We start from the raw sequence: 243,793 nt of genomic DNA, 5'->3' as shown, positions 1-243,793 counted from the left end.
TGCAAATAAAAAGAAAGCAAATCAAATCTTTGGCACTTGAGATTTCCTGTTTTGAACCAACCTGGGTCTTTTTCAAACATCACTATGTCCAAATTGCCAAGTAAAGAGGGTAACCCATGTTACAAGCAGTAGTGTGGCATCTAAGGGGGCATTGGCAAGGACACCAGGCAGGAGGATACGGTGTAAAGCGCAGTTTGCACTATCAGCAATGATAACATTTTTGGTGAATTACTATTTCCTATTGAAATAAAACAAGCATCATGTGAAATGTTCTGTGAGTGTGGCAGATTATCCTCTATTTGACTCTTTGGAGTCCTGCCGGCCCCATCACATTAACACTCAGTGAGCGGGTTACAACTTTGTTCTTTTTCATTTTCACACTATTCGAAATCTTCCATTTTCTCCCAGTTTAAAGGGAAGCAGCCCAGTCACAATGCGCTGAATGAGCCCTAATGCTGCCGATAATAGTCAATGAATTAATAACATTTAATATTTTTTAACAAATAAGAACTATTATGAATTAATACATTGAATTTTTAAACTAATAACAATGAATAATGAATTATTAATATTAATCATAGGAGGCCAATGTAATTTCCTACCCTTTAGTATAGTTTAGTGGAACATAAAGCCCAGTGGGTTGTACTGTCTCCCAATACTAGTGAAATTTCGCAGTAGTTAAATTATATATTCACATATATGGTGTGTATATACAGTGGGTACAGAAAGTATTCAGATCCCTTTAAAATGTTAACTCTTTGTTTCATTGCAGCCATTTGGTAAGTTCAAAAAAATTATTTTTTTCTCATTAATGTACACTCTTCACCCCCATCTTGACTGAAAAAAAACAAATGTAGAAATTTTTGCATATTTATTACAAAAAGAAAAACTGAAATATCACATGGTGATAAGTATTCAGACCCTTTGCTCAGACACTCATATTTATGTCACATGCTGTCCATTTCCTTGTGATCCTCCTTGAGATGGTTCTACTCCTTCATTGGAGGCCAGCTGTGTTTAATTAAACTGATAGGACTTGATTTGGAAAAGCACACACCTGTCTATATAAGACCTCACAGCTCACAGTGCATGTCAGACCAAATGAGAATCGTCAAAGGAACTGACCAAGGAGCTCAGAGACAGAATTGTGGCAAGGCACAGATCTAGTAAAGATTGCAACAGAATTTCTGCAGTACTCAAGGTTCCTAAGAGCACAGTGGCCTCCATAACACTGGTCAACACACAAAAATCATCAGCAAAGGTCGGGCTTTTATGGCAGAGTGGCCCGACGGAAGCCTCTCAGTGCAAGACATATGAAAGCTCGCATAGAGTTTGCTAAATAACACATGAAGGACTCCCAGACTATGAGAAATAAGATTCTCTGGTCTGATGAAACTAAGACAAACTTTTTTTGTGATAATTCTAAATGGTATTTGTGGAGAAAACCAGGCACTGCTCATCACCTGCCCAATACAATCCCAACAGTTAAACATGGAGGTGGCAGCATCATGCTATGGGGGTGCTTTTCAGCTGCAGGGACAGGACGACTGGTTGCCATTGAAGGAAACATGAATGCGGCCAAATACAGAAATATTCTGGATGAAAACCTCTTCCAGAGTGCCCTGGACCTCAGACTTGGCAGAAGGTTCACCTTCCAACAAGACAATGACCCTAAGCACACAGCTAAAATAACAAAGGAGTGGCTTCAGAACATCTCTGTGACCATTCTTGACTGGCCCAGCCAGAGCCCTGACCTAAACCCAATTGAGCATCTCTGGAGAGACCTGAAAATGGCTGTCCACCAATGTTCACCATCCAACCTGACGGAACTGGAGAGGATGTGCAAGGAAGAATGGCAGAGGATCCCCAAATCCAGGTGTGAAAAACTTGTTGCATCTTTCCCAAGAAGACTCATGTCTGTACTAGCTCAAAAGTGTGCTTCTACTCAATGCTGAGCAAAGGGTCTGAAAACTTCTGACCATGTGATATTTCAGTTTTTCTTTTTTAATAAATTTGCAAAAATTTCTAAATTTCTGTTTTTTTTAGTCAAGATCGGGTGCAGAGTGTACATTAATGAGAAAAAAGTGAACTTTTTTGAATTTACCAAATGGTGGCAATGGAACAGAGTGGAAATTTTAAAGGGGTCTGAATACTTTCCGTACCCACTGTATATATATATATATATATATATATATATATATATATATTTTATTTTTTTTTTTGTACCTTGACTTTAGAGTAAATATGATTCAAATAGATTGTCTTTGACATCTAATATCTAATTTTGTGGTCAATTCTGCATGTCTGCCAAAGGAAGTCTCACCTGACTTTTTCTATGAACATGATATCGTGTTCTACTATACCTTGCCAAGATTCTCAATACAATATATATATATATATATATATATATATATATATATATATATATATATATTTTATTTAATTTTTTTTTACTTTTAAAGGTATGAAAAATAGGATAGAGGCACCTTACTTGATTTTAGCATTGATGGCTTATCCCACCAATCAGCTCATAGTTCCCTTAATTTTTAATTAGGTGCATAGCTGTACTTTTTGTAGTTGTTATGTCTAGTACAACCCCTGGCAAAAATTATGGAATCACCGGCCTTGGAGGATGTTCATTCAGTTGTTTAATTTTGTAGAAAAAAAAGCAGATCACAGACATGGCACAAAACTAAAGTCATTTCAAATGGCAACTTTCTTGCTTTAAGAAACACTAAAAGAAATCAGGAACAAAAAATGGTTAATTTTTTTAAGACAAAAGAAAAAATCCAGCTCACCATAGTTGTAGTCCCTGGAGGCTCGGAGCACGGAAACACTGTGTCAAGGCGTGAGGAATGCAGGAAATAGAAAAAAATCCAGCTCAACGAGGTGGTGAAAAAGCAAAGTCTTGGTACTTTATTCACTTCATATAAAAAAAATAGAGGATAAGACAACAGCACAATATAATTAAAAACACTATCTACGCGTTTCTGGTGACATAGCACCCTTAGTCATGATTACTTTTTTTAACCAAGCATAGGAAAAAAATTATGGAATCGCTCAATTCTGAGGAAAAAATTAAATCACCCTGTAAATTTTCATACCCAAAAATAACACCTGCATCAAATTAGATCTGCTTGTTAGTCTGCATCTAAAAAGGAGTGATCATCACAACTTACAGAGATGTTGCACCAAGTGGACGGACATGAATCATGGCTCCAACATGAGAGATGTCAATTGAAACAAAGGAGAGGATCATCAAACTCTTAAAAGAGGGTAAATCATCACGCAATGTTGCAAAAGATGTTGGTTGTTCACAGTCAGCTGTGTCTAAAATCTGGACCAAATACAAACAACATGGGAAGATTGTTAAAGGCAAACATACTGGTAGACCAAGGAAGACATCAAAGCATCAAGACCAGAAACTTAAAGCAATATGTCTCCAAAACAGGAAATGCACAACAAAACAAATGAGGAACGAATGGGTGGAAACTGGAGTCAATGTCTGTGACCCAACTGTAAGAAACCACCTAAAGGAAATAGGATTTACATACAGAAAAGCTAAACGAAAGCCATCATTAACACCTAAACAGAAAAAAACAAGGTTACAATGGGCTAAGGAAAAGCAATTGTGGACTGTGGACTGTGGATGAAAGTCATATTCAGTGATGAATCGCGAATTTGCATTGGGCAAGGTGATGATGCTGGAACTTTTGTTTTGTGCCGTTCCAATGAGATTTATAAAGATGACTGCCTGAAGAGAACATGCACATTTCCAGTCATTGATGATATGGGTCTGCATGTCAGGTAAAGGCACTGGGGAGATGGCTGTCATTACATCTTCAATAAATGCACAAGTTTATGTTGATATTTTGGACACTTTTCTTATCCCATCAATTGAAAGGATGTTTGGGGATGATGAAATCATTTTTCAAGATGATAATGCATCCTGCCATAGAGCAAAAACTGTGAAAACATTCCTTGAAAAAAGACACATAAGGTCAATGTCATGGCCTGCAAATAGTCCGGATCTCTATCCAATTGAAAATCTTTGGTGGAAGCTGAAGAAAATGGTCCATGACAAGGCTCCAACCTGCAAAGCTGATCTGGCAACAGCAATCAGAGAAAGTTGGAGCCAGATTGATGAAGAGTACTGTTTGACACTCATTAAGTCCATGCCTCAGAGACTGCAAGCTGTTATAAAAGCCTAAGGTGGTGCAACAAAATACTAGTGATGTTTTGGAGTGTTTTTTTGTTTGTTTGTTTTTCATTATTCCATAATTTTTTCCTCAGAATTGAGTGATTCCATGAGTTTTCCCTATGCTTGGTTAAAAACAAGTAACCATTACTGACTACCACATTTTGTGTTCTTGATTTCTTTTAGTGTTTACGTGTTTAGTGTTTTAGTGAGTGTTTAGTGTTAAAGCCAGAAAGTTGGCATTTGAAATGACTTTAGTTTTTTGCCATGTCTGTGATCTGCTTTTTTTCTGCAAAATTAAACAACTGAATGAACATCCGCCAAGACCGGTGATTCCATAATTTTTGCCAGGGGTTTTATTATAGTTTTTTGCAGCTCCATTTCATTCAAGTAAATGGGACTGAACCAGGTACAGCTGTTACTCTATTTATCTATAGGACTGCCATGACTTTCTCCAGACGTCCTGTAGACATTGAATGGAGCACAGGTCGGGCATGTACATCTTTGCTTCATTCAAAACAAGTCTCTGCACAGCCAGATTCCTGGTTCCAGAGCCCTGTTGTCAGGATTGCTGAAAATCCCAGCAGTCAAACCCCCAGTGATCCTTTGGATTGGTAATAATTACCCTTTAACATGATATACAGTGGATATGAAAAGTATACACACCTTTGTTAAAATGCCAGGTTTCTGTCATGTTACACAGTCATACCAGGAAGAATGATTTCAGAAGCTTTTCCACTTTTATTGTCACCTACTGTATAATTTGTACAAAACCATTGAGAAACAACCTAAAATCATTTTGAAAGGAAAAATAAAAATTCCAAAACTAATACAATGTGGTTTCATAAATGTCAACACCCTCTTATAATTCGGTATGTGGTGGTATTCACAATTAGCCAAGCATATTTAAACTCATGTCAAATAGTAGTCAGTATACAGCTGCCATTATTTATAGTTAATCTGATTAACCCTATAAAAAGTTTAGCTGCTCTAGTAGGATTTTCCTGATATTTCCTTGTTCAAATTTCACAACAAAGCCATGGACTGTATATAGCTTACAATGCAGCAAAGGGATCTTATTGTTTATTAGATTTACCATGGAATACTGTGAAGATGGTCATCAAGAAGTGGATTAAATTTGGCACAACAGTGATATTACCTAGAAATGGACATCCTTCAAAGGACAAGTAGAGACCTATAGCAATATTAATGCTGCTGCAGGAATTTCTGTTAAGAGCTGGTTATGTAGTGCATGTGACAACAATCTTCTGTATTATTCATATGTCTGGCCTGTGGGGTAGGGTGGGAATGCAAAAGCATTTTCTTATGAAGAAAAACATCAAAGTCCAACTATGTTTTGACAAAAGCTAAATCATGTCTGCCAAAAGCATGTGGGAAAACATATTATGGTCTGATAACACCAAGGTTGGACTTTTTGGCCATAATTCCAAAAGGTACTGTATGCCTGGCGTAAAGTCAACATTGCACATTAGCAAAAGATCTCCATACCCACAGTGAAGCATGGTGGAGGTAACATTATCCATCAGGGCTGTTTTCAGCAGCTGGAACTGCTGCTTTAGTCAATCTGGAGGGAATTAGGAACAGTTTCAAATATTAGTTAATTTTGCATCAAAGACTAAAGGTCTCTGCTAAAAAGCAAAAGATAAAGAGGAATTCCACCTTTCAGCACAACAACAACCCTAAGCATACCTAAAAATCAACAAAAGAATGGATTTGCCAGAAGAAGATCAAAGTTTTGGAATTACCCTACCAGAGAGCCAATCCTGAATCCAAGGACTACAAGGAAGGCTCCAAGGAAGAATGAGCAAAGATTGCCAGTTGTAGATGTGCTATGCTGATAGACCCCAACCCAAAAAGATTGAATGCTGTCAAGAATATAAAGGGTACTTCAACAAAATTTTAATTTAAGCATGTTCAGATTTATGCAACTACGTTATTTTAATTCTTTATTTTCCTTCCGAAAAGATTTCAGGTTTTTTTTTTATTGAATTGTGCATATACTATATACAGGTGACATTAAAGGTGGAAAATGTTCTGAAATGATTATTCTCGGTATGCTTTTTTTTACATTATACAAACCTGGCAAAGCAGGGGTGTGTAGGCTTTTTACATCCACTGCATACTATGTGGAACATAAAAGTCAAGGTTGTATATTACAGTTAACATTTCTTGATGCTAAGTGAACTGCAACTGATAAAAGTAAACATAATGTCAGGTGAATAGAAAATGCCATCTGTGATACCCAAGCCAAGACTGAGCTTGCCAACCAGACAACTGTTAGTGGAATCACTCAGCGTGCACATCAAAAAGGGTAGAAACATAATAAGTGATTGAAAAAGGACATTAACACAATAAGCCCAATGTGTCATCATAATGTAGATTTTATATAATTTTATATAATTTTAAAAAGCATTTGCAAAGGAAGGACAAATCATGAATTTATTTTATACTATTTGCGGAAAAATGCATTGGAGAGATTTACTGATCCTGTGTTATAGTGTAAACCAATGGAGGCAGATCATGCAGCTGCCATGATTCCCATGAGCTGGGAAAATGGGAGGCCCAAAGCTAAATTACCCTGCCTCCCAGGCCAATATTTGACCTTTCAGTTGGTGATGAGGTCAGGGTTTATTTTTTTTGCGATGCTTGCAAACTTGAGGGTTAAAGCACCGCTGTAATTGTAGGAGCAGCAGAACACTCAGCAGTCAGAGTCCTTGCACCACTGAGGACCATGAAAGGCAGCAGTGATGCCCTCCTCCAGTGCCGTAGCTTCACCTCTACAACAATTCAAACTTAGTGACAGTAACATACTGACACCAGTGCCACCACCTCCATGCCATCACGAATAGTGATGTGTTCCAGTGCCCTGGGTGGTTGTCTAAGTTGGGATTTTTCATGAGGCCCCATTATTTCTATGTATGCAGTGGCTAATGCTGGGTGTATTTGAAGCATCATTAGACTCTAGTTTAGTTTTTCACCACTTGTTTTTAATCAAGTTTTTAAGTTATTCCTCATCAATAGGGTAGAGGATAACTTACTGATTTCTTGGAGTCTCACCAGTTGGGACACCCACCGATCCTGAGAATAGGGTTCTGCAGCCTCCCATCTGCATGGAGATGAGGTGAAGATGGTGCACCATCGCTCTCTTCATCCTGTATGAGACTGCTGAAGATGTCAGAGTACAGCACTTTGCTATCTCCAGCAATCTCAGAGACAATGAATGGAGCAGAGGTGCACATGCCCGAGCTCTGCTCTGTTCAGATGGGACTCTGTAGAGCCACATGTTGAGGATCCCTGGGAATCCCTGTTCCCTGTTCCGGGAAACATGAAGAATTTTAATGAATTTTAAAAACTAATGATAACCGGCATAACTAATTACATAAAAACTAATTAATGCAATGTCTTTTATTATGTAGTGAATAGTGCAGACCACCCAATCAGGACCTCAGGCAATAACGGGTAACCTGCTTACATTCAGTCTGATTTGTGTACATGTGAATAGATGTGCGTACGTTTGTACAAATAACATTCAATACATACTGGATCCAATTCCACAAGGCAAGAACAAGTTCCAAAAAATTATAAGCAAAAAGTGAAAAATATGTTAGTGTGCCAGGTATATGCGTATATGATGACAACTAACCTGATCTCTTTAATAGATTCATTATTTAGACTTCAGATTTGCTTAAACTTTGTCATATCTTGCCAACTTTCTGCTGGTGATTTACTTTGTACCTCTTGGGATCCATAAGACATGGTATAAAAATACTGGCCATATAAGCTTTTCCCAGAAAATGCACCCTCTATTTCCTTGACATTAGGCAGTACAGTATATGTCTTACTATATGGAAAGCTCTAATGCACTTTGTTAGGTCCTTTTTGGCAGTTACAGAATATTCACAGTTATGTCGTTGCTCCTGTTATTGGCACTATGGCAATGAAATTAAACAAGTCTTTGCATTTGTCCAATTAGCTGGTGAATATTTTGCAAAGTGACATAAAAAGAAAAAAAAAGACCCATTGGTGAATTGTAAAGTGATTGCAGTGATGTCCAGGAGATCAGTCCAGGGCAAGCAGTGGCTGAGTGTTCTCACTGTCTCTGTGGTCCTCGTGCATCAGGGTGCCAGGTTCTACCACTGATTGGGACCTGAAGGAAATAGAGAAACAACGTATTCATTGTGTGAACCATTGGCGGACACAGACAGAAAAGGGCCCCTGTGCAAGAACACTATATGGGCCCTTTTAAGCTCAAGAGCTCCTAAAAATGCAAAATTTCACCTGCTTTGGAGGTATAAATGGGCCCCCTTACCACTTAGGCCCCTGTGTAGTCGCAGAGGCTGCACCAATGATATGTCCGCCGCTGGTGTGGACTATGTATGCATTTAACTGTATAACCACGTTTGTCAGATCTTTTTTTGCTTGTTTTTCTAATAAATGTTATAAATTCTATACCAAACTAGTGAAAATCAGAGACCTAGCTATAGGGTGTGAGATAACAATGACATATGGGCCCTGGGCCCAAATGAAGTACATTGTCCTCTTCTAACATATGAATAAAAATGGTATCAGGCATGTTGATGGCACTGTTACAGATTATGTGTTGGTGCACAAGAATTTCACATTTAGTGCCAAATTAATCATTTTGGTGAGAGTGCTGTGCACAACCATCCGTAGTGTGACAGATGGAAGTCAATGTGGTTGTGCACATGAGAAGCATGTACTAGTGTTGTCCACTTTGTGGATTAGATCTTGCTAGTTTCAGTGGCTTGTAAGTATGTCTGCATTGTAAATGAGAGTACGATGCTGCCTATGTGTGTGTTACAAGGTGGCACAGGGTGACAGCCATGGGCGAGTCCACTAAGCAGCAGTCAGTGAGCACCCTGGCACCTTGCTCATGAAAAGTCACATAACGTTCTTTGTACTGCATGTGTAACATGCACCACAACACACTCTCAGGCTCTATTAAATTCCTTTCGGCTGCTGTCACGTAGGCTCTGCAAATCACTTCAGAGAAGAGGTTCTTTTCCAACAGTTGAAATTTAATAAGCAGCAAAGCATCCATCGAGCATGAGAAAATATTCTCAAAAATTCCCACGCTCGAGTTCATATGAGGTTATGCCAGCAGGGGGCACAGCACCGCAAGTCTAGGTAGCTACGTTCCCCTGCTTTCCATTCATTCCCCAGTTTTTACAGCCAGGAGCAACAGCTGCATTAGCAGGCTTCTGGTTGTAAAATTATTTAACCTCTTCTGATGGATTTACAGCGTGGAACATGACTATACCGGCGGAGAGGTATGGGATATTGTTGTTTGTTTTTTTTACCTTTTTTACAGAAGACAAGGGTCGTCATTTGGATTGAGCGTATAATAAACATATTACAACATCCTGTGTCTTTATTTCATTAAAGTACTTTTTTCCTAATGTGTGCGTGTGTTTTTTTTAACCCTTTATTAATAGTGGATTAATAATGGATAGGTGTCTTATTGACACCTCTCCATTATGAACCTGGCTTAATGTCACCATATATTAGCAAGGTGACATTAACCCTTTATTACTCCATATCCCACCGCTACTCGGGAGTGGGAAGAGAGAGGCTAAGTGCCAGAATAGGCGCATCTTACAGATGCGCTTTTTCTGGGGTGGCTGGGGGCAGATGTTTTTAGCCAGGGGGGGTCAATAACCATGGACCCTCTCTAGGCTATTAATATCTGCCCTCAGTCACTGGCTTTACCACTCTGGTGGAGAAAATTGTGCGGGAGCCCACGCCAGTGTTTTCCGTGAATTAACCCTTTATTTTAACAGCTACAGCGCCCAAATTTTACACACAGACACTTGTAACGTTATTAGTGCGGAATATTTAAAAAATAAGGGATATGAAATGGTTTACTATATGTAAACCATGTCTCATATCCTGTCGGGTTTGGGAAGGAGATAGCAAAAGCCGGCAATTTAATTACAGGCTTTTCTGCTATCTAGCTCTGTATTAAATATAAATATATATATATACATATACTATGTGTATATATGTATTCTATTCTAACATGTCAGTGTGATTTTACTGTACACCGCTCTGAATTGCCGGCTTTTCAAAGAACACCGATGCGTAAAAATTGGACAGCACTCGCATGGTTCGAGTGCTGTGCGATTTTTTTCTCGCACTCATTGACTTGCATTGGCAAGTCTCGTCCGAGACTCGCAGCATGCTCGCAAATGAGATGTCACCTATTGACTAACATTGGTCCGAGTGCAATCTGATTTTTTATCGAATTGCAACCATCCGTTTTGCTCGCAAGTGAGTATGAGCCCTAAGTAATAATGCAGTGCCTCCATATTATATTAAATCATTGTGGTACTGTCATGGAGATACTGTGACAGAGAGGGGCCGGAAGATTGCGGTGTCTGGTTAGAAGTACTTCACCATCGTATTAAACAGTGTAGGCTTTTTCCTTGCTAGCAGTGAAAGAGTTAATCTATTCAGTTAAAGCTCCTGGAGCTCTCCTACCTGCATTGTTTCTGCTGTTCAGTGTTGGCCACTCCCCTCTGCCATTTATGCTCGCCTCTGACACTTAGGGATTTCCATTGTTAGTTCTTGCTGCCTGGTTTGGAGTTGGAGGTATCATATTTGTGTCTCCATCGTTAGGAGAAATCTAGGGGTGCCCCTAGTTCTAGGGACCCTATGTCATTTTTGGGGGGGATCCCCCATTTTAATAGCCAGTAAAGGCTAAAGTATACATACAACTGTGAGCTGATATTAATGGCCTGGGTAGCTCCATGGGTATTACCCCCTTCCCAGGCTATAAACATCAGACCTCAGCCACTGGCTTCCCCTCTGCTGGTTAAGACAATTACGCAGGAGCCCACACCATCTTTTTCAGAAAAATAATCTTTTAATCAGACTGCATTCATCCAATTCCATCGTAAGTGGGAATGAGCTCTTAGGGTTCAGTGATACTATTAGTTCTGTTAATCTGATGGGATCAAGTGGCCCATTGTATTTTTGCTGCTTTTTTTAATGAAAATTTTAAGTTGCGTTTTACAGTACCAGCAAAGACTATGAGATTTCAGAAATCAACATTGGTTTTATTTTCCTGACAGATTTGGAAAACTGCAGCGTTTTTTAAAATTGCAGCATGTCCCTTCTTTCAGCGTTTTTTTCTGCGAATGTGCAGCGTTTTTTCATTCATAGGAAACAATGGGTGAGTGCAAAAATGCTGCAAAAAACACAGGTATCAATTTGTGCTGTGTTTTTAGAGGAAGGAAGTTAAATCAAAATTAATATTTGGGGGTAGGGGGCACTAAACTTTATCAACAGCAAAAACAGCAGCAAAAACACACAGCAAAATCTCAGCAAAACCTGCCTTTTGTAAGCAGCATTTTTACAGCCAAGAGATCAGGTTTTTCCTGTGGGAACAGAAATCTAATTCACAGGAAAGTCAATATTTACCAACACCGCAAATGTGACTACTTTATTGTAGGAATAAGAAAGTTACTATACAATGAACTGCAATTTATTTAGTCTCTTTCTAAATGTTGAAGTTTTTGGATTATATACATACCGTGCATAGTCCATATTAAAGGTGTTGTCCACATTTCCCCTCTTTACAGAAACAAAGGAATTTTTTTTCTAAATACATTTACTTATTTACTGTGAAGTAATGGTCACGTTATCCCACCTGTCTTCTACCCTTTTACCTGTGATGATTTCTCCTTCCTGCCTCCAACCACAGAGGAACATCAGTGACGTCACTCTAGAAGCTCTCGGCAGCAAAATCACAGAAGGATTGCAAATGAGACACATAGCACATGTGACTTACATTCAAATCTATAGACTATAGTTGCCGCTTGTCACCAAACATAAAACGGTGTTGACATTTTTTGTGATGGTTGTGAATGGAGTAAGTTGCTGCACCGCTTAAACTGCAGCCTAAAACAGCACCCAAAAATGAGTAATCCAAACGTCACACTATCTCTACACTATACCAGCCACTGATGTTTAAAGAGAATCTGTCACCAGGTTTTTGTTACCCCATCTGCAAAGAGCATGATATAGGGGCAGAAACCCTGACTCTAGAGATGTAGTATCACTTACTGGGCTTTCTGCAGTTTAACTTAAAAACTATTTTATCTGCTGCAGATCTATCAGTTTTCTAAATACTGAGCTATGTATAATCCAGCCCACACCACTGATTGACAGCTTTCTGCCTATGCACAGTGTGCACAGAAAGCTGACAATCAGTGGTAGGATGGGATTGGAGAACATGGTAGTAATCCAAGTTATCCCCCAGTGATAATCTCCTGCTGATAAAACTATGATTGTATAAAAACTGCATCAAGAAGCCCAGTAAGTGACACATCACTGGAATCAGGGTCTCTGCTCCTAAATTATGCTGCTTTCAGATTAGGTGGCAAAAAACTGATGGATTTTCTTTAACTGATGCATGGCATAACAGATATTGCCTAACAGCATTATTCCAGCCAAGTTTTTCACATTGAAATATGTCCACTATGATCCCAATGTAGCTAAACCCAAAACCTTTAGGCAGAATTTCTGACAGTCACACCGCTTAGCCCTATTGTTTTTTTAGAATGTTAGAAAAAAAATACTTGTATATGGGCCATGCATCCTTTTATAGATCAATAAGAAGGGGCAATAATGTCTCCCTCCTGTACTATCACTTGTGTTCACTTATGTTTGCCCTAATCTATGTAAATGATCTCTATATTTCCTACAATTATGAAAACTCTACATAACAATCACATGAAAAACCCCACAGACTTATGAAACAAGGAAGAATTCGTATCCCAGTATTATTCAGAGTGTAAACCGTATGGAGGAATATTAAATTGCTATTTTAATTGACAACATGTCCTTGGTGTAGGTCAGTGCCATTAATCTGATTGCGAGTCACAGCTGCGACGGCAGAGCCACACTTGTGCTGCAGGGCAGGCAGCTATACCACTGGGGATAGATAGATGGCTGCCTTCTTCCATTCCTGTCATGTTATTTAGATATATAAACCTTGAAAATTATGCACCATGTTTGTGTTAGCCGCAGCACTGTTTTACAGCATTGATATATCTGGTATATTGGTTGGTAGAAGACGGGTGAAGCAGTTTTGTATGTGACCAGTGTAGCAATGGCTGATTACATTGTATCAGACCTAAACTTTGCAATGCGTTATATATACCTTGTCCCAGTAAAGACATATGGTGTGTGGGAGGGGTGCGAGAAGGGTAGACATTTAAAAATGACCTTGCATCAGTTTTATGTCACAGTCACAGATTTTTGTGCAAGATGTACCCATGCAAAAGTGTGTGACATCTTTGTCTCCTTTCTGCCAGGTTCTCCACAGTTCTAACACAGAGTTGGATATAGTGGTAATGGACAGGACTGACCATGGCCCAACAATAGTTATTATACCCGAAATGTGCTAATTGTCAGCAGAGATCTCAATTTGTGGCACTTGAGCGGCCCCACATACATAAACTACTAACAGATTTTTTTTCTTTAAAATTTAGGGGTATCTTACTCCAGAGGACCTCTCGCTAAATTTTTCATATTATTCGGAACACAGAATGTAATAGTGGCTGCAACGAGGAATAAATTATTATTATTTGTAATACTGCCTCTCCATTGTGGAAATATCAGCATTCAAAGTATTTTTCCCCTAATAAGTTAATTCTTTTTAAGTCCAAGTGGGTGATATCAGAGTTTTCACTGGGGGCGTGTACTTCTTCTCCCTATATGATGCTGACCAATAATATGCAGGCATCAACACTCAAGGAAAAGAACACGCCCCCTGCCACAGTTTAGGTTTCTGAGTTTATGAGATGTATTGATAAAGCCCAGATCTGGTCTAACCTCCTTGTCCTCTTTAAGACTGGGATATGAATGCTGGTATTAAATAAATGTTTACAATGGTCTTTTGTGGTGTGAAAATAGTTTTAGAGTTCCAATAAACCAAAGGAAATTGGGATAAAGATAAGAGAAACAGGGTTATTCTACAGAGTGTAGAAAATCGAATTCGATGACATTTATAGAAAATGGATGGTTAGGGATCCTTCACACATATGCATGCATACACACAGATTTTCTCACCTTTTTAAACAATTGATTTTGGCTTTTTTTTCATTTTCTAGCATTATATACATCAGTCCCTTAAGGGTCCTGTCAAGTGATTCTTCTTGCCCAAACCATAGGCAGCATTAATCAGAGCCTGGCTGCACCATTTCAACCAGGTAAAGTCCGACCCCACTCCGAGCTCTAGGAGATTGAAGGTCTCCCACTGTGGAAGGAACTGTCCAGGAGCATTGCAGATTTAATCTTGTTTCTCCCTATAGTCCCCATCCGACTTTAACAGTTTTTTTCTCAATTGTGCAGTCAGGCTCCGATTCATATGGCCTGTTGTTCATCATTTCTTGGATCTCCTTAATTATTATCCCTTTCCCATTTTATGTGTCTTCTCACCATTGATTTACTTAATAGTGAATATGGCTCACAAAGTGCAAAAAGATTGACATTTCTGACTTGCAGCCTAGGAACTGCGAGACACTGTTGTGTATTCTGATGTATATTCTCATTTTTATGTTTTGTAAAGTATTGCTTAGAGTAAAGGACTAACGTGTTGGCACTGGTTTTACATTGAGAGCAGAGCTTACCTTTTCATGTATTTCGGAGAGCAGTCTCTGTCCACATTGCTAGGTGCGTACTTCACATGGATAGCATTGTAAGACGTGTGAGTATACTCGTTTTCATCGTTGTAATCAGGACCAAGAAGAGTCCTGGCCCAGGTCCCCATGTCATAAGGAGGAAGTGTACCCCCAAATTCAGAGGGCAAACATTCTGGATGGATCAGCTGGTGAAGACTGTTGAGATTGTTACCATGGAGGAAAATCTGCAAATAAAAACAAATCATGTCAATGTTACAGGGAAATTGTAACTACTGGAACAAATTTTCCCTTCATCCATAATTATGCCTCATACTGTGTGTTGTACTTGCTATCCTGCTATTTCTAATGATTGTACTTCTTTGTATTTCTTTACTCTTTCACGTTTCTTTCTGTCCAGGACTCCAGAATTAATGAGCTAACCCTAGTACACCGCTGATATCTGGCCAACGACGAAGCAGGTTTCAGACATCCACCGATCTATGGGTAGGGAATCAATGGTTGAGTCCTAGACATTCCCGATAAGATCACAACTGTCATGTTGCCAGCTGCAATGCAAGATGCAACTAATGATAGTGAATGTGCCTGCTCAGAAGTCCTAAAACTTAGATTTCTATTGACTGTTGGGTCAGCGTTACAGAAACCTTCAGACCTCAGCTTGTCTACACCACTGTTGGTTGTGATGTTGTAACTAATAGCATATGGACCTTATGGGGTCTCTCCAACATGGTCCCCAGCTATCATTGGTCTTCTCATATGGGCCAAAGGGATCATTTGGATCCCCCACCATCCCAGGCTCCCCAGCAATTGCAGCCCCTGCACCCACTAACGTTATGCCCCTGATGTTGTAGAGCCATCCTGTGATCCTGTGTTGCGAGTGTAGTGTTAGCCTAACAGCTATTTGGGCAGGTTACAGATGAGATTCTTGTACAGCAATGACACCATGACATCACAAATAATTACTTAGGCCACATGATCATTTAACCCTCTCACTGATTTATAGCGTACGACTCCTATTACTAAACTCTTGATGACAGAGGTACCTTTGAATTCGTTCTCTCCTCTTGTGATTTATTACTCTGTGCTGAGTTGGTGTATACGTCTACAGCTTCACATCGGCCATGAGGAAGGCAGATCAGGTCACTTGTGCTGTACCTTAATCCCGAATCAACATTTGAGCTGAATACACTGCCACTATACTCTTACAAGATCTCCGCTCTCAGTTTAAGGATCCGTTCACACCATATTTTCAGTCCAAGTGAAAAACGAAGTCACAGCACTCGGAAAAAAATTTATTTCACAGAGCTGTTCAGACGTCCGCGTTCACAAATCACGGCAAGCACTTGTCTCTTCTGTATTTGGGATGAGATTTGCCTATTCAAGTTTATGAGTGTGCAAAAAAATTGATCCTATATGAATCATTCATAGCATCCGATTTTTACTGATACATTGCAATTTTTTCCAATACGAAACTGTTTATGGTCTTGTAAATTTTAATGACTACTGATATATAAAGGTAATCCATATGGATGGCCATACAGATGAAAAAATGTCCTTTTTTTTAATGAAAATTGAATGATTTTTGATTCAGTTGTGTGAATTTAGCCTAGAGAAAATGGTTGGAATTGACCCATGGAGTCTAAGATTTATTATCCTCTGTCAACCATTAATGCACATTGGAATATTTTTCTAATATGGGTCTTATCGAAAATATCTTACTTCCACCTCTATCTAAGTATGATTTATTATGTCAAAGCTGAACAAATACGGCTGCAGGAATATAATGAAATTATAAAATAGAGCGCCTTATGGTGTAGATAGAGATGCTCGATTCTGTATGGCAGCTGGACCTTTATGCGATTGTCTGTAATTACAGCTTCTGGTGCTGCCAGTAGTTTTAATATGTTCCCCCTTCATATCACAAATGAGTTTCTGACTGGTTAGATCCTGTTCTTTCTAGAGATCAAAGATGCTCTCATCCCAAAGACTCAGACTGAATGTAATCCATTGCTATAGCTTTATTGATTAGACGCAGGCAATCTGCAATTCACAGCTGCGACCACAACATGCCATATGCCTTCATCTCAGAGGTCAACAGGAAAAAACTGAGTCAAAGAGGTCTCTGGAGATTTGGAGAAAGTCCAGGAAGCAGCCTTCCACCAGTTTTTATGTCTTACCCTTTTTCGTGTCTTGTCTTTTAGGAAAGGTTTAATGATCGTATACAGAGCATGGATGTACCAAGGTTGATTGACGAAGTGGACACCTCCAAAGCGAGCTGGAAAACTGTCCTAGGAGTGAGAGGAAAACAGACGCTCATTACCGGATATAAAAGGGTGGCCAGCTGGACAGAACGACAATCCGTTACACAAGTGACATGCGTTTACTACAATTTTATCATTCAGCCTAGTTATATATCTGTGCGGATTGACTAAAACATACAAGTTGGTCAGCAAAAAGGATCATGTTCTGACTCCTATGGAACATAACTCTTAAGGTACCTTCACACGAAGCGACGCTGCAGCGATAGCGACAACGATGCCGATCGCTGCAGCGTCGCTGTTTGATCGCTGGAGAGCTGTCACACAGACCGCTCTCCAGCGACCAACGATGCCGAGTCCCCCGGGTAACCAGGGTAAACATCGGGTTGCTAAGCGCAGGGCCGCGCTTAGTAACCCGATGTTTACCCTGGTTACCAGCGTAAAAGTAAAAAAAACAAACAGTACATACTCACCTGCGCGTCCCCCAGCCTCTGCTTCCTGACACTGACTGAGCTCCAGCCCTAACAGCACAGCGGTGACGTCACCGCTGTGCTTTCACTTTCACTTTAGGGCCGGCGCTCAGTCAGTGTCAGGAAGTAGAGGCTGGGGGACGCGCAGGTGAGCATGTACTGTTTGTTTTTTTTACTTTTACGCTGGTAACCAGGGTAAACATCGGGTTACTAAGCGCGGCCCTGCGCTTGGTAACCCGATGTTTACCCTGGTTACCAGTGTAAAACATCGCTGGTATCGTTGCTTTTGCTTTCAAACACAACGATACACAGCGATCGGACGACCAAATAAAGTTCTGGACTTTATTCAGCGACCAGCGACATCACAGCAGGATCCTGATCGCTGCTGCGTGTCAAACGAAACGATATCGCTAGCCAGGACGCTGCAACGTCACGGATCGCTAGCGATGTCGTTTCGTGTGAAGGTACCTTTAGCATAGGCTAATCCTCGGTGAATTTACAGCATACCCAATGTTATTAAGGACTACAAATAAGGGTAGGGGGAAAGAAAGGAAAGAATGCATGGTTCTGACTAAAAATACATTTTATTCAAAAGTTTGTAATATTTTATTACATTTTTCAGAATAGTATTACAGGAAGGAAGACGAAAATATAGAACATTTGGCAATATATTTAAGATAGCAACAATAGACAATTTTTTGCATTATGCATTTCAGAGTTGATCCCCTGACCTTTAAAAGAGTTAGTAATGATGTTACAATTATCATCACACATGATAAACAACAATAAGTCCATTTAATAGAAGATAGTTATATATATATAAACAAAATAAGAAAACAAAATCAGGAAACTTTAAAAAAACAAGAAAAAAAATAATGAAAAGAGTTTGTTAGACTTCACATTAGGGAAATTGAATCATCAAATCTTGTATGTTCGATACTCTCATTCTGCCAAAGTTGCAAGTTTGAATATCCAAAAGGCTTCCCTGTGTATTAATCTTTGGAATCGATTTGGAATATTCTCAGGTATTTGTTCAAATATTCTTAATTTTAAATGGCTATTATCTTTGTGATGTTCGATTCAATAATGCTTACATAGGCTGTGATTAATGACTCGAGTCTGAATATTGTGCCTATGTTTATTAATTTGGTTGTGAACAGGTTGGATTGTCCTATTGACATACTGGTGATTGCAACTACATTCCAATAGGTAGATGACATAGGACTGTTGCAATTCAAAAACTAGGAAACAATATAATTCTGTCCTGAGACAACTGATCTGAATTACTCACAGCCATGTGAAATGATACAACAATGCTGACATCTTCCTCTGCCGCATCGGAAAGATCCACTCAGACTAGGAAAAGAGGACAGTGTTTTCTGTCTGCAAAGCCACTGTGACGACACAGCATTTTATTTTAATTAACCAGATGTCTATTTTCAGTAAACCAGGAGGAATAGACTTTTATCTATATGTAGACTTTTGAATTGATGTTTTTTTCTTTAGTTGGTCAAGAGTCTGAAATGTTGACTCTTCTTGTAGGTTAAATTAATATTTGTAAATTGATGAATGGTTGTTATTTACCTCTTATATCAGCTCCTACAGTTTATTGTACTGTTATCTTAACAGGGATGCAGGGTCACTGAACAATGATATGTTGATTACACATTATACCAGGCTATGCAGTTTGTTGACTTGCAAACATTGAAGGATAAACTAAATAATCAAATAATACGAGTTAATCTCATCACCCCTTCCCGCTGACCTATGAATAATGGCTTGAAGAACAGTTGTGAACTACAGGGTGAGCCATTTATGTGGATACACCTAATAAAATGGGAATGGTTGGTGATAGCAACTTCCTGTTTGTGACATATTAGTATATGGGAGGGGAAACTTTTCAAGATGGGTGGCGACCATGGCGGCCATATTGAAGTCGGCCATTTTGGATCCAACTTTATTTTTTCTAATGGGAAGAGGGTCATGTGACACATAATAATAATAATAATCTTTATTTTTATATAACGCTAACATATTCCGCAGCGCTTTACAGTTTGCACACATTATCGTCGCTGTCCCCGTTGGGGCTCACAATCTAAATACCCTATCAGTATGTCTTTGGAATGTGGGAGGAAACTGGAGTACCGGGAGGCAACCCACGCAAACATGGTGAGAACATACAAACTCTTTGCAGATGTTGTCCTTAGTGGGGCTTGAACCCAGGACTCCAGTGCTGCAAGGCTGCTGTGCTATCCACTGAGCCACCATGCTGTCAAAATTATTGAGAATTTCACAAGAAAAACAATGGTGTGCTTGGTTTTAACATAACTTTATTCTTTCATGAGTTATTTACAAGTTTCTAACCATTTCTAAAATGTGTTCAAAGTGCTGCCCATTGTGCTGGATTGTCAATGCAACCCTCTTCTCCAACTCTTGACACACTGATAGCAATGCCGCAGAAGAAATGTTTGCACAGGCTTCCAGTATCCCTTGTTTCAGATGCTGTGGTCATCTGAAGGCAATTGTCTATGCTGTGAAGATACGAGATGTGCAGCACCTGAAAAAATGGATACTGGAAACCTGTGCTAGCATTTCTTCTGCGGTGTTGCTATCAGTGTGTCATGAGTGGGAGAAGAGGGTTGCATTGACAATCCATCACAATGGGCAGCACTTTGAATACATTTTATAAGTGGTCATAAACTTGTAAATAACTCATGAAGGAATAAATGTATGTTAAGACCAAGCACACCATTGTTTTTATTGTGAAATTCTCAATAAGTTTAACCCCTTCACCCCGAAGCCTGTTTTCACCTAACTGACACGGCCAATTTTTACAATTCTGACCACTGTCACTTTATGAGGTCATAACTCTGAAACGCTTCAACGGATCTTGGTGATTCTGAGATTGTTTTCTCGTGACATATTGTACTTTATGATAGTGGTAAAACTTCTTCGATATGACTTGCATTTATTTGTGAAAAAAACAGAAATTTGTCGAAAATTATGAAAATTTCGCAATTTTCAAATTTTTCGTTTTTATGCCCTTAAATTAGAGAGTTATATCACATAATATAGTTAATAAACAACATTTCCCACATGTCTGCTTTACATCAGCACAATTTTGGAAACATAATTTTTTTTTGTTAGGGAGTTATAAGGGTTAAAAGTTGAAAAGCGATTTCTCATTTTTGCAACAAAATTTGCAAAACCATTTTTTTTACGGACCACCTCACACTTGAAGTGACTTTGAGGGGTCTATATGACAGAAAATGCCCAAAAGTGACACCATTCTAAAAACTGCACCCCTCAAGGTACTCAAAACCACATTAAAAAAAGTTTATTAACCCTTCAGGTGCTTCACAGGAATTTTTGGAATGTTTAAAAAAAATTGAACATTTAACTTTTTTTTCACAAAATTTTTACTTCAGATCCAATTTGTTTTATTTTACCAAGGGTAACAGGAGAAATTGGACCAAAAAAGTCGTTGTACAATTTGTCCTGAATACGCTGATACCCCACATGTTGGGGTAAACCACTGATTGGGCACATGGCAGAGCTCGGAAGGGAAGGAGCGCCATTTGACTTTTCAATGCAAAATTGTCTGGAATTGAGATCGGAACCCATGTCGTGTTTGGAGAGCCCCTGACGTGCCTAAACAGTGGAAACCCTCACAAGTGACACCATTTTGGAAAGTAGACCCTCTAAGGAACTAATCTAGATGTGTGGTGAGCACTTTGAACCTCCAAGTGCTTCACAGAAGTTTATAATGTAGAGCCGTAAAAAAAAATTAATATTAATTTTCACAAAAAATGATCTTTTTGCCCCAAATTTTTTATTTTCCCAAGGGTAGCAGGATAAATTGGACCCCAAAAGTTGTTGTGCAATTTGTCCTGAGTACGCTGATACCCCATATGTGGGGGTAAACCACTGTTTGGGCGCATGGCAGAGCTCGGAAGGGAAGGAGCGCCATTTGACTTTTCAATGCAAAATTGTCTGGAATTGAGATCGGAACCCATGTCGTGTTTGGAGAGCCCCTGACTTGCCTAAACAGTGGAAACCCCCACAAGTGACACCATTTTGGAAAGAAGACCCCCTAAGGAACTTATCTAGATGTGTGGTGAGCACTTTGAACCTCCAAGTGCTTCACAGAAGTTTATAATGTAGAGCCGTAAAAAAAAAATTAATATTAATTTTCACAAAAATGATCTTTTTGCCCCAATTTTTTTATTTTCCCAAGGGTAGCAGGATAAATTGGACCCCAAAAGTTGTTGTGCAATTTGTCCTGAGTACGCTGATACTTCATATATGGGGATAAACCACTGTTTGGGCGCATGGCAGAGCTCGGAAGGGAAGGAGCGCCATTTGACTTTTCAATGCAAAATTGTCTGGAATTGAGATCGGAACCCATGTCGTGTTTGGAGAGCCCCTGACGTGCCTAAACAGTGGAAACCCCCACAAGTGACACCATTTTGGAAAGTAGAGCCTCTAAGGAACTAATCTAGATGTGTGGTGAGCACTTTGAACCTCCAAGTGCTTCACAGAAGTTTATAATGTAGAGCTGTAAAAAAAAATTAATATTAATTTTCACAAAAAATGATCTTTTTGCCCCAAATTTTTTATTTTCCCAAGGGTAGCAGGATAAATTGGACGCCAAAAGTTGTTGTGCAATTTGTCCTGAGTACGCTGATACTTCATATATGGGGATAAACCACTGTTTGGGCGCATGGCAGAGCTCGGAATGGAAGGAGCGCCATTTGACTTTTCAATGCAAAATTGGCTGGAATTGAGATCGGAACCCATGTCGTGTTTGGAGAGCCCCTGACGTGCCTAAACAGTGGAAACCCCCACAAGTGACACCATTTTGGAAAGAAGACCCCCTAAGGAACTTATCTAGATGTGTGGTGAGCACTTGTAACCCCCAATTGTTTCACTAAAGTTTAGAATGTAGCGCTATGAAAATTAAAAAATATTTTTTTCTTTCCACTAAATGATGTTTTAGCCCGCAATTTTTTTTCCCCAAGGGTAACAGGAGAAATTGGACCACAAAAGTTATTGTCCAATTTGTCCTGAGTACGCTGATACCCCATATGTGGGGGGGAACCACTGTTTGTGCGCACGGCAGAGCTCGGAAGGGAAGGAGCGCCGTTTGAAATGCAGACTTAGATGGATTGGTCTGCAGGTGTCTTGTTGCATTTGCAGAGCCCGTGATGTACCTAAACAGTAGAAACCCCCCACAAGTGACCCCATATTGGAAACTAGACCCCCCACGGAACTTATCTAGATGTGTTGTGAGAACTTTGAACCCCCAAGTGTTTCACTACAGTTTATAACGCAAAGCCGCGAAAATAAAAAATATATTTTTTTCCACGAAAATTATATTTTAGCCCCCACGTTTTTATTTTCCCAAGGGTAAGGCTGGTTTCACACTTGCGTTTTTATCTAAATGCGTTTTTTTTAAAAACGCATGTGTGAAAAAACGCATGTAAACGCGGTAAAACGCATGCGTTTTTATAGAAAAACACAAGAAAACGAGAAAAAACCAAAAAACCCTAACCCTACCCCTAACCCTAACCTGAAATACGTGGCACTGAAATACGTGGCACTGAAATACGTTTATATACGTATATAAGTGCCACGATATTTCAGTGGCCACGTATATAAGTGCCACGTATATAAGTGCCACGTATATAAGTGCCACGTATATAAGTGCCACGTATATAAGTGCCACGTATTTCACGTAAATGCCACGATATTTCAGTGCCACGTATTTCACTGAAATATCATGGCACTTAAATACGTGGCACTGAAATATCGTGGCACTGAAAGACGTGGCACTGAAATATCGTGGCACTGAAATATCGTGGCACTGAAATACGTGGCACTGAAATATCGTGGCACTGAAATACGTGGCACTGAAATATCGTGGCACTGAAATATCGTGGCACTGAAATATCGTGGCACTGAAATACGTGGCACTGAAATACGTGGCACTGAAATACGTGGCACTATGACTGTCAGAAAATGTTCATTAAACGGTTAGGGGTGAGTTTAGGGGTAGGGTTAGGGTTAGGGTTTGGATCCCTTTATCACCTTGATGGTGGTGGGTGACTTTTCAGTGTGTGTTCTGGTTTTTTTCTATAAAAACGCATGCGTTTTTAACGCAAACAAACGCGTTGAGATCGGACGCCATGTCGCGTTTGGAGAGCCCCTGATGTGCCTAAACACTGAAAACTCCCCAATTCTAACTGAAACCCCAACCCTAACCCCAGCCCTAACCCTAACCCTAACCCTAGCCCTAACCCTAGTCCTAACCCTAGCGCTACTTTCACACTAGCGTTTATTTGCATACGTCGCAATGCGTCGTTTTGGCGAAAAAACGCATCCTGCAAAGTCATCTGCAGGATGCGTTTTTTCCCCATAGACTAACATTAGCGACATATTGACACACGTCGCAAGCGTCGTGCGACGGTTGCGTCGTGTTGTGGCGGACCGCCGGCAGCAACAAACGTTACATGTAACTTTTTTTGTGCCGACGGTCCACCATTTCCGACTGCGCATGCGCGGCTGGAACTCCGCCCCCACCTCCCCGCACCTCACAATGGGGCAGCGGATGCGTGGAAAAACAGCATCCGCTGCCCCCGTTGTGCGGCGCTTGCACAGTATGCGTCGGTATGTCGGGCCGACGCAGCGCGACGGCCCCGTACTGACGCTAGTGTGAAAGTAGCCTAACGGGAAAATGGAAATAAATATATTTTTTTAAATTGTATTATTTTTCCCTAACTAAGGGGGTGATGAAGGGGGATTTGATTTACTTTTATAGCGGGTTTATTAGCGGATTTTTATGATTGGCAGCCGTCACACACTAAAAGACGCTTTTTATTGCAAAAAATAGTTTTTGCATCACCACATTTTGAGAGCTATAATTTTTCCAGATTTTGGTCCACAGAGTCATGTGATATCTTGTTTTTTGCGGGACGAGTTGACGTTTTTATTGGTACCATTTTCGGGTACATGACATTTTTTGATCGCTTTTTATTCCGATTTTTGGGAGGCTGAATGAACAAAAATCAGCAATTCCTGAAATTCTTTTAGGGGGGGCGTTTATACCGTTCCGCGTTTGGTAAAAAGGATAAAGCAGTTTTATTCTTCGGGTCAGTACGATTACAGCGATATCTCATTTATGTAATTTTTTTATGTTTTGGCGCTTTTACACAATAAAAACTATTTTATATAAAAAAAAATTGTTTTTGCATCGCTTTATTCGGAGAGCTATAACTTTTTTATTTTTCTGCTGATGATGCTGTATGGCGGCTTTTTTTTTGCGGGACAAGATGACGTTTTCAGCGGTACCATGCTTATTTATATCCGTCTTTTTGATCGCGTGTTATTCCACTTTTTGTTTGGCGGTATGAGAATAAAGCGTTGTTTTTTGCCTCGTTTTTTTTTTTTTTTTTACGGTGTTCACTGAAGGGGTTAACTAGTGATATAGTTTTATAGGTGGGGTCGTTACGGACGCGGCGATACCAAATATGTGTACTTTTATTGTGTGATTTTTTTTTTATTTAGATAAAGAAATGTATTTATGGGAATTTTTTTTTTTTTTTTCTTTATTTAGGAATTTTTTTTTATTTTTTTTTTACACATGTGGAAAGTTTTTTTTTTTACTTTTTTACTTTGTCCCAGGAGGGGACATCACAGATCGGTGATCAGACAGTGTGCACAGCACTCTGCCTGATCATCGATCTGACAGGCACATTGCAGAGGCTTGCCGGCGCCTGCTATGAGGATTCTCAGCAGACGCCGGCAAGCAGGGTCATCTCATGACCCGGAAGGAGTCCCGCGGCCATCTTGGATCCGGGGACTCCTTCCAGGTCACCGGAGCAGCGCGATCTCATCACTATTGACAGCGGCATCAGAGGGGTTAAATGCCCGCGATCGGCGACAGCGCCGATCGTGGGCATTGCTGCGGGGTGTCAGCTGTCATATACAGCTGACACCCGCACCCGATCACCGCGGCGCTCAGCGCGAGACCGCGGTGATCGAGCCGCCGTACTAGTACTGCGGCTGTCAGTAATGCAGTGCCGGCAGCGCAGTACTAGTACGGCGCATGTCGGGAAGGGGTTAATGTGTCACATGACCCTCTTCCCATTGGAAAAAATAAAGTTGGATCCAAAATGACCAACTTCAAAATTATGGTCACCACCCATCTTGAAATGTTTTCCCCCTCCCATATACTAATGTGCCACAAACAGGAAGTTGATATCACCAACCATTCCCATTTTATTTAGGTGTATCCATATAAATGGCCCACCCTGTATAAAAAGGGGATATTCCCTATGTAACAATATACATTCAGATATGCAAGAGATCCAAAGAACCAGAGACTCTTTACAAAACCACAGTCAGGAACACGGTACAGGATAGCTGCCAGATCATGGCTGTCACGAGAGGCACAGATTTGACATTCTACAGGATACTTCAACTATCATCATTGTCTTTGTTCCTACCTCATGTTGCTGCCAGATTACATAGAGACACCTATATAGTTACTATCAGAAGATGTATATACAACCAAAAAATACGACCTTGAAAAAGGTAACAAAGCAGACAAGCTTTATTCCCCATAATCACGTTAAAAATATTTTAAAAACAGTAAAACACCACAGATAGAAAAAGGTGGGTGACCCTGGAAACCAACATCATGTTTTAGAGTATAGCAGGAATATTACAATGTAATACTTCAGCAGAATGTATGGAAGAAAACAATAATAAATAAAACACAATGTATGTTAATATATATATATATATATTCTTATCTGTACTGCCCATACTACATAAACCAAATGGTTATCAATGAACATATGTAGACAGCAAGTGCAGTAAGTATACATAATGTTAAATAAAAAGTTCAAAGAATAAATAACCTTAGTAGGTAACTGCATAAGTATCAAACCACATGGTAAAACTAAGTAATATTACCTGATAGGAGGAGGTTATCCAGGCACCCACCACATCCAAAGTGTGTTTCGCTTCGTCCTTGACCCCAGGGTCACCCACCTTTTTCTATCTGTGATGTTTTACTGTTTTTAAAACATTTTAACATGTGAATTGTGTGAATAAAGCTGGTCTACTTTGTTACCTTTTCAATGTCTTTTTTATCGTGTTATATGTCAGATTACCTTGCAAAAACCTGCTGAGAGGACCTTGCACTAGTTTTAACATGTTAAACTGGCCACTTAAAATAGCAGCTGAAGCGCTGAATACAACATAATTTTATTTTTCATATCTCATCTTCTGTGCTTAGATATAACCTTGCAAAGTTCATATGCTAATTTCTTTTTTAACCAAGGGAGCATTAGCATAGATTCATTTCTGCGGGCGTTTACTTTTTCTGTTGCAATGCGATGACCAATCTGAAGCAGAAAGCATCATGCAGGGAAAAAACGATAATGACCCCAGAGAATGTTAGACTTGGCTTTTTCTGAGTGAGACTTATAGAGTGAGGAAAGTAAGTTTTTGATACACTGCCGATTTTGCGAGTTTTCCCACCTACAAAGAATGGAGAGGTCTGGAATTTTTATTGTAGGTACACTTCAACTGTAGGAGACAGAATCTTTAAAAAAAATCCATAAAACCACATTGTATGATTTTTACATAATTAATTTGCATTTAATTGCATGAAATAAGTATTTGACACAATAGAAAACAGAGCTTAATATTTGGTACAGAAACCTTTTTTTGCAATTATTAGGTCTGACGTTTCCTGTAGTTCTCAACCAAGTTTGCACACATTGCAGCAGGGATATTGGCCCACTCCTCCATACAGATCTTTCAGGTTTCGGAACTGTCGCTGAGCAACATTGAGTATCAGCTCCCTCCAAAGATTTTCTATTGGGTTCAGCAGAGCTGCCACTGGGAATTTCAGGGCCCCATACTGGCAACATTTTCAGGCACCTTTGAGACTCCGCTCAGGCTCCACCCCTGCTCTGCCTCCACCCAGCTTCTCCTTCACCCCTTGAACCTTCCACAGTCCCACCGTCCACTTTTAGAAAAACTCCACTTCTGCCCCATATCCTCACCAATCACACATTAACAGTTCCCAGTGAACACAATATCACATACATAGCCAACAGCTTTTGTTTTAGCCAAAATATTTTTTTAAGCCACCACCATGACAAGGTAGACTCTTTTGGCTGGGCCATACTCTACTCTAACCTATTAAACATTTTTTTAAATATCCAAAATCTCGCAATACATGACCATATCCATCCTCCCTTCAATAAGATGCACTTGGCCTGTCCCCTTTACAGAAAACCACCCCCAAAGTATGATGTTTCACCCACCCTGCTTCACGGTTCTGACGGTGTTCTTGGGGTTGTACGCCTCCTTCTTCCTTCTCCAAACATGGCGAGTGGAAATGATACCAAAAATTTCTACTTTGGTCTCATCTGACCACATGACCTTCTTCAATGCCTCCTCTGGATCATCCAGAAGGTCATTGGCGAACTTCATGCGGTCCTGGACATTTTCTGCTGTGTGCAGGGGGGACTTTATGTGACCTACAGGATTTTAATCCATGACAGCATAGTGTGTTACTAATGAGTTACCTGACTTTCTTCAGGTCATTGACCAGGTCCTCCTGGGTAGTTCTGGGCTGATTCCAGCTCTTTTTCAGAATCATGCTTACCCCATGAGGCGAGATCTTGCATGGAGTCTCAGACCAAGGAAGATTGACAGTCATCTTGTGTTTCTTCCATTTTCTAATAATGGTGCCAACAGTTTTTGTCATCTCACCAAGCTGCTTGTCTATTGTCCTGTAGCCCATCCAAGCCTTATGGAGGTCTACAATTTTGTCCCTGGTGTCCTTAGACAGCTCTCTGGTCTTGGCCACGGTGGAAAGGTTGGAGTGTGATTAATTAAAGGTAACCTGTCAGCATGTTTGACCGATATAAGATATGGCCACAGCCTTTCAGGGCTTATCTACAGCATTCTATACTTATTTTATGCAATAAAATGCAATTTAATTATGTAAAAATCATACAATGCGAATTTCTGTTTTTTTTATTTTTCAATTCTGTCTCTCACAATTGAAGTTTACCTACGATAAAAATTGCAGACCTCTCCATTCTTTGTAGGTGGGTATTTGTAATGACACACAGCTTTGCACAACTACCATCCCCTCCTTTTAATCACAGTAGATACAGCAAGCAAGATCAGTGAGGAGAGCAGGACTGTGTATCCCAGCATGTCTCTCACAGAGAGAGTCAGGTGTCACCTTCCCTGGGGAAATGTTCTTTTTTAACCCTTGCATGATGCCTCTTGCTTATCATTGGTCAACTTCATGGAGGGGAGAAAGGCAATGCCCCCAAAAATGAATCTCTGCTATTGTTCGCTTGGTTGAAGGTGAAAAAAGCACATAAGTTAATATCTCTAGGATGGGAAATTAATAAATAAAAACCATGTAATACTGAGCTTTACAGCCACTATTTCATGATGTGGCCAGTTTAACCTTGTATAACTGGTGAAAGGTCATCTTTAAAGTTGCATTGAAATGTTTAGATTGTTGATGCTGAATATATAACCTGTAGATATCACATTTAACTGCTATCAACAAATGTTTAGAAGTAAATTGACAATTTGTCAGACTCATTTCTTTAATCAAACACTTGCTATGCAGTATGAGTACAACGCAGCAGTCGATCCAATGGCTTTTGTGTTGCTTCCTCACCCACACAATCCCTTAGGTCCCCAGTGAAGCCACCTGAATAAAACTATCCAGAAAATAAACAATGCCTGTGCATAATTCAGAGGCCTAATTTCCAGTGAATCTCCTAACATGCAAAATAGGAACAATTAAAACATTGAGCTGGAACCACATATCAGTATTCAGCAAGCATTTTTATAGGGAATCACATGCATATACTGTATATTACTATAGACTTCTCTCCACTGCAACTTTCTGCAGCATGGCTTCATACACACAGCTGTGTAAAATGTCATATGCTGTCTGTTTTTTGGTCAGACAGCACACAGACCCACAGAATTTCATAGATCCATACAGACATAAGTTTTTTAAAAACAAATCTGTATTTTCACAGAAAATTCTCACGATCGGAGCGGTTATGTCCGTAAGACAACTGGGGTTCAGCGGCTATGAACTTCGGTGACCTTAAGGTACCGTCACACTTAGCGACGCTGCAGCGATATAGACAACGAGCCGATCGCTGCAGCGTCGCTGTTTAGGTCGCTGTAGAGACGTCAAACACAGCAGCTCCAGAACGATGCAGGAGCGATCCTGTGACGTAACGGTGACTCACTTATCGTTCTCACAGGTCGTTAGCTCCATGTAAAACATTGCTGGCATCGTTGCTTTTGCTGTCAAACACGACGATACACGCCGATCTGACGACCAAATAAAGTTCTGGACTTCTAGCTCCGACCAGCGATATCACAGCGGGATCCAGATCGCTGCTGCGTGTCAAACACAACGAGATCGCTATCCAGGACGCTGCAACGTCACGGATCGTTGTCGTTCTCATTGTAAAGTTGCTGAGTGTGAAGGTACCTTTACTCACATCAGACTCAGACACTGCAGGAGAGCAATCATGCTCCTGTTCAGTGTGTTCCAGCTGGCTTGCTCAGTGGTTGCATCATGCTACCGTTCAGCCAAACCATCCAAATGTAGAAGAGCTGGAGTTCTTCGTTGGCCAGCATCACATAGGGATTATCTGTGGACAGGTGAGGAATATGGGGTTTATTATTTTTATTTTTACAGTAATAAATGGCTAAACGTGGGTCGGGGAGTTTTTTTTAAAATAAAGGACTTTGCGTGTTTCTTTCAAATAAAGGACTTTACTCGATCTGTGTCTTTATTACATTTGACTATGGGCTTAGTAATGGGGGCGTCTTCTAGATGCCTCTCCATTACTAACCGCTGGACTTGATGTCAGCTGACATTACAAAGCTGACATCAACCCCACAACTACAAGTGCTTCTCACTAAATTATATCATCAAAAAGTTAAATTTATTTCAGTTCTTCAATACAAAATGTGAAACTCATATATCATATAGAGTCATTACAAACAGAGTGATCTATTTCAAGTGTTTATTTCTGTTTGTATTGATGATTATGGCTTACAGCCAAAGAAAACCCAAAAGTCATTATCTCAATAAATTAGAATAACAAAAAACACCTGCAGAGGCTTCCTAAGTGTTTAAAAAGGTCCCTTAGGCCTGAGTCACACTACCGTAGAATACAGCCGAGTGCTATGTGAGAAAACATTGCATAGCACTCAGCCCAGTGTTAATCTATGGGGCAGCTCCCATCAGCGTTTATTTTCTCAGCCGTATTAGGAGTGCGTGTAAAATCGCAGCATCCTGCAATTGTCACAGTTACGAAAATTATGCAGGAACCCATGCCATTTTTTTTCAGAATAATTATATTTTACTAGATGGTGGCCCAATTCTAATGCATCGGGTATTCTAGAATATGTATGTCCACGTAGTATATTGCCCAGCCACGCAGTATATTGCCCAGCCACGTAGTATATTGCCCAGTTACGTAGTATATTGCCCAGTTACATTGTATATTGCCCAGTGACATAGTATATTGCCCAGTTACATTGTATATTGCCCAGTGACGTAGTATACAGCACAGAGCCACATAGTATATTGCCCAGTTACGTAGTATATTGCCCAGTGATGTAGTATACAGCACAGAGCCACGTAGTATATTGCCCAGCCACGTAGTATATTGCCCAGTGACATAGTATACAACACAGAGCCACGTAGTATATTGCACAGCCCATGTAGTATATTGCCCAGCTACGTAGTATATTGCCCAGCCACGTAGTATATTGCCCAGCCATGTAGTATATTGCCCAGTGACGTAGTATACAGCACAGAGCCACGTAGTATATTGCCCAGCCACGTAGTATATTGCCCAGTGACGTAGTATACAGCACAGAGCCACGTAGTATATTGCACAGCCCATGTAGTATATTGCCCAGCTACGTAGTATATTGCCCAGCCACGTATGACACAGGTTAAAAAAATAAAAAATAAACACATACTCACCTTCTGCAGGAGTGTTGTAGCTCTGTGGCCTGTGTGGGGTGCAGGCGGCAGCTTCCGGTCCCAGGGTGTGATGACGTTGCGGTCACGTGACCGTGTCGCGGTCACGTGACCGTGACGTCACGGCAGGTCCTTGTCGCGCAGGACCTGTGATGATGTCGTGGTCACATGACCGTGTAGCGGTCACATGACCGTGACGTCACGGCAGGTCCTTTCCGCACAGGCGCGCAGGACTTGTGATGACGGCGCGGTCACATGACTGTGACGTCATGGCAGGTCCTTCTGCCAGACCATCCTTGCCACCGGAAAGTGCCGCTTGCATCGCGAGGAGCGGGAAAGGCGGCGTAGGTGAGTATATAATCATTTTTTTTTTATTATTATTTTTAACATTAGATGTTTTTACTATTGGCGCTGCATAGGCTGCGTCAATAGTAAAAAACTTGGTCACACAGGGTTAATAGCAGCGGTAACGGAGTGCATTACCCCCGGCATAACGCGGTCCATTACCGCCGGCATTAACCCTGTGTGAGCGGTGACCGGAGGGGTGTATGCGGGCGCCGGGCAGTGAGTGCGGGGAGTAAGGAGTGGACATTTTCTTCCGGACTGTGTGCATCGCTGATTGTTCGTGGCAATGGTCATGGGCGTTTTGCCACGACCAATCAGCAACTTGGATTCTATGACAGACAGAGGCCGCGACCAATGAATATCCATGACAGACAGAAGGACAGACAGACAGAAAGACGGAAGTGACCCTTAGACAATTATATAGTAGATTAATTAAATACATGTACTGTAAGCTGCACACACTGTACTAATTGTATTTGTCACAGACATCTGTATATCTACCTATTCTATGTGTATTTACTGTATGTAATCCATCTATTCTATCCTTATCTATCTAATATATATAAATATATATATATATATATATATATATACACACACACAAATATATGTATATATGTGTGTGTCACTGACATCTATATATCTACCTATCCTATGTGTATATATCTATTCTAACCTGTCACTCTGTGATTTTACTGTATGTGGCACATGAATTGCTGGCTTTTATTCTATCTATTATATATCTATATATATCATTGTCTAAGGGTTTTTCTGTCTGTCTGTCTGTCCTGGAAATCCCGTGTCTCTGATTGGTCGAGGCCGCCTGGGCCTCGACCAATCAGCGACGGGCACAGTATCGACGTAGATGTCTGTCATGGATCCCAATGGCTGGGGATCGCACTGGACAAGCAAAATAACATAAATAACAGACGAGCTCTAGGGTGATGGAACCTGGGCTGACCGCTGCCCTACTCCTGACAAACACAACTAGAAATAGCCAGGGAGCGTGCCTACGTTGATTCTAGACGCCACGCGCCAGCCTAAGAGCTAACTAGCACTGCAGAGGAAATAAAGACCTAGCTTGCCTCCAGAGGAATGAACCCCAAAAGGTATAGTTGCCCCCCACATGTATTGACGGTGAAATGAGAGGAAGGCACGCACATAGAGATGAAAATAGATTTAGCAAAATGAGGCCCGCTATAACTAGAAAGCAGAATGATACAAAAGGGGTCTGAGCGGTCAGCAAAAAACCCTAATCAAAAACCATCCTGAGATTACAAGAACCCATGTGCCAACTCATGGCACATGGGGAGAACCTCAGCCCACTAGAGCTACCAGCTAGCATAGAGTCATAATTAGCAAGCTGGACAAAAAACCAAACAACTAAAAAACAGAACTTAGCTTATCCTGAGAGATCTGGGAGCAGGTAGTCAGGAACCAAACTGAGCACATCTGAGTACATTGATACCCGGCAAGGGAATGACAGAAAAGCCAGGTTAAATAGGAAACACCCAGCCTCTGATGGACAGGTGGAAAGCAGAGACCGCAACCCACCAAAGTCACCCAGTACCAGCCGTAACCACCAGAGGGAGCCCAAAAACAGAATCCACAACAGTACCCCCCCCTTGAGGAGGGGTCACCGAACCCTCACGAGAACCCCCAGGGCGATCAGGATGAGCTCTATGGAAGGCGCGGACCAAATCAGTCGCATGAACATCAGAGGCGACCACCCAGGAATTATCCTCCTGACCATAACCCTTCCACTTAACCAAATACTGGAGTTTACGTCTGGAAACACGAGAATCCAAGATCTTCTCAACAACATACTCCAATTCTCCCTCCACCAGCACAGGAGCAGGAGGCTCAACCGAAGGAACAACGGGCACCTCATACCTCCGCAATAACGACCGATGGAACACATTATGAATAGCAAATGATGCTGGGAGATCCAAACGAAAAGATACAGGGTTAAGAATCTCCAAGATCTTATAAGGACCGATGAACCGAGGCTTGAACTTAGGAGAAGAGACCTTCATAGGGACAAAACGAGAAGACAACCACACCAAGTCCCCAACAAGAAGTCGGGGACCCACGCGGCGACGGCGATTAGCAAACTGCTGAGTCTTCTCCTGAGACAACTTCAAATTGTCCACCACCTGATTCCAAATCTGATGTAGCCTGTCCACCACCACGTCCACTCCAGGACAATCCGAAGGCTCCACCTGACCAGAGGAAAAACGAGGATGAAACCCCAAATTACAAAAGAAAGGAGAGACCAAAGTAGCAGAACTAGCCCGATTATTAAGGGCAAATTCGGCCAGTGGCAAAAAGGCAACCCAGTCATCTTGATCAGCAGAAACAAAACACCTTAAATAAGTTTCCAAGGTCTGATTAGTTCGCTCCGTCTGGCCATTCGTCTGAGGATGGAATGCAGACGAGAAAGACAAATCAATGCCCATCTTAGCACAAAACGTCCGCCAAAATCTAGACACAAACTTGGATCCCCTGTCAGAAACGATATTCTCCGGAATCCCATGCAAACGAACCACGTTCTGAAAAAATAAAGGGACCAACTCAGAAGAGGAAGGCAACTTAGGCAAAGGTACCAAATGAACCATCTTAGAAAAGCGGTCACACACAACCCAGATAACGGACATTTTCTGTGAGACAGGGAGATCTGAAATAAAATCCATGGAAATGTGTGTCCAAGGCCTCTTCGGGATAGGCAAGGATAACAACAACCCACTGGCCCGAGAACAGCAAGGCTTAGCCCGAGCACACACTTCACAAGACTGCACAAAGGTGCGCACATCCCTTGACAAGGAAGGCCACCAAAAAGACCTGGCCACCAAGTCTCTAGTACCAAATATTCCAGGATGACCAGCCAACACAGAAGAATGGACCTCGGAGATGACTCTACTGGTCCAATCATCTGGAACAAACAGTCTTTCTGGTGGACAACGATCAGGTTTTCCGCCTGAAACTCCTGCAATGCACGTCGCAAGTCTGGGGAGACGGCGGACAATATTACCCCATCCCTAAGGATACCAGTAGGCCCAGAGTCTCCAGGAGAGTCAGGCACAAAACTCCTGGAAAGAGCATCTGCCTTCACATTCTTTGAACCTGGCAGGTATGAAACCACAAAATTGAAACGAGAAAAAAACAACGACCAACGAGCCTGTCTAGGATTCAGACGCCTGGCAGACTCAAGGTAAATCAGATTTTTGTGATCAGTCAAGACCACCACACGATGTCTAGCACCCTCAAGCCAATGACGCCACTCCTCAAATGCCCACTTCATGGCCAAAAGCTCCCGATTACCCACATCATAATTGCGCTCGGCGGGCGAGAATTTTCTAGAAAAGAACGCACATGGCTTCATCACCGAGCCATTGGAACTTCTCTGTGACAAAACCGCCCCCGCTCCAATCTCGGAAGCATCAACCTCAACCTGAAAAGGAAGTGAAACATCTGGTTGACATAACACAGGAGCAGAAGAAAACCGGCGCTTAAGTTCCTGAAAGGCCTCCACAGCCGTAGGAGACCAATTAGCAACATCAGCACCCTTTTTAGTCAAATCAGTCAAAGGTTTAACAACACTGGAAAAATTAGTAATGAACCGACGATAAAAATTAGCAAAACCCAAGAACTTCTGAAGACTCTTAACAGATGTAGGTTGTGTCCAGTCACAAATCGCCTGAACCTTGACGGGATCCATCTCAATAGTAGAAGGAGAAAAAATGTACCCCAAAAAAGAAATTTTCTGGACTCCGAAGAGACATTTTGAGCCCTTCACAAACAGAGAATTGGCCCGCAGGACTTGAAACACCTTCCTGACCTGTAGAACATGAGACTCCCAGTCATCAGAAAACACCAAAATATCATCCAAATACACAATCATAAACTTATCCAGATATTCACGGAAAATATTGTGCATAAAGGACTGAAAGACTGAAGGAGCATTAGAAAGTCCAAAAGGCATTACCAAATACTCAAAATGGCCCTCAGGCGTATTAAATGCAGTTTTCCACTCATCACCCTGTTTTATCCGCACAAGATTATACGCACCGCGAAGATCTATCTTAGTGAACCACCTAGCCCCCTTAATGCGAGCAAACAAATCAGTCAATAATGGCAATGGATACTGATATTTGACTGTAATCTTATTCAGAAGGCGATAATCTATACAAGGCCTCAGGGAACCATCTTTTTTTGCCACGAAAAAAAAACCTGCTCCCAGAGGGGATGAAGATGGACGAATATGTCCCTTTTCCAAGGACTCCTTAATATAATTCCGCATAGCAGTATGCTCTGGCACTGACAGATTAAATAAACGACCCTTAGGGAACTTACTGCCAGGAATTAATTCTATAGCACAGTCACAATCCCTATGAGGAGAGAGCGAATTGAGCTTAGGCTCCTCAAAAACATCCCGATAGTCAGACAAAAACGCGGGGACCTCAGAAGGAGTAGATGAAGCGATTGAAATCAGAGGTGCATCATCATGAACCCCCTGACATCCCCAGCTTAACACAGACATTGTTTTCCAATCCAGGACAGGATTATGAGTTTGTAACCATGGCAGACCAAGCACTAGTACATCATGTAAATTATACAGTACAAGGAAGCGAATCACCTCCTGATGAATGGGAGTCATGCGCATGGTCACTTGTGTCCAGTACTGCGGTTTATTCATAGCCAATGGTGTAGAGTCAATTCCCTTCAAAGGAATAGGAACTTCCAGAGGCTCCAGACTAAAACCGCAGCGTTTGGCAAATGACCAATCCATAAGACTCAGGGCAGCGCCCGAATCCACATAGGCATCGACGGAAATGGATGACAGTGAACAAATCAGAGTTACAGACAAAATGAACTTAGACTGCAGAGTACTAATGGCAAAAGATTTATCAACCTTTTTTGTGCGTTTAGAGCATGCTGATATAACATGAGCTGAATCACCACAATAAAAACACAATCCATTTTTCCGCCTATAATTTTGCCGTTCACTTCTGGACTGAATTCTATCACATTGCATAGTCTCAGGTGCCTGTTCAGAAGACACCGCCAACTGGTGCACAGGTTTGCGCTCCCGTAAACGCCGATCAATCTGAATGGCCATAGTCATAGACTCATTCAGACCTGTAGGCGCAGGGAACCCCACCATAATATCCTTAATGGCCTCAGAAAGACCATCTCTGAAGTTTGCAGCCAGGGCGCACTCATTCCACTGAGTAAGCACCGACCATTTCCGAAATTTTTGACAATATACTTCCGCTTCATCATGCCCCTGAGAGAGGGCTAATAAAGCCTTTTCAGCCTGAATCTCCAGGTTAGGTTCCTCATAGAGCAATCCCAGTGCCAGAAAAAACGCATCCACACTGAGCAATGCAGGATCCCCTGGTGCCAATGCAAATGCCCAATTCTGAGGGTCGCCCCGCAGGAAAGATATTACAATCTTAACCTGCTAAGCAGGGTCTCCAGAGGAGCGAGATTTCAAAGAAAGAAACAATTTGCAATTGTTCCTGAAATTCAGGAAGGTAGATCTATCTCCAGAAAAAAACTCTGGAATAGGAATTCTAGGTTCAGACATGGGAGTGTGAACAACAAAATCCTGTATGTTTTGAACTTTTGCAGCAAGATTACTCAGGCTGGAAGCCAAACTCTGGACATCCATGTTAAACAGCTAAGGTCAGAGCCATTCAAGGGTTAAGAGGAGGTAAGAAGCAGCTAGACAGCAATTAAGGGCTAGGCAGCAAAACTCTGAGGGGAAAAAAAAAAAAAATTTCCCTTAAACACTTCTTTTTCTCCTGCTTCAGCCCAAACAATTAACACTTTGAAGGCCGGCTATACTGTCATGGATCCCAATGGCTGGGGATCGCACTGGACAAGCAAAATAACATAAATAACGGACGAGCTCTAGGGTGATGGAACCTGGGCTGACCGCTGCCCTACTCCTGACAAACACAACTAGAAATAGCCAGGGAGCGTGCCTACGTTGATTCTAGACGCCACGCGCCAGCCTAAGAGCTAACTAGCACTGCAGAGGAAATAAAGACCTAGCTTGCCTCCAGAGGAATGAACCCCAAAAGGTATAGTTGCCCCCCACATGTATTGACGGTGAAATGAGAGGAAGGCACGCACATAGAGATGAAAATAGATTTAGCAAAATGAGGCCCGCTATAACTAGAAAGCAGAATGATACAAAAGGGGTCTGAGCGGTCAGCAAAAAACCCTAATCAAAAACCATCCTGAGATTACAAGAACCCATGTGCCAACTCATGGCACATGGGGAGAACCTCAGCCCACTAGAGCTACCAGCTAGCATAGAGTCATAATTAGCAAGCTGGACAAAAAACCAAACAACTAAAAAACAGAACTTAGCTTATCCTGAGAGATCTGGGAGCAGGTAGTCAGGAACCAAACTGAGCACATCTGAGTACATTGATACCCGGCAAGGGAATGACAGAAAAGCCAGGTTAAATAGGAAACACCCAGCCTCTGATGGACAGGTGGAAAGCAGAGACCGCAACCCACCAAAGTCACCCAGTACCAGCCGTAACCACCAGAGGGAGCCCAAAAACAGAATCCACAACAGTACCCCCCCCTTGAGGAGGGGTCACCGAACCCTCACGAGAACCCCCAGGGCGATCAGGATGAGCTCTATGGAAGGCGCGGACCAAATCAGTCGCATGAACATCAGAGGCGACCACCCAGGAATTATCCTCCTGACCATAACCCTTCCACTTAACCAAATACTGGAGTTTACATCTGGAAACACGAGAATCCAAGATCTTCTCAACAACATACTCCAATTCTCCCTCCACCAGCACAGGAGCAGGAGGCTCAACCGAAGGAACAACGGGCACCTCATACCTCCGCAATAACGACCGATGGAACACATTATGAATAGCAAATGATGCTGGGAGATCCAAACGAAAAGATACGGGGTTAAGAATCTCCAAGATCTTATAAGGACCGATGAACCGAGGCTTGAACTTAGGAGAAGAGACCTTCATAGGGACAAAACGAGAAATAACATAAATAACAGACGAGCTCTAGGGTGATGGAACCTGGGCTGACCGCTGCCCTACTCCTGACAAACACAACTAGAAATAGCCAGGGAGCGTGCCTACGTTGATTCTAGACGCCACGCGCCAGCCTAAGAGCTAACTAGCACTGCAGAGGAAATAAAGACCTAGCTTGCCTCCAGAGGAATGAACCCCAAAAGGTATAGTTGCCCCCCACATGTATTGACGGTGAAATGAGAGGAAGGCACGCACATAGAGATGAAAATAGATTTAGCAAAATGAGGCCCGCTATAACTAGAAAGCAGAATGATACAAAAGGGGTCTGAGCGGTCAGCAAAAAACCCTAATCAAAAACCATCCTGAGATTACAAGAACCCATGTGCCAACTCATGGCACATGGGGAGAACCTCAGCCCACTAGAGCTACCAGCTAGCATAGAGTCATAATTAGCAAGCTGGACAAAAAACCAAACAACTAAAAAACAGAACTTAGCTTATCCTGAGAGATCTGGGAGCAGGTAGTCAGGAACCAAACTGAGCACATCTGAGTACATTGATACCCGGCAAGGGAATGACAGAAAAGCCAGGTTAAATAGGAAACACCCAGCCTCTGATGGACAGGTGGAAAGCAGAGACCGCAACCCACCAAAGTCACCCAGTACCAGCCGTAACCACCAGAGGGAGCCCAAAAACAGAATCCACAACAGATGTCATAATGGTTGCCATGGCGACGATGATGTCATAAAGGTTGCCTCGACCAATCAGCGATGGGCACAGTCTGCCGCGAATTCTGGAATCATCATTGTCCATATACTACGGGGACATGCATATTCTAGAATACCCGATGCGTTAGAATCGGGCCACAACCTAGTATATATATATATATATACACTCACCGGCCACTTTATTAGGTACACCATGCTAGTAACGGGTTGGACCCCCTTTTGCCTTCAGAACTGCCTCAATTCTTCGTGGCATAGATTCAACAAGGTGCTGGAAGCATTCCTCAGAGATTTTGGTCCATATTGACATGATGGCATCACCCAGTTGCCGCAGATTTGTCGGCTGCACATCCCAAAGATGCTCCATACAAGGCAGGATGGATCCATGCTTTCATGTTGTTTACACCAAATTCTGACCCTACCATCCGAATGTCGCAGCAGAAATCGAGACTCATCAGACCAAGCAACGTTTTTCCAATCTTCTACTGTCCAATTTCGATGAGCTTGTACAAATTGTAGCCTCAGTTTCCTGTTCTTAGCTGAAAGGAGTGGTACCCGGTGTGGTCTTCTGCTGCTGTAGCCCATCTGCCTCAAAGTTCGACGCACTGTGCGTTCAGAGATGCTCTTAGGCCTACCTTGGTTGTAACGGGTGGCGATTTGAGTCACTGTTGCCTTTCTATCAGCTCGAACCAGTCTGCCCATTCTCCTCTGACCTCTGGCATCAACAAGGCATTTCCGCCCACAGAACTGCCGCTCACTGGATTTTTTTTCTTTTTCGGACCATTCTCTGTAAACCCTAGAGATGGTTGTGCGTGAAAATCCCAGTAGATCAGCAGTTTCTGAAATACTCAGACCAGCCCTTCTGGCACCAACAACCATGCCACGTTCAAAGGCACTCAAATCACCTTTCTTCCCCATACTGATGCTCGGTTTGAACTGCAGGAGATTGTCTTGACCATGTCTACATGCCTAAATGCACTGAGTTGCCGCCATGTGATTGGCTGATTAGAAATTAAGTGTTAACAAGAAGTTGGACAGGTGTACCTAATAAAGTGGCCGGTGAGTGTATATATATATGTATGTCCGTGAGACATATATATATATATATATATATATATATATATATATATATATATATACTGTATATATGTACACTGCTCAAAAAATAAATGGAACACTTAAACAACTGAATATAACTCCAAGTGCATCAAACTTCTGTGAAATCAAACTGTCCACTTAGGAAGCAACACTGTTTGACAATCAATTTCACATGCTGTTGTGCAAATGGAATAGACAACAGATAGAAATTGTTGGCAATTATCAAGACACACTCAATAAAGGAGTGGTTCTGCAGGTGGGGACCACAGACCACATCTCAGTACCAATGTTGGTTGTGCTATCACACTCGTGGTAGCATGAGAAGGACTCTACAACCCACACAAGTGGCTCAGATAGTGCAGCTCATCCAGGATGGCACATCAATGCGAGCTGTGGCAAGAAGGTTTGCTGTGTCTGTCAGCGTAGTGTCCAGAGGCTGGAGGCGCTACCAGGAGACAGGCCAGTACACCAGGAGATGTGGAGGGGGCCGTAGGAGGGCAACAACCCACCGAGCAGCACCGCTACCTCAGCCTTTGTGCAAGGAGGAACAGGAGGAGCACTGCCAGAGCTCTGCAAAATGACCTCCAGCAGGCCACAAACGTGCCTGAGCCAAGGAAAAAGAACTAGACTATTGCTCAGTGGTCCAAGTTGTTGTTTTTAGATGAAAGTAAATTTTGTATTTTATTTGGAAATCAAGGGCTCAGAGTCTGGATGAAGAGTGGAGAGGCCACAATCCAAGCTGTTTGAGGTCTAGTGTGAAGTTTCCACAATCATTCATCCACTGTGTTTTATCAAGACCAAAGTCAGCGCAGCCATCTACCAGAAAATTTTAGACGATACCTCCAGTGTGTGAGACGATAATATGATTTCCCCACTTCCTTCCTGCACAGTCATCGCTAGGAACCATGTGTACTGTTGTGTATCCGCTTTTTGGGCTCCCCTGGTGGTTGCTGGTGGTATTGGTGACTTGTTTGCACTTTGCTGCTTCTGTTCACCTGCTTCCATCAGTGTTTGGGAGTTTCCTATTTAGCCTTGCTCTCCAGTCATTTCCTTGCCGGTCATCATTGTAACCAGAGCCTTCGGTTGCATGTTCCTGCTACTAGTCTGCTGATCAGCTAAGTGGACTTTGTCCTTTTTGTTTTGTACCTTTTGTCCAGTTTGCAGTTTTTGTAATTCTCTGTAGCTGGAAGCTCTTGCGGGCTGAAATTGCCACTCCTGTGTCTAGAGTTGACACAGGAGTCTTAAAGTAATTTCACGATGGTTTTTGAAAGGGTTTTCAGTTGACCGTGAAGTCCTCTTTTGTATCTTTCTGCTATCTAGTAAGTGGACCTCTCTTTGCTAAATCTACTTTCATACTGTGTATGTCTTTTCCTCTTAATTCACCGTTATTACATGTGGGGGGCTGCTATCATCTTTTGGGGTATTTCCCTAGAGGTAAGCCAGGTCTGTTTCTTCCTCTACCAGGCGTAGTTAGTCCTCCGGCTGGCGCGTGGCATATAGGAAGCCGTAGGTATGCTCCCTGGCTACTATTAGTTGTGTGGTAGATTTAGCTCACGGTCAACTCGAGTTTCCATCACCCGAGAGCTCGTTCGTTATTTATATGTTTCTTACGTTCCCTTGCCATTGGGAACCATGACAGTATGACCGGCCCGAGTTAAAACTTATTGGCAGAAGAAAGGAGAGAAAAAAGAAGTCTGTAAAATTTTTTTTTTTTTTTCTTCTTTTTCCCTATGCTTGCTCCATAGTTGGATCAGTTGTATTTCAGCTCTAATTACTGCCTTTGCCTTTCTCTCCTTATAATCCTTGAATGGCTCTGAGCTCACCTGTTTAAAGATGGATCCTCAGAGTTTGGCTGCAGGTTTAAATAATCTTGCTACGAAGGTTCAAAATTTACAAGATTTTGTTATGCATACTCCTATTTCTGAACCTAAAATCCCTACACCAGAGGTGTTTTCCGGAGATAGATCTCGGTTTCTGAATTTCAAATATAATTGTAAATTGTTCCTTTCTCTCAGACCTCACTCCTCAGGAGATCCTGTCCAGCAGGTTAAGATTGTAATTTCTTTGCTGCGAGGTGACCCTCAAAATTGGGCATTTTCATTGGCACCAGGGGATCCTGCGTTGCTCAATGTGGATGCGTTTTTCCTGGCTTTAGGGTTGCTTTATGAGGAACCTAATTTGGAGATTCAAGCTGAAAAAGCTTTGATAGCCCTATCTCAAGGGCAAGACGAAGCTGAGATATACTGCCAAAAATTTCGTAAATGGTCTGTGCTTACTCAGTGGAGTGGAATGAGTGCGCCTTAGCGGCAAATTTCAGAGAGGGCCTTTCTGATGCCGTTAAAGATGTTATGGTCGGGTTCCCTGCGCCTACAGGTCTGAATGAGTCCATGACATTGGCAATTCAGGTTGATCGGCGTTTGCGGGAGCGCAAACCCGTGCACCATTTGGCGGTATCTTCTGAAGAGACGCCAGAGAAAATGCAATGTGACAGAATTATGTCCAGAAGCGAGCGGCAGAATTATAGGCGTAAAAATGGGTTATGCTTTTATTGTGGTGATTCTGCTCATGTTATATCGGCATGCTCTAAACGTACTAGGAAGGTTGACAAGTCTATTTCAATTGGCACTTTACAGTCCAAATTTATTTTGTCTGTAACCTTGATTTGTTCATTATCAGTTATTACCGTGGATGCCTATGTGGACTCTGGCGCCGCTCTGAGTCTTATGGACTGGTCCTTTGCCAGGCACTGTGGGTTTGATTTAGAGCCTCTGGAAGTCCCTATACCTCTGAAGGGTATTGATTCTACACCTTTGGCTTGTAATAAACCACAGTTCTGGACGCAAGTGACTATGCGTATGACTCCAGACCATCAGGAGGTGATTCGCTTCCTTGTGTTGTACAATTTACATGATGTTTTGGTGCTTGGATTACCATGGTTACAGTCTCATAACCCAGTCCTTGACTGGAAAGCTATGTCTGTGTTAAGCTGGGGATGTCGGGGGGCTCATGGGGACACTCCTTTGGTGTCCATTTCGTCATCTATTCCATCTGAGATTCCGGCATTTTTGTCTGATTATCGTGATATTTTTGAAGAGCCTAAAATTGGTTCACTCCCTCCTCACAGGGATTGTGATTGCGCCATAGATCTGATTCCTGGCAGTAAATTTCCAAAGGGTCGTTTGTTTAACCTATCTGTACCTGAACATGCTGCTATGCGCGAGTATATTAAGGAGTCCCTGGAAAAGGGACATATTCGTCCTTCTTCATCACCTTTAGGAGCCGGTTTTTTCTTTGTCTCTAAAAAGGATGGCTCTCTGAGGCCTTGTATTGATTATCGACTCCTGAATAAAATTACAGTCAAATATCAGTATCCATTGCCTTTGCTGACTGATTTGTTTGCTCGCATAAGGGGGGCTAAGTGGTTCTCTAAGATTGATCTTCGTGGGGCGTATAATTTGGTGCGAATTAAGCAGGGGGATGAGTGGAAAACCGCATTTAATACGCCCGAGGGCCATTTTGAGTATTTGGTAATGCCTTTCGGCCTTTCTAATGCACCTTCTGTCTTTCAGTCCTTAATGCATGATATTTTCCGTGAATATTTGGATAAATTTATGATAGTGTACTTGGATAATTTGGAATTGTCCCAGGAGAGGACTCAGCAGTTTGCTAACCGCCGTCGTCGTGTTGGCCCCCACCTTCGTGTTGGGGACTTGGTGTGGTTGTCTTCCCGTTTTGTCCCTATGAGGGTTTCTTCTCCTAAATTTAAGCCTCGGTTCATCGGTCCTTATAGGATTTTGGAGATTCTTAACCCTGTCTCCTTTCGTTTGGACCTCCCGGCATCTTTCGCTATCCATAATGTGTTCCATCGGTCGCTGTTGCGGAGATATGAGGTACCGGTGGTTCCTTCTACTGAACCTCCTGCTCCTGTGCTGGTGGAGGGTGAATTGGAGTACGTGGTAGAAAAGATCTTGGACTCCCGTATTTCCAGACGGAGACTTCAATATCTGGTTAAATGGAAGGGCTATGGTCAGGAAGATAATTCTTGGATAACTGCCTCTGATGTTCATGCCTCGGATTTGGTTCGTGTCTTTCATAGGGCTCATCCAGATCGCCCTGGCGGTTCTTGTGAGGGTTCGGTGCCCCCTCCTTAAGGGGAGGGTACTGTTGTGTATCCGCTTTTTGGGCTCCCCTGGTGGTTGCTGGTGGTATTGGTGACTTGTTTGCACTTTGCTGCTTCTGTTCACCTGCTTCCATCAGTGTTTGGGAGTTTCCTATTTAGCCTTGCTCTCCAGTCATTTCCTTGCCGGTCATCATTGTAACCAGAGCCTTCGGTTGCATGTTCCTGCTACTAGTCTGCTGATCAGCTAAGTGGACTTTGTCCTTTTTGTTTTGTACCTTTTGTCCAGTTTGCAGTTTTTGTAATTCTCTGTAGCTGGAAGCTCTTGCGGGCTGAAATTGCCACTCCTGTGTCTAGAGTTGACACAGGAGTCTTAAAGTAATTTCACGATGGTTTTTGAAAGGGTTTTCAGTTGACCGTGAAGTCCTCTTTTGTATCTTTCTGCTATCTAGTAAGTGGACCTCTCTTTGCTAAATCTACTTTCATACTGTGTATGTCTTTTCCTCTTAATTCACCGTTATTACATGTGGGGGGCTGCTATCATCTTTTGGGGTATTTCCCTAGAGGTAAGCCAGGTCTGTTTCTTCCTCTACCAGGCGTAGTTAGTCCTCCGGCTGGCGCGTGGCATATAGGAAGCCGTAGGTATGCTCCCTGGCTACTATTAGTTGTGTGGTAGATTTAGCTCACGGTCAACTCGAGTTTCCATCACCCGAGAGCTCGTTCGTTATTTATATGTTTCTTACGTTCCCTTGCCATTGGGAACCATGACAGTGTACATAGCGATGAATATGAAGGGAGAAAGTGGGGAGAGCATGTTATATGCAAACACAACAGAGTGATTCTCCCGCACCTGCACAGAAGATCCCTAAATGCAGTGCCCATAGAAGGGAGGATAAGGTATGTATTTCTGAGGGAGTGCAGGTCGCAGGCACGGGATTCTGGGGCCGTAACTGATGCTGATGGGAGAGGGGTAATTATTATATTATGGTAGAAATCATTAGCATAAAGAAAGAATATAACATTTCTCAGCAAAAAGACCGTTAGTATGATGCATACAGGTAGGACTAGTCTAGTGTAACATTTCCATTACCTGTATGCCCATATTAATAGGTCATATATGCCCCTGGGGTGACAGATTCTCTTTAATGTATATTATACGTTACAGTTGTGTTTAACTGTGGGAGGTAAGGGAATAATGAGAATTATTAATTATGTAGGCTCACAACAGCCACAATACTGGCAGCAACAGTGCCAGGCTATGAATTCCCAGCAGGGAAATACACAACGTAAAATCAGCATAAATAAGGCATTTGCATAATATTAAAGCCACTAAGATAACTAGGTAGTATCTCCGCCACAACAAGGTCACACAAGGAAAGGAATGTGTAAATCCTTGACAGTTCAGAACATTAGGCCGGGGTCACACTTGTGAGTGCAATGTGAGAAACTTGCGCGAGTCTCTCGCATCAATACCCGGCACTGCCGCCGGCACTCGGGACCGCAATGTGTGACTGCATGTATTTCTATGCAGCTGAACACTCCATTCCCGACAGCCAGCAGCAGTGCCGGGTATTGATACGAGAGACTCGCGCAAGTTTCTCACATTGCACTCACAAGTGTGACCCCGGCCTTGGAGTTTAAGGAGCACAAGTCCTTAATTTTTTTACGACAGTGGTGGCCATTGTCATTCATTTTGATTTTGGGCTAATTGAATACAATTCTGTACATGTAAAGACATTCCTGATAATGGTAATATCAAGAGGTATCCTGCAAAACTGAAATTGTCATGTCCCACGACTTGGGAAATCATTCAATGTTTGCATTGTTTGTGTTTTATCCTTCTTTCTAGGCAGAAGTTTGCTTTTCCCTGTATTTTGTCCCAACTCTCTCACTGTAGTCCTGTGATGTATGTTTGTTCACGCCCTTATTCTCCATTTTGTCATCATCACCATATCTGTATGCATCTTCTACATGTCCTCTGTTGAATATTCCTTTTTACCTGCTACTTTCATCATAATACAAGAATTTCGGTTAAAGCAATCCTCTTTTCCTGGAGTCTTCTTACATGAGATCGTGGCTGAGTTAAGCTATCTGATAAATCGGTATGAACGTGAGTACAGGTCAATACGGAAGCGCCCAAAAGAATAGGTCTATCCAGGCACCACTGCGTTCTACATACCCATGAGTCAGAATAGTAAAAAGGAATAGCCTGCCTTCAGAGACAGTAACTCAAGGTCTGTGCTGAACCTCAGTGGAAAAGGACATTTCCCAGATACACAGTAACCCAGTTCCCAGCCAGACCCCAGTGTGCATAGAAGCACACACTGCAGATAAACAGTGAGAAGTATAACCCTCATCATCCACTCTTCCTGCCTGCAAGGAAATCATGTCTGAAGCAAGGAATACAATGTCCCTACCAGACTTACAAACACAGGACAGAGACCCAGATCCCCATCCACCAGCTAGTGAAAGAGGAAAACGTACAGTTAAACCTACATGGAAAGTCATGGAGAATTTAGAGACTGAAAAAGGTGTTGTATATCGTGATGTGTCTTCACTATGGGAGAAAGTGCTGAGTCACATAGACACTGTATCAAGGCCTGCTTCTCATGAGTTACCACTAGAGGGAGTCCTAGAACAATTATGCACAGCATACCAAAGGTATATGGAGAAGACTGACCAATACATTACTCTCCTGAAAAAACTGAATCTGCCAGAGACTTTAAAAGAATTGCAAAGTTTCCAGCAACTTAATTCTGAAAGGGACTACACCGTACGCGACATTAAGACAAAGATAGAGGCTAAAATTGCACGGACACCAGATGCATCATCTCGCTCATCCAAATCGTCTAAGCACTCAAAACGCTCATCTAGGTCAAGTTCATCAAAATATTCCACTCTCAGCCAGCAGCTTATAAGGGCACGTGCTAAGGCAGAAACGTCTAAGATACAAGCAGCCTTTGCGCAAAGGAGAGCAGATATGGACGCAGCCACAGCACAAAAGAGAGCAGAAATGGATGCAGCACAAAAGAGAGCAGAAATGGATGCAGCACAAAGGAGAGCAGACATGGATGCGGATGCAGCACGCAAGGAAGCTCTGGAGAAGGAATGTGAGCACGCAACAGCCATGGCGGAGTTAAGGATCCTGGAGCGAGCTATCAGTGGGAGTCAAAGAGACAGCATCAGTTTGTGTGAAGTGGAGGCAGAGGACCCTATTGAACGCACAAGAGACTACGTGCTAAGCCAAAATGGCGAACCGCAGATCATCACTAACACTCCTGATGGCGTTCATGCTTCTCCAGGGCACCAGGATGCCTATCCACTTACAGAACCCTACACTCAAGGTCAGTACAATGCTCCCGAACTTGAACTTCCTTCGTATTCCGGTATGCGCCAAGACCCTGCATCTCATCAAACTCCACAGGCTATTATCTACACGCAACCCAATATACCGGCAGGTCATTATACTCTCGACAACCGCATAGTGCCAGCTCCGCATGTAGCAGAGACTATACCCACCAAACCGGTTGCTGGACTAAATGCATATGCCACTCCATACTTACCCACGTTTCAAGGCCAAGACGTCTCCACTCCTATGTACAACACCGCTCAGCCCACATTCGTGCATCCTAAGTCAGAAAGAACAGACATGTCTGACTTCGCAAGGTACATGATTCGCCGCGAACTTACTAAAACCGGTCTCACAAGGTTTGACGACCAACCTGAAAATTACAGAGGTTGGAAAAATGCCTTTAGAACCGTAACTAGTGACCTCGGCATCACTGCTGCCGAAGAGCTGGACCTGCTAATCAGATGGCTAGGACCACAATCCACAGAGCGTGTCAAGAGACTCAGGTCTGTACATATCAGTAATCCAATGGCTGGTCTCATGGCTGCATGGGAAAGACTAGAGAAAAACTTTGGCAGTCCAGAAGCCATAGAGGATGCACTGTTCAAGTGTCTACAGAGTTTTCCAAAGATAGCAAGCAAAGACAGTTCAAAGTTCCTGGAGCTCAGTGACTTGCTGTTAGAGCTCCATCTGGCCAAGGCAGACACCCACCTACCTGGCCTCAGCTATCTGGACACTGCTCGTGGAGTAAATCCCATTATCTCCAAGCTACCGTACAACGTGCAAGAAAGGTGGACTACACTAGGGTCAAAATACAAGAAAGACCATCAAGTGTCATTTCCTCCATTCTCCTACTTCTGTGAGTTTATAAAAGATGTGGCAGAACGCAAGAACGACCCAAGCTTTTCCTACCAAGAATCCAGTGGCCCAGCTTCACCTCCTTCTAAATACGTCAGCGCACGCTCGAACGACAGAAACCGCAGGGGTCCAGTGTCAGTGAAGAAGACGGATATTCTTCCCATACCAACATCAGCCCCAGGCAAGAGTAACAAAAGTGAAAAGATAGAGAACCCAAATCGTGAGTGTCCCATCCACAAGAAGCCACATCCCTTAAAAAAGTGCATCGGCTTCAGGAAGAAACCGCTCCTAGAACGCAAGGAGCTTCTAAAGAAGTTCGGGGTATGCTACAGATGTTGTGCTTCTACTGAACACCTTGCTAAAGACTGTAAAACTACAATTAAGTGCATGGAGTGTGACAGTGAGGACCACGTACAAGCACTCCACCCATTCCGTCCTGACTCTACACTTACTCCTTCCCCCACCACGAGCCATGGCGGGGAGGACGCAGCTCAAACTGCAAGCCATACCACAATATCTTCTTAATGCACAGAAGTCTGCGGAGAAGACCTCTGGGACAAGTCCTGTGCGAAGATTTGCCTGGTGAACGTATATCCCAATGGTCACCCAGAGAAAGCCGTGAAGGTGTACGTCCTTCTGGATGATCAGAGCAACCGATCACTTGCAAGGTCAGAACTCTTTGATATGTTTAACTTAAAGGGAAATGCCTACCCTTACACCTTAGGTACCTGCAGTGGTGTTACAGAGGTTTATGGGAGAAGGGCCAGTGGTCTTACAGCGACATCTCTCGAGAACACCGTCGAGATACCGTTACCTACACTGGTCGAGTGCAACCAGATTCCATCTAATCGAGAAGAGATCCCAACGCCAGAGGCTGCTCTTCATCACCAACATCTCAAGGGGATAGCAAACAAGATACCAGCCCTCAACAACAGTGCAGATATCCTGATTCTGCTTGGCAGAGACATTCTCCGGCTGCACAAGGTGCGTCAGCAAATTAATGGACCACACGATGCACCATTTGCCCAACGCTTAGATCTAGGCTGGGTAATCATAGGCAATGTTTGCATACACAAGATGAAGAGACCCAACAACATCTCCTCTTACAAGACACACATCTTGTCAAATGGTCGCAGCACCCATTTCCAACCATGCCCACATCACTACTGGGTGAAAGAGAAAGTGAGCAACACCAAGTGGCAACAGGAATCCTTCAACAACATGAACACACTCCAGTCCTGGGAAGAAAACCTCGGGTCATCAGTGTTCGATTCCACAAGTAATGACAACAAGTTGGCACCCACAAGGGAAGATAAAGAATTTATAAAGGTTATGGATAAAGAATTTGTTCAAGACGACTCCAACAGTTGGGTAGCTCCTTTACCCTTTCGTTTCCCAAGAGTGAGGTTGCCGAACAACCTGCAGCAAGCAACTGCAAGGTTCTCATCCTTAAAGCGTACCCTAAAGAGGAAACCAGAGATGGAGAAGCATTTCATTGACTTTATGCAGAACATCTTTGACAGAAATCATGCTGAACCTGCGCCACCACTGAGGGAGGGAGAAGAATGTTGGTATCTTCCATCCTTTGGTGTCTATCACCCTCGCAAGCCTAATCAGATCAGAGTGGTGTTTGACTCCAGTGCTCAGTTTGAAGGCCTCTCTCTCAATAACCTGCTCCTAACTGGGCCCAACCTGAACAACAGCCTCCTTGGAGTATTGATCCGCTTCAGACAAGAACCTGTTGCCATAATGGCCGACATTCAGCAGATGTTTCATTGCTTCATTGTGAAAGAAGACAACAGAAACTATCTTAGGTTCCTATGGCACAAGGACAACAACGTCAACAATCAGGTCATAGACTACCGGATGAAGGTCCATGTCTTCGGCAACAGTCCCTCACCTGCTGTGGCGATCTATGGACTGAGACGGACAGCCCAGGAAGGTGAGAGAGAGTACGGTTCCGATGCTCGGCAATTTGTAGAGAAGAACTTCTACGTGGACGATGGGCTCAAGTCCTTGCCCACAAGCGAAGATGCAATTGACCTACTCTCCAGGACACAGGAAATGCTATCCACATCAAACCTCAGACTCCACAAGATTATCTCTAACAGTCAAGAGGTAATGAACGCGTTTCCATCTGAGGACCGTGCCTCAAACCTAAAGGACCTCAACTTGGGTTCCGATGTTCCTCCAACACAGCGCAGCCTTGGTCTACTGTGGGATATCAAACGGGACACCTTCACTTTCCAAGTGTCACCCTATGACAAACCCTTTACCAAACAAGGAGTCCTATCTGTCATAAATAGCATCTATGATCCTCTCGGGTTTGTAGCACCCATCACTATTCAAGGCAAGATACTGTTAAGACAGCTTACGGCCGAGAACACGGATTGGGACACCCCGCTCCCAACTCAGAAACAGCAAAGGTGGGAGGCGTGGAAGAAGTCTCTGAAGTTCTTAGAGCAACTCCAAGTCCCACGTTGTTATTCTCCAAGATCACCTTTGACTGCAATCAGAAGAGAAGTCCATATTTTCTCTGACGCATCTACAGAAGCCATAGCCGCAGTAGCTTATCTGATGACCTTAGGAGCTAACAAGGTACACTGTGGTTTCATCCTGGGTAAAGCCAAATTAACTCCAAAGCCTGCACACTCTGTACCCAGACTCGAGCTTTGCGCTGCGGTATTGGCAGTAGAAATTGCTGAAGTTGTACAAGACGTAATGAACGCGTTTCCATCTGAGGACCACGCCACAAACCTAAAGGACCTCAACTTGGGTTCTGATATTTCTCCAGCCACACTTCTCACACAGAAGATTGGAGCTGCTACAGTTCCACCTGGGAACTTCGATAACAAGGACATTTACAGACGTCAGTGGAGGCAAGTACAACACCTGGCTAACGTGTTTTGGCATCGATGGAAGACCAAATATTTACACTTGCTTCAAAACCGTCACAAATGGCAGACGCCCAGTCCCAATATCCAAGAAGAAGACCTTGTTCTCTTAAAGGACAAAGAGGCTCATCGTAATGACTGGCCAATGGGACTTATCACCAAGGTCCTACCCGGTGAGGACGGAAAGACTCGTAAGGTAGAAGTTAAGGTGACAAAAGGGGGCTCTACCCGAACCTTCTTCCGCCCGGTCACTGAACTCGTGTTGCTTCTACGAAAGGAGGACACCACATGAACTGAACATGCTCCTGGATGTTGACGGCGGGGAGCGTTCCTCCTCATTCCCCAGTTTATTGAATGTTGACATTTTCCATTGGATTGAACCCTTAACATTCCCATTGGATTCTGGGTTGGTGGAAGAGTTTGCATGTTTGCGGCTTCCCCAATCTGAAGATGGGTTTTATATACTTTAACTTATCTTTCGGTGTGATCTACGGGTCAACAACAACGAGTTGGACTTAAAAATCTTTTATGTTTTATTATTGCATGCACATTTTCTTCCTCTTGTTTTTTCAGGTTCAAACGACTTCGAAGAATTACGGACATCGTGAAATCCAAGGATTTCAGACGGGGAGTGTCATGTCCCACGACTTGGGAAATCATTCAATGTTTGCATTGTTTGTGTTTTATCCTTCTTTCTAGGCAGAAGTTTGCTTTTCCCTGTATTTTGTCCCAACTCTCTCACTGTAGTCCTGTGATGTATGTTTGTTCACGCCCTTATTCTCCATTTTGTCATCATCACCATATCTGTATGCATCTTCTACATGTCCTCTGTTGAATATTCCTTTTTACCTGCTACTTTCATCATAATACAAGAATTTCGGTTAAAGCAATCCTCTTTTCCTGGAGTCTTCTTACATGAGATCGTGGCTGAGTTAAGCTATCTGATAAATCGGTATGAACGTGAGTACAGGTCAATACGGAAGCGCCCAAAAGAATAGGTCTATCCAGGCACCACTGCGTTCTACATACCCATGAGTCAGAATAGAAATGAATTATGTTTTAGGCTTGGATATGCTGTACATATTTAATCAGTAGGTTGTACTATAGTACATTATAACTTTTTCTTATTTGCTTCTGATGGCTGCAACCATAGACTTAAATCCAAATGATTTTCCATTTTTGGACATGACAGCAATGAAAAAGATACATCTGCCATAAAAAGTGACAGAGCTGGTGTGCCAAATCATAATGTGTGTGGCTAAGTAGAGGATCAATTGAGTGAAACTACTGCATTAAAGACAGTCCTGAATGCAGTAAAGAGAATCACTGTGTGTGAAATGTTAGCAATGTTCTAGCAAGAAGACATCTGATTAACAGATTGAAAAATCGGTAACCGTGAAATGCGTGTTTTATAGCCTATAAATAACTGGTAAAAGAATTGCTGATAATTTCTATTTGCTAAAGACTGAAAAGCTGCATCTAGAAATCGGTAAATGGATGATGCTTCACATGTGAATAGCGTCCTCCTTTAAATCTTACATTTTAGTAGGACACCCATATGGCAATAGATTCTTTACCTAAGGGTATGTGCACGTCATGTTTTTTCTGTGTTTTTTTTTCAGCAAAAAAAAAAGCATTTTACTGTCCCAGCAATGTGAATTAGATTTCTGTAGTCTCATGCACATGTTGCTTAGTTTTTTTCTTACAGATTTGAATCAGTTTCATATCTGCAGCATTTCAATACTTTCAGCGTTTTTGCAGCATTTTTCACAAATTCTAATGAATGTGAGAAAATGCATTAAAAAAGCACTCAAAATGCATGTTTTTATATTGCGTTATTCCTGCCAAGAGACACTTTTCCGATGCAGAAAAGTCTGCAGGAAATACTTAATGTGTGCACATATACTAAGTATTAGCTTCTCAAATGATATTAATGACATAATAGTGATCCACAAAGAAATAGTGCCCCCTTTAGCCACTCAGTACAAGAACTTCAGTTAATCCCCCTCTTTCAAAATAGAAGTTACCCTAACCCTAGTCCTACAATGTACAGCGTATCTCAAGCTGCAGGCTCCTGATGGTGTGGTGTCATTGTATTCCTCCAACCCACACAGGGGTTTCAGCATCTCCTAGGTTGTATGCTCAACCATATTCCTTGCTGTATACAATAAGTAGACCATTTCACAAAATCCTCATTTCAAAGTGCAACACCCATCTCATATCTATAAATGTCATAATTTACCCCAATCTTAACAATATGTTTGATTGCTTTATTAAAGGAGGATTTTCAAGTTGTTAAATTGCTTTAGTTAGTTATACAGCATTAAAATAAGCAAGTTTGCAGCTGACTTGCTTTTTCTATCTGCTATCATACTCCTATAATGGGAGCTTTTATCTTTCATAGTGTACAGCTGATTACTATGGAGCTCAGCCACTACTACCTGGCCAGACCCTGGGTGAGTGTGTGCAGTAGTTAAATTCTAGGAGAGGGGATAAATCCAAATATCCCAGCCACCACCTCTTTATAGCCTATTCATTTCTATGCAGCAGTTTTCTGCTCATCCCTATCCCCTTCCTTCTCAGCTGCTGACTAGCTGCTGTTATAAATCTTGCAAAATCACCAGCCTATCTGTCAGGACTCCTATAGCCACAGTTCAGATCGCTTTTGCTATCTTGAACTTTGTGCTTATTAAAATGCCCTGTAATCTCTATGTGTAAATACACTGATAACAGTGATAACTCCAGAACAAACCACTGATATTTTAATGTGTTATAGCAGAACTTGTGCTGAGCTTTATAGTTCTACTAATATTACAGCTCTGCTACTCACCCATCCTGTCACTCAATGAGGAGAGCTCCACCCTGCCAGGAAGTGAGGAGATTGCAAGAAGACTGCATAGCACTGAGCTTCACAAAAGACAGCTTGGAAATACCCCTTTAACAATGTTTGCCTCCCAATGAACAAAATACTTTTTCACCCACCCCAAAAAATAAAAAATATTCGGGAGTAAAGCCACTCCTCTATTCTTTCTATGCTGAAAACAGGAGATACTATTTTAAGACTTCTTTTCCTGTGAACAATATATTTAGTGGTGATACAACCGGATTAATCTAATATATAATTGCCTAGAATACTACTTCCTGCAATTTGTGCCAACTTCCGTGGCTTTGTCCGGAGCTAATGTCCTGAGATAATGTCCGGAGCTAATGTCCGGAGCTAATGTCCGGAGCTAATGTCTGGAGCTAATGTCCGGAGATAAGTGACGTCACCAGTGTCCTACACCCAGGCAGAGCACAGGGGCCCCAGGCAGCATATGGGGCCCCAGGCAGAGCACAGTGGCCCCAGGCAGAGCACAGGGGCCCCAGGCAGCATATGGGGCCCCAGGAAGAGCACAGTGGTCTCAGGCAGAGCACAGGGGCCCCAGGCAGCCTATGGGGCCCCAGGCAGAGCACAGTGGCCCCAGGCAGAGCACAGGGGCCCCAGGCAGCATATGGGGCCCCAGGCAGAGCACAGGGCCCCAGGCAGCATATGGGGCCCCAGGCAGAGCACAGTGGCCCCAGGCAGAGCACAGGGGCCCCAGGCAGAACATGGGGCCCCAGGCAGAGCACAGGGGCCCCAGGCAGAGCACAGGGGCCCCAGGCAGCATATGGGGCCCCAGGCAGAGCACAGGGGCCCCAGGCAGCATATGGGGCCCCAGGCAGAGCACAGTGGCCCCAGGCAGCATATGGGGCCCCAGGCAGAGCACAGGGGCCCCAGGCAGCATATGGGGCCCCCGGCAGAGCACAGGGGTCCCAGGCAGAGCACAGGGGCCCCAGGCAGCTTATGGGGCCCCAGGCAGAGCACAGTGGCCCCAGGCAGAACATGGGGCCCCAGGCAGAGCACAGTGGCCCCAGGCAGAGCACAGGGGCCCCAGGCAGAGCACAGGGGCCCCAGGCAGCATATGGGGCCCCAGGCAGAGCACAGGGGCCCCAGGCAGCATATGGGGCCCCAGGCAGAGCACAGTGGCCCCAGGCAGAGCACACACCAAATCGGAGGCCGAGGGTCCCCGCCCACCAAATCGGAGGCCGAGGGGCCCCGCCAACCAAATCGGAGGCCGAGGGGCCCCGCCCACCAAATCGGAGGCCGAGGGTCCCCGCCCACCAAATCGGAGGCCGAGAGTCCCCGCCCACCAAATTGGAGGATAAGGGGCCCCGCCAACCAAATCGGAGTCCGAGGGGCCCCGCCAACCAAATCGGAGGCCGAGGAGCCCCGCCCAACAAATTGAAGGCCGAGCGGCCCCGCCCACCAAAGCGGAGGCCGAGGGGCCCCGACCACCACATCGGAGGCCGAGGGGCCCCACCCACCAAATCGTAGGCCGAGGGGCCCCGCCCACCAAATCGGAGGCCGAGGGGCCCCGCCCAACAAATCGGAGGCCGAGGGTCCTCGCCCACCAAATTGGAGGCCGAGGGTCCCCGCCCACCAAATCGGAGGCCGAGGGGCCCCGCCTACCAAATCGGAGGCCGAGGGTCCCCGCCCACCAAATCGGAGGCCGAGGGGCCCCGCCCACCACATCGGAGGCCGATGGGCCCCACCCACCAAATCAGAGGCCAAGGGTCCCCGCCCACCAAATCGGAGGCCGAGGGTCCCCGCCCACCAAATCGGAGGCCGAGGGTCCCCGCCCACCAAATCGGAGGCCGAGGGTCCCCGCCCACCAAATCGGAGGCCGAGGGTCCCCGCCCACCAAATTGGAGGATAAGGGGCCCCGCCCACCAAATCGGAGGCCGAGGGGCCCCGCCAACCAAATCGGAGGCTGAGGAGCCCCGCCCAACAAATCGAAGGCCGAGCGGCCCCGCCCACCAAAGCGGAGGCCGAGGGGCCCGGCCCCGCCCACCAAAGCAGAGGCCGAGGGGCCCGGCCCCGCCCACCAAAGCGGAGGCCGAGGGGCCCGACCACCACATCGGAGGCCAAGGGGCCCCGCCCACCAAATCGGAGGCCGAGGGTCCCCGCCCACCAAATCGGAGGCCGAGGGTCCCCGCCTACCAAATTGGAGGCCGAGGGTCCCCGCCCACCAAATCAGAGGCCGAGGGTCCCCGCCCACCAAATCGGAGGTCGAGGGTCCCCGCCCACCAAATTGGAGGCCGAGGGTCCCCGCCCACCAAATCGGAGGCCGAGGGTCCCCGCCCACCAAATCGGAGGCCGAGGGGCCCCGCCCACCAAAGCGGAGGCAGAGGGACCCCGCCCACCAAATCGGAGGCCGTGGGGCCCCGCCAACCAAAGCGGAGGCCAAGGGTCCCCGCCCACCAAATCGGAGGCAGAGGGACCCCGCCCACCAAATCGGAGGCCGAGGGGCCCCGCCCACCAAAGCGGAGGCCGAGGGTCCCCACCCACCAAATCGGAGGTCGAGGGTCCCCGCCCACCAAATCGGAGGCCGGTCCCCGCCCACCAAATCGGAGGCCGAGGGTCCCCACCCACCAAATCGGAGGACGAGGGGCCCCACCAACCAAATCGGAGGCCGAGGAGCCCCGCCCACCAAAAGTAAGTGCGGCCCCAAAAGTAAGTGCGCCCCCGGGTGCAAAAGTAAGTGCGCCCCCGGGTGCAAAAGTAAGTGCGCCCCCGGGTGCAAAAGTAAGTGCGCCCCCGGGTGCAAAAGTAAGTGCGCCCCCGGGTGCAAAAGTAAGTGCGCCTCCAGGTGCAAAAGTAAGTGCGCCCCCGGGTGCAAAAGTAAGCGCGCCCCCGGCCCCGGGTGCAAAAGTAAGCGCGCCCCCCAGTCCCGTGTGTGAAAAGTGCTGCTGTAAAGCTGGTAGCGCTGTTCAAGCACCATGTATTTCCTTCAGGAAATGCCCATCTAATATATAATTGCCTAGAATACTACTTCCTGCAATTTGTGCCAAGAAAGAACATACCAATATACATAGTTATTGATACATATTATTTATTATTTACATTATTGTTCTTAAGCAAAGAACCGTTGTTGTGGCATTTGCCACAACATGCAAAGTTGTTGTCTGATGTCTTTCCTCACTCCCCTCATAAGCATGTTCATGGATCCTGTGTAACTGTACCTTAAATAACAAGAATTGTCAAGAGCTGGTGAGTGCAGCCATTTTTTGTTCTTTCTTACTATTATTTATTAATTGTATTATTCTTACATTTGAATAAATAAAGTATATATGGATTCTAGACTCCCGATTCTTTAGAATCGGGCTGCCATCTAGTATTCTATAAAACCTTTCATGCATTTATGTTCCATTTCATTTTAACAGATAAACAAACATTTTAATTTCCAAACCTATGCCAGTACTAAGGAAATACATTAAAAATCTCTAAATGGTACACAATTTCCGCCGTCTGGCACTAGACAGCGGTAGTCATTTTATGTTCACACACCTGCAAGCCTTCGATGGCTAGTCTGAGGATTGATGGGGTAAGCTTGGAGGCTTGCTTGAAGGAAAAATTGCTCCAGTCTATGATTAAAATGAAGCCATTGATTTGAAGCTCTTGGTCTTCTATTAGAACTTCTAGCGAAAGGAGAATGGCACGCATGATGTCCACAAAGGAGTTCCTTAAAGAAAATAAATTATAATTAAGCAATGACTCATGTAAGGCTTATCTTGAGGAAATGTATGATATAAACTGAAATTGCATGCAATAATTACATGTCAGTTTTATCCAAGAGGGAAACTTTGTTGGAAAGAAGCTTTAAGGAATATGTGCGCACAAAGTCTTATTCAAGCTGCCAAAAATGTCCGTTTTTCAAACAGGCAATCCCTGCATGTGTGGCGGCTGTCGAACAGCCGCGAGACATGCAGGTGAGGCGACTCAAGTCGCACACATATTTTTTGGAACTATATATTTTAGATACCTCTGTTGCTGAGAATAATAATGGACTTTAAGGATTATACAAAAACCTTCCAGAAAGCACTAAATACAATAACTGATGTATAGCTGAATTCTTTTGTCTATAGTGACTTCACCACAAGGGCGGACACAGAAAGAAGAGGGCCCCTGTGTAAAAACAATGTAGGCGTCCTCTGCAATGTTACACAATTACGCATGTTTGTTGCACAATTCCACTTGCTTTGGAGGTTGGATAGGGCCACCTTACCTCTTGGGCCCCTGTGCAGCTGAACAGGTTGCACCAATGGTATATCCACACCTGCGACACCATATACAATATACCATTTTCTCAGAATGGCAGAACTTGAGTGGTAAGGGTTAACGAAGCCCGGTAGCCAGAGTACAGTTTCAGATAAAATACTCCAAATTTTATTTAGATTCGGGTAGCTTTAGGGTTGGATTTTCTTATTGTACACTTTTTTTTAGGTTGTATGATTTTTTATCCAAATACTTTAAGCATCAAAACTAAGTTATAGCTTAAACTTTTGTACCATCTGAGAGGGCATAACAAATAAAAAAAACAAAAAAACCTGTAGAATACTGAGAAAAACATTAATCTTTGGAATGCCTAATTTCAAAACCTAACATTTTGCTCTGGACTTAGAGACAAGAATGAGGAATGGCCAAGAAGTGGTTCAATATTTAGAAATGATATAACATTTTCTGTCGACATCTTGTTATACTTTGAAGTGTCTCATCTTCCACTTGTATGGCAATTCTGAGCTATTACAACAGACATTGTGTCTGAGGCCGAATATATCCAACTAGTTCTTACTGAAATATCCAATAATTGATTTTTCAATCAGGTACACAATATTGCAAATAAGAGAAACGACAATACACATCCGCTCTTTTCTTGGTCAATAAAATATCACACTGAACTTATAGATCTACTCTATGTCATGTTAAGCAAAATAAAACATCAGGTGAAATACAAAAATAAGAAGATTGTGAAAAATATAGGACTGAAGATATGGTTCTACACCACAAGATAGAAATCATATAAAGGGAAGGTGTGAATAGCCAAAGGACAAGAAATAATGACTAAACAGTAATCTTTTATTTATAACTCATAAAAGGCAGTGTAAATAGCATAAGTATCATAGTTAGCCGTAAGATGGCGCCACCAGTGGCTTACAGGTAAAGTAAATAGTCATAAATAATGAATGCAGTTAAACATAAATTAAACCCACAATTGAAATGTGACAAAGGACAAATGGTAAGAAACAAAGAAACAAGGGTGTAAGGTACAAGTAAAGTAATCAAGAACCATGTGGTGTGTCACAAAACAGAGGTGGGCAAATGTAAAGGGTAGATGGTAGTAGAATATTTACCAGAAATACACTGTGGCGCCTGGAGTCCCTACGTACGTTTCGGCACAAGGGGGGGTTTATTTACATACAGTAAATCACAAACGTTTCGGTCGATACTGGACCTTCATCAGTGTGCTAAAATTAGTAGTATGCTTGTTGGAGCCCCAAAGTAGTTAGTTTAGTTTGCATCCATATAGTGCCTGGAAATATAGGCCAGAAAAAAAACAGTGGAGGCTGTCAAACCACTGAGACAGGATATACGCGGTATCCACCGCAAGTATATCCTGTAATATAATGTAAGTTATATCATTACACTTGCGGTGGATACCGTGTATATCCTGTCTCAGTGGTTTGACAGCCTCCACTGTTTTTTTTCTGGCCTATATTTCCAGGCACTATATGGATGCAAACTAAACTAACTACTTTGGGGCTCCAACAAGCATACTACTAATTTTAGCACACTGATGAAGGTTCAGTATCGACCGAAACGTTTGTGATTTACTGTATGTAAATGACCCCCCCCATTTTGCATCACAACACTTTGGAGTGTGCTAGTCACTTATAAACCTCCCCCTTTAATGTGGGCTCTGGCACTGAGCCCACATCCATTCTGGCACAAGTCAGCTGTTTTGAAAAGCTGACATGTACTCCTAACAACCGTGGGTGGAATCGCGATCCACTCGCAGGCTGTTAACCTGTTAAATGCTGCTGTCAAACTCTGACTGGAATATAATGTGCTCGCGCCGAAAGCGCTTCACTAATCTCTCCCATCGGTACCCGTGTCACATGACCGAGGTCGCAGGTGGGTTGGCATGACAACCCGGGGTCTGCAGCAGACCCCTGTGGTTATCATAGCCAAATAGCTATGAGCGCCGCTCAGCGGTTGGCCCTCACAGAAAGTGAGTAACAGCTCAGGCTAAGAGCAGAGAATCATAAGTAGATTATGTTTAAAGGTGATATTATTAGAAGGAATTTGATGGGCATTTGTTGAATACAGTGGTCCCATATTTATCTATATTTTATCTGCACATTACATCGGTTATAGTGTTTTTAAATAATTATATTAAAGATTATTGTTTTTAGAGGGTTTACATGTTCACACCCCTTAGCAATTCACAAATAACACGTTAGAAAATATCACATCTCTTTTCATCAATGACTGAGGTATGACTGCCTCAAACTCTGAATATAGCCGAGAAGCAAAAATAGCCATTAGGCATATAATCTGCTTTTCTTCGGAAGCTATCTTGTATAAAATAAAAGTTAGATTAATGATTGAAAACTTTTCGTTTATTTTCAAAAACAGAAGATGGAGTTTTGTGTAAGAGAAGAATGAGTTACGTGTAAGAGAAGATAGAGTTGCGTGTGCTTTGTACCTTTTGGTGGTGACTGGCTGCCTTTCAGATGCCCAAAAGAAACAGATTCCAGATGACAATCAGTAATAGCCTCCATTACAATTCTAATTTTTTTTTCCAGAGCCTCTAAATGGAGTAAAAATCTGCATTGACATGTAAATTTACATCTCTCCATAATCCCTCTCACCTTGTGCAAGTGTCACAGAAGCTTTGCCAGTTTTGTAATTTTGGTGATCAATCATGTGATGCAGGACACAAACAACAGTATATGTAGTGTTGAGTAGGGTTGAGCGAAACGGGTCGATCATTTTCAAAAGTCGCCGACTTTTGGCTAAGTCGGCGTCTCATGAAACCCGATCCGACCCCTGTGCTTGTCGGCCATGCGGTACGCGACTTTCGCGCCAAAGTCGCGTTTCAATGACGCGAAAAGCGCCATTTCTCAGCCAATGAAGGTGAACGCAGAGTGTGGGCAGCGTGATGACATAGATCCTGGTCCCCACCATCTTAGAGAAGGGCATTGCAGTGATTGGCTTGCTGTCTGCGGCGTCACAGGGGCTATAAAGGGGCGTTCCCGCCGACCGCCATCTTACTGCTGCTGATCTGAGCTTAGGGACAGGTTGCTGCCGCTTCATCAGAAGCAGGGAGAGCGTTAGGCAGGGTCCACTAACCACCAAACCGCTTGTGCTGCAGCGATTTCCACTGTCCAACACCACCTTCGGTGTGCAGGAACAGTGGAAGCTATTTTTTTTTTTTTTTCCCCTCAGCGCTGTAGCTCATTGGGCTGCCCTAGAAGGCTCCGTGATAGCTGTATTGCTGTGTGTACGCCACTGTGGAAACCAACTGCTTTTTTCAAAGCACATATCCTCTTGTTCCTTCCTTTCTGCACAGCTATCTTTTTTGTTTGTCCACACTTTTTATTTAATTTGTGCATCAGTCCACTCCTATTGCTGCCTGCCATACCTGGCTTACATTACTGCAGGGAGATAGTAATTGTAGGACAGTTTTTTTTTTTTTTTTGTTTTTTTTTTGTGGGAGATTAAGATTGGCATTTCTGCTACAGTGCCATCCCTGTGTGTGCCATCTCTCACTGAGTGGGCCATAGAAAGCCTATTTATTTTTTCCGTGATTTGTGTTCTAAAATCTACCTCAACACAGAAACACTACATCAATCAGTGGGAGAAAAATATTGGCCTCAGTCAGGGCTTGTGTGCCACTGCTGTGTGTGCGCTATCTCTCATTCAGTGGGCTATAGCAAGCCTATATTTTTTTTTTTTTTTTTTTTTTTTAATATTATTTGGTTTCAAAAGTCTCCCTGAAAAAAAAAAAAAACCTAAAAAAACAGTGGGAGAGTAATATTGCCCTTTCAGCTTGTGTGCCAGTCTTGACTCCTGGGTGTGCCACCTCTCTCCCTCTCATTCAGTGGGCCATAGAAAGCCTATTTATTTTTTTTTTAAAATATTATTGGGTTTCTAAAGTCTCCCTGAAAAAAACAAAAAATACATAAAAAAACAGTGGGAGAGTAATATTGCCCTTTCAGCTTGTGTGCCAGTCTTGACTCCTGGGTGTGCCACCTCTCTCCCTTTCATTCAGTGGGCCATAGAAAGCCTATTTTTTTTTTTTTAATATTATTTGGTTTCTAATTCTCCCTGAAAAAAAAAAAAAAACCTAAAAAAACAGTGGGAGAGTAATATTGCCCTTTCAGCTTGTGTGCCAGTCTTGACTCCTGGGTGTGCCACCTCTCTCCCTCTCATTCAGTGGGCCATAGAAAGCCTATTTATTTTTTTTTTTAAATATTATTGGGTTTCTAAAGTCTCCCTGAAAAAACAAAAAATACATAAAAAAACAGTGGGAGAGTAATATTGCCCTTTCAGCTTGTGTGCCAGTCTTGACTCCTGGGTGTGCCACCTCTCTCCCTTTCATTCAGTGGGCCATAGAAAGCCTATTTATTTTTTCCGTGATTTGTGTTCTAAATTCTACCTCAACACAAAAACACTACATCAATCAGTGGGAGAAAAATATTGGCCTCAGTAAGGGCTTGTGTGCCACTGCTGTGTGTGCTATCTCTCATTCAGTGGGCTATAGCAAGCCTATTTTTTTTTTTTTTTTTTTTTTTTTTAATATTATTTGGTTTCTAAAGTCTCCCTGAAAAAAAAAAAAAACCTAAAAAAACAGTGGGAGAGTAATATTGCCCTTTCAGCTTGTGTGCCAGTCTTGACTCCTGGGTGTGCCACCTCTCTCCCTCTCATTCAGTGGGCCATAGAAAGCCTATTTATTTTTTTTTTTAAATATTATTGGGTTTCTAAAGTCTCCCTGAAAAAACAAAAAATACATAAAAAACAGTGGGAGAGTAATATTGCCCTTTCAGCTTGTGTGCCAGTCTTGACTCCTGGGTGTGCCACCTCTCTCCCTTTCATTCAGTGGGCCATAGAAAGCCTATTTTTTTTTTTTTAATATTATTTGGTTTCTAATTCTCCCTGAAAAAAAAAAAAAAACCTAAAAAAACAGTGGGAGAGTAATATTGCCCTTTCAGCTTGTGTGCCAGTCTTGACTCCTGGGTGTGCCACCTCTCTCCCTCTCATTCAGTGGGCCATAGAAAGCCTATTTATTTTTTTTTTTAAATATTATTGGGTTTCTAAAGTCTCCCTGAAAAAACAAAAAATACATAAAAAAACAGTGGGAGAGTAATATTGCCCTTTCAGCTTGTGTGCCAGTCTTGACTCCTGGGTGTGCCACCTCTCTCCCTTTCATTCAGTGGGCCATAGAAAGCCTATTTATTTTTTCCGTGATTTGTGTTCTAAATTCTACCTCAACACAAAAACACTACATCAATCAGTGGGAGAAAAATATTGGCCTCAGTAAGGGCTTGTGTGCCACTGCTGTGTGTGCTATCTCTCATTCAGTGGGCTATAGCAAGCCTATTTTTTTTTTTTTTTTTTTTTTTTTTAATATTATTTGGTTTCTAAAGTCTCCCTGAAAAAAAAAAAAAACCTAAAAAAACAGTGGGAGAGTAATATTGCCCTTTCAGCTTGTGTGCCAGTCTTGACTCCTGGGTGTGCCACCTCTCTCCCTCTCATTCAGTGGGCCATAGAAAGCCTATTTATTTTTTTTTTTAAATATTATTGGGTTTCTAAAGTCTCCCTGAAAAAACAAAAAATACATAAAAAAACAGTGGGAGAGTAATATTGCCCTTTCAGCTTGTGTGCCAGTCTTGACTCCTGGGTGTGCCACCTCTCTCCCTTTCATTCAGTGGGCCATAGAAAGCCTATTTTTTTTTTTTTTAATATTATTTGGTTTCTAATTCTCCCTGAAAAAAAAAAAAAAAACTAAAAAAACAGTGGGAGAGTAATATTGCCCTTTCAGCTTGTGTGCCAGTCTTGACTCCTGGGTGTGCCACCTCTCTCCCTCTCATTCAGTGGGCCATAGAAAGCCTATTTATTTATTTTTTTAAATATTATTGGGTTTCTAAAGTCTCCCTGAAAAAACAAAAAATACATAAAAAAACAGTGGGAGAGTAATATTGCCCTTTCAGCTTGTGTGCCAGTCTTGACTCCTGGGTGTGCCACCTCTCTCCCTTTCATTCAGTGGGCCATAGAAAGCCTATTTATTTTTTCCGTGATTTGTGTTCTAAATTCTACCTCAACACAAAAACACTACATCAATCAGTGGGAGAAAAATATTGGCCTCAGTAAGGGCTTGTGTGCCACTGCTGTGTGTGCTATCTCTCATTCAGTGGGCTATAGCAAGCCTATTTTTTTTTTTTTTTTTTTTTTTTTAATATTATTTGGTTTCTAAAGTCTCCCTGAAAAAAAAAAAAAACCTAAAAAAACAGTGGGAGAGTAATATTGCCCTTTCAGCTTGTGTGCCAGTCTTGACTCCTGGGTGTGCCACCTCTCTCCCTCTCATTCAGTGGGCCATAGAAAGCCTATTTATTTTTTTTTTTAAATATTATTGGGTTTCTAAAGTCTCCCTGAAAAAACAAAAAATACATAAAAAAACAGTGGGAGAGTAATATTGCCCTTTCAGCTTGTGTGCCAGTCTTGACTCCTGGGTGTGCCACCTCTCTCCCTCTCATTCAGTGGGCCATAGAAAGCCTTTTTTTTTTTTGGTTTTTTTAATATTATTTGGTTTCTAAAGTCTCCCTGAAAAAAACAAAAAAAACATAAAAAACAGTGGGAGAGTAATATTGCCCTTTCAGCTTGTGCGCCAGTCTTGACTCCTGGTTGTGCCACCTCTCTCTCTCTAATTGTGGGCCATAGAAAGCCTTTTTTTTTTTTTTTTTTAATATTATTTGGTTTCTAAAGTCTCCCTGAGAAAAAAAAATAAATAAATTAGGTGGGAGATTAATATTGACATTAGTGCTTGAGTGACAGTCCTGCGTGTGTGTCATCTCTGTGATTTTGTGCCACAGAAAACAGAGTGTGTAACATTGTGCCTGATTTTCCTTGTGGTCTCACCAACCTGTTAAGGGATATTGAAATCATACTGAAGTTATAGCTCACCGTGTAAGTTGTTTGATAGCAACAAATAAAGTTACTTTGGTTAAGATTTTAAAACAATGAGGAAGTCTGGTGCAAGAGGTCGTCGTGGGCGTTCATTGTCAGCTGGTAATGATGGTAGTGGTAGTGGAGCATCAGGTGGTCGTGGGGATAAAAATATTCCACCTAAGTCTGGAGCTGTGGAGCCAGTTTCGTCGTCAGGCTACACAAGGCCTCGAACGCTCTCTTTTCTGGGAGTAGGAAAACCGCTTTTAAAGGCGGAGCAGCAACAGCAAGTTTTGGCTTACATTGCAGACTCAGCCTCTAGCTCTTTTGCCTCCTCTTCCGAAACTGGTAAATGTAAAAGCAGCGCGTCGCTTGTGGATGTTCACGGTCAGGGACAAGTCGCTTCCTTGTCCTCCTCAGCAAAAACTACAACAAGAGAGAAGGATGCAGCAGGCGACACAACGGGTCACTCCATGGAGCTCTTTACACATACCGTCCCTGGCTTAGAAAGTGAAACATTTAACAGGCCATGCCCATTACAAGTATATTCTGACATGGAGTGCACTGATGCACAGCCACAGCCAGAGTACTATGCTGCTCCTTTGACTCAGACCACCACATTGCCCTCTCAGGGTACAGATCCACAATCAGACCCTGATGAGACTATGTTGCCCCGCCACGAACGCTATACCACCGACCGACACAGTGACACAGACGAAGTTGCACACGAGCTCGAAGAGGAGGTAATAGATGACCCAGTTATTGACCCCGATTGGCAGCCATTGGGGGAACAGGGTGCAGGCGGCAGTAGTTCAGAAGCGGAGGTGGAGGAGGGGCCGCAGCAGGCATCAACATCGCAACAGGTTCCATCTGCCGGGCCCGTATCTGGACCAAAACGCGTGTCAAAGCCAAAACCTGTTGGAGCACAGCGTTGCCATCCGGTTAAAGCTCAGTCTGCAATCCCTGAAAAGGGATCAGAGTCTAGGAAGAGTGCAGTCTGGCATTTTTTTAAACAACATCCAACTGATCAGCGCAAAGTCATCTGTCAAAAATGTTCAACTAGCTTAAGCAGAGGTCAGAATCTGAAAAGTCTAAATACTAGTTGCATGCATAGACACTTAACCACCATGCATTCTCAAGCCTGGACTAACTACCAAACGTCCCTCAAGGTTGTAGCACCCTCGGCCAATGAAGCTAGTCAGCAACGCAACATCCCTTCCGTCACTGTAAGGCCACCATTTTCCGCACCACCGGCAGTATCTGTGCAGGTTTCTTTGCCAGCCAAAAGCAGTCAGGGTCAGGGAATCACCAGTTTTGTAGGAGGAAATATTGCATGTAGGGCACCGGCGGAAACAATACCGTCTCCAACCGTCTCTCAGTCTGCCATGTCCACCGGCACACCCGAAAGTTCCACGATCTACAGCTCTCCAGTCCAGCTCACCCTACATGAGACTCTGGTTAGAAAAAGGAAGTACTTATCCTCGCATCCGCGTACACAGGGTTTTAACGCCCACATAGCTAGACTAATCTCGTTAGAGATGATGCCCTACCGGTTAGTTGAAAGCGAAGCTTTCAAAGCCCTGATGGAGTACGCTGAACCACGATACGAGCTACCCAGTCGACACTTTTTTTCCAGAAAAGCCATCCCAGCCCTGCACCAGCATGTTAAACAGCGCATCGTCCATGCACTCAGGCAATCTGTGAGTACAAAGGTGCACCTGACTACAGATGCATGGACCAGTAGGCATGGCCAGGGACGTTATGTGTCCATCACGGCACACTGGGTGAATGTGGTGGATGCAGGGTCCACAGGCGACATCAATTTAGGGACAGTTGTGCCTAGCCCACGGTCTAGGAAACAGTTGGCTGTAGGCGTTCGCACCCCCTCCTCCTCCTCCTCGTCCTCCTGCAGAAGCTACAGCTCTTCCACAGAACGCAGTCGGCCAACCACTCCATCGGCAGATGACACTGTTGCACACCAGTTGTCCCATTATGGGCCAGCTACTGCCAAGCGTCAGCAGGCTGTATTGGCTATGAAGTGTTTGGGCGACAACAGACACACCGCGGAAGTTCTGTCCGAGTTCTTGCAACAAGAAACGCAGTCGTGGCTGGGCACAGTAGATCTTGAGGCAGGCAAGGTAGTGAGTGATAACGGAAGGAATTTCATGGCTGCCATCTCCCTTTCCCAACTGAAACACATTCCTTGCCTGGCTCACACCTTAAACCTGGTGGTGCAGTGCTTATTGAAAACTTATCCTGGGTTCTCCGACCTGCTCCTCAAAGTGCGTGCACTTTGCTCACATATCCGACGTTCGCCTGTACACGCCAGCCGTATGCAGACCTATCAGCGGTCTTTGAACCTTCCCCAGCATCGCCTAATCATAGACGTTGCAACAAGGTGGAACTCAACACTGCACATGCTTCAGAGACTGTGCGAACAGAGGCGTGCTGTTATTTATTTGTGGGAGGATACACGGGCAGGCAGTAGGATGGCAGACATGGAGTTGTCAGGTGTGCAGTGGTCGAAGATACAAGACATGTGTCAAGTCCTTCAGTGTTTTGAGGAATGCACACGGCTGGTTAGTGCAGACAACGCCGTAATAAGCATGAGCATCCCCCTAATGCGTCTGCTGATGCAAAGTTTGACGCACATAAAGGAGCAGGCGTCTGCACCAGAGGAAGAGGGAAGCCTTGATGACAGTCAGCCATTGTCTGGTCAGGGCAGTGTACAGGACGAGGTAGCGGGCGAAGAGGAGGTGGAGGACGAGGAGGATGATGGGGATGAGTATATTTTTAATGCGGAAACTTTCACGGGGGCACAGGAAATTGGTTGCGTGTCACGGCCGGGTTCTGGTTTTTTGAGGGACACAAGTGACGTAGATTTGCCTGCAACTGCCCCTCAACCAATCACAACCGGAGATTTGACAAGTGGAACTTTGGCCCACATGGCGGATTATGCCTTACGTATCCTACAAAGGGACACACGCATTACGAAAATGATGAACGATGACGATTACTGGTTGGCCTGCCTCCTTGATCCACGCTATAAAGGCAAATTGCAAAATATTATGCCACATGAGAACTTGGAACTAATATTAGCAACCAAACAATCAACTCTTGTTGACCGTTTGCTTCAGGCATTCCCAGCACACAGCGCACGTGATCGTTCTCACACGAGCTCCAGGGGGCAGCAGACTAGGAGTGTTAGGGGTGCACACATCAGAAGTGGCGTTGGACAGAGGGGTTTTCTGACCAGGTTGTGGAGTGATTTTGCTATGACCGCAGACAGGACAGGTACTGCTGCATCAATTGAAAGTGACAGGAGACAACATTTGTCCAGTATGGTTACTAACTATTTTTCATCCCTTATCGATGTTCTCCCTCAACCGTCATTCCCATTTGATTACTGGGCCTCCAAATTAGACACCTGGCCAGAATTGGCAGAATATGCATTGCAGGAGCTTGCTTGCCCGGCAGCAAGTGTCCTATCAGAAAGAGTATTCAGTGCTGCAGGGTCAATATTAACCGAAAAAAGGACTCGTCTGGCTACCCAAAATGTTGACGATCTAACATTCATTAAAATGAACCACAACTGGATTTCAAAATCTTTTGCCCCACCTTGCCCGGCCGACACCTAGCTTTCCTATGAAAAGCTCTTGCCTGTGAATTACTTTTCTAATGTCTAATTTGCTGCTGCAGATTGTACAGCATACGACATGTTTACACCTCCCTAAATGGCCAAACTCCCCACACGGGGCCGTGGTATCGCGACTTGGCGCAAGCACCCGTGAGACTGCTGTTTGTCTGAAGAGGTGGGTGTGCTCGCTTTTGGTTGACGGCATTGCTACTGGGTCCCTCATAGTACAATGTAGTGTCTCTGGCGGTGGTGGTGCGCACCCAACGTCAGACACACCGTTGTAACATGAGTGGCCCTGGGGCGGTCCCGCCGGCCTCAAGAGAGTTCCCCCCTACCCCAGCTCAAACTGGGCTCTACTACGTGCAAAATTATGTCGCACAGCTCCACCAATCTTTAGTCTATTCGCTGACATCATTCAATGTCTGGCACTGACAATACAAATTTGTAGACATCTATGATGCAACTTAAAGTAGTCTGTGTCTGTGTCCTATATTGGCACCATTAAATAGTTACTGCCAAATTACTATGTCAGAAACACAGCAGATGAGCCCACCCCTGTACCTAAGTATGCCATCTTTTTTTTTGTTTTGGTTGTTTTGCGAGACATTAACATCTATTTATATTTTGGGAGTACTGGGACAGACACTCCTTGCACTACTCCTCCACTCAGCACCAAGCTGCCTGCCCGTGTATCCATGTAACCGCTGTAAAACTGCCATGAGCCTATTGTTTGTTATTTTAGGCCTTTGATAGCCTGTCTGCGGTCCCTACTCCTCCACTGACCACCAAGCTGCCTGCCCGTGTATCCATGTAACCGCTGTAAAACTGCCATGAGCCTATTGTTTGTTATTTTAGGCCTTTGAAGCCTTTCTGCGCTCCCTCCTTCCACTAGTCCTCCACTGACCAGACCACTGCTGCCCGTGTACCCCTGGAACCAATTTTAAAGTGCCTACAGCCAGCCCATTTTATTGTGTTAGGCCTTCGAAGCCTGTCTGCGGTCCCTCCTTCCACTAGGCCTCCACTGACCAGACCACTGCTGCCCGTGTACCCCTGGAACCAATTTTAAAGTGCCTACAGCCAGCCCATTTTATTGTGTTAGGCCTTCGAAGCCTGTCTGCGGTCCATACTTCCACTAGTCCTCCACTGACCAGACCACTGCTGCCCGTGTACCCCTGGAACCAATTTTAAAGTGCCTACAGCCAGCCCATTTTATTGTGTTAGGCCTTCGAAGCCTGTCTGCGGTCCCTCCTTCCACTAGGCCTCCACTGACCAGACCACTGCTGCCCGTGTACCCCTGGAACCAATTTTAAAGTGCCTACAGCCAGCCCATTTTATTGTGTTAGGCCTTCGAAGCCTGTCTGCGGTCCATACTTCCACTAGGCCTCCACTGACCAGACCACTGCTGCCCGTGTACCCCTGGAACCAATTTTAAAGTGCCTACAGCCAGCCCATTTTATTGTGTTAGGCCTTCGAAGCCTGTCTGCGGTCCATACTTCCACTAGTCCTCCACTGACCAGACCACTGCTGCCCGTGTACCCCTGGAACCAATTTTAAAGTGCCTACAGTCAGCCCATTTTATTGTGTTAGGCCTTCGAAGCCTGTCTGCGGTCCATACTTCCACTAGGCCTCCACTGACCAGACCACTGCTGCCCGTGTACCCCTGGAACCAATTTTAAAGTGCCTACAGCCAGCCCATTTTATTGTGTTAGGCCTTCGAAGCCTGTCTGCGGTCCATACTTCCACTAGGCCTCCACTGACCAGACCACTGCTGCCCGTGTACCCCTGGAACCAATTTTAAAGTGCCTACAGCCAGCCCATTTTATTGTGTTAGGCCTTCGAAGCCTGTCTGCGGTCCATACTTCCACTAGTCCTCCACTGACCAGACCACTGCTGCCCGTGTACCCCTGGAACCAATTTTAAAGTGCCTACAGCCAGCCCATTTTATTGTGTTAGGCCTTCGAAGCCTGTCTGCGGTCCCTCCTTCCACTAGGCCTCCACTGACCAGACCACTGCTGCCCGTGTACCCCTGGAACCAATTTTAAAGTGCCTACAGCCAGCCCATTTTATTGTGTTAGGCCTTCGAAGCCTGTCTGCGGTCCATACTTCCACTAGGCCTCCACTGACCAGACCACTGCTGCCCGTGTACCCCTGGAACCAATTTTAAAGTGCCTACAGCCAGCCCATTTTATTGTGTTAGGCCTTCGAAGCCTGTCTGCGGTCCATACTTCCACTAGGCCTCCACTGACCAGACCACTGCTGCCCGTGTACCCCTGGAACCAATTTTAAAGTGCCTACAGCCAGCCCATTTTATTGTGTTAGGCCTTCGAAGCCTGTCTGCGGTCCATACTTCCACTAGTCCTCCACTGACCAGACCACTGCTGCCCGTGTACCCCTGGAACCAATTTTAAAGTGCCTACAGCCAGCCCATTTTATTGTGTTAGGCCTTCGAAGCCTGTCTGCGGTCCCTCCTTCCACTAGGCCTCCACTGACCAGACCACTGCTGCCCGTGTACCCCTGGAACCAATTTTAAAGTGCCTACAGCCAGCCCATTTTATTGTGTTAGGCCTTCGAAGCCTGTCTGCGGTCCATACTTCCACTAGTCCTCCACTGACCAGACCACTGCTGCCCGTGTACCCCTGGAACCAATTTTAAAGTGCCTACAGCCAGCCCATTTTATTGTGTTAGGCCTTCGAAGCCTGTCTGCGGTCCCTCCTTCCACTAGGCCTCCACTGACCAGACCACTGCTGCCCGTGTACCCCTGGAACCAATTTTAAAGTGCCTACAGCCAGCCCATTTTATTGTGTTAGGCCTTCGAAGCCTGTCTGCGGTCCATACTTCCACTAGGCCTCCACTGACCAGACCACTGCTGCCCGTGTACCCCTGGAACCAATTTTAAAGTGCCTACAGCCAGCCCATTTTATTGTGTTAGGCCTTCGAAGCCTGTCTGCGGTCCATACTTCCACTAGTCCTCCACTGACCAGACCACTGCTGCCCGTGTACCCCTGGAACCAATTTTAAAGTGCCTACAGTCAGCCCATTTTATTGTGTTAGGCCTTCGAAGCCTGTCTGCGGTCCATACTTCCACTAGGCCTCCACTGACCAGACCACTGCTGCCCGTGTACCCCTGGAACCAATTTTAAAGTGCCTACAGCCAGCCCATTTTATTGTGTTAGGCCTTCGAAGCCTGTCTGCGGTCCATACTTCCACTAGGCCTCCACTGACCAGACCACTGCTGCCCGTGTACCCCTGGAACCAATTTTAAAGTGCCTACAGCCAGCCCATTTTATTGTGTTAGGCCTTCGAAGCCTGTCTGCGGTCCATACTTCCACTAGTCCTCCACTGACCAGACCACTGCTGCCCGTGTACCCCTGGAACCAATTTTAAAGTGCCTACAGCCAGCCCATTTTATTGTGTTAGGCCTTCGAAGCCTGTCTGCGGTCCCTCCTTCCACTAGGCCTCCACTGACCAGACCACTGCTGCCCGTGTACCCCTGGAACCAATTTTAAAGTGCCTACAGCCAGCCCATTTTATTGTGTTAGGCCTTCGAAGCCTGTCTGCGGTCCATACTTCCACTAGGCCTCCACTGACCAGACCACTGCTGCCCGTGTACCCCTGGAACCAATTTTAAAGTGCCTACAGCCAGCCCATTTTATTGTGTTAGGCCTTCGAAGCCTGTCTGCGGTCCATACTTCCACTAGGCCTCCACTGACCAGACCACTGCTGCCCGTGTACCCCTGGAACCAATTTTAAAGTGCCTACAGCCAGCCCATTTTATTGTGTTAGGCCTTCGAAGCCTGTCTGCGGTCCATACTTCCACTAGTCCTCCACTGACCAGACCACTGCTGCCCGTGTACCCCTGGAACCAATTTTAAAGTGCCTACAGCCAGCCCATTTTATTGTGTTAGGCCTTCGAAGCCTGTCTGCGGTCCCTCCTTCCACTAGGCCTCCACTGACCAGACCACTGCTGCCCGTGTACCCCTGGAACCAATTTTAAAGTGCCTACAGCCAGCCCATTTTATTGTGTTAGGCCTTCGAAGCCTGTCTGCGGTCCATACTTTAAATACTCCTCCACTCAGCACCAAGCTGCCTGCCCGTGTATCCATGTAACCGCTGTAAAACTGCCATGAGCCTATTGTTTGTTATGTTAGGCCTTTGATAGCCTGTCTGCGGTCCTTACTTTAAATACTCCTCCACTCACCACCTAGCTGCCTGTGTATCCATGTAACCGATGTAAAACTGCCATGACTGCCTACTGTTTGTTATTTTAGGCCTTTGATAGCCTGTCTGCGGCCCCTACTTGCAATACTCCTCCACTGACCACAATGCTGCCTGGAGTGCCTGCCTGTGTATCCATGTAACCGATGTAAAACTGCCATGACTGCCTACTGTTTGTTATTTTAGGCCTTTGATAGCCTGTCTGCGGCCCCTACTTGCAATACTCCTCCACTGAGCACAATGCTGCCTGGAGTGCCTGCCTGTGTATCCATGTAACCGATGTAAAACTGCCATGACTGCCTACTGTTTGTTATTTTAGGCCTTTGATAGCCTGTCTGCAGCCCCTACTTGCAATACTCCTCCACTGACCACACCAATGCTGCCCGTGTACCCCTGGAACCTATTTAAAAGTTCATAGAGCCTAGTTATATATTTTATTTACTATTAATAAGGCCATGATGGACTACGCTGTACCACGCTACAAGCTAACCAGTCGACACTTCTTTTGCGAGAAAAGCCATCCCAACCCTCCACCAGCATGTAGAAGACCGCATTGTCCATGCACTCTGGCAATCTGTGAGTACAAAGGTGCACCTGACAACAGACGCATGGACCTGTAGGCATGGCCACGGAAGATTACGTGTCCATTACGGCGCAATGGGTTAATGTGGTGGATGCATGGTCCACAGGGGACAGCCTACTAAGTCTGTCTGCAGTCCCTAATTCAAATTGTCCTCCACTGTCTAAATCGGAACTTCCACCTTCTGGCTTTCGGCCTATAGTATCAGAAATTAAACTGCATTTGGCCTTCAACTTTGGTTAGGGCCTACTAACGGCTTCTGCCCCTCCCTGGTGTTGCCCTCAACTAAATAAAGCTGAGCTTCAACCTTCCGGCTCTCATTATGTGGTTTTAAAAAAAAAAATGGTGGTTAGGGCCTACTAACGGCTTCTGCCCCTCCCTGGTGTTGTCCTCAACTAAATAAAGCTGAGCTTCAACCTTCCGGCTCTCATTATGTGGTTTAAAAAAAAAAAATGGTGGTTAGGGCCTACTAACGGCTTCTGCCCCTCCCTGGTGTTGTCCTCAACTAAATAAAGCTGAGCTTCAACCTTCCGGCTCTCATTAAGTGGTTTTAAAAAAAAAATGGTGGTTAGGGCCTACTAACGGCTTCTGCCCCTCCCTGGTGTTGTCCTCAACTAAATAAAGCTGAGCTTCAACCTTCCGGCTCTCATTAAGTGGTTTTAAAAAAAAAAAAAATGGTGGTTAGGGCCTACTAACGGCTTCTGCCCCTCCCTGGTGTTGTCCTCAACTAAATAAAGCTGAGCTTCAACCTTCCGGCTCTCATTATGTGGTTTTAAAAAAAAAAATGGTGGTTAGGGCCTACTAACGGCTTCTGCCCCTCCCTGGTGTTGTCCTCAACTAAATAAAGCTGAGCTTCAACCTTCCGGCTCTCATTAAGTGGTTTTAAAAAAAAAATGGTGGTTAGGGCCTACTAACGGCTTCTGCCCCTCCCTGGTGTTGTCCTCAACTAAATAAAGCTGAGCTTCAACCTTCCGGCTCTCATTAAGTGGTTTTAAAAAAAAAAAAAATGGTGGTTAGGGCCTACTAACGGCTTCTGCCCCTCCCTGGTGTTGTCCTCAACTAAATAAAGCTGAGCTTCAACCTTCCGGCTCTCATTATGTGGTTTAAAAAAAAAAAATGGTGGTTAGGGCCTACTAACGGCTTCTGCCCCTCCCTGGTGTTGTCCTCAACTAAATAAAGCTGAGCTTCAACCTTCCGGCTCTCATTAAGTGGTTTTAAAAAAAAAATGGTGGTTAGGGCCTACTAACGGCTTCTGCCCCTCCCTGGTGTTGTCCTCAACTAAATAAAGCTGAGCTTCAACCTTCCGGCTCTCATTAAGTGGTTTTAAAAAAAAAAAAAATGGTGGTTAGGGCCTACTAACGGCTTCTGCCCCTCCCTGGTGTTGCCCTCAACTAAATAAAGCTGAGCTTCAACCTTCTGCTCCAAATTACCATTTTAAAAAATGCAATAGGCTTTTCCGGCCTACTAAAGGTGTCTGCCCCTCCCTGGTGTTGTCCTCAACTGAACAAAGCTGAGCTTCCACATTCTGGCTTTCGCCCTATACTATCAGATATTAAACTGCATTTGGCCTACTAGTGTGGTTAGGCCCTTGAAACAGTGTCTGCTGCTCTTGGGTTTGCTACTCCACTGAACAAAGCAATGCCGCCTGTTTAGTCCTGTTACCAATTTTGAACTGCATGTAGCCTACTTTATTCTTTGGCCCTATATCTGTTTCCTCCTCATCCTGCCCATTGCCCAGCCACTGCTAAATGAGTCTGCTGGTACATTGACCTAGACCACTACATTCCCCTTGTACTCTACACAGCCAGAATCTGTCCCTGCTGAAAGTAAGGTTCCCCTTCCCGCATGTTATACCACCTTACACAGGGACAAAGAGGAAGGTGCAGATGAAAGTGCAGGTTCCTTCATCAGGTGGGGGGGCATACTCGTTGGCGACGTCACTGGCACAGGGCCCCTCAGAGTACGCAAAAGTGTCGCTGCTGGTGGGAGGCGCCCCCGCCATGCAAACACACCGCCGTACTTTGAGGGGCCCTGTGCCAGTGGCAATGCGAACGAGTGGGCCCCCCCTGCTTGCTCAGGATCACAGCACTTGCAACTTTTAAATACTTACCTTTCCCTGCAACACCGCCGTGACGTAGTCCGCATTTCCTGGGCCCACGAAAAACTTGAGCCAGCCCTACTCCCCCCACAACTTTCCCCCAATTCCCTATGCCCAACTATTATTATACAGTTAATTAAGATTGGCAAGCTTCAGAAACAAGAATGGATGTTTTTGGCATTAAAATGGGCACTGTAGGTGTTTTCCTGGCCTCCACTCACTGCCGACTATGCTTCCCCATTGACTTGCATTGGGTTTCGTGTTTCGGTCGATCCCCGACTTTTAGCGATAATCGGCCGACTGCACTCGACTCGACTCTGGACAAAATCGGGTTTCCCAAAACCCTACTCGATCTTAAAAAAATGAAAGTCGCTCAACCCTAGTGTTGAGCATTCCGATACCGAAAGTATCGGGTATCGGCCGATATTTGCGGTATCGGAATTCCGATACCGAGTTCCGATATTTTTGCAATATCGGGAATCGGGATCGGGATGCATATTCATGTGTAAAATAAATAATAAAAATTAAAAATCGGGATATACTCACCCTCTGACGCGCCTTGGTTGTAACCGCTGCAACCGGCAGCCTCCGTTCCTAAGAATGAGCGAGTGAAGGACCTGCGATGACGTCGCGGTCTTGTGATTGGTTGCGTGAGCGGTCACATGAGCGGTCACGCGACCAATCACAAGCCGCCATGTCATCGAAGGTCCTTCACTCGCTTATTCTTAGGAACGGATGCTGCCGGTTAACACCGCTAGGTCCAGGGTCCGCCGGAGGGGTGAGTATATCCCTATTTATTATTTTTATTCTTAATTTTACACATGAATATGGATCCCAGGGCCTGAAGGAGAGTTTCCTCTCCTTCAGACCCTGAGAACCATCCAGGATCACTTCCGATATTTGTGTCCCATTGACTTGTATTGGTATCGGGTATCGGTATCGGCGATATCCGATATTTTTCGGATATCGGCTGATACAATCCGATACCGATACTTTCAAATATCGGAAGGTATCGCTCAACACTATATATAAGTCAATGTAATGTTGGCCTTTGAAAATGTTCAGCTTAAATTTGGACCCGAAGGGAGATCAGCAGCTCGGCCATTCGCTTCTAATGTCCCTCAGCCATATTATTTCCCTACTACCTTGCTGTCTACAGTAATTAAAAGACTTCATCAGGCCCAATATATACATATATTGTATATAGGGACTGGATAAATAGGATACTCAATGTATCCTCACACTACTGGTAAATCAGCAATCCTGATATAGGATTCATTAAGCGGCTCTTGAAGCTATGACTCCAGCAGTCCACTCCTTATGAATCTCCCTCAAAGTTTTTAATGGCCTTTTCTTAACAATCCTTTCAAGGCTGCGGTTATCCTGGTTGCACCTTTTTCTACCACACTTTTTATTTCCACTCAACTTTTCTATTAATATGTTTGGATACAGCACTCTGTGAACAGCCAGCTTCTTTAGCAATGACCTTTTGTGGCCTACCCTCCTTGTGGAGTGTGTCAATGACTGCCTTCTAGACATCTGTCAAGTCAGCAGTCTTCCCCATGATTGTGGAGCCTACTGAAACACAGTAAGGGACTTTTTTTTTAAATGCTTATAAAGCCTTTGCAGGTGTTTTTGCTAATTATTCTAATTTACTGAGATAAAGACTTTTGGGTTGTCATTGGCTGTAAGCCATAATCATCAACATTAACAGAAATAAATACTTGAAATAGATTACTCTTTTTATAATGGCTCTATATTATATGAGTTTATCTTTTTGTATTAAAGAACTGAAATAAATAAACTTTTTGATGATATTCTAATTTAATGAGAAGCACTTGCATAAATGAGATCTCCTCTGAGGTGTCTTTTTTTCTAAGCTAAACAAGCCCAACTTTTCCAACCTATCATCATATGAGAGGCCTTCCATCCCTTGTAATAATCTAGTTGCCCGCCTTTAAACTTACTAACTTCTGAATATAATTTTTAAAATGTGGAGCCCAAAACTGGATCCCATATTCTAGATGTGGTCTCACCAGTGATTTACAAAGGGGTAATAATACGTTGGGATCACGGGATTTTTGTCTCTCTTTTTATACATCCTAAAATCTTGTTTGCTTTTGCAGCTGCTGCTTGACATTGAGTTCTGCTGCCCAGCTTATTTGTAACCAGAATACCAAAGTCCTTCTCCTGTTCTGTAGTCCTGAGTATACTCCCATTTAATGAATATGCAGCAATAGGATTACTTCATCCTAGGTGCATTACCCTACATTAAATCTCATTTGCCAAGTGTTTACCCATTCAGTGATGCCTATTAGAGGGAAATATTTGCCACACTTTGGGCAGACGACAACAGTTTGAGCTGCGTGTGTACCAACTTAAGTCAAGCTCAATTTGTGTGTTTTTTCTTTGTAATATTGCATTCTGTGCAACTGGGGTGTGGCCACCTTTTCCTGAGCTGGAGATTGTATATAAAGCTCCCCCAGGCTGGTGTTCTACTGGTTGGGCCCAGTCCTGTTGTCTGCTCTTATTCACACTGAGGTCAACATTGACACAAAGTAAGGTTTTTAATATTAGACAGTGTAGGACTGTCCCGATCAGAGTTATCTTGTTGTGGTGGGGTGGCTTTTATGCTATTTTTGATCAAAAACAGTATTACTAAAAACTGTGTTATTTAGATGTATTTTTGCTTTTTACTTAATTACAGCAGTGTTTTGCTCATTTTTTCTCTTGTACGTTTTATATGTTTTATGGCCAATGTGAACATGCGTTTATGAGCTGCATGTGTGTGAACTGAAGTCAAGCTCAATTTTTGTGTTTTTCCTTTGAATTATTGCATTCTGTGCAAGCCGGGGTGTAGCCACCCTTTTCTGAGATGGAGATTGTATATAAGGCTCCCCCAGACTGGTGTTCTACTGGTTGGGCCCAGTCCTGTTGTCTACCCTTATTCACACTGAGGTCTACATTGACATATGGTAAGGTTTTTAATATTAGACAGTGTAGGACTGTCCCGATCAGAGTTACCTTGTTGTGGTGGGATGGTTTTTATGCTATTTTTGATCAAAAATAGTATTACTAAGGCTAGTTTCACACTAGCGTTTTGAGGAGCTGCGGAGGGCTGCGGACTTCCTCTGTGAAGCCCCGCCCTCAGCCGCTAGCTCCGCCTACTTCTGCATGCGGCCAGTGTACCTATCATTAACATTAGGTCATGCGGCAGGTCATGCGGCTGTATGCGGATGCTTCCGCATGCGTCGTTTTGATGATGCAGAGAAAAAAAAAATTGCTACAAGCTGTGTTCTACGCTGGTCACCGCATCGTCAAAATGACGCATGCGGAAGCATCCGCATACAGCGGCACGACCTGCGTACCTAATGTTAAAGATAGGTCCGCCGGCCACATGCAGGCCACATAGAGAAGTAGGTGGAGCTAGCGGTGGAGGTGCATCCGAGGGCGGGGCTCCACGGAGGAAGTCCGCAGCCCTCCGCAGCTCCTCAAAATGCTAGTGTGAAACTAGCCTAAGAACTCTGTGTTATTTAGATGCACTTTTTGCGTTTTACTTAGTTACAGCAGGGTTTTTGCTCATTTTTTCTCTTGTAGGTTTTATATGTTTTATTGCCAATGTGAACATGTGTTTATGTGCTGTATGTGTACTAACTTAAGTCAAGCTCAATTTTTGTGTTTTAACTACAGTTTGATGCAGAGTCAGATTCCCCCATCCCCCAAGCCACCTGCTGTGACTTGGAGGGCCTCAGATAGCCTGTCAGGCTAAGGACATGCTTAAGTAACAGGTATATTATCCACTCCTTGGCCTCCCAGCTAACCACTGAACAGATGATCAGTTGCCTTCCTCAGTGAACAAGTTACAGTCGGTAAGGCTGCTTTCACACATTAGTTTTTTGCCGTCAGGCACATTCTGGCAAATTTTTAAAAAAACAGATCCAACTAAAGTTGCCGACGGATCCGTTTTTTTCTCATAGACTTGTATTAGCGACAGATGGCCTCACGTTTCATCCGTTTTTTGCCTGATCCGTCGAAAACTATTTCCGGAGGCTGGAGAAAACAGACATAGTAACGTTTTATCTATCTGTCAAAAAAACGGACAGCGACGGATCCATCGCCATCCGTGATTTGCTACAATTGAACCCTATGGCGCTGGATCCGTCAAATGACAGAATGTGGCAACAGAATCCGTTTTTTTAAACTAAGCAAGCGTTTTCCATTCTGGGGTCTCTCTCTCTCTCTCTCTCTCTCGAGCAACTAGTCGGATCCGGCTAATAAACGGATCTATCGCATCAGTTATTCACAATTTGCAAAGGATCATTTTTTTTCAAAATATGCCAGATTGAGCCTGACGGCAAAAAACTGATGTGTGAAAGTCCTGAGCTCAGGCCCCACCACAGTGATCACGGTGGTAGTGTACACGCGTACCTAGAGAGAGTTTGGCACCAAACGTAGATTGTCAGGCAGATACATTATTTGCTAGCAGAACTGTATGAACTAGAGCTAATTGTTCATAGCTTTGAGAGGCTTATATACTTACTAGATGGTGGCTTGACTCTAACGCATCGGGTATTCTAGAATATGTATGTAGTTTATTTATGAAGTTTTCAGAATAATGCAATTTATACACAGGATTTAGCCGGCCAGGCGCGACCAATTAGCAAAGCGTGGTTCAAATTCCGCGCCAATTCACAGGCGGACTGCGCCTGTTGCTGATTGGTCACGCCCAGCCGCGAACAATCAGTGAAGCCAGGCCGGCTCCAGGTTTTTGAGGGCCCCGGGCGAAAGAAGTGTCAGTGGGCCCCCCTCTTTAACACATACCACGATTCATGATGCACAGATACAGCAGAGAAATATAGCACAGCCAAGTAGCATATAACACAGCCCACGTAGTATATAGCACAGCCATGTAGTATATAACACAGCCCACGTAGCACATAACACAGCCCACATAGTATATTGCCCAGCCACATAGTATACTGCCTAGCCACGTAGTATATTGCCCAGCCACGTAGTATATTGCCCAGCCATGTAGAATATTGCACAGACACATAGTTGTCATGATTCTCAATGGCTAGAGAACATAGCCCAGCATATATAAGAACTAGCTCTTGGAAGATGGAATCTAAACTGACCATGAACTAAACCTGCCGCACAATTAACAGTGGCCGGGTAGCGTGCCTACGTTTTATCCCTAGACGCCCAGCGCCAGCCGGAGGACTAACTAATCCTAGCAGAGGAAAATACAGTCCTGGCTCACCTCTAGAGAAATTTCCCCAAAAGGCAGACAGAGGCCCCCACATATATTGGCGGTGATTTAGATGAAATGACAAACGTAGTATGAAAATAGGTTTAGCAAAATCGAGGTCCGCTTACTAGATAGCAGGAAGACAGAAAGGGCACTTTCATGGTCAGCTGAAAACCCTATCAAAACACCATCCAGAAATTACTTTAAGACTCTAGTATTAACTCATAACACCAGAGTGGCAATTTCAGATCACAAGAGCTTTCCAGACACAGTAACGAAACAGCAGCTGTGAACTGGAACAAAATGCAAAAACAAACAAGGACGAAAGTCCAACTTAGCTGGGAGTTGTCTAGTAGCAGGAACATGCAAAGAAAGGCTTCTGATTACATTGTTGACCGGCATGAAACTGACAGAGGAGCAAGGTTATATAGAGACTCCCACATCCTGATGGGAACAGGTGAACAGAGAGGATGATGAACACAAGTTCAATTCCACCAGTGGCCACCGGGGGAGCCCAGAATCCAATTTCACAACAGTACCCCCCCCTCAAGGAGGGGGCACCGAACCCTCACCAGAACCACCAGGGCGATCAGGATGAGCCCTATGAAAGGCACGGACAAGATCGGAGGCATGAACATCAGAGGCAGTCACCCAAGAATTATCCTCCTGACCGTATCCCTTCCATTTGACCAGATACTGGAGTTTCCGTCTGGAAACACGGGAGTCTAAGATCTTTTCCACAACGTACTCCAACTCACCCTCAACCAACACCGGAGCAGGAGGCTCAATGGAAGGCACAACCGGTACCTCATACCTGCGCAATAATGACCGATGAAAAACATTATGAATAGAAAAAGATGCAGGGAGGTCCAAACGGAAGGACACAGGGTTAAGAATCTCCAATATCTTGTACGGGCCGATGAACCGAGGCTTAAACTTAGGAGAAGAAACCCTCATAGGGACAAAACGAGAAGACAACCACACCAAGTCCCCAACACAAAGCCGAGGACCAACACGACGACGGCGGTTGGCAAAAAGCTGAGTCTTCTCCTGGGACAACTTCAAATTGTCCACTACCTGCCCCCAAATCTGATGCAACCTCTCCACCACAGCATCCACTCCAGGACAATCCGAAGATTCCACCTGACCGGAGGAAAATCGAGGATGAAACCCCGAATTACAGAAAAACGGGGACACCAAGGTGGCAGAGCTGGCCCGATTATTGAGGGCGAACTCCGCCAATGGCAAAAAAGCAACCCAATCATCCTGATCCGCAGACACAAAACACCTCAAATATGTCTCCAAGGTCTGATTAGTCCGCTCGGTCTGGCCATTAGTCTGAGGATGGAAAGCAGACGAAAAAGACAAATCTATGCCCATCCTAGCACAGAATGCCCGCCAAAATCTAGACACGAATTGGGTCCCTCTGTCAGAAACGATATTCTCCGGAATACCATGCAAACGAACAACATTTTGAAAAAACAGAGGAACCAACTCGGAAGAAGAAGGCAACTTAGGCAAGGGAACCAAATGGACCATCTTAGAGAAACGGTCACACACCACCCAGATGACAGACATCTTCTGAGAAACAGGCAGATCCGAAATAAAATCCATCGAGATGTGCGTCCAAGGCCTCTTCGGAATAGGCAAGGGCAACAACAATCCACTAGCCCGAGAACAACAAGGCTTGGCCCGAGCACAAACGTCACAAGACTGCACAAAGCCTCGCACATCTCGTGACAGGGAAGGCCACCAGAAGGACCTTGCCACCAAATCCCTGGTACCAAAGATTCCAGGATGACCTGCCAACGCAGAAGAATGAACCTCAGAGATGACTCTACTGGTCCAATCATCAGGATCAAACAGTCTACCAGGTGGGCAACGATCCGGTCTATCCGCCTGAAACTCCTGCAAGGCCCGCCGCAGGTCTGGAGAAACGGCAGACAATATCACTCCATCCTTAAGGATACCTGTGGGCTCAGAATTACCAGGGGAGTCAGGCTCAAAACTCCTAGAAAGGGCATCCGCCTTAACATTCTTAGAACCCGGTAGGTATGACACCACAAAATTAAACCGAGAGAAAAACAACGACCAGCGCGCCTGTCTAGGATTCAGGCGCCTGGCAGACTCAAGGTAAATTAAATTTTTGTGGTCAGTCAATACCACCACCTGATGTCTGGCCCCCTCAAGCCAGTGACGCCACTCCTCAAAAGCCCACTTCATGGCCAAAAGCTCCCGATTCCCAATATCATAATTCCGCTCGGCGGGCGAAAATTTACGGGAAAAAAAAGCACAAGGTCTCATCACGGGGCAGTCGGAACTTCTCTGCGACAACACCGCCCCAGCTCCGATTTCAGAAGCGTCGACCTCAACCTGAAAAGGAAGAGCAACATCAGGCTGACGCAACACAGGGGCGGAAGAAAAGCGGCGCTTAAGCTCCCGAAAGGCCTCCACAGCATCAGGGGACCAATCAGCAACATCAGCACCCTTCTTAGTCAAATCACTCAATGGTTTAACAACATCAGAAAAACCAGCAATAAATCGACGATAAAAGTTAGCAAAGCCCAAAAATTTCTGAAGACTCTTAAGAGAAGAGGGTTGCGTCCAATCACAAATAGCCTGAACCTTGACAGGATCCATCTCGATGGAAGAGGGGGAAAAAATGTATCCCAAGAAGGAAATCTTTTGAACCCCAAAAACGCACTTAGAACCCTTCACACACAAGGAATTAGACCGCAAAACCTGAAAAACCCTCCTGACCTGCTGGACATGAGAGTCCCAGTCATCCGAAAAAATCAGAATATCATCCAGATACACAATCATAAATTTATCCAAATAATCGCGGAAAATGTCATGCATAAAGGACTGGAAGACTGAAGGGGCATTTGAAAGACCAAAAGGCATCACCAAATACTCAAAGTGGCCCTCGGGCGTATTAAATGCGGTTTTCCACTCATCCCCCTGCTTGATTCGCACCAAATTATACGCCCCACGGAGATCAATCTTAGAGAACCACTTGGCCCCCTTTATACGAGCAAACAAATCAGTCAGCAGTGGTAACGGATATTGATATTTAACCGTGATTTTATTCAAAAGCCGATAATCAATACACGGCCTCAAAGAGCCATCTTTCTTAGACACAAAGAAAAAACCGGCTCCTAAGGGAGATGACGAAGGACGAATATGTCCCTTTTCCAAGGACTCCTTTATATATTCTCGCATAGCAGCGTGTTCAGGCACAGACAGATTAAATAAACGACCCTTAGGGTATTTACTACCCGGAATCAAATCTATGGCACAATCGCACTCCCGGTGCGGAGGTAGTGAACCAAGCTTGGGTTCTTCAAAAACGTCACGATAGTCAGACAAGAATTCAGGAATCTCAGAGGGAATAGATGATGAAATGGAAACCAAAGGTACGTCCCCATGAGTCCCTTTACATCCCCAGCTTAACACAGACATAGCTTTCCAGTCGAGGACTGGGTTATGAGATTGCAGCCATGGCAATCCTAGCACCAAAACATCATGTAGATTATACAGCACCAGAAAGCGAATAATCTCCTGGTGATCCGGATTAATACGCATAGTTACTTGTGTCCAGTATTGTGGTTTATTACTAGCCAATGGGGTGGAGTCAATCCCCTTCAGAGGTATAGGAGCTTCCAAAGGCTCCAAATCATACCCACAGCGTTTGGCAAAGGACCAATCCATAAGACTCAAAGCGGCGCCAGAGTCGACATAGGCGTCCGCGGTAATAGATGATAAAGAACAAATCAGGGTCACAGATAGAATAAACTTAGACTGTAAAGTGCTAATTGAAACAGACTTGTCAAGCTTCTTAGTACGCTTAGAGCATGCTGATATAACATGAGTTGAATCACCACAATAGAAGCACAACCCATTTTTTCGTCTAAAATTCTGCCGCTCGCTTCTGGACAGAATTCTATCACATTGCATATTTTCTGGCGTCTTCTCAGTAGACACCGCCAAATGGTGCACAGGTTTGCGCTCCCGCAGACGCCTATCGATCTGAATAGCCATTGTCATGGACTCATTCAGACCCGCAGGCACAGGGAACCCCACCATAACATCCTTAATGGCATCAGAGAGACCTTCTCTGAAAATCGCCGCCAGGGCGCACTCATTCCACTGAGTAAGCACAGACCATTTACGGAATTTTTGGCAGTATATTTCAGCTTCATCTTGCCCCTGAGATAGGGACATCAAAGCTTTTTCCGCCTGAAGCTCTAAATGAGGTTCCTCATAAAGCAACCCCAAGGCCAGAAAAAACGCATCCACATTGAGCAACGCAGGATCCCCTGGTGTCAATGCAAAAGCCCAATCTTGAGGGTCGCCCCGGAGCAAGGAAATTACAATCCTGACCTGCTGTGCAGGATCTCCGGCAGAGCGAGACTTCAGGGACAAAAACAATTTGCAATTATTTTTAAAATTTTGAAAGCAAGATCTATTCCCTGAAAAAAATTCAGGCAAAGGAATTCTAGGTTCAGACATAGGTGCATGAACAACAAAATCTTGCAAATTTTGTACCTTCGTGGCGAGATTATTCAAACCTGTAGCTACACTCTGAAGATCCATTTCAAACAGGTGAACACAGAGCCATTCAAGGATTAGAAGGAGAGAAAGAGAGGAAGGCTGCAGTATAGGCAGACTAGCAAGTGATTCAATTATGAGCACACTCAGAACTAGAGAAAAAAAAAAAAAAAAAAAATTTTCAGCAGACTTCTTTTTTCTCTCCTTTCTCAGCCAATAATTTAACCCTTTTAGGCCGGTCAAACTGTCATGATTCTCAATGGCTAGAGAACATAGCCCAGCATATATAAGAACTAGCTCTTGGAAGATGGAATCTAAACTGACCATGAACTAAACCTGCTGCACAATTAACAGTGGCCGGGTAGCGTGCCTACATTTTATCCCTAGACGCCCAGCGCCAGCCGGAGGACTAACTAATCCTAGCAGAGGAAAATACAGTCCTGGCTCACCTCTAGAGAAATTTCCCCAAAAGGCAGACAGAGGCCCCCACATATATTGGCGGTGATTTAGATGAAATGACAAACGTAGTATGAAAATAGGTTTAGCAAAATCGAGGTCCGCTTACTAGATAGCAGGAAGACAGAAAGGGCACTTTCATGGTCAGCTGAAAACCCTATCAAAACACCATCCAGAAATTACTTTAAGACTCTAGTATTAACTCATAACACCAGAGTGGCAATTTCAGATCACAAGAGCTTTCCAGACACAGTAACGAAACAGCAGCTGTGAACTGGAACAAAATGCAAAAACAAACAAGGACGAAAGTCCAACTTAGCTGGGAGTTGTCTAGTAGCAGGAACATGCAAAGAAAGGCTTCTGATTACATTGTTGACCGGCATGAAACTGACAGAGGAGCAAGGTTATATAGAGACTCCCACATCCTGATGGGAACAGGTGAACAGAGAGGATGATGAACACAAGTTCAATTCCACCAGTGGCCACCGGGGGAGCCCAGAATCCAATTTCACAACACATAGTATATTGCACAGACACATACTATATTGCCCAGCCACGTACTATATTGCCCAGCCACATAATATATTGCCCAGCTACATAGTATATTGTCCAGCCACATAGCATATTGCCCAGCCAGGTAGTATATAGCACAGACATGTAGTATATAGCACAGACACATAGTATATTGCCTAGCCACGTAGTATATTGCACAGCCACATATTATATAGCACAGCCACGTAGTATATAGCACAGCCACATAGTATATAGCACAGACATGGAGTATATAGCACAGACACATAGTATATAACACAGACACATAGTATATTGCCCAGCCACGTAGTATATAACACAACCACGTATTATATTTCACACCCACGTAGTATATACCACAGACACATAGTATATAGCACAGACACATAGCATATTGCCCAGCCACGTAGTATATAAAACAGACACATAGTATATTGCACAGCCACATAGTATATAGCACAGACACATAGTATATAGCACAGACACTTAGTATATAGCACAGACACGTAGTCTATTGCTCAGCCACGTAGTATACTGCACAGCCACTTAGTAAATAGCACAGACACGTAGTATATAGCACAGACACATAGTATATAGCACAGCCACATAGTATATAGCACAGCCGTGTAGTATATAGTACAGACACAGTATATAGCACAGACACATAATATATTGAACAGACACGTAGTATATTGCACAGCCACGTAATATATTGCACAGACACTTAGTATATAGCACAGCCACGTAGTATATAGCACAGAGACGTAGTATATAACACTGTCCATGCAGTGTATAACACAGGCCACGTAGTATAGAGCACAGCGATGTAGTATATTGCCCAGCCACGTAATATATACCACAGCCATGTAGTATATAGCACAGCCCACATAGTATATAGCACATAGATGTAGTATATAACACAGCCCACGCAGTATCTAACACAGCCCACATAGTATATAGCAATGTGGGCACCATATCCCTGTTAAAAAAAGAATTAAAATAAAAAAGTTATATACTTACCCTCCGTCGGCTCCCCGGATCCAGCCGAGGCGTTTACCAATGCTCCTCGCGACGCTCCGGTCCCAAGAGTGCATTGCGGTCTCACGAGATGATGACGTAGCGGTCTTGCGAGACCGCTTCTTCATCATCTCGCGAGACCGCAAAGCATGGACCGGTCACTGGAGCGTTGCAAGGAGCAGGAAAGGCCTCAGCTGGATCCGGGGGGCCCACGGAAGGTGAGTATATAATGATTTTTTTTTTATTATTATTTTTAACATTAGATCTTTTTACTGTTGATGCTGCATAGGCAGCATCAATAGTAAAAAGTTGGTCACACAGGGTTAACAGCAGCGTTAACGAAGTGCGTTACACAGCGGCAAAACGTGGTCCGTTAACGCTGCCATTAACCCTGTGTGAGCGCTGACTGGGGGCGAGTATGGAGTGGGCAATGACTGCGGGGAGTGGAGCGGCCATTTTGCCGCCGGACTGTGCCCGTCGCTGATTGGTCGTTGCCGTTTTGCCACAACTAATCAGCGACTTGGGATTTCCGTGACAGACAGAAGGACAGACAGAAAGATGGAAGTGACCCTTAGACAATTATATAGTAGATACTCTTATCAAAACCCTTCCCGTGGAGAATCACCTGTGGGTGAGAGGAAGGGTGAATTAGAGAATTGTTATATTGAAATGCTGTTTTTTGTATTTCTATGTTCAAATGCAGCTCTATGTACCAATATCATCTGCCTGTGGGTTTGCTTGCTGCACTGCTGTTCAAGTATACAAAATTCTCCCAGTGACACCACTGAAACCTGTGGCTTAAAGCTTTAGTGAAAAAAACTTGGGTATACTAATAGATCACAGACTGGACATGAGCCAACAGTGTGATGCAGCAGCAAAAAGGGCAAATACAATTCTGGGATGTAGCATACAGTCTAGATCACGTGAAGTCATTATTGCCCTTTACTCCTCTTTGGTCAGACCTCATCTGGAATACTGTGTCTAGTTTTGGGCACCACATTTTAAAAAAGACATAAAAAACTTTAGCAAGTTCAGAGAAGTGTGACCAAAATGGTGACTGGTCTGCAAACCATGTCCTATGAGGAACGTTTACAGGATTTGGGAATGTTTAGCTTGCAAAAAAGAAGACTGAGAGGAGACTTAATAGCTGTCTACAAATATCTCAAGGGCTGTCACATTGTAGAAGGATCATCTTTATTCTTATTTGCACAAGGAAAGACTAGAAGCAATGGGATAAAACTGAATGGGAGGAGACACAAATTAGATATTAGAAAAAACTTTTTGACAGTTAAGGTACCTTCACACGAAACGACATCGCTAGCGATCCGTGACGTTGCAGCGTCCTCGCTAGCGATATCGTTTCGTTTGACACGCAGCAGCGATCAGGATCCTGCTGTGATGTCGCTGGTCGCTGAATAAAGTCCAGAACTTTATTTGGTCGTCCGATCGCTGTGTATCGTTGTGTTTGAAAGCAAAAGCAACGATACCAGCGATGTTTTACACTGGTAACCAGGGTAAACATCGGGTTACCAAGCGCAGGGCCGCGCTTAGTAACCCGATGTTTACCCTGGTTACCAGCGTAAAAGTAAAAAAAACAAACAGTACATGCTCACCTGCGCGTCCCCTGCCGTCTGCTTCCTGACACTGACTGAGCGCCGGCCCTAAAGTGAAAGTGAAAGCACAGCGGTGACGTCACCGCTGTGCTGTTAGGGCCGGAGCTCAGTCAGTGTCAGGAAGCAGATGCTGGGGGACGCGCAGGTGAGCATGTACTGTTTGTTTTTTTTACTTTTACGCTGGTAACCAGGATAAACATCGGGTTACTAAGCGCGGCCCTGCGCTTAGCAACCCGATGTTTACCCTGGTTACCCGGGGACCTCGGCATCGTTGGTCGCTGGAGAGCGGTCTGTGTGACAGCTCTCCAGCGATCAAACAGCGACGCTGCAGCGATCGGCATCGTTGTCGCTATCGCTGCAGCGTCGCTTCGTGTGAAGGTACCTTTAGGGTGATCAATGAGTGGAACAGGCTGCCATGAGAGGCTGTGAGTTCTCCTTCCATGGAGTCCTCAAACAGAGGCTAGATAGACATCCTGCTTTGAGCTTTGAGCAGGGGGTTGGACCAGATGACCCAGGAGGTCCCATCCAACTCTACCATTCTATGACTCTTTAATTCTATGATTTAGCTGTTGTCTACAATTAAAAAGGTTGTGTGTTCAAATCCCAGTGAGACCTCACAGAAAAGAGAAAATGCCACTTTTATAATTGTTTTAAATTTTTTAGTAGTTTTATAGGAACAAAAAAAATAGTTTGTTTTTTTTTGTCTTCACCTCGACACTACAGGGACATATTGATAAAATGCTATGTACAGATGTATCGCGATGTACCTGTACAACCTGTTTCTGGCTTCATTGTCTGCAATAGAGCTCAAGATTACCAAATTCTCCTATCATTATCAATATGAGCTGTGGCTTATCGCTAGAGAGGCTGCCTGAGATTAAAGAGATATGTGGTTAAGTCCTGGGGAGATCGGGTGAATATTATAATTTAATTTAGGGGGAGGATCTACAGAGTGATGAAGACATCGTTGACAGGGATTTATTAAACCATGTCAAAAAGATGTCTGTACAGCCTCTGTTGAAAACTTCCATTGAAGGAGAACTCACCACTAGGGTTGAGCGAAACAGATCGGGCAATTTCAAAAGTCGCCGACTTTTGGGAAAGTCGGGTTTCGTGAAACCCGACCCGATCTCACTGTGGGATCGGGTCGGCCGTCGGCGATCTTCGCTCCAAAGTCGGGTTTCGTTATATATATATATATATATATATATATATATATATATATATATGTCATTGAGACACATATATATATATATATATATATATTTATATTTACTTCAGCGCGATATATGTGAAAAGCCGGTAATTCAATTGCCGGCTTTTAATTTCTCCTGCCTAAACCTGACATGATATGAGACATGGTTTACATACAGTAAACCATGTCATATCCCCCTTTTTTTTGCATATTCCACACTACTAATGTTAGTAGTGTGTATGTGCAAAATTTTGGCGCTGTAGCTATTAAATTTAAGGGTTAAATGGCGGAAAAAATTGGCGTGGGCTCCCGCGCAATTTTCTCCGCCAGAGTGGGAAAGCCAGTGACTCGATATTTTTTATTTTAATTTTTTATTTTACACATTAATATGGTTCCCAGGGCCTGAAGGAGAGTTTCCTCTCCTTCAGACCCTGGGAACCATCAGGAATACCGTCCGATACTTGAGTCCCATTGACTTGTATTGGTATCGGGTATCGGTATCGGATTGGATCCGATACTTTGCCGGTATCGGACGATACTTTCCGATACCGATACTTTCAAGTATCGGACGGTATCGCTCAACACTAGTAGTGTGGAATATGCAAAAAAAAGGGGGATATGAGATGGTTTACTGTATGTAAACCATGTCTCATATCATGTCGGGTTTAGGCAGGAGAAATTAAAAGCCGGCAATTGAATTACCGGCTTTTCACATATATCGCGCTGAAGTAAATATAAAAATATATAGATTTTCCATTACCTTGCATTGGGTTTCGTGTTTCGGCCGATCCCCGACCCCGACTTTTCAAGAAGATCGGCCGATTTCACTCGACTCGACTTTTGAGAAAGTCGGGTTTCATGAAACCCGACTCGACCTCAAAAAAGGAAAAGTCGCTCAACCCTACTCACCACCTTTCGTTGCAGCCAGTTCTACTCATTGATCACCCTCATTGCCATTTTTAGTATTAGAGGCCGGGACTGAGCCCTCAAGTCGGGACAATCCCGCTGATTCAGTAACGGTTGAGAGCTATGAAGAATCCCATTGCTGTTTAGGGGTGAGATTATGATACAATAGTCAATTTTCAAGCCCCCCGTTACCATTGCAACAAAAGGAGACTAGTCTTTTCAATTTTGCAATGTACACTGGGTACTGTAATTTTGTATGCAGTCGTGTAGATGAGATAGCAAACATGAAAGTGTCATCCTGGATCTGCAGTTCCACATTAAGTCTCTTTTGAAATCTAGAGCAAAACCAACAAAAGGCAAGAGAAATGTACAGGAAGTGTTCTTCAGTGAATATATTTTAGAAATTTAAATACTTGTGAACAAAAAATCAGTTCCTGTAATATAAGGAAGAAACCTATAGTTCAATGTAATTATATAATGCATTGCACTGTTTAAATGTGATTTTGTCTTTTTAGTAATTTGCATACACTTAGTTGGGTACAGATAGAGTTAATAATTGGGACTAGCCCAGACTGGGAGGGACTATATGGGAAGACAGAAAATTACTTCCTGGTAGCAAGTCAGATAGGGCATAGAAACAAGTATTGTAAGAAGTAAAGTTTGACAGTTAGCAGACTGACATGCTATAGTGTTTTGTGTGCGAAGAGGGAGGACTGCTTCACATCAGAAAATACATCCTGAGGACAGAGGAAGCAAAGGAAGCAAGAAATTTGACAGATTGGAATACAGGTCAAAGAGGCCATTCAAATGGTACAGAACTTTGCCCAGGGAAAGTAGAAGGCATACTTGAAGAAGATTGAAAGCAGTGAAGGAGGTGTATCAGCAGTGCGTTAGTGAACAGTTGTTTACATTGAAAGGAAGCTATGGTCGCCATATTGTGAATTCTCCTAAAGGAGAGCAGTGAACTTTCAAGGTTCTAGTGAGTAGTACTGACGTACCTCAAACAGTGTGGTCCTTGTTAGTCAGTTGGGAGCTGAGAGTAGCTGTGAGCGGCAGTAACATTACATCCTGACCCATGCAGCCCGCACAGGCGAAGATTAAATCTCCCTTAATTGCTTACTGAATTATCATGAGGTGCAAGAGTATAAAGTGTCAATAAAAGTCCACTCCAACATTTTTTTCTATTGCACTGCTGGAGTGATACTTTAAATGTAATTCCCCTGCCCCTGTCTCATACTCACCGGCCATTGCCTTTATCCTTTTCCAGCATCGCTCTTGTTTGTCTCCAAAGGTCATTTTTCAATACATCTCTATGAAAGCCTCGCTCTGGTTCTCATAGCATTGCATTGAACTCTTGTGACGTACCTTCTTACTTCCGGCCAGTCAGAAGTTACGGGCACAAGATGGCACCACGAGACTGGAGCGGTGTCAGTAAAAGGTGAAGCCGCTGGAAGGTAAGTATAAGAATGGGGGCAGGGGCTTCCACTTAAAGTGCCACTCCAGCGCTGAAAAAACAACAACAATGCTGGTCTGTTGTTTTAAATGAAGTGCCCATGTCTGCTTAATGCAAGAGAATCATTTATGTGTATATAGTTCTCATCAAGTTTATGTTCTGTAAAAAGTTTATTGTTGGACTTTGGTCTCCCTCACTAACACCTGGTCCTGGCCTTCAAAGTACAATGGAACCATGTGGTCTGCAGAGGCGTATAGCCCAGGCAATAAGAAGAGCAAACACACCTATCCAGGACCCACATTTTTATGTACAGTTGCGGGGTGTGAAACACAAGAATATCGACTATGGCTACAACCCCACACCACGTTACCCTGAGATGGTTGTTAACCTGATTAATCAAATGAAGGATCATTCAGTCAATGGATATCTAGTGTGAAAGACCAGCTTTACTGTAGCCATCAAATCCCAAACGTAGCTTACATAAATAGATTGCTTAAAGCATTATTCCAGGTCTATTACTTCTGCATCTGGAGATGAGTGGGGCTGGTGATGTCACAACTACTGATATCTACTGATTGTTCTTGTATCCTGGTAGGTATAAGTAGACTTCATGACACTAGCCCTACACACTTTCTAATACGGAAGTCAGTAGAGCCAATGTAACCCAACTGTGATACATGGTTAACATGTAGGTAACATTACAGATGTATAAATACCTTGTATACCTTGTATAATACTCTTTAGCATATTAGTTTACCTTCTTGTTTGAAATAGAAGAATTTGAAGGTGTAAAATACTTTTCCTGGTTCTTATACTTAGAATACAAAAATATAATTCATACTGGCCACAAATGCATTATTGTAGTATATTACCCATGAAAACATTATACTAGTACTAATAATAAAATATCTGACCTAATGCAGACAAAATTCAGGCCATTCACTATAACAATCAGTAGAAGGACTAAATGCTATCTACATTTACCTACTCTGGTCCCAGTTGGCTGCAAAAAGTAGAAGAATCTTCCTCCCATAGTGATCACGACTGTCCAGGACACCAGGAAATCCATCCATGAGAGCACGTTTAACCCCAGGGTCATCTGCTTTAAGATTTTTAAACATGTCCAAATTAAGTTGACGATACTGGAAATACTGGGCGAGAAGTCGGAAAGCTTCCATCTGGTTGAACTTTCTTGCTCTTAGAAACCTTAGTATGAAGGCATCATCTGTCCTTAGGAAGCCAATATCTGGTCTAGTGATAATCATGTCTCTGACTTGTTGGATATCCTGATGTAAAGTGTCTGGATTTTCATTCAGTTCCAAACGGGCTTTCTCTATTGTCTCCGGACTTAGTCCAACTTGTAAGTGGGTCATCTTTATAACTTGTAGATATGCAAAACCTTAATTTCTGCTTAATTATTTGCAAAAATGTTCATGCCTTCCACCAAGTCTGAACATGAAATTCTCCGAAACTAAACTCCACACAAATCCAGGATCAAGAGAAAAGGGAAGGGTGAAATGATGGTGGTATATCCAGAAATGAAGGCGTTATCTGCAAACATAAAAATCACAATGTCTTAGTTATCAATTGTTTAGTAAAATAAGTTCTACCATATACAATATTGCTCTGTAAACACTATCATTTTATTCCCTTTAATTTCAAATATAATTGATTTCTGGTGAATTGTGACAAAATAACAGCAAGTTCAATAATTCTCGGTATAAAAGTTATAGGCAGTTGGGATTAGTTGGGATTGACAAGTGACTTTTTTCCTATAGAGTAAACTCGCTGCATAAACTCTATTAAAATGCCTAGAGGACATTTCTGTTATTAAAATGTCTAGAGGAAATAAGATGTCATGTGCCTGAAAAGATGCGGGCTCAACACCGGAACCCTCAGTAAAGAGAAAGACATACGTATATATACATCATATGTCGTGAAGGGGTTAACATTGCAAAGTATACGAAAAGCTTTGTAATTTATATATCTACTCATCTGTGCAAAACACTGACGACCAGGGCTGGACTGGGACTAAAATTCAGCCCTGGCATTTGAAGGAACACAGGCCCACTTGTCACATGGTGACTGTATAATATCTTTGTACACTTGTAGGTTACAAGAAGTGAGGGGAGTGTAACACGACTATATAACATATAGTCACAGCTATATCCAGCATTACAGCTCGGTCCTATTTAATGCTGTTAGTTACAGTACCAACAAAAAGCCACTACTTTACCTACATAACTGGATCTCGTAGATAATGAAGGGATGAGACGGCCAGAGGCTATGGAACCTCATTCTGATTCTCCATATACTTTGCCTACAGCCACTTTTGGTTCCACTGCGCAGCACAAGACACCGTGACCCTGAAGAGCGGTGACATCAGTAACATCACCGCTCTTCAGATATTCCGGGTCTTGCGCTGAGCTCGGCGACTGTGAAGAACAGTATTTTTACTACCGTCACCGCTCTTCATAGTCGCTGGGTCTCTCCAAGTCCGGGCTAGTAGTGGGGGTGTCTGATAGACACCTCTCCATTACTTACACCAGGGATTGATAGCAGCTGACATTATGCAGCTGACATCAACCCTAAAAATCATTACACATACCAGAATTAAATGCTTTGGCGGCTGGGAAAAGCAGTAGAATTAGCGCTATTCCCAGGCGCCGGGTGCTAACTACAACTGTCATCATCCTTGCCTGGTCTCCCTGCGAAGCATTTCTCCTGTATTTACATGCGCTGATCTCATGCCACTAAATGAGTGTGATCGACAATAGTGAAGTTGTTCGCTTGTTTCCCGGCCTCTTTACACCAACTGAGAAAGAATGAAGGGAACAGAACAATCACAATTAGATCAATCTGTCCCCTTACAGTATCATGTTATCATCAGCACAACTACACCGGCGATGTGCTGCTGAGAACAAGGATTTCTGTTCCCACATGAACAATGCAATCACTCGATGAATAGGCAGCATTTTGCTTGTTTAGTATAATACACCCCATAGTCCTCCATATATTATAATGTGCACCTCAGTCCTCCATGTAGTATAATACACTCCTCAGTCCTCCATATAGTATAATACACTCCTCAGTCCTCCATATAGTATAATGCCCTGCCATTGACATCCATGTAGTACAATTCACTTCCCATAGTATAATGCACCCCATAGTTCTTCATATAGTATAATGTATTCCCCATAGTCCAGTATAATGCAGCCCACATATAGTATAATGATGCCACCCCAGAGTATAATGCAGCCACCCCACAGAATATATTGTAGCCCCCTGAGTATAATGTAACCCCCAGAGAATATAATGCAGCCCCCTCATATAGTATAATGCAGCCCCTGCATATATAATATATATGGTAGCCCCCTCATAGAGCATAATGCAGCCCCCCATAGAATATAATGTAGCCCCTCCATAGAATATAATACAGCACCCCATAGAATGTAATACAGCCCTCCCCCATAGAATGTAATGCAGCCAGCCCCCATAGAATGTAAAGCAGCCAGCCACCCATAGAATGTAATGCAGCCTGCCCCCCATAGAATGTAATGCAGCCAGCCACCCATAGAATGTAATGCAGCCAGCCACCCATAGAATGTAATGCAGCCAGCCCCCATAGAATGTAATGCAGCCAGCCTCCATAGAATGTAATGCAGCCAGCCCCCATAGAATGTAATGCAACCAGCCCCCATAGAATGTAAAGCAGCTAGCCCCTATAGAATGTAATACAGCACAGCCCCCATAGAATGTAACACAGCACAGCCCCCATAGAATGTAATGCAGCCCCCCCAATAGCCCCACAATCCAGTTATCACTCAGTGATATATTTAAAAAAAAAACAATCAAAACACTCACCTCTCCTCGTGCCCAGCGCTGCTCCTGGCTTCGGTCTCAGCAGCTGCAGTCTGCCCGATCACACAGCAGGTGCGCGATGATATGATGTCGTCGCGCACCTGCAGTGTCAGTGCCAGGCAGAGCGGGGAATGATGGGAGAGGGAGCGTCAGCAGACGCTGTCTCCTCCATCATTGCATTCAACTGTACTGGCATCATAGATATTCATGCATTATTTCATGCAGATTTGTCTGCGTTTTTGTAACCTAAACAAAGATCTATTATTTAACAAAAAAAAAGAATTGTGATGTAATTTCTTTGTCCAACCTCTTCAATTGCATACTCCATTGAAGAATAATGTTTACACGCACACACGCAGAGATATAGATAGATAGATAGATAGATAGATAGATAGATAGGTAATAGATAGATAGACAATTACTGTGCTGTGAGGTCGAAACGTTACACCACTTGGTGCTGGATTAAAGTCCACAATTTTTCTTGAACTGAAGTGCTGTCTGATTTTTTTCTATTTATATTTTGCGTTGGACAACCGCATTATTCAGGAAGTATTGCACCCAAAATCTGATCAAGTTTGTGCTTCTATTTGTCTTTTCTATTTAGATAGATAGATAGGTACATTTTTGGTGAAGAATCAACAACAAGTGGAGCACAATTGTGAAGTTGAACAAAATTTATTGGTTATTTTAAATTTTTGTGGAAATTCAAAAACTGAAAAGTGGGGTGTGCAATATTATTTGGCCCCTTTACTTTCAGTGCAGCAAACTCACTCCAGAAGTTCATTGTGGATCTCTAAATGATCCAATGTTGTCCTAAATGCCTTATGATGATAAATATAATCCACTTGTGTGTAATCAAGTCTCCGTACCAATGCACCTGCTCTGTGATAGTATCAGGGTTCTGTTTTAAGCACAGAGAGCATCATGAAGACCAAGGAACACAACAGGCAGGTCCGTGATACTGTTGTGGAGAAGTTTAAAGCCAGCTTTGGATGCAAAATGATTTCCAAAACTTTAAACATCCCAAGGAGCACTGTGCAAGCGATCATATTGAAATGGAAGGAGTATCATACCACTGCAAATCTACCAAGACACGGCCGTCCCTAACTTTAATCTTAAACAAGGAGAAGACTGATCAGAGATGCAGCCAAGAGGCCCATGATCACTCTGGATGAACTGCAGAGATCTACAGCTGAGGTGGGACAGTCTGTCCACAGGACAACAATCAGTCATACACTACACAAATCTGGCCTTTATGGAAGAGTGGCACGAAGAAAGCCATTTCTCAAAGATATCCATAAAAAGTGTCATTTAAAGTTTGCAACAAGCCACCTGGGAGACACACCAAACATTTGGAAGAAGGTGCTCTGGTCAGATGAAACCAAAATCGAACTTTTTGGCAACAATGCCAAAAGATATGTTTGTCATAAAGGCAAAACAGCTCATCACCCTGAACACACCATCCCCACTGTCAAACATGGTGGTGGCAGCATCATGATTTGGGCCTGCTTTTCTTCAGCAAGGACAGGGAAGATGGTTAAAATTGATGGGAAAATGGATGGAGCCAAATACAGGACCATTCTTGAAGAAAACCTGTTTGAGTCTGCAAAAGACCTGAGACTGGGACGGAGATTTGTCCTCCAACAAGACAATGATCCCAAACATAAAACAAAATCTACAATGGAATGGTTCACAAATAAATGTATCCAGGTGTTAGAATGGCCAAGTCAAAGTCCAGACCTCAATCCAATCGAGAATCTGTGGAAAGAGCTGAATACTGCTGTTCACAAACGATCTCCTTCAAACCTCACTGAGCTTGAGCTGTTTGCCAAGGAAGAATGGGCAAGAATCTCAGTCTCTCGATGTACAAAACTGATAGAGACATACCCCAAGCGACTAGCAGCTGTAATCGCAGCAAAAGGTGGCGCAACAAAGTATTAAGTTAAAGGGGAATAATATTGCATGTCCCACTTTTCAGTTTTTGAATTTCCACAAAAATGTAAAATAACCAATACATTTCGTTCAACTTCACAATTGTATTCCACTTGTTGTTGATTCTTCACCAAAAATGTACGTTTGGTATCTTTATGTTTGAAGCATGATATGTGGGAAAAGGTTGAAAAGTTCCAGGGGGGGCGAATACTTTTGCAGGGCACTGTTGATAGATAGATAGGAGATAGATAATAGATAGATAGATAGCTATGGGACAGATAGATTATAGATAAATATGAGTTAGATAGATAGATAGATAGATAGATACATACATACAGTGCATACATACATAGATAATAGATAGATAAATAGAAAGATAATAGATAGATGATAGATAGATAGATAGATAGATAAATAGATAGATATGGGATAGATAGATGATTGATAGATAGATAGATAATAGATAGATAAATAGATAGATAATACTACAGTAAGGCTGATGTTTGGTAATGTACCTAATAAAATTATGCATAAATAGTTAAATAAAGACACACACAAAATCTGAACGCAATATCTTTAATCTAAAAAAAGGGGAAAAAAATGGCTTGGGCTCCAGTGCAATTTTCTGTGCCAAAGAAGGAAAGCCGACGGCTGGGGGCTGATATTTCTAGCCTGGGAAGGGGTTAATACTCATGGAGCTTCCCAGACTATGAATCTCAGCCCGCAGCTGTATATTTAGCCTTTTCTGGCTAATAAAATAGGGGACTCCAAAAATAAATGACGTGGGGTCCCCCTTTAATTAATAGCCAGAAAAGGCTATGCAGACAGCTGCGGGCTGATATTCATAGCCTAGAGAGGGGCCATGGATATTGGCTCCTCCCTGCTACAAATACCAGGCCCCAGCCGCCCGAGAAATGGTGCATCTGTAAGATGCGCCATTTCCGGCACTTAGCCTCTCTCCAAACTGCCCTGTAGTGGTGGCATGTGGGGTAATAAGGGGTTAATGTCACCTTTGTTTGTAAGGTGACATTAAGCCCAGTTAGTAATGGAGAGGCGTCAATAAGATACCTATCCATTACTAATCCTATAGTAGTGAAAGGGTTAAATAAAGACACTGCCAGGAAAAAGTATTTTAATATTCTTAATTTCACCATACTTACAACCGCACCTAATTTCCCAAAGCCATCGATCACCTGCAAAAAAATAAAAAATAATAAACCAACAGTATACTCCCTGGTCCGATGCAGTCCAATTAATAACGAGTGTCCCATGACGATCTCTCCTATAGAGCTGTCACATCAGGAGATGTGACAGCTCTATAGTCCTCCAGTGACACACTGACAGGAGATAATGGCTCCTGCAGTGATCACTGAGGGTACAATGACCTGTCACTTTACGGCACTGCTGCGTGAGAATTTTCACATGCAGCGGTGCTGCAAGTGACAGTATGAACTCTGCACTCACAGCGGTGGAGGAATACAGTGCGGAAAGATACCATCCGTCATTGTATCCTGGAGCCCCTGGAGAGCGGTCTCATCTGCCAATGTGACAGCTCTCCACAGGAGATCGTCATGGGACGCTCGTTATTAAATGGATTACATCGGATCAGGAGTATATTGTTGGTTATTACTTTTAAATTTCTTACAGGTAATCGAGGGCTTTGGGGACTAGGTGATTGGTGAATATATACTGCATGTTGTATGTACTGTATGTCTATATGTATGTACTGTATATGTGTGCATGTGTTTGTTTGTTTTTTACACTTGAACACAGTAGCTGGATGATGGGACTACTGCTGTCCCATCATCCGGCTACCTGTCACTGTAGCAGGCATAGCCGGAAGGGACTAGTAGTCCCATTGGACGATGCCTGCCAACACACAGACTCGCATGCACACACACAGCCCCACACACACACACATACAGCCCTGCACAACCCCGTACACCCACGCACATGCACACACACAGATACACACTAACGCCCGCACACACACACACAGCCCTGCACATCTTCTCTGCACACACGCACACACACAGCCTCGCACACCCCCACAGACCCCAGCAGACACAGACACACAAACACCCGCACACAGCCCCGCACATGTTCTCCGGACACACACACTCTCCCCCCTTCCGATCTGCAGCGTTTCTCGCAGGCACATCGACAGCAAATCCGCAGATCTTTTTTAAACCTGTGGTTTTGCTGCTGATTGGCCTGACACAATAGAAGTCTATGGGAGCAGAAACGCTGCAGATCCACAAAAAGAATTGACATGCTGCGGAAAAAAAAAGCTGCGATTCTACGTGTTTTTTTCCGCAGCATGTGCACACCCAATGTCAATTTCACATTGACTAACATTGCTTGTGCACTGCACTGCGGATTTGATTTGATGCAATTCCGCAAGTCCAAAAATGCTGCAGATCCGCATCTAAATCTTCAACGTGTGCACAAAACCTAACTGTAACTGTACATCTAAGGGGTAAAGTTTCCCCTTGTGGAAGACTTACAAGATGAACAATGCTCCTCTCTACAAGGAGAAACTTTATCCATTATATCCATAAGTAGTGTTGAGCGATACCTTCCGATATTTGAAAGTATCGGTATCGGATGGTATCGGCCGATATCCGAAAAATATCGGATATAGCCGATACCCGATACCAATACAAGTCAATGGGACACAAGTATCGGAAGGTATCCTGTATGGTTCCCAGGGTCTGAAGGAGAGGAAACTCTCCTTCAGGCCCTGGGATCCATATTCATGTGTAAAATAAAGAATAAAAATAAAAAATAGGGATATACTCACCCTCTGACGCACCCTGGTAGTAACTGCTGTAACCTGCAGCCTCCGTTCCTAAGAATGAGCGAGTGAAAGACCTGCGATGACGTCGCGGCTTGTGATTGGTCGCGTGACCGCTCATGTGACCGCTCATGCGACCAATCACAAGCCGCGACGTCATCGCAGGTCCTTCACTCGCTCATTCTTAGGAACGGAGGCTGCCGGTTGCACGTCTGAGGTCCAGGCTCCGTCGGAGGGGTGAGTACCGATTTCCGATATCACAAAAATATCGGAACTCGGTATCGGAATTCCGATACCGCAAATATCGGCCGATACCCGATACTTGCGGTATCGGAATGCTCAACACTATCCATAAGTTAAAAACTCCTGAATAATTACCTTTAGACTTCCCTATGGTCTTAAAAGGTGTGCAAGTTTCAAGAATTCCATCTAGGAAAACATTATGGTCATATGTGAGTGACGGAGCTTACCTATGACTCACACACGAAAAACTGACATGAATGCAGATATTCACAAGTCATCACCCAAAGAGAAGAAGCCTGAAGGTCTCTACTTACCACCAGATTAATGCTAAATAGGGCTCACAGTATCTGAGTTAAGGTACCCTGGCGACATACCCAGGCTACAAAATTTTGAATTAAAATGCACCCACTTGTGCAACTCTGATTGAGGTCGCCTGTGCGGAAGGCAAGGTCTTTTACATTTTTAAAGTGGTATAAAAAATGAATGAATTTTGGAGACTATAAGCACATTGCTGGAGTGTAACTATTAAGAGTACTGCTAGAGTGGAAAAAAACTGTTACCTATTATCTATAATGTTATGGAAAAGTAATACATGTCAGAGATTATTGAATTGGCTGTCAAGTGTTCACAGTACATTTATTAATACATTATCATCCACTTTACACATTGTTCTGCACATAAACATGTCTTGCTAGAGTGCGGATTGTACAGCCTGGCACACTGTCATCTACAGTGGCATGTAAAAGTTTGGGCACCCCTGGTCAAAATTACTGTTATTAAGAACTCTTAAGCAAGTTGAAGATGAAATTATCACTAAATGGCTTAAAGTTAAACAAGGCACATCTCCTTTGTATTATAGGCCAATATATATATATATATATATATATTTATATATATATATATATATATATATATATATATATATATATATATTCATCTTTTACGTTTTCACAAATTACAAAAAGGAAAATGGGCCAATGTAAAAAGTTTGGGCACCTTTTGAGATTTTGTGCTCAGATAACTTTGACCAAGGTTTGAGACCTTAATTAGTCTGTTAGGGTTATGGCTTGTCCACTATCATTGTTTGGAAACGAAAGGTGACACAAATTTCCCAACTTTATAAAAACCCAGCCTCCTCTAACCTTGTGCCAGAAAACAGCAGCCATGGGTTCTTCTAAGCAGTTGCCTAGCACTCTGAAAATGAAAATGGTGGAGGTCCACAAAATAAGAGAAGATAGCAAAGCATTTTCAAGCTGCCCTTTCATCAATATGAAATGTCATTAAAGAAATGGCAGTTAACAGGAACAGTGGGGGTCAAGAAAAGGTCTGGAAAACCAAGCATAATTTCAGTGAGAGCTGCTTGTAAGATTGCTAGAGAGGCAAATCAGAACCCTGCTTGACTGCAAAAGGCCTTCAGAAAGATTTAGCAGACTCTGCAGTAGAAGTAAATTGTCCTACTATTCAGAGAGACCTGCAGAAATATGATCTTCATGGAAGAGTCATCATCACAAGAAAACCTCTCCTGAGTCCTCGCCAAAAAATTCTGCATCAGAAGTATGCAAAAGAACATCTAAACAAGCCTAATGCATTTTGGAAATAAGTCCTGTGGACTAATGAGGTTAAAATAGAACTTTTTGGCCAGAATGATCAAAAGGTATGTGTGGAGAAAGAAAGGGCACAGAATTTCAGGAAAATAACATTTTGCTAGCCCTTAAGCATGGGGCAGATCAATCATGCTTTGGAGTTGTGTTGCAACTAATGGCACAGTAACATTTCACAGGTAGAGGGAAGAATGGATTCAATGAAATTTCAACAAACTCTTGATGCAAACATAATACCATCTATAAAAAAGCTGAAGTTGAAAAGAGAATGTTTTCTACAAATGGATAATGATCCTAAACACACATCAAACTCCACAATAGACTACCTCAAAAGGCACAAGCTAATGGCTTTACAATGGCCCTCACAGTCCCCTGATCTAAGCATCATTGAATATCTGTGGTTAGACACAGGAATCTCACAGAACTGGAAGAATTTTTCATAAAGAATGGATGAAAATGCCTCAAAAATGTAGACTCGTAAATATCTGTGGTTAGTTATAGCACCTCACTTCTCTTATTTTCCCATCATGCCTCTCATTTTCCCCCTCACATCTCTCATTTTCTCCCTTACACCTCTCATTTTCACCCTCACTCCTCTTATTTTTCCCCTCACTCCTCTTATTTTCCCCCTCACTCCTCTCATCCCCCCTCACTCCTCTCACTCCCCCCTAACACTTGTCATTTCGACCTCACATCTGTCATTTTCCGATCACTCCACTATTTTCCCTCACTCCTCTCATTTTGCACTCACACCTTTTCATTTTCACCCACACCCCTCATTTTCACCTCACATCTCTCATTTCCCCTCAGTATATACAGTACATGTTTGTCATCTCCCTTATATATAGTATACACCTGTATGTCATCTCCTGTATATAGTATATACCTGTATGTCATCTCCCCTGTAAATAGTATATACCTGCTGTAAGTCAATTCCTCCTGTATATTGTATATACCTATGTGTCATCTCCTCCTGTATATAGTATATACCTGTATGTCATCTCTTCTGTATATACTATATACCTGTATGTCATCTCCTCCTTTTTATAGAATATACCTATATGTAATCTCCTGTATATAGTATATACCTGTATGTCATCTCCCCTGTAAATAGTATATACCTGCTGTATGTCATCTCCTTCTCTATATACCTATGTGTCATCTCCTCTTTAATATAGTATATACCTGTATGTCATCTCCTCCTGTATATAGTATATACCTGTAAGTCATCTCCTCCTGTATATAGTATATACCTGTGTGTCATCTCCTCCTGTATATAGTATATACCTGTGTGTCATCTGCTCCTATATATAGTATATATCTGTGAGTCATCTCCTCCTGTATATAGTATATACGTGTGTCATCTCCCCTGTATATAGTATATACCTGTGTGTCATCTCCTCCTGTATATAGTATATATCTGTGTGTCATCACCCCTGTATATAGTATGTACCTGTATGTAATCTCCTCCTGTATATAGTATGTACCTGTATGTCATCTCCTCCTGTATATAGTATATACCTGTGTGTCATCTCCTCCTGTATATAGTATATACCTGTGTGTCATCTCCCCTGTATATAGTATATACCTGTGTGTCATCTTCCCTGTATATAGTATATACCTGTGTGTCATCTCCCCTGTATATAGTATATACTAGTGTGTCATCTCCTCCTGTATATAGTATATACCTGTGTGTCATCTCCCCTGTATATAGTATATATGTGTGTGTCATCTCCCCTGTATATAGTATATACCTGTGTGTTATCTCCTCCTGTATATGGTATATATCTGTGTGTCATCTCCTCCTGTATTAGACCTCGTTCACACGTTATTTGGTCAGTATTTTTACCTCAGTATTTGTAAGCTAAATTGGCAGCCTGATAAATCCCCAGCCAACAGGAAGCCCTCCCCCTGGCAGTATATATTAGCTCACACATACACATAATAGACAGGTCATGTGACTGACAGCTGCCGTATTTCCTATATGGTACATTTGTTGCTCTTGTAGTTTGTCTGCTTATTAATCAGATTTTTATTTTTGAAGGATAATAGCAGACTTGTGTGTGTTTTAGGGTGAGTTTCATGTGTCAAGTTGTGTGTGTTGAGTTGCGTGTGGCGACATGCATGTAGCGACTTTTGTGAGATGAGTTTTGTGTGGCGACATGCGTGTAGCAACTTTTTGTGTGTCGAGTTGCATGTAACAGGTTAGTGTAGCAAGTTGTGTGCAGCAAGTTTGGCGCATGGCGAGTTTTGCGCTTGGCGAGTTTCATATGTGGTGTGTTTTGAGTATGTGCAAGTTTTGTGTGAGGCAACTTTTGCATGTGTTGTGTTATGGACCTGGTGGTTAGGAGCACCCGAAGTGACCTGATGGTTAAAACAGAAAACCTGGGACAAGCTCTGAGGAGGTGGTAACTCTACTGACCGCAATCCCTAATCCTATCACACACACTAGAAATAGCCGTGGAGCGTACCTACCTCTCCCTAGACGCCTCTTCACAGCCTAAGAGCTAACTACCCCTAAAGATAGAAATAGCAGCCTACCTTGCCTCAGCGAAATTCCCCAAAGTAAAGGTAGCCCCCCACAAATATTAACTGTGAGTTAAGAGGGAAGTGACAAACACAGGAATGAAACAGATTTTAGCAAAGGAGGCCGAATCTTCACTAGATAGACAGAGGATAGGAAAGGGAACTATGCGGTCAGTATAAAAAACTACAAAAACCACGCAGAGTGTGCAAAAAGACCTCCACACCGACTCACGGTGTGGAGGTGCAGCTCTGCACCCCCAGAGCTTCCAGCTAGCAAGGAAATATCATAATAGCAGGCTGGACTGAAACATAGCATGTACTGAAAAATATATTCAAAAACCGATGAACAGCAAATGACTAGCAAGGACTTAGCTTCTGCTGGAGTAGACAGGTCATCTGAGAAATCCAAGAGAGATCTGAACCAGTACTGAGACATTGACAGCTGGCATGGACTAACGACCTGGCAGAGTTAAATAGGGAAGCCAGCAGCAGCAATAAACGAGGGCAGCTGAGAAAGCCAACCTCAAAGATCAGCAGTTCCACTCAAAGCCACCAGAGGGTGCCCAAGGACAGAACTCACCAAAGTACCATTCACGACCACAGGAGGGAGCCCGAGAACGGAATTCACAACAGTGTTGCAACTTTTGTGCATGTGGCAATTTTTCCGCGTGTGCAAGTTTTGCATGTGGCGAGTTTTCCATGAGGTGAGTTTTTCCCCGTGTGGTGAGTTTTGCGTGAGCCTAGTTTTGCATGTGGCGAGTTTTGCGCGTGGCGAGTTTTGAGCGGCGACTTTTGTGTTTCGACTTTTATGTGGCGAGGTTGGTGTATATGTGGTGAAATGTGTGCTGAGGGTGATATATGTGTTCAAGCACGTGGTAGTGTGCAGCGCATTTTGTGTGTGTGTTCATATCCCCGTGTGTGGTGAGTATCCCATGTTGGGGCCCCATCTTAGCAACTGTACGGTATATACTCTTTGGTGCCATCGCTCTCACTCTTTAAGTCCCCCTTGTTCACATCTGGCAACTGTCAATTTGCCTCCAACACTTTTCCTTTCACTTTTTCCCCATTATGTAGATAGGGGCAAAATTGTTTGGTGAATTGGAACGCGCGGGGTTAAAATTTTGCCTCACAACATAGCCTATGACGCTCTCAGGGTCCAGACATGTGACTGTGCAAAATTTTGTGGCTGCAGCTGCGACGGTGCAGATGCCAATCCTGGACATACACACATACACACACACATTCAGCTTTATATATTAGATACTGTATATATTATTTTTGCCTAAAATAAAGATGACAGCAGAAATATGCCAGAAAAATAACCCCCTGCAATAGATGCTACATTATTATTACTATGCTTCATTGTTGCTATCAATCTGACAATCGATCTGCTTCATCCTCAGGTATGTCCTCTGGCTGCACCCCCAATCCCATCACCATCACCCAACTTTCCTGATCTTCCTCACCCTGCTATTCCTGGTGTGTCCGCTGGCTGCTACTACTGTTCTTTTTTTTCTTCCCCTGCATGTTTTCTTATTTTAATTCCTTGATGCCAATACACAGTTGTTTTTATCTTTCCATTTGGATCTATTTCCCCTTGCATTTTCCCTTCTAACTTCTAATTAATCCCCTCCTGTGTCTGTGACCTGTCTCCCTGCTGTTCCTCCCGCCTGATCACACCTGGCCTATTTCATGTGCACTTAGCTTGTTATAAATTCAGAGACACAGGTCTGTCTGGACCGTGATCTGTCTCTAGAAGGATGTCTCTAAAAGGATAACAGCAAAGATGACAGCAGAAATATGTCAGAAATGAGCCAGAAGTCAACAGAAGGTAAGACTAACCACTGTTAATAAATGTACTAAATTTATTTCCCTTTCCACCACACTTACTCTCATCATGCTGACATATGCTCTAACAGTTTTGGCTCTATTACTCCTCACTCTCAATCGCTATCCCCAAACCCCAGCACCCTCTCACCAAGTAATAATCTCTCCTTCCCTCTTGCCTCCCCACCTGACCTCCTCTACTGACCTGCTCCTCAACCTCAGATCTCTCCTAATAAAACACAAAAGAAGCCGCCCACTCTCCTTCTCCCACCTGCTGTGTCTCTCTTTGCTTCCCCTCACTGCTGGAGACATATCTCCCAATCCTGGACCCCCACAGCTCATACCTCCCATTACTACACTCTTGCCCAAATCAAATCCGTGCCCATGACGCCCACCCCCTGCACCCTCTCTCTGGATCACTATGGAATGCCCGCTCCATCTGCAATAAACTCCACTTGATTCACGACCTCTTTACCTCTCATAATCTTTTTTTTCTGGGCATCACCGAAATATGGCTGACATCCTCTGACATAGCCTCCCCTGCTGCACTATGTTACGGTGGCCTCCACTTCACCCACACTCCTCGCCCTGGCAACAAACATGGTGGAGGAGTGGGCCCTTTCCTTTCTTCCAACTGTACCTTTAACCCAATCCCACCTCTACCCTTCCTTATCCTCCCTTCTTTTGAAGTCCACTCTGTCCTCATCTTCTCCTTCTACAACCTCCAAATTGCCGTCATATACCGACCTCCGGGCCAGACCACTGCCATTATTGACCAATTCTCCACCTGGCTCCATCACTTTCTCTCTGCTTACATTCCCTCCATCATCATTGGTGACTTCAACGTCCCCATTGAGACCCACCAGTCAGCAACCTCCAAACTTCTTTCCCTTACTTCATCCTTTGGACTTACTCAGTGGTCCTCCTCAACCACCCAGACAGACGGACCAATAGACAACCCTGGCACAATAACATCACTAAAAAGCTTTGGCAAGTATCCAGAATTGCAGAATGGTATTGGAAGAAAACGCATTCGTAAGATGATTTCACTGCACTCAAACAAGCAACACTCGCATTCAAATCAGCGCTCACCTCTGCTAAACAGGCCTACTTCACAACCCTCGTATCTTCCTTATCCCACAACTCCAAACAGTTGTTCAACACTTTTAACTCCCTCCTCCACCCACCACTGCCCCCTCTGATTTCCCTAATCATTGCCAAGGACTTTGCCACACACTTCAAAAATAATATTATCAAAACAAGGCAAGTCTTTGTCGTCAAACCACCACAACCCCTTTGTATACCAGACCAATGCCCAAACCCCATAACTTCCCTCTCCAAAATCACTGAAGGACAGCTTGCTCATCTTCTCTCCAAATCACACCTCACCACTTGTGCACTTGACCCCATCCCATCCCACCTCCTCCCCAACCTCACCACCACACTAATCCCATCCCTAACCCATCTCCCTTAACCTATCACTAACTTCTGGTACCTTCCCCACTGCTTTCAAACATGCCACAATCACACCTATCCTCAAAAAGCCATCCCTTGACCCAAGCGATATGTCCAGCTATCGCCCCATATCTTTGCTCCCATTTGATTCCAAACTCCTTGAGCAGCACGTCCATGCTGAACTTTCCTCTCACTTTGCATCTAACTCTCTCTTTGACAACCTACAATCTGGCTTCCGTCCCCACCATTCCACTGAGACTGCCCTGACCAAAATTACTGACGACTTACTTACAGCCAAAGTTAACAGACAATTCTCTATACTCTTCCTTCTAGACCTGTCCTCTGCCTTCGACACAGTTGACCACTGCCTCCTACTACAGATCCTCTCTTCCTTTGGTGTCAAAGACCTTGCCCTATCTTGGATCTCCTCATACCTTACCAACCGCACATTTAGCATTTCCTACTCCCATACTACCTCTTCATCTCGCCCCCTCTCTGTTGGTGTCCCTCAAGGCTCTGTCCTTGGGCCCTTACTCTTCTCAATCTATACACTCGGCCTAGGACAACTCATAAGGTCCTATGGCTTCCAGTACCATCTATATGCCGATGACACTCAGATCTACCTCTCTGGCCCCGATGTCACCTCTCTGCTCTCCAGAATCCCAGAGTGTCTATCAGCCATATGCAACTTCTCCTCTCGCTTCCTCAAGCTCAATGCGGACAAATCTGAACTAATTATCTTTCCTCCATCTCGCATATCTTCCCTACCTGATCTATCTATCAAAATAAATGAAATCACACTTTCCCCCTGTCCCCAAAATCTGCTGCCTCACCGTAACCCTTGACTGTGCCCTGTCCTTCAAACCGCACATCCAAGCTCTCGCCACCTCCTGTCGCCTCCAGCTCAAAAATATTTCCAGAATCTGTCCTTTCCTCAACCCCCACTCTACCAAAATGCTCGTGCATGCCCTAATCATCTCCCGCCTCGACTACTGCAACATCCTCCTCTGTGGCCTACCTTATAACACTCTTGCACCCCTCCACTCCATCCTTAACTCTAAAAGCAAGAGAAAAAAAAAAAAAAAAAAAAAAAAAAAAAAAAAGTGATCAGCACTCACCATTCCCGATGCTATAAAAAGTCTTTATTAGGACATGGACACAGACATGGACATGGACACAGATCCTCGGGATCTGTGGAAGCGCATGTAGCGCGAAACAGCTGTCATCCCTGCACACCATGATCTCCCTGTCCGTGTCCATGTCCTAATAAAGACTTTTTATAGCATCGGGAATGGTGAGTGCTGATCACTTTTTTTTTTCTCTTGCTTTTACATTATTACCTCTTTTGATTGAGCACCCCATATGCCCATGCACTGAGTAGGGGGAATAGGAGCTGGTACAGCGTATTGTAGCACGCTAATAGGTGATCGCAAGGGGCAGCAGTGCGAGTATATTACCTTTTGCTTGGACCATCCTTAACTCTGCTGCCCAACTAATTAATCTCTCTCCTCGCTACACTCCTGCTTCCCCTCTTTGCAAACCCCTTCACTGGCTCCCAATTTCCCAGCATATTCAGTTTAAACTACTAACACTGACCTACAAAGCCATCCATAACCTTTTTCCTCTGTATATTTCTGAACTAATCTCTCAATATCTTCCCTCACGTAATCTCCGGTCCTCCCAAGACCTCCTTCTCTCCTACTCGCTCATTCGCTCCTATCCCAATCGCCTCCAAGACTTCATCCGAATATCCCCCATCCTCTGGAATTCTGTGCCCCAACACATCCGGTTATCCACCACATTTGGATCCTTCAAAAGAAACCTGAAAACCCACCTCTTCAAAGAAGCTTACAGCCTGTAATGACCATGCGGCCACCTCAACACCATCGGAACTACTGCAACCCTCGACCTACTGTCTCCTTCCCCATAATCCTGTAGAATGAAAGCCTGCAAGGGCAGGGTCCCCTTCCCTCTATATCAGTCTATCATTGTTAGTTTTGTTTACTGTAAGTGATATTTATATTTTGATGTAACCCCTTCTCATGTACAACATCATGGAATTAATGGTGCTATATAAATAAATAAATAATAATAATAATAATAATAATAATAAAATACAATGGAAATGTGTCATCTTTAACTTTAGGCCTTTTAGAGATCATTTCATCTTCAACTTGCTTAACTGCTTAACTGTTCCCAATAACAGTAATTTTGACCAGGGGTGCCCAAACTTACATGCCATTGTACGTATCCACCTATTATACAGAAATATCACTGATTGTAGGATAGGACGCTTCCCTTTTGGATAGGTTCATGTTTTGTTTTTTTGCTATAATTTGGCCTCACCATTTGAACAAAACCTTAGACTTCATTTCCCAGAAAGCATTTTCCAGTGCACAGATACTACATTAAATAGGTATTCCGATCTCCAAGATCCTATCCTAATATGTAGTAGGTGTTATAATAATAATCACAAATACCTCCAACAAGCAACTAGCTTACTGTCACTATATCAGTGGACGCAAGCATAGATACCTAAGATCCTGCAATGCCTGCACATGAAGAAAGAGACATAGCGAATCAGAAAAACTATACTACATTTCTAATTGGAGGTATTTGCTAATATTATTATTCCTACTACATGTTGGGATAGGATCTTGGAGATTTGAATTCCACTTTAAGGAAGGAATGCTGGAAGTATTGTTTTTAGGATCCTCTAGATTAGATTGTGATACATGCTGTAGCTCAGGACTGAATCAAGGTCTTAAGGTACCTTCACACTAAACAACTATCCAACGAGAACGACAACGATCCGTGACGTTGCAGCGTCCTGGATAGCGATCTCGTTGTGTTTGACACGCAGCAGCGATCTGAATCCCGCTGTTATATCGCTGGTCAGAGCTAGAAGTCTGGAACTTTATTTGGTCGCTAGATCGGCGTGTATCGTCATGTTTGACAGCAAAAGCAACAATGTCAGCAATGTTTTTACACAGAGCGTGAACGATAAGTGAGTCACCGTTACGTCACTGGATCGCTCCTGCATCGTTCTGGAACTGCTGTGTTTGACGTCTCTACAGCGACCTAACAGCGACGCTCCAGCAATCTAGTTTAGGTCGGATCGTTGTCTATATCGCTGGAGCGTCGCTTAATATAACGGTACCTTTATATGTAACGCACTTTATCTACAAGATGACTCAAAGGTTTATGTTAATTAAAATCGATTTTAAATGAGTGATTTCATGGAAAACTTTGATAGCAATCACTGTGTGATCAATAGAGGTCCAACCATGGGCCAGCCAGCAAACAGGAGAATCAAGGGTCTGCAGTGTTTTAGTTCATGTGAAAAGATCTTCATAATAGATCAAAACTGGGCTTTTAACTTTAGAAATAAAAACATTTTTAAATACCGTTTTGGAATATACTCATTAATCACAATTGCAGTTTGACAGACAGCAGAGATCAAGTGACGATTAGCACTGGGGCTCAGTAGCAATCAAAGCCTGGTCACTGCAATTCGTGTTCCCAGTTGCTACAAATAGCTGTGAGACGTGAACACTAGGGTGGTCCTTAATGTAAGCAAAAATTATATTTTTAATTTTTTGATGGGGCACTCTCTGAAATGATTAAGTTGGGTAAAAACTAAGTAAAACGCAAACATTTTACAAATGTTTTCAATTTTACAGGTACCTACCAATAAAGATATGTAGTAGTTTGAACATATCTTCGTAAAAATTAACCATTATGGTTGGCAATTACAGGTCATGCTTGTTTCTCAAAAAAACCCAAAAAACTTTTATTGCCTGACAGTTAAATACTTTTTTGATAGCGTCACTTATTATTTGCAGTCCATGAGTGTCTTTTTCGTTCTATCTTCATATCATTCTCGATACTCCTTGATACTCAATACTTCTTGACTGCCAGAAGCAGAAATTTTTTTGTTCTTCATTTGTTTCGTGCAACTTGTTATATTCTTCCATCAGTTCTACTCCTCGTTCTGCAGTATCATTACACCTTCTCATACCCTGACTGTTTACTTGGCAACCTAGTAACCTTCATCTGCAGACCATAGATCTACATCTTTGGACAGGAACACCGATGACAAGCCGATGATGCTAATGAACCTGTAGGTTTTCAAAGTGACAGTCTTCCAGGTTTTTCGTCATAACTGATGCTGAATGGACAGTTATCTTCTTGGGAGGATGTTCTGCCGCTGGTGTGCCGCTGATAGCTGGCACCATCAGAAGTTTTGTGTCATTTGACACAGCATCATCAAGCAAGGATTGAGTGATCAGTTCCTTGGACAAGTACGATAAATGTCTTTTCATCTTCTTTATCGTGACTTCTGACACCAAGTTGTTCTGGTCCTTGTATTTATAAATGTCCTTGAGCAGCTGGAGATCAATGCGTAAAGCTGATGGTGCTCACGGCACCAGGAATCACGCCTTCACATAGATCAAAACAGTGAACTGACAGATGTCTGTGATAGCCTTTTTTTCCTCATTTGTCGGCAAGAACTGACTCCTGAACATCCACATTTTTAGAGCATAGATGGTTTGTGCAATCCATCTGGCTTGATGCAGGCCAGCTGGAGCTCTGAATTAAATTCCTCTAGATGAAACACCACCAAGGAAAATGATTGTTAACTCCAATAATTTTCATTAGTCCTTGTGGGGTTGGTACTTAAGCATTTGCATCTCCGCAAAGGGTATGATTTCAGCTGCCATGTCGGAAACTGCTGATGACATGATCTGGTCTGATAGTGCTGTCTGAAAGATAGTCAAGACAATGACCTGTCAGCTGTCCTTAAACCTGCTGCAGATATTTTTTTCTGGACCTTTCGATGGTCCAAGTCAATGAACAATCACTGCTTCCAGAACTATTTCCAGAATATGATGGTGTCATGTAAACTATGTCCTTGTCAAGCTTCTGCTCTAGAAGTTTGCAGGCGCTTGTTCCTGAAACCCGTGTTAACAGATGTGCTATTAGAACATATTCACTTTTCATTGTCAGTAACATTCCTGGTCACTGCTGCAGAATTAACAGCATTAGCGCAAGCTTCACTTGTTCCTTTGGCCAGCTTTGGAACTCCAAGCAACTGATCAATGCCAACTCCTGATACCAGAATGGGAAGATGGTCTACAGTTTTAATGATGCTGATGTCTTCTAAGAGCTTTCTATCCCAGTGAGTTGTTAAAGGTACAGTTGGTTGAAATTCCTGTGTCAGGTTTAGAGCCATTGTTTGACAGCGTTTTCTTCTTTATGAACTGATGAACGATTTACATTGAAATCTGCAGGATCATGTCCAAGGTGCTGAATTGTTTGTGTGAGAATTAACGCTGCATTTCTTTCACTAACTTTGGCCATGTCAAGGTTTGCTGATAGTTTGTTATCTACTTCACTTACTCTTCCTCTTTTGGCTCATTTTGCTGATGGCAGTACCTCTGATGTTTCATATGTTTATTTGTCTTCCGTATCTGTATCTAATTCATCAGATGATGACGGCAACACCACCTTTTCCTCTCTAGCACTTCATCCTTCTCTATCTTTCTCGACTATTTTCTTGTAATTTGTCTCTCTTTTTTCAAAACTTCTGTGTTTTTTTCTCAAACTCTTTGTCAACACCTCCCTTTTTTCCATCCAGTCCGTCTCTGAGCTAGCAAAAACTCTTTGTCTTCCAGTATTCTTGTCACATCCATAGCCCTAGCATGCGTGATATCAAACAAGTTGTCTAAACCTGTGGTCCATTCTCCCTCCTTCTTCTTCAGACTATCAGAACATTTAGTTTTGTTTTCTTTGTTTTTCTTCAGCTTGTCATATTCTTTGAAAAGACCTTCCACTTTTTCACCCACATAGTTTTTCAGTCTCGTGGGGATGCCATCCTTTGCCCAGACATCAAGAACATCATTACCTGTTAAAGCGAACACGAACTGTCAGATTAGTAATTTTCTTGTAGTAGTAGAACAGCGACATAACCGCTCTCTCTTATGGCAGTTTAGTTGAAGATAAACTACTATCAGACATGTGTCCAGTAAGCCACAAGTCTGTTTACCTTCAGGCTGTTATCTGTGACATACTGCAGGGCTAGCTGCTATGATTGATATTTAATTTTTGTAACCCCTGTAAAATGAGTATGGTGTACAGGAACTGATGCAAACAGAAACAGACAGTGCTTCTCAGTAAAGGTACCGTCACACTCAGCGACGCTGCGGCGATATAGACAACGAGCCGACCTAAACTAGATCGCTGGAGCGTCGCTGTTTAGGTCGCTGTAGAGACGTCAAACACAGCAACTCCAGAACGATGCAGGAGCGATCCAGTGATGTAACGGCGACTCACTTCTCGTTCTCACTGGTTGTTAGTTCCATGTCAAACAGCCGGAGTGTACCGACTGGCTAGAAGGAGACGCTGCGACGCCCCCTATGCTTGTTGCTGGCGTAGTTGCTTTTGATGTCAAACATGACAATACACGCCGACCTGGCGACGAAATAAAGTTCTGGACTTCTAGCTCCGACCAGCGATGGCACAGCGGGATCCAGATCGCTGCTGCGTGTCAAACACAACGAGATCGCTATCCAGGACTCTGCAACGTCACGGATTGTTGTCGTTCTCTTTGCAAAGTTGCTGAGTGTGACGGTACCTTTAAGGCCCCATCTCACATAGCGAGATCGCTAGCGAGATCGCTGCTGAGTCACTAGTTTTGTGACGCAACAGCGACCTCAGTAGCGATCTCGCTATGTGTGACACGTACCAGCGATCAGGCCCCTGCTGTGAGATCGCTGGTCGTGTCGGAATGGCCTGGACCTTTTTTTGGTCGTTGAGGTCCCGCTGACATCGCTGAATCGGTGTGTGTGACACCGATCCAGCGATGTCTTCACTGGTAACCAGGGTAAACATCGGGTTACTAAGCGCAGGGCCGCGCTTAGTAACTCGATGTTTACCCTGGTTACCAGCGTAAATGTAAAAAAAAACAAACACTACATACTCACCATCTGATGTTCGTCAGGTCCCTTGCCGTCTGCTTCCTGCTCTGACTGAGATCCGGCCGTACAGTGAGAGCGCAGCACAGCAGTGACGTCACCGCTGCGCTCTGCTCTCACTGTACGGCGGCTCAGTCAGAGCAGGAAGCAGACGGCAAGGGACCTGACGGACACCGAAAGGCGAGTATGTACTGTTTGTTTTTTTTTGGTAACCAGGGTAAACATCTGGTTACTAAGCGCGGCCCTGCGCTTAGTAACCCGATGTTTACCCTGGTTACCCGGGTGCTGCAGGGGGACTTCGGCATCGTTGAAGACAGTTTCAACGATGCCGAAGTCGTTCCCCTGATCGTTGGTCGCTGGAGAGAGCTGTCTGTGTGACAGCTCCCCAGCGACCACACAACGACTTACCAACGATCACGGTCGTATCGCTGGTCGTGATCATTGGTAAATCGCTATGTGAGACGGGGCCTTTAGAGACATTAATCCCCTCAGAGCTGTATAACCTTGGCAACCTTGAGGAGGTGGAGCAGCATAAGAGGATAGTACTGATTAGCTGAGCAAGCTGAAGAAGGAGGGTGTTATCAATGTCAGGCTATATTCAGCAAAATTTGCGCTGTCCTGCCACAAATGGAGCGCCCCCACACCGCCGCAGGGCCGAGGGGTACCCGGAGCCGGGCCTCTGAGTCTCTGCTCTGGGGTTGTCACGGTGGCTAGACCCGGTCCGTGGCCCTGTCTGTCAGTGGGGGACGTCCGGTGTAATAAGAGGTGTTGTAACGGTGCAGTTGTGGGGTGCAGGTCGCGGTAAATAATGAGGACACCAGGTTGCAGTCTCTTTACCTCTTTACTGAAGATCTCTGAGTCCTCAGTCCAGAATACGGTTCACCAGGCTGCGCAAGTCCGGCCGGTCCAATGGCACTTCCAGAGTTCTCTTCACAGGAGGAAATCTGTGCCTTCCCCCTAGCGCTATGTGTTGTAGTCCTTCCCTGCTGTGCTTACGGAAAGTACCCCACAACTGTTGTGTCTGTTTCTGATGTTCCCTCACAACTCGATTAGATGATGTTCTGCTAATCTCCGTCCCTCCCTGAGGTTCGGGTAGGAACGGCACCCGTTTGACGGGTAGGCCTGGAGTTCTTCCAGGACCCTAGAGACGCCCCTCTCCCGCAATTGCCTCCCAAGACTTCATAGGTGATTTGAGTTAGACAGCCCGCCTGAGACTGACTGCCCTGCCGCTGTTTGGAGTATTGCTTGAAGCTGAATGTTATTCTACTCCCTCGGCGTTCCGGCCACCGGTAGTGCGCCTCAGTAGGATGTTGCTTCGGTCTTACAGCACGACTCCTACTGGTATTTCTCCTTTTGCGTGATCCCGTTTCTCACTCAGCACAATCTATCTCTCTTCTAATCCTTTCTTGGGTACCGCCGCTACCCGGAGCAGGCACGGTCCCGTTACGTTCGTTCTCGTTGCCAAGCCTCTGTCAGGATCCCACCCCTGACAGAGACCCTACTGTATCTTCTCCTACAACACCCTCTGCCACAAGGTGTTGCCTGGTTCCAACCCAGTCAGCTTTCTGATCTAACTTCCTGCCTGACCCCCAGTTTACCCACTATGGTGGGGAGTGGCCTAATGAATAGCACCCTTAGCTCCCCCCGGAGGCCCGGCTGTGAAATGTATTGGTGTCTGTGATACCTGATCAGATGAACCCCTTCAGTGCCATCGGACGCACCATAGCTCCCCATAGTGGCGGAGCCACAGTACTGCAACGACCAGGACTCTGGGGCGCTGCACTCCCCCCTGGTTAAACACAGTACTCCGGGACTGGGAAGAAAACAACAATACAAGTTTAGCAAAAAGACATACAATTTTGTTGAGTGCAAATAACAATACGTATACTTGAACAAGCTTCCCTTTATGGGAGGTGAGGACACTTGAACGTTACAAAACATGGTTAAACATTATAAATTACAGGCTATAAATAACTCCTGTTACCCAACCGGGTATTCTACTAAGTGCAAAAATTGCTGAACAATACTTTAACATTGCCCTTAAGGACATACACTCTGTATCCACCAAAGGCCTTCCTATAATCACATTATAAGGTAAGTTAACTTTTTCATTCTCCTTCTTTGAGTCTGCAGGACCGCCTGTCCTATCGGCACCAGACCTACTGCCTCTTCAACTGCTATACATGGTATAGAACATAACATACTTTCTGTTTAAGAGCACTGAGCCATCTACGTATAGCTCTTAGGAGGACTCACTACCTAACCCCTACGGGTTCACTTTCTGTCCTCTGTAACACATTACTAACTCTTTCTTTACATCAACTGACTTACTATGGAGGACTCAGGGTTTACCTTCTATCCCCATTTCTTATCAACATTATTAACTATTTCCTTATATCATCAACCTTCATTAATACTTTCTTACTTCCGACTATGCAGGACACTCTGTCTACCCCTACGGGCCTACTGCATCTTTCTTCTAGCTCTCACACTTTCTTCTAAGGAACATTATCAACATTTCTTTTCAGTTAACCAGTGGAATACATATATCTTTTACATGTCAACATTATCATTTCTTTCTTTCATCGAACATCATTGCTATCTATCAGTCTTAAAGCAATACCACTTCTTTAAGTACAACACGTGAACATCCCCTTTAAGAGGGGACCAAGTCTCTATGAGGTAGCATTTCTTCTCAAGCTACCAGTCTTTACTCAGCAAAAGCTCCGGTATGGTATCTTCGCAAAGAGTCTTTAAGTAAAACCAGTAGGAAGCGCCTTTAATAAGGTGCTAACTATTTACAAAAAGTTCGCATCATGCACTGTTCATGATTACAGCAGTTCTTTTCAACTAAAAACTTGTGCAAAAACTTTAGAAAAACAACCAAAAACAAACAATAGGGATCCCGGGTCAACAAAGGGATCCCTTTAAAAGTTAACCCTAGACGGGTTCAGCAGCAAAACAGGAACAAACAGTTAAAGGGAGGAACTATTTACATTTTCATGGTTTCGAGGTTTATTCTTACTCAGGTGGCCTTGGCTCCGAGCCCCCGACTACTGTGGCACGGATACCAGCGGCAAGCCCCGCAGGGACCACCAGGTCACCCGGTGTCTGAATTTGAAGACTGACCCTGCTGGCGAGTTCGGGAGCTACTACAAAGCGCACAGTGGAGACAGTAACGAGATCGGGCAAACCTGGGTCAACCACGGTCAGGGCCACAGGTGACACCCCTTCAGGCTCACATCGCTGAACATTCCGGGCACGCCACCCCTGTTCATTCCAGTGACGGGTGTACATCACCTGATCCCCCTCTCGCAATGGTTCGCCATCCCGATCACAGCAGGGAGTTTCCACGTCATAGCTGGCAACGAAGACGCCAGTCGATAGGCCCGGTTCCTGTATTGAGCCCCATCCTTTCTTCGGGTGGAAGGCCGACACCCTTCCTCGCTTTACCACGTCTTTCCTGCCATGCACAGACTTCTTGCGTTGCGTCTCCCGTTGTTCAACTTCATTTCGCTGTTTCCAGTGCTGGAGCACGCATTGATTGTACTGGTCCCAGGTAAGTATCGCGATGATGAGACCATCCACCGGAACCCCATCTTGCTCAACCCAGGGGGTGTCCCACCGGAACATCACTCCATCCGGGCCCATCTCTATGGGCTCCCCCCACCTGGTTGGTAGTGGCGGCAACAACTTCCCGATCGCGCTGGGGCCGAGGACCACCCGCTCGATGGTGAACGAAGGATTACTGCTGCGGGGAGGATCGGTCGCGGGAGCGGGATCGAGCGTTGGGGCAGGGGTATCTGTCGTACCTGCGCCTGATGTGGTTCCACCGGTGTCGATCCGCTCCGCCGACAGGGACACTGGAATCGGCTGCAGCCCGGACCGCAGCTCCTCCGAAATGGTCTCTTGTGGTGGCTCCGCCCTCCATGGCTCCGTGGTCAGGATTGGTGGACTCAGCTCCGCTATCTGTTCCAGGGGCTTCGGAGCCTCCGGCTGCAGGGGACACGGGTCCGCCTCCGGTGAACGAGGGCAAACCGGGACTGCTCCTTCCCCGTTCCGGCACTCGCTGTTCTTCGTCATGGTCCACTGATCGGTGGCAATGCATGCATCGGACTCCGCCATTTCTCCAGGGCCGAGCTTCTCCATCTCCTGCTTCCCGCTGTTGCAAATCAGGGGGTCGTCCTCTGCTTGAGGGCAGGTCCTCACCTTGCAGCCAGAAGCGCAGGGGGCGGTAGCCATTTCGCGCGCCACTCTGGTGGTCTCCTCCCATGGCACGCCCTCCTTCTTCTCCGGCGTAGCAATGGCGGCGGCTTTTGGCGGGAACTTCTCTCAGCAAAGAGCAACACACAGTCTCTCAATAGAGTTACAGTCCAAGCACAATAAATCACAGTTCCAAGGCACACATGACCTGATTCTTCAGGCTTAAGTAGATCCTGTTTGTGACGCCAAGTTCTGGAGCGCCCCCACACCGCCGCAGGGCCGAGGGGTACCCGGAGCCGGGCCTCTGAGTCTCTGCTCTGGGGTTGTCACGGTGGCTAGACCCGGTCCGTGGCCCTGTCTGTCAGTGGGGGACGTCCGGTGTAATAAGAGGTGTTGTAACGGTGCAGTTGTGGGGTGCAGGTCGCGGTAAATAATGAGGACACCAGGTTGCAGTCTCTTTACCTCTTTACTGAAGATCTCTGAGTCCTCAGTCCAGAATACGGTTCACCAAGCTGCGCAAGTCCGGCCGGTCCAATGGCACTTCCAGAGTTCTCTTCACAGGAGGAAATCTGTGCCTTCCCCCTAGCGCTATGTGTTGTAGTCCTTCCCTGCTGTGCTTACGGAAAGTACCCCACAACTGTTGTGTCTGTTTCTGATGTTCCCTCACAACTCGATTAGATGATGTTCTGCTAATCTCCGTCCCTCCCTGAGGTTCGGGTAGGAACGGCACCCGTTTGACGGGTAGGCCTGGAGTTCTTCCGGGACCCTAGAGACGCCCCTCTCCCGCAATTGCCTCCCAAGACTTCATAGGTGATTTGAGTTAGACAGCCTGCCTGAGACTGACTGCCCTGCCGCTGTTTGGAGTATTGCTTGAAGCTGAATGTTATTCTACTCCCTCGGCGTTCCGGCCACCGGTAGTGCGCCTCAGTAGGATGTTGCTTCAGTCTTACAGCACGACTCCTACTGGTATTTCTCCTTTTGCGTGATCCCGTTTCTCACTCAGCACAATCTATCTCTCTTCTAATCCTTTCTTGGGTACCGCCGCTACCCGGAGCAGGCACGGTCCCGTTACGTTCGTTCTCGTTGCCAAGCCTCTGTCAGGATCCCACCCCTGACAGAGACCCTACTGTATCTTCCCCTACAACACCCTCTGCCACAAGGTGTTGCCTGGTTCCAACCCAGTCAGCTTTCTGATCTAACTTCCTGCCTGACCCCCAGTTTACCCACTATGGTGGGGAGTGGCCTAATGAATAGCACCCTTAGCTCCCCCCGGAGGCCCGGCTGTGAAATGTATTGGTGTCTGTGATACCTGATCAGATGAACCCCTTCAGTGCCATCGGACGCACCATAGCTCCCCATAGTGGCGGAGCCACAGTACTGCAACGACCAGGACTCTGGGGCGCTGCACAAACATATCTTTTAGACAAGATGCAAATGGGACTTGACCATGACAAAAATCAAGAAAGTTTTATGGTAGGTAAGGTTCCCTAAATTGACTGAATTATTTTCTGCATTTTTAGTTTACATACAGAAGCAGAATAAAGGGGTGTCTACTGAAGAAAACACACTTTTGAAAGTAAGGACCACCTTAGTGAACAGTCATGAAAGCAGACAGAAAAATAATTGAAGCCTTTGAAGTTTGGTGCTGGAGAAGACTTCTACGAATCTCATGGACAATTAGCATCACCAACAAAGATGTTCTTGATCATATAAACCCAGAGATGTCCCTGGAAGGCAAGACCACCAGACAGAAGCTGGCTTTTTTGGACATGTAATGAGAGAATATTCATTAGACTGCAAAATTCTATTCAGAATGGCAGTGGAAAAAAGAAACAGGGCCCGCTGATTGGTCACTATCAAGGATAACCCAGGAAAAATCATCAAGAAATTGAAAATAGCCATGGAAAACAGGAAAGCATAGTGAGAACTGGCTGCAGAGTATTCAAGGGTTGGGCACACCTGAATGGATAAAATCAGTTACGAAATTCTGGGTTATTAGAAATGGGTCCCATTTGCAGGATCTTGAGCTTTTTGCCAGATCTGGAAGTGATTACAAGGAGTGTTTCCTCCTCTGTCTTGTGTTACACAGGCAACCCATTCATTTAAATGGACATGGGGTAATGCTTAGTTTTCCTTGTAATGCCTGGCTTTGTCTAACATTATAGCTGATCGCTTGAGGACTCGTTGTAATATGATTATTTTCAACAATACCCTTAGGGATCATTAGAAGGACAGAGCATCTACAGTAAACTGGTGGTGGTGATAGAAGAGCATACACTTGAATTCAAAGTTGGAACCTCACATTTCCTTATTTTTGCTATGTAATCGATATTGGCAGATTGCATCTAACCTACAATGTTTTCCATATTGTAGGTAACATCAGGAATCTTTATCTTCAGGTGAGAATATCCGGAGTTCAGAGCAAAGGAAAAATCTTCAAATAAGCAATCATTTTGGCAAAAAAGCCTTTCTGTGCCACACGGTTATAGTAAAATGACATAAATGCAAGTAAATACCCAATGTTGCTGATGCACAAGCCATTCTATCAGTTAAAAGATTGAATGCAACCACATGATTATGTCTGCCTATTCTTCAACCCTTTGTAAATTAAATAGTTCAAGGCAGTTCTCAATCTCACTAATGCTCTGCTTCACAAAAGACTCTTCAAGATCAGCTCTGCAGCTGAGAAAGATGTATGTTTTACAAAGGAGCAGATGTTCATTGAAAGAATGTGTGCATATATGCTAATCATCTGTAAGAATATACACAAAGTCCACAGATATTGCACCCGTGTTTTTAGAATATTCCATAAAAGAGTTTGATGCAAAACTGCAGTCAAGAATAATAATGCATAAATGGCATTAACATAACATTCAAGTGCTGCTGGAAAACAAAACGTTTATATTTCACATATATACAGTCAATGCATTAGATAGATAGATAGATAGATAGATAGATAGATAGATAGATAGATAGATAGATAGATAGTAGTGATGAGCAAGCGTGTTCGCCACTGCTTGATACTGGATCAAGCATCAGCGTGCTCGAGCATGCTCATTACGTGATCGAGTATCGCGAGTGCTCGAGCGCCATGATCACATCCCTGCCCCGTATGTTTGTTGCCTGTTAAATAAACAATAAACATGCGGGGATCGCTAGACATACACGGTAATGCTGTAGCCATGTTGGATACTGGCATTACTGTGATTGGTTGGCCGCATCGCTTCATAGAGTCTTATATAAGCACCTGTGTCGTGATGTTCGACACGCTGTTCTCAGGAAGCAGTTCAGGGAGAGTTGTTATTGGAAGGAGAGTGTAGTTTAGAGCAGGCATATACGACATGCAGTGTTCAATATTGCTATTGCAATACTTGTATACTGCAGCTGCAGCATTAAAATAAAAGTCCTTTTCGGGGCTAATTATTTTCATTTTTCTAGTAAAACCACTGTCACCTGTACTCATTGGAGGGATATTTTTCAATTACAGGCATAAAAGACGTGTTTATTTTTATATTGCAGTACTGGTACAAGTATAACGCTGCTGCACCGTTAAAAGAAAAGTCCTTTTCAGAGCAACATATTTTTTTCCCCTATTAATACAAGAAAATTTGCAAGCATAGAAATATATACTTACTTTAAAATGTGCAAGGTGCGCTGCTGATGGTGCACGCAGAGGCTGAGGCCATGGGCCGGTGAAATTGTATCTGCTGCGGGAGCAAAACAAACACACTCATCTATGAAACCTAGATTCCTATCCCACTTTGCACGGGGAAGTGGGACACCACTCTTGAATCCAGAACAGTGCGAACAGGTGGTTGTCTCGATGCCAGTTAATGCTTCCAGTATGTTTCGCAGCACCACTCTGTCTTCCACATGGTCCAGTCTCACTAGCCAAGAGTCTGGACCACATAATCCTCACCCTGACACTCTTTCCTTCCACCATCGTGAGTTCCAGGAGTCAAGTGATCCCACACTCGGACACTCTGACAAGCTCTTTACTTTTCAATTTATTGTTTCCTTCCTCTCGCTCTGCAGGTTTCAAGAAGGACATGAGGAGCTCATGTCTAGTGATGCCCAAATATTTGAGCAGCCTAGTTCAGAAGACGACGACGGTGGGAGATGGCAATTTATGTCTCAAGAGTAGGGTTGAGCAAAACGGATCGGTCAACTTCATAAATAGCCGACTTTCGGCAAAGTCGGGTTTCATGAAACCCGACCCGATCCTAGTGTGGGATTGGCCATGAGGTCGCCGATCTGCGCGCAAAAGTCGCATTTCATATGACACTATCAGCGCCATTTTTCAGCCAATGAAGGAGGATGCAGAGTGTGGGCAGCGTGATGACATAGGTCTCGGTCCCCACCATCTTAGAGAAGGACATGACAATGGTTATTTGGGACCTCTGCCCTACCAAAGTCATCAGGGTTCTGGCCACTACCAGCATACTCAGGCACATGTCATCAAACACCTGACTAGGTGGGCTGAACGCCTTGGTCAACAATCAGTGTCTACAGGTAACACCACTGCTTCTTCCCCTGTGCTACATGCTTGCCAATCCACTGCCCATGACACAGGTGGGGAAGCCTCCCACCTTGCACCTTTCATTGCACATTAGCAAGCACCAACAGCAACTACACCCAATTCCTTGTCCCAGCAAAGTGCAAAATCTCAATAAAATACATTAAAGTTTGTGGGTGTAAAATTAACAAATGTGGAAAAGGTCATGGGGTATAAATAGGTTTTCAAGGCACTGTACATACGCACATCGATGGATAGATGAATGGATGGTTAGATAATAGAGATGGATGCTATATGCTCTGTGCTCCATAGACTATTAGTACAGTAGTAATTTGATTATTAAAGAAGCACGCCCACTAATTTTTTATTAGCTAAACCTTTGTAAATGTTAGTGTAGTGTAAAGTAAGTACGATCCTATACTTACAGATCACCATCTTTCCAGCACTGCTTTGGTCCTCTTCTGTGTTATGTGACTTATATTCTGACTTGCTGGATCACACTGAAGTCTATAAGTAAACTGAAAGTGGCTTTTGCAATCTAAGCCTTTGAAGTGTCAGAACGAGGCTCCTTATACTTACATTGTAAGGCCGGGGTCACACTAGCGTAGAAAATGGACGAGTGCTATGTGAGAAAACATCGAATAGCACTTGGACCAGTGTTAATTTATGGAGCAGATCACATCTGTCATTATTTTCTCATGCCAAACTGGCATGCAAGAGAAATCGCAGTATGTTGCGTTTGGCACTGAGACTCGGCTGAGACTCGGCTCAATCGCATCCATATAAGTCTATGGGTGCGAGTGACACAACGCACATCACTCGGATATCATCTGAGTGATGTGCGATATATGCCGACGCCGGCAGCGGAGGAGATGGAGAAATTACTTTCTACACCTGCTCCGCAGCTGTGCTCTGATTCTGTCTGTGCAAGCGGCTCGGAACACATATGCATGACACTCGGCTACCGCTCGCAGCAGAGCAGGAGCCAAGGGTCATTAGCATATCGCATCCGATGCTCTCACATTGGATGCCATACGCTAGTGTGACCCCGGCCTAATAGTGACTCCCAGCTCACACAGACAGTGTGATCCGGTGAGTCAAAATAGAAGTCACCTGAGTAAGACGAGGACTGGAGTGGTGATGGAAACTGGTGAAACTGGTTTCCAAGATCATTTCCCAATATGTATTAGGTGTAATAATGGAAATATTAGCAAATAGCTCCAATTAGAAATGTACCATAAGTTTTCTGATTCGCTATGTCTCTTTCCTCAGTTAGTTAGCCAGTTGCTAGTGGTTTTAACCATGGATACCTAAGGTCCTGAAATGCCTGCACATGAAGAAAGAGACATAGCGAATCAGAAAAACTATACTACATTTCTAATTGAAGGTATTTGCTATTATTATTAATAATACTTCACCTACTACATATTGGGATAGGATCTTGAAGATGGGAATACCCTTTTAAGGTTGTGAATGACTGTTGTGATGAGGTGATCTACTTTTATTGTAATATACATCACATTTACTAATTGCCCCAATTAATTTTAAAACTGTATTATCTCGTATATATGTATTATGCACAATTGCACTTTTTTATGATAGGTTATTCTGGATTTTCTGTCTGAATGTAATTCCCATTACACATTATCATATGATCATGTATGGACTATTTACAAATTGTATTTTTGTGTTATTAATCTATGTGAATTGTGGTGATTGATACTCCTATATAAAGCTGTGCTGTGCTCCCTGTATTCACTTGAGAAAGGCTCAGGGCTAGAGCCAAAATGTTGTATACTTTTAGCATGGAATAAACAACAGTGTTTATTCATCACATTCATACGCGAGTTCAGCCCGTTTTTGAACTTTGGATAGATTGATAGATAATAGATAAATAAACATACATGTCCTGTGTTCTCATCAATGGATACTATCAATGCATGTAGCCTAATTTATCTTGATAACCTGGTAACTATTAAACAATGGCGGTATAATTTATGATGCTGGTAGGACCACTGTAAAGCACTTAATTGCTATACTGAATTTTCAATAAGGAATGGGACAGAATCGATGCTAACTAATTGTTATGTTGACAGATTTCATTTACACCCTGCATTTTTAAGATCCCTGCTTTGTGTACTTTCCATCTGTCACAGTCTAGCAAACGCCGGCTGCTCAGTGTAAGTACGCTTCTAAATTGTTCTTAGCTTCACTTCTAAAATGAGGAGTGTGAACCACATAGAGAAGTCTGAATATTCTTCTCTAATTGTTACAGGACACTCAGTTTGTATTTTTCACTGGTGATGAGATATGGTATTACCGTGGAAAGTCTAGCATACTTGTATGCAATATACTGTGTCAATTCAGCACCAAGGCTGTATTTAATTTGACTAAGATTCTTAAGATCAGTTTGAGCATGCTAAACATCATGGAATAGTGTCTGCAAAGCTGAATAAAAAAAACAGCTTATCTTCAGTGCAGAGATATTAGTTTGCACACTTTAGGTTATCTATATATATAAAAATGAGTGTATGTGTGTGTATCAGCCACTCCACATAGCCCCACCCAATCACAAGCATCTTTCATTTCACCAGAGCTGTTTAAGGCCTCTTTCACACTTCCGTCTTTTACCTCCCATCATACTCCATCAATTTTTGTAAAAACAGGATCCTGCAAATTTTTCTGCAGGATCCTGTTTTTTTCCCATAGACTTGTATTAGCGACAGATTGTGACGGGTGGCCATCCGTTTCATCCGTCATGCACTGGATCAGTCGGAAAATAACTCTGTCGGGCGGGGAAAACGTTCAGAGGAACGTTTTCTCTGCACGTCGGAAAATCGCTCAGCGACGGGCTCTGCACTGCCTGTTGGCAGCTATAATGGAAGCCTATGGGCGCAGGATCCGTCGCTGACCGTCAAAAACAGGAACCCAGTGACGTATCCCGTTTTTCTCTTCTGAGCATGCCTGGAAGGATTTTCTAGTCAGGGGTCTCTCTCTCCACAATTTTATACATTGAAATTCAGGCAGCGCCAACTTCATCAGTCAGGACACAGGATGTGTTGCATCCGTTTTGCACTATTTTTAAGACATTCGTCGATACGTCGCATCGACGCATTCTGACGGCCACCTGCCGACGGAAGTGTGAAAGAAGCCTTAAAGAAGCTGAGCTGTGATTGGTTGCTATAAGCAACAGTTTTCCCACTCCACAACACCTCAGCAGACAATGACTGGGTGGGAGAAATCTAGCATCCTCGGTAACATAAGCTCCCAGCCATTGTCTGCCCCCCAGACATGACAGAAATCACCCCTCTATTACTGCCACGCTCTATTGTTACCGGCGTAGAAAATCGCATCATCAGCAGCCGCACACAGAACCGCACTGCCAGGTTACATAACAGCACATCTCCAGGAACTCCCTGCCCAGTGCCACCCAGCTCGGGACTATGGGATGGAGGATGTGTGATGGGTATATGGGCACTGGACTATGGGATGGAGGGTGTGTGATGGGTATATGGGCACTGGACTATGGGATGGAGGATGTTTGATGGGTATATGGTCATCAAACTATGGGATGGAAGGAAATCATTATAATTTGTTATAACTAACCACAGTTAGATACTATGCCCTGGCAATGCCAGGCTCTTCAGCTAGTAATTTATAATAAACCTAACTGGGCATTACCAGAATTTTGTATCTGGGGATGTGTACTTCTTCCCCTCCATGAAGTTGACCAATCATAAGCAGGCAACAACAGACAGGAGAAAAAGTAATATGCCCTCCTCTCCCCACTGATCTCTGCAGCCACTATGTAGAGATACAGCAGAGCTGAATTATGTTTCCTTGAAAACACTTCCAGCGTTCATCTCAGTCAGTGTGGGGGAGGGTCAGAGCTGACAGCACTGTGAAATGAGATCTGGAAGTGCTTGTGATGATACACAACACAGGTCTGCTGTATATCTACACAGTACCTGTAGCGTTGTATATAATCATAGACACTTTCAAATTTCATTTCAAGGCGGTCAGTACTATAGGAGGGTTTCATAATCTTATAGCACTCTAAGATGAGATCTGGAAGTATTTATAATTATACATAACTCTGCAGATACTGCTCAACCACTCATTTTATTACTCCATCTGCACAGCCTCATTTTATTCATCCCCTCTGCACAGCCCCTCATTTCATTCCCTCCATCTGTACAGCCCCTCATTTTATTCCCCCATCTGCACAGCCCCTCATTTTATTCCCCCATCTGCACAGCCCTCATTTTATTTCTCCCATCTGCACAGCCCCTCATTTTATTCCCCCATCTGCAGACCCTCAATTTATCCCCCTCTGCACAGCGCTCATTTTATATCCCCCATCAGCAAAGCCCCTGTATTTGTGACTGACAGAGGTGAATACAATTGAGTGCAGGGAGGGAGCGATTGCCGGGGCACAGGCAGAGAGAGGGTGAGTGGTGTCAGTGACTGACACTGCTCCCCTGTGTGCATGCAATCCGTCCTTCATTGTGCTGAATATCTGCGGCCGGAGGAAGGTGTCGGGCGTCAGCATGCATAGAGCAATTTGTTTTTTTTAAGCACGCCCCCCTCGGGTAGGCAGCGTTCTAGGCAGGTGCCTACCCTACCTATCCCTTCTCCTGACCCTGGTTGAGCTTAACATAAAGACCTAAATTAAACTGTAGAAGCTAATATCTCTGCAGTGGAGCAGATAAATTAAAAAATAACATCTAAATTTTACTCAGCTTTGCAGCTACAATTACATGTTGCAGCAAGTTTAATATGCTCAAATTGGTGAAAGTCTTCTTTAAGAACACTAATGCAGGAAATCAGTAGTACTATACACTGCAATCCGTTCTTATCAGGCTCAGTTTAAACTGTATTATGGTCAATGAAATGTTCCGCTAAACACTTACACAGACATATGCAATTGTAAGTCTATACAGGTATCTGCCATTGACTAACGTGCACCGCACAGTATAATTTTTTTCATTTTATACAATTGTTAAGCTCACCTTTCATTACTGTTGAGGTGGAGAAATAATGACTTATACTGGATAAATATATGGCAAAGGACCACCTATATTGCGCAGGTATCGGGTGCCAACCTATGTTAAAACTCCAGGTGCTTCACATAAATTAATGCAAAGTAGAAGAATAAAAATTGAAACATAACATTTGTGTTTACTAAAGTTTTGCATTAGTCCCATATTTTTCATTTTCACAAGGGTAAAAGGAGAAAATAGACCATGCAGTTTTGTTGTGCATTTTCTCCTGAGTACATTGATATCTCATATGTGGGCAGAAACTACTCTTTAGATACTTGTCAGGGCTCGGAAGAGAAGAAGCGCTATTTGGTTTTTGCAATGTAAATTTGGCTGGAATAGGTCATGGACAATGTGTCACATTTGCAAAACCCACGAGGCGCCAAAGCAGCAGAAGCCCTACAAGTGAAACCATTTTGGGGGGTGTCCAAATTGACTCCATGTGCCTCATTTCAGTGACTGATTCCATCAGCAGTTTTTGGAGATTTAGACAGAAATCCCAACAAGTGTTCAGCAAAAAATACAGTATAAATGTTTTTTTTATTTTACAGTTAATGTCAATCATCAACAGAAGACCCCGAAACTATTAATATGTGCATGTACATAAAGATAGGTCCAGCAATACCTTTAACATGGCCAGTTCGTTCTGCCTTTGGATTAATATGTAAATGAAGATGAGGAGCTATTTGTAGATCTAGTACCTTTGTCACTCCAGCTCTGTTCCCTGCCTAGCACCACCTTCACTTGCTTGACTGACAGCTCCTTTATCTGAAGTCACAAACCATAGAGGCTGTCAGTTAAGTGGGAGGAGGCGGCGCTAGGTAGGGAAAGGGCAGTAGCAACAGAGGTTGCTGATCTACCATATCAATTTACAAATCAATTGAAACTCGTATTTCTCAGAAACAGAAGAATGAACTGGCCATGTAAAGTTATTGCTGGACTTTCCCTTGAAATAGTTACATGTGCATATAAATAGTTTAAGGGTAAATAGAATTCCCATGAAATGAGGAAACTCTATGATTTACTTGCTGTTAAACTTCTGTTGTATTCATGAGCCATCAAATGTGATCTTGTAGCCACAGACCCTTTTTTTTCTTGAAAGCATAGAGCCCTGAGATTTACTGTCTGAATTGTGAAGACATGTATCCATTTTGAGACTTCATAGGAGTCTCAGGATGGTGCTTTGTAGGTGGAGGGGGTGGACGCTGAGGATAGGAGTGATTAAGCCATGTACAGCTCTGCCTCTTAGGAAATGTAGTCTAGAGGTATGTTGGGAGAGCTGGCAGGAAGATCAGGATGTACAAATAATAGACCACTAGAACAACTGAAGGGGGCTAAAAAGGAGTTAAAAAAGGTATAAGGTTTTCTTGGGCACTCATTGCAAGCATTACACCAAAATGTTGTGACTTTACAAAGTGTTTTATGTCAGATTTCAGATGTTAACCTATAGATGAATCGTTGACCTAGACGTCTTATAGATGTCTCAAAACTGAGAAGGTTGGTTTAAGTTCGACAAAACATAGGCAATTGGCGCAATGTATACCAGATTCATTATTAATATTTATTTAGTAAATCTCCTCTTGCTATTTTTATCTAGCTGCTCTATAAATAATGCTGCTTGTGTCTTTTATGGTTTTAGTAGATCTCTATGAATGCTTAGTATAGAGAATATGCAAATTGCGAAAAGAGGACTTAAACTCTATAGCGCCACCTGTTGGAAGTAGCGATCCTACAAGTCACAATCAACCCTTTAACGAGTCGTGCAATATGACTTAGGATAAAAGCCAAATCAGTATCTCAATTCGCAGACACGGTGTTTCGGGCTGTTGGCCCTCGTCAGTGCGAAGCATGAGAACTGATTTGGCTAGGTGAGAGCCTCTGGACTGCGGTCTAAGGGGTAAGGTTTCTCCTTGTGGAGAGTGACATACCAGCTCTGGCTTGTCAAGATAAGGCTACTTTCACACTAGCGTCGGACGACGCACGACGAATTGCGTTGTTGCGACGTACCGACGCTAGCAGTGAATGCGCCGCACAACGGGGGCAGCGGATGCTGTTTTTCAACGCATCCGCTGCCCCATTGTGAGGTGCGGGGAGGTGGAGGCGGAGTTCCGGCCGCGCATGCATGGTCGGAAAAGACGGGAACGACGCACCAAAAAACGTTACAAGCAACGTTTTTTGGTGGCGATGGTCCGACGCAACACGACGCAACCGTCGCACGACGGTTGTGATGTGTGGCAATGCGTCGCACTGCATCGCTAATGCAAGTCAATGGAGAAAAAAACGCATCCTGCAAGCACTTTTGCAGGATGCGTTTTTTCTACAAAACGACGCATAGCGATGTGCAGTGCACGACGCTAGTGTGAAAGTAGCCTAAGGAGGCTTATTCGCCGTGCAATGCTCCTCTGGGAAATTTAATATGCAAATTGCCTCTTCAGAGAAAAAGAGGACTTAAACTCTATAGCGCCACCTGTTGGAAGTAGTGGTCTTACAAGTCACAATCAACCCTTGAACGTATAGAGAAGCAACTAATAAAGGTATTTTATGCTAGCTGTCATATGATTTATACTGAGGACAGATCTAATTTATCTAATGTAATCACCTTGGAAAATATATGGACATACAATAGCGCTGATAATTTAAGAAAGTGTTTCATAGCCATGATTCTGATCATTAATAATGTATAGAAGCTATTCTATGCAATTTATCAGAATACCAGAGTCACAAATACTACAATTGTATAGTTTTTCTGGCATTAGAAATGGTATTTTTGCATTCAGATTTCCCTGACTCTTCAATGCTAAGTGGCACCAATATACAGAAATACTGTACAATACCGTATATTCTCCTGTTTGCATTTTTCATGTTTATTTTTGGGGTAAGTTACAGCGATCCACCGCACACTGTCAGGATCTATAAACTTGCTGTCACATAGAATGACTGCAGACTTATATCAGAAGACCTGACATCCCCTTTAACAGTGTGTACGGAAGTAAATTTTCTTGCTTATGAAATATTTGTGTTTTATATCTTATTATATTTATACTGTGGAGCAGGATATCTCACTGTATACTGTACGTCATTATCGCAATAAATTAGAGACAGAATACCTCTTTTGAGATGAATTACAGAATACCAGGTAATTATGCACATTGTAGTGCTCTGAATTTATGTGATAATAAAACAGGCTTCCCCGAATGCTAGAATGCTTCAATAACAATCCTTAAAGCTACCTGGGGGATTTCAGATTCATTGTGGTCACCCTGCAGATTCATTAGTAGACCATAAGCTGCCATAAAGCAGCTGTTGGGAGTATTAGGATCATACTGAGCAGGCTGACCATCTACCTTGGGAAATTTAAAACTCCTAATATTAATGGATAACTCACCCAGCTCCATGCAATATCAATGACATCATCATGGTTATATCAATCCACAACCTATATACAGTTTTAATATATATTTGTGATTATATACAAGTTATTTTAACTGCTTAAGATAATCCTTTTCACACAAAAGACTGTATAGGGTTAGGCATGGCTCAAATATTGTCACAATCATAAAATTGCTAAAATATATGAGAAATGTGATTGTAAATGACACAATTTTCTTTATATATACACATGAATCACTTCTGTTAATCTGTTAACTATTCATATTTGGGTATGGAAGGTACAGAGCTCATGTCCTGCTACAACATTCAGCGAGACGTGTTTGTTGTTGGTTTTATCCATTGGGTAGAGTTTTCTTTCATTTAATGCCATTTCTACAATTCTACTTTTGGAACTGGAAGCTGCATGTAGCATTGGCTCTGCCTTCGTTCAGCTTTGACAACTTTTTATTCTATATTTTTTAGGACAACTGTAGTTTCAATTTTTTCTATTCCATGTGGTTGGCGTAGGCATGGCATGAGTGGTCATCATGTATCAACAGTCAACAGAAGACAGAAGAATGAATGTGACATTTTTGGTTTTGTCCACTTTGTGCCGTTCTTGTTTATATAAATGTTGTACCAATCATGTGCTAATCACTGGGAAGACTGACAACGTTTTACTTTTGTAACTTCATTTTTCATTATTTGGGGGGCTGAGGAAGAGGCTAATCATCTACAAGCCAGTTATTGGAGTAGAAATAATTAAGAAACTATATGTGATGGAGAGGGTCCCAACACATTTCTGAAGTATAGAGTAAAGAGCAAACTTTCCAAAACGTGTTTAAAATACCAACAATTACAAAACCCACAAAGACTTTCTGTGCCTTTACGAACCCAACAGGTTAGCAGCTTGTGCCCAAATGTATGCAATTTTATCTTAATTGGATTAAATCAGATTTCTTAGCAAAATATATAAGATTACATCAAGACCTACATAAAATCATTCTTTACTAGCAGTTATCTAATCCAATTTATTACTAAGATCATTGATTGAAATACTTAGATGCAGAAAATGTATGTTTTTTGTTTTAGTGTGCATGATACAACAATACTGAACACAAGGCACCTTGGACTACACTTGACATGGTCCATAATGATTAGGCCTTATTAGCGGTGTAATGTATGCAGAGCTATAACACTGCATATAATATTCTATACACCATGTATGTTCTATTTTGACGATTTTCTGCAGCTATTATCTGAAATTATGTTCGAGATTGTTTTTTTATTCCTTGACTTACATTGTTGACTTCTCAAAATTGTATCTATAAATTACATTAAATTAGCTTAAGTATAACCTCAAGATCATACTAATGATGCAAATCAGAAGCATATACAATTTTATGTACATTCATCTACAAAAAAAATCAAAATCAGAAAAAAAAGGACGAAAATGCTATTATCTAGCAGACAGATACGGCTTATATAGATGCACATACATATTACTATAAAATAGATATAAACTAGGAGCATAAGGTTACGGTAATTCATTTATTTTCCAATATTTTCAGCTCTGCAGAAAGTCATGTTCGGATGCATTAACCCTTCCCATTTACAGGCATCTTCTATTAACCTTAGCCCTTGTCTTTTATACCATCAGCTTTGTTTCTTCCAATCTGCATTAACCCATTCATTACAAAAGGCCTACGATTACCAGCAGCGTCTGCTTTTTCCAACACACTCATCCACATAATTTAATCTTCTCACCAGCAGCTTCATACCCATTGCAAACCAATCGCTTTTTGCCTGCTCGTTGCTTAAGGCTGTTTTCTGCTTTTCATTGCTTTGTCTTTCATTCATCAGCAGAAAGCCTTTTCTTGTTAAGAATACATAAAATGACATATTACATATTGCCTCCGTACGTATTTCCCATATTATACATTGATTTAATCACAGACCCTGCTATATTAGTCTGTGGTCCTGTATGCTGACTCACCAGAACCATCAGCATGTCCTGGTCCTGAACTCTTGAGCCTTTTGTCTCTGTAATAGCATAGGGGTTGTGTGTAATCTGCAGAGCATTGTTAGACAGGGAAGGCTTGAGCTGAGATACTGCAGATGGGAGCTGTCCATGCGCTTAAGTGCTGAAATGCTGCAGCTACAGAGAATCAGAACCTTCTATAATCTTCACATACCTGTTACGCATTAAATCCGTGCGGAAAGAAGCAAGCTGTCCATCTTGGATTTGGAAATATGAGCTGTCGACTTTAGTCAAGTTTCCAGAATAATGTCTTCAGCTGTGGGGTTTGCCAGAAGGCTTGCGTGCCAGAGAACGAGCTGGAAGGAGGCAGTGAAAGAGTCCTCCCCAGCAGTGCTTGTCTTCAAGGCAATAAAGGAAAAAAGATTTGCTAACAAAAGCAGACCCACCCCTGATATCTCATTGGCTGATCTGAAATTGTGGAGCAAATATTTAAACTGAATTTTCCATTTCTTCATAGAACAGAAGCCCCTTCATATAAACAGAAAATATCATTCCATACTACGGTGAAAGTTTTATTGTACCCTATTTAATATAAACTTGACATGCCTAGCATCTCTAAGTCTGTTTTCCTCTACGTAACATTAATTTGATCCTGTCTATAATCATTTCAAACCACAAAATTCTGATATTATATTTGGTTAATAATATAAGTAAATGAATGAAAAGTATTTATTATCACCAATATATATGTAAAGAGAAAAATAAATTGGATGTATATAACATATATACTGTAGGTGAGGTATAAAATATTGTTATTTTAGAATGCATACCATTACATACAAGTACTTCTCACTAAATTAGAATATCATCAAAAAGTGAATTTATTTCAGTTCTTCAATACAAAAAGTGAAACTCATATATTAGATAGAGTCATCATTACAAACAGAGTCATCTATTTCACGTGTTTATTTCTGTTAATGTTGATGACCAGCTTGAGGAGGGGGCTACTGAGCACATGTGGGGGAATTTTATGTCACTAAACACATCTCTACGTAAAGATATACATTTTGGAGCACTTCCCTTCTACAATAACACCAGCTTGAAAAATGATTTTAAAATCTGACATGTTGGCCTACTGAAATGTATGTTCAGTAAATGCACTCAATACTTGGTCGGGGCTCTTTTGCATCAATTACTGCATGAATGTGGTGTGGCATGGAGGTGATCAGTCTGTGGAACTGCTGAGGTGTTATGGAAGCCCAGGTTGCTTTGATAGCAGCCTTCAGCTCGTCTGCATCGTTGTGTCTGGTGTCTGTCATCTTCCTCTTGACAATACCCCATAGATTCTCTATGGGGTTAAGGTCAGGCGAGTTTGCTGGCCAATCAAGCACAGTGATACTGTTGTTTTTAAATCAGGTAATTTTGACAGTGTGGATAGGTGCCAAGTCCTGCTGGAGAATGAAATTTCCATCTTCATTAAACTTGACAGCAGAGGGAAGCATGAAGTGTTCTAAAGTTTTCTGGTAGATGGCTGTGCTGACTTTGGTCTTGATAAAACACAGTGGACCTACACCAGCAGATGACATGGCTTCCGAAACCATCACTGATTGTAGAAACTTCACGCTAGACCTCAAGCAGCTTGGATTGTGGCCTCTCCACTCTTCCTCCAGACTCTGGGACCTTGATTTCCAAATGATATGCAACATTTTATTTCATCTGAAAACAATACCTTGGACCAATGAGAAACAGTCCAGTTCTTTTTCTTCTTGGCCCAGGTAAGATGCTTATGGCGTTGTCTACTGGTCATGAGTAGCTTGACACAAGGAATGTGACACTTGTAGCCCATGTCCTGGATACATATCTGTGTGGTGGCTCTTGAAGCAATGACTATAGCAGCCGTCCACTCCTTGTGAATCTCCCCCAAAATTTTTGAATGGACACTTCTTAGTTTATTTATTTAACTCATTTATATAGCGCCATTAATTCCACATCGCTTTACAGATATTATTGGCACTGTCCCTGATGGGGCTCACAATCTAAATTCCCTATCAGTAATTCTTTTGGAATGTGGGAGGAAACCGGAGTACCTGGAGGAAACCCACGCAAACATGGGGAGAACATACAAACTCCTTGCAGATGTTGTCCTTGGTGGGATTTGAACCCAGGACCCCAGCGCTGCAAGGCTGCAGTGCTAACCACTGAGCCACCGTGCCTTTCAAAACTGATGTTATCCTGTTTGCTTGTGCACCTTTGTCTGCAACACTTTTTCCTTCCACTCAACCTTCCATTAATATGCTTGGATACAGCACTCTGTGAACAGCCATCTGTCAAGTCGGCAGTCTTCCCCATGATTGTGGAGCCTACTGAAACAGACTAAGGGACCTTTTTAAACGCTTAGGAAGCCTTTGCAGGTGTTTTTTGTTTATTATAATTTACTGAGATAATGACTTTTGGGTTTTCATTGGCTGTAAGCCATAATCATCAATATTAACAGAAATAAACACTTAATCAATGATTTAGAAATACCGTGCTTCAGGTGCCTAGAGAGAGTTAACAACTAACTCAAATGTCTACGATCATACGTATTCATCAGCCTCTGGTTGCCATATGGTGCTGATCAATAATGAAAAAATGTATCTAACAAGTGTTCTTCATATACCCAGAGGAAATAACTTTATAGACAATTGTACTGCTCCGTTGTATATCACTCACAGTATGTGCTGTACAAGTCACCCCAAAAACATTTCAGATTACACATATAGGGTTCACATACCTTATAGTTCACTGACAATAATCCCGTATGTCTTGCCAATTTGCTAGTGGGAAAACTGGACAGTGGATAAACACCCACCACCGCCTGTTGTACTGGAAGGGGCGTGCTGTGGGTTCGTGTGGAGCTGAAGCAGAGTGAGTAATCGGAGCAGTCTAGGTGGTATACACGCACCGTCTGGTGCTGTGTAAAGTCAGCAGGGATGTGTTGCTAATCCGTGCAGAGCCAGAGATGTCCCGGCCGGTGGCATCCCTGGTTGCACGGAGAAAAAGATGGCCGATACTGCTGGGCAGTGTGTGACGTCACTGGCCTACGGATGTCCGATCCACATACAATTTCTTACATGGACATTTAATTAAATAGATAACCCCAGTAGAGTAACAGGATTTTTAATCTTTGATAACAAATTTTTTTACTTCATCTGAAGCTAGGAATGTTAGTTGTCTGATTTTTTAAAAATAGGTATGTGTACATCCATAACATCCCCCACATGGTAGAAATCCAATTTTGGATTGGTTGGAAATTATTTGTCTGAGGACCATTTTTGTTGTGGGGGCTATTAGATGACCTAGGGATTGGGCCCTCCTGTATACGAACCTGGGTTTAGTGGGGAGATATAGATATAGAACTGGCCAGTGTTTGCGCACAATGTTTACAAATTTTTTGTGTCCCACATGAAACTGCATTATGAATGGTAGATTAAGAATTTGTTGCTGTAAATTCATACTATTGGGATACTCAGTTTTGCTTCCTTCGTTGTTATTATTACGTTTCCTCATTAAAGGGAACCTGTTGTTAGCTGTCGAGTTGCGACCTCTGCACAGGGGGAATCTCGAACCATGTCCGCTGCGGTCTCCCATTCTCCTCCAGCCGCAGTGGAACCTGCTCAGCGGAGATGTCGGTCTCAGCGTCTGGCTCAGGCAGATAATGTGCGCTTGGTTACTACTGATCTTCCAGGCTCAGCCATTGTAACTAGCACTATTCTTCGGCGGGCAGATGCTCCTGGGAGTAAGTCCTGCTTTTCCTCTACTGAGCATGCCCAAGGGTCGACCTTCCATTGGAGGTCTGCATGTGGTCAGGGTTGGCTAAAATAAGCCCCTAGAATACCGGCACCTCCGGTGAGGAGTTTTGTGTGTATGAATTCATGGCTGCCGTATATCCACTAGAATTCCGGCTCCACCGGAGAGGAGTTGTTTGTGTGCTAGGCAGACTGCATGACCACTATTTGCTTTCTGCTCTGTTAGGTTGCTGTGATCCTCTGTGACGTTAACAAGGCACAGCGTTTTACTATCTTAGCGATTCTGTGAAGTAACAGAGTTCACTTATACCGCCATATAGTGCTGCCCATTGCTAGCAGCAGGTTCTCTCCTGCACGGTGGCCCCTGGGTTGCGAACGCACCTATTATAACTCATATACACTCACCGGCCACTTTATTAGGTACACCTGTCCAACTTCTTGTTAACACTTAATTTCTAATCAGCCAATCACATGGCGGCAACTCAGTGCATTTAGGCATGTAGACATGGTCAAGACAATCTCCTGCAGTTCAAACCGAGCATCAGTATGGGGAAGAAAGGTGATTTGAGTGCCTTTGAACGTGGCATGGTTGTTGGTGCCAGAAGGGCTGGTCTGAGTATTTCAGAAACTGCTGATCTACTGGGATTTTCACGCACAACCATTTCTAGGGTTTACAGAGAATGGTCCGAAAAAGAAAAAAAATCCAGTGAGCGGCAGTTCTGTGGGCGGAAATGCCTTGTTGATGCCAGAGGTCAGAGGAGAATGGGCAGACTGGTTCGAGCTGATAGAAAGGCAACAGTGACTCAAATCGCCACCCGTTACAACCAAGGTAGGCCTAAGAGCATCTCTGAATGCACAGTGCGTCGAACTTTGAGGCAGATGGGCTACAGCAGCAGAAGACCACACCGGGTACCACTCCTTTCAGCTAAGAACAGGAAACTGAGGCTACAATTTGTACAAGCTCATCGAAATTGGACAGTAGAAGATTGGAAAAACGTTGCTTGGTCTGATGAGTCTCGATTTCTGCTGCGACATTCAGATGGTAGGGTCAGAATTTGGCGTAAACAACATGAAAGCATGGATCCATCCTGCCTTGTATGGAGCATCTTTGGGATGTGCAGCCGACAAATCTGCGGCAACTGTGTGATGATATCATGTCAATATGGACCAAAATCTCTGAGGAATGCTTCCAGCACCTTGTTGAATCTATGCCACGAAGAATTGAGGCAGTTCTGAAGGCAAAAGGGGGTCCAACCCGTTACTAGCATGGTGTACCTAATAAAGTGGCCGGTGAGTGTATATACTCGGTGCGTTCCGCCAACCGTAACATAATACTAGTGCCAGGGTCTGGCTAGTAAATGGCGGACGATCAGCATCTACAGCGTTACATCCAGCAGCTGGAGGGTAGGTTGGCAGCTCTTGAGTGCACAACTTTGGCTGTGGATGTCACCACAGTCGCTGTCCAGGCTACTAGCTTAGCTGCAGCCAGTTTGTCCTCTGCCATCCCTGCTCCAACCTTATCCCGTCTCCCACTTCCAGACAAGTTTGCTGGTGATAGTAAGCTGTTGTGAATTCCGCTCTTGGGCTCCCTCCGGTGGTTGTAAGTGGCAATTTTGTGAGTTCTGCTCTTGGGCTCCCTCCGGTGGTTTTGAGTGGAACTGCTGCTCCTTGGATTTAGCAGTCAGCAGCTGCTTCCACTGATCGTCTTTCTGGCTCGGCTATTTATCCTGGCTCTATCCTTCAGCCTGGGCCAGTTGTCAATGGTTCCTGGTTGGATTCACATCTCTGCTTGGATTTCCCTGATATTCTGACCAGTTCAGCAAAGATAAGTCCTTGCTTGTTCTTTTGCTGTCCACATATTGTGGACTTAATCGTTCAGCTCTTTCTATGTTTTTTCTTGTCCAGCTTGTCAATATGGATTTATTCAGTTAAGCTGGAAGCTCTGGGAAGCAGATTTATCCTCCACACCTTTAGTCAGGTGTGGAGATTTTTGTAAACTCTGTGGTGGATTTTTCTAGTTTTTTTATACTGACCGCACAGTATTCTGTCCTGTTCTATCTATCTAGCTAGACTGCCCTCCTTTGCTACATTCTGATTTCATTCTGCATATGTCATTTCCCTCTCCACTCACAGTCAATATTTGTGGGGGGCTGCCTTTCCTTTGGGGATTTTCTCTGAGGCAAGATAGCTTTCCTGTTTCCATCTTTAGGGGTAGTTAGTCCTCCGGCTGTGACGAGGTGTCTAGGGAGTGACAGGAACATCCCACGGCTACTTCTAGTGTTGTGATAAGCTCAGGAACTGCGGTTAGTACAGGTACCACCTCCTCCAGAGCTTGTCCCATGTTTCTCCTAAACCACCAGTTCATAACAGTACAACTGGCCCAGGCTGAAGGATAGAGCCAGGATAAATAGCCGAGCCAGAAAGACGAACAGTGGAAGCAGCTGCTGACTGCTAAATCCAAGGAGCAGCAGTTCCACTCAAAACCACCGGAGGGAGCCCAAGAGCAGAACTCACAAAAGTGCCACTTACAACCACCGGAGGGAGCCCAAGAGCGGAATTCACAACAGTAAGTTCTGTCGTGGATTTGTGAGCCAGTGTGCAGCGCCCCAGAGTCTGGTCGTTGCAGTAACGTCGCTCTTCCACCAGGGGAGTGATGATACGTCTGATTGCACTAAAAGAGTTCACCTTGCAGGTATCACAGACACACATTACACTTCACACTCCGGCCACCAGGGGGAGCAAAAGGTCCTATCTACTAGGCCACTCCTCACACATGGGTAAAACTGGGGGTTGGATAGGAAGTTAGGGAGAAAGTAGCTGGGGAGAGTTCGAGAGAGGACCTGTCAGGGGTGGGATCCTGACAGCGGCCTAGCACAGACAGATCGTTACGGAGCCGTGCCTGTGCCTTTAGCGGCAGACTCCTAAGAAAGGACACAAAGCGAAGCATATTGTGGAGAAGTGAGAAACGGGATCACAGCACAAAGGAGATAGAACCAGAAGGAGTCGTGCTACAAGAACAGCAACATCCTTCTGAGGCGCGTAGCCGGCGGCCGGAACGCCGAGGAAGTAATAGACTCTACGCCTTACTTTGAACTACGGCCGGGCAGTTAACTTTAGGTTGGCTGTCTCACCTTTACACCTAACGAATAGGGTTGAGCGGCTTTCATTTTTTTAAGATCGAGTCGGGTTTTGCGAAACCCGACTTTGTCCAAAGTCGAGTCGAGTGAAGTCGGCCGATTATCGCGAAAAGTCGGGGATCGACCGAAACATGAAACCCATTGCAAGTCAATGGGGAAGCATAGTCGGCAGTGAGTGGAGGCCAGGAAAACACCTACAGTGCCCATTTTAATGCCAAAAACTTCCATTCTTGTTTCTGAAGCTTGTCAATCTTAACTAACTTTATAATAATAGTTGGGCATTGGAAATTGGGGGTCATTTGGCAAAAGTTGTGGGGGGTAGGGCTGGTTCAAGGTTTTAGTGGGCCCAGGAAATGTGGACTACGTCACGGCGGTGGAGTAGTGAGAGGTAAGTATTTCAACTTTGCAAGTGCTGTGATCCTGAGCAAGCAGGGAGGCCCACTCATTCGCATTGGCACTGGCACAGGGCCCCTCAAAGTACGGTGGTGTGTTTGCACGGCGGGGGCACCTCCCACCGGCAGCGACACTTTTGCATACTCTGAGGGGCCCTGTGCCTGTGACATCGCCAACGAGTATGCCCCCCTACCTATTGAAGAAACCTGCACTTTTATCTGCACCTTCCTCTTTGTCCCTGTGTAAGGTGGTATAGTATGCGGGAAGGGGAACCTGACTTTCAGCAGGGTCAGATTGTGACTGTGTAGCGTGCAAGGGGAATGTAGTGGTCTGGGTCAAAGTACCACAAGACTCATCTAGCACCGGCTGGGCAATGGGCAGGATGAAGCGGAAACACTGATATAGGCCCAAATAATAAAGTGGGTAAAATGCAGGTCAAAATTGGTAACAGGACTAACCAGGTGGCATTGCTTAGTTCAGTGGAGTAGAAAACCCAGGAGCGGCAGACAGACACCATTAGTTGGGCCGAACCACACTAGTAGGCCCTATGCAGTTTAATATTACAAATGAAGGCCGAAAGCCTGAAGATTAAAGGTCAGGAAAATAACACAGGTCAACACCAAGGTGCGGCACACACCGTTACTAGGCCCAACCAAAGTAGTAGGCCAACTGCAGTTTAATTATTTAAAATGTAAGCCGAAAGCCTGAACATTGAAGGTCGGGACAACAAAACAGGAGAAAACCCAGTAGCGTCAGACACCGTTTTAAGGGCCCAACCACATATTTTAAAAACAACTACTTAACCAGAGCTTTAAGATTGAAGCTCAGCTTTATACAGTGGAGGACAACACCATGGAGCGGCACACACCGTTAGTAGGCACCAACCACCAATTTTTACCAACAAATACTTAATGAGAGCCAGAAGGTTGAAGCTCAGCTTTATACAGTGGAGGACAACACCAGGGAGCGGCACACACCGTTAGTAGGGCCCAACCAAAGTTGAAGGCCAAATGCAGTTTAATATCTGCTACTATAGGCCGAAAGACAAAAAGGTTGAAGCTCAGCTTTATACAGTGGAGGACAACACCAGGGAGCGGCAGACACCGTTAGTAGGGCCCAACCAAAGTTGAAGACCAAATGCAGTTTAATATCTGCTACTATAGGCCGAAAGACAAAAAGGTTGAAGCTCAGCTTTATACAGTGGAGGACAACACCAGGGAGCGGCAGACACCGTTAGTAGGGCCCAACCAAAGTTGAAGGCCAAATGCAGTTTAATATCTGCTACTATAGGCCGAAAGCCAAAAGGTTGAAGCTCAGCTTTATACAGTGGAGGACAACACCAGGGAGCAGCAGACACCGTTAGTAGGGCCCCAACCACCAATTTTTACCAACAGATACTTAATGAGAGCCAGTAGGTTGAAGCTCAGCTTTATACAGTGGAGGACAACACCAGGGAGCGGCAGACACCGTTAGTAGGGCCCAACCAAAGTTGAAGGCCAAATGCAGTTTAATATCTGCTACTATAGGCCGAAAGCCAAAAGGTTGAAGCTCAGCTTTATACAGTGGAGGACAACACCAGGGAGCGGCAGACACCGTTAGTAGGGCCCAACCACCAATTTTTAAAAACAACTACTTAATGAGAGCCTGAAGGTTGAAGCTCAGGTTTATACAGTGGAGGACAACACCAGGGAGCGGCACACACCGTTAGTAGGCACCAACCACCAATTTTTACCAACAAATACTTAATGAGAGCCAGAAGGTTGAAGCTCAGCTTTATACAGTGGAGGACAACACCAGGGAGCGGCAGACACCGTTAGTAGGGCCCAACCAAAGTTGAAGGCCAAATGCATTTTGATATCTGCTACTATAGGCCGAAAGCCAAAAGGTTGAAGCTCAGCCTTATACAGTGGAGGACAACACCAGGGAGCGGCAGACACCGTTAGTAGGGCCCAACTACCAATTTTTAAAAACAACTACTTAATGAGAGCCTGAAGGTTAAAGCTCAGGTTTATACAGTGGAGGACAACACCAGGGAGCGGCACACACCGTTAGTAGGCCCCAACCACCAATTTTTACCAACAAATACTTAATGAGAGCCAGAAGGTTGAAGCTCAGCTTTATACAGTGGAGGACAACACCAGGGAGCGGCACACACCGTTAGTAGGGCCCAACCAAAGTTGAAGGCCAAATGCAGTTTAATATCTGCTACTATAGGCCGAAAGACAAAAAGGTTGAAGCTCAGCTTTATACAGTGGAGGACAACACCAGGGAGCGGCAGACACCGTTAGTAGGGCCCAACCAAAGTTGAAGACCAAATGCAGTTTAATATCTGCTACTATAGGCCGAAAGACAAAAAGGTTGAAGCTCAGCTTTATACAGTGGAGGACAACACCAGGGAGCGGCAGACACCGTTAGTAGGGCCCAACCAAAGTTGAAGGCCAAATGCAGTTTAATATCTGCTACTATAGGCCGAAAGCCAAAAGGTTGAAGCTCAGCTTTATACAGTGGAGGACAACACCAGGGAGCGGCAGACACCGTTAGTAGGGCCCCAACCACCAATTTTTACCAACAGATACTTAATGAGAGCCAGTAGGTTGAAGCTCAGCTTTATACAGTGGAGGACAACACCAGGGAGCGGCAGACACCGTTAGTAGGGCCCAACCAAAGTTGAAGGCCAAATGCAGTTTAATATCTGCTACTATAGGCCGAAAGCCAAAAGGTTGAAGCTCAGCTTTATACAGTGGAGGACAACACCAGGGAGCGGCAGACACCGTTAGTAGGGCCCAACCACCAATTTTTAAAAACAACTACTTAATGAGAGCCTGAAGGTTGAAGCTCAGGTTTATACAGTGGAGGACAACACCAGGGAGCGGCACACACCGTTAGTAGGCACCAACCACCAATTTTTACCAACAAATACTTAATGAGAGCCAGAAGGTTGAAGCTCAGCTTTATACAGTGGAGGACAACACCAGGGAGCGGCAGACACCGTTAGTAGGGCCCAACCAAAGTTGAAGGCCAAATGCAGTTTGATATCTGCTACTATAGGCCGAAAGCCAAAAGGTTGAAGCTCAGCCTTATACAGTGGAGGACAACACCAGGGAGCGGCAGACACCGTTAGTAGGGCCCAACTACCAATTTTTAAAAACAACTACTTAATGAGAGCCTGAAGGTTAAAGCTCAGGTTTATACAGTGGAGGACAACACCAGGGAGCGGCACACACCGTTAGTAGGCCCCAACCACCAATTTTTACCAACAAATACTTAATGAGAGCCAGAAGGTTGAAGCTCAGCTTTATACAGTGGAGGACAACACCAGGGAGCGGCACACACCGTTAGTAGGGCCCAACCACCAATTTTTAAAAACAACTACTTAATGAGAGCCTGAAGGTTGAAGCTCAGATTTATACAGTGGAGGACAACACCAGGGAGCAGCACACACCGTTAGTAGGCCCCAACCACCAATTTTTACCAACAAATACTTAATGAGAGCCTGAAGGTTGAAGCTCCGACAAGGAAACCTGGAGGAGAACACCAAGGAGGAGGAGAACACCAAGGAGGAGGAGAACACCGTTACTAGGCCCCAACCCAAGTAGTATGGCAACTGTAGTGTTACATTTAAAAATACTTAATGAGAGCCTGAAGGTTGAAGCTCAGACAAGGAAACCTGGAGGAGAACACCAAGGAGGAGGAGAAAACCACCAAGGAGGAGGAGAACACCGTTACTAGGCCCCAACCCAAGTAGTATGGCAACTGTAGTGTTACATTTAAAAATACTTAATGAGAGTCTCAAGGTTGAAGCTCAGACAAGGAAACCTGGAGGAGAACACCAAGGAGGAGGAGAACACCAAGGAGGAGGAGAACACCGTTACTAGGCCCCAACCCAAGTAGTATGGCAACTGTAGTGTTACATTTAAAAATACTTAATGAGAGCCTGAAGGTTGAAGCTCAGACAAGGAAACCTGGAGGAGAACACCAAGGAGGAGGAGAACACCAATGAGGCGGAGAACACCGTTACTAGGCCCCAACCCAAGTACTATGGCAACTGTAGTGTTACATTTAAAAATACTTAATAAGAGCCTGAAGGTTGAAGCTCAGACATGGAAACCTGAAGGAGAACACCAAGGAGGAGGAGAACACCGTTACTAGGCCCCAACCCAAGTAGTATGGCAACTGTAGTGTTACATTTAAAAATACTTAAGGAGAGCCTGAAGGTTGAAGCTCAGACAAGGAAACCTGGAGGAGAACACCAAGGAGGAGGAGAACACCAAGGAGGAGGAGAACACCGTTACTAGGCCCCAACCCAAGTAGTATGGCAACTGTAGTGTTACATTTAAAAATACTTAATGAGAGCCTGAAGGTTGAAGCTCAGACAAGGAAACCTGGAGGAGAACACCAAGGAGGAGGAGAACACCCAGGAGGAGGAGAACACCCAGGAGCGGCAGACATCACTAGTAGGCCCCAACCAAACTAGTAGCCCAAATGCAGTTTCCTATTTTTTTAAAAAGCCCGAAAACCTGAATTGAGGACAATTTTAATTAGGCACTGCAGACAGACTTAGTAGGCTGTCCCCTGTGGACCATGCATCCACCACATTAACCCATTGCGCCGTAATGGACACGTAACCTTCCGTGGCCATGCCTACAGGTCCATGCGTCTGTTGTCAGGTGCACCTTTGTACTCACAGATTGCCAGAGTGCATGGACAATGCGGTCTTTTACATGCTGGTGGAGGGTTGGGATGGCTTTTCTCGCAAAAGAAGTGTCGACTGGTTAGTTTGTAGCGTGGTACAGCGTAGTCCATCATGGCTTTATTAATATTAAATAAAATATATAAATAGGCTCTATGAACTTTTAAATAGGTTACATGGGTACACAGGCAGCATTGGTGTGGTTAGCGGAGGACGATTGCGAGGAGGGACCGCAGACAGGCTTACTGGGCCTAAAATAAATAAAAATAGGCTCTATGCACTTTAAAATAGGTTACATGGGTACACAGGCAGCATTGGTGTGGTCAGCGGAGGACGATTGCGAGGAGGGACCACAGACAGGCTTACTGGGCCTAAAATAAATAAAAATAGGCTCTATGCAGTTTTAAATAGGTTACATGGGTACACAGGCAGCATTGGTGTGGTCAGCGGAGGACGATTGCGAGGAGGGACCGCAGACAGGCTTACTGGGCCTAAAATAAATAAAAATAGGCTATATGCACTTTAAAATAGGTTACATGGGTACACAGGCAGCATTGGTGTGGTCAGCGGAGGACGATTGCGAGGAGGGACCGCAGACAGGCTTAGTGGGCCTAAAATAAATAAAAATAGGCTATATGCACTTTAAAATAGGTTACATGGGTACACAGGCAGCATTGGTGTGGTCAGCGGAGGACGATTGCGAGGAGGGACCGCAGACAGGCTTACTGGGCCTAAAATAAATAAAAATAGGCTCTATGCACTTTAAAATAGGTTACATGGGTACACAGGCAGCATTGGTGTGGTCAGCGGAGGACGATTGCAAGGAGTGTCTGACACAGTTAGTACTCCCAAAAAATAAATAGATGTTAATGTCTCGCAAAACAACAAAACAAAAAAACAAAAGTGTGGCATACTTAGGTACAGGGGTGGGCTCCTCTGCTGAGTTTCAGACATAGTAATTTGGCACTAAGTATTTACTGGTGTCAATATAGGACACTGACCCAGACTATTTTAACTAGCATCATAGATGTCAACAAATTGGTATTGTCAGTGCCAGGCATTGAATGATGTCAGCGCATAGACTAAACATTGGTGGAGCTGTGAGAGATAATTTTGCACGTGGTTGAGCACAGTTTGAGCTGGGGGGGGTGAACTCTCTTGTGGCCGGCGGTACCGTCCCAGGGCCCCTCATGTTACAACGGTGTGTCTGACGTTGGGTGCGCGCCACCACCGCCAAAGACACTTTATTGTACTATGAGGGACCCAGTGGCAGTGCCGTCGACCAAAAGCGGGCACACACACCTCTTCAGACAAACGGCACTCTAACAGGTGCTTGCGCCAAGTGGCGAGACCACGGCCCCGTGGGGGGAGTTTTCCCATTGAGGGAGGTGTAAACATGTCGTATGCTGGACAAACAGCTGCTGCAAATTAAGAGATTGGAACACTCAGTAAGACCAGTCCACAAGCAAGACCTTTTTATAGGAAAGCTAGGTGTCAGCCGGGAAAGGTGGGGCAAAATAATTTGAAATCCAGGAGTGGTTCATTTTAATGAAGGCTAGATCATCCACATTTTGGGTAGCCAGACGAGTCCTTTTTTCGGTTAATATTGAACCAGCAGCACTGAATACTCTTTCTGATAGCACACTAGCTGCTGGGCAAGCAAGCTCCTGCAATGCATATTCTGCCAATTCAGGCCAGGTGTCTAATTTGGATGCCCAGTAATCAAATGGGAATGACGGTTGAGGGAGAACATCGATAAGGGATGAAAAATAGATAGTAACCATACTGGACAAATGTTGTCTCCTGTCACTTTGAATAGATGCTGCAGTACCTGTCCTGTCTGCGGTCATTGCGAAATCACTCCACAACCTGGTCAGAAAACCCCTCTGTCCAACGCCACTTCTGATTTGTGCACCTCTAACACCTCTGCCCTGTAGCCCCCTGCAGCTTGTGTGAGAACCATCACTGGCGCTGTGTGCTGGGAATGCCTGAATCAAACGGTCTACAAGAGTTGCTTGTTTGGTTGCTAATATTTGTTCAAGGTTCTCATGTGGCATAATATTTTGCAATTTGCCTTTATAGCGAGGGTCAAGGATGCAGGCCAACCAGTAATCGTCATCGGTCATCATTTTAATAATGCGTGGGTCCCTTTTGAGTATACGTAAGGCATAATCCGCCATGTGGGCCAAAGTTCCAGTTGTCAAATCTGCGGTTGTGCTGGTTTGAGGGGCAGTTACAGGCAAATCTACATCACTTGTCTCCCTTAAAAAAACAGAACCTGGCCTTGCAGCGCCACTAATTTCTGTTGGCCCAGGAGAAGCTTCCTCATTAAAAAAGTACTCATCCCCATCATCCTCCTAATCCTCTTCGCCCGCTACCGCGTCCTCTACACGGCCCTGACCAGACAATGGCTGACTGTCATCAAGGCTTTCCTCTTCCTTGGCTGCAGACGCCTGCTCCTTTATGTGCGTCAAACTTTGCATCAGCAGACGCATTAGGGGGATGCTCATGCTTATTATGGCGTTGTCTGCACTAACCAGCCGTGTGCATTCCTCAAAACACTGAAGGACTTGACACAGGTCTTGTAGCTTCGACCACTGCACACCTGACAACTCCATGTCTGCCATCCAACTGCCTGCCCGTGTATCCTCCCACAAATGCATAACAGCACGCCTCTGTTCGCACAGTCTCTGAAGCATGTGCAGTGTGGAGTTCCACCTTGTTGCAACGTCGATGATTAGGTGATGCTGGGGAAGGTTCAAAGACCGCTGATAGTTCTGTATACGGCTGGAGTGTACGGGCGAAGCAGGTCGGGTAACCCCGGATAACTTTTCAGGAAGCACTTCACCACTAGGTTTAAGGTGTGAGCCAGGCAAGGAATGTGTTTCATTCAGTTGGGAAAGGGCTATGGCAGCCATGAAATTCCTTCTATCACTCACTACCTTGCCTGCCTCAAGATGTACAGTGCCCAGCCATGACTGAGTTTCTTTCTGCAAGAACTCGTACAGAACTTCCGCGGTGTGTCTGTTGTCGCCCAAACACTTCATTGCCAATACAGCCTGCTGACGCTTGCCACTAGCTGTCCCATAATGGCACACCTGGTGTGCAACAATGGCAGCTGCGGATGGAGTGGATGTGCGACTGCGGGCTGTGGACGAGCTCTCGCTTCTGCAGGAGGACGAGGAAGAGGAGGAGGGGGGGCGAACGCCTACAGCCAACTGTTTCCTTGACCGTGGGCTAGGCAGAACTGTCCCAATATTGCTGTCTACTGTGGACCCTGCATCCACCACATTCACCCAGTGTGCCGTGATGGACACGTAACGTCCCTGGCCATGCCTACTGGTCCATGCATCTGTTGTTAGGTGCACCTTTGTAGTCACAGACTGCCTGAGTGCATGGACGATGCGGTCTTTAACATGCTGTTGGAGGGCTGGGATGGCTTTTCTAGAAAAAAAGTGTCGACTGGGTAGCTCGTAGCGTGGTACAGCGTAGTCCATCAGCGCTTTGAAAGCTTTGCTTTCAACTAACCGGTAGGGCATGATCTCTGTTGTGAATTCCGTTCTGGAGCTCCCTCCTGTGGTTGCTAATGGTATTTTTGTGAGTTCTGCCCTTGGGCTCCCTCTGGTGGTTTCGAGTGGAACTGCTGCTCCGTTAGGTAGCTGTAGCAGCTGCCATCACTGATCGCCTTGCCTGGGTTTGTTATTTAAACCTGCTCTGGGCTTTAGTTCATGCCAGCTGTCAATGTCTTAGGTTTGATTTGGTTCTCTCCTTGGATTTTTCATATGGCCTGTCCTTGTCAGCAAAAGATAAGTTCTGCTAATTCTTGTTCGTCCATTTGCTTTGGACATTATTGCTTTGCAAATATGTCTTTTTGTCCAGCTTGTCACTATGTCATATTCAGGCTAGCTGGAAGCTCTGGGAAGCAGATTTGCCCCTCCACACCGTGAGTCGGTGTGGAGTTCATTTTTTGTAAACTCTGCGTGGATTTTTGTAGTTTTTAATACTGACCGCACAGTATCCTTTTCTCTCTGTCTATCAAGTTTAGTATTGGCCTTCTTTGCTGAAAACTGATTTCATTTCTGTGTATGTCATTTCCCTCTCCACTCACAGCCAATATTTGTGGGGGGCTATCTTTCCTTTTGGGGTTTTCTCTGAGGCAAGATAGCTTTCTATTTCCTTCTTTTGGGGTAGTTAATTCTTAGGCTGTGAAGAGGTGTCTAGGGAGAGTCAGAAAAATCCCACGGCTATTACTAGTGTTGTTGTTAGGATTAGGGATTGCGGTCAGTAGAGATACCACCTCCTCAGAGCTCGTCCCATGTTGCGTTTTAGCCACCAGGTCATATCGGTGTGGCCTCTTAACCACCAGGTGATAACTAGTGTTGAGCGATACCGTCCGATACTTGAAAGTATCGGTATCGGAAAGTATCAGCCGATACCGGCAAAGTATCGGATCTAATCCGATACCGATACCCGATACCAATACAAGTCAATGGGACTCAAATATCGGACGGTATTCCTGATGGTTCCCAGGGTCGGAAGGAGAGGAAACTCTCCTTCAGGCCCTGGGAAACATATTAATGTGTAAAATAAAGAATTAAAATAAAAAATATTGCTATACTCACCTCTCCGACGCAGCCTGGACCTCACCGAGGGAACCGGCAGCGTTGTTTGCTTAAAATGCGCGCTTTGCCTTCCTTCCGTGACGTCACGGCTTCTGATTGGTCGCGTGCCGCCCATGTGGCCGCGACGCGACCAATCACAGCAAGCCGTGACATAATTTTCAGGTATTTCTAGGCATTCAGTATTTTAAAATTACGTTCCGGCTTTGTGATTGGTCGCGGCGCGGTCACATGGGCGACGCGACCAATCACAAGCCGTGACGTCACGGGAGGCAGGAGACGCGCGCATTTTAAAATGCGCGCGTGTCCAGCCTCCCGTGACGTCACGGCTTGTGATTGGTCGCGTCGCCCATGTGGCCGCGACGCAACCAAACACAGCAAGCCGTGACGTAATTTCAGGTCCTTCAGGATTTTAAAATTACGTTCTGGCTTGTGATTGGTCGCGTCGCGGCCACATGGGCGACGCGACCAATCACAAGTCGTGACGTCACGGGAGGCTGGACACGCGCGCATTTTAAAATGCGCGCGTCTCCTGCCTCCCGTGACGTCACGGCTTGTGATTGGTCGCGTCGCCCATGTGACCGCGACGCGACCAATCACAAAGCCGGAACGTAATTTTAAAATACTGAATGCCTAGAAGGACCTGAAAATTACGTCACGGCTTGCTGTGATTGGTCGCGTCGCGGCCACATGGGCGGCACGCGACCAATCAGAAGCCGTGACGTCACGGAAGGAAGGAAAAGCGCGCATTTTAAGCAAACAACGCTGCCGGTTCCCTCGGTGAGGTCCAGGCTGCGTCGGAGAGGTGAGTATAGCAATATTTTTTATTTTAATTCTTTCTTTTACACATTAATGTTGTTTCGATACCGATACCCGATACCACAAAAGTATCGGATCTCGGTATCGGAATTCCGATACAGCAAATATCGGCCGATACCCGATACTTGCGGTATCGGAATGCTCAACACTAGTGATAACAGTACAGCTGGCCCACAATGTGTTAAATGCATCTCAAAAGAGGGAAAAGAAAGTTCTGAGTCATTTTTTTTCCTTTGTCGCTTGTTTTGTCTTTTTTTTCCCCTTAATCTCTGGGTGGTTCAGGATTTTGGTGCTGATATGGAGGTTCAGGGTCTGTCCTTGCGCGTGGATCAACTCGCTGCAAGGGTACAGAGTATCCAAGATTATGTTGTCCAGACTCCGGTATTAGAGCCTAGAATTCCTATTCCTGATTTATTTTCTGGGGATAGATCTAAATTTTTGAATTTTAAAAATAATTGCAGATTGTTTTTTGCTCTGAGACCCCGTTCCTCTGGTGACCCCATTCAGCAGGTGAAGATTGTTATTTCTTTGCTGCATGGCAACCCGCAGGACTGGGCATTTTCCCTTGAGCCAGGAAATCCTGCATTGCTCAATATTGACGCATTTTTTCAAGCGATCGGATTGCTGTATGACGAGCCTAATTCTGTGGGTCAGGCAGAAAAAACTTTGCTGGCTCTGTGTCAGGGTCAGGAAGCAGCAGAAGTATACTGCTAGAAATTTAGAAAGTGGTCTGTGCTCACAAAATGGAATGAGTATGCCCTGGCAGCGATTTTCAGAAAGGGTCTTTCTGAAGCCCTTAAAGATGTTATGTTGGGGTTTCCCACGCCTGCTGGTCTGAATGAGTCAATGTCTTTGGCCATCCAGATTGATCGGCGCCTGCGCGAGCGCAAGGTTGTGCACCATATGGCAGTGTCCTCTGAGCAGAGTCCTGAGCCTATGCAATGTGATAGGATTTTGACTAGAGCAGAAAGGCAGAAATTCAGACGTCAGAATGGCCTGTGTTTTTACTGTGGTGATTCTGCTCATGCTATTTCTGATTGCCCTAAGCGTACTAAGAGGGTCCCTAGGTCTGTTACCATTAGTACTGTACAGCCTAAATTTCTTTTGTCTGTTACCCTGATTTGCTCATTGTCGTCCTTTTCTGTTATGGCATTTGTGGATTCTGGCGCTGCCCTGAACTTAATGGACTTAGAATTTGCCAAGCGCTGTGGTTTTTCCTTGGAGCCTTTGCGGAGCCCTATTCCCTTAATGGGGATTGATGCTACGCCATTGCCAAGTATAAACCCCAGTACTGGACACAGTTGACCATGTACATGGCTCCAGCACATCAGGAAAATATTCGATTTTTGGTGTTGCATAATTTGCATGATGTTGTTGTGCTGGGTTTTCCATGGTTACAGGTACATAATCCAGTGCTGGATTGGAGATCTATGTCTGTAACTGGTTGGGGTTGTCATGGGATACATAGTGATATTCCTTTGATGTCCATTTCCTCGTCCCCTTCTTCTGATGTTCCTGAGTTTTTGTCGGATTTCCAGGATATATTTGATGAGCCCAAGTCCAGTTCCCTGCCTCCTCATAGGGACTGCGATTGTGCCATTAATTTGATTCCTGGCTGTAAGTTCCCTAAGGGCCGACTTTTCAATCTGTCTGTGCCAGAGCATGCTGCTATGCGGAGTTATGTAAAGGAGTCCTTGGAGAAGGGGCATATTCGCCCGTCTTCGTCACCATTGGGAGCGGGATTTTTTTTTGTTGCCAAGAAGGATGGTTCCTTGAGACCCTGTATAGATTATCGCCTTCTCAATAAGATCACGGTCAAATTCCAGTACCCTTTACCTTTGCTTTCTGATTTGTTTGCTCGGATTAAGGGTGCCAGTTTGTTTACTAAAATCGACCTTCGAGGGGCGTATAATCTCGTGCGTATTAAACAAGGTGATGAATGGAAAACAGCATTTAATACGCCCGAAGGCCATTTTGAATATCTTGTGATGCCATTCGGGCTCTCTAATGCTCCATCGGTATTTCAGTCCTTTATGCATGATATCTTCCGGAATTATCTGGATAAATTCATGATTGTGTATTTGGATGATATTTTGTTTTTTTCCGATGATTGGGAGTCTCATGTGAAGCAAGTTAGGATGGTATTTCAGGTCCTTCGTGCTAATGCATTGTTTGTGAAAGGGTCTAAGTGCCTCTTTGGAGTTCAGAAAGTTTCTTTTTTTGGGTTTCATTTTTTCTCCCTCGGCTATTGAAATGGACCCTGTTAAAGTCCAGGCCATTCATGATTGGACTCAACCGACATCTGTAAAGAGCCTTCAAAAATTTTTGGGCTTTGCTAATTTTTATCGCCGCTTTATTGCTAATTTTTCTAGTGTGGTGAAGCCTCTGACCGATTTGACGAAGAAAGGCGCTGATGTGATAAATTGGTCCTCTATGGCTGTTGAGGCCTTTCAGGAGCTTAAACGCCGTTTTACTTCTGCCACTGTGTTGCGTCAGCCAGATGTTTCTCTCCCTTTTCAGGTTGAGGTTGATGCTTCTGAGATTGGGGCAGGGGCCGTTTTGTCTCAGAGAAATTCTGATGGCTCTTTGATGAAACCATGTGCTTTCTTCTCCAGAAAGTTTTCGCCTGCTGAGCGTAATTATGATGTCGGCAATCGGGAGTTGTTGGCTATGAAGTGGGCATTTGAGGAGTGGCGACATTGGCTTGAGGGAGCCAAGCATCGCGTGGTGGTCTTGATTGATCATAAAAATTTGATTTACCTCGAGTCTGCTAAGCGGTTGAATCCTAGACAAGCTCGGTGGTCTCTGTTTTTCTCCCGTTTTGATTTTGTGGTCTTGTATATTCCGGGATCTAAGAATGTGAAGGCTGATGCCCTTTCTAGGAGTTTTTTGCCTGATTCTCCGGGAGTTCTTGAGCTGGCTGGGATTCTCAAGGAGGGGGTGATTCTTTCTGCCATCTCCCCTGATTTGCGGCGGGTATTTCAGGAGTTTCAGGCTGATAAACCTGACCGCTGTCCAGTGGGGAAACTGTTTGTTCCTGATAGATGGTTGAATCCTAGACAAGCTCGGTGGTCTCTGTTTTTCTCCCGTTTTGATTTTGTGGTCTTGTATATTCCGGGATCTAAGAATGTGAAGGCTGATGCCCTTTCTAGGAGTTTTTTGCCTGATTCTCCGGGAGTTCTTGAGCTGGCTGGGATTCTCAAGGAGGGGGTGATTCTTTCTGCCATCTCCCCTGATTTGCGGCGGGTATTTCAGGAGTTTCAGGCTGATAAACCTGACCGCTGTCCAGTGGGGAAACTGTTTGTTCCTGATAGATGGACTAGCAGGGTAATTTCTGAGGTTCATTGTTCAGTGTTGGCTGGTCACCCTGGGATTTTCGGTACCAGAGAATTGGTGGCTAGGTCCTTTTGGTGGCCTTCCTTGTCGCGGGATGTGCGTTCGTTTGTGCAGTCCTGTGGGACCTGTGCTCGGGCTAAGCCTTGCTGTTCCCGTGCCAGTGGGTTGCTTTTGCCTTTGCCTATTCCTGAGAGGCCCTGGACGCATATTTCCATGGATTTTATTTCTGATCTTCCTGTTTCTCAGAAGATGTCTGTCATCTGGGTGGTTTGTGACCGGTTTTCTAAGATGGTCCATTTGGTACCGTTGCCTAAGTTGCCTTCCTCCTCTGATTTGGTTCCATTATTTTTTCAGCATGTGGTCCGTTTGCATGGTATTCCGGAGAATATTGTGTCTGACAGAGGTTCCCAGTTCGTTTCTAGGTTTTGGCGGTCCTTTTGTGCTAGAATGGGCATTGATTTGTCTTTTTCTTCAGCATTCCATCCTCAGACAAATGGCCAAACGGAGCGAACCAATCAGACCTTGGAAACCTATTTGAGATGCTTCGTATCTGCTGATCAGGATGATTGGGTGACCTTTTTGCCGTTGGCCGAGTTTGCCCTTAATAATCGGGCTAGTTCTGCTACCTTGGTTTCGCCTTTTATTTGTAACTTTGGTTTTCATCCTCGTTTTTCTTCAGGGCAGCTTGAGCCTTCTGACTGTCCTGGTGTGGATTCTGTGGTGGACAGGTTGCAGAAAATTTGGACTCATGTGGTGGACAATTTGACGTTGTCTCAGGAAAAGGCTCAATGTTTTGCTAACCGTCGTCGGTGTGTTGGTCCCCGGCTTCGTGTGGGGGATTTGGTCTGGTTGTCTTCTCGTCATGTTCCTATGAAGGTTTCTTCCCCTAAGTTCAAGCCTCGCTTTATTGGGTCTTATAAGATTTCTGAAATTATCAATCCGGTGTCTTTTTGTTTGGCTCTTCCAGCTTCTTTTTCCATACATAATGTGTTCCATAGATCCTTGTTGCGGAGATATGTGGTACCTATGGTTCCCTCCGTTGATCCTCCTGCTCCGGTGTTGGTTGAGGGGGAATTGGAATATGTGGTGGAGAAGATTTTGGATTCTCGTTTTTCAAGACAGAAGCTTCAGTATCTAGTCAAGTGGAAGGGTTATGGCCAGGATGATAATTCGTGGGTTGTTGCCTCCGATGTTCATGCTGCCGATTTGGTTCGTGCTTTCCATTTGGCTTGTCCTGATCGGCCTGGGAGCTCTGGTGAGAATTCGGTGACCCCTCCTCAAGGGGGGGGTACTGTTGTGAATTCCGTTCTGGAGCTCCCTCCTGTGGTTGCTAATGGTATTTTTGTGAGTTCTGCCCTTGGGCTCCCTCTGGTGGTTTCGAGTGGAACTGCTGCTCCGTTAGGTAGCTGTAGCAGCTGCCATCACTGATCGCCTTGCCTGGGTTTGTAATTTAAACCTGCTCTGGGCTTTAGTTCATGCCAGCTGTCAATGTCTTAGGTTGGATTTAGTTCTCTCCTTGGATTTCTCATATGGCCTGTCCTTGTCAGCAAAAGATAAGTTCTGCTAGTTCTTGTTCGTCCATTTGCTTTGGACATTATTGCTTTGCAAATATGTCTCTTTTTGTCCAGCTTGTCACTATGTCATATTCAGGCTAGCTGGAAGCTCTGGGAAGCAGATTTGCCCCTCCACACCGTGAGTCGGTGTGGAGTTCATTTTTTGTAAACTCTGCGTGGATTTTTGTAGTTGTTAATACTGACTGCAAAGTATCCTTTTCTCTCTGTCTATCAAGTTTAGTATTGGCCTCCTTTGCTGAAAACTGATTTCATTTCTGTGTATGTCATTTCCCTCTCCACTCACAGCCAATATTTGTGGGGGGCTATCTTTCCTTTTGGGGTTTTCTCTGAGGCAAGATAGCTTTCTATTTCCTTCTTTAGGGGTAGTTAATTCTTAGGCTGTGAAGAGGTGTCTAGGGAGAGTCAGGAACATCCCACGGCTATTACTAGTGTTGTTGTTAGGATTAGGGATTGCGGTCAGTAGAGATACCACCTCCTCAGAGCTCGTCCCATGTTGCGTTTTAGCCACCAGGTCATATCGGTGTGGCCTCTTAACCACCAGGTGATAACACATCTCTAATGAGATTAGTCTAGCAATGTGGGCATTCAAACCCTGTGTACGCGGATGCGAGGATGAGTACTTCCTTTTCCTAACAAGAGTCTCATGTAGGGTGAGCTGGACTGGAGAGCTGGAGATCGTGGAACTAGCGGTGGTGCCGGTGGACATGGCAGACTGAGAGAGGGTTGGAGATGGTATTCTTGCCGGTGCCCTACATGCAGTGTTTCATACTACGAACCTGGTGATTCCCTGACTGCTTTGGCCTGGAGACAAAAGCTGCACAGATACTGCAGGTGGTGCGGGAAGTGGTGGGCTTACAGTGAGGGAAGGGATGTAGCGTTGCTGACTAGCTTCATTGGCCGAGGGTGCTGCAACCTTTAGGCACGTTTGGTAGCTAGTCCAGGCTTGCAAGTGCATGGTGGTTAAATGTCTATGCATGCAACTTGTATTTAGACTTTTAAGATTCTGACCTCTGCTTAAGGTAGTTGAACATTTTTGACAGATGACTTTGCGCTGATCATTTGGATGTTGTTTAAAAAAATGCCAGACTGCACTCTTTCTACTATCAGATACCTTTTCAGGCATTGCAGACTGAGCTTCTTTAACCAGATGGCCACGCTGTCCTCCAACTGGTTTTGGTTTTGCCACGCGTTTTTGGCCAGATACGGGCCCGGCAGATGGAACCTGTTGTGATGTTGATGCCTGCTGCGGCTCCTCCTCCTCCTCCTCCACTTCAGAACTACTGCCGCCTGCACGCTGTTCCCCCAATGGCTGCCAATCGGGGTCAACAACTGGGTCATCTATGACCTCCTCTTCTATCTCGTGTGCAACTTCGTCTGTGTCACCGTGTAAGCCGGTGGTATAGCGTTCGTGACGGGGCACCATAGTCTCAGCTGGGTTTGATTCTGGCTCAGTACACTGCGAGGGCAATGTTCTGGTCTGAGTCAAAGGAACAGCATAGTAATCTGGCTGTGGCTGTGCATCAGTGCACTCCATGTCCGATTCAACTTCTAATGGGCATGGCCTGTTAACTGTTTCACTGTCTAACCCAGGAACGGTATGTGTAAAGAGCTCCATGGAGTAACCTGTTGTGTCTCTTGACGCATCCTTCTCTCTTGTTCTGGGTGAAGAAGACAAGGAAGCGACTTGTCCCTGACCGTGAACATCCACTAACGACGCGCCGCTTTTACATTTAGCACTTTCAGAAGAGGAGGCAAAAGAGCTAGAGGCTGAGTCAGCAAGGAAAGCCAAAACTTGTTCTTGCTGCTCCGGCTTTAAAAGTGGTTTTCCTACTCCCAGAAAAGGGAGCGTTCGAGGCCTTGTGTAGCCAGACGACAAACCTGGCTCAACAACTCGAGACTTAGGTGCTGTACTGCTTTTACCACGACCACCTGATGCCCCACCACCACTACCATCATTACCAGCTGACAATGACCGCCCACGGCCACGACCTCTTCCACCAGACTTCCTCATTGTTTGCAAAACGTAACCAAAGTAACGGTATTTGTTACTGTAAAACAACTTATAAGGTGAACTCAAACTTCTGTAGGATTTATATATACCTTTATAGGTGGCTGACACTGAAAGGAAAATCAGGCCCAATGTTACACACTAGGTTTTCTGTGCCCCAATAATTTGAGACAGATGGCACACACAGGACCGGCACTCAAGCAGAAATGCCAATCTTAATCTCCCACTATTTTTTGTTTTCAGGGAGAAGTAAAAAAAAAAATTAAAAAATTAACAGTATGACACACTAGGTTTTCTGTGCCGCATTAATTTGAGACAGATGGCACACACAGGACCGGCACTCAAGCAAAATGCCAATCTTAATCTCCCACTATTTTTTTTTTCAGGGAGAATTTAAAAAAAAAATAAAAAACTTAACAGTATGACACACTAGGTTTTCTGTGCCCCAATAATTTGAGACAGATGGCACACACAGGACCGGCACTCAAGCAGAAATGCCAATCTTAATCTCCCACTATTTTTTTTTTTTTTCAGGGAGAATTAAAAAAAAAAAAAATGGCCCAGTATTACACACTAGGTTTTCTGTGGCACACAATGAGAGACAGATGCCACACACAGCACTGGCACAGAGGCAGACTTGCCAATCTTTATCTCCCACTATTTATTTATTTTTTTTCAGGGAGAATTAAAAATAAAAAAAAAATGGCCCAGTATTACACACTAGGTTTTCTGTGGCACTCAATGAGAGACAGATGTCACACACAGCACTGGCACAGAGGCAGACTTGCCAATCTTTATCTCCCACTATTTGTTTTTTTTTTTCAGGGAGAATTAAAAAAAAAAAAAAATGGCCCAGTATTACACACTAGGTTTTCTGTGGCACACAATGAGAGACAGATGCCACACACAGCACTGGCACAGAGGCAGACTTGCCAATCTTTATCTCCCACTATTTTTTTTTTTTTTTAGGGAGAATTAAAAAAAAAAAAAATGGCCCAGTATTACACACTAGGTTTTCTGTGGCACACAATGAGAGACATATGCCACACACAGCACTGGCACAGAGGCAGACTTGCCAATCTTTATCTCCCACCATTTATTTTATTTTTTTTCAGGGAGAATTAAAAAAAAAATGGCCCAGTATTACACACTAGGTTTTCTGTGGCACACAATGAGAGACAGATGTCACACACAGCACTGGCACAGAGGCAGACTTGCCAATCTTCATCTCCCACTATTTATTTATTTTTTTTCAGGGAGAATTAAAAAAAAAATGGCCCAGTATTACACACTAGGTTTTCTGTGGCACACAATGAGAGACAGATGCCACACACAGCACTGGCACAGAGGCAGACTTGCCAATCTTTATCTCCCACTATTTATTTAGTTTTTTTCAGGGAGAATTAAAAAAAAAATGGCCCAGTATTACACACTAGGTTTTCTGTGGCACACAATGAGAGACAGATGCCACACACAGCACTGGCACAGAGGCAGACTTGCCAATCTTTATCTCCCACCATTTATTTTATTTTTTTCAGGGAGAATTAAAAAAAAAATGGCCCAGTATTACACACTAGGTTTTCTGTGGCACACAATGAGAGACAGATGTCACACACAGCACTGGCACAGAGGCAGACTTGCCAATCTTTATCTCCCACTATTTATTTTTTTTTTTTCAGGGAGAATTAAAAAAAAAAATGGCCCAGTATTACACACTAGGTTTTCTGTGGCACACAATGAGAGACAGATGCCACACACAGCACTGGCACAGAGGCAGACTTGCCAATCTTTATCTCCCACTATTTATTTAGTTTTTTTCAGGGAGAATTAAAAAAAAAATGGCCCAGTATTACACACTAGGTTTTCTGTGGCACACAATGAGAGACAGATGCCACACACAGCACTGGCACAGAGGCAGACTTGCCAATCTTTATCTCCCACTATTTATTTATTTTTTTTCAGGGAGAATTAAAAAAAAAATGGCCCAGTATTACACACTAGGTTTTCTGTGGCACACAATGAGAGACAGATGCCACACACAGCACTGGCACAGAGGCAGACTTGCCAATCTTTATCTCCCACTATTTATTTATTTTTTTCAGGGAGAATTAAAAAAAAAATGGCCCAGTATTACACACTAGATTTTCTGTGGCACACAATGAGAGACAGATGCCACACACAGCACTGGCACAGAGGCAGACTTGCCAATCTTTATCTCCCACTATTTATTTTTATTTTTTTCAGGGAGAATTAAAAAAAAAATGGCCCAGTATTACACACTAGGTTTTCTGTGGCACACAATGAGAGACAGATGCCACACACAGCACTGGCACAGAGGCAGACTTGCCAATCTTTATCTCCCACTATTTATTTATTTTTTTTCAGGGAGAATTAAAAAAAAATGGCCCAGTATTACACACTAGGTTTTCTGTGGCACACAATGAGAGACAGATGCCACACACAGCACTGGCACAGAGGCAGACTTGCCAATCTTTATCTCCCACTATTTATTTATTTTTTTTCAGGGAGAATTAAAAAAAAAAATGGCCCAGTATTACACACTAGGTTTTCTGTGGCACACAATGAGAGACAGATGCCACACACAGCACTGGCACAGAGGCAGACTTGCCAATCTTTATCTCCCACCATTTATTTTATTTTTTTTCAGGGAGAATTAAAAAAAAAATGGCCCAGTATTACACACTAGGTTTTCTGTGGCACACAATGAGAGACAGATGTCACACACAGCACTGGCACAGAGGCAGACTTGCCAATCTTTATCTCCCACTATTTATTTATTTTTTTTCAGGGAGAATTAAAAAAAAAATGGCCCAGTATTACACACTAGGTTTTCTGTGGCACACAATGAGAGACAGATGCCACACACAGCACTGGCACAGAGGCAGACTTGCCAATCTTTATCTCCCACTATTTATTTAGTTTTTTTCAGGGAGAATTAAAAAAAAAATGGCCCAGTATTACACACTAGGTTTTCTGTGGCACACAATGAGAGACAGATGCCACACACAGCACTGGCACAGAGGCAGACTTGCCAATCTTTATCGCCCACTATTTATTTATTTTTTTTCAGGGAGAATTAAAAAAAAAATGGCCCAGTATTACACACTAGGTTTTCTGTGGCACACAATGAGAGACAGATGCCACACACAGCACTGGCACAGAGGCAGACTTGCCAATCTTTATCTCCCACTATTTATTTATTTTTTTCAGGGAGAATTAAAAAAAAAATGGCCCAGTATTACACACTAGATTTTCTGTGGCACACAATGAGAGACAGATGCCACACACAGCACTGGCACAGAGGCAGACTTGCCAATCTTTATCTCCCACTATTTATTTATTTTTTTTTTCAGGGAGAATTTAAAAAAAAATGGCCCAGTATTACACACTAGGTTTTCTGTGGCACACAATGAGAGACAGATGCCACACACAGCACTGGCACAGAGGCAGACTTGCCAATCTTTATCTCCCACTATTTATTTTTTTTTTTTCAGGGAGAATTAAAAAAAAAATGGCCCAGTATTACACACTAGGTTTTCTGTGGCACACAATGAGAGACAGATGCCTCACACAGCACTGGCACAGAGGCAGACTTGCCAATCTTTATCTCCCACTATTTATTTATTTTTTTCAGGGAGAATTAAAAAAAAAATGGCCCAGTATTACACACTAGATTTTCTGTGGCACACAATGAGAGACAGATGCCACACACAGCACTGGCACAGAGGCAGACTTGCCAATCTTTATCTCCCTGCAGTAATCTCAGAAAAGTATGGCAGGCAGCTATAAAAAGGACTGCTGCACACAAAAGTGTGGACAAACAAACAAGATAGCTGTGCAGAAAGGAAGGAACAACAGGATTTGTGCTTTGAAAAAAGCAGTTGGTTTGCACAGCGGCATACACACACAGCAACGCAGCTATCAGGGAGCCTTCTAGGGCAGCCCAATGAGCTACAGTGCTGAGGAAAAAAAAATGTAGCTTCCACTGTCCCTGCAAACAAAAGGTGGTGTTGGACAGTGGAAATCGCTACAGCACAAGCGGTTTGGGGGTGAATGTACCCTGCCTAACACTATCCCTGCTTCTGACGAAGCGGCAGCAACCTCTCCCTACACTCAGATCAGCAGCAGTAAGATGGCGGTCGGCGGGAACGCCCCTTTATAGCCCCTGTGACTCCGCAGAAAGCAAGCCAATCACTGCAATGCCCTTCTCTAAGATGGTGGGGACTGGGATCTATGTCATCACGCTGCCCACACTCTGCGTCCACCTTCATTGGCTGAGAAATGGCGCTTTTAGCGTCATTGAAACGCGACTTTGGCGCGAAAGTCGCGTACCGCATGGCCGACCCCACACAGGGATCGGGTCGGGTTTCATGAAACCCGACTTTGCCAAAAGTCGGCGACTTATGAAAATGACCGATCCGTTTCGCTCAACCCTACTGACGAAGACAACGGAGGCAATTGTGGGAGAGGGGCGTCTCTAGGGTCCCTATAAAATAACTCCAGGCCTACCCCGTCATACGGGTGCGTCCTATCCATATCATCTGGGGGACGGAGAGAGAAAGAACAGAAACATACACGACAGTTGTGAGGACTATCCCGTGGTGCTCAGCAGGGAGGTACTACAACACACAGGCGCTGGTAGGAAGGCCACTGACTTCCACCTGCAAAGGGAACTCTGGATGTGCCTTCGGACCGGCCGGCCTCAGCCAGCCCTGTTAGCAGTGCTCTGGATTGCGGATGCCAAAGCCTTCAGTAAAAAGGTAAAGAGACTGCAACCCTGTGTCCTCGTCATTTACTGCGACCTACACCGTCACCTACATCTTTAATTGGACGCCCCTTAGCAGGGCCACGGACCGGGTCAGGCCACCGTGACATCCCCAGAACCAAGAGAGAGACCCGGTCCCGAGTATCCCGCTGCCCTGTGTTTGGGGGCGCTCCAAACTTGGCATCACGAACAGGATCTACTTAAGCCTGAGGAATGAGGTCATGAGTGCCTTAGAACTGTGACTGGATTGTGCTGAATCGTGATTTATTGCAAAGACTGTGTATTGCTATTTGCCGCCAAAATCCGCCATTGCCGCGCCGTGTGGGGCATGAGGGGAGGAGCCATAGCTTCGTGGGCGGAGCCGGATGAAAAGAGCGCACAACAAGAAGACACGGTGAGGTACCGATTCCGGAAGAGGAACCCCGACTTCCACCAGTTTAGCAGAGGGGAGGAGCGGCCATGTCTGATCCCGGAGGAGCGGAGGCGGCGGTCGCAGCCGCAGACTCAGGGGCACCTCTGGGCCACGCAGTAGGCACAGCCGCAGGTCTTGTACCACCGCCGGGTTCCGCACAGCTTGCCGTCCCCAGCTGCCAACCGGATGCTGCCGCAGCTACAGCAGCCATAATGCCCTTCTCCATGCCGTACCTACCTGGAGCAGCCTGGCTCCCGCGATACTCTGGAGAATCACACACATTAACTGACTTTAAAGAAGGGATCTGCAGCCTGCTTGAGTTTTATCCCCTGACAGAGCCTCAGTAAGTTCATATGATAACAGGCCAACTCTTTAGAGTGGATCTGAGGGAAGTGAAGTCCTGGCCCGCCGCGGATAAGAGAACTGCGCAGCAGGTCTTTGCAAAGCTTAAAACCACCTTTGACACCCGCACCGCTACAGAAATTAAATTGACGTTCTATGGGTGCAAGCAGATGCCGCAGGATAGCTTATGGGACTATGCCCTTAATCTCCAGGAGGCACTGCGGGCCATCAAACAGAGTGACCCAAACAGCATGCAAGATGAGGATAAACTCCTGAAAGAGCGGTTCATCGAGGGGCTCCTGTGCAGTCACCAAAGGGCCCAACTGCACTTCCTGGCCATGCAGAATCCAGACTTGACTTTCGCGCAATTCAAGGATAAAGCCATCCAGGTGCTACAGGAGTGACAGCCCAGCCGTGCAGTACTTCCCAGGCATCAAGCTCTCACGTACCACCAGGAGGTGGTGCCAGATGCCCCAAATTGCCGCCGAGGCCGATGCCCAGATCCTGGAGGACGATTCCCCTGCAGGACTACGCCTCCAGATGCAGGAGCTGACCAAGCGTGTTGCTGCCCTAGCCCGGACCATACAGTCCCTACAGGAGGCCCCCAAGGAGAAGATCCAGTTGGCTTCCAGACTGGAGGATGTCCCCTGGCAGCGACAGAGGAGGATTCCGCCGACCAGAGGCAGGGACGATGATCGCTTTCATCGGGACGGATGACCTATCTGCCGCCGCTGCCACCAGGTGGGCCACCTTGCAAGGTACTGTCATTTAAACGAGCAACCCCTGGGGCAGAGGGCCAACCCCCAGGAGTAGGACGATCAGGCCCGCAAAATTGGAGAGCCAAATATATTGGAGGGTGACCAGTTCTTCCCATCGTGATCGACGGTATCCCCGTGAACGCTTTGCTGGACACCGGTTCTCAGGTGATGACTATGCCTTACATCCTTTATAAACATTATTGGGAGGACACCAACATTACCCATGGCCCCGATGATGATTTCACCATAATAGCCAGTAATGGTCAGCCATTGCCAAAAGTGTGGTACAAAGAGGTCACCATTAAAGTGAGGCGGGTAGAATTGGAGGCCTAAGGGATTGTAATTGTTGATATTGACCGACGTGAATGTAATCCCATGATGACCATTGGTACTAATGTCATAGAAAATTGTCTTGCAGAAGTTATTGTCCTGTTACAGCAGGTAGCAGAAACAGCTGGTTATAGCAAACAACGTGCCCTGCAGAAAGAAATCAGGGCTCTGATGCAGAGACAGCAGGTGGAGCTGACTGGTGGTGAAATTGGTCGTGTCACAGTGAGTGATTCAAACCCCATTGCGATACCCCCCAGGAGTGAAATGTTAATATGGTGTCGAGCAGCCATAGGCCTCAGGGGTAAAGACTATCAGGCCCTGGTAGAACCTGTATATTCAGATAATAGGCCTACCCTCCTGACAGCCAGAGGGGTGGTTGACGTCCGCAAGGGGAGAGTGCCAGTACGTGTTCTTAACTGTGGGGAGGAAGAAGTCCACCTAACCAAATATGCCACACTTGCCAAACTGTTTACTGTTAATAATAGTGTGATACAGGCACCCGGACCCTTGGTCCCGTCCAGTCCGGCGGAGGACAACTGTTCTGCAGGGCAACTGAAAGATTGGTGTTGGGAATTGCACGTGGGCACTGACTATACCCCATCTCACCAGAAACAGTGGGCCTACAGGGTGGTTCATGAGTACAAGCGGGTATTCAGCAAGCACCCCCTAGATTTCGGGCAGGTAAAAGGGATTCAACATCATATCCCCACAGGAGATCATCCACCCATAAAAGAGAGATACCGTCCTGTACCCCCAGCTCATTATCAGTGTGCCAAAGACATGTTGCGAGAGATGAAGGAGGCTGGGGTAGTGAGAGACAGTTGTAGCCCCTGGGCAGCTCCATTAGTCCTCGTTAGGAAGAAAGATGGCACAGTGAGGATGTGTGTTGATTATAGGCAGCTAAATCGCATTACACATAAGGATGCATACCCACTGCCCAGGATAGAGGAGTTCTTGGCTGCTTTAAAATCTGCTAACTACTTCTCTACCTTGGATCTCACCAGTGGGTACTGGCAGGTTCCCGTGGCAGAGGCGGACAAGGAGAAGACAGCCTTCACGACGCCGATGGGTCCCTGCGAATTCAACTACATGCCCTTCGGATTGTGCAATGCCCCAGGAATGTTCCAGAGGATGATGGAGTGCTGTCTAGGGCACAAGAACTTCGAAACCATGTTGCTATACCTGGACGACGTCATCATCTTCTCCAAGACTTATGAGGACCATCTGAAGCACCTGGCCGAGGTGTTCGAAGCCCTGTCCAACTTTGGCCTAAAGGTAAAACCGTCCAAATGCCATCTGCTAAAACCCAAGGTGCAGTACCTGGGCCATGTAGTGAGTGCCGACGGGGTGGCCCCAGACCCCGACAAAGTCACCGTGATCAAGGACTGGCCGAAGCCCGGCAACCTCCATGAAGTCCGGCAGTTCCTCGGGTTGGTAGGCTATTACAGGAGGTTTATCAAGGACTTCACCAAGAAGGCCGCGCCATTGCAAGACCTGTTGGTGGGCCAATCCAAGAAAACCAAGGGTAAGAATACCCCATTTGACTGGAACGAGGGACTGGAAGGATCGTTCACTTGTTTAAAGTTGGCGCTGACGGGAGAAGAGGTACTGGCCTACCCTGAATATGACCAACCGTTTGTGCTGTATACGGATGCCAGCAACGTGGGACTGGGAGCCATGTTGTCCCAGGTCCAGAAAGGCAAGGAGAGGGTAATCGCTTACGCCAGCAGGAAACTTCGTCCCACTGAAAGGAACCCTGACAACTAGAGTTCCTTTAAGCTGGAATTCCTTGCCATCGTTTGGGCAGTGACGGAGAGGTTCAAGCACTACCTGGCCTCAGCAAAATTCACCGTCTTCACGGATAATAATCCACTAACGCATTTGGACACAGCAAAACTCGGTGCCTTGGAACAGCGGTGGATGGCCCGGCTGTCCAATTACGATTTCACCATCAAGTACTGGGCAGGGCACAAGAATGCAAAGCCGATGCCTTGTCCCAGATGCCCAACTTGCCAGAAATGGGGGAAGACCCGGAGGCACTTGAAGAGGTAGAGCTGCCCGCTTTTCATCGCCCCAAAGCCACTCAGTGTTCCCATCATGTGAAAAACAGGCACAAGAACAAGCAGGACGCCACGCTGAATCCCCTGCCCCACCATGGATGGGCAGAGACCCAGGATGGTGACCCCATGGTCCGTCGGGTGAAAGAGCTCCTGATGCAGGCAGGTTTGCATCCCGGCCCGGATGATCCACAAGAGACACAACATCTGTGGAAGGAGAGAGGCAAACTGTTTATTCACGATGGTAAGCTGTGCCGGAGGAGCATCGACCCACACACCCATGAATTGGTATGGCAGATAGTGGTTCCAAGGCAAGATGCGCCAATGGTTCTGGGAGCGTACCACGATGGGGCCGGACACTTCGGATGGAGAAAGTTGGAGAGGCTACTCCGAAGGAGGTTCTACTGGATTGGCATGAAGAGAGCCATCGAGAAGTGGTGTCAAGAGTGTGGCCCATGTAGCCTACGCAGGAAGGACCGTGACAGCCAACGGGCTCCCTTGCAGCCCATCATCACCAAACGGCCGCTCGAACTGATCGCGCTAAATCATGTGAAGCTAACACCTAGCCGGTTGGGCTATGTCTACGCTCTTACCATCGTGGATCACTACTCCAGATTCCTGGTCCTTGTGCCTGTCAAAGATCTAATGGCCAGGACGGCCGCCAAAACCTTCCAGCAGTACTTCTGTAGACCACATGGGTACCCGGAGAAGGTACTGACCGACCAGGGACCAGCATTTGAAGCGGAGGTGTTCCAGGAGTTCTGCAATCTGTACGGGTGTAAGAAGATCAGAACGACCCCGTACCATCCACAAACCAACAGGATGTGTGAGAAGATGAACCAAGTGGTAATCGACTTACTGAAGACCTTGCCTGTGGAGGAACGGAACTTGTGGCCAACAAAGTTGCCTGACTTGGTAGACATGTATAACCACATCCCCGTGAATTCCACCAACTGCACTCCAGCGTACCTGATGTGAGGAAGATCTAGCAAGTTACTGGTTACTGTTGATCTAGACATGGGGGTCCTAACCCCAGAAGATACCTCACCAGATGCAGATTGAGATGCAGAAAGGCAGCAAAGGTACCGCAAAATACAGGAATGCGTGGAAAGAAGTCTCGCCCAAGCCAGACAAAAACAAGAAAGAGACTACAACCAGCATGCTCCTGCGATTCCCTTGTCACCCGGTGAGCAAGTACTCAAACGGAAGAGGAGATTACACAAGCTTGACGACTAGTGTTGAGCATTCCGATACCGCAAGTATCGGGCATCGGCCGATACTTGCGGTATCGGAATTCCGATACCGAGTTCCGATACTTTTGTGGTATCGGGAATCGGTTTCGGAACCATATTCATGTGTAAAATAAAGAATTAAAATAAAAAATATGGATATACTCACCTCTCCGGTGGCCCCTGGATCTTACCTCTGTAACCGGGAGCCTCCGTTCCTAAGAATGAGCACGGGAAGGGCCTTCGATGACGTCGCGGCTTCTGATTGGTCGCGTGACCGCTCATGTGACGGCTCACGCGACCAATCAGAAGCCGCGACGTCAGCCGCGACATCATCGAAGGTCCTTCATGGGCTCATTCTTAGGAACGGAGGCTCCCGGTTACAGCGGTAAGGTCCAGGGGCCGCCGGAGAGGTGAGTATATGGATATATATGGATATACTCACCTCTCCGGCGGCCCCTGGACCTTACCGCTGTAACCGGGAGCCTCCGTTCCTAAGAATGAGCCCGTGAAGGACCTTCGATGACGTTGCGGCTGACGTTGCGGCTTCTGATTGGTCGCGTGAGCGGTCACATGAGCGGTCACGCGACCAATCAGAAACCGCGACGTCATCGAAGGCCCTTCACGCGCTCATTCTTAGGAACGGAGGCTCCTGGTTACAGCGGTAAGATCCAGGGGCCACCAGAGAGGTGAGTATATCCATATTTTTTATTTTAATTCTTTATTTTACACATGAATATGGATCCCAGGGCCTGAAGGAGAGTTTCCTCTCCTTCAGACCCTGGGAACCATTCCGATACTTTGCGTCCCATTGAAATGCATTGATACTTTCAAGTATCGGACGGTATCGCTCAACACTATTGACGACCAATGGGAAGCGGAACCGTATACCATCCTGCCATCCGATTTTGACAATACGAAGGTCTGTCTCATCAGCAAAGATGGAGGGGAAACCTCAACGGCAATATCCAGAGACCACCTTAAAATATGCCCTGATAAGTTGAGAAAGAGGGAAACAGATCCCGGAACCTCTCCACCTGTAGAAGAGGAGAAGATGATACACATTGTTCTTGGCGATTTTCCCCAGTCTTGGACTCAAATAAATCAGGCCATCATGGTACCTGTCTTAACGTTTCGTCAACTGAAACCGCCAGAACTAAATGGGGTGCCAGACCATCCAGACCCGCAATCACAGCGGACCCCACCAGAGGATGCCATGCCAACCGTTGAACCGGCAAGTCCTCCCTCTGCTATCGGCGACTCTGCCATACCCACCATTAGTAGCAGCAGCCCTGAGAGCTCCAGCATGCCAGTGCTACCTAGGCTCACTAGAAGTGTAGCTAGAAGACAGTGCACTACACCAGCGATAGCAAGCATAGCGGGCCCTGATAGGCCAATAGCAACCCCTGCACTGCGGAGGTCTACACGTAGCACCAAGAACCAAACTCCACTTCGCTACAAAACTTGGAGATATTAACAATAGTTGCTATTTGGTTGAAAATGTTTGTGTAAATATCTTTGTTACAGGTTTAAAAATGGACAATGGAGTGATGGACAGTGAATTGCTCCAAAACTTTCACAGGGACCCCTTTGTTTACCCGGGGTCTGTTGTGAATTTGCTTTTTGCTCCCTCTAGTGGTTACTAGTTTTTTGACTCTGGTTTTTCTGTCATTCCTTTTATCCGCACCTGGGTCGTTAGTTAGGGGTGTTGCTATATAAGCTCCCTGGACCTTCAGTTCAATGCCTGGCAACGTAGTTATCAGAGCTAGTCTGCTGTGCTCTTGTCTACTGATCCTGGTTCCAGTTATATCAGCTAAGTCTGCCTTTTGCTTTTTGCTATTTGTTTTGGTTTTGTATTTTTGTCCAGCTTGTTCCAAATCTATATCCTGACCTTTGCTGGAAGCTCTAGGGGGCTGGTGTTCTCCCCCCGGACTGTTAGACGGTTCGGGGGTTCTTGAATTTCCAGTGTGGATTTTGATAGGGTTTTTGTTGACCATATAAGTTACCTTTCTTTATTCTGCTATCAGTAAGCGGGCCTCTCTGTGCTAAACCTGATTCATTTCTGTGTTTGTCATTTCCTCTTACCTCACCGTCATTATTTGTGGGGGGCTTCTATCCAGCTTTGGGGTCCCCTTCTCTGGAGGCAAGAAAGGTCTTTGTTTTCCTCTACTAGGGGTAGCTAGATTCTCCGGCTGGCGCGTGTCATCTAGAATCAACGTAGGAATGATCCCCGGCTACTTCTAGTGTTGGCGTTAGGAGTAGATATATGGTCAACCCAGTTACCACTGCCCTATGAGCTGGATTTTTGTATTCTGCAGACTTCCACGTTCCTCTGAGACCCTCGCCACTGGGGTCATAACAGTTTGCCAGGCCAGTATTAAATGTTTAATGCATTGCAGAAGAGGGATTATAAGAAAGAAGATTCTGAGTTTTTTTTTTTTTTCTTCTTCCCCTTTACCTCAGAGTGGCTATGCTTGCTGCAGACATGAATGTCCAGACCTTGATTACAAGTGTGGACCAGCTGGCTACTCGTGTGCAGGGCATACAAGACTATGTTATCAGAAATCCTAGGTCAGAACCTAAAATACCGATTCCTGAACTGTTTTCCGGAGACAGGTTTAAGTTTAGGAATTTCGTGAATAATTGTAAATTGTTTTTGTCCCTGAGACCCTGTTCATCTGGAGATTCTGCTCAGCAAGTAAAAATTGTTATTTCGTTCTTACGGGGCGACCCTCAGGATTGGGCTTTTTCGCTGGCGCCAGGAGATCCGGCATTGGCTGATCTTGATGCGTTTTTTCTGGCGCTCGGTTTACTTTATGAGGAACCCAATCTTGAGATTCAGGCAGAAAAGGCCTTGCTGGCTATGTCTCAGGGGCAGGACGAGGCTGAAGTGTATTGCCAAAAAGTTCGGAAATGGTCCGTGCTGACACATTGGAACGAGTGTGCACTGGCCGCTAATTTTAGAAATGGCCTTTCTGAAGCCATTAAGAATGTTATGGTGGGTTTTCCCATTCCCACAGGTCTGAATGATACTATGGCACTGGCTATTCAAATTGACCGGCGGTTGCGGGAGCGCAAAACCGCAAATTCCCTCATGGTGTTGTCTGAACAGACACCTAATTCGGTGCAATGTGATAGAAAAACCGCAAATTCCCTCATGGTGTTGTCTGAACAGACACCTGATTTAATGCAATGTGATAGAATCCTGACTAGAAATGAGCGGAAAATTCATAGACGCCGGAATGGCTTGTGCTACTACTGTGGTGATTCTACACATGTTATCTCAGCATGCTCTAAACGTATAGCTAAGGTTGTTAGTCCTGTCACCGTTGGTAATTTGCAACCTAAATTTATTCTGTCTGTAACTTTGATTTGCTCACTGTCATCTTATCCTGTCATGGCGTTTGTAGATTCAGGTGCTGCCCTGAGTCTCATGGAACTCTCATTTGCTAAGCGCTGTGGTTTTACTCTTGAACCATTAGAAAATCCTATTCCTCTTAGGGGTATTGATGCTACACCATTGGCAGCAAATAAACCGCAGTATTGGACACAGGTTACCATGTGCATGACTCCTGAACACCGCGAGGTGATACGTTTCCTGGTTTTACATAAAATGCATGATTTGGTTGTTTTAGGGCTGCCATGGTTACAGACCCATAATCCAGTCCTGGACTGGAAGGCTATGTCAGTCTCAAGTTGGGGCTGTCGTGGTATTCATGGGGATTCCCTGCCTGTGTCTATTGCTTCTTCTACGCCTTCGGAAGTTCCGGAGTATTTGTCTGATTATCAGGATGTCTTCAGTGAGTCTGAGTCCAGTGCACTGCCTCCTCATAGGGACTGTGACTGTGCTATAGATTTGATCCCAGGCAGTAAGTTTCCTAAGGGAAGACTGTTTAATCTGTCGGTACCTGAACATACCGCTATGCGTTCATATATCAAGGAGTCTCTGGAGAAAGGACATATTCGTCCGTCTTCTTCCCCTCTTGGTGCGGGATTCTTTTTTGTGGCAAAAAAGGACGGATCTTTGAGACCTTGTATTGATTATCGGCTTTTAAATAAGATCACTGTCAAATTTCAGTATCCTTTACCGCTGTTGTCTGACTTGTTTGCCCGGATTAAGGGTGCCAAGTGGTTCACCAAGATAGACCTTCGTGGTGCGTACAACCTTGTGCGCATTAAGCAAGGTGATGAATGGAAAACCGCATTCAATACGCCCGAAGGTCATTTTGAGTACTTGGTGATGCCTTTTGGGCTCTCCAATGCGCCTTCAGTTTTTCAGTCCTTTATGCATGACATTTTCCGGAAGTATCTGGATAAATTTTTGATTGTTTATCTGGATGATATTTTGGTTTTTTCTGATAATTGGGATTCGCATGTGGAGCAGGTCAGGTTGGTCTTTAAAATTTTGCGTGAAAATTCTTTGTTTGTCAAGGGCTCAAAGTGTCTCTTTGGTGTACAGAAGGTTCCCTTTTTGGGGTTCATTTTTTCCCCTTCTGCTGTGGAGATGGACCCAGTCAAGGTCCGAGCTATTCTTGATTGGACTCAGCCCTCGTCAGTTAAGAGTCTTCAGAAGTTCTTGGGCTTCGCTAACTTCTACCGTCGTTTTATTGCTAATTTTTCTAGCATTGTGAAACCTTTGACGGATATGACCAAGAAGGGCTCCGATGTAGCTAACTGGGCTCCTGCTGCCGTGGAGGCTTTCCAGGAGTTGAAACGCCGGTTTACTTCGGCGCCTGTTTTGTGCCAGCCTGACGTCTCACTTCCCTTTCAGGTTGAGGTGGATGCTTCGGAGATTGGGGCAGGGGCCGTTTTGTCGCAGAGAGGCCCTGGTTGCTCTGTTATGAAACCTTGTGCCTTTTTCTCTAGGAAGTTTTCGCCTGCCGAGCGAAATTATGATGTGGGCAATCGGGAGTTGTTGGCCATGAAATGGGCATTTGAGGAGTGGCGTCATTGGCTCGAGGGTGCTAAGCATCGTGTGGTGGTCTTGACTGATCACAAAAATCTGATGTATCTCGAGTCTGCTAAACGCCTTAATCCGAGACAGGCCCGCTGGTCATTGTTTTTCTCCCGCTTTGATTTTGTTGTCTCGTATTTACCAGGTTCAAAGAATGTGAAGGCCGATGCTCTTTCTAGGAGCTTTGTGCCTGATGCTCCTGGAGTCGCTGATCCTGTTGGTATTCTTAAAGATGGAGTTATCTTGTCAGCTATTTCTCCGGATCTGCGACGTGTGTTGCAGAGATTTCAGGCTGATAGGCCTGAGTCTTGTCCACCTGACAGACTGTTTGTCCCGGATAAGTGGACCAGCAGAGTCATTTCCGAGGTTCATTCCTCGGTGTTGGCAGGTCACCCAGGAATTTTTGGCACCAGAGATCTGGTGGCCAGGTCCTTTTGGTGGCCTTCCTTGTCAAGGGATGTGCGGTCATTTGTGCAGTCCTGTGGGACTTGTGCTCGAGCTAAGCCTTGCTGTTCTCGTGCCAGCGGTTTGCTCTTGCCCTTGCCTGTCCCGAAGAGACCTTGGACACATATCTCCATGGATTTAATTTCTGATCTTCCGCTATCTCAGGGCATGTCCGTTATCTGGGTGATATGTGATCGCTTCTCCAAGATGGTCCATTTGGTTCCTTTGCCTAAGCTGCCTTCCTCTTCCGATCTGGTTCCTGTGTTTTTCCAGAACGTGGTTCGTTTGCACGGCATCCCTGAGAATATTGTGTCAGACAGAGGATCCCAGTTCGTTTCCAGGTTCTGGCGATCCTTTTGTAGTAGGATGGGCATTGATTTGTCGTTTTCGTCTGCTTTCCATCCTCAGACTAATGGACAGACGGAGCGAACCAATCAGACTTTGGAGGCTTATTTGAGGTGTTTTGTCTCTGCTGATCAGGACGATTGGGTGACATTCTTGCCATTGGCTGAGTTTGCCCTTAATAATCGGGCTAGTTCCGCCACCTTGGTTTCGCCTTTTTTCTGCAACTCTGGTTTCCATCCTCGCTTTTCTTCGGGTCATGTGGAGCCTTCTGACTGTCCTGGGGTGGATTCTGTGGTGGATAGGTTGCAGCAGATCTGGAATCATGTGGTGGACAACTTGAAGTTGTCACAGGAGAAGGCTCAGCGCTTTGCCAACCGCCGCCGCGGTGTGGGTCCCCGACTACGCGTTGGGGATTTGGTATGGCTTTCTTCCCGCTTTGTTCCTATGAAGGTCTCCTCTCCCAAATTTAAACCTCGTTTTATTGGGCCTTACAAGATATTGGAAATCCTTAATCCTGTATCTTTTTGTCTGGATCTTCCTGTGTCGTTTGCTATTCACAATGTATTTCATAGGTCCTTGTTGCGGCGGTACATTGTGCCTGTAGTTCCTTCTGCTGAGCCTCCTGCTCCGGTGTTGGTTGAGGGCGAGTTGGAGTACGTGGTGGAGAAGATCTTGGATTCTCGCCTCTCCAGGCGGAGGCTTCAGTACCTGGTCAAGTGGAAGGGCTATGGTCAGGAGGATAATTCCTGGGTGGTCGCCTCTGATGTTCATGCGGCCGATTTAGTTCGTGCCTTTCATGCCGCTCATCCTGATCGCCCTGGTGGTCGTGGTGAGGGTTCGGTGACCCCTCACTAAGGGGGGGGTACTGTTGTGAATTTGCTTTTTGCTCCCTCTAGTGGTTACTAGTTTTTTGACTCTGGTTTTTCTGTCATTCCTTTTATCCGCACCTGGGTCGTTAGTTAGGGGTGTTGCTATATAAGCTCCCTGGACCTTCAGTTCAATGCCTGGCAACGTAGTTATCAGAGCTAGTCTGCTGTGCTCTTGTCTACTGATCCTGGTTCCAGTTATATCAGCTAAGTCTGCCTTTTGCTTTTTGCTATTTGTTTTGGTTTTGTATTTTTGTCCAGCTTGTTCCAAATCTATATCCTGACCTTTGCTGGAAGCTCTAGGGGGCTGGTGTTCTCCCCCCGGACTGTTAGACGGTTCGGGGGTTCTTGAATTTCCAGTGTGGATTTTGATAGGGTTTTTGTTGACCATATAAGTTACCTTTCTTTATTCTGCTATCAGTAAGCGGGCCTCTCTGTGCTAAACCTGATTCATTTCTGTGTTTGTCATTTCCTCTTACCTCACCGTCATTATTTGTGGGGGGCTTCTATCCAGCTTTGGGGTCCCCTTCTCTGGAGGCAAGAAAGGTCTTTGTTTTCCTCTACTAGGGGTAGCTAGATTCTCCGGCTGGCGCGTGTCATCTAGAATCAACGTAGGAATGATCCCCGGCTACTTCTAGTGTTGGCGTTAGGAGTAGATATATGGTCAACCCAGTTACCACTGCCCTATGAGCTGGATTTTTGTATTCTGCAGACTTCCACGTTCCTCTGAGACCCTCGCCACTGGGGTCATAACAGGGGTCCCTGCTGTTTCAAGGTTGCACCCACTGAACTGGGAGTCATGAACTGTGCATGACCAAACTTTTGCAACGTTCAAGTGTCCTCACCTCCCATAAAGGGAAGCACTGTTATATTTACTTGTTCATAGCATTTCAAAATTTTGTATGTCTTTTGTTAACATGTATTGTTGTTCTTCTTTTCCCAGTCCGGGAGTACTGGATTTAACGGAGGGGAGTGCAGCGCCCCAGAGTCTGGTCGTTGCAGTAACTTCGCTCTTCCACCAGGGGGAGTGATGATACGTCTGATTGTCCTAAAAAAGTTCACCTTCCAGGTATCACAGACACACATTACACTTCACACTCCGGCCGCCAGGGGGAGCAAAAGGTCCTATCTACTAGGCCACTCCTCACACATGGGTAAAACTGTGGGTTGGATAGGAAGTTAGGGAGAAAGTAGCTGTGGAGAGTTCGAGAGAGGACCTGTCAGGGGTGGGATCCTGACAGCGGCCTAGCACAGACAGATCGTTACGGAGCCGTGCCTGTGCCTTTAGCGGCAGACTCCTAAGAAAGGACACGAAGCAAAGCATATTGTGGAGAAGTGAGAAACGGGATCACAGCACAAAGGAGATAGAACCAGAAGGAGTCGTGCTACAAGAACAGCAACATCCTTCTGAGGCGCGTAGGCGGCATCCGGAACGCCGAGGAAGTAATAGACTACGCCTTACTTTGAACTACAGCCGGGCAGTTAACTTTAGGTTGGCTGTCTCACCTTTACACCTAACGAAGACAACGGAGGCAATTGTGGGAGAGGGGCGTCTCTAGGGTCCCTATAAAATAACTCCAGGCCTACCCCGTCATACGGGTGCGTCCTATCCATATCATCTGGGGGACGGAGAGAGAAAGAACAGAAACATACACGACAGTTGTGAGGACTATCCTGTGGTGCTCATCAGGGAGGTACTACAACACACAGGCGCTGGTAGGAAGGCCACTGATTTCCACCTGCAAAGGGAACTCTGGATGTGCCTTCGGACCGGCCGGTCTCAGCCAGCCCTGTTAGCAGTGCTCTGGATTGTGGATGCCGAAGCCTTCAGTAAAAAGGTAAAGAGACTGAAACCCTGTGTCCTCGTCATTTACTGTGACATACACCGTCACCTACATCTTTAATTGGATGCCCCTTAGCAGGGCCACGGACTGGGTCAGGCCACCGTGACATCCCCAGAACCGAGAGAGAGACCCCGTACCGAGTACCCCGCTGCCCTGCGTTTGGGGGCGCTCCAAGTGCACCATACATCTAGAGCTTCTTGCTGCACGTTTTCCTATGGTACGGGCTAAAGTGGGATTTATCATATCCCTTATGTTGGAGTGGGCAACGCCACTGTGGGAGCGTGATAATCGTGTGGTACAGAGTACTCCTCGCTTTCTGGACTCTCTAAGACAGGTCTTTTTGGGACCTCGTGTTACCCACGATACAGCGCTCCAACTGTTGGCATTAACACAGGGTTCATCCATGGTCAGCCAATTTGCCATCCACTTCCAGGCTTTGGCATCAGAGCTGGAGTGGCCGGATAAAGTCCTTATTCCTGTGTACTGAAAAGGACTGGCTGACCATGTAAAGGACGCCTTGGCCACCAGAGAGATTCCCGCCACACTGTAGGACCTCATAGCTATACAGTCATGGTCAAAAGTATTGACACCCCTGCAATTCTATCAGATAATACTCAGTTTCTTCCTGAAAATGATTGCAATCACAAATTCTTTGGTATTATTATCTTCATTTAACTTGTCTTAAAGGAAAAAATACAAAAGAGAATGAAGCAAAAGCAAAACATTGATCATTTCACACAAAACTCCAAAAATGGGCCAGACAAAAGTATTGGCACCCTCAGCCTAATACTTGGTTGCACAACCTTTAGCCAAAATAACTGCGACCAACCACTTCCGGTAACCATCAATGAGTTTCTTACAATGCTCTGCTGGAACTTTAGACCATGCTTCTTTGGCAAACTGCTCCAGGTCCCTGATATTTGAAGGGTGCTTTCTCCAAACTGCCATTTTTAGATCTCTCCACAGGTGTTCTATGGGATTCAGGTCTGGACTCATTGCTGGCCACCTTAGAAGTCTCCAGTGCTTTCTCTCAAACCATTTTCTAGTGCTTTTTGAAGTGTGTTTTGGGTCATTGTCCTGCTGGAAGACCCATGACCTCTGAGGGAGACCCAGCTTTCTCACACTGGGCCCTACATTATGCTGCAAAATTTGTTGGTAGTCTTCAGACTTCATAATGCCATGCACACGGTCAAGCAGTCCAGTGCCAGAGGCAGCAAAGCAACGCCAAAACATCAGGGAACCTCCACCATGTTTGACTGTAGGGACCATGTTCTTTTCTTTGAATGCCTCTTTTTTTCTCCTGTAAACTCTATGTTGATGCCTTTGCCCAAAAAGCTCTACTTTTGTCTCATCTGACCAGAGAACATTCTTCCAAAACGTTTTAGGCTTTTTCAGGTAAGTTTTGGCAAACTCCAGCCTGGCTTTTTTATGTCTCAGGGTAATAAGTGGGGTCTTCCTGGGTCTCCTACCATACAGTCCCTTTTCATTCAGACGCCGACGTATAGTACGGGTTGACACTGTTGTACCCTCGGACTGCAGGGCAGCTTGAACTTGTTTGGATGTTAGTCGAGGTTCTTTATCCAACATCCGCACAATCTTGCGTTGAAATCTCTTGTCAATTTTTCTTTTCCGTCCACATCTAGGGAGGTTAGCCACAGTGCCATGGGCTTTAAACTTCTTGATGACACTGCGCACGGTAGACACAGGAACATTCAGGTCTTTGGAGATGGACTTGTAGCCTTGAGATTGCTCATGCTTCCTCACAATTTGGTTTCTCAAGTCCTCAGACAGTTCTTTGGTCTTCTTTCTTTTCTCCATGCTCAATGTGGTACACACAAGGACACAGGACAGAGGTTGAGTCAACTTTAATCCATGTCATCTGGCTGCAAGTGTGATTTAGTTATTGCCAACACCTGTTAGGTGCCACAGGTAAGTTACAGGTGCTGTTAATTACACAAATTAGAGAAGCATCACATGATTTTTCGAACAGTGCCAATACTTTTGTCCACCCCCTTTTTTATGTTTGGTGTGGAATTATATCCAATTTGGCTTTAGGACAATTCTTTTTGTGTTTTTTTCATTTAAGACAAATTAAATGAAGATAATAATAACAAAGAATTTGTGTTTGCAATAATTTTCAGGAAGAAACTGAGTATTATCTGACAGAATTGCAGGGGTGTCAATACTTTTGACCATGACTGTATCTACCCGCATTGACCACCGTTTTAACGAGCGGAGGTTGGAGCGAACCCAGTGTAGGCAGAGGTTCCGGTTGGCTCCTACCGTTGCCAGTCCTCTGGAATCTCCTACTGTATTCAGGCGTTCGACTCCTATGTGGCCATGGAGGTTTCTTGAGCGGGACCTAAGTCCCGGGCCACTCGAGTACCAATGGTCTGTAATAACTGCCAGCAGGTGGGACATTATGCCAATAAATGTAATCAGCGGTCGGGAAACGATCGCGTCTAGTAACCATAGGAGGAGGTTCACTAGACACAGCAGTATTTTCCTCCAAGCTGTCCTTTAAGGGGACAATCACTTTAGGCTCTTCCACTATTACAGTCGAGCTCTGTGTGGACTGTGGGGCAGAGGGGAATTTTATGTCCTCTGCCTTCACCCAACGCCATATTATACCTCTGGTGATGCTCGCCAGGCCAGTCAGGAGAATTTGGCTACAGCGTTCATTAGGAAGTCAGTGTCACCTGCAGGGGCAGGGTTCTTTTTCGTGCAGAAGAAGAACGGAGAACTTCGTCCATGCATAAATTAAAGGGGTCTTAACGCCATCGCCGTTAAGAATAAGTACCCTTTTTGTCATGAATCCCCAATGGCTAGGGATAGCACAGGACAAGCAAAGTACAAATAAATAACGGACGAGCTCTAGGGTGATGGAACCTGGGCTGACCGCTGCCCTACGCCTGACAAACGCAACTAGAGATAGCCAGGGAGCGTGCCTACGTTGGTTCTAGACGCCACGCACCAGCCTAAGAGCTAACTAGTACTGCAGAGAAAATAAAGACCTCACTTGCCTCCAGAGGAATGAACCCCAAAAGATATAGTTGCCCCCTCACATGTATTGACGGTGAAATGAGAGGAAGGCACACACATAGAGATGATATATATAGATTTAGCAAATTGAGGCCCGCTGTAAACTAGAAAGCAGAACGATACAAAAGGGGACTGAGCGGTCAGCAAAAAACCCTAATCAAAAAAACCATCCTGAGATTACAAGAACCCATGTGCCAACTCATGGCACATGGGGAGAACCTCAGTCCACTAGATCTACCAGCTAGCATAGAGACATAATAAGCAAGCTGGACAAAAAACCAAACAACTGAAAATCAGCACTTAGCTTATCCTGAAAGATCTGGGAGCAGGTAGGCAGGAACCAAACAGAGCACATCTGAATACATTGATAGCCGGCAAGGGAATGACAGAAAGGCCAGGTAAAATAGGAAACACCCAGCCTCTGATGGACAGGTGGAAACCAAAGGCCGCAACCCACCAAAGTCACCCAGTACCAGCAGTAACCACCAGAGGGAGCCCACAAACAGAATCCACAACACCTTTTACCCTGATTTCTGAGCTCTTCGATAGGCTACGGGGAGCAAGGGTATTCACCAAATTAGATCTGCGGGGTGCTTACAACCTGATTCACATCCATGAGAGGGACGAATGGAAGACGGAATTTAACACCAGGGATGGGCACTATGAATATCTGGTAATGCCCTTCGGCCTCTTTAATGCCCCAGCTGTCTTCCAAGACTTTGTAAATTATATCTTCCGGGATATGCTGTCCACTTCGGTCGTAGTCTATCTGGATGATATACTCATCTACTCTCCAGATATTGACTCTCACTGGAGAGATGTTTGCAAAGTCTTCGACCTCTTACGAGCAAACTTGGAGAAATGTGTGTTTGAGCAGGAGTCCTTGCCTTTCCTTGGTTATATCATCTCTGCCCAGGGGTTGGCTATGGATCCTGCCAAACTACAGGCTGTGATGGACTGACAAGAACCCCACTCTCTCAAAGCAGTGCAGCGTTTTATGGGGTTCATTAACTTCTATCGCCAGTTCATCCCGAATTTCTCAACATTAGTAGCTCCCTTGGTAGCCCTCACCAAGAAGGGAGCAAATCCCAAATTGTGGTCGGAGGAGGTCTCCAAGACCTTTCTCTCAATAAAATCTCATTTTGCTAGCGCTTCCATTCTACATCGCCCCGATGTTCATAAGCCGTTTATAATGGAGGTGGAGGCCTCATCCGTTGGTGCTGGAGCAATCCTCTTCCAAAAGGATGCTCAAGGTCGGAAGCATCCTTGCTTCTTCTTTTTCAAGACCTTCACACCAGCGGAGAGGAATTATTCCATCGGGGACAGGGAGTTGCTTGCCATGAAATTGGCTTTCTCTGAGTGGAGACATCTTCTGGAGGGGGCTCGCTTTCCCTTCCAAGTTTTTACTGACCACCAAAATGTTGTATACTTACAGACAGCCTAGCGGCTAATTTCTCGCCAGGCCAGATGGTCCCTGTTCTCCTGGTTTCATTTCACTCTCCATTTTTTCTCCGGGAAGAAGAACATTCATGCTGACACTTTCTCTCGCTCCGTTGTGTCATCTGTGGAGGAGGAAGAGGAGCCTCGGCTTATTGTCCCCACTGAGAGCCTGAGAACTGTGGTCCTGGTCTTGCAAGAGTCTGTGCCCCAAGCAAGACTTTTGTACCATCACATTTGTGACCGGAGGTTCTCTCTTGGGCTCATTCGTCTAGGGTGGGTGGACATTTTGGGACCAAGAGGACGTCTGAGCTGCTGGCAAGAACATACTGGTGGCCGCATATGGCTCATGATGTCGGGGACTATATTTGGGCATGTGTCTCCTGTGCTAAGAATAAGTCTCCTCGACAACGGCCAGCAGTGTGGCAGACAGGCCCTGGGAGATGGTCGGGATGGATTTTGTAGTGGGCTTACCCAAGTCTCGTGGCTGCACCATCATTTGGGTAATCACCGACCATTTCTCTAAAATGGTGCACTTGGTGCCTCACCCACGGCTACTATCTGCATGGGCTTTGGCAGCATTGTTTGTAAAACATATTTTCCGCCTACACGGTATGCCTGACAAGATTGTCAGTGACCGGGGTCCCCAGTCTGCATTTCGGTTCTGGAGAGAGCTTTGTCAACTACTCAGTATCGAGTTGAATCTCTCTTCTGCATATCATCCCCAGACAAATGGGTTGGTAGAGAGGGCCAACCAGGCCTTGGTCACATATCTGCGACATTTTGTCACAGCCAAATGAGTGGGCATCCTTGCTACCGTGGGCGGAGTTTGCACTAAATGCCGTAAGCGACTCCACTCGTGCTAGTTACAATGGCTGAGCTTGGAAGATCAGTAGTAACCAAGCGCACATTATCTGCCTGAGCCAGACGCTGAGACCGACGTCTCCGCTGAGCAGGCTCCACTGCAGCTGGAGAAGAATGGGAGACCACGGCGGAGATGGCCCGAGATTCCACCTGTGCAGAGGAGGGAACTTGACCCCTAACATTACCCCCCTCCTAGGGCCCCCCTCCTTGGGCCTTGCTATGCTCGAAAGCAGCAATGAGCTGCGGAGCTCGAATGTGCTCAGCAGGCTCCCAGGACCTGTCCTCTGGGCCATAACCCTTCCAGTCCACCAAATAGAATTTTTTGCCACGTACCACCTTGCACCCCAAAATAGCGTTCACCTCGTGATCGTCTGTAGACGAATCCAATGTACTGGCACATGACTTGAAAAACTGGGACATGTGTACGGGCTTCAAGAGGGACACATGAAAGGTGTCGGTGATACCTAGGGGCGGAGGAAGGGCCAGACGGTAGACCACAGGGTTATCCTGTTCGAGGACCTTGAAGAGACCCAAGTAGCGAGGTGCACACTTAGTGGACTCAACACACAGCCTGATGTTACGGGTGGAGAGCCACACTAAATCACCAGGAGCAAAGGTCAGAGCGGGGAGCCGGTGTGCATCAGCAGAGTACCTCATTCTCTCCTTGGAGGCCCGAATGGCATCCTGAGTGCGGTCCCAAATGTCCCGTGCCTCCACGGCCCAGTCTGCCACCCTGAAGTCGGCGGAAGACATGGGCATGGGCACAGGGACACGCAGATGCTGGCAGTAATTTAGGAGGAATGGAGTCTGACCGGTCGAGTTGGCTACGGCGTTGTTAAGCGCAAACTCCGCCCACGGTAGCAAGGATGCCCAGTCATCCTGCCTGGAAGAAGCAAAATGTCATAAATATGTGACCAGGGTCTGGTTGGCCCTCTCAACCAACCCATTGGTCTCGGGATAATATGCCGAGGAGAGATTCAACTCAATGCTGACTAGACGACAAAGCTCTCTCCAGAATCGAGATGCAAACTGGGGACCCCGGTCACTGACAATTTTGTCCGGCATACCGTGTAGGCGAAAGATATGCTTGATGAACAACGCTGCCAGAGCCCATGCAGAAGGTAGCCGTGGAAGTGGCACCAAGTGCACCATTTTGAAAAAATGGTCGGTGATCACCCAGATAATGGTGCAGCTATGAGACTTGGGTAAGCCCACCACAAAATCCATCCCGACCATTTCTCAGGACCTGTCCGCCACCGGCAGGGGGTAAAGCAACCCAGCTGGCCGTTGCCGAGGAGACTTGTTCTTGGCGCAAGAGACACACGCCCAAACATAGTCTGTGACATCACGAGCCATATGCGGCCACCAGTATGTCCTCGCCAGAAGCTCAGATGTCCTTTTGGACCCAAAATGTCCACCCACCCTGGACGAGTGAGCCCAAGAGAGAACCTCCAGATGCAGATTGGATGGTACAAAAGTCTTGCCGGAGGCAAGGACTCTGGCGAAACCGGGGCCACAGTTCTCAGGCTCTCGGTGGGGACAATAAGCCGAGGCTCTTCTTCCTCCTCCTCAGATGAAACAATGGAGTGAGAGAGAGCGTCGGAACGAATGTTCTTCTCCCCGGAAAGAAAATGGAGGGTAAAATGAAACCGGGAGAAGAACAAGGACCATCTGGCCTGGCGAGAATTTAACCGATGGGCTGTCTGCAAGTACACCAAATTCTTGTGGTCTGTGAAGACTTGGAAGGGAAAACGAGCCCCCTCCAAGAGATGTCTCCACTCTGAGAAGGCCAACTTCATGGCTAGCAACTCCCTGTCCCCGATGGAATAATTCCTCTCCGCTGGTGAGAAGGTCTTGGAAAAGAAGAAGCAAGGATGCTTCCGACCTTGAGCATCTTTTTGGAAAAGGACTGCTCCAGCACCAACGGATGAGGCATCCACCTCCATTATAAATGGCTTATCTACATCAGGGCGATGTAGAATGGTAGCGCTAGCGAAGTGTGACTTAATGGAGTGAAAGGCCTTGGAGACCTCCTCAGACCACAATTTGGGATTTGCTCCCTTCTTGGTGAGGGCAACCAAGGGAGCTACCAAAATTGAGAAGTGTGGAATGAACTGGCGATAGTAATTAATGAACCCCATAAAGCGCTGCTCCGCTTTAAGAGAATGGGGTTCCTGCCAGTCCATCACAGCCTGTAGTTTGGCAGGATCCATAGCCAATCCCTGGGCGGAGATGATATTGCCTAGGAAAGCAAAGGACTCCTGCTCAAACCACATTTCTCCAACTTTGTGTAGAGGGAATTTGCCCCTAAGAGGTCGAAGACTCTGCAAACATCTCTCCGGTGAGAGTCAATATCTGGAGAGTAGATGAGAATATCATCCAGATAGACTACGACTGAGGTGGAGAGCATATCCCGGAATATTTCGCTCACAAAGTCTTGGAAAACGGCTGGGGTATTACAGAGCCCGAAGGGCATCACCAGATATTCATAGTGCCCATTACTGGTGTTAAAAGCCGTCTTCCATTCGTCCCCCTCACAGATGCAAATCAGGTTGTAAGCACCCCGGAGATCTAATTTTGTAAATACCCTTGCTCCCCGAAGCCTATCAAAGAGCTCAGATATCAGGGGCAGAGGATACTTATTCTTAATGGTAATGGCGTTAAGACCCCTTTAATCTATGCATGGACGTAGTTCCCCGTTCTTCTGCACGAAGAAGAACCCAGCCCCTGCAGGTGACACTGACTTCCTAATGAATCCTCTTGCCAGATTTTCCTGGATGTACTGTGACATTGCCTCCGTCTCCGGGAGAGATAACGGATAGACTTAACCCCGGGGAGGCTCTGCACCAGGGAAGAAGTCAATAGGACAGTCATAGAGACGGTGAGGCGGAAGGGTCTCCACAGCTCTTTTGGAGAACATGTCGGCATAGGGCCAATATTGCTTGGGGAGAGAGGATAGATCTGCGGGTACCTCAGTAGTAGCAACCTGAACACATTCTCTCTGACATCTACCCCCACAAGATTCACCCCATCCCAAAATTCTGCCTATGGACCACTCAATATGAGGAGAGTGGTACCGTAGCCAAGGTGTCCCTAACAGGACCTCATTAATTCCCTCAGGAATGACGGGCAGAGATATAATTTCCTGATGAGATGGTGACATGGACAGAAAAAAAGGGATGGTCTGGTGTGTTATCTGTGAGGGCAGTTTCGACCCATTTACCACTTGTGCGTTTACTGGTTGAGCTAACATTACCAGGGGAATTGCGTGACGTTGGGTGAAGGCAGAAGACATAAAATTGCCCTCTGCCCCAGAATCCACGCAGAGCTCTACCGAGTGAATAAATGAGCCTATAGTAATTTTCCCCTTAAAGGACAATTTGGAGGCAAACGTCACCATGTCTAGTGTACCTCCACCTACTACCACTAGACGCTGACATTTCCTCGACTGCTGGGGACATCTGGTGGCAAGATGTCCTGACTGCTGGCAAACATGACAAACCTGGAGTGCACGAGCGGTCCGGGACTTAGAACCCACTTGTGACACTACCATGGCCTCATGTGACTCAGGGGCCTGGACTGGAGATTCCAAAGGTTTGGCAAAGGTGGGAGCCAGCCGAAACCTCTGCCTACACTGGGCTCACTCTAACCTCCGCTCGTGAAAACGGAGGTCAATACGAGTGGACACAGCTATTAACTCTCCCTAGTGGCCAGAGCGTCCTTCACGTGGTCAGCCAGCCCCCACCAAAATATCGGAATAAGGGCTTTATCCGACCACTCCAGCTCAGATGCTAGGGTGCGAAAGTGGACGGCAAAATGGCTGACCAATGATGAGCAGAGTCAATGCCAAAAGTTGGAGCGCCGTATCATGGGTGACACAAGGTCCTAAAAAGACCTGTTTCAGAGTGCTCAGGAATAACGGAGCACTCTGCACCACATGATCACCACGCTCCCACAGCGGCATAGCCCACTCCAATGCCCTGTCCGACAGGAGAGACACAATAAATCCCACCTTAGCCCGCTCTGTGGGGAAACATGCGTCGAGAAGCTCGAGATGTATAGAGCACTGGCTCACGAAACCCCTATAAGATTTACTATCACCAGAAAATTTTTCTGGAAGCAGGAGGTGAGATAGAGTCGGAACAGGGGTGGCAGTGGACAAGGTTGCTGCAGCCATGCTAGCAGCCTGAACAGCAACTGTGGTTACATCCACAGCTGAGGTTGTACGCTCGATAGCCGCCAACCTACCCTCCAGCTGCTGGATGTACTGCAAGGATTGCTGTGTGTCAACCACTGCTAGCCAGACCCTGGCGCTAGTATTATGTTAGGGCTGGTGGAACGCACCGAGTATATTTAGATATTATTATTGGTGCGTTCGCAGCCCAGGGTCCACCGTGCAGGAGACCAACCTGCTGGGGAACACAGCTGCCTAACAGAGCAAAAGCAATTAGTGGTCAGGGAGTAGCAAGCACACAAACACCTCCTCTCCGGTGGAGCCGGAATTGTAATGGCTTTACGCAAGCCCTGAATTCACCATACAAAACTCCTCTCTGGAGGTGCCGGTATTCTGGTGGCTTATTTCAGCCGGACCCTGACCACAAGCAGACAAGACCACTGAGTAGCTAAAGCTCATAACTAGTGTTGAGCATTCCGATACCGCAAGTATCGGGTATCGGCCGATATTTGCTGTATCGGAATTCCGATACCGAGATCCGATACTTTTGTGGTATCGGGTATCGGTATCGAAACAACATTAATGTGTAAAATAAAGAATTAAAATAAAAAATATTGCTATACTCACCTCTCCGACGCAGCCTGCACCTTACCGAGGGAACCGGCAGCGTTGTTTGCTTAAAATTCGCGCTTTAACTTCCTTACTTGAAGTCCCGGCTTGTGATTGGTCGCGTCGCCCATGTGGCCGCGACGCAACCAATCACAGCAAGCCGTGACGTAATTTCAGGTCCTTCAGGATTTTAAAATAACGTTCCGGCGTTGTGATTGGTTGCGTCGCGGTCACATGGGCGACGCGACCAATCACAAGCCGTGACGTCACGGGAGGCAGGAGACGCGCGCATTTGCGCGCGTCTCCTGCCTCCCGTGATGTCACGGCTTGTGATTGGTCGCGTCGCCCATGTGACCGCGACGCGACCAATCACAGCAAGCCGTGACGTAATTTTAGGTCCTTCAGGATTTTAAAATTACGTTCCGGCGTTGTGATTGGTTGCGTCGCGGTCACATGGGCGACGCGACCAATCACAAGCCGTGATGTCACAGGAGGCAGGACACGCGCGCATTTTAAAATGCGCGCGTCTCCTGCCTCCCGTGACGTCACGGCTTGTGATTGGTCGCGTCGCCCATGTGACCGCGACGCAACCAATCACAACGCCGGAACGTAATTTTAAAATCCTGAAGGACCTAAAATTACGTCACGGCTTGCTGTGATTGGTCGCGTCGCGGTCACATGGGCGGCGCGCGACCAATCACAAGCCGGGACTTCAAGTAAGGAAGTTAAAGCGCGAATTTTAAGCAAACAACGCTGCCGGTTCCCTCGCTGAAGTCCAGGCTGCGTCGGAGAGGTGAGTATAGCAATATTTTTTATTTTAATTCTTTATTTTACACATTAATATGGTTCCCAGGGCCTGAAGGAGAGTTTCCTCTCCTTCAGACCCTGGGAACCATCAGGAATACCGTCCGATACATGAGTCCCATTGACTTGTATTGGTATCGGGTATCGGTATCGGATTAGATCCGATACTTTGCCGGTATCGGCCGATACTTTCCGATACCGATACTTTCAAGTATCGGACGGTATCGCTCAACACTACTCATAACATAAGCTGATACAAGCGCATGGCCGTGTGGCCATGCAAACCTTTTATAGCATCAGCTACTTCAGGACCTTCCTAGAGGACCAATAGGAGCTGCTACAGTACCTGAGCAACTTCTGGACCTTCCTAGAAGACCAATGGGAGCTGCCACAGTACCTGAGCATGTGACCCCCGACCTCCAATGAGAGGTCTTACCCCGGGCATGCTCAGAAGGGGAAAAGCAGGACAGTCCTAGAGATGTCTGCTCACCACTGACCAGTACTGGCTACAGTGGCTGAGCCTGGAAAGGCAGCAGTAACCATCTGCACAGTATCAGGCTGGGCCAGGCGCTGGGACCGATGTTTTCGCTGAGCAGGCTCCACTGCGGCTGGAGAAGAATGGGAGACCACAGCAGAGATGGCCCGAGATTCCCCCTGTGCAGAGGTGGGAACTCGACCCCTATCAATACGACTCTTCCCATTTGGCAACATATAGGTTCGTATAGCTGGGCGCAAACCTCATCCCCATTGCTGTCCCCCACATTTGAATGCAATATTGGCATTCATACAGAAAATAATTGTGTTGCAATATAAACTTAATGCAATCCACAATATATTGGATTTGTATTTCAGTATATGTGCCTAAGCCTTGGAGGAAATATTCAACTGCTTGGCAACCTTTTTTCCTGATTGATGACTGTATACAGTGATTTGATGTCCAGAGTGCCCAATATATAGTTGTTGTTCCATTTGATTTTTTCCAAAACCTCCAATGTATGGCCTGTGTCTTTTAGGTATGCTGGTATTAATTTCAAGCATTTCTGCAGATGAACATCCACATATCGTTATAGATTAGCTGTTAGATTATTAATTCCTGATATGATGGGCCTACCTGGAGGACGAGTTGTATTTTTGTGGAGTTTTGGAATATGGTAGAATATCGCACTACTTGGGTTCTTGTTCATAATATATAAAAATTCTTTTTTTTATTTAGAATGCCCAGAGATTTACCTTTCTGTGCCAATTTAAGTTATGGGGCATATAGTTTGTTTTTTTTATTAAGTTTCCTTACATTTCTTGATATCAACATATCAAAAGTATGAAAAGCATTTGAATATTCTTGAATTGGGTTAAAATTTAACGGGTTAGCTAAGGAAGTGTGAACAAAACCCTATGTCTCATAGTGGTTACATTTGGTTGGTACTCGCTCTTTCTTCAAAAAATATTTTTTAAGAGCTAAATTTCGTAGATATTTTTTTCATACTAATGTATAAATTAAATGGTTTAGCTTCCTTGGTTGGCGCAAACTTAAGGCCTTTTTGTAAAAGGGAGATTTCATTCTCTGATAATTGATATGGACTAAGCTTGTATATTCGTTGTTTGAAGTTACTTACATTCTTTATTTCCTTTTTGGAGAGCTTCCCCCCCTTTTACCTCTTTTTGCTTTTGTTTTGCGGGTCTGACCTGAAAAAATCCCGATTAATTTGTTGCTGGACTCCAGTTCCCCTGCCTTTCTTCTGTGTTGGATTACTTCCTCTACTAGGGTTTTTATTCATAGAATTACAATTGATGTTCCTACCTTCCCTAATAGATTGAAATTGGTGAGTATTAGAGGGTCTTACCCCTGACTCCTTGCTCATCGTGGGAATGCCTCTCCTATTAGCATTAGTTTGATTTGGTCTATTAGTTGGAATTGTGCTCTCACTTAACTCATCTCCAGATGAAGTTACTTCATGTGGTTCGGAGTCTTCCATACACAATGATAAAGGCATATATCTATTGGTAGAACACATAGAATTGTTAGTGTGATTATTATGTCGAGTTTGAGTATTGAGAGACATATGATCTGTAGTGTGTGTACATGATGGGGTCTCAATTAAAGTATTGATTGTTTGATTTGGAGAGTTACCCTTAATTAGAGTGTCCCTCCTACAGGCAGAAACTGGAGTGTATTGTGCGGAGTTTGAAATAGCATAGATGGAAAATTCCATTAGGGTATCACTTACATTCTCATTAATACTAGGTGTTAGATTATACTCATCCAGAGTTAGAAACTGATTTGCTCTGGATTGTATACTAATGCTTGTTACCGCTGGTGAGCCGTTTGGGGTAGAAGGTTCTAGAAACAATCTGTGGGGTATATTATCCCTATAGAATTTCTTCATTTTTTTATTAATAATGTCCTTTTCCTTCTCCCTTAGTCTTTGTAAAATGCTATCAGCAAGATTTTGATTATCCTCTGTGAGTTTGCATGTTTTAACCCTTTTCTGCCTTTGGACATACTATTCCATCCATGTGGGGTGGGCCCTAATTCCCAAGGTCGGAATAGTACGTCCAGCGCGATCAGCCACGCTCAAGGGGGGAGAGCGGCCGATCGCGGCCGGGTGTCAGCTGACATCCGGCACTATGTGCCAGGAGCGGTCACGGACCGACCCCGGCACATTAACCCCGGCACACTGCGATCAAACATGATCGCAGTGTACCAGCGGTACAAGGAAGCATCGCGCAGGGAGGGGGCTCCCTGCGGGCTTCCCTGAGACGATCGGTACAAGGCGATGTGCTCACCTTGTACTGAGCGTCTCCTCCCTGCAGTCCCCGGATCCAAAATGGCCGTGGGGCTGCATCCGGGTCCTGCAGGGAGGTCGCTTCACAGCGCCTGCTCAGAGCAGGCGCCGGGAAGCCTCCCTGTTGTGCACTTCAGATCGCCGATCTGACACAGTGCATAGCAAAGTGTCAGATCGGCGATCTGTCACTTTACTGTGATGCCCCCCCTGGGGCAAAGTACAAATGTAAAAAAAAAAAAATCACATGTGTAAAAAAAAATAATAATAAAAAAAAATATATATATATTTCCAATAAATACATTCCTTTAGCTAAATAAAAAAAACAATAAAAGTACACATATTTAGTATCGCCGCATCCGTAACGACCCGACCTATAAAACTGTCCCACTAGTTAACGCCTTCAGTGAACACTGTAAAAAAAAAAAAACGAGGCAAAAAACAAAGCTTTATTATCATACCGACGAACAAAAAGTGGAATAACATTCGATCAAAAAGACGAAAATAAATAACCATGGTACCGCTGAAAACATCATCTTGTCCCGCAAAAAAAGAGCTGCCATACAGCATCATCAGCGAAAAAAAAAAAAAGTTATAGTCCTCAGAATAAAGCAATGCAAAAATAATTATTTTTTCTATAAAATAGTTTTTATCGTATAAAAGCGCCAAAACATAAAAAATGATATAAATGAGGTATCGCTGTAATCATACTGACCCGAAGAATAAAACTGCTTTATCCATTTTACCAAATGGGGAACGGTATAAACGCCCCCCCCAAAAGAAATTCATGAATAGCTGGTTTTTGGTCATTCTGCCTCACAAAAATCGGAATAAAAAGCGATCAAAAAATGTCACATGCCCGAAAATGTTACCAATAAAAACGTCAACTCGTCCCGCAAATAACAAGACCTCACATAACTCTGTGGACCAAAATATGGAAAAATTATAGCTCTCAAAATGTGGTAACGCAAAAAGCATTTTTTGGAATAAAAAGCATCTTTTAGTGTGTGACGGCTGCCAATCAAAAATCCACTAGAAAACGCGCTATAAATAGTAAATCAAACCCCCCTTCATCACCCCATTAGTTACGAAAAATTTAAAAAATTTAAAAAATGTATTTATTTCCATTTTCCCATTAGGGTTAGGGTTAGGGTTAGGGCTAGGGTTAGGGCTAGGGTTAGGGTTATGGTTAGGGCTAGGGTTACGGTTAGGGCTAGGGTTAGGGTTAGGGCTAGGGTTAGGGTTAGGGTTAGGGCTAGGGTTAGGGTTAGGACTAGGGTTAGGGCTACAGTTAGGGTTAAGGTTGGGGCTAAAATTAGGGTTGGGGCTAAAGTTAGGGTTGGGGCTAAAGTTAGGGTTTGGATTACATGTATGGTTGGGAATAGGGTTGGGATTAGGGTTAGAGGTGTGTCAGGGTTAGGGGTGTGGTTAGGGTTACAGTTGAGATTAGGGTTAGGGGTGTGTTTGGATTAGGGTTTCAGTTAGAATTGGGGGTTTCCACTGTTAAGGCACATCAGGGGCTCTCCAATTGCGTCCGATCTCAATTCCAGCCAATTCTGCGTTGAAAAAGTAAAACAGTGCTCTTTCCCTTCCGAGCTCTCCCGTACGCACAAACAGGGGTTTACCCCAACATATGGGGTATCAGCGTACTCAGGACACATTGGACAACAACTTTTGCGGTCCAATTTCTCCTGTTACCCTTGGGAAAATACAAAACTGGGGGCTAAAAAATAATTTGTGTGTAAAAAAAATATATTTTTTATTTTCACAGCTCTTCCAATATGGGGTCTCTTGTGGGGGGTTTCTACTGTTTAGTTACATCAGGGGCTCTGCAAATGCAACGTGATGCCTGCAGACCAGTCCATCTAAGTCTGCATTCCAAATGGCGCTCCTTCCCTTCCGAGCTCTGCCATGCCCCAAAACGGTGGTTCCCCCCACATATTGGGTATCATCATACTCAGGACAAATTGGACAACAACTTTTGGGGTCCAATTTCTCCTGTTACCCTTGGAAAAATACAAAACGGGGGGCTAAAAAATAATTTTTGTGGGGAAAAAAAATATTTTTTTTTTCACGGCTCTGCATTATAAACTGTATTGAAACACTTGGGGGTTCAAAGCTCTCACAGCACATCTAGATGAGTTCCTTAGGGGGTCTACTTTCCAAAATGATGTCACTTGTGGGGGGTTTCAATGTTTAGGCACATCAGTGGCTCTCCAAACACAACATGGCGTCCCATCTCAATTCCTGTCAATTTTGCATTGAAAAGTCAAATGGCGCTCCTTCCCTTCTGAGCTCTGCCATGCGCCCAAACAGTGGTTTACCCCCACATATGAGGTATCAGCGTACTCAGGACAAATTGTACAACAACTTTTATTGTCCAATTTCTTCTCTTACCCTTGGGAAAATAAAAAATTGGGGGCGAAAAGATCATTTTTGTGAAAAAATATGATTTTTTATTTTTACGGCTCTGCATTATAAACTTCCATGAAGCACTTGTTGGGTCAAAGTGCTCACCACACATCTAGATAAGTTCCTTAGGGGGTCTAGTTTCCAAAATGGTGTCACTTGTGGGGTGTTTCAATGTTTAGGCACATCAGGGGCTCTCCAAACACAACATGGCGTCCCATCTCAATTCCAGTCAATTTTGCATTGAAAAGTCAAACGGCGCTCCTTCCCTTCCAAGCTCTCCCTTGCGCCCAAACAGTGGTTTACCCCCACATATGGGGTATCAGCGTACTCAGGAAAAATTGTACAACAACTTTTGGAGTCCAATTTCTTCTTTTACCCTTGGGAAAATAAAAAATTGGGGGTGAAAAGATAATTTTTGTGAAAAAATAAGATTTTTTATTTTTACGGCTCAGCATTGTAAACTTCTATGAATCACTTAATGGGTCAAAGTGCTCATCACACATCTAGATAAGTTCCTTAGGGGGACCACTTTCCAAAATGGTGTCACTTGTGGGGGGTTTCAATGGTTAGGCACATCAGGGGCTCTCCAAACACAACATGGCATCCCATCTCAATTCCAGTCAATTTTGCATTGAAAAGTCAAATGGCGCTCCTTCCCTTCCAAGCTCTGCCATGCGCCCAAACAGTGGTTTACCCCCACATATGGGGTATCGGCGTACTCAGTACAAATTGTACAACAACTTTTGGGGTTCATTTTCTCCTGTTACCCTTGGTAAAATAAAACAAATTGGAGCTGAAGTAAATTTTTTGTGTAAAAAAGTAAAATGTTCATTTTTATTTAAACATTCCAAAAATTCCTGTGAAACACCTGAAGGGTTAATAAACTTCTTGAAAGTGGTTTTGAGCACCTTGAGGGGTGCAGTTTTTAGAATGATGTCACACTTGGGTATTTTCCATCATATAGACCCTTCAAAATGACTTCAAATGAGATGTGGTCCTAAAAAAAAATGGTGTTGTAAAAATGAGAAATTGCTGGTCAACTTTTAACCCTTATAAGTCCCTAATAAAAAAAAATTTTGGTTCCAAAATTGTTCTGATGTAAAGTAGACATGTGGGAAATGGTACTTATTAAGTATTTTGTGTGACATATCTCTGTGATTTAATTGTATAAAAATTCAAAGTTGGAAAATTGCTAAATTTTCAAAATTTTCGCCAAATTTCCATTTTTTTCACAAATAAACGCAGGTAATATCAAAGAAATGTAACCACTATGATGAAGTACAATATGTAATGAGAAAACAGTGTCAGAATCATCAGGATCCGTTGAAGCGTTCCAGAGTTGTAACCTCATAAAAAGACAGTGGTCAGAATTGTAAAAATTGGCCCGGTCATTCACATGCAAACCACCCTTGGGGGTAAAGGGGTTAAGCTCATCAAAAATTTTAGTGATTTGATGACTGAAGTTACCTAAGTTTAGAACACGTTTATTAATAATAAACTGTAAAGCCCTCAAAGAGAATTCATGGAACATTTTATCCCATTCTTCAGGAATGCTGGGGTCTCCAAAGTCTCCTGCAAGACTTTTATATATTACTAAGCCTTTAGGAATTGTATTGGCTTGTATGTATTTCTCCAGTGAATCTACTTCCCACATATCTCTCATCTCTATGTTTAATAATTTTTCCAGAGATTTTAGTAATTCTTTAACATGACACACATCGATAGGGGAAGGGGCCTTGGCTGTGAATCGTTCTTTAATACATGCAAATCTGTGATCCCTATCATTCCATAGTGCATGAAGAGCCATATTTAGGCCATGTGCACACGTTCAGGATTTTTAGCGTTTTATTCGCGTTTTTTCGCTATAAAAACGTGATAAAAACGCGAAAAAAACGCTTACATATGCCTCCTATTATTTTAAGTGTATTCCGCATTTTTTGTGCAAATGTAGCCTTTTTTTCCGCGAAAAAATCGCATCGCGGAAAAAAAAGCAACATGTTCATTAAAATGCGGAATTGCAGGGGATTCCGCACACCTAGGGGTCCATTGATCTGCTTACTTCCTGCACGGGGCTGTGCACACCATGCGGGAAGTAAGCAGATTATGTGCGGTTGGTACCCAGGGTGGAGGAGAGGAGACTCTCCTCCACGCGCTGGGCACCATATAAGTGGTCAAAAAATAAGAATTAAAATAAAAAACAGTCCTATACTCACCCTCGATGTCTTCCCGCCTCCACTGCACGCTGCCGTTCGGTTCCTGTAGCTGGTGTGCGGCGAAAGACCTGCCGATGACGTCACTGTCCTGTGATTGGTCGTGAGCGGTCATGTGACCGCTCACGTGACCGTGACGTCACGGAGGGTCCTGTGCGCACAGACCAGCTATAGGAAGAGGAGCCGGACGCCGGTGAGGAGATGTCTGGGTGAGTATAAGCATTTTTTAATTTTTATTATTATTTTTAAACATTCTATCTTTTACTATAGATGCGGCATAAGCTGCATCTATAGTAAAAAGTTGGTCACACTTGTCAAACGCTATGTTTGACAAGTGTGACCAACCTGTCAGTCAGTTTTCCAAGCGATGCTACAGATCGCTTGGAAAACTTTAGCATTCTGCAAGCTAATTACGCTTGCAGAATGCTAAAAACCGCGAAAAAAACGGAAAAAAAACGCAAAAAAAAAAATGCGGATTTCTTGCAGAAAATTTCCGGTTTTCTTCAGGAAATTTCTGCAAGAAATCCTGAACGTGTGCACATACCCTTAGAGCTGCCTGAGTGTGAAAGTAGAGATAAAACTGATTAAAAGTAATAAACACACTGGCGCTGCACTGGCAAAAAGGCGAGAGCTGCTGGTATTCAGACAGATATTGTGCCACTTTCGTCAAAAGTTTTAAATTACCGTAATCAATGATTTAGAAATACCGTGCTTCATGTGCCTAGAGAGAGTTAACAGCTAACTCAAACGTCTACAATCATGCGCATTCATCAGCCTCTGGTTGCCATGTGGTGATGATCAATAATGAAAAAATGTATCTAACAAGTGTTCTTCATATACCCAGAGCAAATAACTTTATAGACAATTGTACTGCTCCGTTGTATATCACTCACAGTATGTGCTGTACATGTCACCCCAAAAACATTTAAGATTACACATATAGGGGTTCACATACCTTATAGTTCACTGACAATGATCCCGTATGTCTTGCCAATTTGCTAGATGGAAAACTGGACAGTGGATAAACATCCACTGCCGCCTGTTGTACAGGAAGGGGCGTGCTGTGGGTTAGTGCGGAGCTTAAGCAGTGAGTAATCGGAGCAGTCTAGGTGGTATACACACACCGTCCCGTGCTGTGTAAAGTCAGCAGGGATGTGTTACTAATCCGTGCAGAGCCAGTGACGTCCTGGCCGGTGGCGTCCCTGGTTACACGGAGAAAAAGATGGCCGATACTGCTTGGCAGCGTGTGACGTCACTGGCCTACGGAGCCTCGCTGAGGCCAAAAACAACCAACGCGTTTCAAAGTGTAATGCACTTCTTCATCAGGGTTACAGCCTCGTGTTTGTTGCTCCATATATAGGCGCTACCCAAGTACCCTACTGTATGCTATTAACTCCCCATGTGCCAGTCTTAATCCACCATACTTAGGAACTATAGTAATAATAATCTTTCACTGTCAGATAATTATTTGCCTTTATGAAATTTACATTTTACTAAAAAACCCTAATATAGTTTATTTATACAGTTATGGTGATAGGTGGGAAACCAATAGAGAATTATGATTAATTGGATAATTATTTTTTTTTACAAACTTGTCAATAAATTGCCCAATTAGGCTACCTGAATAAAAATTATAACTTTACTATAATAAGAGTTAAAAAATGTCAAGGAATTATTTTAAAATGTATGTGGCTTTTATAAACCACCTATCTACTCTAATCGAACCACACATTAAAAATGGGGAGGGATAGAGGGGAAATGGTCTGCAGTATTTGCTCCACAAACACTGCATTAATGCATAAAACCTGTGTTAATAATGAATGCATTGATATTAAAATTAATTATAAAAATAAAAGTGAAAAACCAATGCATCAACGTACTCATTTATATAGCGCTATTAATTCCACAGCACTTTACAGATATTATTGGCACTGTCCCTGATGGGGCTCACAATCTAAATTCTCTATCAGTATGTCTTTGGAATGTGGGGGGAAACCGGAGTACCTGGAGGAAACCCACGCAAACATGGGGAGAACATACAAACTCCTTGCAGATGTTGTCCTTGGTGGGATTTGATCCCAGAACCCCAGCGCTGCACTGAGCCACCGTGCCTTTCAAATCTGATGTTATCCTGTTTGCTTGTGCACCTTTGTCTACCACACTCTTTCCTTCCACTCAACTTTCAATTACTATGCTTGGATACAGCTCTCTGTGAACAGTCATGTGTCAAGTCGGCAGTCTTCCCCATGATTGTGGAGCCTACTGAAACAGACTAAGGAACCTTTTTAAATGCTTAGGAAGCCTTTGCAGGTGTTTTTTGTTAATTATTCTAATTTACTGAGATAATGACTTTTGGATTTTCATTGGCTGTAAGCCATAATCATCAATATTAACAGAAATAAACACTTGAAATAGATCACTTTGTTTGTAATGACTATATAATATATGAGTTTCACTTTTTGTATTGAAGAACAGAAATAAATCAACCTTTTGATGATATTCTAATTTAGTGAGAAGCACTTGTATAGAGAAGTCAATTCCATTCGAAGATTTTATTACTCAATATGTTATTAGATTGGAAGCCAGTGAAACTTGCACAACCATTTGGAAGACATTCTAGCTCCATGCTAATGCTTACGTGAATTAAAAAAGTGTCCTTTTACTAGGGAAAAACCCAATCAGAAAACACTTCAAATGCACAGATACAAACACACAGCCTGTGATAGGTAACATCCAAGACAAAAAAGTGAACAGGACTAGAAGGAAAATAAATGTTTTATTAAGTAATAAAAGTAAAAACAATTAAAGTCAGAAAAGGTGCTTACAGAACAAGGATGCAGTAGAGTGCTCACTCACAATGAATGCAATGATGGGGTCATAGCAGCGGTTTAAAGGTAGAAAGATAAAGGAAAGTCAGACAGTGGTTACCCATGCACTTTATAGAAACTTTTCCGTAATGTAGTCTCAATGTCAAAGTTTCAGCCAGCAAATAAGATCATATAGGTACAATATATTACCTATTGGTCTAAGTGAACTGTGAGCCTAGCAGACAACTATAGCACCGCATCTTTTCACCCTGACGTGCATTTTGTCCTGCTTCTTCCAGGAGCTTCTGAATCTTTGAGACTGAGAATATTTGCAGCAGGTACCCATTGGAAGGGTGCGGTATCCCTGTGGTAATCATACTGACACACCTGTGTTATTACAGTTATGATATTTGCATGACCTGTTAAATTTGAACAATTTGCGAATCAGTGCAAATTGAAGAAAAAAAAAAGCCTGCTGACATATTACATATAATAGAAAATTTCGTCATACAGAGAAGGCTCACATGACATGAGGGCATGGAGAGATCATTACATTGTAAAGCACAGCCAGCAGAATGGTCTACAATAGCTTAGTTAAAAGCCAAGGCAGGAATTGCAATAGTGAGAGGGCATCAGAGGGTACGGCTTAGGCTAGGTTCACACTAGCGTTTCTGTGCGCAGCGTATCATCTGCATGCGCAAACGCATGCCAAGACGCAAGCAAAAGCATGCTTATGCCTACGCATCATCTAGCGCATGACCCAAACAAAAACGCTGCGTGTGCATGCGTTTAAATGCGTTTTGGCATGCATTTGCATTTTTTATGCGCATGGTGGAGGCGGTGACATCATTTTCTGGACATGCGCAGTCTGAAGTATGCATGCGTATCAATGCATGCGTAGGCATGTCCTTGCGTACCAATGCGTTCCCATAGACAGTAATGCGTTTTTGGACGCAATCATCTGCAATCGTCTACATGCGGACGATTGTGCAATATTTAATGCCTCAAAAAATGCATCATGTTGCGTTTGCTGGACACCGCCGCACACCGCGAAACGACGCATCCACATGCGAACACATGCAAAAGCATGTCCTTGCATACACCATGTTAAAGATATGTACGCGTGATGCATGCAGATGTATGCGGATCATACGCTGCACACAGAAACGCTAATGTAAACCCGGCCTTATACTACAGTCTTATCCAATGCTATGATCACTATTCTGCTGTTACACAATGCTAGATTTATATGCGATACTTTTAGTGACAGGCACTGCAAGTCCACCACACTAACAACTGTTGCCATACGCAGCCGACTATGTGGCGAGCTAATAGCTATGTATAGTTTAACATGCTGGCCCAACATCTTCTATGGCCATGGTCATCACAACATTACAAAGATAAATTATATCTGACATGAGTCTCGGTTCCTTTAATGACAGTGCAGCGGGTCTGTACGCATGCACGCCCTACCCTGTGACTCCTGGCTGCTCTCGGCATCTATATGTGTGGGCGGTTGTCACGATGCTCGTACCGTGCTCCGCCTGCACATGACGTCGACGCTGCCTTGCGTCCCAGGTTACCATGGCAGTGGATGCGTCACTTCCGGTCAGCGGCCCGGCCACTTCTGGTCCGGTGGATATTTATATCTCCGGTTTTGTTCTATCTGTCATGACCCCTGATGAAGGACATCCGAAACACACGTTGGGGTGACGTGCCAACCCTGGTAGCCTGAGTGTGCCACTCACTAGCGGTAATTATTATATAGATCTCGGCACCCACTGTATGGCGTATCTATAGTATAGCACTATTTGTGGTGCAGTTAACACAGTGGCTCACTTGAACCTATTCTTGTGTGTATATGGCAAGGGAATATTAAACCACTTTTGTATACCCATGCCTTGATATGATACGCTTATATTTGGTGGGTCTTTGTAGTTATATCTGTGCAATAATACTTTGATTGTCCATTTTGATATATGCCACATTGGCTCCTTGGGCTGGAGCGTCTTGTCTCTTACAGCCGCACATTTTTTTACAATGGCTGCACCATATGTTAACCGCCCTTGTCGTTTATCTGTCTAAAATGTAATGTTTCAATAAAGTACTACTTTTTATACAAATGGACTTTTTGGTCGTATTGGTTTTTGTGGCTTCCACATCCTCTTTCTATGTTTATGTTGACTAGCGACCAGTCCATATTTTTGGTCCTGTTAATGTTGTAGCAACAAGATGTTATAAAATCTGGTTATATTTTTTTTATGTATATACTTGTACCATGTTACTACTGCTATTCTTTAGCATTTTTTACTGCTGCCTGTTACACAATGTCTATACTAACTTCAGACACATCCAGAGTTGAAGTCAATATTCTGTTTTTACATCATAGTTACAAAAAGTGGAAAAAAGACCTAGGTTCAACCTTTCAACACCAATTCTTTACTCCAGTCACATCCAGAGCTGCAGTAGTCACTATTCTACTGTTACATCATGCCTATACTCCAGTTGCATCCAAAGCTGCAGTCCATATTCTGCTGTTACATCATGTCTATACTCCAGACACATCCAGAGCTGGTTATTATTCTGCTGTTACATCAAGGCTATACTCCAGTCACATATAGAGCTGCAGTTATTGTTGTGCTGTTGTGCAACTTATAGACCAGAGTGGGTTCCCCAGGATACAGCGAATCCATGGACAAGGAAAGCAGTAAACACTAAATTTGTCAAATGAACTTTTACTGTAAGGCCGAAGTCACACTACTGTAGAATACGGCCGAGTACTATGCATGAAGGCATCACATAGCACTCGGCCCAGTGCTAATCTATGGGGCAACTCACATCAGTGTTTATTTTCTCAGGCGTATATGGCGTGCGTGTAAAATCACAGCATGCTGCGATTGTCGCCGAGACTCACCAATGCAAGCCTATGGGTACGAGAAAAAAAAAATGGCACAGCACTTGGACCATGCGAGTGCTGTCCAATTTTTAAGCACCAATGTCCTTTGAAAAGCAGGCAATTCATCTGCTGCATACAGTAAAATCACACTGACGGGTTAGAATAGAATACATAGAATAGATATATACACGTAGAATACATAGATATATAGATGTGAGTGACACACACACATACCTACTGTATATATACTGTATATTACATAGATAGATAGAAGAAAAGCCAGCAATTCATCTGCCGCATACAGTAAAATCACAGTAGGAGCCGACAGGATAGAATAGATGGATTACATACAGTAAATACACATAGAATAGGTAGATATATACTGTAGATATCTGTGACAAATACAATTAGTACAGTGTGTGTGCAGCTTACTGTACATGTATTTAATTAATAAAAGATATTTTTTCTGAAAAAAAATGTGGGCTCCAGCACAATTTTCGTAACCAGCAGAGGGAACGCCAATGGCTGGGGGCTGATGTTTATAGCCTGGGAAGGGGATAATATCCATGGAGCTTCCCAGGCTATTAATATCAGCTCACAACTGTATACTTAGCCTTTACTGGCTATTAAATTGGGGGGCCCTAAATAAAAATGACATAGGGTCCCCCTATAATTAATAACCAGCAAAGGCCATGCAGAGAGCTGCGTGCTGATATTAATAGCCTAGGAAGGGGCTATGGATACTGGCCCCCCAAGGCAAAGAACATCAGCTCTCAGCCGCCCCAGAAAAGGCACATCTCTGAGATGTGCGAATTCTGGCACTTAGCCTCACTCTTCCCACTTGCCCTGTAGAGGTGGCAAGTGAGGTAATAGTTGGGGGTGTTGATGTCACCTTTGCATTGTCAGGTGACATCAAGCCCCAAGGTTAGTAATGGAGAGGCGTCAATAAGACGCCCCCATTACTAACCCCTTAGTCACATTGTAAGAAAACACACACACCCAGAAAAAGTCCTTTAATTGAAGGAATGACACAGACTCCTTTAATAAATGTTAATTAAACCATATCTGTGAGCTTGCCCATTCCACCAACGCCATTGTTGTCTGAAAAAGAGTTAAAAAAACAAACAATATTGCTCACCTTTCCACAGAGATAATGTTAATTTATTTGTCCCACGACGGGTCCAGCTCTGCTACATCTAGATGGCAGGCTACATGGTTGCATGGTGCGACCATACAGCCTGCCATCCAGCAGAGACACTGAGAAGCGTGTGCTTGGTGTCTCCCTGTGAACTCCTATTCCCTGTCTGACGGCACCGCAAGCGTGAGAAACTTCTCCTGCTCATGGTGCCGTCAGACAGGTCCTAGGAGTTCACAGCCAATGAACTCACTTTATCTACGTGAAGTCAGCGCAAGTGTGGTGGGGAAATTTCCCACGGAGCTCGCGCTGATGTCAGAAAGGTGAAGTGAGTTCATTGGTGCTGACACTCGCGTGACACTTGCATTGCACTCATGCGACTCTCGGCAGGGAGGCTCAGACTGATTTTTCAGATGTTTATTGTGACTCCGGTCTTAAACTCATACTGGTTACTCTTCCACCAATGAACAAAATGTGACAGGTTAATTCACACACATCCAGTCAGAACTGACTGGGACCACTGTGCTGCGTCACTCAGTAGGCACGGAAATGTTGTCAAGGTTACTATAATTTGATGAAGCACAAGCAGCTTACAAACGTAACAAGATGACTCTAAATCCCCTAGATAGAACTCAGTTATGGAATTATACACCGTCGTGTTCACTTTAAGGATCAAACTTTCTCAAGATGGCCGCTAAACCAACCCCTTCCTGTCAGGCACTTCTTCACAAATGCTTGTTCTGCCCCCTGGGCTGGGGCTCTGTCTGGTTCTGTCCAAACTGCAGTTGAAACCAGCAGAACAGAGTCCATGTAACATAACACCAGTCTCTGCCAACAGAGTCGCTGTTTTTATTGCTCCTCACAGAACTGGGGTCACCGCCTCAGAATCAAAATCCTGCACAAACCAGTTTAAAGGGAACCTACCACCCCGTTTTTTAAAAATTAGATAAAAATAGTGTGAAATAGGGGCAGAGCTGGGCTTTACATTAGGGCCTTTTCGGTGCCTTTACACCCCCGTTAGGCTGTCCAAATACCTTAGTGAAGTGTCCATTTTCTGCTGTCACTCAAGTGGGTCAGGTCGGATGGGCGTGGTCACAGCGCTGTTTGTCCCCCAGGATCCTGCTCATCATTACGTTGGTGGCGTAGTGGTGTGCGCATGTCCAAAGAAGATCCACTGCCCAGGAGATGAATAACGGCGCGGTCTTCGCTATTCAGCCGTTTACCGGTGGGCGCGGCCATCTTTCCTGTGGCCGCGCCTGCGCAGATGGAGTGCTCTGCTGCCCGGGACTTCAGGAAAATGGCCGCGGGATTCCGCGCGTGCGCAGATGGAGATCGCGGCGGCCATTTTCCTGAAGTCCCGGGCAGCAGAGCGCTCCATCTGCGCAGGCGCGGCCACAGGAAAGATGGCCGCGCCCACCGGTAAACGGATGAATAGCGAAGACCGCGCCGTTATTCATCTCCTGGGCAGTGGATCTTCTTTGGACATGCGCACACCACTACACCACCAACGTAATGATGAGCAGGATCCTGGGGGACAAACAGCGCTGTGACCACGCCCATCCGACCTGACCCACTTGAGTGACAGCAGAAAACGGACACTTCACTAAGGTATTTGGACAGCCTAACGGGGGTGTAAAGGCACCGAAAAGGCCCTAATGTAAAGCCCAGCTCTGCCCCTATTTCACACTATTTTTATCTAATTTTTAAAAAACGGGGTGGTAGGTTCCCTTTAAGCCAGAGTCATCAAGCATTTGCAGGGGAAACAGTGGCCTCTTGTGGCTGATGAATATTACTGCAGGCAATAGTATTGTCAATTCTACATTACTAACAAAATAAACAGCAGCTGCAAATTACATGCAAACGGTTAATGATAGTTGACGATCAGCGGCATATTCCCCATCACCTCACAGTTACATCATGCCTATACTCCAGCCACGTTCAGAGATGCAGTCCATATTCTGCTGCTACATCATGTCTATACTCCAGTCACACCTAGAGCGGCATTTACAACACTCGTATACAACTTCACACATAACCTAGTGTCCTAATGCTGTATACGCTGATCCTAATCTGTCTTTTCTTTCAGTTCTGTTATTCATATACAATATATTGACAGCATGACATGGAGGAATGATTTTTAAAGGTTGTGTGTTGTTATCTGTAATCATTGTGGCTGGCCTTGATTTTTGGCCTAGTCGTCCAGGACAAATGTAAGAGTATTTCAGCAACACTGATGCTCATTCACTTCAGGTAGTGACTACCACTACCTGCTGTAAAAATGGCAATGTGTAATGATAAAAATCATCATGAGTTCATTACAGCGAGTCAAAGGCCATTTCTAGCCAAGTTATAATCCTCTACATCCACCATTTACAAATGGCTTTTCAATGAGGCGATAAAGACCAAATAAAATAATATATAATTTAAGTAAATGTGTAGTAATGTCTACACTTCAGAGGTAAAGCCACCGGCCTCCCTGCATTTATTTCAGATACGGGTGTTCTTTGTTAGCCATTAGCAAAATGAAAGAATTGCAGAGTTTTCACATTCTAAAGTTTTCATCCCCTGGCAATTTATAGGAGACACTTTAGTTTCACACCATTAAAAATGACCTTTATATTCCTGTGACTGATGAAATTATTACTTTAAGTGGTGGTTCATTTTAATAAAATTTATGGCACCCTGAAGAGATTCAGGCACTTATAACCAATGTAATGCTAATAGTTTCCTTCAGAAAGAACAGTCAAATTTGCATGCAAATTAGAAAGATTTCTAAGTTACTGAGCATGGCTTATATAAAATGATCAGTCCAAAAATTAAAGTGTAATTGTAAATGCTTGGTCTGGTCACTATTCAGACTTTGTAGTATTGTGCTGGTCATTCCAACTAATTTTTTAACAGTGAGTTACAGCATTGTTTAATAGGAATCCATGCACACAATAGTTCAGTATTATTTTAGTACTGTATGACAGTATTAGGCTATGTTCATGGAGCGGCCCCCAAACGCAGGGCAGTGGGGTACTCGGTACCGGGTCCCTCTGTCTTGGTTCTGGGGATGTCACGGTGGCCTGACCCGGTCCGTGGTCCTGCTAAGGGGCGTCCAATTAAAGGTGTGGGTGAGAGTTTGTCAATTGTTCGTGATGCCACCTGTGGTATTCGGTCAGGGTGACCGACGCTGCTAGGGGTCCGCTGGGGTGATGGAATGGCAGCTAGATGTTGTAACTTCCCACAGGTGAAGTATGTCCCCAGGGCTTCCCTTGATGAGTAGATGGTAATGGTGTAGGTCGCAGTAAATAACGAGGACACAAGGTTGCAGTCTCTTTACTGAAGGCTTCGGCATCCATAATCCAGAGCACTGCTAACAGGGCTGGCTGAGAACGGCCGGTCCGAAGGCACATCCAGAGTTCCCTTTGCAGGTGGAAATCAGTGCCTACCTACTAGCGCCTGGGTGTTGTAGTACCTCCCTGCTGAGCACCACGGGATACTCCTCACAACTGTCGTGTATGTTTCTGTTCTTTCTCTCCGTCCCCCAGATGGTTTGGATAGGACGCACCCGTATGACGGGGTAGGCCTGGAGTTATTTTATAGGGACCCTAGAGACGCCCCTCTCCCACAATTGCCTCCGCTGTCTTCATTAGGTGTAAAGGTGAGACAGCCAACCTAGAGTTAACTGCCCTGCCGTAGTTCAAAGTAATGCGTAGAGCCTATTACTTCCTCGGCGTTCCGGCCGCCGGCTACGTGCCTCAGAAGGATGTTGCCACGATCTTAGGGGCACGACTTCTCCTGGTTCTATCTCCTTTGTGCTGCGATCTCATTTCTCACTTCTCCACAAAATACTTCGCTTCGTGTCCTTTCTTAGGATGCCGCTGCAATGAGGTGCAGGCGCGGCTCCGTAACGATCTGTCTCATGCTAGGCTGCTGCCAGGATCCCACCCCTGACAGAGACCTCCCTGAGTCTTCCCAAGCAACGCTCTCCTCTCACTAGATGTTACCTGGGCAAAACCCAGTCAGCTTCTCTCTAACTTCCTATCCGACTCCCAGTTTTACCAGAGTGTGAGGAGTGGCATAATACATAGAACCTTTTGCTCCCCCTGGTGGCCGGAGTGTGAAGTGTAGTGTGTGACTGTGATACCTGGTCAGGTGAACTCCTTTAGTGCCATCAGACGTACCATCACTCCCCCTTGTGGAAGAGCGACAATACTGCAACGACCAGGACTCTGGGGCACTGCATTCACACTTTGCGTTTTTGCTGCTTTTTTATGCTAAGTTTAAGCTGCTTACAAAAAGCAGGTTTTGCTTAGCTTTTGCTGCGTTTTTTATTTTTGTTTGCTGCATTTTTTCCTGCGTTTTTGTCAGGGTACATTTGTCTGTTGTGCATGCTGATAAAGATTAGTGCTTTAAAAAAGTGTCATTCAACTTCATCAGGTTTTGGCACCAAAAATGCAGCAAAACCTGATACCAGCTTTTTTTTAGTGTTTTTGCACTACTAATGGGTGAAAAACGCTGAAAAAATGCGGCGGTGCTTGGGCACAGGCATACGCTGTATGGATGTGCAGCGCCCCAGAGTCCTGGTCGTTGCAGTACTGTGACTCCGCCACTATGGGGAGCTATGGTGCGTCCGATGGCACTGAAGGAGTTCATCTGATCAGGTATCACAGACACCAATACATTTCACAGCCGGGCCTCCGGGGGGAGCTAAGGGTGCTATTCATTAGGCCACTCCCCACCATAGTGGGTAAACTGGGGGTCAGGCAGGAAGTTAGATCAGAAAGCTGACTGGGTTGGAACCAGGCAACACCTTGTGGCAGAGGGTGTTGTAGGGGAAGATACAGTAGGGTCTCTGTCAGGGGTGGGATCCTGACAGAGGCTTGGCAACGAGAACGAACGTAACGGGACCGTGCCTGCTCCGGGTAGCGGCGGTGCCCAAGAAAGGATTAGAAGAGAGATAGATTGTGCTGAGTGAGAAACGGGATCACGCAAAGGAGAAATACCAGTAGGAGTCGTGCTGTAAGACCGAAGCAACATCCTACTGAGGCGCAATACCGGTGGCCGGAACGCCGAGGGAGTAGAACAACATTCAGCTTCAAGCAATACTCCAAACAGCGGCAGGACAGTCAGTCTCAGGCGGGCTGTCTAACTCAAATCACCTATGAAGTCTTGGGAGGCAATTGTGGGAGAGGGGCGTCTCTAGGGTCCCGGAAGAACTCCAGGCCTACCCGTCAAACGGGTGCCGTTCCTACCCGAACCTCAGGGAGGGACGTAGGATTAGCAGAACATCATCTAGTCGAGTTGTGAGGGAACATCAGAAACAGACACAACAGTTGTGGGGTACTTTCCGTAAGCACAGCAGGGAAGGACTACAACACATAGCGCTAGGGGGAAGGCACAGATTTCCTCCTGTGAAGAGAACTCTGGAAGTGTCATTGGACCGGCCGGACTTGCGCAGCCTGGTGAGCCGTATTCTGGATTGAGGACCCAGAGATCTTCAGTAAAGAGGTAAAGAGACTGCAACCTGGTGTCCTCATTATTTATCGCGACCTGCACCCCACAACGGCACCGTTACAACACCACTTATTGCATCGGACGTCCCCCACTGACAGACAGGGCCACGGACCGGGTCTAGCCACCGTGACAACCCCAGGACTGAGATCCCAGAGGCCCGGCTCCGGGTACCCCTCGGCCCTGCGGCGGTGTGGGGGCGCTCCAACTTGGCGTCACGAACAGGATCTACTTAAGCCTGAAGAATCAGGTCATGTGTGCCTTGGAATTGTGATTTACTGTGCTTGGACTGTACTTTATTGCAAAGACTGTGTGCTGCGCCACTTGCCGCCAAAACCGCCGCCATTGCAGCGCTGAGGAGAGGCGCAGGAGAAGAAGAGGGGCGTGGAGTGGGCGTAGACAAGCTAGAGAGCGCGAAGGGCAATGGCCGCCCAGTCTAAACATTTACTGGTCCTGAGGACGTGTCCGTCAACGGCCGAGGTCCGCCTCCTGATCCTGTTTGGAGGGTGGAGACCATGGAGACGGGGCCGCCCACGAAAGAGACCGCGGGAAGAGGACATTGGAGAGAAGGCAAAGATGGCGACACCAGGAATCCCGCGTGGGACTGATCCGATCCGGCCTGAGGCTGCGCAGCCCGACACAGCCCCAGAGGCGCCAACGCTGTGGGGTCTGACCCTTACGGAGCCACCGGTGGGCCGACCCCCTTTGCCGCTGTCTGAGGAGTGTGTGGCTGCAGCCGAGGCCCGACAGCTAGCCCGCCGGCTGGAGGCTGATGCCCGCGTGCTTACTCGGCTAGGCCAGCCCACGGAGATCCGTTTGTCCCCAGTGTCCCCTGTTCCCTCCCGCCTGGCCGCGGCTGGAGGTACGCTACAGACGCCGGACCTGAAGATCTTGCCGGACACCGAACATCTACGGCGTCTGATGGCAGCATGGCGGAGCCGGCCCCAGCCTGCAGCGTCGATTGACTTGGTCAGAGCTCCGGAGATCCCGCCGTCCCACTGGGGTGTAGTGGTCTCCTTCAACCCCCGATATGGACGCGGGGTTATCCAAGAAATCGGGAAGCCGCTACAAATCCACGTGGATCGGGAGGAGGTGGAGCCCTGCAGCGGAAGATTTCCCCGCGACCTGGAGCCAGGTGATGCGGTGACTTACACCAGATGGAGGAGGGCTACGGGAGAGGCTGGCTGGATGGCGCGAGGCGTACAGCGATGCATTGCCCTCCAGGCTGCTGCCGGAACACCGGAAGAAGAAGATCCCGTGGGGAAAGCAGCAGAGCCCGGCCCCGCAGAACCTCGAGAAGCCCGGCCTCGCCGTGCCCCGGAGGAACGTGTGCACCTGCCAACGAGAAGGGCCTCCCGGCGAGGGATTTTATCGCTGCTTGGACCGGAACTGCTTCCTGGCTCACCAGTGCGATCCGTTGGCCTGGTAAGGCCAGATCGGAGACCACCACAGTAAGATTTTACTGTACTTTCTTACTTGTAAATAGTTACTGTTTTATTGCTTTTATGTTGCTGCTAAAACCCGTCCAGGGTTAACTCTAAAAGGGATCTCTTTGTTGACCCGGGATCCCTATTGTTTTTGGTTATTTTCTATTTTTTCTATGTTATTTAAAAACTGCTGAAATCATGAACAGTGCATGATCCGAACTTCTTGTACATAGTTTGCACCTTATTAAAGGCGCTCCCTACTGGTTTTACTTAAAGGACTCTTTGCGAAGATACCGCACTGGAACCTTTGCTGAGTATGGACTGGTAGCTTGAGAAAATACGCTCCCTCACAGAGACTTGGTCCTCTCTTAAAGGGGATGTTCATTTGCCGCATTTCGATAGAAATATTGCTTAAGACAAGTAGCAATAATGTTGATGAGAGAAAAGTGATGATAATGTTGTACGAGAAAGTTATATGTGTTTAATTAGTTAAATGTGAAGAAATACTGATGATGTGCTCTGAGAAGTAAAAAGGTGAAAGGTAGAAGAAGGATGCAGTGGACCCGTAGGGATAGACGTGGAGTCCAGCATGCATGCTAGAAAGAAAGATAATGAGAAGGCTTAATGTTCAGAAGAAAATGCTTGATAATGTTGATAGATAGTTAGGATAGAAGGTAAACCCTGAGTCCTCATAGGAGTCATATAGAGATGGCTCAGTGCTCTTAAACTGAAAGTAATGTTATGTTCTATACTGTGTATAGAAGTTGAAAAGGCAGTAGGCCCTGGCTGAACGGGGCGGTCCTGTAACAGAAAGGAGAGGCAGTAGGTCTGGTGCCGATAGGACAGGCGGTCCTGCAGATTCAAAGAAGGAGAATGAAAAAAGTTAATTTACCTTATAATGTGATTATAGGAAGGTCTTTGGTGGATACAGAGTGTATGTCCTTAAAGGCAATGTTAAAGTATTGTTCAGCAATTTTTGCACTTAGTAGAATACCCGGTTGGGTAACAGGAGTTATTTATAGCCTGTAATTTATAATGTTTAATGTTTAACCATGTTTTGTAACGTTCAAGTATTCTCACCTCCCATAAAGGGAAGCTTGTTCAAGTATACGTATTGTTATTTGCACTCAACAAAAATTGTATGTCTTTTTGCTAAACTTATATTGTTGTTTTCTTCTCAGTCCCGGAGTACTGTGTTTAACCAGGGGGGAGTGCAGCGCCCCAGAGTCCTGGTCGTTGCAGTACTGTGACTCCGCCACTATGGGGAGCTATGGTGCGTCCGATGGCACTGAAGGAGTTCATCTGATCAGGTATCACAGACACCAATACATTTCACAGCCGGGCCTCCGGGGGGAGCTAAGGGTGCTATTCCGTAGGCCACTCCCCACCATAGTGGGTAAACTGGGGGTCAGGCAGGAAGTTAGATCAGAAAGCTGACTGGGTTGGAACCAGGCAACACCTTGTGGCAGAGGGTGTTGTAGGGGAAGATACAGTAGGGTCTCTGTCAGGGGTGGGATCCTGACAGAGGCTTGGCAACGAGAACGAACGTAACGGGACCGTGCCTGCTCCGGGTAGCGGCGGTGCCCAAGCAAGGATTAGAAGAGAGATAGATTGTGCTGAGTGAGAAACGGGATCACGCAAAGGAGAAATACCAGTAGGAGTCGTGCTGTAAGACCGAAGCAACATCCTACTGAGGCGCAATACCGGTGGCCGGAACGCCGAGGGAGTAGAACAACATTCAGCTTCAAGCAATACTCCAAACAGCGGCAGGACAGTCAGTCTCAGGCGGGCTGTCTAACTCAAATCACCTATGAGGTCTTGGGAGGCAATTGTGGGAGAGGGGCGTCTCTAGGGTCCCGGAAGAACTCCAGGCCTACCCGTCAAACGGGTGCCGTTCCTACCCGAACCTCAGGGAGGGACGGAGGATTAGCAGAACATCATCTAGTCGAGTTGTGAGGGAACATCAGAAACAGACACAACAGTTGTGGGGTACTTTCCGTAAGCACAGCAGGGAAGGACTACAACACATAGCGCTAGGGGGAAGGCACAGATTTCCTCCTGTGAAGAGAACTCTGGAAGTGTCATTGGACTGGCCGGACTTGCGCAGCCTGGTGAGCCGTATTCTGGATTGAGGACCCAGAGATCTTCAGTAAAGAGGTAAAGAGACTGCAACCTGGTGTCCTCATTATTTATCGTGACCTGCACCCCACAACGGCACCGTTACAACACCACTTATTGCACCGGACGTCCCCCACTGACAGACAGGGCCACGGACCGGGTCTAGCCACCGTGACAACCCCAGGACTGAGATCCCAGAGGCCCGGCTCCGGGTACCCCTCGGCCCTGCGGCGGTGTGGGGGCGCTCCAGATGCTCTGGGACCAAAGCACTCACTGGTCCCTGCTGTAGTGTCTGACAAGGGTACGGGCCACAGTCCTGTATGAGCCCAACATGGCTCGGCAAATCTATAATGGCACAGTCAGGGTGCAAGGGTCTGACCTGTCCCCGGTCACTCTTATGGGGCACGTGTGTTGTACTCACGGACACGATGCATTTAGCGCCTTACTTTCTGGTAGTCACCGGTACACTGCACCTCTCTCTGCAGTCGCCAGGCACACACTGCACATCACTCTCCCTCTCTAATCCCTGCTGCCGACGGTGGGAGATGGCGGATGCAGGTCTACACAATGCTGGTACTCCCAGGATGGAGCACTCCTCTCTCTGGCTGCTGTTGCTAGACACACATCTCCCCTCAGCGCAGCAGTCCCTGTCCTTCTGGTCTGCTCGGTGTGCACGGCTCTGCTCTCGGTGCACGGCTCTGCTCTGTTCTGCAGCGGTCCCTCTGCCAGCAACGGGGGCTCTCTCTATGCCACCTGTCGCAGCACTGGTACTCTGTGTTGGGGGAAGGGGAGGCAGAGCACGCTGCTCACCGCTCTGCATTCGTGCCAAACTGTCTTGTGCGTGCTTTTCCTTTTTATGCCCTCGCTGCCGCGCGCTTTTCTCCTTTCACTCCCCTCCCTTCTGAGACAGCAGGAAAGTCCACCTCACTAGCGCTTCCTCCAGGCAATAGGGGAAGGTCCGGCTCACTCAGGCTTCCCCCCGGGAACAGGGGATGCAACCTCTCTAGTGCCGGACCCAGCATGCAGGTACCCGCAGTGCTGTCGACCCCCTTACAAATGCCCAAGAAAAAACATTACTATTGCCCACACAAGAAGCGGCCTACGCAATACCTGACATCTTCATGTTCCCCAATTGTGCCTAATTCACATTCACTGTTTCCTGATGGAAAATGTAGACTTGCATTGTTCTCTGAGAGCGTCTTACACATATGAGACCTTTATAAACTGGCAGACATAAAAGAGTCTATGAAATTATTTGAAAATTAATGTATTTATAAATCAATCTGTGAAGGAAACAGACAATGGCATAGTACTTTGGCAGTGCAAATGGCGGAAAATGATTACCATTAATTTTATACTGATTAGAAAGGATTGTTAAACTCATAGCAAGCAGAAATTGCCTCAACTATTTTGTATATGAATACTAAACAGTTTTGAACCCATGCATTCAGCTTATACTTTAAACTTACTTGTCCTTTCACACAAATGCTGTAGAAAAGCTTGGTCTTCCTGCCCTTATAGCTCACAAATGAAAACCGCACATGGTGCACATATCAGTTTAATGGTTTGGGCATACCTTGCACTTTTGCCACTTTGTTCCCATGTACTGTTGCGGCGATAAAACTCAGCATTTTACAATACTCGCAAAGTGAATGAGATTCCTTAAATAGATATTTTAATCTCTGAGATCCTATCCCAATATGTAGTGAGTAGTGTTGAGCGATACCTTCCGATATCGGAAAGTATGGGTATCGGAAAGTATCGGCCGATACCGGCAAAATATCGGATCTTGCCGATACCGATACCCGATACCAATGCAAGTCAATGGGACGAAAATATCGGAATTAAAATAAACCCTTTCTTTCCTTGTAGGTTCATTCTACATGAAGGAAAACAACTAAGAATAATGTAGGATGTATTGGGGGAGGTGGCGGAGACATTAAAGGCACAGAGGTTTAGCCCAATCAAATAGAATAGCAGGATTTTTTTTTTTTTTTAAGATGTTCGGAGTTACAAAGATATTGACTATGTTAAAGGGAACCTATCACCCCGTTTTTTTCGGTATGAGATAAAAATACTGTTAAATAGGGCCTGAGCTGTGCATTACAATAGTGTAGTTTGTGGACCCCGATTCCCCACCTATGCTGCCGAAATACGTTACCAAAGTAGTCGTTTTCGCCTGTCAATCAGGCTGGTCAGGTCGGATGGGCGTGGTTTCTTCCCCCAGATATTGCGTAGTTTTCCGTTGGTGGCGTAGTGGTGTGCGCATGTCCAAGGTCCCGAATCCTGCACAGGGGTGTAAAAATAGCAGCGATGTCCGTTATTCCATTGGTGATCGGTGGGCGCGGCCATCTTGCTTTGGCCGCGCGTGCGCAGAAGCGGCGCTCTGCTGGCCGCGGCTTCAGGAAAATGGCCGCGGGATTCCGCGCGTGCACAGATGGATATCGCGGCGGTCATTTTCCTGAAGCCGCGGCCAGCAGAGTGCCGCTTCTGCGCACGCGCGGCCAAAGCAAGATGGCCGCGCCCACCGATCACCAATGGAATAACGGACATCGCTGCTATTTTTACACCCCTGTGCAGGATTCGGGACCTTGGACATGCGCACACCACTACGCCACCAACGGAAAACTACGCAATATCTGGGGGAAGAAACCACGCCCATCCGACCTGACCAGCCTGATTGACAGGCGAAAACGACTACTTTGGTAACGTATTTCGGCAGCATAGGTGGGGAATCGGGGTCCACAAACTACACTATTGTAATGCTCAGCTCAGGCCCCATTTAACAGTATTTTTATCTCATACCGAAAAAAACGGGGTGATAGGTTCCCTTTAAGATTTTTTTTATTTTGTCAGATATTGATGTTTCACTACTTCCACGCCCTTCACCTTTTTTTAACTTCTCCCACACTTTCTTCATCATCATCAGCATCTTTGACATCAACTTCTTCTTCACCTTATTCATCTTCTTCTTCATCTTCTACCTATTATTGTTTTTGTTGCAGAGTGCGTTTTCTTGCAGTCACCACTGTAGTTACGAGAGCTTCAATCAATCACTCTGTATTTATTTCCTTCTGTTTACAGAGCTTATCTGTGTGCTCCGTTATCTGGGGTTATAAACCAGAATCCTGCTCCTGGGCTTGTAGTGCAGATCTGTAGTGTCTGGGGTGTCTGGGCCCATAATCTGTTGCAGAGTGTGTTTTCTTGCAGTCACCGCTGTAGTTACGAGAGCTTCAATCAGCAAGATATCTTGAGTAAACAGTATTTACTTCATACTGGATAAACATGAGATACAATTCAGTGTCACACAGTCCGTGCACTGAGGCATATAACACATTCAAGAAGAAGAAAGAATAATCAGGAAGTAAGAAAAACAACCAACAATTCAGAGCTTCCCTCCCCACATTACAGCAAGTATATAATTTTACACACTATCGCCATCTGCTGTCTGGTTAGTATAAAGTCCTCCTTTCACTTATAATAAGTCCTAATCTGTTGCATATGCCAACACACTTTCTCAACAGTAAGGACTTATTCAATCAAACCCAACCTTTTTATTAGTCTCTGATGTTTATCAGCATTCAACAGCTTCGTAAAGATGTCTGAGATGACTCCTTGTTCCTGATGATCTCTCAAGAAATGATATTTCACATCAATATGCTTGGTTCTTGGATTAACTCTTTCCATCTGAGCAAGAACAAGACATCCTTGATTGTCCTCTTTCAGTTTTGTTGGTGCCAACTGTGGTTGTCCTAATTCTGTCAACAATTGTCTTAACCACAGTACTTCTTGACTCGCATGTGCTGCGGCAACATATTCTGCTTCTGTTGAAGATAGTGTCACAATTGACTGTTTCTTACTTGTCCAACTTATTGGTCCACCTGAGAGAAAAAAAATATGTCCACTGGTAGATCTTCTGTCAGTTGGATCTCCAGCCCAATCTGCATCAACATATCCTGTTAAAATGCAATCATCACTTGTGGGTAATTTCAGCTTAACATTGCTAGTTCCTTTCAAATAACGCATTACTCTCTTCACGTCATTCCAATCAGCTTTATTTGGTTTTGATACCTTTCTACTCAGGATTCCTACTGCTGCTGCGATGTCTGGTCTTGTAACGGTCGCTAGATACAGTAGTTTTCCTATTGCTGTTCTGTATTCTTCATTATTTGGTAGCATATTTTTTTCCCTGTTCATCTCTTTGAGATAATTAGTTTCCATTGGAGACTTTACTGTTTTTGCATCCTTTAATCCAAATTTTTCTGTTATGTCTTGAATCATGTGATTTTGATTCAGTAGGAAACTTCCGTCTTCTTCTCTTTCTACCTGTATTCCTAGATATTGTTTTATATTTCCCAAGTCTGATTTCAAAATGTTGCTTCAGGATTTTTAGGATGTTTTCGTTATCCCTTTCTTGTTCAAAACAAATCAAAATGTCGTCTAGATATATGAGTATATAAATCCATCTATTAATTCAGCCTTTTTGTGTATAAGCATGGATCAGCTTTGCTTCTTTGAAATTCTTCATTTGTAAGTAGTGTTGAGCGATACCGTCCGATACTTGAAAGTATCGGTATCGGAAAGTATCGGCCGATACCGGCAAAGTATCGGATCCAATCCGATACCGATACCCGATACCAATACAAGTCAATGGGACTCAAGTATCGGACGGTATTCCTGATGGTTCCCAGGGTCTGAAGGAGAGGAAACTCTCCTTCAGGCCCTGGGATCCATATAAATGTGTAAAAGAAAGAATTAAAATAAAAAATATTGCTATACTCACCTGTCCGACGCAGCCTGGACCTCAGCGAGGGAACCGGCAGCGTTGTTTGTTTAAAATTTGCGCTTTTACTTGGTTACGTGAAGTCCCGGCTTGTGATTGGTCAGGGCGGCCATGTTGCCGGGACGCGGACCAATCACAGCAAGCCGTGACGAAATTACGTCACGGCTTGCTGTGATTGGTCCGCGTCCCGGCAACATGGCCGCCATTAACCAATCACAAGCCGGGACGTCACGGGAGGCTGGACACGCGCCCATTTTAAAAAGCGCGCGTGTCCAGCCTCCAGTGACGTCCCGGCTTATGATTGGTCACGGCGCCATGTTGCCGGGACGCGGACCAATCACAGCAAGCCGTGACGAAATTACGTCACGGCTTGCTGTGATTGGTCCGCGTCCCGGCAACATGGCCGCCATTAACCAATCACAAGCCGTGACGTCACGGGAGGCTGGACACGCGCGCTTTTTAAAATGGGCGCGTGTCCAGCCTCCCGTGACGTCCCGGCTTGTGATTGGTTGCGCCGCGGTCAACCAATCACAAGCCGGGAGGCTGGACACGCGCGCATTTTAAAATTTTAAAATGGGCGCGTGTCCAGCCTCCCGGCTTGTGATTGGTTGATCGCGGCGCAACCAATCACAAGCCGGGACGTCACGGGAGGCTGGACACGCGCCCATTTTAAAATGCGCGCGTGTCCAGCCTCCCGTGACGTCACGGCTTGTGATTGGTTGCGTCTCCCATGTGACTGCGACGCAACCAATCACAAAGCCGGGACGTAATTTTAAAATCCTTAAGGACCTGAAATTACGTCACGGCTTGCTGTGATTGGTTGCGTCTCCCATGTGACTGCGACGCAACCAATCACAACGCCGGAACGTAATTTTAAAATCCTGAAGGATCTGAAATTACGTCACGGCTTGCTGTGATTGGTTGCGTCCTGGTCACATGGGCGGCACGCAACCAATCACAAGCCGGGACTCACGTAAAGGAAAGAAAAGCGCGAATTTTAAACAAAGAACGCTGCCGCTTCCCTCGGTAAGGTGCAGGCTGCGTCTGAGAGGTGAGTATAGCAATATTTTTTATTTTAATTCTCTCTTTTACACATTTTTACATTAATGTTGTTTCGATACCGATACCCGATATCACAAAAGTATCGGATCTCGGTATCGGAATTCCGATACAGCAAGTATCGGCCGATACCCGATACTTGCAGTATCGGAATGCTCAACACTATTTGTAAGTACTTCCGTGATTTTGTCATTCCAAGCTTTAGCTGCTTGCTTTAAACCATATATGCTTTTCTGTAGTTTACAAACTTTGTTTGGATTTCTTTTATCTTTGAATCCTGGAGGTTGTTCCATATAAATGTCTTCTGTTAAATCTCCATTCAGAAAAGCTGTCTTTACATCCAGATGTCTCAGTTGCATCTGTTTCATTGCTGCAACTGTAAGTAAAGTTCTTATTGTAGTATGTTTGACAACTGGAGCAAATGTCTCATCATAGTCTTCTCCATATTTTTGAGAATACCCTTTAGCTACGAGTCTTGCTCGGTATCTTTCAGCTGTGCCATCTGTTTGGTATTTAACTTTAAAAATCCATTTACATCCTATGGTTTTTCTTCCTTCTGGTAAATCTGTTAGTGTCCATGTATTTGAATCTTGCATGGATTTAATTTCTGTTTCTGTTGCTTTTATTCATTTATTAGCTTCTTCTTCAGGAAGTTTAGATATGTCTTCCCAAGAGGTAGACTCATAGATTTTTCTTGTGCTTGTCTTGTATGAGAGACGTTTTGGTGGTTTTCCTTTGTTCTCTCTCATTGAACGTCTTGGTTCTGTGTCTGTTTGTAGTTGTGATTCTTCACTTTCAGTATTTTGTTCTTCATTAATTTCTGCTTCTTTCTCATCAGATATTTCTTCAGTTGTGTCACTGTTGGTTTTCTCATTTTTTGTTTCAACTGAAATCATAATGTCTTCATTTAAATCTTCAATGAATGTCACACTGTTACTCACCGTAACTCTGTTTGTTTTGGGATCTAGGATTCTGTATCCTTTGCAATTTTCACTATATCCAACAAATATTCCTTCCATGGATCTGTTTTGAAGTTTGGAACGTTTTTCTGTTGGAATGAATATGAAAACTTTACATCCAAAAACTTTTAAATGATTGACACTTGGTTTCATACCTTGCCACAATTCATATGGAGTTTTCGTCAGTTTTCTGGAAAAAAGTCGGTTCTGTAGATATGTAGCTGTCATTGCTGCCTCACCCCAATATTTCTCTGGTAGTTTGGAATCCGTCAGCATACATCTTATCATTTCTGTTAGAGTTCTGTTTTTTCTTTCTGCTACTCCATTTTGTTCAGGTGTGTATGGAACCGTTTTCTGGTGTTCTATTCCATTTTGTCTTAAGTAGTCTTCTATTCTGTGAACTGTAAATTCACCTCCATTATCACTTCTGATGACAATTGGCTTCCTTTGAAATTTGTTGCTTGATCTTGTTACATAGTCTACAAGTTTATCAAAAACTTCACTTTTGTTTTTAATTATGTGACTGTGTATCTTGAGTAATCATCTGTAAAAGTCAACATGTATCTATTGCCTCCTGATGTAGTCACTTTCATGGGTCCACATACGTCAGTATGCACTAAATCAAGTGGTCTTTTGCTTTTCATCTCACTTTCTTTTGGAATAGATATCCTTGTGGCTTTGGATTTTATACAACATTCACATCTTATGGTAATTGTTATGAACTGGTGGCCTAGGAGCAGCATGGACGAGCTCTGGAGTAGGTGGCCTCTATACTGACTGCAGACCCTGAACTTAACACATAAACTAGAAGTAGCCGTGGGATGTTCCTGTCACTCCCTAGACACCTCGTCACGGCCGGAGGACTAATTACACCTAAAGAAAGAAACAGGAATACTATCTTGCCTCAGAGAAAATACCCAAAGGAAAGGCAGCCCCACACAAATATTGACTGTGAGAGGAGGGGGAAATTACAAATGCAGACTGAAAACAGAATTTAGCAAAGGAGGCCACGCTACCTAGAAAGAAAAGACAGGAAAGAGTACTGTGCGGTCAGTATAAAAAATACTACAAAATCCACCACAGAGAATACAAAAATCTCCACACCTAACTAAAGGCATGGAGGGTAACTCTGTGACTCCAGAGCTTCCAACTTGGCTGAGTAAATCTTAACACAGACAAAGCTGGACAAGAAAAAACATAGCAATTCACAGAACTATTAAGTCCACCGCATGTGGACTGCAAAAACAGAGCCAGGACTTATCTTTGATGATTTGGACAATCCAGAAGGAGAAACCAAGCAGAGATGTGGATCCCTAGAAAACAATGGACAACTGGCACTCACTAAAGGAAGAAGCCAGACTAAATAGCCCCGTCCAAAGTGGAAGCAGCTGATGACTGTTGTGAAGGACAAACAGCAGCACTACCACTTATAACCACCGGAGGGAGCCTAAGAGCAGAACCCACGACAGAATTCACAACAGTACCCCCCCTTGAGGAGGGGTCACCGAACCCTCACCAGAGCCCCCAGGCCGATCCGGGTGAGCCAAATGGAAGGCACGAACCAAATCGTCAGCATGAACATCAGAGGCAACAACCCAAGAATTATCCTCCTGGCCATAACCCTTCCACTTGACAAGATACTGAAGCCTCCGTCTAGAAAAACGAGAATCCAAGATCTTCTCCACAACATACTCCAACTCCCCATCAATCAACACCGGGGCAGGAGGATCAACAGAGGGAACCACGGGCACCACATATTTCCACAACAAAGATCTATGAAAAACATTATGGATGGAAAAAGAGGCTGGAAGGGCCAAACGAAAAGACACTGGATTGATAATCTCAGAAATCCTATAAGGACCAATAAACCGAGGCTTGAACTTCGGGGAAGAAACCTTCATAGGAACATGACGAGAAGACAACCAGACCAAATCCCCAAACCGAAGCCGGGAACCCACACGCCGACAACGGTTGGCAAAACGCTGAGCCTCCTCCTGAGACAACACCAAATTGTCCACAACATGAGCCCAAATCTGCTGCAACCTGTCAACCACAGAGTCCACCCCAGGACAATCAGAAGACTCAACCTGCCCTGAAGAAAAACGAGGATGAAACCCAGAATTACAAAAGAATGGTGACACCAAGGTAGCAGAACTAGCCCGATTATTAAGGGCAAACTCGGCCAATGGCAAGAAAGCCACCCAATCATCCTGATTGGCAGACACAAAGCATCTCAAATAAGTTTCCAAAGTCTGGTTAGTTCGCTCGGTTTGGCCGTTTGTCTGAGGATGAAATGCGGAAGAAAAAGACAAATCAATGCCCAGCTTAGCACAAAAGGACCGCCAAAACCTAGAAACAAACTGGGAACCTGTATTGGACACAATATTCTCCTGAATGCCATGCAAACGAACCACATGCTGAAAAAACAACGGAACCAACTCAGAAGAGGAAGGCAACTTAGGCAAAGGTACCAAATGAACCATCTTAGAAAACCGGTCACAGACCACCCAGATAACAGACATCCTCTGGGAAACAGGAAGATCCGAAATAAAATCCATAGAAATATGCGTCCAAGGCCTCTCAGGGACCGGCAAAGGCAAAAGCAACCCACAGGCGCGGGAGCAGCAAGGTTTGGCCCGCGCACAAGTCCCACAGGACTGCACAAAAGAACGCACATCCCGTGACAAAGAAGGCCACCAAAAGGACCTACTAACCAAATCTCTAGTACCAAAAATCCCAGGATGGCCAGCCAACACAGAACAGTGAACCTCAGAAATCACTTTACTAGTCCATCTGTCAGGAACAAACAGTTTCCCCGCTGGACAGCGATCAGGTTTATCAGCCTGAAACTCCTGAAGAGCCAGTCGCAAATCAGGGGAGATGGCAGAAAGAATCACCCCCTCCTTAAGAATACCAACCGGCTCAAGAATCCCAGGGGAATCAGGCAAGAAACTCCTAGAGAGGGCATCAGCCTTAACATTCTTAGAACCTGGAAGATACGAGACAAGAAAATCAAAACGGGAGAAAAACATGGACCATCGGGCCTGTCTAGGATTCAGCCATTTGGCAGACTCGAGGTAAATCAGATTCTTATGATCGGTCAAGACCACAATACGGTGCTTGGCCCCCTCAAGCCAATGTCGCCACTCCTCAAATGCCCACTTCATAGCCAACAACTCACGATTGCCGACCTCATAATTGCGTTCCGCAGGCGAAAACTTTCGAGAAAAGAAGGCACACGGTTTCATCAAGGAACCATCAGAATTCCTCTGAGACAAATCGGCCCCTGCCCCAATCTCAGAAGCGTCAACCTCAACCTGAAAAGGAAGAGAAACATCCGGCTGACGCAACACAGGGGCAGAAGTAAATCGGCGCTTAAGCTCCTGAAAGGCAGAAACGGCCTCAGAGGACCAATTCGCTACATCAGCGCCCTTCCTCGTCAAATCGGTCAGGGGTTTAACCACACTGGAGAAGTTGGCAATGAAACGGCGATAAAAATTAGCAAAGCCCAAAAATTTCTGAAGGCTCTTCACGGATGTGGGCTGGATCCAATCATGAATGGCCTGAACCTTAGCCGGATCCATTTCTATAGATGATGGAGGAAAAATGAAGCCCAAAAAAGAAACCTTCTGTACTCCAAAGAGGCACTTAGACCCCTTCACAAACAAGGCATTGTCACGAAGGACCTGAAATACCATCCTAACTTGTTTCACATGAGACTCCCAATCATCTGAAAAAATCAAAATATCATCCAAATATACAATCATAAATTTATCAAGATAATTCTGAAAAATATCATGCATGAAGGACTGAAACACAGATGGGGCATTAGAGAGTCCGAATGGCATCACAAGATACTCAAAATGGCCCTCGGGCGTATTAAACACAGTTTTCCATTCGTCACCCTGCTTAATACAAACCAGATTATATGCCCCTCGAAGGTCAATCTTAGTAAACCAACTAGCCCCCTTAATTCTGGCAAACAAATCAGAAAGCAAAGGCAAAGGGTATTGGAATTTGACCGTGATCTTATTCAAGAGGCGATAATCAATACAGGGTCTCAAGGAGCCATCCTTCTTGGCAACAAAAAAAAACCTGCTCCTTATGGAGAAGAAGATGGCCGAATATGCCCCTTCTCCAAAGACTCCCTTACATAGCTCCGCATGGCGGCATGTTCAGGCACAGACAGGTTGAAAAGTCGGCCCTTAGGAAACTTACAGCCTGGAATCAAATCAATAGCACAATCACAGTCCCTATGCGGTGGAAGGGAACTGGACTTGGGCTCATCGAAAACATCCTGGAAATCTGACAGAAACTCAGGAATTTCAGAAGAGGGGGAAGAGGAAATTGACATCAGAGCAACGTCATCGTGAACCTCCTGACAACCCCAACTAGTCACAGACATAGATTTCCAATCCAACACCGGATTATGTACCTGTAACCATGGAAACCCCAGCACAACAGCATCATGCAAATTATGTAACACCAGGAAGCGACAATCTTCCTGATGGGCTGGCGCCATGCACATGGTTAACTGTGTCCAAAACTGAGGTTTATTTTTAGCCAATGGTGTAGCATCAATCCCCCTCAAAGGGATAGGACTCCGCAAAGGCTGTAAGGAAAAACCACAACATCTGGCAAATTCTAAGTCCATTAAATTTAAAGCGGCGCCTGAATCCACAAATGCCATGACAGAGAATGACGATAATGAGCAGATCAGGGTCACAGATAACAGAAATTTAGGTTGTACAGTACTGATAGTAACGGAATTAGCGATTCTCTTGGCACGCTTAGGGCAATCAGAAATAACATGAGCAGAATTGCCGCAGTAAAAGCACAACCTATTCTGACGTCTGAATCCTTGGCGTTCCGCTCTAGACACAATCCTATCACACTGCATAGGCTCAGGACTCCGCTCGGAAGACAACGCCATAGTGTGCACAACTCTGCGCTCACACAAGCGCCGATCAATTTGAATGGCCAGAGACATAGAATCACTCAGACCTGCAGGCGTGGGGAACCCCACCATAACATCTTTAACAGATTCAGAAAGACCCTTTCTGAAAATTGCCGCCAAAGCATCCTCATTCCACTTAGTAAGCACAGACCATTTTCTGAATTTCTGGCAATATGACTCTGCCGCTTCTTGACCCTGACACAGGGCCAAAAGTGTTTTCTCAGCATGCTCTACAGAGTTAGGTTCATCATACAATAACCCAAGCGCCTGAAAAAAGGTGTCTACATTAAGCAAGGCCGGATTCCCAGATTCCAGGGAAAATGCCCAATCCTGCGGGTCACCACGCAACAGAGAAATGATAATTTTTACCTGCTGGATGGGATCACCAGAGGAACGGGGCTTAAGAGCAAAAAACAGTTTACAGTTATTTTTAAAGCTCAAAAATTTAGACCTGTCCCCGAAGAACAGATCGGGGGTAGGAATTCTAGGCTCTAAAACAGGAGTCTGCACGATATAATCAGAAATACTCTGTACTCTAGCAGCAAGTTGATCCACCTGAGAAGCAAGTCCCTGAACATCCATGTCAATGCCTAACTCCTGAGCCACCCAGAAGTGAAGAGGGAAAAAAAAACACAACAGAGTACAGAAAAAAAAATGGCTCAGCACTTTCTTTCCCTTCTTTTGAGATGCGGTTAACTCATTGTTGGCCAGTTGTACTGTTATGAACTGGTGGCCTAGGAGCAGCATGGACGAGCTCTGGAGTAGGTGGCCTCTTTACTGACCGCAGACCCTGAACTTAACACATAAACTAGAAGTAGCCGTGGGATGTTCCTGTCACTCCCTAGACACCTCGTCACGGCCGGAGGACTAATTACACCTAAAGAAAGAAACAGGAATACTATCTTGCCTCAGAGAAAATACCCAAAGGAAAGGCAGCCCCCCACAAATATTGACTGTGAGAGGAGGGGGAAATTACAAACGCAGACTGAAAACAGAATTTAGCAAAGGAGGCCACGCTACCTAGAAAGAAAAGACAGGAAAGAGTACTGTGCGGTCAGTATAAAAAATACTACAAAATCCACCACAGAGAATACAAAAATCTCCACACCTAACTAAAGGCATGGAGGGTAACTCTGTGACTCCAGAGCTTCCAACTTGGCTGAGTAAATCTTAACACAGACAAAGCTGGACAAGAAAAAACATAGCAATTCACAGAACTATTAAGTCCACCGCATGTGGACTGCAAAAACAGAGCCAGGACTTATCTTTGATGATTTGGACAATCCTGAAGGAGAAACCAAGCAGAGATGTGGATCCCTAGAAAACAATGGACAACTGGCACTCACTAAAGGAAGAAGCCAGACTAAATAGCCCCGTCCAAAGTGGAAGCAGCTGATGACTGTTGTGAAGGACAAACAGCAGCACTACCACTTATAACCACCGGAGGGAGCCTAAGAGCAGAACCCACGACAGAATTCACAACAGGTAATTGAGCAATCTGATATCTTTAAATCTTTTGTCAATTCTTTTCTCTGTAGTTCCCTTATACTGTCAGGGTGTCTATGTCCTAGACGTCTATGCCACATGTGAATACAGTTTTTGTGATCATGTGTACATACCTTCATCTGTTCCTTTGGTGTGTCAAAATGATATAATTGTTCATCTGCCTTGACTTTGGTTATCACCTTGTTTCCTGCAATAATTGCACACTCATTGTCTTTGAATTTCACTGTAAGTCCTTTTGCTGTTAAACTTTCACAGATAATAATCCGCCTTCCAATTTTGGAACATACAACACATCTTGTACAAGTATCTTTGAATCTTGCCCGAACTTGTTTGAACAATTTAGCATACCTTGTCTGATACCTTCTGCAGTTATTTTGCTTCCATCTGCAAGATAAATGGCTTCTTTCTTATCTAAATCAAGATCAGTAAAGAAATTCTTGTCACTTGTCATATGACTCGTTGCTCCTGAATCAATAAACCAACCAAGTGATGATTTCTTGTCTGTTACTTTAAATGCGCCATTCCAATTATTCTCACATGAATCGGAAAATGTGTTTTTTACTTTCTGTGTATGCTTTTTATGTTGTAATTTTTGTTGTTCTGCTTTCCATATGGTACAGTCTTTCTTTAAATGACCTTTTTTCTTACATCTGAAGCATTCTCTTGTCTCTTTATTATAGGGTTTTTTGAATTCTGTAGCTTTAAGAGCGTTTTCACTGTCCTTTTCAGTAGAAGAATCATTTCTTTGTTCTTTTCTTCTCTGATATTCATCTATTAGTCTTGTTTTCACAAAATTTAATGTAATGTCAGTTTCTGGTCTCATCTCAAGGGCATTTATCAAGGCTGTATACGAATCTGGTAAACTGCACAACAATATAGCTGCTACATGACTTTCTTTAACATCTTCACCAATAGATCTTAGCTGTGATATCACTTCCATCATTGAGAATATGTGCTTCTGCATATCGTCATTTGCACTCAATCTCATACTGTACAGCTTTCTTAATAAAAATAACTTGTGATTCAAGCTAGGTCTTTCATACAGTTTTCTTAATGCTTCCCACATTCCCTTAGCTGTTTCTTCATTTCTTATATGTATTAATTGAGCATCATCCACTAATAAGCTAATGGTGGCTTTAGCTTGCATATTCTTTTTATCCCATGTCTGATTATCTTGATCTGGTCTTGCTGTAACAATTACTTCCCATAGATCATCCTTAGATAATAACATCTCTACTTTGAATTTCCATAACTGATAATTTTCACTATTCAGTTTAGCTACTGTAAATTTCAGTTCTGTGTTACTCATCATCTTTATATAGTCTTACTTGTTTAGAGAGTTGTTCTGAAGATATTCTCTTGTATGTCCAGCTCCTGGGATCATGAATTCCTCTGTCACTCTGTATTTATTTCCTTCTGTTTACAGAGCTTATCTGTGTGCTCCGTTATCTGGGGTTATAAACCAGAATCCTGCTCCTGGGCTTGTAGTGCAGATCTGTAGTGTCTGGGGTGTCTGGGCCCATAATCTGTTGCAGAGTGTGTTTTCTTGCAGTCACCGCTGTAGTTACGAGAGCTTCAATCAGCAAGATATCTTGAGTAAACAGTATTTACTTCATACTGGATAAACATGAGATACAATTCAGTGTCACACAGTCCGTGCACTGAGGCATATAACACATTCAAGAAGAAGAAAGAATAATCAGGAAGTAAGAAAACAACAAACAATTCAGAGCTTCCCTCCCCACATTACAGCAAGTATATAACTTTACACACTATCGCCATCTGCTGTCTGGTTAGTATAAAGTCCTCCTTTCACTTATAATAAGTCCTAATCTGTTGCATATGCCAACAGTTTTTTGTTACATTCTTCATATTCTTTTTATTCAACTATTATTCTTCTTCACATTCTACTTCTTCATCATATTCTTATTTGTGACAGGCATTCCTGTAGTTGTTGAACCAAAGAAGAAAAATGGTGCGCACTCCTGGGTCCGTTAAAATATTTGCTTTATTGGAACATCTATACACTGACAGACGGGCGGGAGGTAACGTGCGGATAGAACAGGACTACAGCTGTTTTGCGCAAACTGCGCTTCTACAGGTCCCAGAGGTTCCAATAAAGCAAGTATTTTAACGGACCCAGGAGTGCGCACCATTTTTCTTCTTTGGTTCAACACTGCATGACTTCTTCGGATGCAGCACCCTTAAGAGGCCGTTTTTTGTGAGTTAAAGAAGTCTCCAAGATAAGGACAATTTCCACATTGTGGGGTAAGTGCACTACAACGGTGCTGATTTTTCCTTATTTTTTTATGGTATTCCTGTAGTTGTTATCTATAAAAGTTTGAAGATTACACCTTCCGTTCTGCCTGTCACAAAAGAATTTCATTTGTCCGCGTTCAGTTTGGCCTGCAGCATCAGGCTTTATCCAGGGGCACCACGAGGAGGAACGGACTCACCCCCATACACTGCTTAGTCTTCTTCTGCTTATAATTTAGATAATATCTTTTGCTCTGATATTTAGTGTCATGCTTAATGTTCTTCTGCTCTTTGTTCTGCAGCCTCTTGTTCTTCTGCTTCTCGGTCTTCCATGTCGTCTCCAGGGTCGTCGTCTCCAGGGTCGTCGTCATCGTCGTCATCGGGGTGGTCTTCAGGGTCATTGTCTCCAGGGTCATCGTCATCTCAGTGGTTGTTGTCTCTGGTGTCGTCGTCATCTTAGGGGTGGTCTTCCTGGTCGTTGTGTTTAGGGTCTTGAACTTGGAAATGTAGCAGAAGGTACAAGAAGGCTGAGAAAATGGCGAGAACTAGCTGATGGAACTGGAACTCGGATGGCTACCCGAAGGTCCAAGAGCCAATGGAACTACCGAGGACCAGCAGACGTTACTGGAACCCGGTTACTAAGCAGGAGGTACCCGTGCCAAAAAGCACTACCAAGGACCACCTGACGTTGGTGGAACTTGGATACCCAGAAGGAGGCACCTAAGCCATAGGCTCTGCCCAGAACCAGCCGACGGTACTGGAACCAGGATGGGGAGCAGAAGGTACAAGAGCAAAAGACACTGCCGAGAACCAGCTGACGGTACTGGAACCCGGATGGGTAGCCGAAGGTCCAAGAGCCAATGGAACTACCGAGGACCAGCTGACGTTACTGGAACCCGGTTACTAAGCAGGAGGTACCCGTGCCTGAAAGCACTACCAAGGACCACCTGACGTTGGTGGAACTCGGATACCCAGAAGGAGGCACCTAAGCCAAAGGCTTTGCCCGGAACCAGCTGACGGTACTGGAACCAGGATGGGGAGCAGAAGGTACAAGAGCAAAAGACACTGCCGAGAATGAGCTGACGGTACTTGAACCCAGATGGGTAGCCGAATGTTCAAGAGCCAATGGAACTACCGAGGACCAGCTGACGTTACTGGAACCCGGTTACTAAGCAGGAGGTACCAGTGCCTGAAAGCACTACCAAGGAACACCTGACGTTGGTGGAACTCGGATACCCAGAAGGAGGCACCTAAGCCAAAGGCTCTACCCGGAACCAGCTGACAGTACTGGAACCAGGATGGGGACCTATTCAAGATTGTCTTCCTAGAGCCCCAACTAGCGGTGTTGGAGCAAAGGGTCAGCAGGGGGAGCAGAGTGTAGGCCGAAGCCTGCACTGGCGGCAGCTTTGTGTCTGCGTGGCGTTTGCAGGACACGATGCCGGCTACACAGCAGGGGAACAGCTGGCGTTGCTGAACCCTTCTGATACATTGGCGGGTGTTTTTCTCTGTGCAGCCAGCACCTCTGGGCACCAACTGGCGGTGTTAGAGCCCAGGGTCAGCAGGAGGAGCAGAGGAGCAGAGTGTAGGCCGAAGCCTGCACTGGCGGCAGCTTTGTGTCTGCGTGGCGTTTGCAGGACACGTTGCCGGCTACACAGCGGGGGAACAGCTGGCGTTGCTGAACCCCACTGACACATTGGCGGGTGTTTTTCTCTGTGCAGCCAGCACTTCCGGGCACCAACTGGCGGTGTTAGAGCCCAGGGTCTGCAGGAGGAGCAGAGTGTAGGCCGAAGCCTAATTGAACCAATTTTAAAGGTAACCTTTAACCCCCCCTCAGGTGTTACAAACTAGAAGAGCCACCTTGTGCAGCAGTAATGCTGCACAAGTCAAAGGTTGCTCTTTTAATTTTGTTCCTTGCACACGCTGAATGAAACACGTATAAAATTTAGCCCCTTATACAGTCAAAACTGTCTTGGAGGCGTGAGTTCCCTTCTTAATGAGACGCAGCACAGCTGTCAAAAAAACCACCTTGGTGCTTGGCGCGGCCTTCTGAGCGTCGCATTTTGCTGTACAGGAGTCTGCGCTGTTGTGTTATCCCTTGGCCCTGCGCTGTTAGCGCTGCCCGTCTTCTGACATCATTTCATGTCGGCCGGTGTGTTTCGCGATGCCCATGAATCCCAGCCCCGCAGTGTCTATTCATTAATTCACACTGCGGGGCTGGGATTCATGGCCTTGCGCAGTAAATATGTTCGCCTCTCACTCATGTCCTTACACCTGCTTCAGACTGTGCGGCGTCAGCTGATCCCTTATCGCATGCCACGGCCATGAAGCCGCACAGTCTGAAGAAGGCGGAAGGAGATGAGTGACAGGCGAACATATGCACTGCTCATGCCCATCAATCACACCCTCGCAGTCAAAATAAATAAGACACCGAGGGGCGTTGTGTCGGGCAGGGCGGCCGCAGAGGCGCAGCCAGCCAACCAATGATGTCAGAAGACGGGCAGTGCTACCAAGGGGGTTGCTGCGTGTCATTACAAAGGAAAGTCACACCTCAGGGACGGTTTAATGGTCTCAGGGGACACATTTTAGATGCGTTGAGTTCGACGTGTGCAAGGAGAATAACTGAATGAGCCACCTTGTACAAATGCAGCATTACTGCTGTACAAGGTGGCTGTTATACATACAAACGCCTGGGGGGGGACAGGTTCCCTTCAATTTCAGTTGTTGTGTCTGCGTGGCGTTTGCAGGACACGTTGCCGGCTACACAGCGGGGGAACAGCTGGCATTGCTGAACCCCACTGACACATTGGCGGGTGTTTTTCTCTGTGCAGCCAGCACTTCCGGGCACCAACTGATGGTGTTAGAGCCCAGGGTCAGCAGGAGGAGCAGAGTGTAGGCCGAAGCCTGCACTGGCGGAAGCTTTGTGTCTGCGTGGCGTTTGAAGGACACATTGCTGGCTACACAGCGGGGGAACAGCTGGCGTTGCTGAACCCCACTGACACATTGGCGGGTGTTTTTCTCTGTGCAGCCAGCACTTCCGGGCACCAACTGGCGGTGTTAGAGCCCAGGGTCAGCAGGAGGAGCAGAGTGTAGGCCGAAGCCGGCACTGGAGGCAGTTTTAGGTCTGTTGTGTCTGCGTGGCATTTGCAGGACACATTGCCGGCTACACAGCAGGGGAACAGCTGGCGTTGCTGAACCCCACTGACACAGTGGTGAGTGTTTATCTCTGTGCAGCCAGCACTTCTGGGCACCAACTGGCGGTGTTAGAGCCCAGGGTCAGCAGGAGGAGCAGAGGAGCAGAGTGTAGGCCGAAGCGTGCACTGGCGTCAGCTTTGTGTCTGCGTGGCGTTTGCAGGACACGTTGCCGGCTACACAGCAGGGGAACAGCTGGCGTTGCTGAACCCCACTGACACATTGGCTGGTGTTTTTCTCTGTGCAGCCAGCAGTTCCGGGCACCAACTGGTGGTGTTAGAGCCCTGGGACAGCAGGAGGAGAGGGAGCAGAGTGTAGGCCGAAGCCTGCACTGGAGGCAGTTTTAGGTCTGTTGTGTCTGTGTGGCGTTTGCAGGACACGTTGCCGGCTACACAGCGGGGGAACAGCTGGCGTTGCTGAACCCCACTGACACAGTGGCGAGTGTTTATCTCTGTGCAGCCAGCACTTCCGGGCACCAACTGGCGGTGTTAGAGCCCAGGGACAGCAGGAGGAGCAGAGTGTAGGCCGAAGCCTGCACTGGAGCAAGTTGAAAGGGAACATAACAGCGCAGGCTCCGGGACAGAATCAAACAATGCTGAGGAGGCAGCACACGGCACCAAGGGGGTAGGAATGACGGCTGTGCTGCGTCACATTACGAAGGAAAGTCCCACCTCCGGGACGGTTTTACAGTATCAGTGGACACATTTTATAAGTGTTAAGTTCTGCATGTGCAAGGAGCCAAAGTAAAATAGCTACCTTTTCCTTGTGCAGCATTACTGCTGCACAAGGTGGCTCTTTCAGTAACCAACGCCTGGGGGGGGACAGGTTCCTTTCAATTTCAGTTGTTGTGTCAGCGTGGCGGTCGCAGGACACATTGCCGGCTACACAGCTGGGGATCAGCTGACGTTACTGAAACCCAATAACACTGGGTCGTATGTTTTAACTGTGCAGCCTGCACTTCTGAGCCTCAACTGGCGGCGTTGGAGCCCAGGAATTACAGTTCAGGTGGTAGAAAGATGAACACAACAGGAGACCTGGATACTGTAGACAGTCACCCAATTATTTAATCAGGAAGAGGAGTGGCAAATTCCTGCGAGATCCAGGCCTAGTTCATTTTCAGAAAAGTAAGCCGGTCAACGTTATCGGAGGATAGTCGCATGCGACGGTCTGTTAGTACACCACCTGCAGCACTAAAGAGGCGTTCCGATAATACACTAGCCGCAGGGCAAGCCAGCACCTCCAATGCATACTGGCTTAGCTCTGGCCATGTATCCAGCTTAGAGACCCAAAACTTGAAAGGGGAAGAGCCGTCTGGGAGTACAGTAAGAGGGCAAGACATGTAGTCTGTCACCATCTGACGGAACCGTTGCCTCCTGCTGACTGGAGCCGCCTGTGATGGTGTAGACATTTGTGGCGGGCACATAAAACTGTGCCACAGTTGGGCCATACTGGTCTTGCCTTGGGCAGAGGCACTGCTTCTGCTCCCTCTTTGTGCAGAGCCTCCTCCACTGCCTGGATGCACTGAGCTGCTTTGTAAAGCACTAGCAGCACTTCTATCAGTTGGACTGGAGAAGATGATGGAATTCACCAGTGTGTCTTGGTACTCCCGCATTTTACGCTCCCGGTTCAACGGTGTGATGAGGCTTTGTACGTTGTCCCGGTAGCGAGGATCGAGGAGGGTGTACACCCAATAATCAGCCATGTTGAGAATGTGGGCGATGCGGCGGTCGTTTCTCAGGCACTGCAGCATGTAATCAACCATGAGCTGCAGACTGCCAACTGTCCAAGAAACGCTGTCCCCTGCTTGAGGCGTGATCTCTGCCCGCTCTTCATCACCCCACCCTCGCTGTACACACTGACTACTGGACAATTGTGTAACTCCCTCCTCTGGACGGATGACTTCCTCCTCCATTGACTCTTCCTCATCCTCCTCACAAAGTGTCCCCTGCCTACGCGTTTGTGAGGAATCACGTGGCGCTGACTGTCCAGAAGCTGATGGAAATGGTGACTCCTTATCCTCCACCTCTTCCACAACATCATCCCTTAGCACTTGCAGTGTTTGTTGAAGCAGGCAGATAAGGGGGACAGTCATGCTGACTAGTGCATCATCTGCACTCGCCATCCGCGTGGAATAATCGAAGGGATGCAAAACCTGGTAGACGTCCTTCATAGTGGCCCACTCTGTGGTTGTGAAGTCTGAAGTGCGACTTCTTTGCGCCTGATGCAGCTGGTACTCCATTACTGCTTGCTGCTGCTCACACAACCGCTCCAACATATGTAACGTGGAATTCCACCTGGTAGGTAGGTCACATATGATGCGATGTTCCGGAAGGCGGAATCGGCGCTGCAGAGCTGCAATGCGCAATCTTGCCGTGCTGGAACGCCGCAAGTGAGCACACTCTAGGCGGACCTTGTGCAGCAGTGCATCAAGATCCGGATAGTCCCTCAAAAAACTCTGCACGACCAAGTTGAGCACATGTGCCAGACATGGGATGTGAGTGAGGTTGCCGAGGCCCAGAGCTGCCACCAGATTTCGGCCATTGTCACACACTACCATGCCTGGCTGGAGATTCGCTGCCACAAACCACACATCGCTCTCCTGCTTGATGGCATTCCAGAGCTCCTGCGCTGTGTGGCTTCGATTCCCCATAGAAATTAATTTCAAGACGGCCTGTTGACATTTGGCCATGGCTATGCTCATGTCGGTCGTAACAGGTAAACGTTCACGGGTCCATGTGGAGGTGGACTGTGACGACTCCTGCAGCGATGATTCTGAGGAACTTGTGTATGAGGAGGAGTCAATGCGTACAGACAGGATTCCTGCAATCCTTGGAGTGGGCAGGACACGTCCTGCGCCACTCGCACGATCTGTACCCGGCTCAACAACATTAACCCAATGGGCAGTGAGGGAAAGGTATCGCCCCTGTCCATGGTGACTGGTCCACGCATCGGTGGTGAGGTGGACCTTGCTACTGACGGCGTTCAGTAGCGCGTGTTTTATGTGTCCCTCCACATGCTTGTGCAGGGCAGGGACGGCTTGCCTGCTGAAATAAAAGCGGCTGGGCACATTGTACTGTGGGACTGCCAATGACATCAAGTCACGGAAGCTGTCAGTCTCCACCAGCCTGAATGACAGCATTTCCAGTGACAGAAGTTTGGCAATGCCTGCAGTCAGAGCCTGTGCTAGTGGGTGGTTTGCCGAGAAAGACCGCCTTTTCTCCCATGCCTGTACTACCGATGGCTGTAGACTGGGCTGGGAGTGTGAGGATGACTGGGAACGTGGTGCTGCGGGTGGAATTACAGTGGGTCTCTGGACAACAGTGCCAGAGGTTCTTCCATGGCGATCCTGGGAGGAAGCCGAACCAGCTGTGTGTGAGCTGGAGGAAGAGGCAACACGAGCTGAAGAGGTGGTAGCTGCCGCTGTTGTTTGGCCTAGGTCTTCAGTGTGTTTTTGTAACTCCACCGCGTGCCTGGTCCGCACATGTTTCCACATATTTGAGGTATTGAGGTTGCCGACATTTCTCCCTCTTTTGATTTTATGATGACACACCTTGCATTTGACAAAGCAAATGTCATCTGCAACTGTGTCAAAAAAGGACCAGGCACTGCAAGTCTTGGGAGCGCCCTTTTTGGCTTTTGGAAGAGACATGCTCCTAACGGGTGCCGAAGTGGAGGCTACAGGCTCCGCAGTCTTCCCCCTCCCTCTCCCTCTTTGGCCCGTTCGGGGAATCTCTTCCTCAGAGCTGCTCCCACCACCTTCCTGTTCCTCACGCCACGATGGGTCAAGGACCTCATCATCTACACTACCCTCTGCCACCAACTGCTCCTCCTGGGTAGTCTCGGCAGCACAGCACGCACCAGAAAGTGGCACCTGAGTGTCGTCATCAGATGCGTACTGCGGTGTGGTGACCGGAGGCACTGGCCCCCCCTCCTCTTCTGAGTCAGAGAGACAAAGCTGTTGCGCATCACTGCACACTGCCTCTTCTTCCATTTCTCCAATGCTGCTTGGCTGGCCCCCTGTTTCCAAGCCAAGAGATTCAGAGAACAGAAGTAGAGACGGCTCCTGTCCTGGGCTCTCTGACTGCCTGGGCAATTTGGCAGGTGGTGAAGAGACAGATGGGTGCTCTCCAGTGCTCTGTGCCTGAGAGGATGTGGCACTAATTGAAGTCGATGCGTTAGCTGCCATCCATCCGACAACGGCTTCAATTTGGTCTTCACGCAGCAGCGGTGTACAGCGCTCTCCGACAAAGCTGCGCATGAAGGACTGTTCCCTCCTGAAACTGGGTGATGATGAGTCACCAGTGCCCGCAGCAGGCACACAATCCCCACGTCCTCTGCCTGCTCAGTGCCCACGCCCACGTGCCTTACTCCCTGCCTTCTTCATCTTGGTTGACTGATAAAGATAAGCAGAAAAGTACTAAGGGCTTAGTGTGCTTATTCCTGAACAGCTACTAACTAGTGTTGAGCGATACCTTCCGATACTTGAAAGTATCGGTATTGGATAGTATCGGCCGACACCTGAAAAATATCGGATATTGCCGATACCGATACCCGATACCAATACAAGTCAATGGGACACAAGTATCGGAAGCTATCCTGGATGGTTCCCAGGGTCTGAAGGAGAGGAAACTCTCCTTCAGGCCCTGGGATCCATATTCATGTAAAAAATAAAGAATTAAAATAAAAAATATGGATATACTCACCCCTCCGGCGGCCCCTGGACCTTACCGATTGTAACCGGCAGCCTCCGTTCTCAATGAGGAGTTTAGGTCCTGCGATGACGTCGCGGCTTGTGATTGGTCGCGTGAGCGGTCACATGAGCGGCACGCGACCAATCCCAAGCCGCGACGTCATCGAAGGTCCTAAACTGCTCATTCTTAGGAACGGAGGCTGCCGGTTACAATCGGTAAGGTCCAGGGGCCTCCGGACGGGTGAGTATATCCATATTTTTTATTTTAATTCTTTATTTTTTACATGAATATGGATCCCAGGGCCTGAAGGAGAGTCTCCTCTCCTCCAGACCCTGGGAACCATACACTGGGAACTTCCGATTCCGATTTCCGATACCACAAAAATATCGGAACTCGGTATCGGAATTCCGATACCGCAAGTATCGGCCGATACCCGATACTTGCGGTATCGGAATGCTCAACACTACTACTAACAGGTATAAGAAACAATAATTTTCTAAAGTGTGGACTAGACTTTAATATGAGCTAATGTGGCCTACACAACTGTAAAGTGGTGTGTTTGGTGAACTTTATTATTTATTTTTTTTTTTTTGGCAGAACTGACTACAGGGCGAGCTGCACTCACACGGAGACCGTGCAGACAGCCGTAAACGGCGCTGCAAGGCCCAAAAAAACTCCTCTAGGTTATCCTATGTAGTGTTTTTCCACAATTTAGCTGGATACGGGTGGAAAGCCACTAATAGGAATTATTTGAAAAAATGTGCAGCAGCCTGCACTATTTGCAAAAAAGGACAATGTATTTTACGGTATGAGGCAGTGACGCACCCTGAGCTGGATACAACCGGCTGCACACAGACTACAGAGTGGGCTGCACTCACACACACACACACACAGAGACCTTGCAGATCGCTGTGAAAACAGCGCTGCACGGCAAAAGCAAGGTGAACACACAGCGGTTGCTAAATTAGCCTGGGAAAAGCACAATGAAGCAAATCGCTATCTCAACTGGCCCTCAGTCAGAACACAGCGTCCTATGCCTAACTGAATTCACAGCAGAGTGAGCCAGAAAGGGCGGCAGCGTTTTTTATAGTGCACCATGACATGATTTCAGCAGCCAATCACAGCCTTGCCAGTAGTTACATGCCCACCATGCTGAACAGGATGTGCCCACACTTGTAATCATTCCTCATTGGCTGAATTTGTGCAGTTTGAATTCTGGGAACTTCCGATTCCGGTATTCAATATGCGGTAAGTATCGGAACTCGGTATCGGAATTCCGATACCGCAAATATCGGCCGATACCCGATACTTGCGGTATCGGAATGCTCAACACTAGTAGTGAGTGTAACAATAATAATGACTCAAATTAGAAATGTAGTATAGTTCTGCTAATTTGCTATGTCGCATACCCAATGTAACATCGTAACATACTGTATATACTTGAGTATAAGCCGACCCGAGCAGAAGCCGAGACCCCTAATTTTGCCACAAAAAACTGGGAAAACTTAATGACTCGAGTATAAGCCTAGGGTGGAAAATGCAGCAGCTACTGGTAAATTTCAAAAATAAAAATACAGTAGATACCAATAAAAGTAAAATTAATTAAGACATCAGTAGTTTAAGTGTTTTTGAATATCCATATTGAATCAGGGGCCCCATAAGATGCTCCATACAAAATACGGCCCATACAATGCTGCGCAAATGTTGATTATGGCCCCATAAGATGCTCCATACAGACATTTGCCCCATATAATGCTCCACAAATGCTGATTATGGCCCCATAAGATGCTCCATAGAGATCTTTGCCCCATATAACGCTGCACATGGCCCCATAAGATGCTACATAGAGATATTTGCCACATATAATGCTGCACATGGCCCCATAAGATGCTCCATAGAGATATTTGCCCCATATAATACTCCACATGGCCCCATAAGATTCTCCATACATATATTTGCCCCATATAATGCTGCTCATGGCCTCATACAGATATTTGCCCCATATAATGCTGCACATGGCCCCATAAGATGCCCCATAGAGATATTTGCCCCCATATAACGCTGCACATGGCCCCATAAGATGCTCCATATAGATATTTGCCCCCATATAATGCTGCACATGGCCACATAAAATGCTCAATACAGATATTGCCCCATATAATGCTGCACATGGCCACATATGCTGTGGCTGCGATTAAAAAAAAATGACATACTCACCTCTCAGGCCCCCGGCACTTACTATATTCACCTGCTCCCCGTTCCACCGATGGGCGCTGCTGTGTCTTCCCCGTCCTCTGCACTGTTCAGGCAGAGGGCGTCGCGCACTAATCGCGTCATCGCGCCCTCTGACCTGAGCGTCACTGCAGAGGATGGGGAAGGCACAGCGGCGGCCGGTGGTGGAACGGGGAACAGGTGAATATCATGCACTGCATTATACTCACCTGCTCCTGGCGCGGTCCCTGCACATCTGATCCCCGGCACCAGCAGCTTCATCCTGTAGTGAGCGGTCACATGGTACCGCTCATTACAGTAATGAATATGCAGTTCCACCCCTATGGGAGTAGAGTTGGGTCCATATTCATTACTGTAATGAGCGGTACCACGTGACCGCTCACTACAGGAAGAAGCTGCAGGTGAGTATTATTACACAGCTGCCGCTCCCCCTCCCCTGCCGACCCCTGGGAATGACTCGAGTATAAGCCAAGAGGGGCAATTTCAGGCTAAAAAAAGGGGCTGAAATTCTCGGCTTATACTTGAGTATATACAGCAGTCATTAAGGTTGAAGGAAGACTTTAAGTCCATCTAGTTCAACCCATAGCCTAACCTAACATGCCCTAACATTTTGATCCAGAGGAAGGCAAAAAAAAACCATGTGGCAAAGAGTAAGCTCCACATTGGGGAAAAAAATTCCTTCCTGACTCCACATACGGCAATCAGACTAATTCCCTGGATCAACGCCCTATCAAGGAATCTAGTATATATAACCTGTAACATTATACTTTTCAAGAAAGGCATCCAGTCCCCTCTTAAACTTTAGTAATGAATCACTCATTACAACATCATACGGCAGAGAGTTCCATAGTCTCACTGCTCTTTACATTAAAGAATCTGCGTCTGTTATTATGATTAAACCTTCTTTCCTCCAGATGTAGATGATGCCCCCTTGTCCCTGTCTCAGGTCTTGATTAAAAAGATCATCAGAAAGGTCTTTGTACTTTCCCCTCATATATTTATACATTAAAATAAGACCACCCCTTAGCCTTCGTTTTTCCAAACTAAACAGCCTAAACTGTAATAACCTATCTTGGTATTTCAGATCCCCCAGTCCACTAATAACTGTGATCGCTCTTCTCTGCACCCGCTCTAGTTCAGCTATGTCTTTCTTATACACCGGAGACCAGAACTGTACACAGTATTCTAAGTGTGGTTGCACAAGTGACTTGTATAGAGGTAAAATTATGTTCTCCTCATGAGCATCTAAGCCTCTTTTAATGCATCCCATTATTTTATTTGCCTTTGTAGCAGCTGCCTGACACTGGCCACTAAATGTGAGTTTGTCATCCACCCATACACCCAGGTCTTTTTCATTGACGGTTTTGCCCAGAGTTTTAGAATTAAGCACATAGTTATGCATCTTATTTGCTCTACCCAAGTGCATGACCTTACATTTATCCCCATTAAAGTTCATTTGCCATTTATCAGCCCAAGCTTCTAGTTTTCATAAATCATCCTGCAATATAAAATTGTCCTCCTCTGTATTGATTACCCTGCAGAGTTTAGTGTCATCTGCAAATATTGAAATTCTACTCTGAATGCCCCCTACAAGGTCGTTAATAAATATGTTAAAAAGGAGAGGGGCCAATACTGACCCCTGTGGTACTCCACTGCCAACTGCGACCCAGTCTGAGTGTGCTCCATTAATAATCACCCTTTGTTTCCTATCCCTGAGCCAGCTCTTAACCCACTTACACATATTTTCCCCTATCCCCATTATTCTCATTTTATGTATCAACCTTTTGTGTGGCACCGTATCAAAAGTTTTTGAAAAGTCCATATACACTACGTCCACTGGGTTTGCTTGGTCATAGATCAGATTAGTCTGACAGGAACGGTCCCTAGTAAACCCATGTTGATATTGGGTCATGAGGTTTATTCCTCTTCAGATACTCCAGCATAGCATCCCTTAGAATGCCCTCCAGGAGTTTACCCACAGTAGAGGTTAAGCTTACTGGCCTATAATTTCCGAGTTCAGTTTTTGTCCCCTTTTTGAATATTGGCACCACATTTGCTATACGCCAGTCCTGTAGTACAGACCCTGTTATTATGGAGTCTCCAAAGATTAAAAATAATGGTCTATCAATGACTGTACTTAATTCCTGCAGTTCTCGGGGGTGGATCCCATCTGGGCCCGGAGATTTGTCAATTTAAGTGATTTTAAGATGCCGCCGTACTTCCTGCTGGGTTAAGCAGGTGACATTTAATGGGGAATTTTTGTTATCACTGATCATATCGTCTGCCATGGTATTTTCTTGTGTAAATACTGATGAAAAAAACTCATTTAGCATATTGGCTTTTTCCTCATATTTTTAAGGGGGCCAACACTATCATTTCTTCTCTATCGTTTCTTACTATTTACGTAGTTAAAGAATATTTTGGGATTATTTTTTAAGTGTAGGGCTTTGCAGCAGCTTAGGTATCCATGGTTATGACCACTCATAGGCCAGTGTCACACTTGCGAGAAACTAGCACGAGTCTCGCGTCTCAATACCCGGCACTGCCGCCGGCACTCGGGACTGGAGTGTGAGACTGCATGTATTTCTATGCAGCTGAACGGCTCCGGTCCTAGTACCGGCAGCAGTGCCGGGTATTGAGATGCGAGACTCGTGCTAGTTTCTCACAAATGTGACCCTGGCCATATAGAGAGTTAGTTAACTGTTAATGGCTGTGACCATGGATACCTAAGATACTGCAGTGCCTGCACATAGGGTAAGTGAAATAACGAATCTGAAAAACTATATTATATTTCTAATTGGAGGTATTTGCTAATACTATTATTTTTATTATCATACCTGCTACATATTGGGATAAGATCTTGGAAATGGGAATACCTCTTTAACCCCTTAATCCCGTATGACGTACTATCCCGTCAAGGTGACCTGGGACTTAATTCCGGGTGACGGGATAGTACGTCATACGCGATCGGCCGCGCTCTCGGGGGGAGCGCGGCCGATCGCGGCCGGGTGTCAGCTGCCTATCGCAGCTGACATCCGGCACTATGTGCCAGGAGCGGTCACGGACCGCCCCCGGCACATTAACCCCCGGCACACCGCGATCAAACATGATCGCAGTGTACCGGCGGTATAGGGAAGCATCGCGCAGGGAGGGGGCTCCCTGCGGGCTTCCCTGAGACCCCTGGAGCAACGCGATGTGATCGCGTTGCTCCGAGGGTCTCCTACCTCCTTCCTCCCTGCAGGTCCCGGATCCAAGATGGCCGCGGCATCCGGGTCCTGCAGGGAGAAAGGTGGCTTACCGAGCGCCTGCTCAGAGCAGACGCTGGTAAGCCTGCACCGATGTAAGTGAGATCGGTGATCTGACAGAGTGCTGTGCACACTATCAGATCATCGATCTGTGATGTCCCCCCCTGGGACAAAGTAAAAAAAAATTTTTTCCACATGTGTAAAAAAAAATAAAAAATTCCTAAATAAATAATAAAAAAAATATATATATTATTCCCATAAATACATTTCTTTATCTAAATAAAAAAAACAAAACAATAAAAGTACACATATTTAGTATCGCCGCGTCCATAACGACCCAACCTATAAAACTGCCCCACTAGTTAACCCCTTCAGTAAACACCGTAAGAAAAAAAAAAAAAACGAGGCAAAAAACAACGCTTTACTACCATACCCCCGAACAAAAAGTGGAATAACACGCGATCAAAAAGACTGATATAAATAATCATGGTACCGCTAAAAACGTCATCTTGTCTCGCAAAAAACAAGCTGCCATACAGCATCATCAGCAAAAAAATAAAAAAGTTATAGTCCTGAGAATAAAGCGATACTAAAATAATTATTTTTTCTATAAAATAGTTTTTATCGTATAAAAGCGCCAAAACATAAAAAAATGATATAAATGAGATATCGCTGTAATCATACTGACCCGTCGAATAAAACTGCTTTATCAATTTTACCAAACACGGAACGGTATAAACGCCTCTCCCAAAAGAAATTCATGAATAGCAGGTTTTTGGTCATTCTGCCTCACAAAAATCGGAATAAAAAGTGATCAAAAACGGTCACGTGTCCGAAAATGTTACCAATAAAAACGTCAACTCGTCCCGCAAAAAACAAGACCTCACATGACTCTGTGGAGCAAAATGTGGAAAAATTATAGGCAGGGGTGGGATTCAAATTTTTAACAACAGGTCCTCTAAGTCGCGGCGGCCGGAATTTTGGCCACGCCCATTTTCAATAACCCCGCCCATACTAATAAGCCACGCCCAGTGGCACGATTCATATTTTTTGAAGCAGTTTGTCTCCCTTAATGACAAGAATACGTTGTGACATACGGTATTAAAGTCATTCAAAGAAACAAACGACTAAAGCAAATGTACTGCACAGGACAATTGTCCGCCGTGTACAAGGTGCTTTAGCTGATCAGTCCACAACATCCTTAGTTAAATTACTAAATTAGAAGTGTCAGTGCCGGCCGTAAAGCACAGCACAGCGGTGACGTCACCGCTGTGCTCTGCTTTTACTTTACGGCCGGCGCTCACAGTCAGTGCGGGAAGCAGACACCGGGGGACGTGACAGACATCAGAAGGTGAGTATGTAGTATTTGGTTTTTTTTTAGATTTACAATGGTAACCAGGGTAAACATCGGGTTACTAACCACGGCCCTGCGCTTAGTAACCCGATGTTTACCCTGGTTACAAGCGAACACATCGCTGGATCGGTGTCACACACCCCGATCCAGCGATGACAGCGGGAGATCCAGCGACGAAATAAAGTTCCAAACGATCTGCTACGACGTACGATTCTCAGCGGGGTCCCTGATCGCAGCTGCGTGTCAGACACAGCGATATCGTATGGATATCGCTGGAACGTCACGGATCGTGCCGTCGTAGCGACAAAAGTGCCACTGTGAGACGGTACCCTTACTGTAGGTGATCAATGTGGCGAGACGCTGCAGAGAAGCGAGTGCAGCCCCAGCCTCCTGTGATGCCACGTGTGAGACCACCTCAAATGAAACCGTGCACTCTGAACTACGCAAAACAAATCCCCCAAACTATACGGTGGAATTGCTTCCCCACCTTCATTTTACCTCACTGTGAACTTTTTTTTTCCTGGTTTTTCAGGACATTATATGGTAAAATGGGCTCATTCAGAACTAAAACTTGTCCTGCAAAAAAAGAAAAACAAAACCCCAAGCCCTTACAAAGGCTCCTGAAAGGTGTGGCAGAAAAAGAACAATAGCTGCAACATGAAG

General features: G+C 45.0%; 1 protein-coding gene across 2 annotated transcripts; it reads right to left on the bottom strand.

Moving 5' to 3' along the window:
- Window positions 1-4,530: 4,530 nt before the first annotated feature.
- CLVS1 (clavesin 1) lies at window positions 4,531-136,364 on the bottom strand. 2 transcript variants are annotated; one of them, XM_077270546.1, is made up of 6 exons: window positions 136,169-136,364; window positions 94,609-95,175; window positions 58,466-58,640; window positions 17,064-17,174; window positions 14,878-15,113; window positions 4,531-8,366 (listed from the first exon to the last, which is right to left on the bottom strand). In XM_077270546.1, the coding sequence occupies exons 2-6, from the start codon at window positions 94,995-94,997 to the stop codon at window positions 8,279-8,281; spliced, it is 999 nt and encodes a 332-aa protein (XP_077126661.1). In that variant the 5' UTR covers window positions 94,998-95,175; window positions 136,169-136,364; the 3' UTR covers window positions 4,531-8,278. The 2 variants fall into 2 exon arrangements, with proteins under 2 accessions (XP_077126661.1, XP_077126662.1); XM_077270547.1 differs by lacking the exon at window positions 136,169-136,364 and adding an exon at window positions 135,970-136,107.
- Window positions 136,365-243,793: the final 107,429 nt, after the last annotated feature.

The sequence above is a fragment of the Ranitomeya variabilis genome, chromosome 6, assembly GCF_051348905.1.
Source record: "Ranitomeya variabilis isolate aRanVar5 chromosome 6, aRanVar5.hap1, whole genome shotgun sequence".
NCBI lineage: Eukaryota > Metazoa > Chordata > Amphibia > Anura > Dendrobatidae > Ranitomeya > Ranitomeya variabilis.
The sequence above is the reverse complement of the archived record's forward strand: the minus strand, read 5'-3'. Positions and strand labels throughout refer to the sequence as shown.

What these genes read in the sequence shown, in the direction of transcription:
- CLVS1 (XM_077270546.1), bottom strand. Translation starts at nt 94,997, where the DNA reads ATGACCCACTTACAAGTTGGACTAAGTCCGGAGACAATAGAGAAAGCC. An exon ending in GCCAACTGGGACCAGAGTAG is followed by an intron (nt 58,641 to 94,608) that starts GTAAATGTAGAT and finishes ATTTTCTTTAAG; the next exon opens with GAACTCCTTTGTGGACATCA. An exon ending in TAGCCATCGAAGGCTTGCAG is followed by an intron (nt 17,175 to 58,465) that starts GTGTGTGAACAT and finishes TCTCACTCCTAG; the next exon opens with GACAGTTTTCCAGCTCGCTT.